Genomic DNA, 266815 nt, shown 5'->3' on the forward strand with positions numbered 1-266815 from the left:
TAGCACATCGGAATGTTTCCGCCTCTGGGGTGGCAGGGGAGTATGGCAGTAAAAGGAGTGGCTTGGTACAAGTTTCAGCTTTATTACCGTTTAGCTACTGTGCGGCTTAAGTGGGATATTTTGCCTTTTCCAGTGTCACTTTCCTTGTGTGTGAATTGAGAACGAAAATAAAAGCTCCATCAGAAAATTAAATGAGAGATTGTATAAAGCTCTCAACATGATGGCTGGCACATAGGAGGTGCTCAGTAAATGGGGATCTTGATTGTGAAGCAGAGATTTAATCAGGCTCCTCCAAGACCTGGACTCTATTCATAAGCACATAAATCTTTCACCTCTTTTATTAATTTTGGCTTCCCAGGTTCCCTGACAACAGAAGGTTGTATTCTGGACTCTGGCCTCCAGAAAGGTGCAGGACTCATTTTAATGTGGAATGTGGTGCATTTACCATTTGAGACCCTTCACCAGCTGCTGTCCTCCCCAGCTGATTTCCTGATACAGCAGGCTTGCCTTGGGAAGCCAATTTCATCTTGGAACACCTGCTTCTCAACTGAAGAGTAGGTGAAAACAATCTCCACTTGGTCCGCTTACAGAATTTTATGTTAATCAAAAGCCAGGAAAGTACATTGCAACCTGCAAGCCTTTAATCCAGACCAATTTTTTAAACTTGCCTTCACCTCATTTGCAGCCCTCACTTTTTGTGCCTCAGTTTCTCTGTATGTAAAGTGGGGAGAGGTCTGTGGGGCTGTAAAATTATGTCTCCAAAGTAATTGTTCTGGACGTGGAGCCAAAGAGAAGCCTTGAGTTCTGGAAAAGGCTAAAAGAAGCCCTTAGCTTCTCCTTTGAACCCCAGCTCCTGGTCGGATTGGGTTCCCTCCCAGCTGTTGCAGGGTGGCTTGTAAAGGTGTGCCCTCTCCTGGACGGGGCAGGAGATCAACCCTGGGAATTGGGGAGAACCATCGTGGCTCAGGGAGATAATTTCAGAGAGGCGGGTAAATGGAAGGCGCTGGATTCCTATAAGAATCTATATATGAACAGATAATTAGGAGACTAAAGAGTTAGGATGTTACTGCCGTGCCTGGCATGCAGAGGGAAAGTCAGTTTGCGGTGTGGGAGATGGTTCCTCCCCTCTGGATTCAAGTCCATTTGGTTTGTCCCGGTTACTTTCTTCACGGGGCCGCGGCGAAGGGCATGCTGGGATATGTAGTTTTTTGGGCGCCGCAGCTCGTCGCCCTTGGCGGCGAGGGGACTACATATCCCGAGGTGCCTCGAGTCCGGGGGGCGGAGGGCTGCCGTGGCGTCGGGCCGCCGGCCGAGCTGGGGGTTGGGGCTTGGAGACCGAGGTGCCCGCGGCCGTGGGCTAGTGTCCGTGTGGCCTGGTCCGGGCCATGTACGAGTGAGGAAGCCGCCGACGCCCGCGTCCCGGCCCCGGCCCCGGCCCGGCTTGCCGCGCACCATGGGCTCCATCCTGAGCCGCCGCATCGCGGGCGTGGAGGACATCGACATCCAGGCGAACTCGGCCTATCGCTACCCCCCGAAGTCCGGTGAGCGGCCGGCGCGGCCCCTGGCGCGCAGCAGGGCGAGGCCTGGGCCGGAACGCGGGGTGGGCAGGGCGCGCCCGCGCGGTGCGCTCCGAAGAGGGTGCGGTGGGCTCTGCTAGGCCCACGGCCCTCCCTGCGCCTCCCAGCCCGGGGCTCCGCGCGACCTCCACTCAGACCGTGGGTGGGGCTCCGGGCTGCCCGCCCCGTCCCGGCGGGGTGACCTTGGGTCAGTCACTTCGTCCGTGCGCGCCTCAGCTCCCTCGTATGCACGCAAGGGAGACGCATTAGGAAAGTCCCAGGGTGGGGGTGAGGTTCGTGGCGTGACGCTGGCGAGGGGTTAGCACGGTGCCCGGAGCTTCGCTTGTGCTTACAAAGTGGTCATTGTCAAAGGGGTTGACATCACGCCATCGTCAGTTTGGACTTTCTTTGGTGGCTTAGTGTGACTACCCGGCCAGTGGTTCTGAACACTCGCCACGCCGTCTGGACAGAAGCTTAAGGTCTCTTGTGACCTCTTGGTGCCTGTGAATGGTGGGTGGGTAGGGGGAGTGGTGCTGGGCCCAAGGAGATTATGATCGATGGGGGAGAAGCTTCGAGTCCTTGCTGGAGAACAGGAAACTGGTTGGAGCAGACCCACCTGGTTCTTTGGTCTCTCTCTCTCTCTCTCTTTTTTTTTTTTTTTTTGCGGCAAGGAGATCTGAGACACCAGCGAGGAAGTGACTTTCCCAACGTCTCAGAGCTGGATGGAAGCCCCTCTGGGAGCAGGACCACAAATCCGACTCCCAGTCGACTTGTTCCCACTCTGTTTTGCTGCCTCTAAAGAGCGTGACCTGACCCGGAACTTTAGCTTGGGTTCCTCCCTCTCCATCTCCTTATGGGGATCATTTGGCCTCGAAAGAAAAGAAGGACAGAGAATTTGGACATGAGGGGACTTTGAGGTTGGGTCTCCTGATCCTGGCTTCTGAAGAATCTGACCTGATATGGGGGTCTCCTGGACCTCACAGTGGGCCTTGGGACACCCACCAAGCCAGATTTCCTTCCGGTGTAGTCCAGGACCACCCACTGCCACTAGTAGGGAAGCTTGTTAGATGTGCATTTCCCAGGCCCTACCTCAGACCTGCAGGGGCCTAGGAACCTGCATTTAAACCAATTTCTCAGGTGAGTCCGATGTCCACTCAAATTTGAGAACTGCTCTTCCCTGATTTTGGAAGCCCAAGAGGGGGAGTGTCTGGGAAAATAGTGGGGTGGAGACCAGCACAGTTTATGAAACAGTCAGAAGTGGACCGAAGGCACTGTTGTCTGCCTGTGTGCCAGGCACAAGTGCAGGACAGCCCAGCCTGGTGTAGGGATTCCCTGGAGGCCAGTGTGCTGACATCCCCACATCTGATTGAAGCAGTTGTTTGAATTCATCCTCTTCCATCGCTGATGTTCTTCCAGCCTGTGTTTGGCTGAGTGACTCTAGGCAAGTTGCTCTGCCCCCTGGGTCACAGTTTCCTCATCTGTACAATGGGTTGATCCTTGGACAGAACTCAGAACAGTGTCTGGCACTGAAAGTCCTCATAAAATATTAATTGCTATAATGGCTTAAGAAGGAAATTAGGTGGCCACTTCAGACCCTAATAGCAGCTAGCAGTGGCATGGAAGAGATATCAAAGTTTAATGTGGCATTTCCTATATAACCTGGGACTAGTGCACACTTGATGCCCCTTCACTTGAGCGTTTGGACGAAACCACAAATACAAGGCCTTTAATAACACTGGTTTCAGATTCTGTGCAGTAGACCTTGCTAATCATTCAGGATACTCTTTGTCACCAAACCTGGCCTTGGTTTCAGAATCCATTAATAAACACCCTGGTCAGCCACAACTAATCGATTGGGTCTGGCACCCAAGGTGAATGTCATAGGCTACCTTAGAGACCCACAGCAGTGCTCTCCTGGACCTGTCCAGTCCAAAAGCTGTTCTCTCAGCTTTCTTGTCCCTTGGGCTACCTTGCTTGGGGAGGGTCAATCCGAGAAATGACCTTAGCAGTACTTTTGTATGTTTCCCCAAGGGTGGACTGGGGATGCTGGGGGGCTTCAAATGATTTTTATGGGATGGCCCCTTCAAGCACTTGATGAGGAAGTTATCTTTTCAGGTCTCTGTTAATTTTGTTGATAATATCAAGGAGAGAAAAGTGATTAGATGGTAATTTTTTTTAACACATCTATGATACTGGCCAATCCCTTTCAGCTTTATTGAGACATAATCGACATATAACATTTTGCAAGTTTAAGGTGTACACCCTAACGATTTGATACGTGTACAGTGGGGAGATGATTACCACAATATAGGGTGAGTTAACACTCTCATCGCTTCACCTTTTTTTTTTTTTCCTTTTGTTTTGATGGTGAGAACTTTTAAAATCTGTCCAATTTTCTGTTGCTTGTGGAAATTTCAGCATGTAGTGCAACAGTACCTAGTTCAAATTTAATAACATTTGCTTTGTTTTCATTGTATTTTTTTAATTCATTTTACTTTTTAAGCGGCTTTATTGAGAGATAAATTGTATGCCATACAACGCATCCATTGTAAACCGTTGACTTTCCCTAGATGTGTAGAACTGTGCAGCTGTCACCACAGTCAGGTTTTAGACATTTCCAGCACCTCCAGTGTTTCCTTGTGCCTGTTTGTAGTCAGTTTGTGCCCCCATCCGATCCCCACCTCATTACCCTGATCTGCTTGCTGTCTTTAAAATGTGCCCTCCCTGGACACTTCATATAAAAGGAATCCACAGCATGTGGTCTCTTTTTGTCTGGCTTCTTGCACTTGGAACAGTCTTTGAAGTTCATCCTTGTTGTAACAGGTGTCTGTACCTTATTGTGCAGATATTGTACATTTTATTTATCAGTTAACATTTGGGTTGTCTCCACTTTTTGGCTGTAATGAATAATGCTGCTATGAACATTGAATGTTCGTGTGGCCCTTTTCAATTCTCTGTAGTATACACCTAGGAGAGGAATTGCTGGGTCATATGGTGACTCTATGTTTGATCTTTGGATGAACTGCCAGACTGCATAGTGGCTGTTTCATTTTACATTCCCATCAGCAGTGTGTGAGGGTTCCAGTGCTCCGCATCCTCATCAACACTTATTACTGTCTACTTTTTTTTTTAATAGGCTGTATGCCTACTGTGGGGCTTGAACTCACAACCCTGAGATCAAGAGCTCTGTGCTCTCCAGACTGAGTCAGCCAGGCGCCCCTATTGTCTACCTTTTTCATTATAACCATCCTTGTGGCTGTGAAGTGGTATCTCATTGTGGTTTTGATTTGCATTTCCCTGATGACTGATGATGTGGAACATCTTTTCACCTGCTTGTTAGCCATTTGTATACTGTGTGTGTGTGAGAGAGAGAAAGAGAGAGAGAGAGCAGCATGAGCACATGTGCCAGACGTCTGTTTTTGTCTTTTGTTCATTTTTTAAAGATTGGATTGTTTGTCTTCTTACTAAGTTGTAACAGTTCCTTATTCTGGGTACAGTGACACAATTCCTTTATCAGCTCTGTGACTTGCTAATATTTTTTCCTAGTCTGTGGCTTGTTTTCATTTTTTTTAATGGTGTCTCTTTTGAGGGTCAAAGGTTTTAAATTTTGGTTGAGCTCAGTTTATCAGTTTTTTTAGTGGCTAATGTTTTTGGAGCTGTATCTAGGGAGATCTTTGCCTAAGCCAAGGTCACAAAGGTTTTCTGTGTTCTTTCCTCTGAAGTTTTAGAGTTTCAGCTTGTGCGTTTGGGTCTGTGATCCATTTTGCTCTAGTTTTCGTATGTGCTGCGGAAGCAAGCACTGTGATCCATATTGAGGTGATGTTTTCTGTGTAATTTCAGGTAAAACTATTAGTTCTTTTTTTGCATATGGATATTTAGTTATTTCATTATCATTTGTTGAAAAGACTGTTTTTGTCCCATCAGCTGCCTCTGCATCTTTGCAAAAAATAGGTTCACTATAAATGTAAGGTTTTATTTCTGTACTCCATTGCCCGGATCAGCTGGCCAGTCTTCATCTGAGGGTCAGAGCAGGAGTGAGGACACCATGGCTGAGCCCCTAAGGGGAAGGTGCAGACATGCAGGAGAGGGCCCGGAGTGTCGCAGGTGCCCCCACGGAGTACCTGGCCACGGGCAGCCGCTGCCGCAGTTAAACCTCCTGCTGCGGTTATTACTGTTGATTGCGTGTCTCAGAGCGATGCCCCCCTGCCCTGCCCTGCCCTGGTGTTTGAGGGAGGTCGTGCTGGGACCAAGTCACCCAGGAGAAGTGTCAGAAGGGGAGGCAGTCAGACATGTGACCTGCCAACCCACACAGGGGAGGGAGGGATGGGGTGATATGCCCCAGACCTAAACCTTTTGTATGTGCATGTGCTTTCAGAGTGCTTTCCCTCCTTTATCTTGTTGGAGCCTTGTGACAGCAAACTTTTGTCCTCTGGTAGAGGAACTGGAAATCAGACTGAGCCTTTTGCCATGCAGCACTTGAGCCTGGTGTACGGTAGGCGCTTAACAAATGCTTGTGCAGTGCGCCCCAGAGGAAACCAACCCCATCTCCCTAGTGTATGGGCTGCATCTTGTCCCTTGGGGTGTCAGGCGGGGGTCTGAGGACTCCTGGGTCTCCTGCCATGTGATGGAGGAGTCCAAGATGCGTGCAAGACTTCTGGTGTGTGCTGGCAGTCTGGGAACATCTCGTGAGCACTTGTGTCGGGGTTTACCCTTTGCAGAGTAGGGCCTTGCTGACTGATTTCTTTGGCATCTGAAGGAAAGGCCGAGACTGGTGTTCCAGATGAGAGAGGACATTCTCCGTCACCGGGGCATTCTGCGTCTCTGGGCCATACCTGTTCCAAGAGAGTGAGCTTGTGCTGAGCCCTGTGGCAGTAGGATGGGGGGTGGGGAGAAGGGGGCTCCTCGTGCACACAGGTGCTTCCTTCACCTTGCTGCTCAGAGGCCTGCATCGTCCTCAGCAGCGTGGTGTGGCTCCGCTGGTTCCCGTTCAGCTTCCTCGCGTCACCTGTGCTGTTCACGCATGACAGCTAGTTCCGTGCTTCTCTGCTCATGTTAACTTGGTTTGGGTTTTATCGTTGGAATAGCTGCATAAATAAACTGTATTTTTTGAGCTTCCGTTGTTACACTTCAAGCAAAGACAAAAGCAACAAGAATCTATTAAGTGGGCCGTGGTGGGTGGGCATCTGAGCACCTGTTTCCCTGAAGCAGCTGCTGTTGGCGCCTGGGCCCTAGGGCCGCAGGGAGCCAGGTCTGGCGGGTCTCCCCGATGGAGTGTTGCCTGCCCTCGGGGTTCTGAGAGGCTGGGAGCTGTGTGCTTGTTTCTGAGGTGTGGCGTTGCTTACTTAGGGCACGGCGACTCAGGGGACCTTTCAGAGTTTCTCTGGGGATCGCTGAGAACCCATCACCTTTTGCTGACTTGAAAATAACCTGGCTGTCAGTCAGCCAGCTCCTGCCAGCCTCCCTGCCCTGGGCTTTGTTGGACTTTCCCAGCCGTGGCCAGCCAACTGCACAGGCCCCCTATGGCCTGGCGCTCCAGGTCAAGGAATCCTGAGCCTGTGCTGGTGTGGTCGCAGAGCCAGTGGGCCTTTTATCCCGGCCCGGGGAGGTGGCTGCTGTCCGAGCCCAGGGCCCAGCAGCCCGGGATAAAGGCGGTGTGGGTGCTCATGGGTCTGTGTGTGCATGTGTGTACCTTCTTCCGCACAGTTAGGGTGACCTTTTTTGTGTTTACAACACACCCACCCACAAACATGGAAAGTTGAGGATTAGTTTAGCACATGAGATTGAACTGGGAGCAGTCCTCTGCCCCCCACCCCCAGCTAGTAGAGGTGTGGTGGGAGGAGCACCAGATTCCGAGTCTTGAGGCCCGGGTCTGGCCCTGGTCTGTGGCCTTGAGCCAGGAGCTTGCTCTCCAGCCCCATTTCCCTGACTCACTGGGGTTAACCTCTGGTTTCCCAGGCCTCTTTCCAGTTCTGACTCTGATAGTCCATGTGACTATCAGGGCAGGGTTGGACTACACCCTGCCCTGCCCAACTTTTGTTTTTCAGCGGGCCCAGAAGTTTCCTGGAGGATGTCCTGTACTTCCTGGATGACCTCAGCAGCCAGTGACCGCTGCCGTCTGCCTCTCCTCCCAAACCCAGCGCCACCAGAACCAGACATTTGCATGGGGCACATTCTACGTGGCATTTCCTGTGTGCATTTCTTTTTTTTTTTTTTTAAGATTTTATTTATCCATTTGACAGAGATAGAGACAGCCAGCGAGAGAGGGAACACAAGCAGGGGGAGTGGGAGAGGAAGAAGCAGGCTCCCAGCGGAGGAGCCTGATGTGGGGCTCGATCCCAGAACGCCAGGATCACGCCCTGAGCCGAAGGCAGACGCTTAACCGCTGTGCCACCCAGGCGCCCCTCCTGTGTGCATTTCTGTGTGTTTGTGTTGTCACCCAACCTCACGATTCTGTGTTATTCCATAAAATGGTGTCCCATGAAAGGGCGGATGGTGTCACAGGCACCCCCTGCCCCATGCAGCGCCTGATGCGACCTCAGTAAATAACCATGCAGTTGTTCACTTCTGCCGGCTGCCCCTGCGTCTGCCCAGCTCCTCAGAGATGGGGAAACTGGACTCAGCCCCGGCCTGTGCCTGAGGGGATGACCATCCACCAGGATGGGAGTGGGAGGGAGAGGGAGTGAGGCCCACGCCCTCTGCCATGCGCAGAAAAGCGCAGGGTATGGAACAGCGTGGGAGAGGGTCCTGTGCTGTCTAACACGAAATCCGTTTGCTTGCTTAGTCATGGAGCCAGGTGAGGAGGCGCAAGGCTTGAGGAGTGACTGGTGGAACATCTCTCTACCTCAGTGTCTGAAGGATTTCCTCTGTCCTTTCCTCCTGCCTGATACTGATTCCGGCCCTCTTGCCTGGTCCTACCTGGGTGATCAGCACCCACAGGGCGGGCAGACCGCCGTACTGGCCCCCTCTGTTCTGATAACTGCAGCTTTCTGTCATCCAGACCTCCTGCCCCAGATGATATCCCCGAGTGACCAGACTCCCTGGGTGCCTCTAGGGGGAATCAAAAGAATTGTGTTTGGTTCATGGCTTAAGAAATGTGTGTGTGTATACACACATTTACAGATCTGCCTCGGCTTCTGATGGGACTGTGTGCCTATAAACCCATCGTAAGTTGAAAATGCATTGAATACACCTAACCTACTGAACATTGTGTTGTTGTTTTTAAGATTTTCTTTAAATAAAGAGTGCGAGAGCCCAGCAAGGGGAGCAGCAGAGGGAGAAGCTGGCTCCCCACCGAGCAGAGAGCCCGACGTGGGGCTCCATCCCAGGACCCTGGGATCATGACCTGAGCTAAAGGCAGACACTTTAACTGACTGAGCCCCCCAGGCGCCCCTACTGAACATTGTAACTTAGTGTCACCTTCCTTAAATGTGTTCAGAACACTTACATTAGCCTACAGGTAGGCAAAATCATCTAACACAAAGCCTATTATAATAGTGTTTGGTGTCTCATGTAATTTTTGAACACTGTACTGAAAGTGAAACAGAATGGTTGTCTGGGTGCAGAAGGGCGGTGGTGACTGCATTGCTGACTGGGAGCTGGAGCTCCTGCCACTGTCCAGGGTCTAGAGAGAGGATCCTACCGATCCTACCACAGATCGTTAGCCCGGGAAAAGATACACATTCAAAATTTGAAGTATGGGTTCTAATGAATGCCTGTCATTTTTGCGCCATCATAAAATCTAAAACTTGTATGTTGAACCATTGTAAGTCAGGGACTATTTAACATTGAAGTGTAACAGGCATTTAGAAAACGTGCAAAGCATAAGCTTGATGAATGATCACAAAATGAACGTATCGAAGGGATAGAACAGTAGCGGCCCCCCAAGCCCCTTGGTGCCCCTTTCCAGTCCCTGCCTCCCTCCTTCCTGGCAAACCCCTTCCCACTCCACCAGAGGTGATTTTGCCTGTTTCTGAATTTGATATAAATAACTGGCTGCTCTTTGCTCCACACTCCTTGATGAGAGGCCCTAACGCTGCTCATGGGGGCAGTCGTCGATTTGGTCTCTGCGGTGTTGTATTCCAGTGTGTGTTGAGGCCATTGTCTTCGTCCGTTCATGTGGAGGGGCGTTGGGCAAAGTTCCAGTTTGGGCTCTAATGGAAATGCTGCCACGGACCCTCCTGTGACTGCTCTGGCCCATGAGTCAGATTTCCTGGAGCCTGTGTTTTTCCGAATTGTGGTAAAATACACGTAACAGTGACCATTCTATTTTAAGTGTGCAGTTCAGTGACATTAAGTCCTGTCACCTTGTTGTGCAGCCATCCACCGTCATTTCTCTACGACTCTTTCTTTCCCTCTTGCACAACTGGAACCTGAGCCCTGTGCACACTGACTCCCCGTTGCCCCGCGCCCAGCCCCTGGCAGCCGCTACTCTGGGTGTTAGCGACTTCTGACTCCCTGAGTACCCGTCTCTGGTCTGCGTCCGTGCCGGACGGTGGGTGCTGGGGCCTCAGGCGTGCACCTTCGGCTTCAGCGGGTTTTGCTGACAGGTTTTTGGAGCTGTTGAGCCGATTCACACTCCCATTCACACTCCCACCGGCAGAGCAGGGCACTGACTGCTGTGCGTTCTCACCCGTGCGGGGAGTGGCAGCTGTGTGTGTGCTGTTGTTTTCTAACTTTAGCCATGGAAATCTCATTGAGTTTTACTTTTCCCTGATGACCAGTGAGGTTGGGCACCTTTTCATATGGAAATTACCATTCATTTCTCTTCCTCTTTTTGTGAGGTGTCTGTTGAAATAATTTGCATATTTTTCATACTGGATTGTTTCCTTTCTCACTGATTTGTAGGAGTTCTTTCCTAAGTGCTTTTTATTACATTTTTAATTCTTCGGAAATTGGCTGTCGCTTTGGTATTTATGGAGACTAGCTTAGGCAGGAGGTGGAATGTACTGGAAGGCTGGTGGGGGTGGGTCTCTGGAACCCGAGGGTGGGGAGCCAAGAAGTGGAAGGCATCTGAGTGCAAAAGCCTCTCGTCCGTCCCCTCTGGACTCAGCATCCTGCTGCTGCAACCTGCCCAAAGCTGACTGCCACCCTTCTCGGGCCCTCAAGGACCAAGTCCTTTGGTCTCTGGTCCAGTCCATGGCAGAGAGAATCCACATCTTGGTCCACCACGGTCAGGTGTCCACCATGGCCAGCCAGCAGTGTCTAGGGGATGGGAGCTGCACGGTTTGGTGGCACCTGGGGCCCACTCCTGTGGGTGGTGGAGGCTGTTTCCAGAAAAGGGAAGGACCCCTTCTCCCAAAAAAAGGTGGCTGCAGCCACTCGCTGTGGAACTCAGTGAACTAGAATCTTTGCTTAAAGTTGTTCTCAGCTCATTGTTCTTCCCTCTGTGATGTTGGGGACTGAGAGCTTTTTGTTTATCAGGGTCCCACTGTGGTCAGGCTTTCACGCTGGAGTGGGGCTGCAGGAAATGTTTATCAGGTGTCTTTTCACCTGTGTGAGGCTCATTTGCATTTTCGGCTCCTTTTATCCCTAGGATTGCCAGAGCTGTCCTTTTCAGTGTTACTCACTGAGGCCTCCATGTTGCAGATGGGGACACTGAGACCCACAGAGGTTAGGCTGCACCGGGTCACCTAGGCTGTGTGGAGAAGCGCTGTTCTGTATACACACAGGACCTTGGCCCAGGAGGAATAAGGGAGCAGTGTCATTAGAGGTGGGTGGGACCCCTTCCCAGGCTGTGGGGCCTCCCACCTGGCTGGGAGTTTCACGAGCCTGAAGATGCTTTCCTTTTCTGAAATCACTCTTTGGGATGGTGATGTTTTCATCCCATTGGTCAGGCCCAGCTGGGGCATAGTGGCAGTGGATTTGGGAAGCTGGTAACTGGGAACATCTGACCTGGTCGAGAATGAAAATTTTTGGCGGGTGGAGTCTGTGAACCGTCCCCAGCCATTGCATATGCTGCTCAGCTCTTCCCCTCCCCGCTACTGGGGCTGCTGAGTGGGACGCACGCCCAGTGTCCCAGGACCAGTTGTGTGTCTAATTGGGGGGGGAGGTTGTGCAGTCTTTAGTCACGTCATGGCTTACCTGGCAGGGACATTGTGATTTCTAATAAGTAATAAATATTTAGTTTTCACCTGTTCTGTCACAGAACTCCTAAAACCTTTGGAATTTCCTACCCAATGAGTGGTAGAAGTGATGTCAGTCTTTTTTTTTTTTTTCTTTAAGATTTTATGTATTTATTTGACAGAGAGAGACAGTGAGAGAGGGAACACAAGCAAGGGGAGTGTGAGAGGAAGAAGCAGGCTTACGGCCGAGCAGGGAGCCCAGTGTGGTGCTCGATCCCAGGACCCTGGGATCATGACCTGAGCCAAAGGCAGACGCTTAACAGCTGAGCCACCCAAGCGCCCCGAAGTGAAGTCAGTCTTGATACACATAACAGGCCCCTTGCCACCACACCCGAGTTTATGTTAATGAGGAGATTTTGGAAAGCACCTAGGATGGGTCCTGGCTGCCTTTGGAGGCTAGAGATTGAGAGGGTCACCAGCAGCCAGTGATTTAATCAACTATGCCTATGTAACAGCTTTCATACAAACCCAAAAGGGCTGGGTTCAGAGAGCTTCTGGGTTGGTGACCACAGCGAGAGGCCAGGAGGTGGAGCCCTCAGAGAGGGCTTGGAAGCACCTGTGCCCTTCCCACGTGCCTTGTCCTGGGCCTCTCCTCCAGCTGGCTGTTCCTGAGTCCTGTCCTTTTATGATAAACTGGAGATCTAGTAAATGAACTGTTATCCTGAGTTTTGTGAGCTGCTCTAGCAAATTAATTGGGTGTCATGGGAATGTCCCGTTTATTTATAGCCAGTTGACAGGTGCCCAACTGGACTGCGGATTGGCACCTGAAGGGAGAGGATGCTGGTGTGGGTCTGAGCCCTTCATCTGGGGATCTGATGCTGTCTCCAGGTGGCTAGTGTTAGGATTGAGCTGGATTTGTAGGCCACCTGGTCAGTGTGCACTGGGAATTGGAGAATTGCTGGGTGGTGTGGGAAGAACATACAGGGGGCTGGTGTAGTGGAGTGTGCAGCTCTGGGGTCAGCACAGACTTTCAGTGAGGACGCCACCTCTGGCTGGTACTATGGCTTGAACAGGTCACATGACCTCTCCGTGCCTCCCGTTTCCTTGACTGTCAAGTAGTAGTAAGCGTGTCATCCACCCTCCACCTCTGTTCATTCATCTGGTTTTTATCAAGCTCCCGTGTGCAGGCCAGGCTGGTGGTCGCTGGGGTACAGGGTGGTGGACAAACTTGTGTCCCCTGCCTGAGTGTGAACCAGCCAGCAAAGGAAGAAAAACAGTGACCCCACCGTGAAGACAGTGGGGGGGTCAGAGGATTTGCTGTCGAGTGCACAGATGGCTTGCAGGGAGGCCGTAGGAGGCCTTAGCACTGGTGGCAGGGTGGGAGCAGCCTTTTGGGTCACAGGAAATGGAGAAAGCTCCCAAATCCTGGGAAGCGAGCCAGGAAGGTGGTGCTGGGTGAGGTGGGCAGCACAGAGCAGAGTCAGTAGTTTGCAGGGCAGCGAGTAGGGCCTGGGCCCCCGGTTGAGGCACGGGAGTGTGTGGCTGGGGATGGCATCAGTGTTGCTGGTCTGGAGCATCTGCAGCACAAGGAGGGAGGCTGCGTCACCTAGCACCGATTTTGCATATCTTGCATTACCTACAACCACACAGACCCTCGAGGCTGGAAGGAAGGTGGGCCGCCACTGAGAACTGCAGCAGGCGAGGGCGTCAGGCCTGAGTTCCCACCAGGAGCCGGGGGCAGGTAGAGGTTCTGAAGGGCTCAGGGGTTGAGTGCAGAGATCCCATTCTGTGTTTTAATCTGATCCCTCCTGGACTGCAAGGAGGTCCCTCAGAGACAGCTTGCCCCCCAACAGCAGCCTGGTCTGAAGAGCCCTGGCTGCAGGCTGCGCCACCTGGGGATGAAGCCACAGAGCTGCCCCCACAGCCCTGGCGGTGACCGTGATGGCTGGGGCCCACCCAGCCAGCTTCTTTCTGCCGTGGGTGTCCCACAGGTTGGTGGGTTTGGTGCACATGCTTCTCAAGGGTCCAGACCTGGGACTTCAGACCCAGCGGATGTGCCCTAGTCCGTCTGCATGGCTGTAGTAGCACTGCAGTCTGGGTGACTTATGAACGACAGACATTGATTTCTCACGGTTCTGGAGGCAGGGAAGTCCAAGGTCAAGGCGCGCGCACATTTGGTGTCTGACGAGAGCCTCCTCCTGTTTCATAGACAGCTGTCTTCTCAGTGCCTCACATGGCTGGGTTAGGAGACTCCAGGGGCCTCTGTTACAAAGGCCCTGATTCCACCCCTCAGAGCACCTCCTCATGCCCTGGTCGCCGCCTGAAGGCCCCAGCAACTAGTGCCACCGCACTGGAGGTGAGGCTTCAGTGTGTGAATTTGGAGGAGACATGAACATTTGATCTGTAGCAGGGCCCCTAGCTTTGGTCTCTCGATGACAGTTAGGATTTGTGAATGAGTACCTAAGGGGGGGAGTGAGTGGAGCAGGTGTCTTCTGGGAGAGCTTTGAGGTCCCACTTTTACTCTTTGCACTGCTCGTCCTGCCTCCTGTGGGATTCTGGGGATTTGGATGTGTGTCATTCTGTGTGTTGGAGAGCTTGTCCGCTGCCTTGCCCCGTAGCAGGGTTACCTCACTTAAATAATTGAGGGTGTTTCCATTTGGGGGTTGAAAGTGATGATGGTGGTCCACCGTGTGTGTACTACCAGACATTTGAAAGTGGAACAGACAGAACAACCCAGAAGCCCGCTTGGCTCGCCCTGTGGCCTGTGATGAGGGGACGGTGCCTTCCCACTGCCACCCCTGTCACTGAAGCAACCTCTGACTGGAGCCTCATGGTTTTGATTTTCCTCGTCTGTAAAAGACGATGAACATGCGGGGTGCCTGGGGGGCTCAGATGCTTAAGCATCTGCCTTCGGCTCAGGTTATGATCGAGTGCCACATCAGGCTTCGTGTTCAGCAGGGAGTCTGCTTCTCCCTCCGCCCCCCTGCTTGTGCTCTCTCTGTCTCTGTCACTCTCTCTCTCAAATGAATAAATAAAATCTTAAAAGAAAAAAAAAGATGATGAACACGTGTGTCCATCCACATGAGACACACGTGTGTGAAGGAAAACCAAGCCATGTGTGGTAACACTGGGAGGCCTCCAGGAGAGGTCCCCTCCCTTGGTCTTTATTTTGGTGGCCGGCCACCTGTTGGTTCTCCAGGTCACCTGGATCCCTGTGAGGAGGGCAGAGTCTGAATCCGTCTGCTACAGAGGAGGTGAACCAGCTGAGTTCCTCTGAGGTCATGTGGTCCTCAAGCGTGTTGGTGCCGCGTAGCCAGGGCTTCGGGGTCAAAATTGTGGCCTCTGGCAGGCCTTCTGAGTGCGGCCTTAAAAGGGTTTTCAGCTGGTCTAATCGGGAAGGCCTTCCCACGTGGCTCATTGTGTGGGAACAGCTGCCATTTGTAGTCTGCCACAAGATGACAGCACTGGCTGCTGTCCCCTAGTGGAGGGAGGGGGAGGCCCAGCATGGGGTTAAGACATAGGGGGCAGCCTTCAGGTGACCTCCGAGCTCATTGCCCCACATGGAGAATACAGGTAGGATCTGTGCCCCCTCGATGTGTTCCCAACCGGGGGGGGCATGGAGGAAGAGTCCTGTGGTGGTCGTGGTTTCTCTACTTCCGTCTGCTGGTCTGTCTGCCTTTTGTTTCTGCCCTTCATGGTGTCTCCTTGCTCTTTTCCTTCCTTCCTCTTCAGAGCTCTGCCTGCTCCTCTTGATCCTAAACTATGTGTATGCACACAGATGCCCACATATTCACACAAGCACACCCCTAGACAGACACACGTGCACGGTGCACACGTGCAGCTGTGTATACCACACACTGCACACATGTACACACCCAGGCGGACACACATGCATGGTGCACTCCTGCAGCTCTGTATACTACACTCTACACGCATATACACACAAGCATGCACCCACATGGACACACGTGCATGGTGCACACCTGCAGCTCTGTATACCTAACTCTACACACATATACACACAAGCACACACCCACATGGACACACGTGCATGGTGCACACCTGCAGCTGTGTATACCACACTCTGCATGCATATGTACACAAGCACACACCCAGATGGACACATGTGCATGGTGCACACCTGCAGCTGTGTATACCACACACTGCACACATATACACACAAGCATTCACCCAGACCAACACATATGCACGCTGCACACCTGCAGCTGTGTATATACCACACGCTACACGCATATACACACAAGCACACACCCCTCCCTGGTCCTCTGTTGCGCACATTCTTCCTTTAAAAGTTCCCTTTAAAAAATGTGAGCATTTGAAAAACCTAGGAAAGCACAGAGATGAGAGCAAACACTCTCCATTCAGAATCTGTGCTTCCCATTTTCATGTTGCATCTCTTTTTCGAGCAGCCCCATTGTGGCCCCCGTGCTGCCCTCCCGTGTTGCCTCTTCTCCACGTCGGAGCCGCAGGGCTGCTTTCCATTTGGTACGGTCTCCCACTCTCTCTGTTTGAGTCATGTTCGTTGTGCGTCTGCTGTGTGCTGATACGTGGAGGCCTGGCTCATTCCTTTTAACCGACGTGTGGTCCCATCTAGTGACTGCCCCCATCTGCTTGTCCCTGTCGTTATCTGGTGAGATGGGAGGTGTGAGAATGTGAGCACTTTTGTCCCTGCTGCCTCCAGTCCCCACTGACTTCTCAGTAGCTTTTTGCGTGCGCCCTTCCTGACCATTCTGTGTGTATTCACAACTTGTGTTAATGCGCATCTGTGTGCAGTTACCTCTCAAATGGGATCCTGAACACATCCAGCTTGTTTTTTTAATAACAAATACTCCGTGATCGTCTTTCCATGTGCATATCCAAGTGTGTGTGACTCTCTTTAGCAGCTACTTGGTGTTGCATAAAATCAGGAGTGTTATGTTTATTTAGTTACCACTTGACTCTTTCTCTCTCACTGCAGTTGGCTCTGTCTGGTTCCTGGCCACGTGTGCTGGGGTGGGGTTATGCCCTTGCCTAGTGTTTCTTGGTTATGTTCCCTGCAGGTGAGAGCCCCCAGGCTGGACTCCTGGTTCTGGGCCTGTTTGCCTGGGCAGCCACGGCCCTGTGCACGGAACCCGGGCTGCAAGTCTCAGGCAGGGCACCCACCTGAGTTTGAAGGGCTCAGAATTCCCTCTGAGGGCTCCAGGAAGGACGCACATGGGCTCAGGTGCCCAGATGTGCCTGCCGAGCCTGCGGGATACATGGCCTGGGTGTCCACAAAATTCACAGGGCCCTGTGGCCAACTGGGCTTTTCTCTGGGTTCTCTGTGCCAGAGAGAAATGGGGGACAGAGGGTGAGTGTCAGATCAGGAATCTTGGGAGAGGTGATAGACACTCTAATGTTTCCCCAGCAAAGCTGTGAACTCTCTTCTTGGAAGCTGACCCTTTTACCCATTTATTTTTACAAAAATGTGAATTTAGTGCCTAAATGTGCCAGGGACATAATGGGGAACCGGTCAAAGCCCTATTTCTCATGGTGGGGGGTGTCAGATACTCAGGTCCACACAGTTTTCAGCTGTGGTCAGTGCTGAGGTGAAAATGTACTCAAGGCTCAGGTGTGGATGGGGCACTGACTTAGTCCAGGGGCGTGGGAAACTGTGTTAGTGCCCGTGGCTGCTCTAACAGTGCACCGCAGGGTGAGCGGCTTAAAGCAACAGGATTTATTCTCACGGTTCTGGAGGCTGGGGGGCCCAGGTCAAGGTGTCAGCAAAGGTTGGTTCTCTCTGACGGCTCTAGGGGGACGTCCTTCCTGCCTCCCAGCAGCTGGTGGCTCCATGTGCTCCTTACCTTGTAGTCGAGTCACCCTGCCTTCCCTCTGTGTGAGCCTCTGTGTCCACTCTCCCTCTTTCTCGGATAAGACATCGGTCACTGGACTTAGTGTCCCCCAGTCTAGTCTGACCTCTTCTTTTTTTTTAAACTCTAATTACAGTTAGTTAACATACAGTGTTGTATTAGCTCAGGTGTATGATATAGTGATTCAGCCCTTCCATCGTGACCCCGTGCTCATTGTGACGAGTGCGCTCCTTCATCCACATCACCTGTTCAGCCCATCCCCCATCCCCCTAGTAACCATCAGCTTGTTCTCTATAGTTAAAGAGTCTGTTTCTTGATTTGTCTGATTTTTTTTTTTGTTCGTTTGTTTTGTTTCTTAAATTCCACACAGGAATTAATTCATACAGTATTTGTCTTTCTCTGACTGACTTATTTTGCTTAGCATTATACTCTAGATCTTTCCTTGTTGCAAATGCAAGATTTCATTTTTTTATGGCTGAGTAATAATCCAGTGTGTGTGTGTGTGTATGTGTGCGCACACTCACATACATATGTACATATACCATGTCTTTGTCCATGCATCAGTGCATGGGCACTTGGGCAGCTTCCATAATTTGGCTATTGTAGGTAATGCTGCTGTAAACATCGGGGTGCATGTATCCCTTTGCATTACTGCTCTTGTATCTTTGGGTAAAGACCCAGTACTGCAATTACTGAATCATGGGGTCATTCAATTTTTAACGTTTTTGAGGCACCTCCATCCTGTTGTCCACAGTGGCTGTACCAGTTTGCATTCCCACCAACAGTGCATGAGGGTTCCTTTTTCTCTGCATCCTCGCCAACACCTGTTGTTTCTTGTGTTGTTGATTTTAGCCTTTCTGACAGGTGTGAGGTGATAGCTCATTGTAGTTTTGATTTGCATTTCCCTGATGATGAGTGATGTTGAGCATTTTTCATGTGTCTCTTGGTGAACTAGATGTCCTCTCTGGAGAAACATCTGTTCATGTCTTCTGCCTATTTTTAAATTGGATTATTTGGTTTTGTTTGGTGTTGAGTTGTGTAAGTTTTTTATATATTCTGGATATTAACCCCTTATCAGATATGTCATTTACAAATACCTTCTCCCATTCGTTAGGTTGTCCTTTAGTTTTGTTGATTGTTTCCTTTGCTCTGCAGAAGCTTTCTATTTTGGTGTAGTCCCAATAGTTTATTTTTGCTTTTGTTCTCTTGCCTCAGGAGACATATCTAGAGAAGTGTTGCTACAGCCGATATCAGAGAAATAATTGCCTGTGTTCTCTTCTAGGATTTTTATGGTTTTGGGTCTCAAATTTAGGTCCTTAATCCATTTTGAATTTATTTTTGTGTATGGTGTAAGCAAGTGGTCTAGTTTCATTATTTTGCATGTAGCTGTCCAGTTTTCCCAACACCATTTGTTGAGGAGACTGTCCCTTTCCCATGGCATGTTCTTGCCTCTTTTGCCAAAGATTAATTGACGATATAATCGTGGATTTGTTTCTGGGCTTTCTGTTCTGTTCCATTGATCCTCTTATCTATTTTTGTGCCAGTACCAGACCGTTTTGATTACTACAGCTTTAGTAGTACATCTTCAAGTCTGGAAGTGTGATACCTTCCGCTTTGTTTTTCTTTTTCAAGATTGTTCTATTCGGGGTCTCTTATGGTTCCATACTAATTTTAGGATTCTTTCTTCTAGTTCTGTGAAAAATGCTGTTGGTATTTTGATGAGAATTGCAGTAAATCTGTAGATTGCTTTGGGTAGTATGGACATTTTAATGGTATTTTTCTCCCAATCCACGAGCATGGAGTATTTTTCCATTTGTTTGTGACATCCTCATTTTCTTTCATCAGTGTTTTACAGTTTTCAGAGTACAGGACTTTCACCTCCTTGGTTAAGTTTAGTCCTAGGTATTTTATTATTTTTGGTGCCGTTGTAAACGGGATGTTTTTTAAAATTTCTCTTTCTGTTGCTTCCTTCTTAGTGTATAGAAATGCTTCCTTCTTAGTGTATAGAAATGCTTCCTTCTTAGTGTATAGAAATGCAATGGATTTCTGTACATTGATTTTGTATCCTGCAGCCTTACTGAATTCATTTATCAGTTCTAATAGCTTTTTGGTAGAGTCTTTAGGGTTTTTATATATAGTGTCATGTCATATGCAAATAGTGAAAGTTTTACTTCCTTACCGATTTGGCTGCCTTTTATTCCTTTCTCTTGTGTGCTGTGGCTGAGACTTCCAGTGCTCTGTTGAATAGTAGTGGTGAGAGGGAACATCTTTGTCTTGATCCGGATCTTAGGTGAAAGCTGTTTTTCCCCATTGAGGATGATGTTAGCTGTGGTTTTTCATATATGGCCTTTATTACATTGGTGTATGTTCCCTCTAAACCTATTTTGTTGAGGAATTTTATCATGAATGTATGTTGTACTTTGTCAAATGCTTTTTCTGCTTCTATTAAGATGATCATATGGTTTTTATCCTTTCTCTTTTTGATGTGATATATTCCACTGATTGATTTGGAAATATTGAACCACCTTTGCATCCCAGCAATAAATTGCACTTGATCATAGTGACTGATTTTTTTTTTTTTTTGTAGTGTTGTTGGATTTGGTTTGCTGAGGATTTTGCATCTATGTTCATCGGAGATATTGCCCTGTAGTTTTTTGTTTTTTTTTTTTTTGTATTGTGTTTATCTGGTTTTGGTATCGGCAATGCTGGCCTCGTAGAATGAATTTGGAAGCTTTCCTTCCTGTTCTTTTTTTTTTTTTTCATTTTTAAAAATTTTTTTAAAGATTTTATTTATTTGAAACTGAAAGAGAGCAGACAAGCAGTGGGGAGGAGGCAGAGGGAGAGGGAGAAGCAGACTCCCTGCTGAGTGAGGAGCCTGAGGCGGGGCTGCTTGCGACTTGATCCCAGGACCCTGGGGTCATGACCTTGACCCAAAGACAGATGCTTAACCGACTGAGCCACCCAGGGGACCCTCTTCTATTTTTTTGTAATAGTTTGAGAAGAATAGCCATTAACCCTTTTTAAATGTTTAGTAGAAGTCACTGGTGAAGCCATCTGGTCCTGGACTTTCATTTGTTGTGGGTTTTTTGATGACTGATTCAATGTCATTGCTGGTAATTGGTCTGTTCACGTTTTCTGTTTCTTCCTGATTCAGTTTTGGGACATTGTATGTTTCTAGGAGTTTATCCATTTTTTCCAGATTGTCCAATTTGTTGGCATATAATTTTTAAAAATATTCTCTTACGATCATTCATAATTTTTTGGTATTGGTTGTTATTTCTCTTCTTTCATTTCTGATTTTGCTTGAGTTCCTGTCTCTCTCTCTCTCTCTTTTTATGAGTCTGACTAAAGGTTTATCAGTTTTGGGGCGCCTGGGTGGCACAGCGGTTAAGCGTCTGCCTTCGGCTCAGGGCGTGATCCGGCGTTATGGGATCGAGCCCCACATCAGGCTCTTCCGCTATGAGTCTGCTTCTTCCTCTCCCACTCCCCCTGCTTGTGTTCCCTCTCTCGCTGGCTGTCTCTATCTCTGTCACATAAATAAATAAAATCTTAAAAAAAAAAAAAGGTTTATCAGTTTTGTCCATCATTTCAAAGAACCTGCTCCTGGTTTCATTTATCTGTTCTATTGTTCTTTAAGTTTCTACTACATTTGTTTCTGATTTAATCTTTATTACTTCCTTTGTTCTGTTGGTTTGGGGTTTTATTTGTTCTTTTTCTTGTTTGGTTAGGTGTGAGGTTAGGTTGCTTATTTGAGATTTTTCTTGCTTCTTGAGGTAGGTCTGTATTGCTATAAACTTCTCTCTTAGGACTGCTTTTGCTGCATCTCAAAGATTTTAGACCATTGTGTTTTCATTTTCATCATTTGTTTCTGTATATTTTTTTATTTCCTCCTTGATTTCTTGGTTGACCCATTCATTGTTCAGTAGCATGTATTTGTGGTGTCCCCAGATTTTTTTCTTGTTGACTTCTAGTTTCATAGTGTTGTCATCAGAAAAGATGCATAGGATAACTTTGATCTTTTTGACTTTGTCGAGACTTGTTTTGTGGCCTAACAAGATCTATTCTAGAGAATGTTCCATGTGCACTTGAAAGGATTGTGTATTCTACTGTTTTAGGATGGAATGTTCTTAATATATTTGTCGGATCCATCTGGTCCAGTGTGTCATTCAAAGCCACTTTTTCCTTGTTGATTTTCTGTTTGGATGGTCTGTCCATTGACCTAAGTGGGTTAATTACTATCAGTTATTTCCTTTATGGTTGTTATTAACTTGTGCATTTGGGTGAACCCATGTTGGGTGATATAGTATTATCTCTTTTTAACTCTTTGTTTGAAAGTCTGTTTTGTCCCATGTAAGTATCGCTACCCCAGCTCTCTTTCCACACCGTTTGCATGATGAATGCTTCTCTACCCCGTCAAGTGTTCACATGTGTATTTACATCTCCAGTGAGTCTCTTGGAGGCAGCATATAGATGGGTCTTGTTTTCTTATCCATTCCATCACCCTTTGTCTTTTGATTGGAGTGTTTAGTCCATTTACATTCAAAGTAATTACTGATGGGTATGTATGCATTGCCATTTTGTTATTGTTTTACGGTTGTTTTGTGGTTTTTCTCCATTCCTCTCTTCTCCTCTCACGAATTAGTTGGCTTTCTTTAATGATGTACTTGGATTCCTCTCTCTTTATTTTTTGCGTATCTATTACTGGTTCGTGATTTGTGGTTACTGTTCAGTTTGTATGTAACATCCTCTGCATGTAGCAGTCTGTGTGAAGTTGACGGTCACTTAAGTTTGAGCCCATTCTTTACTCCTCTCCTTCCCACATTTCAGGTATACGGTGCTGTGCTTTATACCCTTTTGTGAGCCAGTTGACTGAGTTTCACCGATATACTTATTTTTACCACTTTTGCACTTCAGTCTGACTTCCTCTTGATGACAACTGTAAAGACCCCATTTCCAGCCAAGGTCACACGCACAGGTTTCGGGGAGGAACTGCGACGTATCCTTGAGGAGAACACAACTCAGACTGCCACAGAGGGAAAGGATAGTGGAACAGAGAACAGGGCATGCGCCTGAGCAGGGACGGGAGGTCTGGGAGCAGGAAGGCTGTCGGGGTGCAGAGGTTGATGGGATTGAAGGGCTGAGGCCCAGGCTAGAGCCGCAAGCGGGAGGGACCGCCTGTGAGGCTTGTCTCTAAATGGAGCTGTTCTCTGGGCTGAGCCTCTTGGCCATCACACGCTTCCCCTGTGCTATGTCGAACCTCATAATCTACAACTCTGTTTTCTTTTTTAACCAGGAAACTACTTTGCCTCGCACTTTTTCATGGGAGGCGAGAAATTTGACACCCCCCACCCTGAAGGTTACCTCTTTGGAGAAAACATGGATCTGAATTTCCTGGGCAATCGCCCAGTCCAGGTGGGTCCAGGTGGGTTTCACTGGGGTTAGGCACCTGGGTGGTGGTGGTGAGGTGCCTCTCGCCTCTGCTGTCTGTAGCCAGCTTCGAGGACAAGCAGGCACCGAGTTGCCCCAGATGGGCAGAGCTGCTGGCGGGACGTGTGTGTGTGTGTGTGTGTGTGTGTGTGTGTTCAGGGGCATATTCCGGCCCCACCCCCTGAGAGGCTGGATGGCTGCAGGTTGGTCACTGGAGACAGGGTTGCTGCTGCTGAGCCCAGTGCATCTAGGCCGTGGGACTACCTCGAGTTCACTTTCACTAGTTGCCAGAGAAGTGCACGCTTACGCACTGCTGTCCATTTATTCAACACACATTTGGCACCTGCTGTGTGCCTAGGACTCTTCCAGGGGCTGGGGGTGGAGGACAGATCCCACCCCATTCCCTGCAGAGGGTGCTGACAATGAAGAAGAGAACATGAAAGGAGACTAAAGAGAGAGAGAGAAGGATGAGTGAGGGCCAGTGGGGAGGGGGATGCTGAGTGGGGGATTGGGTTTTGTACTTGAAATGATGGTCCCCAGTGTGGATGAGGGGCCAGGCAGGAGGCCCTCTCTTTCAGGAGACATTGGACTCTGTTCCGTAAGGCTCCTAAGTCCTAGGGTGTCCCTGGGCCTGACAGGAGGTAGGGTGTCCTCTGGACTAGAAGTCTTTAGGCTGCTTTACCACAGAGCAGCTGCTTGACATGAAATCTTGATCTTTAGTGGATGGGAGGCAAGGAGCTGGGGCCTGGTGCGCCGTCCTCCCCCACCCATGGGATCACTGGGGCTTTCGGGTGGTGCCTCCCGAGTCCACGAGAGCAAGAAAGCAACCTCACCTTCCATCTTTGAGGCCTCAGCCCTGCAGGGCCTGGCTCTTACAGACCTGCATAAATCTGTTCTTTTTTAAACTTTGAGACCGTCGTAGGCTCACCTGCAGTGGTGAGAAGTGATGCAGAGAGATCCTTCATGCCATCCCCTCCATTTCCCCAGTGACAACATCTGATAAAGCTCCCGGGTGCTGTCACAGGCCAGAACTTTCCAGATGACTCCAGTTTCCGGCAGGCTCTGTGTGTGTCTGTGCATGAGCACCCTGCAGAATCGTATTGACCACCGTCCTTCTGTGGAAAGTCCACTTTATTCAGGGCGGCACCTGCGGGAACGTGGCCGGAGAGCCCCAGCCCTCACCGCCCCCAGGGTCCCCGGCCAGGCTGTGCTTGCTGAGGGTCCTCCTGGAATCGGAGGACCGTGGTGAGACTCGTGTGGCCAGAATCCTCCAGGGTGGCCTGGGCCGGCCCTCCTGCTTGCTGGCTGCGCTGCTGTGCTTTCCTTCATGAATGAGCACAAGGGCCAGGGAGTACAGACTTGTGACTGTTGCTCCGATTATCCCTGTTTTCTGTCCCTACTACAACTTAGGGAGTCACTGGGCATTGCTTTGGGTTTTTCCCTCCTAGTTTCCTTACGTCACCCCCGCCCCCCATGAGCCAGTGAAGACACTGAGGAGCCTGGTGAACATCCGAAAAGACTCCCTGCGCCTTGTGAGGTAAGACTCCGCCCTGCCCTGCTCTGTGGCTCCTAATGCCTGGGAGAGGGGGCAATGGTGGGCGACCCCAGGCTCTGCTAACCTTGGGTGTAGGGCCAGAGGGCCGTAGGCAGGTCTTGAGCCCCAGAGTTGCTCCTGGGGTGTGGGTGCAGAGGGAGAGAAGGCCAGCTGGGCTCTGCTTCTGACACTCCAGTCTTGAAACCAAGGCTTCTCAACCGGCAGCTGTGCCCCCAGGGACCCTGGCCCATGTCTGTTGTCACAGCGGGGGCATTGGGTGCTACGGGCCGGTGGTGGGCAGAGACCAGGGACGCTGCTCAGCACCATGCAGTGCACAGGACAGCCGCACAGCCAGGAATGATGCAGTCTCCAGCATCAGCGGGCTGAGAAACTGCTTTAAACCTGGAAGGCTTGAGGCGTCTGGGGCTGTCTCTAAACCAGGAGGACGCCTCCCTTTCTGTGGGCAGGAGGCAAGGGAAGGACAGAGTTGGGCCTTATTGTCCACCCGGGGTGGGGCTCCCCACTCGCAGGCAGCCACCTCTGAGGCCCCCGGGTCGCGGGAATGTGTGTGCTGTGCAGGGTGGGGACGCTTACAGGCACAGCCCCTGACCTGCTGCCTGTCCCTCTGCCTCTCGGGCAGGTACAAAGATGGTACCGATAGCCCCTCCGAGGACAGCGAGAAGCCCCGCGTCCTCTACAGCCTGGAGTTCACCTTCGATGCCGACGCCCGGGTGGCCATCACCATCTACTGCCAGGCGGTGGAGGAGTTCCTGAACGGGACGGTGGTGTGAGTCTCCGGGCCTGGGCGAGTGGGGCTGGCCCCGGCAGCTGTGCTTCTGTGGTCCGTGTTGTGTGTTTGAGCTTTTGGAGGTTTTATTTGCAACAAGTGTCCTGCTGGCCCCAGAATTTTGAAAACCTCAACTTCAGCACCACCACAGACTCAGATAGACTAGCGAAAATGCGCCCGCTTGTGTCCTGTTGGGGAAAGCCACCTGAGGGCCGAATTGGATCTGGGGTTGGGGCTCAGGGTTCAGGTGCTGGCCTGGCCCTGCACCTGCCAAGCAGCTCCCAGCCTGGGACCGCTTGTGCCTCAGTTTCCTGCGCTGGGGGCAGGGCTGGCTGGAGCAGCCCCCTCGTGTTTGGTATAAGGACCTTGCTGTTGCTATTAGAGAAAATTCAGAGGTGGGGCTTTGTGGGGAGCACCCCCTGCAAGGAGTGATGCTTTGTCCTCCATGGATCTCACGGGGCTGGGGGCCTGGGCCCCTGAGGGGCTGCCCTTACCACCCTCCCATTCTCTCCCCCACCCTTCCCCACTCGCACCCTCCCTGGCGGCAACAAGAGGACAAGTTTCCTTTTCCTATACTTTCTTCTTTGAGGCTCCACACTGACCCAAACATCGGATTACTTTTGTTTTTTCAATAACGCAATCCATTTACAAATGTGTTCTTACCATAAGCCAAGAATTAGAAGATCCAGGAATATCTGGGGGCCTGCCCCCCAGAGGTGAGCGTGGTGTCCTGTGGGTGCTGTCACTGATGTGGCCATTCAGGTCCCTCCCCAGCCCCTCTGGTGCCCTGTTGGCTCTTTCCTTGTGACCCTGCCTGCCTGACCTTTGTCCTTGGCCATGTTCACTTGCTCTGGCCCCGACCAGGAAGTGGGAGGACACGTGTGGCAGGAACACAGTGCCACAACAGTTGGGGTGAGGCTTCTGTGTTCTCTCTTTTCCTCCAGTTTGGCTGCCACAGTGAAGGGGTCCTGGCTAGCGGGGAGGGGCCTGAAGGCTGCCACAGAGAGGGGCAAGGGACGGGTAGGCTGGCAGGTGCAGGCAAGCAGCCCACCCACCCCCCACTCCGCCAGCTTTTGGCTGTGTCACACTTGGGCTTGTAAGAGGTGCCATATGCTTGAGAAGAGGGTCTGCTGCCCCTAGAAGGACAGTGGAGGCATGAGCAAAGGGCAGAGTCTCCCCTGGACTCTTTGTCTTGGACCCCCAGGGGATTCCTCCTCTGGGGACAGGGGAGGAAATGCTGCTCTCTCCCCTTCCTGAGACCTGGCAGGAGTTGGCTGGGAGCCTGCTTCCCTTCCGAGTTTGCTGGAGTTGAGTGGTGTGAGCACAGAAGTCATCGGAACAAAAAGAAGCCTGAAAGCTCTGGGGACCCAGAAGCCTGTGTTCAGGGACCTTTACCTTAGCCTGGAAATTCTGTCTGCATTCCCTGATCCCCTCGCTGCTTCCTGACAGGCGAGAAAAGGGGCAGATCGGGGGTCCCAGAGAAAAGCCCAGATTTGCATGGCGGCAGGGTCCTAGCCGGAGTCTTTACTGTAGGTTGAGGCTTGGCTTCTCACGGGGAAGGAGGGGCCCTCTGTCTTTGTGCATCCAAGAGCAGTCCCCCGTCCCCAGTCTCTCCGGCTCTCCAGAGTGTCTTTTGTCTAAGAGACAGAGGCCCCAGGAGTGGCAGGTGTGGGGTGGGTGGAGGAAGCTTGTCAGGGTTGTGTGTTGGATTCCTGAACGGGGAGAAGCCAGAGTTGATCAGAATTGAAAATGTGAGTACCTTTTGACCCAGCTGTTCCTTTTCTGGGAAAGCGCTTGTATATGTGGCTAAGACAGAGGCAGAGGCGGGTCCTGGAAGTGTTGTGCGCAGTAGCCAGATACTGGAGACCATCTGTGTTCACCCCGCAGTGAAGGCCATGCGGTGTTTGCAGAGCACGCAGCTCTGCGTGTGACGGTTAGAGGATAGCTTCGGGGCCTGTCCGCAGTGAGGGAGCAGGTGTGGGTGAACTGCGGCTTGAACGTTGAAGAGCAGGCACCTGTGCGCTCGGGCGTGGGTTGTGGCTGGCGCAGAGAAGCAGGCGGCAGGGAGCAAGCTTGCGGGTGGGTGTGGGGGACGCCCCGCACTGCGTACGTGTTTGTACCATGTTCAGCAAAGTCAACACACCATAAAAGCCAGATGGAAAGGCGTAGCCAGATCTGGAAAGGCAGTTAGTTACTGGGCAGATGTGGGCTCAGAGGACTTGTAACCAGGCAGGCCCCAGGCACAGCCGATGATGAGCAGAATGAGGCCGCCGAAGCCGGTGGCGGGCTGAGGGCCCCGCCCCGCCAGAGGACGGCTGGCACTTGCAGGAAGAGGAGGGAAGCGTGGGTCCTACACGTCACCTCTGCTCGGTCCCAGAAGACCAATGGCTGCTGGCCCCTGCGTCAGAGGCCCCTGTGCTCAGGGGGTCGCCCTGAGGACCAGGTGCAGCAGACCGTTTGCTCTCGGCGGAGTCTCAGCGGCCTTTCTCTCGGCTGCCCCTTCAGGTACAGCCCCAAGAGCCCTGCCCTGCAGTCCGAGACCGTCCACTACAAGAGAGGGGTGAGCCAGCAGTTCTCCCTGCCCTCCTTCAAGATCGACTTCTCCGAGTGGAAGGATGATGAGGTAACCGTCTGGCCAGGACCCCCTTTCCCTGGTCCCTTTCCTGAATCCCCTCCCCTTGTGGCGGGGGACAAACACCTCGGGGCCTGTCCACTCAGATTCTTCACGTGGTTGATAAGCATCAGGAGTGGCTGCTGACTCGGGTCTGTGTGCTCAGGTGGACGCGTGCGGGACCAGAGAGCGGGGTTTGAGTCCCGTGTTGGCTGCCGTTACAGGCTCCGGTACCCAGCTCTGGTGCCTTGTCGGGGCCGTGGGACTGCGGCATGGCAGGACCCCTTCCACCATGTGGTTCTGTAGCTGGGAAAGGGTAATTTACATCATGTGAAAGATGGTGATGGAAGCTTTGTCTGTAATAGTGAAAAAAATGGAAAGAACCTGTGTGTCCGTGATTGCTTGTTCCCTGAGGTTATAGGAGCCATCTGTATAACACAGGCACCGTGGTTCACTTCTGTAACGGATGCGTGCAGCCATGGTGCAGGGGAATCCGTGTATACCCTACAGGCTGATGTTGGGGAAAGCCCCTTCTGGGCTTGGGGGAGCTGTTGCAGACAGTATCATTTCATGTATGCAACAACAAGAAAAATGCACAAAACCGTTTCTGCAGGTACGTGTACGTGTATATAAACCTTGAGGAGGGGCGCCTGGGTGGCTCAGTCGTTAAGCGTCTGCCTTCGGCTCAGGGTGTGATCCCAGGGTTCTGGGATCGAGCCCCACATCAGGCTCCTCTGCTGGGAGCCTGCTTCTTCCTCTCCCACTCCCCCTGCCTGCGTTCCATCTCTCGCTGGCTGTCTCTCTGTCAAATAAATAAATAAAATCTTTAGAAAATATATATGTATATATATAAACCTTGAGGAGAAACTGGGGAAGATACCCATGAAGCTGCACAGGGTCTTGGGATAAGACAGAATTCTAGGGGCGCCTGGGTAGCGCAGTCGTTAAGCGTCTGCCTTCGGCCCAGGGCGTGATCCTGGCGTTCTGGGATCGAGTCCCACATCGGGCTCCTCGGCTGGGAGCCTGCTTCTTCCTCTCCCTCTCCCCTGCTGTGTTCCCTCTCTCGCTGGCTGTCTCTCTGTCACGTAAATAAATAAAATCTTTAAAAAAAAAAAAAGTTCTAGAACACACGCACACAGCCATACACATTGTATGGGAGCGGTGTGCGTGCCGATGCTGTATACATGTCTGAATTGTGTTGACAGGTCTGTTAACGTATAATGTATATACCATAAAACTTTGTCCTCTTAAGTGTATAATTCAGTGATTTTTAGTAAATTTATGAATTATGCAGTGATCACCGCTGTCCAGTTCTCGAACATTTCCATCCTCCCAGTAGGGTCCTTTATGCCCATTTATAGTTGATCCCTCTTTCTAGGCCCAGCCCCTACATTATTCTACTTTCTGGATGGATTTGGCTTTTCTGGATGTTTTATATAAATGGAGTCATATGATATGTGGCTTTTTGTATCCAGCTGAGCTCACTTAGCTGAATTCTGTAGTTTTTTTACATAAGGTGGTCATATACCACTAAAATAAATTAGGGAGAAGGAACGGAGGCAGCGGGGCATGGGGTCGTATGGGAATTGGGCAGGAAGGTTCTGGCTCGTGGACTGTGTCAGAAGGTGAAGGCCACACCATGGTGTTTGCTCTTGGCTGTGTGTGCGCTTGCTTGTCAGGTGCTTTGATGGCAAGGAGCCGAAGCGCTTTTGTGTCACTTCTGGGAGAAAGTCTCCTGAAAGAAGGAGGGGGCCGTTGGAGCCCCGCCCCCAGTCCCATTCATCAGATGGTTCCATCCCTGCGCGGACACACCCCTGGTCGGGCTACCCAGCAGGTGCATGTGGTCTTGCCCGCCCTCCTGTGAATGGGGCAAAGCCACTCCCCAAAGAAAGGAGGGGGCTGGATGGGCAGAAGGGTTTGGACAGACAAGTGGGTGCCTCCACCCTGTGGTCGCTTGTGGGGACGGTTGGGCTGAGGTTGCACCCTCACTTTGATGACCTCTGTTCCTAGTGCAGCCCCTTGGCTGGCATTTTGGCTGCAAAACAGATCTTTTTGCATTTGTAGATGTGCTGAGTCAGGCCAACGGTTTGTTTTCCAGACTCCCAGTGAGGTCAGTTGTCCTGGGGGCACGCTTGGCTTATAAACCAGTCTGAAGTGCCACATAGGGGCACCCCCTTTCCTGCCTTAGAGCATCAGGGGCCCACATTCCAGCTTGTCAGCATGTGGCATGGTGGTCATGGCGGAGGTGGTGGCAGGTGCAGTGGGTGTGGTGGGCGGCCACACGGGCCTGTCTGGTGTGGATTTATCCCAGGACTCCTTCCTCATCTTTGCCTTCTCTGATCATCACCTCAGCTAATGTGTTCTCAAAATCAGCTCACTACTTTTATGCATTTTTTGGGGGGATAGAATACACATAACATAAAATTTACCATTATGACATTTAGCACAATCTCATATATGTATCTCTGTGCAATTCTGGAACATTTTCATCACCTTGAAAGGAGACTCTGCACTCGTTAAGTGGTCACTCCAATTCTTCCCTCTGTTACATGTATTTTTTAAAATTAAATTTTTTTTTTTTAAGAGAGGGAAAGAGTGCGATCAGGGGAGGGGCAGAGGAAGAGGGAGAGATAATCCCAAGCCAACTTCCCACTTAGCGCTCACCACAGACCCCAACGTGGGGCTCCATCCCACGACCCTGAGATCATGACCTGAGCCGAAATCAAGAGTCAGACGCTCAACCCACTGCACCACCCAGGCGCCCCTATTACATGTATTTCTATTTTCTCTCTCTCTTTTTTTTTTTAAAGTAAGCTCTACTCAGGGCTTGAACTCACAACCCTGAGATCAGGAGTCACATGCTCTACTGACTCAGCCAGCGAGGCACCCTGTTACATGTATTTTTAAATGGGAACTTTATCAGTTATTACTGTCGTTGGGTAACTGCTAAGCCTTGCAGTAGATAGAAGGTCCCGGAAATTCTTACGTCATGTCCCTGTGCTGCTGCCTGCCGGAGGTGTTGAAGCAGACATTGGCAGATGTTAGAGGCCCGACAGATACTCAGGCACCAAACCCAGACTTTTCCTCAACCAGGTCTTCTCGGCCTCAGTGCTGTTGACCGTCGGGGTCCGGGTCCTTCTCTGCAGTGAGGGCTGTCCTGTGCCCTGTGGGATGTCGAGCAGGATCCTGGTCTCTGCCTGCTGGGTGTCAGGAGCGCCCCTACTGCAGCTGTGACAACCAGGGATGCCTCCCGACATGGCCAGGTGTCCCCTTGGCCACCAACATCATGCCAGCCTCCCTTCTTTAGCCATTTTCCCCAGACTTGCCTATTTAAAGATTAAAATGGGGGTGCTTGGGTGGCGCAGTCGTTAAGTGTCTGCCTTCGGCTCGGCGTGATCCCGGTGTTCTGAGATCGAGCCCCACATCAGGCTCCTCTGCTGGGAGCCTGCTTCTTCCTCTCCCACTCCCCCTGCTTGTGTTCCCTCTCTCGCTGGCTGTCTCTCTGTCAAATAAATAAATAAAATCTTAAAAAAAAAAAGATTAAAATGTACAAATTATACAGAATTTGTAAAGCACCCCCCCACCCCCAGTTCAGTCTCCTTCTCCAGAGGCAACCACTTCTGACCATTTAGGGTCTGTATTCCAGACTTCTTTCCCATGTGCATTTGTTTGTTTGTTGTAAAGATGCGGTCGTGCCGTATAAATATTACTCGGTAGTATGTTTTTTAAAACATTTTATTGAGAGAGAATTCACATACCGCATAATTTGCCCTTTTAAAAGTGTACAGTTCAGTGATATTTACCAGATAGATGGCCCTTGACTTAAGATGGTTTGACTTTGATTTTTTTAACTTTACAATGGCACAAAAGTGATACACATTCAGTAGAAACCATACTTCGAATTTTGAATTGCATCTTCCGCTGGGCTAGCGATCTATAGCACCGTCCTGTGTGGGGGTGCCTGGTGGCAGGAGCCGCAGCTCCCAGCCAGCCACTCGGTCACAAGGGTAAACGACCAACACACTGACCACCGCTCTGTTTTTCTCTTTCAGTGCAGTATTCGGTGTGTTACATGAGATACTCAGCACTTCATTATGAAATAGGCTTTGTAGGATGACGTCAGTGTTCTGAGCACATTTAAGTTCTGCAAGGTGCATTACATGCATTTTCGACTCACGATATTTTCACCTTACCGGAGGCTTCTCAGCCGTAGCCTGTCGTAAGTTGAAGAAGGTCTGTATTCAGAGTTGTGCAGCCATCACCGCCATCTGACTACAGGACTGTTTTTTCACCCCCAGAAGAAACGCTGTGCCCGTCAGCGGTCCCTCCCTGTGCCTCCCCCTCAGGCCCCAGCAGCCGCCCGTCTACTTTCTGTCGTTTTGGATTTGCCTGTTCTGGACGTTTCACATAAACAGAATCATACAGTGTGCGACCTTCTGTGACTGGCTTCTGTCACTGAGCACTGTGTGTTCATCCATGTCGTAGCAGGAGTCAGTACTTTGTTCCTTCCTGTGGCTCAGAATAGTCCCCTGTGTGGTTGGACCACGTTTTGTTTATCTGTCCGTCAGTGGATGGGCATTGAGGTTGTGTCCAGCTTTGTTTTGTTATGAACTGTGTTGTACAGATTTTTGTGTGCAAATTTTTGTGTGGATGTATGTTTTCATTTCTCTTGGCTATGGTTTGCTTTTTAATTTAATTTAAATTATTTATTTATTGGGACGCCTGGGTGGCTCAGGTTAAGCATCTGCCTTTGCCTCAGGTCATGATCTCAGGGTCCTGGGATCGAGTCGCACATTGGGCTCCCTGCTCAGTGGGGAGTCTGCCTCTCCCTCTCCCCTCTGTCCCTATCCCCTGCTCATGCATGCACGCTGTCTTTCAAATAAATAAATAAAATATTTTAAAAATAATTTATTTTTAAAAACATTTATTTTAGAGAAAGGGGGCAGGGGGAGGAGCAGAGGGGGTGGGAGAGGGAGAGAAGCAGACTCCCTGTTGAGCGCAGGGCCCAGTGCAGAGCTGGACATCAGGACCCTGAGATCACGACCTGAACCGAAATCATGAGTCAGCCACTCAACCAACTGAGCCACCCAGCCCCGCCTTCAATTTAATTTTTGAAAGACTTTTTTATAGTAGTTTCAGGTTCATAGCACAGTTAAGAGGAAGGCATGGAGATTTCCCATCCCCCCCCCCCATCCCTACGCATGCATAACTTACTTTATTTACTGATCATGTTGTGGTTGTCTTGGAGATGGCTGGGTGGCTGGAGTGGCTTCTTTGCTGGTTTTCCCTACGAAAGCCCTCATGGGCTTCCATTTATTTTCATGAGAGCCACATCCCCCTCCTTTTCCGCCATTAGCCTTTTCCCTGTTTCCCGGTGTCCATCTGGCCCAGGGCTTGCAAAGACCCTTGTCTGGAAGCTCCTCTTTAGTGGGAGAGCCCGAGGTGCTGGGGTGCGAGGCTCCCAGCCGTGCTTGCGTGGGGGAAGAGTGGGGCCTGAGCTGCAGAGCCTGGTGTGGCTCCTGCCAGCATCAGCTGGCCCCGGCTCTTCCTCCTGACCTGGACGGCTGCTCTTCCCTGAGAAAAGCTGCTCTTCCTGCATTAAAAATAAATGTCTGCCTCAGACAATGGGGTGGGGGGGAAGTCTCTGTCCTCCCCAGAGTACTTAGCTCCAGTGAGTGACTTGGGTGCAGAGGTCTGGGGAGCAGGTGTTTTAGGGGAGATGGTCCTCGCCCCTCGAGTCCCTGCACTCCCTGGTCCCTCTGGGGTGGTGTGGCTGCGGCACTGGCCAGGGAACTGGATGGCAGGAGAGGGGTAGCAGCTCCTCATGTGGAGGCTTGTCGTGGCCGGGCACTCGAGGGCGGCGTGGTGCCTGGGCCTTGGTCCCAGGGAGAGCTGGGCTCATGTGTCCCTTCATTTCCGTCACGGTCCCCTGGCCTCAACCTGGGCCGGCCAAGGGCAGGTCTTGTCTCAGGCTTTGCTGATGTTGCCCTGGGCTCTGTGGACGTGCTCACCGAGCTGAATGTTGGTGGGAGGCGCCAGCAGGCCTTCGAACAGGATCTGTGTCAGGATTTCTTTGGTTGAGCGGCAGAAACGCACCTCAGTATGACCTAAGAAAGGAAGCCTGAGGTCTGTCCGTTGTGCACCCACAAGACGGGACAGGAGGGCTGGGTCACTGCCTGCTGGTGGAGCCACCGCGCAGGCCTCCCCACACCAGTGTCTGTTACTCCAGTGCCAGCAAAACACGCCTGGCGGCTGGTGCTGAGGCCGCGCACACTGTGCAAGGGGGAAGGAAGGTGCCGCTCACTCGTGGCTTCTCAGAGCACTGGGTTTGGCGTTGAACTGCCGCCCCCAGCAGCACCGGGGATTCTATTCCGGAAACTGAAGAGACGTGCAGGGGCCCATGGGCTTCGTGCACAAAGCTCCGCTCCCCATCGGGCTCTCATCTGAACCCTCCCCTCTGGGCTCAGTTACAGCCCTGCACAGGCAGCCTGCACGGCACCCAGCGTCCATGTCACCAGGATAACCGCAGGACAGCAGTGGCAGGATGGCCCCTGTGCCCTGACTCAGGGTGGGGGGGGCAGAAATAGGCTTGCAGAGGGGCCCCTGTCCCCAGGAGAGCTGTGGATGACCTGTATCTCCTGTCTCAGGTGATCACCTCCGCCACCTGCCATGGGTCAGCCCAGAGCAAGGCATGCCTTGCGGAGAGGGGCCCTTCTCTCTTCAAGTCTGAATTTCTGCCGTACCGCCCTCTACCCTGAGGCTGCAGCGAGCGTGAGGCCTGGCTGCGTCCTGGGGGGGCCTGAACACGTCCTCTGCCTCCCCACGTGCAGCTAGTGTGCCCACGGGTTCCCAGAGTCCTGCATGCTGGGAGTCCATGCCCTTTGTCTCTCCCTGAGGCCTCCTGGCCACCTTTCTCCTCAGCTCCTGCTGCCTGACCATGCTGAGCTTTGCATGGCTGGTGCTCGCTGTGTGTTTTCTCAGCCACCGTGCGCACCAGGCACAACTTTTATCCCTGTTTTACAGACAGGGAAACTGAGGCTTGGTGGTGGAGCCAGACTGGATCCCAAAACCTGGTGCCTCCCAGTCCTGGCTCCCACTGGCAGTCTGGGGCCCACAGACTCCTTCTGGGCCTCCTCTTGCAGCCCTGCATGGGGTGTCCTCAACTGGTTGCCTCTGTCCTGTCGGTCCTGGCCTGTGGCCCCTGCTGGTGAGCAGATGTGGAAACTATGCCCAGGTAGATGTGTGTGGGGAGGAGAGCGGCCTTTGGTCAGGGAGCAGCCGGGGGCCACGGAGAAGGAACAGTGAGAGGGGGTTTCTCCTTGAGCTCAGCTGCGTACCACGTTGTGGCCACTTTCCTTTGGCCCTTGGTGTGGGCAAGCCAGGCACTTTGTTTACAAGGCTGAACACCGGTCACCCAGGGCTCAGACAGACGCCGTCCATTGGTGTGCGCGGCAGCCTGCAGGGGGAGAGCCCCATGTCCCTTAGCAGGCGAATGGGTGAGCGGGGTCTGGCTGTGCCGTGGAGTGTAGTACTCGGCCCAGGGAGTAAGCACTGACAGGCACAGTGTGGGCGAACCTCGAAAACGTGGTGCTCGGTGAACAAGCCAGACAGGAAAGATATGTGCTGTGAGGTCCCCCGTCCATGAAACGTGCAGACCAGGCAAAGCCGTGGACGCCAAGTTGAGTTGGGCTTACCTGGTGGGGAGGGTGCGTGCTCGTGGGGACAGGGTTTCTGTTGGGGCGATGGGAGTGCTCTGGAAATGGATGGTGGTGGTGAACGTGGCTTTACAGATGAACTTAGTGCCATTGAGTTACACAATTTTGCCATTTTAATCGTTTTTATCTATTTTGCCAAAAGGGGAAAACATGGTGCAGCCAGCTGTCTGTCTTCCCTCGCCATTTTGTCTGTCTTCGTGAGCTCTGCCTCCACGCCATCCTGCTCACGGCACCTCCTCCGTCCAGCTCAGTCTGACTGTTCTCGCCTCCTTTTCTCCTCAGTTGAACTTTGACCTGGACCGGGGCGTGTTTCCAGTGGTCATCCAGGCGGTGGTGGATGAAGGAGACGGTGAGCAGCCTTTCCTCATCCGTCTCACTTCAGGGCTGTGGGCTCTCCTCACCTCAGTCAGGAGGGAGGAGTTTATTCCAGAAGTGATGAAAGACACTGGCTCAGACCACTTAGCACATTTAGGGCCATGGGGTTCAATCCCTGAGCTGTCTGTCTTGGGGCTGGGCTGTGGGGCCACCTCTTCAGCTCCTTCTCCCAACTCAGGAATTGCCAGCTGCCTGGCTCCCACTGCGGTAACAGCAGCTGGCCAGGCCTCGGGTTCTGGGGTCCACACTGAGCGGGATGACCAGAGAGAAGGCACAGAGCAGGGTGGGCCCATGCTGTGGGCTGTCTGCACGTCAGGCCATGCTGATTGGCTAGCTGACCGGCCCCCTCTCCTTCTGCTGGTCTTGCTGGGTCTCTCCCTTGCCACTACTGTGGGCTGCGGTCCCCCAGCCTAGAGCATGGGAGTCCCCCCACCCCCGGCCGAGTCCTGGCTTCTCAGCCCTGTCGGAATATCCGTGCAGAGCCAGCAGGGGGCACTTAGAGGCAGCTTTGGAGGACGGATGGCCAGTGGGAGCAGCAGGCCCTCCCCCAGGCAGAGGAAGGCAAGGTGGGGACTATCCTCCCGTGGGTGTTGGGCTCTCCAGCTGAGAGCATAGGAAAGCACCAGCTAAGAAGAAGTTCAGGGGAGGGGCAGGGGAGGGGTTGAGGCCAGCTCTGACTGCTCCCTCTTCTCTCTCCCTGGCAGTTGTGGAAGTGACTGGCCATGCCCATGTGCTGTTGGCCGCCTTTGAAAAGGTAAGTACCATCCTGCCCCTTACTGTGCCTATGACCAGGGAGCGTGGGTAGGGGAATGGTGTTTTGAGACTAGAAGTCTGAACTTGGGGTCTGGGTTCGGCCAGATGGGCTTACTGCCAGAGGCTCAGGGCAGGTGGGAGGCTCTCCAGTTACTCTGGGCTCCAGGAGGCCGGGCCTTGAGACAGCATCACCTTTGGAAGGGTTTTCAAAGGGCATCTGGTGTGTGGTGAGGGGGCCTGTTCTAGGGAGGCCGGCGCTTTGGATCTTCCTACAACCTGCCAGCACAGGGCCTGGACACCCATGTGGTGGGCTGTCATCACAGACCAGCTTTTCTCTGGGATGTGGAGGGATCATCCAGGTTGTCACCTCTCAGGACCCCTGCCTTTTCTACCAGGCCCATTGGAACCTCTCAGCCTGGCCTGGTCCTCCATTCATGCTCTGCCCTGCCTCCAGGTGGCTGTGTCACCCTGGTCCCACAGGCCGGCATTGACCTCACTCCCCACTGGGACCTTTCAGGTTTGTGGGGCAGACGTTTGTGGTACTTACTCCTCTGATGTCTGTGAGGACAACTGGACCCCCTGTTTGTGGTGTCCTTGGTATGCAATAAACGCTCAGTGAGCACTGGTTGCGTTGATGAGGGTGTGCCACTTGTCTAGCATGGCCCTAGACCCTCTCTGGTGGCAGAAAGAAGACATCCTGGCCTTCCTGGAGTCCCTGAGTTGGGGGTGTCTCACATACAAGGAGGCCATTAATGTGCAAGGATTCACTTAATATTACCTCCAGCCTGATGTGTATTTGAACTTAAATGTCTGCCCCTTCCACGCAGACCCGAGTCCCAGGTGTTCATGTTTTTGGCCGTGTCACGTAGGGTGCAGTGGGGAGAGAATAGTCAGCCTCACCATCGTCTCTGTGTTAGGATGTCGTGGGCCCTAGGGACTGTCCCAGTTGCCAGTCACTGCTGTTCATAGGGGCTGGGCAGTTGTGTGTGTGTTCACGCAGGAAGCAAGTGCCTGGCTGTGTTGGGAACGGATGTTTGCTTACAAAGACCCTTGCTGGATGTAGCGGGGTACGTCCCCTGTTGGAGAATGTCATACTGCTCATGACAGGGTGCTTTGATATGTCGTGCACTCCGCAGTTGTGGAGTGTTTCTGGCACCAGCCTGGGGCCTGGGTGGACAAGGATCAGGGACCCCCATGAGGAAACCAGGCTCGGGCTGCTGCTTCTGGACTTTGCACCACACGTGGGCGTCCTGCTGACCCCCAGCAGCTTCCTCAGCCCGGTGTGTGTCTGCAGCCTTGAGAGTGTTGAGGGCAGGGCCCAGCTCCTTCCTGTGATCCGGGTCTTTCCACACTCCCCGGGGAGTTAGGACAGCTGGGCCCAAGGCCCCTGTGGCCCATTTGTCCTGTGTTCCCCCTGGCCCCTGGTGCTGTGGTGGCACGGAGTGCCCAGGGCAGAGGGTGGGCCTCTCCCTTGTCAGTTGCGCTGGCCAAGCCTGGCCTTGTCGGGAGAGGTGGTAACTGTTTACCGTGTGCTTCTTTGGTGACGTGGGTGGGCCGTTGATGGCAAACTTCCTCTGCGTTTCCAGTTTAGAGCCCAGTGAGAAACTGCTTTCTTCTTGGAAACCATCATACTGAAAATGCCACGTGCTGGTCTCAGTTGATTCCAAGGGCTAACTGGCGTTGTCACAAGATCTCAGATCTCATACCTTCATTAACCTCAAACTCTGGGCGTTGTGTCTCTCCAGGTGCCACCAAACACGTTTACCCTCTTTAGTTCTTAGAGTTTTGAGGACTTTGGGCTTTCCCGTATACATGTGCACACGCACGTTTGTCTTCTCTACCAAGCCAAGCCCTTTTGGGGTAGAAGTGGGCTGTGTGAGTTCTTGCCATCCAGGTGCTGCTGCTTGCTGTCGGGGGCTCTGGTCCGTTGTCAGAACCTGCCCGATGGTCGTAAACCTGAGTGTGCTTGAGCACTGTCCAGAGAGTTGGGCGGACCAGGAGGCGGTCCTCCAGGTGGTTTCGAGGCCCAGTCAGAGGGCCACATTTGGAGAGACCTGGCCGGGCTCCTGCCTTCAGCTACGGATGTGGAACGGCCAAGGAAGGGCTTTCAGCTTGCCAGGTGGGAGTGCTGAGTGGTACCAGCTTGACTGAGTTAACCTCTTTCTTCCCTGTAGCACGTCGATGGCAGCTTCTCTGTGAAACCTTTAAAGCAGAAGCAAATTGTAAGTCTGGTAGAAGAAACGTTGTGACCCCTTTTGAATTAAGACACACATACACAGTGTCTCACTCTCCAGAGTCATCGTCCGGGCTCTGGAAAGTCCAGATCTGCCTCCTCGGGTGCATTCGTGCACACACCATGTCCCAGTGTTGACTCATAGCCCCAAGTCTTGTCCGGCTTGATAAGGAGGGTTTGCGTCCATGGGGCTGTGTGGTAAATGGAGCAGCTCAGACCACCTCTGAACGTGGTCAGTGTGAGATCTGACTTTGGTCACTCTTGTGTGGCTGGTGACAGGTGGGTCCAAAGTGGTTTTTCCCTGGGGAGGGGAATGGTAAGCTGGGCAGAGGGTATGGTTGCCTGGCCCGTATAGAGGTTGGCTTCATGCCCTCTGGTGGGCAGAACCACCGGACCCCCCGCCCTACCGCCCGTGCTCCTGGGTGGGCTGGGCAGGTAGCAGGTTCTCTGCCCTTCTCCTGGCACTGGGCCCACTCCCTGAGGAGCAGGTGGACAGAATTTCAAACCACGCCTGCTCTGGGACCCAAGCCTGACCCCAGGCAAGTGGTGTTGGGCCAGGTGGGTGCAGCGGAGCCCTGGAGTGGGGGCTGGCAAGTGCCCAGATCCCTCTCTCGTCTCCAGGTGGACCGGGTCAGCTACCTGCTGCAGGAGATCTACGGCATCGAGAACAAGAACAACCAGGAGACAAAGGTATGCGCTTGTGGTGACATCTGCTGGGGCTGCAGGAGGAGCTCACTCCTCAGCTTCCCTTCCACAGACACGGAAGCAGGTTTCTGGAGGGGCTTGCCAGGTCCCCCAGCCCTGACCGTGGCCCCGTGGGCGGGTGTTAGATGAGCTAGTCCCCCTTGTGCCTTCCTTCCCTGGGAGGCCCCGGGACCCCAGACTCCATTTTTCCTTTATTTTTTAAAGGAGTTAATAGAGAGGGGCACCTGGCTGGCTGGGTCAGTAAGCACGCAGCTCTTGATCTCAGGGTTGTAGGTTCGAGCCCCCTGTTGGGTGTAGAGATGACTTAATAATAACAGTAACATATGAATAAATAGAACCATTAACAGAGTCTGTGGGGCATTTTGTTCTTTTTCCAGCAAATTCCCTGACTTGTTAACATCATTGGGTCACCAGCCGTCAGGTGGGCAGGGACAGCCTAGTGTGTGGGGCCCTTTCCCACCTGCTCAGGGTGAGCCCATGCTGCCCCCGCCAGCTGGCCCGCCCCCCTGCCTTGAGCCCTCTGTGTACCTGTAGCCGGAGTGTGTGGCTGATAGAGCTGTGGTCTGGCGAGGCCAGGAAAGGGTGGCAGAGAATCAGCCTGTACTTTTGTCATCGTTTGAAAGGCGTGAGTGGAGCTGCCATCTCTTTTTAAACGTTTCTGGAAGTCTTACACGCGAGCTTCTGGGACGGCTGGGACTGGCTAAAAGCCGAAAGTGAGGGCAGTTTGGTCAGGCCCTTCGCCTGGTGCTCTCTGCGTGCTTCATGTGTCAACACCACAGGGGGGCCGACTGCCCCTAAATGTCCTGGGAGTGTGTGTTTTCACCTGACCGCCGTCTGTCGGGTCTGTACCGTGCCCTGAGTTCACAGATAGCGCACAAGCGGCGTAGCTGGTCGGAAATGGGGCAAGGCTGGGTTCCAGTCAAACCCGATTTAGGGAAACAGGTGGTGGGGCCATCGTTCGCTGTTTTACCGTGTAGCTGACTCTTGATCCAGACACTGATTTTGATGAGACAAGTTAAACTTGTCTGATGTTTTCAGTTTCAACCCAGTAAGCAGGTGCCCTCTGCAAGACTTGCTCCATACTGTTGGGTCTTTTCCACGTTTTCTCTGTGGTTCGCAGGAGTAGAATGAGAACCTGGTTTCTTGGTTTGGTGTGTGTTGGAGGCAGGGCGCAGATTCTCATCTCTGTCCTTGGGCGCGCACCGGGCTGGGTCAGCTCTGGGCCATGTCTCCGGAGGAGTCCTGCTCCACCGTGACCTTCCTCTGCCCTCTTGGGCTTCCCTTTTGCCACAGCAGCCCCCAGGGGAAGTAGTGGACAGCCGGTGGGGTGGACGGGGAAGGGAACACCTCCCTGCCCCAGCCCCCATCCTGGCCCCCGCTTGTGGCCCTTGGGATCCCGCCGACACTCGGCCCCTCGGTGTCCCTACAGCCCTCAGACGAGGAGAACAGCGACAACAGCAACGAGTGTGTGGTGTGCCTGTCAGACCTGCGGGACACGCTGATCCTGCCGTGCCGGCACCTGTGCCTGTGTAACTCGTGTGCGGACACGCTGCGCTACCAGGCCAGCAACTGCCCCATCTGCCGGCTGCGTGAGTGGGGCCGGGCTGGGGGGCTGGGGCTGTCGGCTGCCCACCCTGGGCACAGCGAGTGGGACGCGGGACTTGGCACAGGTGGTTGGGACCCACGGTGACCACGCTGGCGCGTGTGTGGCTCACATCCTCCGAAATTTAACTCTGGAGTTAACGGCTGGGAAGGACGTGCCAGGGCAGGTGCTTGCAGTGAAGTTGGAGCCGGACAGACAGACATTGGCCAGCGAATCAAGTCTTTAAGTATTAACGTGGAAAATATCCCGGGGAGGTGGAAAGTGACTGAGGGATATGTTTCCTGGAGCACTCCAGACATTTTCTCAATGTTAATTCTGAATCAAGTGTTTGTCTTCCAGTGGAGGGAATCTGAACATTCTCAGGGCAGAAAATCCCACTGGATCAAATGAGAATCATGCTGGCGGGTGGGTCCCGGCAGCAAGGGAGCCCAGGGTGTGGGTGACTAGAGAGCCTGCCCTGGGCGCTGTGGGTTTTCATTTAGTAGGGAGAGGATGGCTTTTTGGAGAAAGCCTTCCTGCCCTTTCACACCCCAGTGCGCTGGTCAGCCTCCTTGGGGCCACCCGGGGGTACTTGTGCCTCACCCTGCATCCCTGAGCCAGCACGCAGTTGTGTCACCCCAGCTGCCATGCCTGTCTTGTCACTGTCTTGGGGTTCACAGCTAGTAAGGGGCAGGGGTGGGTCTAAACTGGTTGTCCCCCAGGATAGACACGTGTGTGCAGGGGCCACAGGGAGGCCAAGCGTGTGGAAGTGGAGGATGAGGCCATGGGGTCTGGTCCAGAGCCCAGCCCTGATGAGACCTCAGGGGTTGGTGGGGGAGGCTGCAGGGGGCCGGTGTGCTGGCCCTGGAAGGTCAGGCAGCAGGGCCAGTAGCCTCTCCTGTGTGAGGAACAGGGTAGGAGCAAGGGAGCAGAAGCTGAACTCCAGCCTCCCCCACTGGCCCTCTCCTGGGCATTCTCGGCTGCGGCATAGTGTGGAGGCCCAGGGGCCCAGATGGGCTGGGTGAGCTGGGCTGGGGCCCTTGTCTCTGAGGCCTGCAGCCTGGGGCAGCCGCCATCAGCACTGGGGACATGGGTGCCCCTGGCAGGTGCCAGTATAGTGTGCAGCTGTTCACCACGTGCTCGACCTGCACTTTTCATCGACGTTACACTCGTTAGGGGAACTGCTGGTCCAGAAAGACCAGTAGCCTGCATTCTAATTTATTTTCCCAATTCTTGCGGCTGCTGGTTTTCCAGTATAGAGATTGTGCCATCAGGGGTGTTCACATACGTATGTGTGCCTGTCCTTGGTATGACTTCCGGGAAGAGACTGGCTAGTGTCCAGGACGCGCTGTGTGCTTTTAGGTGGTCGCCAGGTGTGACACAGACACACTGTCGCATGTATAGTCCAGGGTTCGGCGTGTGGGAGGCTGGTGGCGCCCTGCCTACTGCCCCGGAAGCTCCGCCTGAACCGAGGTCGTGCACTCCTGGCCTCATCTGTGTCCCTTCTGGGGCTGTTCTGTTGGGACTCTGTTTTGCCTCCAATTGGGAAATGCGGCTTGTTCTAGGACCGCTGTGGGGTGGGTGGGTGGCCCGTGTCCCTGGAGCTCGGAGGGCCTCAGTGGTGCTGGAACCGGCTTCGACTTGCCTGATGTGAGCCCTTCCCTCTGCCACAGCCTTCCGGGCCCTTCTGCAGATCCGGGCAGTGAGGAAGAAGCCAGGAGCCCTGTCCCCCGTCTCCTTCAGCCCTGTTCTGGCCCAGAGCATGGACCATGATGAACATTCAGTAAGTGCCTTCTTTTTCTTTGTTGGTGTGGGGCAGAGAGAAGAGGGGGTCTTGGAGGAAGCCCCTGCCCACTTGCAGAGCCCACCAGGTGTCCAGATGCCCTCAGGACTTACCTTCATGTTAGAACAGCTTCAGGTTTCCGGTGGGGCCGTGTCATGAGGCCCTGGTTGGATGGCTGGAAGGAAGGAGAGTGCCAGACTGTCTGCCTCTTTCTGGCTGTTGGCTCTCTGGGCCTCCGCCCTCATCTGCTTAGCGGGCCAGCCCTGGTCCCCACAGGTGGCGGTGAGGTTGAAGAGGGTCCCAAGAGTGTTGTTTTCGCCAAGAGCAAGGGCGATCTGACGGCACGCAACCCTGCCTTGAGTTTGAATGTCCGTCACCATCATTCTACCAGCCAGACAGCCAGGGCCACTGTGTGCATCCTAGGAGGTGAGGTCTTGCCCAGTGGGCGACTGCAACTGTCCCTGCACGTTCTCTACCCACCTGGAGGTGGTGCCCAGCCTGGACACAGGGGCGCCTTGGCAGCCATCCACCTTGCTTGCTTCCTGGGAAACCAGGAGGTAGAGCTTGCAGGCATATGAGGGAAGATGGACTCAGGCTTCGGTGAGAGAGATGGCTCTCTGGCTCAAAGGATAGGCAGAGACGAAGAGACCCAGAAAGATTGTCAGAGACAGACATGGAGAGAGATGGGCAGAGACACAGAGTCACAGAAACATGGAGAGAGACACAGATGGGGATGAGGGTAGAAAAGCGGGTACTGAGACATTGGAAGAGAGACACGACGAGACAGGGATGGGGCAGGAGAGACAGGCAGGGGCAGGCCCAGGTCTTGAGCTCCCACGCCCCAGCTGGCCCCAGCAGTTGTCAGTCAGTGGGTCCGTTGTTGTGGCTCAGTGATTCTTAGAGGAAGAGGACCCAAACCCTGTGGTTCGAGAACCCACAGCATCGGCTTGCCCTGGGCCAATGGGTGTCATGTGTTTGGCCTCTGCAGTAATTCTGAATATTGGGCTGTTGTTTAAAAGTCTGGACATTTTCCTTAAGACTCAGATTTCTGGCAGATTTGAAGCTGTGGTCTCGCAGCTGGAGCAGATGCGTGGTTGCCTCGGAGGTGGGGTCCCCATCACCCCCACTCTTCCTGGGCCAACCAGGCTGTGTGTTTGCCTGCTGGGCCCCTTTGGCATCAAGGCTTACTACTTCTGAAACAGCCCTCCGGTGAATTTAATGTTGGGCTTGACCTAGGAACACCGCGTATTTTCTCCAGCAATGCAGTTTTAGTAGAGAGAGGAGTAGCCCTGAGGTGTGATTTGTTCCTGGGATTGGAGTCACTGTTCCGAGGGATGGGGGCTCAGGGATGGATGATGTGTTTTCTTGTTGCTTGTCTGTGCCCCTCCCAGGCTCTGCTGTGGAGTCTGAGCGTCCGGTCTGACCTTCCCACGTTTGCCCCTCTTATCCTAAGAGAGCCGCTCACACTACTGAGCAGACTGGGGTTTGGGTTGTAAGCTTCACATGCTCCAGAAGGCCTTTGCCTTCCCCTCCAGAGGGTTGAGATAGCCAAAAAAATGGGCTCCTGTTCTCTGTGACATTCCCTGTATGAGCAATTTCCACACAGTGCCACAGAGAACCCACATTTTTTTTCAGCGAGACCGTTAAAATATTGAGGAGTGGGGGTGATTTGGGGCTGATTCTTCTCCCTAGCTTCCTTTAGCAATTGGACATTGGTGATAAGTTTATGAGGCAGTGCTGAGCCTCGTAGAGGTATGGGTTGGCGTGTCCCTTTCCCGTGCCCAGCTGGGCCCACTTGTGGGGAGCGCCTGGCCAACCTCATGCCCGTGCTGGCCAGGACCTGCTTCTCGGGGTGACCCAGACCGTGGGTGGGCAGTGGGACAGGGACGGGCTCTAGCAGCGGCAGATCTCCTGGGAGTTGTGTAGATGTCCAGGCCCAGGCCCCTGCCGAATCTGCACTTGGCCGGGTCCCCAGACTTCACGTGCAGGTTAAGTTTGCCAAGCACAGGCTCACGGCACACCTAGAAGCCAGTAAACCTGAGAAACCCCCAGCCCGCCAGCTCCAGCGCCGTTTGGGGGGTGGCAGTTGTAAAACGTATGATTTTTATCTTGACAGTGTCCCTTTAAAAAATCAAAGGCGCACCCCGCCTCACTGGCCAGCAAGAAACCTAAAAGGGAAACAGTAAGTGTGTTTGGCCCTATGGCCACATCTTTGCCCTGCACCCTAATGATTCAACCAATGACGAGTGTGGGAAGTCATTTTCACCCCAGGCTAACGTGTTTGGTTAATTTAATCTGTCAAATCCACTCTCCCCAGTCCCGGCGTCCCTGCCCAGGAAGGGAGTTTTGTGGAACAAGCAAAGCTCAAGGTCTGTCGGCAAAAAGCCAGTGTCTCGGATCCCTGCTGCCAGGCGGCAACAGCGCCGGCCTCGGGCCGCCCCTTCTCGCCAGCTCTGCTTCTGCCCGTGGTCCCCAATGGCCTCGTTTCCCTTTTTTTTCTTGCTGGCAGTGGAATGAAGTTGGAGGTGGAACTCACTTTCTGCTAGTTTTTGCAAACCGTCTTCCTCGCACTTGCTTGTCGTCCCGTGTCCCCCGCGCTCTCCCCCTGGGATGTTAGCTCTTTGGGCCAAGGGCTTGGTTTTCTGGCATTTTCCCTGCATCTCGGGGCAGGCGGGAGCCTCTGCCTGTAGCTTCTACTGATCCCCGTGGCCCCTTGGCAGAACTCAGGTGGAAGTCCCTGGGGGCCCAACCCAGAGCCTGAGGTTTTTCCTGTTAGCAGGGTGAGGAGGTTCACAGTAATTACTGACCTTTAAGTTGGAGGCAGGTTGGGAGCAAACGCAGGGCGCCACGGGCCCAGGTGACCAGGGGACTCACGAGGTGCTCGCTGAGGGCAGGGAACCCCTACCCTGGCCCTTCTGCGTTCCCCTGGTCCCCAGGGTTATCCCGTCGCCGCCCCGAAAGGCAGCTCTCCCTTCCTCCCAACACAGCGGGCAGGCGGGCGGGGGCTTCACACTGGGAGCATTGCTGGGTATTTGCCCTTTGTCTGGTGTAGTGAGAGCGAGGCAGGTGGCTGTCCTCACCTGCACAGCGGCCTGGGGGCCTAACATCTCCCAGCACCTGGGCATCTCCCCACCTTAACCCTAAATCAAGATTCAGTCTGTTGATTTGCTCTGCTCCCAGCAAGGGTGAAGACTGGTTCTGAACCAGGGATGCCCATTAGAACCACCTGGAACGCGAGTCATCTCCATCGGGCGCGTGTTCCAGGCTCACAGAGTTGGGCCAGATGCCTGTGTCGGGCAAACTCCCTGCGGGGTCAGGCCCTCCCTGATCTAGAACATACGTGGCTCCACTGGCCTCCCCCGCCTTTGGCATGGCTTTGCTCTCCACCTGCTCCTGAGCCTCCTTTCTCTCTCTGACCCCTCACTCTCCACCCTTGCCAGGCAGGAACAGAAAGCCAGGTAGGGGCTTGCCGAGACCAGGGGTGGGGAGGCTCTTCTAGGTGCCCTCTCTTCCTTCTTCTGGGGCACAGAGCGGGCTGTTCGGGCATCCCAGGCTGCATGCTGCGGCCAATGACCAAGGGAGCCCTGGGGGGGTGTCTGATGCTGCTGTGGCGTTCTTGGCGCCCCTCTGAGGGAGGGGGATTTAGGTCCCTGGAAGGTGGAGTGGACAAGAGATGGTCAGAAGGCAGGTTCTGGGGAGTAGAATGTCCCTGGGGCACAAGGCCGGCATCTAGGGCTTTGTGGCCCAGGGCAGTGGGCAGGGAGTGGGGCCAGCCCGTCCCTCACCCGCTCTTATCCCCACAGAGCTCTGACAGCATCCCACCTGGCTATGAGCCCATCTCCCTGCTTGAGGCACTCAACGGCCTTCGGGCCATCTCTCCAGCCATCCCTTCAGCCCCCCTTTACGAAGAGATCACCTACTCAGGCGTCTCAGATGGCCTGTCCCAGGCCAGTTGTCCACTTGCTGGTATTGATCGAATCCTGGAAAGCAGCCACCAGAAGGGCAAGCCGAGGAGCAAATCCCCTGACAGGTGAGGCTGGTGCTAGGATTCCCTTTGGAGGATGGTACGTGGGAACCCATCCACCTGCTGTCTGGCAGGGGTCGGGAAGCACGCGGTATCACGTAAGAAGTGCAAAGCAGGGGGGTGTCTGCGTGGCTCAGTTAGTTCATTGTCTGACTTCGGCTCAGGTTGCAATCTGGGGATCCTGGGATTGGGCTCCAAGTGGGGAGTCGGCTTGAGATTCTCTCTCCCTCTGCCCCTCCTCCTGTTCACCTGCATGCTCTCTCTCACTCTAAATAAATAAATAAAATGTTAAAAAAAAAAAAAAGGCGCAAAGCAGGTGTATTTGTGGCTTTAGTTTTAGACCAATTTGTTGCCTGATCCGCCAGAATGACTCACAGAACCAGTAGCGAGTTAGGTTATGGCCAAGGTTGGTTACAGCAAAGGAGACAGAACAAAGCAGCTGGAAAGATGCCCTGGTGGAGGCCACAGGTGCCCAGCGTCCCTCCCTGTCCCAGGCCACACAGGACACAGTGGGAGCCCCTTGAGTCTCAGGGTCCCGGGACTTTTTGGGGGCTGTCACATGGGCACATCCTGCTGGGCGAGCAGCCATGGCACCAAACCCTGGCCGTCCCGAAACCGGGCACATGTGGTCGCCCTTGTCATGCGCAAGAAGCAAAGTCCATCACGCTTCCCCTGGACACACGCGAGTCACAGTCTCTCCTCACGCGTGCTGTTTTTTTGTTTGTTTGTTTTTTTTGAAAGATTTTATTTATTTGACAGAGAGAGAGACAGCCAGAGAGAGAGGGAACACAAGCAGGGGGAGTGGGAGAGGAAGAAGCAGGCTCCCAGTGGAGGAGCCTGATGTGGGGCTCGATCCCAGGACCCTGGGATCACGCCCTGAGCCAAAGGCAGACGCTTAACGACTGAGCCACCCAGGCGCCCCTATTTTATTTATTTTTTAATTTAAATTCAAGTTAGTTAACATAGAGTGTATTATTAGTTTTGGAGGTAGAGTTCGGTGATTCATCAGTTGCATTTAACACCCAATGCTCATTCCTTCATGCCCGTCACCCACTTACCCCATCCCCCCCCCCCCCCAGCAGCCGAGTTTGTTCCCTGTGATTAAGAGTCTCTTATGGTTTGTCTCCCTGTCTGATTTTTTTTTTAAGATTTTATTTATTCATTTGACAGAGGCACAGCGAGAGGGAACACAAGCAGGGGGAGTGGGAGAGGAAGAAGCAGGCGTCCCGCTGAGCAGGGAGCCCGATGCAGGGCTGGATCCCAGGACCCTGGGATCATGACCTGAGCCAAAGGCAGACTCTTAATGGCTGAGCCACCCAGGCGCCCCTCCCTGTCTGAATTTATCTTATTTTATTTTTCTCTCCCTTTCCGTATGATCCTCTGTTTTGTTTCTGAATTCCACATGTGAGATCAGATGATACTGTCTTTCTCTGACAGACATACTTTGCTCAGCATAATACCTTCTAGTTCCATCGTGTGTGCTGTGTTTTTAAGAAAAGTAAAGGTGGAAGTTTCATAAAACCAGCCACAGCCCTGGCGACTTGCACCCGTGGCCGGGCCACCATAGATCCAGAAAGATGCGTGGGGGTTTCTCCTGCTGCCCCCGCACCCCCGCCCCCCACTGCAGGAATTTACTGTCGTGATGCTCTCCTCCCCCTGGAAACACGGAGCCGGGATCAGGCCCGCATCTGTCCGCTGCCCAGGGCCCTCTGCTGTGTGTGCCATCTCACCCGCGGGTGGCGTTGGCTTTGGTGGGTTGGTGTTTATCATCCACATGTCCTCCACGCCTGTCTTCTCTGTCCCCAGCACCCTGCGGTCTCCATCGTCCCCCATCCACGAAGAGGATGAGGAGAAGCTGTCTCAGGACTCAGACGCCCCTCCCCCGCTGAGTGGGGCAGGGCTGGCGCTAAGCAGCTCCCCCGAGGTGAGGCCCTTCTGTCACCCTGTCCCCACTGCCTGTGTGTGGGCCTCCAGACGGGGGGCGACGTGCGCCCGGGCCCCCCTCACCACTCGCTCCCGTGGCCACCTCCGCTGGGTTCCTCACCTGTGGGGGGCGTCCTTTTTCGGGGAGCTGTACGAGCAGTCCCGGAGTGGGGGCCGCAGCTCGCCCCGCGCCCTCCCCCGCCGTGCACAGCCTGCTCCGGCCACAGAGCTGCAGGCACACTCTCCTTGTTTCCTAGAGCTTCGTCACGGAGGAGGCGGATGAGGCGTCAGCGCTGAAGCAAGGTGAGCGCTCTGCTTGAGGAGCGCGTTCGGCCTCGCTGCCGGGAGGCCTGCGGGTGGCTCTTGCAGAGGTTCTGCAGTGCGCGGGCCGGTCCCGCTCCGGGGACTCCGGAGTTCTTACTGCAGGATCTCCCGGAGCGCAGCCGCCGGCTGACCAGCCAGCGCTTCGCAGCGGCAGTCGTGCGCGTGGCCAGCTGCTCATGCGTGTCCCGTGTGGACTGCCTGGCCGCTGCCTGGAGAGACCCAGGGTCCCTCTTGGGGCCTTAGGCTGGACCACGACTTGGCCAGGCCCCTCCTCTGCATGTCCCTGTGTCTGAGGAGCGGGCCTTGCACCTGTCTGGAGTGGAGAGTTTAGCACAGAGCAGCCTGCTGGGGCTTGAGTCCCAGCTGCCACTAACAGGCACCGGGCTCTGTGTGGGGAGTGACCCCCACCTCACCTCCCAGTGGTTGTGGGATATAATGAGGTCCCTCCCCAGCCTCCCTCTGCCGCCTGGGGAGGTGCTATCCCACCACCGTCCCAGTCATTCCTCCACGTTGGGGTGGCAGGTGGCCCACGGCCGTTTAATTGGGAAGTGACAGAGGCAGGAAGTAGCCCTGGCTGGTTGGCTCCCAGGCCTGCAGCATGGAAGAGACCCCAGAGTAACCTGCAGCCGCTCTGTTGATGTGACCCCCTCCTTGCCAGGAGGTTCCCCAGCCAGCATTGTGCTGCAGTGACCCACGTCCCTCCCAGGAGCGGCTCCCTGCCCCCAGCGTGTGGGGCCTGCCTGCAGGTGGCTGGGCGTGGCACCTTGGGTCTGGGTGTGAGTGTTGGTGCCCAGGACAGGGTACCCCGTGTGGGTGTCTTCACTTCCTGCTTCTTAGGCCTGGACTCCCCCACCTCAGGATGGGCCTGACCTTCTCCCGACATTCCTTCCTTCCTGGGCAGAGCACCTGCCCAGAACGGGTGGCTCTCCGCTGTGCCTGTCCCAGGGCCCGGGTCCCTCTTCTGCCAGAGGGGACCTCCCCCTGAGGACTCCCTGAGCAGCCCTGGGACCTGCTGTGTGAGGGGGGTGTCCACAGGCAGGCCGCACTAGCTCTCCACTGCAGGGCATGTGGCCCAGCTCATTAAATCTATTACCTTCTTGTTTTTGTAAACAGGAGTATATAACGTTTCTATAACAAAAAACAAAAGCCCCAGGCTGGGATTGGGAGAGAAGGGTAGTAAAGAAAAAGCAAACCTTGGCCTTTCAGGTCTAGAGGGTGGAGGAGGGAGTCAGGGTGGTGTCTGGCCCGCAGTGGCTGCAGAGCCCTCAGGGAGGAAAGACCGGCTTCTGGGGCTCCTGACTAGGGACAGTGGCCACATTCTGCCTGTGAGCCTCTGACCTGCTCTGTCCTCTGCAGGGAGCCGAGTGCCATCCATCGAGAACGTCCTGCAGGATGGCAGCCCTGAGCCCTGCAGCCATAGCCAGCCCCGCCTGCCGGCTGATATCTACCTGCCAGGTAACAGCATTTGGCAGCTGAGCTGTGGGGGGGCGGGGGGGGGGGAGAGTATACTGTCACCGTTGGCATGGAGCTAGGGGTGTGGTCTGACTGCTCAGGGAGGGGCTGGCCTTCAGGAGCCCAGGTTTCTCTCCCTGGCTCTACCCACACTCCTTCCATAGACCCCAAAGCACAGCCAGGCCTTTGGTGCGGGGCCTATCCGTGAGGCCTCTTTGCTCCCGGAGCCAGCTCAGCATCAGGAAGGCAGGAAGGGCTATTTGTTCAAAGACATGGTCCTTCTTTCCGTCCGTTTGCTGCTTGGGGCCCGGTAGGCAGATCCAGCCCCGCTGGAATCTCCCACTCTTACTTCACCCATGGGCCCAGTGGGCCCTGTTCGGGGTGCCCCAACATTGGGGCCTCTGCCCCAGGGAACTACACACAGCCACCTGCGTGCCCGAGGCCTGGTGCTGGCTACTAGTCCTCTGCCACCTGCCTGAGGGGCTGACGAGGGCTCACAGGGCCCAGGTGAAGTGGCACATCGAAGACCAGGCCTGGGAGGACAGGTGGGCTGCTGGGCACCTTCAAGGCCCAAGTTGCAGTGGGGGAGGGGTCTTGCTTCTCTGCCCCCCTTTTCCGGAGGACTCTGCCCTCTGCCCCCAACTCCTCTGGTCTTGGCTCCTCTGGGTCAAGATCCTCAGCTTTAAGTCCTGGGCTCCAAAGATGGGGGACAGGAGTTGGGGGCTCTCAGAGACTTGTGCTTGCTGCCTGCTGAGATACCATCCGAGGGTCCCAAATCAAGCTAAATAGCCGTGATGCTCTCAAAGTCTGGCTCCTGCCGTGTGGTTAGGAAGCACCTTTGCCCCCACCTTCCCCAGTTCTCGGTGACCTGACCTGTGCATCAGGCCTGGTTGTGATGTGCTTTGATTTAAGATGTCTTGTCCCGCCCAGCATCTGGACAAGCAGTGGCCTGTGCAGACAGAGGGTCCAGTTAGCCCAGAGGAGGGCATGGTCGCCAGGGGTAGGAAGGGCAGGTAGTAAGTGCCGTCGGCACTCGGCCTCCCCAGAGAGAAACCCGTGGGTGAAAGCCATGTTTAGGACCAGCATCCCATCGAGTAACACAGAATTCCGGTAAGTTCTTTCAAGGAACTTCAAGGATTTCCTTAAAATTACAAGCTTGGGGGGATGGGGAGAGCCTGGAGAGGGACTTCTTAGAAGCATGAGTGAAGGTTGTGTTCCTGTAGGTGAAGGGACACCTTGACCCCACCCAGCAGTGCCAGCCCCCTGCCCCACGGTGTCTGCAGGTCAGGACAGTGACACCAGGCTCTCTGGCTCTCTCACCCCCACCCCCCTCCAGGCCAGTGACGTGGGCTTCTTAAGCTCCACAGTTGGGGCGGAAGGCAAGTTGGCTGTGGAGGTGGTAAAGGATAGGCTGAAATCCATGGTGGGGGCAGCAGAAGCCAGAATCCAGCCGCGGAGCGTGGGAGCCAGCAGGCTGGGGCGATGCTGCAGCTCTGGGGCCCACGCCCCACCGGCTTGTGCGCCCTGCATGCTGCGCCCTGGGCAGCTCCGTGAGCATCCGGGGGCCACCCCCCACGAGCATTACCGATGGCAGGCTGGGGGCCGGGCAGGGGTCCTCACAGACATGCACGCCTTTACAAGCATATTTTTACCTGTCTTCCTTTATTCCCGAGCCGACACCTTCTATCCTGCTACTGGCTCTCGCTCGGCAGAGATGCTGAACGTCTTTCACATCGGGCTGTGTTTAAGAACGGGGACATGCACATGGGTGTCTTTGTCCTTCACAGCGGCTGCGCACCTGTCCCCTGGAGGGACAGCCACAGTGTAGTGAACCTTCGTGTCCTTAGTGTTGACAGGGGAATGATAAGGGCAAATGGTGTTGGAAAGCTAGATGCGGGCCGCCCGTGGGGTGGGGGCCCTCCCCGGGCCCCTGCCCTGTGCGTGGTTCCCCAGGCTGAGTGCCTCTGCGTTGGACTGTGGCCCAGTGCTCTGTTCTCCTTTGTTTCAGCACATGACTCTGTGTGGGCATTTTGTCCCGTGCGTCCCCCCCAGGGAATCTTGTCCTAAAGCGGTGCATTTGCTGCGGAATGTGCTGGTCCGTCTGAGTGCTTTGCTAACTGAGCTTCCATCTCTCTCCTCCTCTGCACAGCCCTGGGGCCTGACTCCTGCTCTGTTGGTATAGAGGAGTAAGCTGGTACGTGATCGCCTTCATCCGTGTTGTGGGGTGGCTCTGAGGGGCATCCGTGACAGTGCTGGAGTGAGGACCTCCCCAGCTGCCTCTCCCTCTCCCGCTCCTTCCCTGGGGGTTCCTTGCCCTTTTCTGGGCTTCTTCCACATCCACGTCTTCCCTGGGGTCCTTGATTCTGAGTCCAGAGCTCTCTAAACATCCTACACCTTTGCCCGTAAGAGGTGGTGCTGGGGCGTCTGACACTGGCTGACTTTTGGAGCCAGAGCTTTTTCTATCTGGACTAGGTGGCTCAGCCAGGCTTTTGTAGCCTTTAGGGTCCCAGGAATGGTGACTTAGCCCTTGCTGAGACCCTCCCTGTTGCTGCTGACTAACCTGTCTCCCAGCCTACCTATGGAAACTTCTGGAACACCAGCACATGCTGAAATCAATCTGTTAAGAGGCCATGTAAGGTTGACCTCTGCCCTGATTGGGAGATGCCCTCTACACAGTTGACCTTGCCAAATGATTGTTTCATGGAAGGTCGTTCCAAGAGTACTACCACCCAAACAGGTGAATGCATTTAGGACCTTCTTCCCCTTCTTCACGCAATGGTAGCGGCTCTGGGAAGTCTGGTGGTGGAGAACCCGGTGCCTTCGGCGGCCCGAGCTTTCCCAGATGTGTGTGGGGTGGAGCGCTCCAGCAGGACTCCCGCCCATCCTGGCAGTGAGGGCGCAGCAGCCCCCGTGGGGAGATGCGGCCCCAGGCTGGTGTGCGGCCTTCCTCCTGGCCAGCTGTCCTGAGCTTCGGTGTCTGTCTGCTCGTTTTGACAGCTGCTTTTATGTCCTTGCGCAAGCCTTTCTCGTTCTCCTTGAATGTTTCTTCTGACGAATCTTCACCTCTGTCGAATTAGGGCCCAACGCTTTTTATAAAGTTGGCCCTGGTCTCCATGTCAGTGGCTGTTGAGTGCTGTGATCTAGATGAAACTTCCAGAAGTAGAAAATGCACAGAGGTCAGGCTGAGCTCCAGAGAACTGTGTTTTGCCTGCGGGCTGCATAGCAGAGCTGACGCCCCGCTCAAAGCCACAGGTCCTAGGAAAACAGTTTCTCCACCTCAGGGTCTGTGTCATAGGTGACGGGGCAGACGCACTCCTTGGTTTGTGATTTGAAGGCTATCGCGTGGAGCCTGTATTCTGTAGGTGGGCGGGCGGGTGGCAGCCGTCACTCTGCAGCTCTGACGGTCTGCCGGAATCTCACTGCTGCAGGCCTGGGTCAGTGGGGGCACCCTCGGTCCAGGGACAGAGCACCTCATGGCATCAGGAGGAAAAGGCCTCTGAAGGAGGCAGGGTGGGGCTCCGGGGGCTGCTCTGAGCGCAGAGATGCCCCCCAGGTCCAAGTCCACTCCCCTCTGCCTGGGCTTGACTGAGTCCCGGTCTAATTCAGTAGTGAAGGACAGCAGCTGGTCAGATCCCAGGAAGCAAGGACTGGGCAAGGGAGGAGGCGAGGGAGGAGGCCCCAGGGGGCAGGAGCCCGCGGCGCCCCGTTGCATTCTGTTCTGGGCATCAGCTGGTGCTGTTGCCTGGGATCTGCTCCAAGACAGGCCTTTCCTTACTCTGCTGGGGCTGGAGTTCCGGGTCTCTGTGTGGTCCTGCCACAGACACACAGTGTAAGGGGGCGTGGTGCTGCCCTCTGGGGGGGGGCTCATGGTTGGTGGAAACAGAGCCTGATGGGTGAGGTGGGTGACTCGGCCACCCATGACCAGTTCTCCCTCTGCTCCTGCCTGCAGGATGGTCCACCTCCATGGAGACGCCCCACAGCCTCCGTACCACTGGCCCACCCCGGCCTGTGCTTGGTGGCCCCAGTCCTGACCCTGGGGCCTCTGAGCTGACCCCACTCTGAGAGCCTGGCCAGGCTGGCAGCATGGAGCCCTTAGCTCCCCAGACTTTGCCGAGGGGCCGCCGGATTCCAGCGTGGCCCCTGGCCTCTCCCGTCTTGCACGCTCTGCGTGGCCACTGGCTCTGAGGGGCCACACGACCCTTGATTGAAGAGCACAGTGGACTGTCTCCTCTGAAAAATTCCTTTTTCTACAGTTGATGTATTTGTAAATGGTACAAGATGAAGGACAGCAGCTTTCTGTTCTGGGCTCTGAGCTCTGAGTTCCCCCAAATGCCCCATTGGCTGAGTGCCTGGGACTGGGGGCTGACCACCCATGTGCAGCCTAGACCAGCTTCTCCCAGCACTCTAGCTGTTGGGGACTTGGCATCCCAAGAACTCAGCACAAATTCTCCGACGAAAAGTGTATTGGTGGGTGAGGTGGTATCTTCACAGATGTCATAGGGGCCTTGTTGGCCAAGGAAGAAAGGAAGTGGGGTCTGAGTCATGGTCAATGAAGGAAACAGTGCCTGTCCCCTACCCCCCATAGCCTGTGTCCTTGGCAGCCTGGCTGTTGTTACTGCTCCATGCCTTCTGCTGCTTCTTCCCCTTCCTGGTCCAGTCCTGGGGGCAGGGCTGCCTCCTACAGCTTCCCCGCAGTCCCACTCAGCTCCTGGGCAGCGGGCGTGGCCACACACGAGGCTGAGGTCTGGGGCTGACGGAGGGGCAGAGGCAGCAGTTGGTGACCGGTGGCCCCTCTCTCGGGCCTGCGCCTTCTCTGAAGCGGCTTTGTTCACATGGCAGGTCCCTGCAGGTGAAGGGCCTTCTGCGGGGCTTGTGGGGCTGCTACCCACTTGCTCCAGGGAGGGATATGAGCAGCTTTCCTCCTCCCTCTTGACCACTGAAACGTCCCTTGGTTTCTCTTTGACTTGTTCTGTCTGGGGTCCCTGTAGTGGACCTGCCTGGGGGACGCACATGGCAGATCCTATCTGAGGTGACCTCATCTTTTTTTTTTTTTTTTTTTTTTTTTTAAGCGAAACTTTCTGGGCAACAGAAAGGCAAAGGGGGCATCCAGCCCTGGTCCCCCAGCAGGGACCTTGAGCCAGGTGTTTGGGTCTGTGCAGCTCCCTGAGGTGGGAACACTTTCTTGGTCTGGGGTGGGGGTGTAGAGCGGCCCACTTCCTGAGGAGCTGCCCCAGGAAGGATGGTTCTGGAGCAGCCGGCAGCAGTCCACAGAGCCCTGTGGCCCAGCCGGCCTGTGTCTGCACAGCCCTGGCCCCTGCCCCAGCACCCTCCCCGTGGCTCGGGTGCTCAGGAGAGGAACCAGCAGTACAGAACTCGTCTTCTCTCCAGCTGAGCCTGTGAGCAGAGCGCTGCCTTAGACACCGCTCTCAGCCATGCTCAGGCCAGCTTTCCCAGCCACTTGACTCCCTGCCTCTCCAGCCCTCCCCTGCCCACCCCTGCCGCCCGCCGTGTGCTCATGCCCGCGCGTATGCCAGCGCGCACACACACAGGCGCACGCAGCCTGGCTGCCTCCCTCCCTCCCCTTGCTGCTCCTGACCCGCCAACCCCGGCCTCTCGCCATTGGTATTGGTGCCAGTACTCTGTTTGAAGGCCGAGATGCAGACTGGCCTGTCTTGGACTTACATGTGCTATCATTTGATGTACTCTGATTGGCTAGTTTTTGTTCGTTTTTACTGTATATTTATAGTAATAAAATCATGCAGCAATATCTTGTCCGCTCCTTCCTCTGCGCATTGCACTGAGGGACCTCGGTGGTTCCTTAGTCTGGAGGCAGGACGGCTGAGTGGCTCATGGCAGCTTTGGCCTCCCCCCTGCATCGCGAGCCCTGGCATGTGGCCGCAGCCTCCACTTCCATGTGTGTCACATGTCAGCGACACGTGGCTTCCGAGAGGGCATGAGATGGTACGTGAGGCGCGTGAGCGGCGGTTTATAACAACTGTGGTCGACATTGCTGATTCTGGTTTGGACCGAAGTGGACTCTGGCGACGTGTCTTGTCTTCACTGCCGATCCCTCCCGCAGATACTGGGGCTGGAGGGGCCCAAACAGGCGTGGCGCAGGCCCCTGGGAGTTTGTGTTGTAGGCAGTGAGACACCGCGCAAGTAATCGAATCTTCCCAGGTTTGGTGACTGTCGGAAGAGTCAGCTGGCGACAAGCTGGAGCTCCATGGGGTACTTGATTTTACCTGTGGTGGAGGAGGGCTTCTCTGAGGGGGTGTTTCAGCTGAGCCCTGCAGGTGCCCAGGCAGCCAGCACAGCAAGTACAAACAAAGGCCCTGGGGCCAGAGTGAGCCTGGTGTGACCACTGAGCAGAAAGACACCCTAGTGGCTCCGGTCGCTGGAGGTCAGAATGGAGGAGTGTTGGGGTACAGCTGCCGCAGGACCTTGTACGGACAGAGTTTTATTCTGCGGACAGTCAGAGGTTTTTACACAGGGAAGCAACTCTCTCCAGCTGTCGTGTAGAGTGGATTAGAGGGCCAGGTTCGTTTGCCGGCTTCCATGCCTGGCAAGCAGCCTCCCAGCAGGGAAAGGCCATCGCGCCCCAGAGCACCCAGGCAGCACTGCCCCCACACTGCCACCCGCCAGCAGCTCCTCTGCCAACAGGGTTCCACGCTGCCTCCTCAGGTTGCCACTGACTCAGGTGCTTAATGGTGAGACCAGTGTTCTCAGCTAGTTAGGCCGTGCCCCAAGGTGGGCCTGCCATCATCCTCAGCCCTGCAGCGGCTCAGTCATGTTTGGGTCTGGCATGGTCCCAGGGTGGGTAGAAAGGTGCTCCGTGTCAGACGAGTTCTTTTAAGGGCTGCGCTGGATCTCCCTCCACACTTTTGCCAACGGACCTGGTATTTTGTTAACCTCTTGTGTCAGGGAGGGGTTGGGGGCATGGGGTACCTTTCCTCTGTGCCCCCTTCCCTACTCCATCCCCCCAGCCCTGGGTTTGGGTCATGGAGACGTGGCCGCCTCGGGATGGGCCCCTCCCCTCACTGACATCTCTTCAGACACGGTTACTTGCCCTGGTTTCTCCCTGCCAGCTGTGGTTGCCCCTTCTGAATCCTGACCCCAGGTAGAGGACCATGGCTGGGGAGAGAGCCTGCCTCTTTGGATCCTTATTTCCCATTTCCGACAGAGTACCGTCATGGACTCACTGTGTGAATGAGTGTCTAGTGGGTCCTACCCACCCATTGCCTGCCCTCTGCCCCTGCTCTCCTCTCTTGCTCCTCAGCCCTGCTCAGGGCAGCCTTCCCCGCCACAGCGCTTGCCCTCGCTCACTGCATGTGGTTCTCCTGGGGCTGTCACTGGGGTGCCCACCCTGTGAGTGCAGGTGGTGGTTCCTTCACTCAGCAAATCCCTGCCCACGGTGGGAAGAGAACGGAGTTTGGGCCAACTAGTGGGGTGAGTGGCCCCGTTGCAGGACTCGGAGGAGCCCTAGTGCTCCCTCTTGGACATTGCTTCCGGTGTTCCTGAGCCCCAGCGACTTCCTTCTCCATTAGACACAGGGTAAGTACTTCAGGCCCTCTTCTGTGAAAGTTGGAAGGTTTTCTGTTGTGGACACTGGGGGAGGAGACAGGATGGGATCCTGGCTCTGGCACCAACTGCTGGGTACCCTTAAGGCAAGACCTGTTCCTCTGTGTCCCAAGTTTCTCCTTGGGAAATGGGGAAGACCCCATTTCCTCCAGCCGCACCTGGCATATGGTGTCTGACTGGGGGAATACTTGGGATGCTGGGCGCAGATTTAAGGTACTTCCTCCCCCAGCAAGCTGGGTCTAAGAGCCCCAGGGTTGTGCGTGGACACGGACTGTGGGGGCAACTGGAGCTCTGCCTGGCCCTGCTTTCCTTGCTCTTCTGGAGTCGGGCAGACCGCCAGTGACCTTGGACGGGAGTGCTTGGCTGGCGCGCGTGCGGGGAAGCGTCGTGCCATCCGGTCGCGGTCGCGGCGCTCCCCGGAGCCTTCCTGCGGGAGGCGCCGGCCAGGAAGCGAGGCGGGGGCTGGTAGTGTGAAGCCTGCGGCGCGGCGCTCCCAGGGGGCGCTAGGGTAAGGCATAGGACTCGTGGCGGGCAGTCGGAGCCCCAGCCGGCTGGCAGCGCCCGCCCGAGGGCTCCGGGGCCCCGCTAGTCTCGGGAGGGCTCGGCCCGCGCTGTGCCTTCTGGGGGTCGTGGTTCTCGAGGGCCGTGGGTTGGGGCGCGCGCAGCCTCTCCCTTTGCACACGCCCCTTCCGCGCCTCAACGACGTGTCGGAACGCCGGGAAGGGCTCAGCCCCCCGATGGGCGTCGGCAATTGGCGGAGGGGCGGGCTCAGGGGCGGGGCTGCCTGCGGATTGGGCGGGACCGACGGGGGCGGGCCCGCGCATGCACTTAAGGAGCGGCGCCCGGGCCGCGGCGGGGTAGTGTCAAGATGTCGGCGGCGGTACCGGAGCTGAAGCAGATCAGCCGGGTGGAGGCTATGCGCTTGGGGCCGGGCTGGAGCCACTCGTGCCACGCCATGCTCTACGCCGCCAACCCCGGGCAGCTCTTCGGCCGCATCCCCATGCGCTTCTCGGTGCTGGTGAGGACGCGGGTGGGCGGGCAGGGGACGGGGCGCCGCTCGCACCCCGCGCCCGTGACCCGGCCCTCCCTTGCAGATGCAAATGCGCTTCGACGGGCTGCTGGGGTTTCCCGGGGGCTTCGTGGACCGGCGGTTTTGGTCTCTGGAGGACGGTCTGAACCGGGTGCTGGGCCTGGGCCTGGGCTGCCTGCGCCTCACGGAGGCCGACTACCTGAGCTCGCACCTGACCGAGGGCCCGCACCGCGTCGTGGCGCACCTGTACGCACGGCAGCTGACGCTGGAGCAGCTGCACGCCGTGGAGATCAGCGCGGTGCATTCGCGCGACCACGGCCTGGAGGTGGGGCCGCCGCCCGGGCCCCGCCCCCCGCCCCGGGGGTTGGCTCTGGCCCCGTGGAAGGCACCGATGGGTAACACGTCCCCCTGAGGGTCCCCTGGCCGGGCTGGGTGGGGTGTCGCTGTCTCCAGCATCGGGGAGGGGAGAGGGACCTGGGGCCAGGGGTGGGGGCGAGGGGCCCGGGGCTGGGGTTCCCTCGGGGCTGTGTTCCATCTGCCTTGCTGCCTGCCATTGCCAATCCTGGGAGTGGGGAGTGGGATTGGTGGGGGGATGGGATGGGGTGGTGCCTTGTGGGGAGGTGGGAAACGGGGGCTGGTTCATGGGCTGGTATCTGATGGCTGGGGTGATGAAGGCTCTTACGGTCTGTGGGTTTTATACTCTGGAGGGGCCGGGAGTCATACTTGGGGTGTTTGGGATTCACCCGTGGAAGAGGGAGCATGGGGTATGAACTGGGGGGCTACCTGCCAGTGGATGGGAGCTGGGACTTGAGAGTGTTAAGGGTGGAAAGTGCATGGGGTCAGCTTTGAATTTTGCCTGGGGAGTAGTGGGGCTGCACTGCTCCAAGGGTACCGCTGGCTTCCGCCTCACCGGACCCTGCCTGGGTCTCTCATTACAGCCTTCGCAACCTGGCTGCCCTCCCCGGCCTAGCAGCTCACAGGCTCCTTCTGCTAGGGCTACACCACTGGTGTGGGGGCCTGGTCCCACTCTGGTCTTCTCTCTGTGCAGGTGCTGGGGCTTGTGCGAGTCCCGCTTTACACCCAAAAGGACCGAGTCGGTGGCTTTCCCAACTTCCTGAGCAACGCCTTTACCAGCACCGCCAAGTATCAGCTGCTTTTCGCTCTCAAGGTGCTTAACATGATGCCTGAAGAGAAGCTGGCTGAGGCTTTGGCTGCTGCCACGGAGAAGCAGAAGAAAGCCCTGGAGAAGCTCCTCCCATCTTCCTCCTGAGGTTGATTCTATGCTGCATGTCTTTTGCCTTCCCCTGGTTCTGTGTCCCGAACTTCTAGGAGAATGTCTTGTGTGTTCACAACTCCTCTCCGCTGCCTGGAGCAGCTACTGGGTAGCGACCAGGTTACTGGGAGCCCACCCTGGTCAGTAGGTGGCCTGGCTTATCCAGGCTCAGGACATTTTCTCCTACCCCGTGGCTCAAACTCTTCACGTGAGACTCACGGGTTGGTGGAGGTATCACCCATTCATCCAGGTGGGTAGGTAGACACAGACCATCGAGAAGTCAGTTTATTGTTGTGGAGCATGCCTTGAGTCCTGTCACCAGCCAGCCCCAGGGCTGAGAGGAGAGCTGGCTCAGCTCAGAATGTCATACTGTTAATTGTTAAAGAATGTGGTTGTTAGCCTTACTTGGTTAATTTTTTCTATGGTGTGTGAACTGGGAGTAAGGCTTCACAGCCCCTTTACCCCATTGGGGCTTGGTCCCCAAGGTTGGTTGGGGCCATGAGGCCCACCTGGAGCTTTCGAAAGAGAAAGGACAGGAAAGTCCGTTCTCCGGTGCTCTCTGGTCCTGGCCACAGGCCCGGGGCTGGGTGCACGGGGGGGTCCCTTTCTGCCACTACCCAGGGACCTAAGGCAGGGAGCTAGGCGCAAGAGTGCTGGGCTCCATTCAGCGTAGAGCTGATATGGGGCTCCTGTCCCAGGTGGAGGGGCCATCCCCTTCCCTGCAGTTGCTGTGGGACTGCCGGCTTCAGGCCTCAGTGGGCCTTGTGCCTGGTCTGGGGCTTCTGGCCGCACCTGGGCTGAGCTCAGCTCACTGCTCTTTGCTTTGCAAGCCTCCCTTCCTCCATTCCCAGCACAGGCTGCAGGCAGCTCCAGGACGTGGTATGGAAGCACTGGCCGAGTGTGCAGCATGACAACCGCAGAGCCACCACAGGCGGGAACATCACCACGGGCAGTCTCCTATGGCCCTATGTCCGGAAGGACTCCTCAGTGAAGCTAACAAAGTTTCCACAGCACCTGCTTGGCCTGGTAAGGAAAGCTGTGCTCCGGCCCAGCCTGAGCGCCTGTTTCACCTTAGAGCCTCGATGAAGTGGCCAGCACGTAGGGGCAAAGGCACTTCATTCTGTAAATAAAACACCTGTACCTTGTTCCTCTCTTACTTCCTTGGGGCTTGGGGGTATGCGTCACTCTTCAGATTGCTTTTGTAGACTCGAGGGGGCTCGCAGCAAAGGGAGCCCTAGAAGCTACAGGGGCCGGACAGAGCAGGTGGGGGGTCAGCCCTGCTCTGAGCATGGTGGTCTCTGTCCTGACAGAGGGGCCTGGGCCCCAGTGGGTTACTCAAGTGGGGGGGTCTCGGCCTGGCTTGCCAGCCGGTACTGCATGTGGTGGGACCAGAACACAGCCCCTCACCAGTAGAGCTTACATTTTATTTTCCAGCAAATGACATACGCTGCCCAGGTGCCCAATCCTCTCCGTGTGGCACCTGTGGTGTACGGGGACCTGCTCTCTCCCCGTGGCCCTGCCCGTTCGGGGCCTCACCCCCAGGTTCTGGCCTACAGGCCCTTGTCCTGCCTCTGTGTGGGCCTCGCTCCTTGCACTGGCCCCAGCCCTGTCCTGCTTCTGCCGGCTGCTCCGGGGGCCTGATCCTCCGGCCTGCTGGGGTCCAGCCTGCTGTAGCCGCTTGCTCTCCACGCTCCTGTCTTCCAGGCACACAGCTTCAGGGTGGATGAGTCACCCAACGTCAGATTCTGAGAAGGGAAAGGGAAGACTGAAGGGGGAGCTCACTGCTGCCCAGTGCGCCCTGCTCTCCCAGCCCGGGGCCTGGGCTGGCGGACACTCACCGTCCCTCCCAGCTAAGGCTCCCGCCAGTTCTCCTTCCTGTTCAGTACTTGCAGCTTCTCCAAGCTCTGGGTCACTGAGCATAGCACTCGCCCTGAGGATGGGAGCAGTAAGTTACTGCTTTGCAAGTGTGAGAAGAAGAGGGGGTGCCTAAGACTGCGTGACCGTGAGGGATAGTAGGCTAGGGCAGGGCTTTCCCTGTTCACCCACTCTTGGCCCCTCATGGGGGTGAGGCCACTCACTGGCTGCCCTCCTGGAGACTCACCCATTTCCTGGACTCGATCCTCCAATGCTCCTGACAGCTCAGGGAGGCTCAGAGCCTGCAGGGAGGCCTGCCAGCCTTGGGAGTCTGTGGGGCAGAGAACCTGGTGGGCCTGGGATCTGTGTGGTCACCACAGGTCCTGCCTGTTTGTCCTGAGCTGCTGCAACCAGGGGATCCACCCAGCTGTCGGTTCCTACGTGACCACCTTGTTACACCAAATGTGTTCTCCCACATTTCTCTAAAGCACTGTCAGTCAGGGTCCCGCCCCAGGGATGCAAGTATGAGGGTCCCTGGTCTACAGTGAGATTTTGTCCTGGGGTAGCCCCAACTGTAGGCTGCAGAAGTCACTTGAGACCCTGGACAGAAGACTCCGCCAGAGCCCAAGGGCTTTTGCCTCCCACCATGGGGAAGCAATCGGGGATACAGGGTGCCCTCAGTCTGGAGCCTGGGATGGTGTAGAGCAGGGGAGGAGGGTCAGTGTGATAACTGCTGGAACAGGTGGTAACACGCGACCTAGGGCAGTGCCTATGCCATCCGGGGCCAGGACGCTGTTCTTACCAGCTGTGGGGAGGGCTGTGCCCAGGGTGGACCCTCGGGTGGACACCTCCTGCTTCACTCTGGCTGACAGCTCGGCTTGACAGGCTCTGCCAGACATAAGGCCAAGTGCTGGTGAGGGAAGAGGCCTAGCAATAGTGGCCCCTGCTGGGCGGCAGATCCCTCCACCTCCCTGAGTGTCAGGTGGGGCTCTGCCTTCACGCCAAGCTCTCAAGGCCCGAGACACAGGCAGAGGACGACCTGCACGTACTGTGCAGATTCTCGGGGTCCTATTGGCTGCCTGGGTCTGCCCTGCAGAAAGGCAAAGCCAGAACAAAATGGAGGATGGCAGCAAGTGACCCCAAGAGGTCCTAAAAACAAGCCTTTGGTTGAAGAATTTGGAGACATCAGTGACTCAGGGTCTGGCCGGGGGACAAATCAGATGCCCACTCACCGCAGCTGGTCCAAGATGAGAGCGGCGTCCCGGGCGAGGGCCCAGGTCTCCTGCAGCTGGGCGTGCACATCCTTACGGGCACCGTCCTGCTCCAGGAGACAGCTCTCCACCACGGCGCGCAGCTCCTGCTCCTGCGACACCTGGCCGCGCATGACCTCCACCTCCTCACAGCGCTGCGGCGGGAGAGGCAGGAGCCCAGGTGGGTAAGTGAGCCAGGAAGATTTGAGGCCAGGGCCACATGGGCTGGGTCCTCCCAACCCCGGTTCTCTCTCTGCCATCCTCACTGGCTCTCGACTCCCACTCTCCTGGGCCGGAGGCAGGGGATGCCTCTCCGGATGGAGCCTCCTCTGCGTCCCTTCCCGCAAGCGCTGTGGTGCCCGCGCCCGCTGCTTGTTCCCTGCACCCCCCTTACTCTGTGTCCATCTGCGCTCCTGCCTGTGCGTCCCCCCTTTGGCACAGGAGCCGTAGTGCTTCTGCCCTCACTGTCCCACTGCCCGTCCAGGCTGCTGCTCCCTGCTGACCCGGGATATTTGTCCCCCCTGCTTGCTCTCTGCTCTGCATCCTCTGCAGCTGGTCTCCATGCCCCTCCCTTGCACGGCCCCTCCCCTGCTCACCACCTACTTTGTGCAGCTGGATGGCGAGCTCCTGCATCTCCGCTTCCAGCCGGTCTGCATACGCCAGCTCCAGGGCATCGCTGGGGGGACGGGCACTGCTGTGCCAGCGGGCAATGGCAGAGGTCATCTTCCTTTTAGGCCCGAACAACCTGCAGGGGTGAACGAGAGAAGTATACAGATCTGCGGTGTGTGTAGAGGTGCCATGGACTGTCCTTCCACCAAGATGGTCCCCTAGGAAAGATCCCAGCTTTGAAGGGGGAGAGTGGCCCCCAGGGTCCTGGGACTGATGACAGAAACAAAAGGTTCTAAGAAGTGACCCCAGTTGGGGCTGGCCTCCCCTGCCTGTTTCTGTCCCCTGCCTGGCTGCTTTCACTGAACAGGGAGCTCGGGCCAGTCAGGGCCAGGCTGTGAATGGCCTCCCACCAACTTGGGAAGCTCTCAAAAGTAGACAGCAAAAATGTCTGGGTGCCCTGATCACAGCAGTGTCAGCTGGGCCAGCTTGGGGGCTGGAGAGGCCAGCTGGCCGCAGGAAGCAAGCGGACTTCCGGATAGGGTGGCTCGTCCCACCCCAGCGTTGGGAAGTTGCAAGCTAAGCTGGCCCCTTCGGGCTAGGCGGAAACGAGGGGGCGTGGCCGCGACGGCCCCGCTGCACTCACGTGATGCCGATTTCCTTCAGGTCGCTCTCAGTGAGGGTCAGGAAGATGCGGAGGTCCACGTCCTGCTCCTCGAACACCTGCAGGTACTTCAGACACCCAATCTGCTCCAGCAGCGTGGCGAGGTCCTGGAGGGCAAAGGAGCCGGGGCAGGTCAGAGGACAGGTGGGGCCCCAAGACATGCGGACCAGCCAAGGCACTGCTGTACTACAGAGCCCTGCCTGCCGAGCGTCCGCGTAAGCCCGCCAATCCCCCAGGTTCTGTGCTGGGACAGTGCTGCCGGCGCCAGGAGCTCCAGCCCCCTCGTCTCCGTGCCCTCAGGAGGAGCAGGAAGTCCTGAGACACTCAGCCTGTTTTCACTTCAGCCTGGACAGCGGTAGTGTTTCTTGGACGGTGGGTCCAGTAGCAACAAACTCTTAGTCTCTGCTTACCTGCGACTGTACAACTGTCTTAATTTCTCCTTCACTTCTGAAGGATAGTTTTTGCTTGGATATAGCGTTCTTGGTTGAGTTTTTTTTCCTCCTCTCATTACTTTGACTTAGTCATCAAACGTTCTCTAGGTCCCATGGCTTCTTGTGAGAAATGAGCTGTTAATCTTACGAGGGTTCCTTATATGTAAAGACTCACTTCTCTCTTGCTCCCTTCAAGATTGTTTTTGGACATTTTCATTACTCTAGGTCTAGCTGTGGACCTGAGTTTAACCTACTTAGGGTTCATACAGCTTCTTGGATCAAATGCGAGAAGGTTTGGCTATTTCCTAAACATTTTTTTGTGCTCTTCTCTACCTCCTCCCCTTCTGGAACACCAGTTATGTGTATGCTGGCTGCCTGATGGGGTCTCACGGGTTTCTGTTCGTTCTTCATTCTTCTTTGTCTTCTCAGATGGGATCATCTCACTTGGTCAACAGCAGGTTTGTGGGGCCTTGTGCACGCTCCAGTCTCCCGCAGAGCCCTCTCCTGAAACATTCGCTTCAGTCATTGTACTTTGCACCTACAGAATCTATTGATTTTCTCTGTCTAGATAGGGCTTCCCTGAGCTCACTGAACGTATTTGAAAAAGCTGATCTGGAGTCTTCGTCTGATAAGTCCCACAGTGGCCTTCCTCAGGTGCTGCTTCTGTTGACTTTTTACAGCCTATGAGCCATACTTCCTTGTTTCTTTGCACATCTTGTCTTTTTGTTGAAATTTGGACATTTCAAAGATTTTAAGTAATCTCGACACCCAACAGGGGGCTTGAATTTAGAAACCTAAGATCAAGAATCACATGTTCCACCAAATGAGCCAGCCAGGTGCCTGCCAAAACTAGACATCTGAATGTGGAGGCTCTGGAGATCGAATTCTCCTCCCACTCCATAGTTCATTGCTGCTGCTGCTTGTAGAAGTTACTTGTTTAGTGCCTCTTCTATAAAGTCTGTGTTCTTTCTTGATGTGGCCACAGAGGTCTCTCCTTGGCTAGCTTAGTGGTAGCTAAGGACTGGACAGATTTCCTTAAACACAGGAGACCAGTCTCCCCCTCTTTCCTGCGTAACTCTGTAGGCTTGCTTGGGGCCACCTTCAACACTCAGCCAGGCACAGGACGGTCCTACCTTAGCCTTAACTTCCTGCTTGCTAGACCCTCAAGGTCATCAGATGTATTTTTACATCTTTCCTGACCATACACACAACACAGCCTTGAGCAAGCGTGTGGCCTCCCGGATTCCTAGGAATGGGTCAGAGCTTTACAAAGCTCCTGTGGACATCTCCTTCCCCACCTTTTCCTTTTCAGCTTTGTGGTCAATCTAATTTGCTCTGACTATTATCAACACCTCAGGCAGCTGCAAAGTTAAAACACATGCCTATAATTATTTTCAACACACCTTCTTCAAGGAGAGGGCTTTTGTTCTGTTGGATAGATAAGCTCTCAGTGAAGTCAAATACAGCTCTTTAAGCATGGTCTCCTAGGGAGCCATCAGATGCATCCAATAATACCAAGTCTTTAACCCTCCAGTGGCTGTCACAGCAACCCTGGCACTGGAGAGTGGAGGGGACGAAGGCAAGTTAAAGTGTTACCAGCTTGCAGTTCCTACTGAGATTCAGCCACTTCTCTTGAATAAACATTTCCAGGTTGCTCTAAGCTTTTGGTTGATTCACAGAGTTTTGAAAAAAATTATTCTAACCACTTGTCAGTTTATTGCTTTTAATGGAGAAGCAAATTTTCAAAGGTTGTTACTCTGCCATTTTCCTTAACCTACTTTCTGAAACAGCCTTAAGATCCCACCAGCACCACCCACCCTCCCAGCAGCATGTGTTTCAGGAAATGAAAAGTGTAGCTGTTCACTGAGCCTGGAAACGTAAGCCCTGGAGAGAGCTCTCTGGAGGGGCCACAAGGAGAAGGCAGCAAAATGGCAGACTCTCAGTGACAGCAGAGCTGACTTCAATAAATGGCAGAAATGTCCTCCTCTCTGTCCTCTTGGTAGCACTTAAACCCAGAGAGGGCAGGAGAACTCAACAGCCAGTTGAGCTGCTGGGCTGCACCTGTAACCGCTAAGAAGCCGAGGAGCCAGAGCGGAGCCAGAGCGGCCCGCAGCGAGGACGGCAGAGACGGCAATTTTCATTAAGTGCCGCTTGTCTCTGCTTCATACACATCCTGTCACTGACTTCTGCAAGCAGCTCTGCAAGACTGGTCCTGTTCTCGCTGAGTCAAGTATGGAAACCAAGGGCTGGGACAGAAACCCTGCAGGCGGCACCAGGAGCCCCCAGGAAGCCTCTCTGCCAGACTAGCCTCATAGACCATTTGGGGGAAAAGCAGCACCACACTGTTCTCTCAGCAGTGCGTGGCCCCTCATGAGTGCACAGTACGGGCCTCACGAAGCACAGGAAGTGCCACCTTTCTATGCGCGGAACCGCCCGTTTCAGAGATGGCCTCACCTGAGGTCCTGAGTAGGGCGACCTCTCCGTCTGGGGAATAGATCCTGGGGAAGACGCTGCCCCCGAAGTCCCGGTGCTCACAGGCCACTGGCCGTCGCTGTTACTGTAACGATTCTTGGTCTTCATGTAACTTTTAGCTTGCTTGCGAACCGAACTTTTACAGGCATGATCCGAATCCTGTGGCAAGACGTGAGCTTGAAGTTAACACTGAGGGGCTCACAGCTAATGTGGCTGCATCCACTCTATCCTCTGCCCCAAAATTGTAGCTGGGAACCCCCCACCAGTCACAGAGGCTTCCTTGGTGACTTGCACAGTGGTTGGTGCTCACGGAGGGTGGCCAAGGATGCTGTGCGTCTGACAAAGTCCTTGTCCCCAGACTTGCCCTCTTGAGGGAGGCAGCCCCCACAACACCACGAAAAGGGAGGGAGGTGGGAGATCAAGGAAGGAGAAGCTTCACCTCGTTGCTCTCCAGAGAGGCCTCACTGCTGACTCCCAGGGCTCTCGTCAGGCCCTCGCTGCTGCTGCTGTGCCTCACGACCCCCAGGTTGGCGCAGAAGGTGTGCTCTTCTGACAGTGAAGACAGGGGCAGGTGACCACAGGTCTCCCTTGCGAGGACTCCCCAGAGCCCTGCACGCATTGCATCCGTCAACTCCTGAAATAGCTGGCTGTTTTCCTCTGATGCCAGGCCCAAGCCCTGCTGCCCTACCGCGTGGACAGGAGTTCTGCCTGTTTTGTTTGCTGATAAATCCAGGCATCTACCTAGAGCGGTGCCTGGCCCACCGCACACTCCGTCCACAGCTCCCGAATGGATGATGCATGGAATCTAAGAGACATTTCCCTGAGGGCTTGCAGTCAAGATCGACCCTTGTTTGGAATGAGTCCCCCAGATCCTGCACCGACACTGGGCCAGAAGCTGCCCCTCACCTATCTCCGTGCCACGTTCTTGCTCCTCACAAAAGCCAGGCCCTTCTGTACCCTTCACCCCCTCGTTCTCTACTGGCCGGACCTGCCACAGCTCTGGGCCCCGCTGGGGGGTCGGGGGTAGTGCACGCGAACTCCCAACTCCCAGTGGAGCCCGCAGCCAGCGGGGCGGGGCACACATACCCCGACTGCTGCTGCTGCTGCTGTCCACGTCCCGGTCATTGATCGGGGAGGTGACGTCCCTGTAGCAGAGGCCCCCCCCTTCAAGCGGGTTCTCATCACTGCTGTTGAAGGTGACATAGCCAGGCAAAGGCACCTGCTCTGTGGACAGAACGGGGGACATAAACCCACATGAGCACGAAAGGGACGAGTTCGTCCTTCCAAATTCAACCACCCCAGAGGAATTTCAGCGTGAGGGAAGGCCCAGGATTTGGGCAAGCAGAGAGAAAATTCCTAACTGGCCGTTACCCCATCCGCTCACCACAGTAACCTGGGCACAAATGCATGGTCTGCAGGTGAGCAAAGACTCCGGGGGGCGTGGGGACCAGGTTGTGTCCCACGGCAAGAGCACACGGGTCAGGACCAGCGCCCGGTCCGACCTGGTGCCGCCTCCATCACACCAAGTGCTGCTTTTCCAAGTGGACAAAGCAGGAAATGGTTAGCTGTGTTTATAGATTCCTGAGCCTCAGGAAAACCAGTCACTAAGTATTCCTCGTAGCTGGGAACAAAATCTCACACACACCAGCCTTCGTGCTCCCTGTGGCTTTTCAACACACACATCTAGGGGCGCTGCTCTTTGGGTCCGTGCGCCCCAGCCAAGGAGACCTCGCTGAGCAGGGAGGCGGAGGCCCCGGGCTAAAGATTAACAGCAGTAACACCAAGTTACATAACCTCTGAGTGCATCTGCCGGCAAGAAAATGTTTTTTCATTACTGGCAATGAGAATATACGTACATACGGAGAATTTAAATATCACAAGGTGTAAGAGGAAAACCGAAATTATGAAATGGCACAACTAAGGGACAACGAGCGTCACTCTTTGGTGAAGACTTTCCTGCCTACGTGGGCGCGTAAACAGATTTGTGTATAAACAGGCTTCGGCCAGATTATTTTGGTAACTTGAACAAATTCCATTTTAAAAAGGATGTCTTGTACAGCAACACAAGTTAATTAGCACCCCCACCCTGGGTAAGACCCATCCTTTCCGGGCCCCCACCACATCTCCGGTGGGACAGGGACAGGCAGCACGAACTCCTCACCAGAACCCAGCCAAGTGCCCCGGGGCTCTGTGCTCACAAGCCCGCTCCACGGGCAGGGGCGGAGGCCCAGGCCGCTCTCGCCCTGCAGCAGCCTGCCCACGGCTGGGGGCAGCTTCCCCAGTGGCCCAGTCAGCCCCCCCCGCCCCCTGCCTCCCGCAGTGGCTGATGGGAAAAGGTGGGCCTGGAGCTCCCAACCCTGCGCTAAGGTCAGGCCAGAGCAACAGCATCCGTGCCCCTGGCACCCCCCAAGAGCACCGCACTCACCATGAGGCGCTGACAGTGGGAGAGTAAACTCACGTCTAGCCCACTAAGGATACCATCCGACCATTCCGCAGTCTAGCACTTGGAGAAAAGAGAGCAACCGGCTGCCAGAGACCCATCCAACTCCAGTGGGGGGAAAGGGGGCAGAGACCAGACTTCAACATTTTCTCTGCACTGGCTGACTTACCACATGATAAATGAAATCCCAGCTTTGCTGTATTTGTGCTGCTGGAGAGAAAGTTCTATTTGTAACGTAACCCACGGAAAGGAAGATCAAAGGATGAACCCAGAAGCGAGCCAGTGATTAATGTCTTTCTATCCCTATAGTCAACTCTGAGTCTGAGCTACAGCCCCCACCCAGCGCCCACACTTCAAAAGGCCGAGAAGCATCCGCGGTCATCAGGCAGCATCTGGGGATGCACTGCCGAAGCGCCGCAGGACGTGGGAGCACTCACCACGGCAGGGCTGCTGCAGCTTGCCTCCAAGTCCGATGGCTGTGATCCTGGCCAGGGCTCGAGGCCCCTCATGGATGCTGAGGCCCTTCTTCCGACAGGGCCTCTGTCTCTGGGGAACGGGGCAGGATTCATCCGAAGAGCTTAGATCTTCAAATCTGTCTGTGGGTCAAACACCAGAATTAAGACATTTTATTCAGTGAGGGACTAATTTACTAATCCTCATAATAGGTGGGAATAAAATCATAATTTGTTTTCTCATATTAAGAAGGAAAAAAACGCGTTTCCCAGGACATCACTAGAAAGCAATGGCATAATGGGCCAGTCCACTGCTCAGAGGGGCCACAGGGAGATCTGGAGAAAGAACAAGCTTGCTAAGCCTGAGTCTCAACTGAAAAAGTTCGTCATGATGGGGGACTTCTTGTTCTGCTCTTCGAGTTCCAGAATTTTTTTCAACAAGTATGTATATTTTAAACCTGAAATAAATGTTCTGAGATGGTAAATAAGATTCATCTTTTCATAGACAAGGACTGTATCAGCCACAACTTCCTAACAACTGGGTATTCTCCACCCGCACTTCTTGGGGAACAAGGGGCATGTGCCAGCCGTGCACCAGGTCTGGGGAAGCACTCCACATGCCACCCGTCACAGTTTAAGAGCTTGGCACACTCACAGCCATTATCATCTTACAGCTTTTCACAGTTTTCCTTATTTTATCATACCTGGAAGACAAAATTCACGACTATATTTGTATAAGGCTCCCATCAGATAAGACCTCATCCTTGGGCTGGTACACTGGGGCTCAGGTGCCAAAGGAACCCCTCATCCCACTGCCCCCTTGTGAGGTGGTGTCCATCACAAACAATCCCAAGGCCAGGAAGGGAGCCAGGCCGTGGACGGGGAGAGCTCACTGGCGTGAACATATAGCTCAGGTCACTGGCTGCCTGCAAGCAAGGGTGTTACTGAGCCAGGTTCCAAACCTGGCCAGTGACCCTGAGCCGGTCACCCTCTCTTTTCCCCACGTAGCTTGCTCCCATGCGCTCTAGGATCTGTGCCACCAGGAGCAGACTGTGGTCCCGCCAGGGAGAAGAGGGAGGAGTCAAAGAATGAAAGGACAAGGGAAGGGGGTAACCGAGGCAAAGGGAGCTCCGTGAATCTGCCCCTCCCAGCACGTCCTCTCAAACCTGACAAGTCAGCAAGGACAACTGAGAGAGCCACATGAATCCCACCCCTTCCACAGAAGCAGGACGACAGAGAGCACCCCACCCGCCCTGTTCCTCGCTCCTGTGGAGCGGAGCCACATCCGTATCTCTTCTCGCAGCGACACTTCTTGCTCACGCCCACCTAGACTCCTAGGAGAGTGAGCGGGTCTAAAAGAAAGCCACACCCGAAGAGAGACGAGGGGAAAGAAGTGCCAGTGTTGCCCCCAGAAAAAGGCCATTCTGTGGCAGAAGCAGCATCCTGGCAGAGGGCTGCACAGCTCCAGAGAAGCAGCTTAAAAATGCACACGGGACCGAGGGAACAGGAGCGCCCCACTCCTGGGAGACACCTTTGGAAACTGAGAAGTGAATAGCAAAGGCAAGGGGGGGACCCCAGGATCTGGCAAGACAGAAACATATCAAGGACACATAAGGCTTGGTCTCACGACATCCTCCTCCAGAAACAAAAACAACCAAAAAACCCCAGCTAGCCGGGACTCCCCTGGAGACATTGGGGAGGGAGTCCTGAAGCAGGACCCTCCCGCCAGCCAGGCCGCTGAGCCCTGATGAAGCACGGAGGCTCCAGCCATCCCCACACACCACCGCTCTGAGGGGACACAGATACCAGGGGCCAAACACCACAGCGAGTCAAGACGCCCCTCCCTCTGAACCACCATCACCAAAGAGGGAGAAGAAAGCGAATATGCACTCTGCGTGGATACATCCTTAAACAAGCATGCAGGAGTGGAAAAAGCACCCTGCTTCAGAAATCCAAAACCAAGAACAAAAAGACATAGGCACGGGCTCACAACGGTGAGAAAGGAACTCAGGGAAGAGGGAGAAAATAAAGGTCAACGGGGCACCTGGCTGGCTCAGTCGGTGGAGCGGGCGACTCTTGACCTCGGGGTTGTGAGTTCGAGCCCCATGTTGGGCACAGAGATGACTTAAAAATAGAATCTTTAAAAAACAGAAAGAAAAGGTCAAATTTTTGAAATGAAGATTCAGCCACAAGGAGCCTAAGGCAGAACAGACTTGAGTAGAAAAACAGTACTGCAGGAAAGTGAGAAAACCATCAAGAATGAACAAGAAAGGGGAGAGAGAGGATTGAGCTGGGAGGCAGGCGAGACAGAAATGACACAGGAAAATAATCACTGGAACTTTTTAGAAGGAGACAGAGAAAGAAACGGTTTTGTAGACCTCTGTGTAAGTTTGAAATCCTGGAGGTAAGGACTTCCTAGGAAAATGCAGTTGACCAAACCTGGCCCCCATGAAATGAGAAAGCTTAAGTGGACCAATTTCTACAGAAGAAACAGGAAAACTTACCACAAAGAAAGACCAGGTCCAGATGGTCTCACAGGAGAATCCTGCCAAACCTTCAAAAACCACAGGGCATCCATGCTGCATAAATTGTTCCAGAGCACAAAAAAGGAAGGAAAACTCAAATTCTCTGTATGATGTATACTGATGTCTACACCCAATAAAACAGAATCACAGACCAGGATCATTGACAAATGAACAGCCATCCGGAAACACTAAGTAAAATACTGGCAAACAGAATCCAACATCACATTAAGAAAATAATACACCACGTGGCATTTATACTAATGATGTAAAGTTGTTTCACTATTAGAAAATTCACTAATATATTAGATCTAAGGAGAAAATTAACAATTGTCTCCACAGATGCTGAAAAAGCCTTTGACAAAATTCTACACTTATTCCTGTAAAAAACACTCAGGAATATAGAAAATGCCAGATACATTCTTAACATGATAGAATACATGCACACCTTACCCTTCAAGCCAGCATCTCACCTAAGGTGGCATTTTCTGCCAAGGTCAGGACCGGGTGAATGACCACTGTCCCCAACACACTCAATGGCTTATGAGAAGTACTAGCCAATGCAACTAAATGAAAGAAATTAGAAGTACACAAATCAGAAAGGAGCAGTAAATCTATCTCTATGGGCAGACTGTATGGTAGCATACCTGGAAAACCCTGGAAAATCAATAAATTCAAGCAATGAAAGAATTCAGTAGAGCAGCAGATTATAAACTGGCAAGCAGACGCCAACAGCCTTCATACTCACAGACAATAAGCAGTCAGAGGACGTGAAGGCAGTGAAACCCCATTTACAACAGCAACAAAGTCAGACACTTAGGAAGAAAAAATAAGTTCTATGCACAATGTCTAGGAGGAAAAATTTTAAACCCTCCTGTAGACACAGGAGGACACTTGAACAAAAGACGTCCCTTGTTACAGAGGACGACTCAAAGCATGAACGGGTAGCTGATTTCTCAATCTGCCACAGTCTCAGTAACGCTGTTTCTACGCAGCTGGACAAGATATGTTCAGGTTTACACAGAGAAATACACGAGCAGTAGTGGGGAACACTGAAGAGGGAAAGCTGCAGGGGGGCTGGCCGACCAGAGACAGTCCGACGTACTACAAAGAGCGTCTGCAAGCCGACGAGGGTGTGGGTCTGGTGTGCGGACAGACAGAGCCAGGGAACAGAAGAGCAAGTCCAGAAACAGACCGGGGCACAGACGGAAATTCAGAATACATGACAAAGACAGCCTCACAGATGACTAGGTCAAAGATGGACTGTTAAATAATTTAATGAAGCCAGGACAATGGGGAAGCCATCTGAGAACACCACACCTCACGCCATGCATGACAGTAAAGTACAAATGGATCAGAGAACTAAACATAAAAAATGAAACCATGTAAGTACCAGAAGAAAATGGACAAATTCTTGTACGACCAGGAAACATGGAAAGATCTTCTATGCTGCCAGGTCTACAAGCAATAAAAGACTGATGAATCTGACTGTATAAAATTAAAATACTTCGTATGGCAATGAGCACCACAAGCAGTCAAGAAACAAGAGCTGTAAGCAGTCCCGTTCGGAGGCTGCCCGCCCGCCTGCCCCTCCATGGGCACCGCCGGCAGCCCAGGCACACCATCGGCCTGGCTGGGCCCACTGCACACTAACGGGTCTCTCTCCTGTCAGACCAGCGCGCTCAACCTCGACTGCACGGCGGAGCCTCCTGGCAAGGCTGTGGGAGCCAAAACTCCGAGGGGCAGGTGGGAGCCGGCAGGGGTGTTGTCCTCTCCCAGCAGAACTCCATGGAGAACACGGCGGTGCAGAAGCAGGTACCTGGGCTCCGATACAGGTTCTTGGGCAGAGAAGGCGAGTGAGCGTCTATCAACCCCACGATCTTCATGTGTCCATACTGCTTGGCCAGCATCCGGGCTGTGGCTCCACTGTGGTCTCTCGTGTCCATTCTGACTCCCTGTGAAAGTTCATGAAAGTTCGCAAGCTAGGAACCTCCCCGGGAAAGCACTCTCATTCCCTAGATGCGGCTCCAGACCCCAGCTAAGAAGCGCACGGGCTTCTCAGAGCGCAGCAAAGGTCTGTGCCCCGGGCCCTCTGCAGCCCCGCATCTGCGCGAAAAAGAGGGGAAGGCCTGTGAGGGCCGTCACTGTCCTTTAGGGCAAGGTGGGGGGCCCCGGGGAGGACCTCGGCAGCAGCTCGGCAAAAGCTCTCCGCCCCCCCCCCCCCCCGCCCCGCAGCCGATCATTAAGGGAGTGGCGGTCAGGGGCTCCAGGTGGGGAAGGGCACGTTGCTGGCACGTTGCAGGCCACTGGGGCCAGAGCCCAGCCTTCACCCTTCGCACCTGGGCAGCCCCGCCTCGCTTCACTTCTCTCCATGAGAGAAAACTGGAGACAACAGATGCACCAGAGAAGCAGCCTTTAAAAATCGTAACCACCACGAGACCACCAGCCTTCTGAAGAAGAGTCTGGTCATTTTTATCCAAAGCCCTAAAATGTACTTAGAGTCTTCCGCACAGTAATCCCACTTCTCTCTCTCCTAAGGAAGTAACCCCAAAGAACAGAGAAAGCTTTTATAACACAGGTGTTGGGTAGAACATATCTGCAATAACGAAAACCTGGAGACCTTGTGAAGGGGGGTGGAGTCAGCCATGTTATTGCCATAAATCTGGTACTTAAAAATAATTGGTATAACCAAGTTTTGGAAAGGACCACGATACGTCTTTGTGACATATAAGGTACAAATTGTCCTTATGAGGAAGAGAAGACGACGCAGACACATGGGGGAAACAGCACAGGAAGACAGAGGCAGAGACTGGGGTGACGAATCTACAAGCCAAGAAACACCAGGAGCCAATGGGAATTCAAAGCCAAACCGAGTTTTCCTCCCAAAGCCTCTGGAGGGAGTGTGGCCCCACTGATGCCTTGGTTCTGGCCTTCTGGCGTCCAGGACTGTGAGAAAATAAATTTCTGTGTTTTAAGCCCACCAACTTTATGGTAAATTGTTAAAAGCAGCCACAGGAAACTCACGCACCCATTAATGTGTGGATGGTTATGTCAGTCAAGGCGCATCAGTGCCATCAAGCTCTGCGTCAGAAAAAACGAGGCAGGTTTCTCCGTACTGATGCGGGAATAAGTGTGTGGTATTTTGCTAACATTTAAAAACAGGCTGCACAAGGAGATGGACCCGTTTATGTAGCTGGATTCCATTTACGGAGAAATCTATTCACCGCTGTTAACACTGGGGGGAGGAAGCAGTGTAAGAAAACTTAGAGGTTTTTTAATGCTTATTTCTAAATTTTTGATTAATTATCCTGTAAATTTTATTGTTTGACTTTTTTTTTTAAGCCTGTAGGTTATATTACTTTCCTATGTTTTTTAAATCATGAGAACAACATACATTGTACGGGCCTCAGACACCCCAGGTTCAGCTCCAGACCGCCCCCGCGCCCCTGCAATGAAGTGAGTATCGCAATAAAACAGATCAAATGAAGTTTTTTTGGTTTCCCAGTGCATATAAAAGTTATATTTATACTATACTGTAGTCTATTAAGTGTGCCACAGCATTATGTCTAGAAACACAATGTATATACCTTAAAGAAATTAAATACTTTATTGGGGCGCCCAGCTGGCTCAGTCAGTACAGCATGAACTCGGTCATGAGTTCAAGCCCCCTGTTCAGCACAGAGCTTACTTAAAAAAGATAAACTTTATTGCTAAAAAATGCTATCTGACTTTTCAACAAGTCATAATCACTGATCACAGATCACCATCACAAATAAGACAATAAGGGCGCCTGCGTGGCTCAGTGGGTTGCGCGTGTGCCCTGGCTCAGGTGGTGACCCCAGTCGTCCTGGGATCCCTCAGATCGAGCTGCGCTGGGCTCTCTGCTAGGCAGGGAGTCTGCTTCTGTCTCTCCCTCTGCCTCTGCCCCTCCCCCTGCTCATGTGCTCTCTCTGTCTGCCCTTTCTCTCAAATAAAATCTTAAAAAAAAAAAAAAAAAAGATAGTAATGAAAAAGTTTGAACTATTGCAACAATTACCAAAATGTGACCCAGAGACACAAAGTGAGTGAATGCTGTTGGAAAAATGACCCATAAACTTGCTTAAGCAAGGTCTCCACAAACCTTCCATCGGTAAAAAACGCGGTATCTGTGAAATGCGATAAAGTGAAGCACGATAAAATGAGATGGCCCGTACACATTTAGCACAGGTTACAGGAGCATTTCCCCGCAATATCACGATCACTGAGGATTTAAGAGAAGTTAAGAGCATATTTTTCAGAGCTTACTTGTTTATATACTTTTACAGGTTCACGGGAAGGCACAAGGAAGTTATGAAATCATTGTTTAAAAAGCTCTTTAAAATAAAAAGCTCTTTAAAAAAGGAAATATGTATCTCTGAGAGGTGATGGATGTTGACTAAACCTGCTATGGTATTCATTTCACAATGTATACTAAATTCAAATCATCTGTGGTGCACCTTAAAACTTATACAATGTTACATGTCAATTGTATCTCAAGAAGACTAGAAAAAGTATTTTAAAAATAAAAGATAAAAAAAAAAAGGACCACGATACAAAACTGTACCTACATTACAACAGCAGCAAAACAAAACAAAAATGTGTACAACACTGGAAGAAAGTGTGTCCAAACTGTTAATATTTCTAAGCAGTAGGATAGGGGGATTTTCCCCATCTTCCTAATCTTCTGTATTCTCTAAATTTACTACCATGAGCACACTTACTTTGAAAGTGGAAAAGACAAACTTTCCATTTTAAAAGCTTCAAACAAGCAGTCTGGGGTCTGAGGGCGGGACCCCCGGAGCTCAGTGCTCTGGATCGCAAACCAGCAAACAGCAAACGTGCACACACCCCTTGACCCAGCAATTCCACTTCCAGGGATTTAACCTTAAGAAATAATTAAAGACCTACACTAACATTTAGGATTTTCCCAGCAGCACTCAGTGCCATGAGAACCAGGAAGAACCTAAAATCAGGAATTAATGAAATAAGAGGGAACACAACTAGAAAGTGGAATGCCACTCCCCCATGTGTACGACAGGTCCATCCAAGTGGATGTATTAACAGGGATGGGGGTGCACAGGATGATACAAAACATTCTGTATAATGGGACTCCACTTGGACTTAAAATATCTGTTAAAAAACCAGGAGGATGCTCGACAAGGTGTTAACATGGGCTGTCCCTGGGTGATAGGATTATGAGCAGTTCTGGCTTTCTTTTTGCTTCACTGTACTTTCTAATCCTTCTAGAGCAGATATGCATCAGAGTGTAATAAATATTTACTTATGCACTCTTCGAAAACCTATGATCAACTGACAGTCTTGGTTGAGCCTAGTACAGAAGGTGATAATCACACGTCCTCTGGTAGGAAAAAACTACATCTTTACAAGACCCTGACTCAGCTTACTTTCTCTAATCTCCCACTTTCAAGAGCTCTGGTTAGAAATCAGCTCTGAAACCTTCATCCTTCAAAGATCATTTCTAGACAGGTCTGCAAGCAGAAACTGAAGGCACTCAAAAGGCACAAACTTCCATTTGTAAGATACAACACTGTGACCGCAGTGAGCACGGCCATATGATAAACACGCAAGTTGTTCGGAGAGTAAATCCCGAGTTCTCATCACAAGGAAGCAATCGGTACCTGTGTCTGCGTCTGCATGAGACGATGGACACTCACCAGACGTACTGTGCTCATCACTTCACGACACACGTGAGTGACATCAGTGCGCCGCTTACCCGCAACTTTTACAGCGGGTCTGTCCATTACATCTTGGTAAAACTGGGTGGAGGTGGGGGAGAATTTCTAGTTTCAGTTTGATAGAAAGAACCCAAAGGTTTCAAGCAGAATAAACAACACCATCTTTACTGCAGGATTTTAACTATCACGTTTTTAAGCCCAGAAGTCTTCAACCTCAGATTACAGGTAAAAAAAAAATCTTTACCTGTACAGATCATAGGTAAAGAAGAAAAAAGCGGAATATTCCCTAGTGAGTAAATGAGGAAGAAACAGAAGAACAAGGTCCCTGAGGTTAGGGAAGAAAATACTAGAATTTCTGTTTATCTTTTACATTTTGGAGGGTTTTCTTCCAATTTTATAATGTATGTAACATATTCCTAGAGACGTACATGATCAAAACTCATTCTGACAGGAAAGCATGATCAAAGCTTTGGAGACAGTGGCCCAAGAGGATGGTGGGCACACCTGTCACATGGAGACCAGGCCATCAGCTCAGCTCTCCCCAAGGAGGCCTCATCACGCCCAGATCATCCTGCTTCCATGTTGCTGCCAGGGCCTGACCCCGCCAAGAGGAAGGGAATGGGGTGCAGCCCTCTCCTGCCCTTGCAGAGCACAGGGAGCCCAGCCTCCTGCAGCTCCCCGTCTCCAGGAATGGGGCCTGGCTCTGGAGGGCCAGCGGGAGACCGGCAGCCCTGGCCCTCTAGCTCCCTCAGGTCTAACCCTGACAGAGGAGGAGGAAATCTGCAGGAAATGAGGAGCAGAGAACCCGTGCAGGGCTAGCCACACAGCCCCCATAGCAACGGAAGGACGTGGCCCATCAGCCACATGCTCCCAGCCATGCCCGCCAGCCCCGCACACCTGCCCCACACCCCAAAGCAATCATGGCAAACTGACCAACACCTTCTATTCCTGATCAGTGCTGGGGCCAGATCTCATAGTTGATTTTCTGAATATGATCACTGTATGTGATCATGAAGGTAAAACTTTTCAGGAAATACATACTAAATAAAGTATTTAGGAGGAAAAGGGCATTACATTATGTTAGCAACTTACTATCCAATGGTCCCAAGAAGACAATATATATATATAAAGAGAGACTAATATACAGAGATGAAATGTTAATATCTTGGCAATCTAGTGAAGGTACGCAAATTCTTTGTATTATTTTGACATTTCTTTAAGTCTGGAATCATTTCAGAATTTTAAAATTTGGGGCGCCTGGGTGGCTCAGTCGGTTAAGTGTCTGCCTTTGGCTCAGGTCATGATCTCAGGGTCCTGGGGTCGAGTCCCGCATTGGGCTCCCTGCTCAGCGGGGAGCCTGCTTCTCCCTCTGCCTTAGCCTCTCCCCCTGCTTGTGCTCTCTCTCTCAAATGAATAAATAAAATCTTTAAAACAAAAACTTTAAAAAATTTTATTTAATTTAAAAAATTTCCCAAAAGAAATCCAATATAATTTGTTTCCCCTCAATACAAGTTGCCCACAACACAAAATCTCATTCCCAGCTGGGGAATAAAGGTACCAAGTGAGGGCATAATCTTCATGGTAGATAAATTATCTAAAATCTCTGATTTTCCAATATGTTTTCCACTTAAAAAATTATGTGAATGTCTCTTATGACTTCTAGTTCTACCTTATTTAAAATCAAATTCTAGGGGCACCTAGGGGGCTCAGTCAGTTAAGTGTCTGACTCTTGATTTCGGCTCAGGTCATGAGCTCAGGGTCATGAGATCGAGCCCCACACTGGGCTCTGTGCTCTGAGAAGTCTACTTGAGATTCTCTCTCTCCCTCTGCCCCTCCCACCCATGCTCTCTCTCTTAAACAAATCTTAAAAACAAAAAATACAATAGGGCACGTGATGTGATGAGCACTGGGTATTATACTCAACTGATAAATTACTGAACAGTACATCCAAAACTAATGATGTACTATATGATGGCTAATTGAATTTAAATAAAAAATTTTTAAATCACTAAATAAATACATAAAATTCTAAACTGAGAAGCCGAGGTTATGCTTTTTACAGGTTTGAGCTCTTATGCATCTATTCTTGACCCTGTGCTAGGTCTTAAGGGTGCCTAGTTCGTGTCAGTGGAATTACTTCAAAGAATAATTATTTGCAGCAAAGAAGCCCAAATAGCTGATAAATATATGAAAAGATGCTCAACCTCACCAGAAATCAGGGAAAGGCAAAAATCAACAGGAGACAGCTCATCTGATAGCAGGTACCAAGTGTTACTGAGGGTGTGGGAGAAGAGAGCTGTAAAATACTATCAGAATATCAATCAGGATGACTATGGAGGAAGGTAAGTTAATATTCTCTAGTGAAGATTCACCCACCCTACACACCAGAAAGTCTACTTTGAAGAATACATCCTGATTTCGTTAAAATCCCTTCCCACATGCTCGAGAAGACAGGGAAAAAATGGGAACTGCAGCCCTGTCAGGAACAGCAAAGTAGACAAAACTGAAATGTCCACTAAAAGAGAAATGCATCAGTGTAAATACTCCTGCATCAATACACACAGAGCTGTCAAAATGAGTGAACACGCGCCAGCACGCTGCTGAAGGACACATGCAGTCTGACATATCATTTACATAAATCTTTAAAACATATAAAACCACCTGTGCCTTCCTTAAGGACACACAGCGCATGGCGAAAGGATAAAATGAGGGGCAGGAAAACTGCAGATCAACATCTATTTAGGGGTCACTTTGGGGTCGTGGGTTGTATTAGTATTATCCTCTGTACTTTTCTGTATGTGGAAAGTACTTCAAATTTAAGATTCATATTCTTGCTGCTGTGGAAAGAGTGTAAGTTGGTACAATTTGCTCTTGAGACGGCAAGTGGGCAACCCCTATGTTAAGACCGTACTCACATTCCATGCAAAATTCCACCTTCAGTACCGAACTGGACAGATGTGGTCACACGAATGTGCAGAGGGGCTCCACAGTACTGTGTGTGACAGCCGGTGGCTGGCAACGACTTACTTCCATCTGTAGACCACTGTTAAACAAATCTCTGATTCATCCCTACAAGGGAGTGCTGTGCCGCCACGAGAAACAGAGAGATTAACATACACTAATACAGAACAATCTCCCGGAGAGACAGCTGGAAGGAAGGCAGGCAGGCAGGGAGGGAAAGCAAGCTGAGGAGCAGCCGTGGGGAGAGACTGGGAGACTGAGGCAAAGGGAGCAGGCGGGCTCCTGTACCCCCTCAGTCTCATGTCTAGCTTTCCACATAAGGGTACTGTTCCCAATTCCTTTATCTTTCTTTTCTTTGCTTTTCTTTTCTTAAAGTCTAAGAGCTGGCACATTTATTTATTTATTTTATTGAGAGAGAGTGTGAGCACAGGATGGGGGGAGGGATGGAGGGGGAGGGAGAGAGAATCTCAAGCAGGCTCCGCGCTGAGTATAATGCCAGGCTCAGCCTCACAACCCTGAGAAACCAGGAGTCGGATACTTAACTGACTGAGCCACCCACGCACCCCCAAATTCTTTTTTCAAAGAAAGATAGCATGTTAACGTTTTATTATGCTTGGGCGCCTGGGTGGCTCAGTCGTTGAGCGTCTGCCTTCGGCTCAGGGCGTGATCCTGGCGTTATGGGATCGAGCCCCGCATCAGGCTCCTCTGCTGGGAGCCTGCTTCTTCCTCTCCCACTCCCCCTGCTTGTGTTCCCTCTCTCGCTGGCTGTCTCTCTGTCAAATAAATAAATAAAATCTTAAACCAAAAAAACCCACATTTTATTATGCTAAACTATCCAATAAATTGGACCCCCCAAAAAGAAACAAATTGTAAAATAAATACAAATGGCCAATAAATGCATTTTTAAATGTTCCATATCACTAGTAAGTATAAACCAAAACCGATGCCTCTTGTCCTACCACACTGGCAAAAATGTAAGACGAGTAACTTTCAGAGCTTGCTGAAGACATGAAAACGTGGGCACCTTCACATAGTACTGGGGGGAAGGCAAAAGAGACCACCTTTCCAGTGGGACTCTGGTAGGACTTACTATTTCAACCCCACTGCACTTTTTAATGACTTTATTTTTTTTCTAAGATTTTATTTATTAGAGAGAGAAAGAGCACGAGAGTGGGGAGGGTCAGAAGGGAGAAGCAGATTCCCTGCTGAGCAGGGAGCCCGATGTGCAACTCGATCCTGGGACTCCATGATCATGACCTGAGCCGAAGGCAGTCGCTCAACCAACTGAGCCACCCAGGTGCCCCATAATGAATTTATTAAGATATAATTCACATAACATGCAATTCACCCACTCACAGTGTATAATTCACTGGTATGCAACCATCACCATAATCAATTTCAGAACATTGTCCTCACCCTAAAAAGAAATCCTATTACCCCTTAACCACCATCCTCTCCCCAATATTTCCATCTCTCATCATCGCTAGGCCCTAGGCCACTATTAATCTGCTTTCTATCTCTACAGATTTGCTTAGTCAGGATACTTTGTATAAAAAGAATCATACATGGGGCACCTGGGTGGCTCAGTTGGTTAAGCGCCTGCCTTCGGCTCAGGTCATGATCCCAGCGTCCTGGGATCAAGTCCCGCATCAGGCTCCTTGCTCAGTGGGGAGTCTGCTTCTCCCTCTCCCGCTCCCCCTGCTTGTGTGCACTCTTTCTCTCTCTGACAAAGAAATAAAATAAAATCTTTTTTAAAAATAGATAGATAGAACCATACGATACGTGGTCCTTTGTGTCTGGCTTCCACCTGAGTGCAGTATTTTCAAGGTTCATCCACGTTGTAGGTGTCAGAACGTCATTCCTTTTTATGGCTGAGTAATATTCCATTGTGTGGAGAGACCCCACTTTACTTAGCCATCTATCAGCTGAGGGACATGTGGTTTTCCTTCTTTTGGCTACCGGGAATAACTCTGCTATGGACATTTGTAAGTTTTTGTGTAGACATATTTTCATTCCCTTGGGTATACACCCAGGAGAACGGCTGGGTTACACAGGAGCTTTATGTTTAACTGTCTGAGGAACCGCCAGACTGTTTTCCAAAGAGGGGGCATCACTGTACACCCCCCCCCCCCCGCAGTGTGTGAGGTTCCAACTTCTCCACAGCGTCACTGACTCTTACTGTTTTTTTATATTACAGACATCCTAGCAGTTTTGATTTGCACTTCCCAGATGACTAATAATGTGAAGCATTTTTTCATGTGCTTATTGGCCATCTATAAATTATTGTTGGAGAAACGTCTATTCAGATCCTTTGCCCATTTCTGTCTTTATTAGGCTCTATTAAATGTCACATGTGCACACCAGGAATCCCTTCTACAGAAATACAGCATACCTGCATGCAGACGGAAGCTCCCAGAAGGAGACGGTCCCTGCAGCACTGTTTATAACTGTAAAATGTTGGAAACCTCAATTTCGACGAGTAAGGAACTGACTAAACTATTTATGGCTCACATTATACATGGGATACCATATAAGGAAAAAATGTCTATGGCATATTAAGTGATCTTCTAAAAGCTATAAACACACAGTAGAATCCCACTCTGTTCAAAACAAAAAGCGGTGTGTGTGCACCTGTCTAGAGACAGACCTCCCTAAGCAGAGAAGTCCTAGGCGGTCTCTTTATCTAACCAAGGGGGCATCTTGGGGAGGAACAGGAGGTGGCTGAAAACGGAGAAAGGTCTTAGCATTCTTACTCTATAAGAAGTTTTTAAGTAATGGGATAAGTGTTATCTACTTTATAAAATATATTTTCCATATTTCACAAATACAGCTTTTTCAAAATTATTACAGGATAGGTGTCTATTTTTACTCATCACCGTAACCCTGAGCGCAACTCAACACTTTGATTCAGTAGATACAATGAAAATGTGCTAAATAAACAAAGAATAGCTATTTTCTGTGCAACAGAAAATTCTGTTATAGCTCATACTTCAGGGATAGTACTCCTCACCTGCTGTGACTAAACTGTAAGCTAAAAAACAGGGTCACTTACATGATTGAGAAAATACTGCACAATTATTTCATGGCCAGCGGCAGCTGCTTCCATCAAAGGCGTAAATCCGTACACCGGCTCCCTGCAAGACAGCGGCCGTGGCCAGATGATTAGCAGAGAGCAGTTCAGCCAGACAGAAGCTTTCCCGCAGCCAACAAACCCAAGCTGGCCTGTCACCCAACCCTAAGCGTCGAGGTCTCCCTCTCGCCAGAACGAACAGGGGAGACATGAGAAAACTTCATATCAACACATGAGCCTCAACAATTCTTCTGGTTCTACCACCAGCTCTGGTCTTTCTTCCTAAAGGCAATCTGTCTCCCGATCTTCACTCTCTCTAAGCTGCTTCCACCAGCCTTCTCTTAAATCTCCGTTTTAATTACGAGCGAAAAGCAGCTGTTGCCTTTTGCTGCCCACAGAAAGCCAGTGTCTCCCGTCCGCCTATCCAGGTCTGATCTTTGAGCTCAGCATCCTCCAGGAACCCTCCCAAAAGCTCCAGGACTAATCATCTACCTTGTCCTTACTTTGCCTAGTATCTGCTGCTTATTTCTGTGCTTGGTTCCAATTCACTCAGCGCAGTCTACAGATGCCTCCCGACCCTCACTTCTCTCAGGCTGGTCTAGAAGACAGGAACCAAGCTAAATCCTGGGTTGCACCCATTCTAAGCACACCACTTTCACATTTTAATATCTCTGAAATCAGAATTTATCTTAAAATCAATAGGCAAGTGGCATTTTAATCAGTGGCATGTGAAACTATGGTGCACCTTACAGGGGATGACGTCAGCCGGGGGCGTGCTTATAAAACTCATGACTTCATCACCTCGCCCGATTTAGACAAAAGACAAGAAGGAAAAAGGAAACAGCATTTAATGCACATCAATCCAGTGCCATTCACTATGCCAGGCCCCTGGTGTATGACAGAACACGTAATTCCCCCAGCAACTCCATCACACAGCTATTGCTGTCCCGTTTTCAGATGAAGAAAATGAGGCTCAGAGCCCTGGAAGTGCTGCACCCAGTGTCCCCTGCCAGATGCAGGAAAAAGCTGGGACTATCCCCAAGCTTCCCACGCCTGGGCAAGCCTGTCCCCTCTGCCCAAGGCAGGGGCTACCCTGCATGCTGGCTCGTGGCTGCCTCCCCAGCTGCCCTCCCCAGAGTCAGAGCAACCACTAAAGGCCTGGTAATCACCTCACGTTGGCATTCGCTCCACTGTCCAAAAGGAACTTGACCATCTGTTGGTGTCCAGCGCTGGTGCAGTGGAAGAGGGCAGTCCAGCCGTGAATGTCTTTCATTTCCAGCTCGGCACCTTGCTTCAAGAGAACACAGAATGCTCGTTACAGTCTCAGCAGCTCTGTGTGGGGCGGGTGCGCTCCAGGCTGTCATGCTGCAAGAATCGAAGTGATTACACGAGCACACGCAAATATGCCACAGTCTACAGTGGCTCACGTCTCCGCCAGAGCAGCCAGGAGCCCCTCGTGTTTCTGGGCCTGAGTCCCCTCGTCGCTCACCTGGAGAAGAAAGTAGGCGATGCTCTCGTTGCCACAGCTGGAAGCCAGCATCAGCGGAGTCTGCCCTTCTGGGGTCGGCACGTTCACGCTCACCCCCGCCTCGAGCAGCAGGTGCACAATGGTATCATGTCCGATGTAGGAGGCATACATCAGTGGGGTCCAGCCGCCACCATTCTTCTTATTCAAATCTAACTCCCTCCTAAACAAACGCAAGATATGCCAGACACGTCCAGCCACCTCACATGTGAGCTTTACCAAAGCTCTCAACAAGGCCGGGCCAAGAGGAAGAGCCCGAAATAAGCCAGGAAGCAGAAGTCATCTGCCACCCTGGACGTCATGGGGGAAGGGAGGCAGGCGGGGAAACCATGAAGTTTCCCGTACGGCTGCCGCTGCACAGTCCTCAGAGCTGTCTTCCTCTGACTGCACGTTCTCATCGGCCCCTCCTCCTACCCCAAGGCCAGCAGCTCTTCTTTCCTACCCCAGCTACACAGATGGTTCCCACCAGGGGTGATTTTGTGCCCCCAGAGACATTTGGCAAAGTCTGAAGACATTACTGGTTGTCACAACTGGGGAAGGAAAAGCTACTGGCATCTAGGGGGTGGAGGCCACGGACGTGGCTAACCATCCTACATGCACAGGTCCCCAAAGGAGAATGATCTGTCTCGGACATCAGGAATGCCAGAGTCAAGGAACTGTGACCTGGAGACTTGACTGCCTTCTACCAACAGACCAGAATCTGCTAGTGTGGGGCTGGGTGGGAAGGGGAAGGGACTCAGAAAATGGACAACATCTCTCCCTTGTCACCTATAGAAACATTCTTTAAAAATCATTAACCAGGGGCCCCTGGGTGGCTCAGTTGTTAAGCGTCTGCCTTCTGCTCAAGTCATGATCCCAGGGTGCTGGGATCAAGCCCCACCTAGGGCTCCCTGCTCGGCGGGAAGCCTGCTTCTCCCTCTCCTACTCCCCTGCTTGTGTTCTCTCTCTCTCTGTCAAATAAATAAAATCTTTAAAAGAAAATTAAAATTTAAATTTAAAATTTAAAAAAAAAAATCATTGACCGGGGTGCCTAGGTGGCTCAGTCGGTTGGGCATCTGCCTTCGACTCGGGTCATGCTCCCAGAGTACTGGCATTGAGCCCCACACTGGACTCCCTGCTCGGCGGGGAGACTGCTTCTCCCTCTATCTGCTGCTCTGCCTGCTTGTACTCCCTTTCTCTCTGTCAAATAAATAAATAAAATCTTTTTAAAAATAAAAAAATAATAATCATTGACCAGAGAATCTTTGTTATTGATTCCCATCAAAATTCTGGAAAAAGTGTTTCCCACAGGAAAAAAACCATGGGCTTCCCAGCCCAGAATCTGGGGCTGGGGCATGGAAATGACATCCACACAAAGGATACCCAGAAAAGTTGATGCCCCACAGCCTTTCCTCTGGCACAATCCCTGCTTCCAGTGGAGACGACTGACAATCAATCCCCAGTCTGTGCCTCTCAGAGGTACGCACACCGGAAGCTACACCAGACAATTATTTTCCATTCACTAGCATCTTCTGTTGACTCTAGGCTGCCATGCAGCCATTCCAGAAGGTCCTGATCCCAGGAATACAGTGGCAGCCACTGGCTGGGAGAGCACACAGAGACTAGCTCGTCCTGGCCACACGACCTTCACTGAGGGATGAACGCTCAGTTCCATGGGGAGAAGAGCTTCGCCCCTGGTAGAGCATCTCTGATGCTCTGACATGTCTAGTCTGGCCCAATCCTCCCTTCGGAGGCCTTCCCTCGGCTCAGGCCCCCGGTCTATGCTTACTGTGGGCGAGCTTTGGTGTCAGCTAGGGCCACAATCCCAATCAGAGTACAAACACTTCCCCTCTTCCCTGTGGAGCCATTCGGGACTGTGCATTTAAACAGCACACCCAAAGGCGTAAAAGTCCAAGAATGCCAAAGGAGCAGAGTTGTAACTGGGGTCTCGGTGACCCTATGAGAGAATGTGCAGCCTGTGTACCCAGCTGCACATTCCTAAGGCCACCTGGTACAGGAGTACAAACACTGTCCCCTACCACAGGGCTGCACCTGTACTCAACTAGCCAGATATTCATAAGCGAAGGCTATGACTTGAGAACCAGAAACCTGGGGCTTAAACGAGGCTTTGCTTTGGCTCCCCAGGAACTGAAAAAGCCACATATGGGTATGGACACAGGTCGTTTCTCCAAGTTATCAATGAAAAACTGAAACAAGGAGGTAGGCAGGTAAGGGGGTGGAGGAGAGGAGATGGGTCCTTTTCCAAAAACTACATTAACATATGTGTAAGACTGCAGGTGGAAATCCCCAGAGAGGAAGATAAACCCCACCTCCTACTCTTCTATGGCAAAAGCTAGAAGGGACAGGAAAGCAAAAGAGATAAAAATGAACCTTCTGGGGAAAGAAGGCCACAGGACATCACTTTCTAACTTTATTTTTGTTTTGTCTGAACATTTCTGCAATTCATAAAAACCATAAAATGACTCTAAAGAAAGCCTGAAATGTTTCATAAGCCTGTGAAAAAAGTTTAAGCCCTTTCTTTCTTCCGAGCAGTACAAACTGACTTCCTTATTAGTGCCCAGCATAAATCATTACTGACAACCGTGTGAGAGATACAGGGATTGATCTGTGTGCATGAAATATCTACGACTGTGCGAGACGCCATGAGCTTACTGACAGCTCTGCCTGGGATCTGAAGCCACAGAGACAGTACACAAAATTTAAGCAGAAGGAACATTCCCCAAGATCTCTTACCGCTGCACACATTCCTTCACCACTTCATACTGGCCGATGGAAGCAGCTGTGTGAAGATCCAACGGGACGGCCAGCTCCTCCCTGCTGACCTGAGCTCCCAGCCCATGCCACATGGACAAGCTGCGGTTCAGGAGTTCTGGCTCACTGGCTTCATCGCTAAGCTCCGACATCACTGTGGAGGGAAACCCAGAGGTTAGGTCTTTCCTTCCTGATTGTTCCAGGGAGTGAAACAGGGTGGTCGCACTCCTATCTACAGTAGGCCACTATGTCACTACCCTAGCAGACTCGATGCAGTCAACAGCTGGGACAGACTTAGAAAATTTTCATTAAATACTATATGGCTTTGGGCAGCTCCATCCTGCTAATACTGGTGAGCTCGTCACCAGATAGAAAAAGAGGAGCATATATAGTAAGTCACACACTGCGGTGTATACTTTCCTTCATCAGTCCTCAGGCCCCAGTTCAGCAAAGGCAATTCTCCAGCAACTCAGGAAGCCTGACAACCTCTTGGATGGGCAGTCAAGAAATGCTAACTGAGTCACTGGACCAAATCACCTCCTGGGTGTGGTGGGAAAGAACCCTAGACTTGGGAGTTATATCAAAATCCAGCTCTGCTATTTAACATCTCTAGCCCCTAGTTCCTTGCTGTCTAACGGGGACATAGCTCAAAGGGCTGCTGTTAAAACACATGGAAGAATGGATAAATAAATGGTAGAATAGCATATGATGGAACGCTAGTAATAAGCAGAAGGAACAGTTGATATGCATAACATACGAACGAATCTCAAACACAACTGTGCAAACAGAAGCCAGACTCAAAGCCTACCTACTGTATGAGTTCATTTATATGACATTTTAGAGAAAACAAAATGGAAGGGCTGGAGGACAGATCAGTGGTACCAGGGATTAGGAATAGGGGAATTACAAAGGGACAGCAAGAGGAAATTTGGGGGTAACATAGTTGTTCTGTATCTTGATTGATCAGCATTAATCAAACCTCATAGACCCAAACACTAAATGAGTGGATTTTACTGTATAAAAATTTTAAACAAATAGGGCACCTGGGTGGTTCAGTCGATTAAGCATCTGCCTTCGGCTCAGGTCATGATCCCAGAGTCCTGGGATCAAGCCCCACATCGGGCTCCCTGCTTGGCAGGGTGTCTGCTTCTCCCTCTACCCTTCCTCCCTGCTCATGATCTCTCTCTCTCTCTCTCTCTCTCACTTTCTCTCTCTCAAATAAATATCTTTAAGAAAAAAAATTTTTAAACAAATAAATCTTGAAAAGAAAGTCCCAGCACAGAAACTAGGATGTGATTGGTGTTCAACAAATGTTAATTGAGTAGGAATCCACCTATGAACTCCTTGAAAGTGGGAGAGAGGGTGGGTGGGGATGGGGGGGATTACAGACTGGTAAAAATCTGTGGGGTGATGGAACTTTCCCAGAGATGCAACACCACCAGGATGAGAAGTCTATGATTATGACAGTCCCTTATCCTGGGAATCCTAACCAAATCGATGCCAAGCCCTTAGCTTCCTATAAGAACCTTTAGGTCCAAGAATAACATTTGTATCCTACTCTATCATGGGTGGAAAGAACAAGGAAGCAAATATAGAAAAGAGAGAAAAGGAGAAAACAAAGGTCAGGTCCATTTAGATGGCCTAAAAGTGCCCCAGCAATTCACATATGCCATTAGGACCTCAGTCTTTACTAAAGAATGCTTCCAAGCTCCAGGTAACAGATGAGATAGCCAACCAACCAACAAGCCACCAATTTGGGGGACAAAGAATGCGTAAGCCCTTGGCCACAGTATGTGTACATGTGAGGGGGGCTGTAGGTAACCAAGTTCAGAGCAAAGCCCTGCTTTCTGGTACCACCACCTCCTCACACCCACGGGGCCTGAGATCAACCAGCTTTCTCACTTTGCAGGTGAAAAACCCCAACCTGAACAATCCTGGCCAATAAATACTGGATAAGAACCCAAATAAGTTGAGCACCAGCTCAGAGCCCCTTTCAATACACCCCTCAAGCCTTCTATGGGTGTGTCTCTTCTACTCCAAATGCCTCCTCCAGGGTGGAGCCCAGATGGTCTCTCCCATCACTGAAGGGTCACACAGCTGACACCTGCAGGGTGGGCGGCAATCAAAGCCAGACCCGGCTCAAGGAGCCTAGGTGGGGAGAACTCGGATGCCAAGTGGCCATAAAGCTACTGCTACTTCCTTTATCACCCCACCACATGCCACATACTCTACAATGATGGGGTATTTGTTATGAGTAAAACAATTATGCTCATCCATGTATTTGTATACTCGCTCAGTGGCCGTTCCTTTAACCCAAAAATCTTAACTAAAAAATAATGACGCTGGTGGTCGGCCGCCACGCCTACAGAGAGGAAGTCTCGGCGCGTGTGCCTTTCGCGGGGACCGGGGTTCCCACCCTGGTTCTCAGGCCCTGGGGAGGGTCCTTCGGGAACACCCCGAGCCCCGACTGCACTGACGTCCCTTGACGCCTCCTCCCGGTAACCCTACACGGCACGTGGCTCTGTCGTCCCAGCCGCACGGCTGCAAAAGCGGAAGCGCAGTCAGACGCTCACGCGGCGAGCAAGCGGCAAGGCCGAGCAGTCTGGCGCCGGGCCCCGCAGGCGGGCTGCAGGTGCCGGCACCAGGCTGGGGGCCCGGCCGCCAGGGAGCCTACCTGCGCTGGGTCCGGGGCAGCCGCCGCCGACGCTGTCGCCGCCGCACTCCCTCAGGAACTCCCTCGCCGCCACGCACGCCCGGGCTCCCTCCGCGCGGGATGCCGCCGCAGCGCCCGGACGCTGCGGCCCCGCTCCCGCCCCGGAAGTGGTTGCGGGAGGCGCGGAGCACGCCGGGACGCTCGCTGGGCCGCGGGGCAGCTCTCGGCGCCGCCGTGCAATTCGTCCGTCCCGCACCCGAACCTTCCGGTCAGCTCGCCCGGCTCGCTGTGTGACGCCCACAGCAGCCAATGAACAGGGGGAGTTCGCCCTGCCCCGCCCCTCCCCTGGCCGGGGGAGCCAATCCTGTTTCAAGGGAGGCAGGACGCGCCAAGTCCCGAAAGAGGAGCAGGGGGAAAAGTGCGGTTGGCAGTCCAGTAATCTAAGACTCTGCCGAGGGGGAATTCTGAAGGCCGTGACAGCTTCCGTAGTCGCGCCGCGGCCCGAGGGGCCGAGCGCGTCCGGAGGGACGCACTGGGGACTGTTTATAGCCCTGTCAGGACCGCGCAGAGAGGGGAGGCGGAGGCTTGAGGTGAGTGGCCTCGGGCCTGCCGCGGCTGCGAACCTGCAGGTCGGGATTTGGACAGGACGGCGGGAAACGGGGAGTGGGGGTGGGTGGGAAGACGGGCGAAGTGTTTTCCTGTTTCCCAGCTTTAGAATTTTAAAAGGCTGACCCGGGAGGCCGTTGGCGTCTGGTTGTCATAACAACAGGGCGCCCCCGGGCTGGAGGGGGGCGGGGCTAACGGGCTGCAGCCAAGAAACGGACATGGAGACGGCGCCAGGATTCGGAGGAGACTGCCGGGGCTCTTTGGCTTAGCGTTAGATGTTAACCCTAGTCCGCCGGATGAGCCGATGTCCTCACCTGGGCGTTCAGGACCCTGCGCTATCTGGTTCATTTTCACCGCATATTCCAGCAACGGATACCTTCTTCCCCCAAGCTTTTGGGCAGTTTTCGCTCCTCTGAGCCACTGTATCTGCTCTTCCTGCAGCCTGTAGTGCCTTTCCCTCCCCTGTTGCCTTGCCTACCTAGAAGAACCTAGTCGCTGGTAGCCGCCTTCATCTCCGTGATTCTGTTGTCCTACAATCTGCCCTACAGAGCCCTGTTTCCAAAAACACATCCCCTTTTGTGTGTATGACTTACAGCCCCACCCTGCTGTTCACAGTTCAGGGTGCACCAAGCTCCTGCTTCAGCTTCGGTAAGCACAGAAGCAGCAAGTACCCCACCACTCACATCTCCTGCGGCTACCCTGATGGGGTATTAGCCAGACACGGCTAGGGCCTGTGTGCTCTCTTCCCATTACCTACGCACAGTGGCCTCTGGCGCTGCAAGGGATGTCCAGACACTGGCTCTGAAGTACATCATCCCACATTCCTAAAGCCACCTTGACCCCTGAGGGACCAGGCTTTCTCCTGTTAGACTCTGGGATACGAGAGGGGGAGGGGTCTGGTTAAATGCCTGGGTAGAGGGGGTTAATCTGAGTGGTGACCCAAAAATATCTCCTGGGGACTCCAAAATGTCTATTCCTGTGTAAGGGGGCAGTAAATTGTAGTGGGGCTTGAAATCCCCTCTAACTTTGATAAAAATTCTGTCTTTGCTATTTGCTAACAACATAACTTCTCTGAGTCTGTAAAATGCAGATAATAATACTATCTATGTTGTGTGGGATATAGTTTACATAGTCTGTATATCATACTCACAAATTCCATTTATCATATACATATACCTACGTATGTATATAAATTGTTACATCCCACTATATATATCTACATACAGTTTGACCCTTGAACAACACAGGGGCTAGGGGTGCCGACCCCCCACGCAGTCAAAATCCACATGCACTTTTTTTAAGATTTCATTTTTAAGGGGCTCAGTCGGTTAAGCATCTGCCTTCGGGTGGCTCAGTTAAGTGTCTGCCTTCGGCTCAGGTCATGATCCCAGGTCCTGGGGTAGAGTCCTACAGGGAGCTCCTTGCTCAGCAGGGAGCCTGCTTCTCCCTGTCCCTCTGCCCCTCCGCCACTGCCCCCACCCCCTGCCCCCCGCCGCTCTTGCTCTCTTTCTCTCTCTGACAAATAAATAAAATCTTTGAAAAAAGATTGGGCAGAGGAAGAAGCAGGCTCTCCGCTGAGCAAGGAGCCGGATGAGGGACTCTATCCCAGGACCCCAGGATCATGGCCTGAACTGAAGGCAGACTCAACCGACTGAGCCACTCAGGTGTCCCCCGCAAAGATTTTATTTTTGAGTAATTTCTGTACCCAATGTGGAACTCAAAACTTACAAACCCGCAATCAAGCGTGACATGCTCTACCGACTGAGCAAGCCAGGCACCCCTCCACATACAACTTTTGACTCCCCCAAAACTTAGCTACTAATAGCCTACTGTTGATTGAAAGCCTAACCGATAACATAATTAGTCGATGAAGACATATTTTGTAAATGTATTATATATTGTATTCCCACATAAAGTAAGCTAGAGGAAAGAAAATGTTAAGAAAATCATGAGAAAATACATTTACAGTACTGAACTATATGTATAGAAGAAAATCTGCATACAAGTAGATGGGTGCAGCTCAACCCCGTGTTGCTTAAGTGTCAGCTGTGTATCTGGGCTCCACCTGCACCACACACACGATGAGAGCACAGTGACTGACAGGAACAGGAACCCACAGAACCAGAAGGGAAACCAAGTGGAAGGTCTGGGAGTCTGTTTTCATCCCCCACAGTGTGGTAGGTGCTTTGAAAAGGCAGCCCTGGGGCGCCTGGGTGGCTCAGTTGTTAAGCGTCTGCCTTCGGCCTGGGGAGTGATTCCGGAGTCCTGGGATTGAGCCCCGCATCAGGCTCCCTGCCCCGCTGGGAGCCTGCTTCTTCCTCTCCCACTCCCCATGCTTGTGTTCCCTCTCTCTCTGACTGTCTCTGTCTGTCAAATAAAAAAATTAAAAAATAAAAAAAAAGGGCAGCCCTCCCCCCAGCCCCACCCTGAGCTCTTGACCCTTGGCCCCAGTACCCTCTCACTTCACCCTGTGTCCCCTGCAGGGCTGCTTGGATGATGGCATGCTAAGAAGCACCCCTGGAGCCTGGGCCCTCATGGCATCCCAGGACAAAGATGAGGAGTCCTCACCTTGCTGGGCCTCCCAGACAGGGCCCTGGGATGCCATCCTTGAGGCCGTCAGGGAGCAGCTCCCGTCTCTGGACTCAGATTCCTCCTTGGTAAGCAAGCGCCTTCTTCCCATGTCTTCCTAGGCCCTGACTGCCCTTTCTTCCCATGGCAAACATGATGCTGACCCATGAACAGCTTTAGAGCTTATCAGCTTCTGTGTTTGTCATAATCCGGTTTTTGTTCTCTGAATACATTTATTGGTACTTGGCATCCTCATGGGCCATTTCAGTGACCCCAAACCATGAGTGGAGAATTCCTCCAAGAGCATATCATGATGCATTGAAATGGTAGCATGCATTCATTGAACAAACATTAATGGAGCCTATTTTGCCTTTTCAAGAACAAGAAGCGCTCTGTAATGTTATGCACCTGGCAGACCCTGCCTCGCGGTGATGGTAATTGTGTTTCTAGTTTCTACTGACTAACATTGAACACTGAATGGAGAACACTGGGTGACAAAAGTGACTCTGAATTCAGTCTTAAATGAGCTGTACCAGCAACTCCACATAGTGGAGAGTGGGCACGTGCGCACGCATAAGACGTGACAGCGCCCCTACTGATGGTGAAAGGTAAAGAAGGCACCGGGCAGGAGCTCCTTAGTAGTGGGTGCCCAACACACAGGTGCAGGAAGGCATTTCAAGAAGGCTCAGGGGTGATAGAAGTAGCCCGTCGGGTTCGGGTGCTACCAGGGATACCTGCAAAGATGAGCACAACACAGCTGCCTGGGCCTTGGGGAATCTTCCAGTGTGTGGCAAGGCTAACGGAGAGTAGATAATGTGACCCCAGTACCTTGTCATGTCTCCAGCCTCGTTTGCTCTCACCCTCAGATATCCTCGTGAGGTGAGCTGGGGACTTAAGTGTCCCCTCTCCCCTTAGAGGCACCAAGGCTCTGTGTCATTTAAGTGTTGGCTGAAGGTTGAAGGGCAGGGGGAGAGCTGGGCTCTTCTTTCAGCTACCACCTCGCTGCCCTGTTCATTCAATGCTGGGTATTAACTGAGTACCTGTTATGTGCAAGGTCTTAGGGGGCAGCAGGTCTGTGCAGAACCGGGAGCCGTGCATCTCACTTTTACAAGATTGTGCGGCCGAGCCCTTTTCTAAAGCAGTGGCAGGAACCAGCTAGGGCAAGGGCCTCTGGCAGAAAACTAATCTCCCCAGATCACTCCTGAGCAGCAGGGCAAGGGGGGGTGGAACCTGAAGCCCTTCTGGCTCTGCCACTGCCCTGGAATCCAAAAGTCCTCTCGTTTGTCCACAGTCAGACTGCGGGGCAGAGGAGCTGTTCATCTTCCAGCGAGATCAAACTGCCCTGATCCCAGACTTGTCAGAGGAGCTGGCTGAAGACCCTGCCAGGGCCTGGCTTGCTACGGTCGATGGGTCTCCTGAGGTCTGTAGGAGGCAGGCTCTGGGGATCCATGACGCTGGGACCCTGCGGGCAGAATGGGTTATGGGTGTGGGTGTCCATACTCTCACTAGACCCTAACATCAGTGGGGGTCAAAGAGGTTAAAACCCCAGCACTCCCTAAACATTTGATTTAATAAGGGTGGCAGTGGGGATTCAGAGGTAAGAAGGTGCCCCTAGCTGGAGAGGCGAGGTGAACGCGAGAAACAATTAGGAAACACCACAGCACACCCTATGACTAAGTATCATAGTTAGTCATCGCCAACCATCAGAGTAAATTTTCCCATTTTCTTGTCTTCCCACTTCCAGAGACCAAAAACTCTATCTAAAATTAATGGCTTGGTGCTTAAAATTAATTGCTGCCTTTATAAATAGAATCCGTCAATAGGCTTTCATCACTGTGCAGGTCCCCAACTGGTCAGTCCTGTTTGGCTCTTGTTAAAAGCTCCAGGAGACTGGTTTAGCTCCGTTGTAACTATTACAACTAGTGGTCACTCATTAACCAGGGGAATGGGGGATATTGTCAAAGACCAACAGAGTCAGACATTCAAAGCCGTGAAAACCGACTTTATTTGGCAACTGGTGACAGCAGGGGAAAGAGCTGAGCTCCGTCTGGTTTGTGCAGGGTGACTGGGGTGTTAAAGGGAGAAGGAGGGAGGGGGAGAGCAGGGCCCACGAGAGTCAGGGTGGTGAACGGTCACAGAGAGCCCGTCAGTGTGGGTGTGACCGGGCCAGGAGGTGTGTTGCTGGCAGTTATGGAAGTCAGCAGTCTAGCCTCCCACGGAGAAGGGAGACAGAGGCCAGGTCCTTCCAAAGGAATGGCTCTCAGGCCCATGACAGGTGCTTCTCGGTTATAAGGGTATTACTCACAATAATAAACCCTTTTTAGTAAATGCTCTAAGAAAGGGAGGTCAGCTGTTGGCTGGAACAAACACTAGATTCTCCCTGCAGCATTGAGCTTTCTCGGGCAGGGCTGGGGTCATCCTAGCCGTATGCTGCTGGAAGCCTTGCTAGAGTCTGGTCAAGTCTGTCCGTGCTGGTTTGGGCAGAGTGGTTATGTGCCGGCAGTCTGTACTTCTCAGTGCAAGCACTGACTGACCCAGGGTCATCTGATAGAACCAGGCAGGGCATGTCTCCTACCCATCACCGTGACAGACATCACCCACTCACCCAGCCGTGCCTAGAAGTAAACCCCAAGCAGGAGAAACTCCCAGGGCTGCCAAGACTCTGGTTAGTGCAGGTGCGGCAACGTCCACATGGATTTATCTCGTGTTTTCTTCATTTCTACTACTACCTTGGCGACTCTTCTGGAGAATTTTTTTTTTTCCGTTTGGATGGGACAGCCTGCACCAACTCATGGGGGCAGAGGCTGTGGGCTTGCTCTGGAGTCAAAAGGCCTGGCTTTCTTCTTGTCCACCTGTTAAGAGCTGTGTGGCCAAAAGGTAGAAACCACCCAAGTATCCATCAACAAACAAAATGGACGGACAAAACGTGGTGTATCCATACAATGGAACAGTATGCAGTCCGTGAAAGGGAACCAAGTACTGACACATGCCACTGCCTCAGTGGACCTTGGAAACACCAAGCTAAGCAAGGACACAAAAGGACAAATACTGTAGGAGTCCACTTACATGAAGTATCTAGAATAGGCAAAGCCACAGAGACAGAAAGTAGACCGGAGGTTACTGGTGGCTGGGGGCGGGGAGGCACAGCCCCTGCGGGCTGATAAAAAAGCTTTGGAAATAGACAGCGGTGACGACGGTTGCACATTCTGAATGTACTTAATGCCACTGAATGACACATTTAAAACTGGTGAAAATAGCAAATGTTAGGTCACATACATATTTTACTACCACAGACTTAAAAATTCCCGAAGTATGTTTTTGAGGATGCTAAGGACATCTGTTTTCTCCACAGCCCGGTGTGGTGCCTGCGGAACTCACTGCAGAACCCTGGAAGGAGTGGGCCGCAAAGACAAAGGGGGCTGCCTCTGTGCAAGGCGGGGATCCTGGTGGGCCTGTAGAGAGCTGTGGTGAGGCCAGTTCCCTTCTTCAGGTGCCCGAGGACACCCCCACGTGGCAGGAAGGCAACCATGGGGCTGTGTCCTTCGACACCCAGGGTCCTCCCCGGGGGCCACATGGAGAAGCCACCTTCTCCCCCTGGGAGGGTGACCCGAAAACAGAACCCCTGGACGCTGGCTCACAAGCCCACCGGGGCACAGACTCCACAGACCGCAGAGCCCTCCGAAGGGAGAGAAGGAGGATGATTGAGAAGGACATACTCCATAAGGTTACCTGGGATGCCCGGGACCCAGCCTGCAGTGAGCAAAGTCCAGTGAAGGAGGTGCCCTGTGCCATGGCAGCAGCAGGTCTGAGACCAGAAATGCCCCCAGAGAGGCCCCGGGAAGGGCCTCCAGTGCTCTCCCTCAAGGTAGGCAACCCCCTAGCCTGCGCTACCTCAGAGGGGTCCCTTGCACGGTGGCTAACCTGAGGCCTGGCCCACTACATCTGGCCTAGTCTATCTGGGCTGCTGTGACAAACTCTCATAGACTAGGGGGGCTTAAACCCCAGAAATTAATCTCTCACAGCTCTAGAGACTGGGGAGTCTAGGACCACAGCACTGGCACATTTGATGTCTGGTGAGAGCCTGTTTCCAGGCTCACAGATGGCATCTTCTGGCCGGGTCCTCGTGTAGAAGGGGCAAGGAAGCTCTCTGGGCCTCTTTTATAAGAGCTCCACCTTCCTGACCTAGTAATCACCTCCCAACAGCCCCACCTCCCAAACACCATTGCACTAGGGGTGAGGATTTCAACCTGTGAATTTTGGAGGGACACATTTAGTCTACAGCAACGACCTTAGGCCCCTAAGCCCATGGTCCCAGGTCCTTCAGCGGGCAGTCATGCCTGTGTCAGTGGGTGTGTGGGTTACCTCTGGGGTTATCGTCTCCACGGGACAGAGAAAACCACTGCACCTGTGTCTGTTTTACAAAGTTGTGACATAGGTGAGGCCCTGGACGCCTGTGGAAACCAAATTACCGCCCCCAGGGAGGTGGGCTCGTCAGAAAAGGTCCAGCATGACATTTAAACATCGTGCAATTCCTTTTTGCCTTATTTGCAAATTTTGATAATTTTCTTAACGGAGAGAAAACTGGCATCAGGTTGCACATGAAGGTCATTTTTATCAATTTTATTCTTCTCGACTGCTGTTGAAGTAAGCCAGTCTTTCCTGTCTGCTTGCCCCAAAACACTTGTTTTCACTCACCTCTAGGGCTGAAGGAGTTGCAAGAGGGTCCACAAGAAACACCAATTCCTACTTAACTTCCTCCCTCCTCTCGTCACAGCCAGGAGCCCCCAGCACTCTCCTCCAAGTCCTCCTGTGACAGCACCAGCCCAGAACAACCTGTTCCTTCATAGAGCAGAACGTTTAAACCTCCCAGCCCTACACCTGTATGAACCTAAGGAGCCTAAGACGACACTGGGTTTCCAGGCCCAACAGTGTTTGTACCAAAAAAACAAAAGTCCTGCTCAAAAAAGGCGTAGGAAGGCCATGGCAGGAGGTGTGGGTGAGAGAGTGCTCAGGTGGGAAGGCACCTAAACCCTGGGGGTTTCTAACCCACATCAACCCACGATGGCCTCCGTTGGTCACAGCAGCTGTGGAATCGGGCACTCCCGCCACCAGGACCCTGTGGCTGCCTCGTAATCACTGCTTTAATTATTTCAGGAACTTGAAGAGTGGGATTTGGATCACATCCTTCAGAGTCTGGCAGGGCAAGAAGGCGACAGGGGAGATCACACACCTAGAGCCTCGTGGTGGGCAGCTGACCGCCTGGCCCGAGGTTTGACCTTGAATTCCAGGACCCAAATACATCCCCACAAGCAGCTCCTTCCGGGTCGTCTCAATAAAATAGGGTCAGCCCTGCAGCCCACCCTGTCCTCTCTGTTGCTCAGCCCTCATGGTCCCAAACACGTAGGTGCCAGTCCGTGGAAACTTCCATCCATTCATCCACTCATTATATGTATATGACCTACTGGGTGTCGGGATGTGAAGGAGGCCCTGCAGATAGGACAGAGGGGCCTTCAGACAGGTCCCTACCCTTGACTCACAACTTTCCCTCCTGCCCACCTCCTTGGGCCTTCCTCTTTCTTAGAGCAAAGCAATCTGCCATTTGTGCTCCTTTAGCTGGCCGCTAAGCACACCCTGCCTCCACTGACCTCCCCACTGACGAGAAAGCCAGGGATGTGATTTATTGCATTTGTGCCCTTGCTCTGGGCAGTTCTGTAAATAAGAGGAAAGCTCCTCTTCCCCTCTCCAGCCACCCTGGGCCACAAAGGGAGTAGAAGCTGATCTGAGGGAGGCAAAGAGCAAGGAGGTGTGGGGATTCCAGGCTCCAATTCCAGAGCACACCTCCTCTGTGGCTGATAGCCGCTGGTGCTGTTTCCACGTGGTTTTGTTTGTAATTTAAAGCCTTACAGCAGCGTGTGGAGAAACCGTCCCTCCTCTAAGGCCGGGCAGGGCTGGGCGCTGGAACCGATACACCCTTTTTGGAGGGTGATGTGGCAGAATCCATTCTCTACTTAAAGCCATATAAGCCTTTGATCCACTCATTCCACTGCTAAAATCTATCCCAAACACACACCCCAGTGGGTAAAGATGTGTATTTACGGATGTTCGTTACACCACTGTTAATGATTGTGAAAATTCGGAAATGACCCCTATTCAGTATTCAATAGGAGCCAAGCTAAATCCGTCACACCACAGAATGCTCCAGAGCTCAATGAAGAGAATCTATGTGTATTAACACGGAACGACAAAATCTATTTAGTGAAAAAAAATCTGTAGAGGATAATCCTGTTCATTATGGTTCCCTCTGACGAGTGGGACTGGGGGGTGAGGAAGTGAGGTAAACCTACCTTACGGGGCTTGCGTACTTATCACTCCCCTGGTCCTGCGGAGCGGGAGGTGGGGTCCTCATAAAGGGCTGTGAGTGGCAGAGGGGGTGCACAGAGAGGTAGATCCACACAGGGGAGTCCAAAGGGTCCTAAGGCTCAGGCTGCTGGCAGTCACACCGTGGGTGTCCCCGCTCAGCAGCCTCCCTGCTTTCCCATCAGACCACCCCCTGCCAAACAGCCAGGACAGGCTCATGGAACAGCTCATTCTTCTGTGCGCCACACAGTCCAGAGCCCCTTCTGCCTGGAGGGTGCCTGCCGACACACCCCAGGACACCATGCGGCGGGAGGCCAGGAGCAGGTGAGACGTCTGCCAGCCAGAGCCCCTGTCCTCTCTCTGGAACTGGCCACGGCCTTGCAGCGTGAACCAGGTCTACCCTGGGTGGGGCACTTGATGTATAGTTCTCATTTCATCTCAAGAATCTGATCAGGTTGGTGCTGCAATTATCTCCATTTTATAGAAGGAGAAACTGAGGCTCAGAGGTTGGCTTACCCAGGCCATACATGGCAGAGCTGGGACTCAAGCCGCAAAGCACCTGCTCTTCACACCCCCAGGGAACCCTCCCTTCACCATCCACATGGCTCCCCCAGAGTAGGACCCTGCCCCTCTGGCCACTGTTAATTATGTCAGTCCTGGAGTCTGAGCTGAGCCAGGCCAATCAGAGCCTTTCTGTGAGAATTTCCAATCTCCCTGTCTCTGGGTGCGAGTGGGAAGGCAGAGAAAGGCCAGCTGTAGTGAGAAACACTGAAACTGGAGGGGAGAGGTGGGCACAGGGCACTGGGATCCCTTAAAACCTAGCTTCCCGCACTTTAGGAATCTGAGAGCCAGTGAATTCTCCTTTTCACCCAAGCTAGTTGGAGTGGGCTTCTGTTCCTGGCAACCCAGTGACCAATAGAAATATCTAGGGATGCCTGGGTGGCTCAGTCAGTTGAGTGACCAACTCTTGGTTTTGGCTCAGGTCATGATCTTGGGTTCCACACTCAGAGGAGAATGTGCTTCTCTTCTCCCTTTCCCTCTGCTCCTTCCCACCCCCCTTGTGCTCGCTCTCTCAAGTCTTTAAAAAAAAAAAAAAGGAAAAGAAAAAGCAATGTCTAGACCCGTACTGTCCAGTCGGTAGCCACTGGCCACACATGGTTACTGAACTCTTGGAACGTGGCTGGTGCAACTGAGGAAATGAATTTTTAAAATTTATTTTATTTTTAAATTTACTTGTAATTAGCTTACAAGTAAATTTAAATAGCTACTTGTGGCAAGTGGCTACCACACTGGGAAGCAGAGATACAGAACATTTCAGTCACCATGGACAGTCCAGTTGATCAGCGCTGGCCAAATCTTGAGGGTTGTTCTGAAGAGCAAAAGAGCAGGTGCATTTACAGGACCTACCTCAGGTCACACCGTAATCACCCAGACGTGACTCAGAAAGCCCTGCTCTCTCATCTCAGATCTGTTCCGAGGGAGCCAGGCTTCCAGGCTGAGCTGGGCCTGACACTGGCCAAGAGCCGGCAGCTAAGGAGCCCAGCAGAGCCTCCCACCATCTTCATTGATCTGCGGCCCTCAGAGCCATCAGACCCCAGGTCGGTGGAAAGGTACTGGGAGTGGTGACAGCCCTGCTTTGCAGTGCTCCCATTGGCCTCAGGAGGAGCAGGGGCTCGGACACGTGGGAGTCACGCTGGTGTGGGCCAGTCCCAGAGCACCGCTCAGTGAAGTGCTTTTCGCTGGGAGCTGAGCCTGGCAGACAATCCCGCTTGGTCCCATCAGCAGGCTTTCCCCGCAGGGAGGGAAGAACCCAGGTGGAGCTCTAAGCAAACAGAGCCTGGGCTTTGGTACATCGCCCTGGGGTGTGTCCCTCCACCACTCGGCAGGAAATCCCAGTGGCCTTGCATCAACAGGGAGGCCTGGGTGGCCCGGGGCACATCCCGTGAAGCCAGCTTTCCTCTCCTCCAGCTCCAGCCTCAGCTCCAGCTCCTCTGACAGCGAGGAGGAGGAAGAGGAGACAGTGGCTCTCGGACACCAGGAGGGCCCAGCCGAGCAGGACAGTCCTTCCTTCCGGCGGCTACGGTAACCACCAAGAGGCTCCCACCCCCTGAGGACGTCCCATCTCTGCTTTCCACAGCAAGCCCTCAGCCTGGCACACTGAACATTTGTGCTTTCAGCTCTGTCCTGCACCCACAGGGCCAGCTTGTGTGGGTGAGGGGGGGAGATCTAGGAGGTGGCCCATGGGAACCCACTTGGCCCCCAGCCTGGACTGCTGTCCTCCCAACATCACCAAGGACACCTTAGTTCACTCCTTAAAAGGGATTAGTACTTTCCTTCTGAAAAACAGCTCCCCAGATTGATTTGCTCCCTACTCCTGATAGTACTGGAGGCGAAGAGAAGTTGTTGGGATGGAATGAAGTGGTGGTTGTTGGCTGGAAATGAAAGGCCTGGGTGAAGGAAGAATTGCAGTGTCCCATTCAGAGAAGACCCCACTGGTCCTGGGGCCACTGAGATTTATATGCCGTATCTATTGTTTTTGGAATTGCAAAGTCTGTGGATTCTACCCTCTGGGAATGTCAGAGTCAAATGCAGCTTTTCCCCTAAAGTGGTACATGATTAGGCATATAGGAAAAAAAAAAGAAAAATCTGAGTTGAGAAGTGTCACATGGGTGTGCTCCCAGAAGCCTTGAACATGCTGACATGCCCTGGGACTCAGCACGGGCTGAGACGCCAAAATCTCTCACTTACCATCTTGACAACCAGGGAACACGCTTCTGGAAGCACTCTGGCCCCTTCCTGTGGGGAGGTCTGTTTCCACTTGGTGTTGATTGATCGTCTCTTGTGTCACAGGGACTGCACCGGGAAGAGTCAGCTTCTCCAGCAGCTCAGGGCATTTCGGAAGGGGACGGCTCAGCCCAATCTGCCTGCCACTGGGGGTCCTAGTGGCCAGAAGGCTCAGGTCCCTGAAGATCAAGCCAGCTCCACCACTGGGAGGAAGCAACATGTACCAGCCTGGGCTGAGCAGCACAGCACCCAGGCCAGACGCCCAGGGGAAGGTCCCAGGGCGCTAGGTGACAATCTTGGGCCAGGGACAGCCAGGGAGGCCCCGGTGCCTCCCCTGGGCCAACTGTAGCTGCCTCCAGGACCAGATCGGAGAAGGAGCTGGGCGGGATTCCATTCTCCAACCACAGGCCCAGGCCCCTGGCTCTCCCTTGTTTCCGTGAAAAGGTGCTTCTTCTGCAGCACAGACACTTCAGGCTGCAGGGCAGATCATTCTATGCACTTAGAGCAAAGATGCCAGAACACAGTTGTACACAGAGCATGATGACAGATCCTCTGACAGCGCCTGGGAAGCAGACACCATGGAGAGCACGGTCCGTGCCGACGGTGGGACTGTCCGGTGTTTTCTCTCCTGAGCCTGCACTCTTCTCTTTAGTGCACATCTGTTATTGCCATCACGCAAGCTCTTTCTAAAACTAAAACTTAAGTAAAACATAGTTAGACAATTTCAGGGCTGAAAGGGTCTTGGAAGGGAATTGAGCCTTCTCTTCTGGCTCCCTGGCTGCTTGCTCTTTTATATGCTTACATGAACACACCACACATTCTCTCTCACACACCAAATGGAGTCTTTGATAAAGTGGTGAAGACTGAAGGCTTTTTTCTTTAACCAAGATACAAAGGCACACATCTGTTTTAGGGTCCTTCCGAACTATGGGTGGAGTTGACTTTCCATAGAGTCCTGAGTGTCCTGACACCCAAACGGTCTCCACGGAACAGAGCAGTGCCCCGCCTTGTGGACGACATCCTTCCTGTTACTTTGCAAGCATTTTCCCCCACCGCCCCTCATTTTCAGAGTCCTTTCAGATTGTTCTCAGCCCTGCTGTCCCCAACAGGCTGAAGCCCTGATCTGTGGCTACCTCTGTTCTCTCATCAACTTGTTTCCGAGATTCTGCTTCTCAAAGTCTCTGTCCCACTCCGCCCCACCTGCCCCACAGGAAGAGCAGTCATCTCGAGTCCCCCTGTGACTTGGCAGAGTCCTTGGCATTTGAGCATGTGTTCCAGCATTCAGCTGGGGTCACCACCTGCTAGCATGTGCTGAGGATGAGTAAGAGTCTCTTTCCATCAAGCCCTGCACCGGGCAAGGCCGGCTCTGCCTGGCCTCAGCCAGCCACGATCAGGGCCACAAACCCCACCTGATATGGCCCTGGGGGCACCCACACCAGCCACCACCTGCAATGATGAGGGCCCAGGGGCAAGGCAGCTTCCACCACGGCCACAGGAAGTCACCTGGGCTCCAGGGTCTTGCCCATCTGCAAAAGCCCCTCACCCTCTCTGCTCCAGGGCACATGCAGTGCAGTCAGGGCTCAGGTGCTGGGCAAGCAGACTAAACATGACCACCTCCACCCATGCAGCCTGTCAAGAGCAACGGCCAGCTTTTTTTCCTTTAAACCCATCCTCCCCATCTCTACCCCTTTCAATGCCAGGAAGTTCATTAAGGATGTTTCACAAAATGAGAGAAAATAAACTCTTTGTTCCAAGTTCAACTGGGTGAATGACCATTAAGGAAAGCCAAGCAGATGATGTGGTAGGAGTTCAGATCTGAGTTCAAAGCCAGTTCTGCACCTGGACAAGGTGCTGGAAACACTCAAGGCCTCAGTTTCCCATCTATAAAAGGAGTGTCACAAAAGCCCTATGTCCTAGGACTGCAGGAGAGAATATTCTGCAACAGGGACTAATGTGCCCAGGCCAGGAAGCGGGCGGCCACTCCGGCACCAGCCTGGACATGACAGAAGTGAGCCCACAGACTCATGGCCGCATGGGGAAGGTGGGTGGTTGGCAACACCAGGCGTGCTCAAGAGCCCTGGAAGCCGGCCTAGAAGTGAAAACCATGCTTCAACTGCGTGGCCCCTTCTCTGGAGAACACACAGGGCAGACCTCAGAAGGCCAGAGGGACTGACTTTGTTTATTAAGGGAACCAAGAACAGATCACACACCCTGGAACCTGGGTTACGCTGAAAGGTGGAAAATACCTACAGTGATTGAGTGACAAACAGAATGGAGCACAGCACAAGGTCCAAGGCGACCCCGCCATGGTAAACTGCCATACTCTCTGCATGGAATGTTCCAGAACCAAATGGTTTTAGCAGCTGCCCCAAGACTCCGGTGATGACAAAACAGAACAAGGACTCTCTCCTGCTCCCCTCGGCTGCCCAGGAGAGAGTGGATGTGAACAGATCAGAGGCATGACTGTCTTTGAAAGACCAAGTGGGGCAGCCAAGGCTGCCTGTGTCCTGGCCACTTGGGGCTGGAGCAAAGGCAACCCTAAACTCCTGCCCTGGGGACAGATGGCAAGGCTAGTCAAATCCACAGGCTTCCTCACGGGCTGGAGGAGCCTGGAAGATGGGGTATCAGGGAAATATTCCCACACCAGGCCTTCATCCTTTAGAACAGCCGTGGATCTATGAAGGTGACCCCCAACTCACCCCACTGCCCTGCTGACACCACAAGGATTCGGAAAAAGCCCCCCAGGCCACATACTGAGTGTGGCGAGGCTGGAGGGGAAGGTAGGAGGCCAGGGAAGGCTGGGGTATGTTAATACTGCAAGGAACTGGAGCCATTGAGGTTTCCCCGAAGTGAGTTGACAAGTGTCACCGGCTTCACATTCATCCACAACCTCAGAATGTACCCTTATTTGGAAATAGGGTCTTTGGACATGTAATTAAGACGAGGTCATTCTGGATGGGTCGGGGAGCTAAATCGAAATGACTGTGCCCTTAGAAGAGGACACCAGAGCAGAGAAGAGGCAGAGACGGGAGCGATGTGGCCACAAGCCAAGAACACAGGGAATGCTGGCAACACCAGAAGCCAGGAGAGAGGCGTGGGACGGTCTCTCCCGTCATGGCCTCTGGAGGAAGCAGCCCTGTCCCCATCTTGAGTTTGGACTTCTGGCCTCCTGAACAGTGAGAATCCATCCCTGGGGTGGTGAGCCACCTAGGCTGTGGTCACTGGTACAGTGGCCCCAGGACCAAGGTCCACTGCTCCATGTCCAGCCGTCACTGCCTAACTCAATGGCCGGACTCTTTCCTCGGCCTGGGCACCCGAAATGTCCCACGGCCATGGGCTGGGCCCCCACCAGGGGCAAAAAGGGTGAGTCTGAAATGCCTTCAGATTAGGGTTCTGGTTCCAAGACAGTAACTCCAGCAGCTTCATGAACTCTGACCTTGAAATTCTGAACGGGTCCCCGGAAGCTGGCAGCTCAATGAGTGGCGGCTGGGCTTTGGCCTGGGGGCCTCCTGGAGCCTCGCCGTGTGGCTCTGCGGGCCCGGCAGGTGCTGCTCTCCACTGTGGGTCCGCTGGTGTTTGTGCAGGTCCGTGCCCCGGCGGAAGCCCCTGCCACAAGCCGGGCACATGAAGGGCTTCTCGCCTGCGTGTGTCCTCCGGTGCGCGCTGAAGTGGGAGCTGTTGCTGAAGCGCTTCCCACACTCGGCACAGGCGTAAGGCCGCTCCCCAGTGTGTGTCCTGCGGTGGATGACCAGGCTGGAGCTCTGGCTGAAGCGCTTCCCGCACTCCGCGCACGCGTACGGCTTCTCGCCCGTGTGGACCCTCTGGTGCGTGCTGAAGTTGGAGCGGTCACTGAAGCCCTTCCCGCACACCTGACATTTGTAGGGCCGCTCCCCGGTGTGTGTGCGCTGGTGCTTGGTCAAGTGGGACGTCTTGCTAAAGCCCTTGCCGCACTCGGGGCACATATAAGGCTTTTCAACGTGTCGGGGTCCTCCTCCTTCCAGAGGCTTCTCAGGCCTGGTCATGCTCTTGCCTGGCTCTCGGTCCTGCTCCCTTCTCATCGACACATCCTCCCCGGGGTCCTCTCCATCCTCAAGTGGCGGCACAAGCCCTGGGACAGAGAAAGCACAGTCCCTGAGGCATTCACGGGGAGAGGGGATGCTTCTAGTAAGATGGCAGAGGCTGGGCGGCCGTCCCACCTGAGGAACACGAGAGTGAGCCTCAGAGCACTTAGCAGGGGAGTGTCAGTCAGACCCTGAACGGAGATAATGAACCACAGCCAGCGGCTTGTGAAACCCTCACAACGCCAGTGAGGTGGGTGCTGTTACTGCCCCATTATAAGATGAGGGAACTGAGGCACAGGGGCGTGAAGGAACTTACCCAGAGTCACTCGGCTAGTAAGTTACAGGGCGGGCTCTGGAGTCTGGGTTCATAAAGTTTAGGTCAGGGTTCTCACCGGGTGCAATGGTGGCCTTCAGAGGGCACTTGGCAATGTCCGAAGACATTTTTGGTTGTCCCAACTGGGGAGAAAAGTGTTGCAACTGGCATCTAGTGGGTGGAGGCCAGGGATGCTGGTGAACATGTATAGCTCACAAGATGACATCGTAACAGAGAATTCTACAGCCCCAGTGGCAACAGTGTTTTGGTGTTTAACCAAACAATGGCACCACAGTCAGGCTAAATAATCTCTCAGGATGTTATGTGTAGATCTGCTTAACATCCACAATCAACTGACTGTAGATAATGCAGATCACCCTCCATACCGTGAGTGAGCCTCATCTAATCAGCTGAAGGCCTTAAGAGCAGAACCTGAGGTTTCCCAGGAAGGGACAGAGGGAGAGAGAGAATCCTAGGCAGGCTTCATGCCCGGCATAGAGCCCGACGCAGGGCTTGATCTCACAACGCTGAGATCATGACCTGAGCTGAAATCAAGCTGGACACTTAACTGACTGAGCCACCCAGGTGCCTCCCCCAGAGAAGGAATTCTGCCTCGACTGCAACACAGAAATCCTGCCGGGGTTTCCGGTCAGCTGGCTTGCCCTGCAGATATCAGACTCAGGACCACAACATCAGCTCTCACTCAAATTTCCAGCCTGCGGTCCTGTCCTATAGATTCTGGGTTTGCCAGCCTCCACAATCCTATGAGCCAATTCCTTAAAATAAATGTCTTAACTTACACACACACACACACACACACACACACACACACACACCTTTTGGTTGTTTCTCTGAAGAAACCCTACTGATAGGAAGAAGCATCTCAATTCCTTCAGAACCTGTTTCAGGGAGTGAATGGGTATCCGAGTGTCAAGATGAGCTGAGCAGGAAAGCAGAAGGAATAGTGTTGGGAGGTGAGCTGGGGATGGGGGCGGGGGCGGTAAAGAGAACCTGTGGATGGCCAAGGCCTTGCCAGGAGCCACTCTACCCATGGGAGCCACAGGCAACACAGAGGCTAAAGTGAAACTGGACCAACCATGTGGGTGAAGGAACAAAAGAACAAGGAACCCAGGACAGCTCCAGGCACCTGCCTGGGGTGAGGTGAGCAGCCATACTCTCCCCACTGCAGCTGGGCCCCTGACGGGTCACTAGCAACCCTGGCTTTGCAGGCTGCACTCAGCTGATTGCTAAGCAGACTCTCAGGGAGTGCCCCTGCCCCACCGAACCCACCTGGGCATGGGGTGTGAGTTCCTATTTCAACATGCTCTCCAGTGATCCCTCAGGCCACTGCAGCCTGAGAACTGTTGAACTGGCTTTTGTAAGATGTGGGGAGACATGGAAGATACTGGGCAGGGAGATGCTGGGCCTTGGGTCCCCGAGGCCCACACACAACTGCTGGGAAACGCCAAGCCGGCCACAGCCAGCCTAAGGGAAGGAGGCACCCTCCGAGACCGGCCCACATCAGACACGCCACTGATTAGCAAGTTACCCCTGTTCTCTGGCAGCACGTCCCAGCTGCAGTCCCGCTGAGCCGGGTCCAGGCACTCCCACTCCTCCTGGGACAGGTACGCCGCCATGTCCTCCAAGGTCACTGGCACCTGCTGGAACGCAAGCCACTCAATCCCATGCCACTGCTCCACCACGTGGGCCAGCCTGGTGGGCTCGCCCATCCCTTCCACCTGTATCACAATGGTGGGTCCTGCTTTGCCTCCCCCCACTTCCTCTCTCCAACACTTTCCCTCTCCATATGCTGTTATCTACCCCTCCTCAGGCTCCGCTCACAGAACTACTGAATCCTGCTCCCTGGGAAGACACTGTCACTGCCGTGCTGTCCCACTGCTGCTGGGCCAGAGACAGTGCAGATAGATCCACTGTCTGGAGCTGCTGGTTCCACTGCTGGTTCCCCACGGGCACAAGTTAGGCATGCCCTGCCTCAGCTCAACCAGCCCTGAGACCCTAGTGGGCTGTCTTGGGAACCTCAGGATGCCTCTAGGCCAGTTGTTCCAAATCTAGCACCAGACTGACCTAAGCAGATTAAAACCCAAGCAAACAATGTCTAGAAGAGGCAAATCCAGAGAGACAGAAAGTAGGTTGCCAGGAGCTGGGGAAGGGGGAATGGGAGGGGCTGCTAATGGGTATGGGGTGTCCTGGGGAGGAAACCATTTTGAGGATTGTGATAATGATTGCGTAACTCTATAAATACGCTAAATGCTATGCACTCTAAACAGCTGAGCTGCGTGGTATTTAAACCTCATTAAAGCTGTTATTTTTTAAAAGATTTATTTATTTACTTTAGAACGAGCCAGAGTGAGCATGAGCAGGCGGAGGAGCAGAGGGAGAGAGAATCTTAAGCAGACTCCCCACTGAGCACGGAGCCTGACATGGGGCTTGATCTCACGACCCTGAGATCATGACCTGAGCTGAAATCAAAATTCAGATACTTAACCAACTGGGCCACCCAGGTGCCCCTCAATAAAGCTAGTATTTACACAAACAAGTAAAGGAGACTCCGATTCCAGGCGAGGGCTGGGGGAGGAATCTATATTTTTACCCAAAGTCCCAAGAGTCTAGTGCCCAGCTGGGTTTGAAGCAATTGCCCCAGCTCACCATTAAGCCCCAGAATCCTCTGGGACACACTTAATAGAAGACAGCATCCAAGAGAAGACTTTCGGGAGGAGAAAGTTGGGGTAAAAGGGCCATTCCACAAGGGAGCACCTCTGAGAGATGGACCTGGCACGGGAGAGAAGTGTTCCCATAACAAGGCAGGAGACACACAGGGATGCTGCAGACCGGGAATCCCCACTCACCCGGGACCAGGATGAAACAAAGGATGTAGCTGATGCCGCTATCTCCTGATGCTGGGAGGCCTCTGGGCCTGGGAAAAGAGCAGAGTTTTCAGAGGAGGCCACAGAGCCCACCTGTGTACACAGTAACGAAGGCCCAGACAGGTGCAACAACTCCCCACCTATGCTCAGCTCCCAGGCAGGAACCTGCCCTTCCCACGTGCACAGAGACCCAGCCTCCTGTGACACCCCCTTCACTCTCCTCCTTCCCCTGCAGGGCTTCTGTCTTCTAGAGTGATGGCTACTCACCCCTCTTTGGCCGGAGCTGGGGGCCCCTCTTTGGTCTGCGGCTCCGCTGGGCTGGGGGCTGCTGGCTGAAGCACCCAGACCCTTCCTGCAGAGACAGCACCTCTGGCCTGGCCTCCACTTGGTGTTTCAAGCACTGTTCTCCTGTCCCGTGGGGCAGTACATCATCAGGGAACACCTCCAGGCCCTGCATGCAGACAGAGATCTATCCACCAGCTCCCAGAAGGTTAGGAGGAAACCCATAAGGTGCCCAACCACTTTTGTCTCAGGCACCCCTGGCCATCCTGTTCCCAGGCTCTGCCCAGCTGTGCCTCACCTCCCCCCTGCCCAGGGCTTCCTCCCCCTGCTTGCCCCCATGATCCTCCACATGGCACAGTCCTCCCTCCAGACAGGCTGGGAGAAGGAATGTGAGCTGGGAAGAAGTCAGGCTCCCAAGTAGGATGGAGTGAGACCTGCTCTGTCCCTGTGTGAGTCTCCCTGGTCTCTCCCCATCACACTGCACTGATGTCATTGTCACACTCTTATCCTTCCTTCCTTGGTGCTCCCAATAGACCTGGGCCAGGACGATCCTGAATCAGGTCTCATTTCAGAAGTTCACGCTATTGCACGGCTGTTTTTTGAAGTCACCTACCAGCGCTCTGAAACAATCTATTTCCCAATTTCAGAGAAGGTAAACAGGATGAACTTGCATCTCAGAGTTTACTAAGCTCTGCAACAGTATTTGGGACAAGAGAAATCCCCAGGGAACTGTGAAACAAGTGCCAGGGATCCCTGTGTCAGGCTCAACATTGCACACCTCTAAGAGGAGACAGTCCCCAGAGGTTATGGGGTGCACGGAGACAGAGGGAAGCCATGCTAAGAACCCAATGCCAAGGCTGGAAGGGCTGGGAAGGGATCCTGAGTTCTTGTTGGCCACCATGAGAGCAGGATTTGCTTACTGCAATCAGCTCACACTGTGATCAAGTTTGGGGGGATGTGTTTATACTGCTGGACAAAAGAAAAAGCAGTGTGTGGCCAATGGCACTACCACAGGGAAAAAGATCACCTGTCCTCATTTGCCAAATATTTAATCTGGAAGAACTAATCTAATCGGAGCAAGAGGAATTTGTGAGACCTCCCACTCCTCAAATTTTGTTAGAAGTTGGGAGCATGCTCTAGAGTGGTGCTGCCCACAGAACTTTCCACGATGACAATGTGTCCTATGTCTTCGCCGTCTAGCATCCAGTACAGTGGCCACTGGCCAAGTGTGACGACTAAGCCCTTGAAATGTGGCCGGTGTGACTTAGGAACAACATCTGACGTTTTATTTAGTGTTAATTTAAAAAATCACATGTGGCTGGTAGCCACTGCATGGGATGACACAGCTCTAGAGAGGCTGGGGGCAAGTGGGGGCTCTAAGCAGGGTATCCACCAGCCCCTGCTTTTTCTTCCCAGTGCTCCTCATTCTGGGATCTCTTCAACACCCAGGGCCCTGCCTGGGAAGGTCTCCAGGCTCCCTCCCATCAAAACCTGTGTCTGACCTCTGCTGGGATGATGTTAAAGAACCAAACCACACAGCTCAGAGAGGGCTAGTGGGGCTACATGTGCTTAATCGACGGGTTTACACCCATCGGCCAAGGCTGAGAAACACTTTGCAGTTGCCTTCTTCAATTCACAGGTGCAGGGAGGCCAGTTCCCCCCAATGACCAAGGCAGGCCGTGGCTCCAGAGCCCAAGGAATGCAGACCTCAGGAGCAGGAACCTGAGGTCTTGGGGCCCCATTTCCTCACCTCAGGGCCAAATTGCCCCCCACCTCACCCGCTGCCTCTGTTTCCTGGGCTCCCGCTGCAGCCCTTCCACGAGGACCACGGCCTCCTCACCACTCTCCGGCTGCTGCTCCCGCACCCGGGCCTGGATCTCCCCTGGCAGCACCATCAGGAACTGCTCCAGCACCAGCAGCTCCAGGATTTGCTCCTTGGTGCGCATCTCAGGCTGCAGCCAGCGGCAGCAGAGCTCCCAGAGGCGGCTCAGGGCCTCCCGTGGCCCGGCCACCTCCTGGTAACAAAAGAGCCGGAAGAGCTGGCGGAATGTCTCAGGGCTGGGGTCTTCGGACTCCAGGGAGGGCTCCTCTTCCCAGCAGAAATCCTCCTCCACCTTCACAATCAGGATCTCGTCTTGCTCCGGGGGCAGTGGAGGCTGGAGACCAGGTGTGGTTGCCATTGTTTGGGGGCAGGTCTTGCTTTCTTGTACCTCAGGGCTCAAACTTGTCTCTCCCTGTGCCTCTGGCCAGACACTGGAAATGATGTTTGCCGGGCTCTGTGGAGAAACAATAAAATCATTTGGTGCAGTGTTAGGGCTAGATAAGCATCTACCCTTAAGGTCCTGCCCCTGCCCCAGAGCCACCTCACCCTCACTGGCAAAAGAAAAGGGCTGCAGTAAATCAAAGCGTCCTTATTGCTACTCCACCTGCTAATTCCCTCGCCAATTACTCAAAGCCTCGGTTCCTCATTCAAAAAGTAGAGAGAATGATACCCCTACACAGAGGCTTCTGAGAGGACCAAACGGGGTTTTTGGAAAGGGTTTTGCGCATTGCCTGGAACGGGGTCAGAGTTCAAGGAGCGCTGTTTTCATTATTACGGTTGGCCCCTCTGGGCTGGGGTCCCCTTGGAAATATGGTGAGAACCAGGGCCCCCTCTGCCCAGGAGGACGCGGATTCTGTCACGACCTGACCCCCAATTTCGGGCTCCGCAAGCCCCGAAGGCCCACCGGGTACCCCCGACTGGGGGTATTCTCAGTGACTACAACGGCCTCTTCAACTCAGGTGGAGGGTGAGCAGTGGCCCAGGCCGAACACAAACCCAGGCTCCGGCACGGGCCACGGGATAGAGGCTCGAGGTGGGACACCGCGCCCCGCGTCCGCACTCACCCGCAGCGCGGCAGGCCGGGCCGGGAGCAGGACGGCGGGCGCGGGAAGCGCAGCGGGCAAGGGCTGGAGACCTTCCAGACAAGACTGACAAATCCGCACAATGAACGCCCCAAACCACTCCTCGCGAGCCACGGGCTCAGCCCGCTGTGGGCGGGCCCACAGGAGCACTGTGGGTAATGGAGTCCTCGCGCCATTGGACGAGGGGGCTGTCGAGTGTGGGAATGAGTCTGGACAGGCGGGTGCACGGGGGGCATTGTGGGCAACGTAGTCCTTGGACTGCTGGCCGACCCGCTGTAAGGGGTGAGAGGGAGCCCCCGTGGGCGGGCACGGCGGGAGGCATTGTGGGTAAAGTAGTCCTTGCACCTTCAGTCAGCAGGCGAGGGTTTTGATGCTCCGCAGGTTCTAGGCCATTCTCCCCATGTCCTTTCCAACCGCCCTCCCCTGGCCTGAGAAAAGCATACTGTGGGAGGGGGCTTGTGAATTTACATTTCTACTTATATGGTACTTTGTATGTACGAGGCTCTGTTTTAAGTACTTTCCAATTATCAACAATTCATCTTTCAAACAACCATGGGAGGTAGGTACTATTAGCCATATTTTATAGATGAGGAAAGGAGGCACGCAGAGGTTCAGTGACCTGAAGGTCACACATACTCAGTAAGTGGAGAGCTGCGATGAGGATGGAACCCAGGCATCTGTCCTAGTCCACACCTCCTTAATTTTAGAGACTAGGAAGTGAAGACCCAGAAAGTGACTTCCTTGGGGCATCTTGGGTACCAACTGCTTGTTTCTCTTCTTTGTTAGTTTAATCAACAAATATTTATTGGGCTCTGCTTTGTACCAAGTGGGCACCGTGAATAGGGGGTGAACTAGACAGATGGTCCCTGGTGTTGCTGTCCAGCCTTGGGGAGACTAAGCCCCTGGCCCTTTAAGCAGGTAAAGGGTCATGGTGAGGGTTACCTGCCCAGCACATCATAAGTGCTCCATAAACATCATCACTGATAAGGACCAACTCTGGCATCCCGGACCTAGCACCTGACCCCATCCTCCCACTAGCTTTTCTTCCCATCCTACTCTATTCTCTCTCATGTTTCATTTTCCCCACTATATCCAACATGCAGTTTTTATTGTGAGCACGCTGAGCAGAACAAGACACTGGGCTGCCCATGACTGATTTTTGGACACTGCCCCTTCCTGAGTGGGAGGCATCTTTAAGGGCAGATTTCAGGACTGTCCCAGGCCTCCACAGTCTTGTGGTGGGGCCTGAAGAAAGGACCAATATGCCTCAGTTTCTCCTTCAACATGGGGTTGCTGGTCAGGGATGTTAGAATGAACTAACACCAAAGTGTAGAGCGACTCAGAGAATTGGTGCTTAAGTCCAACACAAGAGGCCTGCGCTCAGTCTGCTTTGGGAGGATGTGCAAGGGGGAACTTTGAACAAGTCACGGGGAGTATGTAGCAGGGGAGGGAAAAGAGAGAACAAATAAAGTAGGAAAGGGAAAAGGAGGAAAACAGAAGAGGCTGATGGAGAATCTGAGGGGAAATCAGCAGGTTCTGTAGCACTGCCTGACCATGATCTGATGCAGAGGGTGCTGGATTCTGTGTAAGGGAGCAGAGAGGTGTGGGGACGCCAGCATTTCCAAAGTTGTGCCATGCCTTCCACTTTCTAACTGCCTCCTGGTTAGCTGTGGGGAGAGGCATCTTCTCCTCAGAGCCATATGTACAGAAGTTAGCGAGTCTATGTAGTGACCAAGGCCTGGCTGACATAGCCCTGGCCCTCTCCTGTCTGGGAAATTCTCAGCGACTACAACCAACAGAGATTTAAAGGACAAATTTCTGCTTTGCTCAGGATTTTGTGTTTGTTTGTTTGTTTAGGATTTCTGTCTTTTTTAAAAGATTTTAGAGAGAGAGCGCATGAGTGGAGGGGTAGACGGAGAAGCAGACTCCCCGCTGAGCAGGGAGCCCGACAAGGGGCTGGACCCAGGGCCCTGGGATCATGACCTGAACCACCCAGGTGCCCCTCAGATTCCGGTCTTAATTCTACTTTGTGGGAGACGCAAACATGTAGTGCCTAACAAATGTAAATTAGGATGAATTTGGGCCTCCACAGACAAACACCCAGACCAGGGCTTCAAATCCCGGTTCCACCACTTATTAACTAGGTACGCCTTACCCTCCTCACCAATAAAATGGGGATTGCCAAAGCTCCAACTTCAGAGGGCTGAGGGACTGTGGGATTAGATGAGATTATGTTTGTAAAGCACCTGTGACAATGTCCAGCACATAACAAATGCTCCTTAAGCATTGGCTCTAGCTTCATGACTTGCAGCCGCAATGAGATGAAATACGTGGGTCTCCGTGTGTGGGTCTTGGAGACCTGGTGCCGTGGAGTTCCTGTAAGAGGTCCGTGGGTCCACGAAGGCCCCAAGCATTGTTCATAGTCTGAATGAAAAGTATTTATAGTTATATACACATATCATTATTTATAACTGTAGCTTGTTTTCATGGAGTCTATAAAACAGTTCAAGTTAAAATGGTAGCGTCATACTCACAGAAGTTTGCAGCACGCACATATCCTTCTCTGAAGACAGAGGGGAAGATCGCTTCAGACCGATGACACAGTTCCAGCATCACATACGAGGCATTGATTCAGCTCACATTTGCTCTTATTATTTAATTGTGACAGGGAAAACAGGGTGTACAATCAAGCTCTCCGAAAGTTGTCATCTTTGGTAGCAATTTCTCAATGTCCGAGTGACTGAGAAACAGAAACTCAATATGCAAGTCAAATAGTTTAGCTAATTTGACTAAATTCTCTAAGAGAGTCATCAGAGAGCTACCATGCCCCAAAACTGATATATAATGGGTATTTTATTACACTTTTAAGATTTTTTTTTTTTAATATTAGAGGAGATAGAGAGAAAGGGCAGAGAGAGAGAGAGAATCCTGAAGCAGACACCTCACTGAGTGCAGAGCCTGACTTGGGCCTCCATCCCAGGATCCTGAGATCATGATCTGAGCCGAAACTAAGACCCAACTGAGCCACCCAGGTGCCCCTACAATTTTTCTAAGGCCTCCATGAGCCAATAGTAAAAGCTAACTTTTTTTTTTTTAAAGACTTTATTTATTTACTTGTCAGATGGAAAGAACACAGGCAGGGGCAACAGCAGGCAGAGGGAGAAGCAGGCTCCCCACTGAGCAAAGAGCCCGATGCAGGACTCGATCTCAGGACCCTAGGATCATGACCTGAGCCAAAGGCAGATGCTTAACCGACTGAGCCACCCAGGGGTCCCAAAGCTAGTGTTTTTTTTTGTTTTTTTTTAAAGATTTTATTTATTTATTTGACAGAGAGAGAGACAGCCAGCGAGAGAGGGAACACAAGCAGGGGGAGTGGGAGAGGAAGAAGCAGGCTCATAGCCGAGGAGCCTGACGTGGGGCTCGATCCCATAACGCCGGGATCACGCCCTGAGCCGAAGGCAGACGCTTAACCGCTGTGCCACCCAGGCGCCCCCCAAAGCTAGTGTTTTTTAAGCACTTCCTAAGTCCAGGGGATTTTTTTTTTACTGTGCTACTTAAATCTTCACAATGACTCTCTTGTATAGATATCAACATGACTCACGTTTTCATTGACTAAACTAAGGCTCAGAGAGGGCATAGCCCTGCTAAAGGCCACACAGCTAGAAAACTGAAAAGCCAAGTCAAACTCAGGCAGGTCCACTCCTGAGCCTGCTGCACCAACCACTCCCCTAAGGTTCTCCTGAACACTAGCCAGGTAATCACAGCCCTGCCTTGGAATAAATATCTGAATGATTTCTTGGAAGACTCTGGTCCTGCCACAAGGTTATCCTTTGAGGGGGCCACTTGGGGCCAAAATACCCTCTGATTTTCTAAACACATTAGGCAGATCTGCTTGGTTCATAGAGGTGCTCAGTAAATATTTGCTGAATGACTAAATAAATGAATGAGAGGAATTTCTTCTTCAGACATTGACGTCTGCTGCCCAGCCTTATACAAACTTAATTCACAAACATGATGGTGGTATAAATGGAGACAGACAATACCTGTGCCCCAGAGGATACTTACTAGGATTAAACGATCTAGTACATTAAAACACTTTACTCTAGGGTGAAAGCTAGAAGCAGTCAGTAAACATTAGAAACATTAGTATTGTTAGTATTTTCATGAATACAAAGGACGAGGGAAAAGAGCGCTTGCTGAGAATGCTGGGAAATCTCTCCTTGGAGTCGGCCTATGTTTTGGTTCCATTTTTAAATCTGAGACAGAGGAGAGGATACGTTAGTTAACAGGGAGGCAGGAGATAGCCACTGTTTACACCCTCAACCACCCAGCATTTGAAACTTTGTCTTACCCCTATAGCCAGCAGGCCAAATGAGAAGCAGTCAGGTAAGAACAGCCTTGCAAAGCATGACCATTCCTCCGAGGGAGAGCTGCCTTCAGGATAAAAGAGGCTGGAGTGTGGAGGAAGAAGGGGGATTCAAGGACCACCAGGCATGCTTGGAAATCCTTACTCATGGGGACGACATCTGCTAAACTGTTTGTGGTCAGCCCAGGCATCACTCAGAATGGGTGGAAGATTCACACGCTCCTTTTGGGAAACACGGTGCCTTCGTCTACTCAGGCTGCCATAACAGCATACCACAGAGACTGGGAGCCTTAGACCACACACATTTATTTCTGGCTGGAAGTCCAAGATCAAGGTGTCGGTGGATTCGGTCCCTGATGAGAGCTCTCTTCCAGCTTGCAGACTGCTACGTTCTGTGTCCTCACATGGCAGAGTGATCCCTCTTAATAGGGCTCCTCTTCTTAGTAAGGCCACAGTCCTATCAGGTTAGGGCCTGATCCATATCACCTCATTTAACCTGATTACCTCCTATAGATCCTCTCTCCAAATATAGTCACATTAGGGGTTAGGGCTTCAACATATGTTTTGGGGAGACATAATTCAGTCTAGACCCCCCAAACACTGCCAGTCCTTAGAATGACCCATGATGCTCCTCGGTCCTCAGACCACCACCCAGTTCAGACCAGGGCCAGGGAGGGAGGCAAGACTGGCCTTTCAACACAGACAGCTGGCACACCCAACATTCTGGAATATTCATGCTATCCACAAAGAGACTTGCTCGCCCCCATTTTTCTTAAAACATGTGTCCATCTTGGTCTTTGGTACTGCCACATAGGAGAGTGACATGAGCATGGGGATTCTCCCCCACTACAAAAGACACACCTGGGACAATGGCAGCTGCTTCTGGAAGCCAGTGTCAGGGATGTGGGGAGCAGTGGGGGACGTGGGCCCATGCTGCCAGCTCGTCTGACTGAAGAAGTCTGATATCTGGATGTTCAGGTGAAAACTAATTTTGAATGTAGACTCAAAGTGGTTTTAAGTCCTGTGTGAGATAAACAAAACACATCAACAAGTTTCTGGGCTGTGTCTGGCACACACAAACAAAATAACAGGTGGTGATAGTGTTATGAAGAAACATGCAGCAGGAGGAGGGGTTCTAAAGGCAAAAGTTGTTCAAGATAAGAGCAAAAGATGCCAAGTGCCCTAGGCCCACCGTCTATCTAGGAGATAGAGACCTTCAGGTCAATGCATAGCCCCAAGCTTGTCCTGCTGGTTTCCTCCCTCCCTTCCTCCCTTCTCTCTTTTCTTCCCTCCTCCCTCCCTTCCTTTCTTCTCCTCCTCCTCCCCCATCAATGCATAGCCCCAAGCTTGTCCGGCCTCCTTCTTTTCCTTTTTTCCTTTTCTTTCTCTCTCTTGCTTTCTCTTTTTCTCCTCCTCCCCCCCTTCTTATTTTAAAATATTTTATTTATTAGAGAGAGATCGAGAGAGCGCAAGAGCATGAGCAGGGTGAGGGGCAGAGGGCGAAGCAGACTCCCCGCTAAGCAGGGAGCCCGATGGGGAGCCTCATCCCTCGACTCTAGGATCAGGACCTGAGCCAAAAGCCAAGGCTTAACGGAATGAGCCACCCACGTACCATGCCTGCTGCTTTCTGAAATAATACTATTGGTCACCAATTCCTGAGCACCTGGCAGTACACACTTGCTCTCCGTCTGTTCTTAATTTAGTAATAATACGGGTAGTGTGCTCTTTACAGGTAAAACCCCTGACGCTCCGAGTTTTAAGTACTGAACCCAAGGAGGGTCACACAGCCGGGGAGCAAAAGAAACGGGACTGGGACCCACGTCTTTGATTCCAGAACCCCGGCCCCGAAGAACCAGGCTAAAGCACGCTAGACCGCAACAATAACCCAGGCATCCTAAGGTCTGACTCGGTAGCCACACTTGACTCTGTCTCCTTGTCCTCTTTGGCTGAACACGCTCTGCCCCGTTTCTCCCGTCTGGGACGCGCCCAGGGAGACCAGGAAGGGGCCTCAGTCCAGGTTCGAGTCCCGCCGCTGCCTGGTGGCTGCGACCGTGCGCCGCACACAGTAAGAGCGCAACTAAGATGGGAACCCAGGGCCCGGCCACGCACAAGCCACCCACAAGCACCACCAATGCTGCAGCTTTCACGCGTCTTTCCCCAAGGCTCGCGCGAAGTCCGTGCCCGCCGGAAGCGGAAGTCGCCGGAGCCGGGGAAGAGGACCGGACTACACTTCCCAGAGTGCGTCGCGCCGCGTCGGGGAGGCGAATACCTGAGCGATTCCGGGGTGGTGTGGGGGTGCAGCTCTTCCTTCGGGGTCTCCACGGGACGCGGCTCTGCGAGGGCCTCGAAGGGTGGAACTTCATCCTCAGGGCGGCCGCGTCCAGGTAGCTGAGGCCGGGCCAGCCCCTCCTGGGCTCAGCCTCAGTTTCCACATCTGTGAATGGGGACGTTAGCCGTTCAAGGTTGTAAAAAGTTCAAAATCGTTGATATATATATTTCCCAAAGCATACTGAGTGCTCCCATCTGCTAGGCGCAGACGTTACCGCAGTGGTTAGCAGGCGCTTGTTTTCATGATATTCAAACTCTACCGAAAGATACTGCCTTGATCTTTGTAACTAGCATGGTGATTTTTTAAGATTTTATTTGGCAGAGAGCACGAGCAGGGAAAGAGGCAGGCAGAGGGAGAAGCACACTCCCGGCTGAGCAGGGAGCCCGAGGTGGGGCTCAATCCCAAGACCCGGGGGATCATGACCTGAGCCAAACGCAGATACTTAACCAAATGAGCCACCCAGGCGCCCTTAGCATGGTGATCTTTAACAGGCGTTCTTAATTTCATACGATTGATTTACCAACCTTCCTTGGGTATCTAAAAATCTTAACTTCCCCTTCTAGAAGGAGAATAGAAAGCCCTCACATGCCACAGAACAGTAGTTAGACCTCTTGCGCAATCTTTAAGCACTGAAAGCTGTAAATAGGCACCACTAAATCCACAGGGAATCAGGCCACTGCACCGCCTCACTGATTAACAGCCCCCTGTCCCTTTAAAACCTTCCTGGCTAGCAGAAACCAGGGAGTTGGCTTTTGGACAAGAATCCACTTTCTCCCCAGGTGGCTGGCCTCCTGAATGAAACTCCTTTCCAATCAATATTCATCCCTTGAGTATTGGCCTTTGGAGGGACAGGCAGCTGAAGTTGGGTTTTGGTAACAAGAGGCATAAGGTGACAAAATCATTGCACAAGTAATTTAGTCGTATTTTTGGTAAATCCTGCCAAAGAGTATAGAAGAGGGGACTTGATCTCCTTTGGGTTCAAGTGACAGTTGAGTGCAGGTGTGAGGACAGCAGAGAGTTAACCTAGGGAGTTGGGGGAGAGGGTTCCACACAGAAGGAAAAATAGGTGTGAAGATCCCGAGCAAGGTCTGAGAGATTGGGGTGCATTTGAAGGACAGAAAGGAGACAAGCATGGCCCAGGTGCAGGGGGGTGGGGGAAGCTTGGGAGATGAGGCTGGAGAGGTGAGACCCTGCAGGAAGGCCTTTGGAAGTTCTGAAGATTGAGGCTTTTATCCTAACAGCAATGTGAAACCAATAGAGTTTTGGGTTTCAAGCAGGATAGCGTCGTAGCAGGGTAGAAGTTTTGGGGAGTAGAGATCTCAGGGAGAACAGAGGGAACGGTGAAATCAGCTGGAAGCTCACAGAGTGGTTCAGAGCTGAGGTCATACTAGCAATGGTGGTAGTCACAAGGCATGCAGCTGACCGAGATTCCTGAAGCAGAATTAGCTGGGCCTGCGGGCTAATTGGGTTCAGCTGAAGGAGAGAGAGCAAGAAAAACTGATTAGTAAAATGGAGATCATAACATCTCCTACAGCAGGTACCATTTTGATTAAAAGAGGCAAAACAGAACGCCTGACAAGTAATAAAGGCTTAAGATGCACTAATTTTGCAAATAGTAAAGACTACCTCAGAACAGTGTTGTTTGGGGACGCCTGGGTGGCTCAGTCCCCAGGTCATGATCCCTGGGTCCTGGGATTGAGTCCTGCATCGGGCTCCTTGCTCAGCGGAGAGCCCTCTTCTCCCTCTGCCTGCCGCTCACTCTGCTTGTGCTCGCTCTCTCTCTCTGACAAATAAATAAATCTTAAAAAAAAAAAAAAAGAACAGTGTTGTTTGTAATGGCAAAAGATAAATGTCCATCAACAGAATGATGGATAAATCACAAGAGATGATGTTGAGCAATAGTGTCACTTGCTTAAAGTGACAGCATGACACTATTTCCATAAATTATGAAAACACGTAGAACATAATGTATGTGATTTAGGGATATATACCTATGTAGCAAAAATGTGAAGAAATGCTTGGGAATCAGATAAACACCAAATTCAGGATGGTGATTGCCCATGGCACTCGGGGCAGGGGTTGGAGAGAGATGTGATGGGTAAGGCATGCAGGGGGGAATAAGCTGCAAGTTTTAATGTGCTTTTCATTTATTTTTAAAGTTTTTTTTTTTTTTTTTGAGAGAGAGAGAGCACAAGCCGGGGGAGAAGCAGAGGGAGAGGGAGAAGTAGGTTCCCCGCAGAGCAGGGAGCCCAATGTGGGGCTTGAGCTCAATCCAGGACCCTGGGATCATGACCGGAGTTGAAGGCAGACACTTAACCGACTGAGCCACCCGGTGCCTCCTAACGTGCTTTTTAAACAATGCGCAGTGGGTTGTTTGCTCAAGATTCTTTCTCTCCTCCTCTCTCTGTCTCTCCCCTGCACATGCTCTCTTTCTCTCTCTCTCCAAAATAAATAAATAAATCTTAAAAAAAAAACCCAACATCAAAATAGTTATTGGGAATTTACAGTCTTGAAATATTGAAACCTAGCAAATGTTTCCATGAATGATTTTTAATAAGTGCACTGCTAACTTGTATACTGTTTCTATTTCAATTGCTTTAAATTTCTCCTTACCTTCTAAGATTTTTATTTGAGGTCTAACATATATCAAGTAAAGTGCACAAATCTCAAGTGCATGATTCAAAGAATTTTACAAATCAATATCCTTGTGTAACTTCCACCCAGATCAAGATATGAGTCCTTTTCGATGCCTTAGAAGGCTCCCTCAGCCCCGTCCCCAGTCGGTACTCCCAACTCTGGCTTGAAACCACAAATCTGATTTCTGTCACCTTAGATTGATTTTTCCTGTTCTTGAACTTTATAAAGGGCATCCATACGGTACTTCTATTTGCTGTCTGGTTTCTTTCACTCATCATTATGTCTGTGAGATTCCTCCATGCTGCTGCGTGTATCAGCAGTCGGCTCCTTTTTGTTGCCACGGAGCATTTCGTTGTATGACTCTTACCACAGTTTATCCACTGTCCTGTCACTGAACATTTGCAGTTTCCAATTTGGGGCTGCTATGAACATTCTTGAATAAATTTGAATACCTTGCATGTAATCTGGTTGACAGTGTACAAGTATATGGGAATTGATTTTGTGATTCCCCTTGGGGAAAAAAAAAAAGCTCACTATTGTTATTTAATATTATGACTGTATCATTATGACATGAACCTGCTTAATGTCCTGCACAATGCAAACCCCCCCCGCCCCCACCACAGACACACTTACAGAACAAAACTGTTTATCTACGCACAACCCTGAGGCAGGGAGTCGTTGCTATTCCTGTTTCACACACGGGGACATTTATTCCGGGGTGTCAGGTGACTTGTGTAAAGTCCTGCAGCTTAAAGGGGGCAGAACCCTTGCTTGCTGGGCCTGGGAAATCCCAAGATGTGTCAGATGAGGCCTCAGCCCTCAGCCAGCGGGTGCCGGGCAGGAATTGCACAAGAGATCTATGTGAGGCCATTCCTGGGTACAGAACGAAGAGTCTGTGCCACGCAGGAGTGGAGGAGTCAGTGTGGGCATGGCAAAAGCTTCCAGAGCTGGGGGGTAAAGTCATGGGCAGAGAGCAGGACCAACACTCCCTGAAATATCAACACTCCCTGGAATGCCCCTCCCCCGGCAAAGAAGCTTGCCCCAGTGAAGAAGGGAGGGCAGCTGGGTGAGAACGCCACGCCACAAGAGCAGCTTGTTGGGGGCTGAGGGAGGCTGCAGCAGAGGGACCGGGAAGGCGGGTGGCAGAGGCAGGCTAGAGGCTTTCTGCCAGCACCCACTGGAGTCCCTGATTGCAGCAGATCCTAACTTTCAGGGAAGGGACAAGAGCTGATATTCCACACAGTACGAAAGGAGACAGAATAAACATTAAGTCTCCTTCCCGTTCTTGACCTCCAATGCAACTGACCTCCCCAGAAGCAACCATTGGTTCTGGGGTCTTCAGTACCTTTATGGAGATATTCATGCCCCATGGGCTGCCATCTGCTCTGCTCTCTACGGCTGCTTGTTTTCCTTCATCAATGTCCTTAGGCGATCACTCTGTATCTGCACAGAGTCATGATGGGGAACTCATTCAACAGACTGTGGGCCTGCCCTTCACCACCTCTCTGTCCTCATTTCCCCCTACTCCCTCCCTCTCTCCTGGCTCATGCTGCTCCAGCCACAGAGGCCTCCTTGCTTTTCCTTGAACACGTCTAGCATACTTCTGCCCCAGGGCCTTTGCACTAGCAGTGGCTTCTTTCCCCTGTGTTTAATGCTAGGGCCCTAGTTATCTCCGCGGCTTATTCCTTTGCTCCTTCACATCTTTACTCAAGGTTCCTTTCCCAGTGAGCCCTCCCTGACCCCTTCCTCCAATTATAAACCTTACTGTCCTATACACCTTAAATGCCTTACTTGGGCCAAAGAATCCATTAGTATTCATCATGCCCACTTTTTACTTATTTATTAGGATCTTGTCCCACCTAGGTGCACGCTCCTGAGGGCAGTGACTTGGTTTTGTTCCCTGCTGAACTGTCAGTCTCTGTAGCAGCATAGACTGGACCCTAAAGATCTATGAGTAGAATTAACACATCGATGATGATAGCACTGCCTCAATTTTTTTTTCTTCCAGGTTCATTGAGATATAATCGAAAAGTAACCTTGTGTAAGTTTAAGGTATACAATGTAATGATTTGACACACATATATATTGTGAAATGATCACCACAATAATCTGTCTGTCACCCCACATCTGTCACCTCACATAGTTACCTTGAGTGTGGTGAGTACATTTAAGATTTGTCCTCTTAGCGACTTTCAAGTATACAACATAGTATCGTTAACTATAATCACCATGCTGTATATTAGATCTCCAGGAGTTACTCATCTTATGACTGAAAGTTTGTCACCTTTGACCTGCCTCTCCTTTCCCCCCGCACCCCAGCACCTGGCAACCACCGTTCTACTCCGTTGCTATGAATCCAGCTCTTTGAGATCTGCCACATAAGCAAGATCATACTGGGGCGCCTGGGTGGCTCAGTCGGTTAAATGTCTGCCTTCGGCTCAGGCCGTGATCCCGGGGTCCTGGGATGGAGCCCCACATTGTGCTCCCTGCTCACTGGGGAGTCTGCTTCTCCTTCTTTCTCTGCCCCTCCCCCTTCTGGTGTTCTCTCTCTCTCAAAGAAATAAAAAAAAATAAGCAAGATCATACAATGTTTACTTCTTTTTTTATTTTATTTTATTTTTTTTAAAGATTTTATTTATTTATTCGACAGAGAGAGACAGCCAGCGAGAGAGGGAACACAAGCACGGGGAGTGGGAGAGGAAGAAGCAGGCTCATAGCAGAAGAGCCTGATGTGGGGCTCGATCCCAGATCGCCAGGATCACGCCCTGAGCCGAAGGCAGACGCTTAACCGCTGTGCCACCCAGGCGCCCCTACTTCTTTTTTTAAAAGATTTTATTGATTTGAGAGCAAGCACAAGCGGGGTGGGGAGGGGCAGAGGGAGAGAGAGAAGCAGACTCCCCACCCAGCCCAGAGCTCCACGTGGGGTTTGATCCCAGGACCCTGATATTAGGACCTAAGCCAAAGGCAGACACTTAGCTGACTGAGCCACCCAGGTGCTCTTACTTCATTCTTTGCAAGGACCATATTGTACTCTGTGGTGTGGCGGCTAAGGAATACACCCCCCCACACCAGATATCCAGTTCCTGCACCAGAACTGATAAGTACGTTACCTCCTATGACAAAAGGGGCTTTGCAGATGTGATTAAATCAAGAATTCTGAGGAGGGGAGATTATCCTGGACTATGCCAGCAGCCCCAACATAGTCACACGTGTCCTCGTAAGACGCAGGCAGAGGGAGACTGGACTACAGAAGGCTGTGTGACAACTGAAGCCAGGTAGGGGGGGCACGAGCCAAGGGATGGCGGCAGCCTCTAGAAGCTGCTAAAGGCAGGGAAGCGGCTTGTCCCCCAGAGGCTCCAGAGCAGAGCACCCTGCTGACCCCTTGAATTTGACCCAGTGATACTGATTTCAGACTTCTGCCCTCCAGAACCGTGAGGTGAGAGAATAGTGTGTTGTTCAAGCTTCCCGTTTGTGCTTTGTGACAGCAACCATAGGGAACCAACACGTCTGGTATGATTCACTTGCCCGCCCATTCCTGGTGGCAGGTGCGCGGTTTTCTGTCCTTACTACACCGGGTGCCACCAGCAGTGGCTCTTAACTGGGGAGATGGTCTCCCAGGGGACGTTGGGCAATGTTGACAGTTTTGTGTTACAGCTGGAGGGGCGGTGCTACTGGCGTCTAGTGGTGGACACCCAGGGCTGAACAGCCTATAATGCGTGGACAGCTGCCCTCGAATATCAACAGTGCTGACATTGAGAAACTCTGGTCTATCCTTAAGATCTGTTCCTAGAAATACAACTCCCTCCCTCCCTCCATTCCTTCCTTTCTCTCTTTCTTCCTTTCTTTTTTATTTGCGAAGCTAGAGAGGGACAGAGGGAGAGGGAGGAGAGAATCCTCAAGCAGACCCCCGCTCAGCCTGGAGCCCAACACGGGCTCAGGCTCGGGCTCGATCCCAGGACCTTGAGATCATGACATGATCCGAAATCAAAAGTCGGACACTTAGGGACGGAGCCCCCCCCCCCAAAAAAAACAACTTCTAATACAATCTCTAAATTCAATGGCTGAGCCCGAGGGTGTGTGTTGTAGACCTCGCCGTATTGCCTGGGGCGACTATCGACCTTAGGAATGTGTTCAGTTCCTCTGTGGCAACACGGCTGCCTCTGAGATGTTGGTGTGGATGCTGTGGGTCCCCACAGGCCCCGGGGGCTTCCTCCAGCCTGGTCCACAGGTAAATAGCTACGAGGCAGGGGCTCTAGGTAGGGTTCCTTCATTTAACAGCCGGGTCCCGAGCAGCTGTCGTGTCCAGGATGAAGCCGATAGATCTCCTTACAGACCTCCCAGCCTGATAGGGAGACTGACCTGAAAATAAACCATGTGATACATACAGCGCGTGCAGTGAGTAATCAGACTGGGGAAGTCACGGAGGGCATCATGGAAGAGGCAACTTTTAGCTCGCGTGATGGTTAAGTTTTATGTGTCAACTTACCTGGGCCAAGGGATGGCCAGATGGCTGGCAAGACATTATTTCTGGGTGTGTCTGTGAGGGTGTCTCCAGAAGAGATTAGCATTTGATTCCGTAGATGGAGTAACGAGGATTGCCCTCCCCACTGTGGGTGGGCATCACCCAATCTGTTGAGGGCTCTAAAAGAGCAAAAAGGCAGAGGAAGAATGGATTTCCTCTCCCTGCTTGAGCTGAGACAACCACCTTCTCCTCACACTGGTCTGCCAGTGCAGGGCAAAGAGGAAGACAGAGAGGGGAGGCACAGAGTTTGGGGAAGATAGCCGAAGATGGGGACTTTCCCCTGTGCCAGGAAGGAGGGTTGGCAGTGGTGGCAGAGCCTGATTTGGGACTTGGCTCTGGTTCTGGGGCAGAAGTGGCTGGTTGTCCAAGGCACAAGCTCCCAGGTCTTCAGGACCCCCCGAGGGCCTGGGGTCTCACATTGTAACTTAAAATAAAAAGAACCATACTTTTGAGGATGACTCAAAGAAATCATTTACAGGATGCCTTTTGTTTTCAAAGCACAGCTTTTCATAAAAAGCAATGTCCACCTTTAATACATGCTCTAGTACATAGGTGTATGCTGGGGGCTGCCAAGGACACCAGGAGGCCCCGAGTGCCCTGCTGTTCAGTACTCGTCGCCGTCTTCGGAGTCCTCCTGGGCCTGCTGGTGCACCTTTGAGGGCTGCGGGGCGGCCAGAGGGCCTGCGGGGGTCTGGGCCAGGTTCACCCAGCCGGGCCCGCGAGGCAGCAGGTGGCTCTCGTTGAGTCTGCAGACACGGTAGTTCTCGTAGTGGACGTTGTGGGTGATGTCCTTCAGGTCTTGGAGGTGGGAGCTGGGAGATGGGCGGTGGTTCAGCCCAGGCCCCGCCACAGTGTCCCCCTGGGGTCCCCGCAGCCCCCCGGGCTCCCTGCATCCTCACCGGATGAGCAGGTCTCTCAGGAGGGGAAACTCACAGTGTGCCAAGTTCTCCACTGCAAGACAGGACACGGAGTGCTGGCCCTGCCCCGCCCCGCCCGGCCTGCCCTCGATGAGCACCAAGTAAGCGCCCGCTGTATGCTGCGCGCCCCCAATATCCACCACAACCTTTCCCCCACATTTCTGTCTTATCCCACCTCCCATTCTTTCATTCACTCACTCATTCATTCATTGCTTTGTCCCCAGCACCTGGTACAGGCAGCTCCTACATATAGTTGAATCAATGAATCCACTAATCATTTATCGTACACTTAGTAGTGACTACATTACTACGTGACATTGTATTATATACCATATATACCACGTATATTATATTCTTCTAGTAATTATATTGATAAATTGGAGGCTCAGGCCCTGGCTGCCCCTCCTTCTCTTCCTAGTCTCCCCTCAGGGAGGCCTCCTTCTGCTCCCTTAGGAAGCTCTGTGTCCCACCCCACTTTCTCCCACCTGTCATTGTCTCAGCTCTATGGGGACAAGAACCTTGCCAGTCCTGCTTTCATCGTATCCCCTCAGGAACTACATATAGTCAGCTTGGTACCTAGTAGGCCCACAGTAAATTCTGGTGAATGCCTAGGGTATTTTCTGGGTGCTGGGCATTGTGCAAAGTGGTGGCCTGCCCTGTCCAACCACCTTCCATGTACAGATGTGCATTTCATCTACTGCACAAAGGCAAATGGCCGTGACGTTGATGTTGTCATCATGCCCATTGCACTGTGAGGAAACTGAGGCACAGACAGTCGGGGAACTTGCCCAAGGCCTCCTAGCTGCAAAGAAGGACTTGACCCCAGGTCTGTCTGTTTCCTGACTGTGGGCTTGCCCACTCTGGGCCCCATGATGGGTGCTGAGGGTGCCAAAGGCAGTAGGATGTGCCTGGCTTTTCACAGCCCCCCACCTGCGTTCTCTGCAGTTCCTGCACTGACCTTCGATGATGCCCCACTTGGTCTTCCGGCCCAGGACACACCTCCCATTCACCAGGTGCTCTCGGTCAGCCCCGACCACAGCAAAGGGGATCCGGTCCTGCAGGAGGACATGAAGCAGAAGGGTTGGCCTTGCCTAGGAGGTGGGGAGAGAAGTCGCTGAGGTGCAGTGGGAGAGGTATGCTGTCCTCTGTAGAGAGAGCAAGTGGTAGAAAGAGCACAGAGATCTAAAGTCAAAAGACACGGGGCATCTGGCTGGCTCAGTGGAGCATGCAACTCTTGATCTCAGGGTTGTGAGTTCGAGCCCCATGCTGGGTATACAAATTACTTAAAATCTTTTTTTTTTTTTTTTAAAGGCACAACATACAAAATCTCATCAATGGCCCAGTTTCTTCCTCTGTAAAGTGGGAGTCAGAATGGCACATACGCAGGGCTTTGTGAATGTTGGGGAAGGTTACCCAGGGTCACATTAATAACATCATCTTGCTGATGGCCCATCTCTTACCTGGGAAAAAGGAACTGCGACCACCTTCATCGGTTATCATGAGGGTTAAAAGACCCAGCTTTGTACCCAGGGCTTGGCAACCTGTAGTGTGTGCAGATTGGGCCCGCGCCCGTTCTCCCACGTGGGAAGCCTGTTGGCACACAGCCTGTGTTCATTCACTCTGGTCTAGGCTGCTTCGGTGCTGCAACACCAGACGGCGGTGATTGTGCGGGGACCGCGTGGCCTTCAGAGTCTAACACATGTACCATCATCTGGCCCTTCGCAAAAAAACGCTTGCCGAGCCCTGTTGAAAACTCCGGGTGTTCATCTGCTCGTGGCCAGAAGTGGAGACTCGAATCCCTAAGCTGCGAGGTCCTGTCCGGGGTTTGTTTTCATTTCTCCAAGAGTTAATCTGTGACGAGGAGCAATGCGGGTGCTAACAATAGCAGGTCTCTGTTGCACGTGTAGTGTGCGCCCGCCCACAGCAAACCCTCAGTGAATGTTCGGTGTCTGGGTGATTTACTGAGATGTCAGGTTTGTTCTCCCTGTGCTTCTGGTTCTGTTCCCGCGGCTGCCTTTGCAGGTCTCGGGACAGGAAGCAGAAGGCGGCGAAGGCCAAGGCTCTCTGAGTGTTTCACAGGAAATCCTGTTTGTTGCACCAGCCGGGAGAGGAAAGAGGGAATGTGTGGAGACATTGGGTACCAGCTGGGAAGCAGGGCCTCCATGTCCAGATGTGCGGTTTGTTTACTGCACAAAGGCGACTGGCCTTGAGGCTGTGTAGGGCTGCCACCGTGCAGGCTAGCAGGGTCCCCCGGGGAGGGAGTCAAGGCCTGGGGTCGGCGGATGATGAATCCCAGCCCTCACCAGGGTCCTTTGCAGGTCAGACTGACATTGGACGCACCACAAGGACAGCAAGGTGGGGGCTTGGAGTTGGAATTCACTTGATTTGGGGAAAAAGAAGACGCTATTTTCCCCCTCTCCTTTTTTGAAACAGCTTTACTGAGAATTCACGTACCATAAAATTCACGCTTTTACAGGTTCAGCGGCTTTAAAGGTACAGTTCCCAAGACTGTGCACCCGTCCCCACCATATAATTCCAGGGCATTTTCACTGCTCCGAAATGAAACCCCACTCCCGTTAGCAGTCACTCCCCATCCCCCCCAACACCTGCCCCCTACCCCCAGCCCCAGGCAACAACCACTAAGCGACTTTCTGTCTCCATGGGATTTGCCTGTTTGGGACATTTCAGAACGGAATCATGTAATGTTTATCCTTTTGTCGTCTCATTTCTTTCACTTAGCGTCAACCGCATTGTGGCAAGTTTTCTTTCCTTTTTAAGCCTGAAGAATATTCCATTGTGTGGACACACCACGTGTGTTTATCCGTTCGTAAGTTAATAGACACGTGCATTATTTCCACTCTTTGACTATGGCGAGTATCTCCACCAGGAACATCCGTGTACACGTTTTTATGTGAACGTGGGTTTTCATTGTCTCTTGGGAGTGGAACCACTGGTGGGTACTCCGCTAACTTGGCGTTTAGCCTTTGGAAGGACTGCCAGCAGCCTGTGCAAACGCAACTTCTTCACGTCCTCACCAGCCTGTCCGTTTGACCACAGCTGTCCTAGTGGGTGTGCAGTGGTACCTCGTCTCACGGCTTTGATTTGCGTTTCCCTTATGACGAGTGATATCGAACTGACATCTTTTCATGTGCCTATTGGCCATCTGTTCAAATTCTCTGGGGGAATGTCCCTTCAAAACCTTTGCCCCGGGGCGCCTGGGGGGCTCAGTCAGTGAAGTGTCCAACTCTCAAACTCAGCTCAGGTCTTGATCTCAGGGTCGTGAGTTCAAGCCCCGCATTGGGCTCCATACTGGGTGTGGAGCCCACATAAAAAAACAAACAAAAAAACTTTTGCCCATTTCTAAATTGGTTATTATCTTTTATTGCTGATTTGTAAGAGTTCTTTAAATGTTTAGGATACAAGTCCCTACCAGATATATCATCTGCAAGCATTTTCTCCCATTCTGTGGGTTGTCAATACGACCCATTTCTCGTTCACTTTTTGAGTTTGTGGGTGTATGGAGATTCATACCTGCTAGAAGTATGTGAACCTCCCCCCCGACTGCAGAGAGAGATGAATCTTTGGATGGGAAGGATGAGTAGAAAGCAAATCGCCCAGCCTTGGTCACAATAGCCCGCCCGGCCCGTCATGGCCTCCTACCCGGATCTTGCTGTTGAGGATCCTGTCGTTGATGTCCTCATCAAAGCATTTCTGCGGGTACACCTCGATGCAGTGAGTCCTCAGGTTGTGCTGGATCTAGGGACGCAGGTGACCTCATCTCATCCTGTGCACTCTGCCTCCTCTTTGCCCCCACCGACCCCATCACCCTGGGCGCCCAGATCACCCTGCGCCTGAAGGTCTCTCGCTCCTCAATGGTCAGGCTGTCGGCCCGGGCAATCACAGGCACCACGTTCACGGTCCGGCACAGCCGCTGTAGGAACTCAATGTCTAGGGGCCTCAGGCTGCTCAGGCGGTACGGCAGTGATGGTGGTGAGGGCAGCGGTGAGCATGTGAGGGGGTGCCAGCCCACAGCCCACGCCGGGGAGTCCTCCTCCTCTCTGCCCTGGGCAGCTGGCCCTCCCCCAGCAGGCCCAGCCGCCTCACCAGTGCCCAGTGGGTGGCACGAAGTATATGCAGCAGTGCACCCGGGTGTCGGGGATGTGACGCTGGCGGGTGATAAGGATCTCTTCCTGCAGGTACCGCTCATACTGTTCACTGATGTAGCCTAGGATGGGGTCCCAGCTGGGGCAGCAGATGGACCCGAGCTCAGAGCCCCACCCTGGGAGCCCCACCCCATCCCCCTGCTAGGAAGACCAATCGCCCCAGTTGGCTCGGACACAGGACTTTCAGTCCTGTACAACCTAAGGCCCTTGCTTACCCAAGTACCCGCCTCCCACTCCTCTGGATCATCAGAGAGGCCCCCTGCCATTCTCAAGCTGGGGCCTCGGCTTCCCTGTTCCTAAAATGGGGACAATAAGAGCACCTGCCCTTTGCAGGGGTGTGGTACTGAAAGAGATAAATAGTCACAGCCTGGATCAAACCACCACTGATGCTAGTCCCATTGCCACGAGGATCTCCTGAGTCCCCTCCCTTCATCTCTCCTGCCCCTATTGGGACTCAACTCAAACACATCCCTTTTCTGCTCCGCCTGCAGTGGCTGAGGGAAAGCCAAAGTCCTTACGTTGCACTACCAGGCCCAACCCCATCCCACTGCTGCTTCCTACCTGCCCTCTCCAACTCCTCTCCCTGCCCCTCACACACCGCCAGCCACACCAGCCTTCCGCCAACAAACCCACCTCGGGGCCTGTGCACGGGCCACTCTGTGTTGAACAGCCTGCCCCACGTGAGCACATGGCTCGTTCTCTCATCTCCTGGCAGTCTGCCCAAGTGTCTCCTTATTAAGCTTGATCACTCTGTTTAAAATTGCAATCCCCCCAACAGCTCCCTACACCTTTCACTCTCAGAAACGTCCTGCTTGGATGACAGAGTTGAGGCTCACCCCGTGTATAACTGATTTACTGTGCTCATTGCCCCCACGCCCACGGCAATGTAAATTTCATGTAGACCAAGATGTTCATCTGTTTTGTTCATTGCTGTATCCCCAAGTCTAGAACCTAGACCTTGCGCTCAGTACGTGCTCTCTGAAGCACCGTGTCCAGGGCTGGCTTCCTGGGAGCGTGGATGGAGCAGTCCCACAGTGCTCCGTGCTTCGGGGGGCCCGCATTTGGTTGAATGTTCTGTGGTGGTGATTTTACAGTTCTTCATATTTTTTGAACAAGGGGCCCTACATTTTCATCTCACTGAGTCCTACAGATTATGCAACCAGTTCTGAGTGTGTATGTGTGTGTGTGTGTGTGTGTGTGTGTGTGTGTGTGTGTGTTACCATCCATTGTCACAGGTTTGGGCTCTCAGTGAGAGCCTAGAATCACACTGCAAGGTGGGTATCATCACCCCCAAGTGACAAAGAAGGAAACTGAGGCTCGCCCAGTTTACATGGCTGGGAAGTGGTCTAACCCAGCAGTCCTGACTCTGGAGTGTGGGCTTCTAACTCCTGCTATGCCATGACCTTTATCGAGCAACTACTAAGTATTCCAGGCAGCAAGCTCTGACCTTTCCATACTTAACTCCCTTCAGTCTGGGAGGGATGGTTGCACACACCCATTATACAGACAAACAAACTGAGACTCAATGATGCCACAGCTGGGTTAGGTTGCTTCAGGGCTGGGCTGTTTCCCAGAGGCCAGAGGGGCAGGGGTAGGGACCACCAGGGCTTGGCCCACTCCTGAGGACCCACCACTTGTCATTATTGATCTGGTCTCCAAAGCCAGGCGTGTCGGTCACCGTCAACTTGAGCTTCACGCCCTTCTCCTCAATGACTGTGGGGGGAGAGTGGAGTGGGGAGAGATTGGCCGGGGGGTGTGTGTGTGTGGGGGGTGTGGGGTAGGGTGGGGTGGGGTGGGATCGGTGGGGGTGGGGGACTACTCACCGTGAGTCACCGACTGCAGCTTCAGCGTCTGGGGTGTGGGCGTCCCCAGGCCCTGCACGGTGGACTTCCACATCTTGGACTTGAAAAGGGTGTTCACCATTGTGGACTTGCCCAGCCCGCTCTGGCCTGGGGGTAACCAGAGGACAACAACGGTGTTGGACATTTTTAGGCAGTGCTTCTCAGCCTCTTAAATACTTTTAGAAAGTAAACTGTTTTAATAGCATAACATAAATACAGAGAAGTGGCTACTATAGTTAGGGTCCCCCTCAAAGCTTATGCCTCCTCTTTAATGAGGCAAAACTCATATGATAAAAAATGAACCATTAGCCATTCAAAGTGAGCAATTCCCCCTGCTTGTTCTCTCTCTCTCTCTCTCCCTGACAAATAACATATTTTAAAAAATACAGTGAACAATTCAGTGGCATTTAGTGCATTCCCAGTGTTGTGCACCCACCACCGCTAACTCCCAGTAAAAAGAGAACTGCACCCTGGGGCTCCTGGGTGGCTCAGCCGGTTAAGTGTCTGCCTTCAGCTCAGGTCATGGTCCCAGGGTCCTGGGATCAAGTCCCACATTGGGCTCCCTGCTCAGTGGGGGGCCTGCTTCTCCCTCTGCCTCTGCGGCTCCCCCTGACGTGCTCTCACTCTTTCTCTACCTCTCAAATAAATAAATAAATAAAATCTTTAAAAAAAAATAAAGAAAGAAAAGAAAACTACAGGCGCAAAATGATGTCACTTAGGCCAAGTTCCCAAATGAAGGCTTAATATCTAACCTAACTGCAGTTCCCACCTCCCCCAGAAATGTAGTCTTAACTGGTAGGTCAGGAATTTTCTGGTCAGCACCAATGAGGTAATGTCACATGGGCCTTTCCTTCCCCCAAAGAAAGAGGAGGCAAACCCCCTAGGATCCCCTGCTTGTCTCCTAACGGAAAGCAGCGTTGCCTGGAACAATCCTTTCCTTTTGCTAATAACTTCCTTGTACCCCCTCCTTCCTTACTTCTTATAAAAACCTTAAAAAAAAAAAAGAAAAAGCAACAACAACCACAAAACCTTCCATGCTGCACAGCTTCTTGGAGCTCCCCTCTACTTGCTGGTTGGGACGCTGCCTGACTCATGAATCAAGTAATAAAGCCAATTAGATCTTCAATTTGATTAGGTTGAATTTTTATTTAATTTTAGATTTATTTATTTATTTATTTATTTATTTATTTATTTATTTATTTATTTATTTTGAAGATGTTATTTATTCATTTGAGAGAGAGAGAGAGCGCACAAGCAGTGGGAGAGGCAGAGGGAGAGGGAGAAGCAGACTCCCTGCTGAGCTGGGAGCCGGTTATGAGGCTTGATCCCAGGACCTGGAGATCATGACCTGAGCCGAAGGCAGACGCCCAACCATCTGAGCCACCCAGGCACCCCTGAATTTTTTTTTAAATTTTTTATTTTAAGTAGGCTCCATACCCGCCATGGAGTCCAATGCAGGGCTTGAACTCATGACCTTGAGATCAAGACCTGAGCTGAGATCAAGAGCTGGACACTCAACCAACCGAGCCACTCAGGTGCACCTGAATTTTGTTTTTTTTTTAACACTCAGAAACATTTGCATTGTCCCCAAAGAAACCCAACAGTCATCGGCAGTCCCTCCCCTTCTCCCTCCACTGTCACCCCTGGCAACCACGAATCTGCCTTCTGTCTCTGTGGATTTACCTATTCTGGACATTTCCTATAAATGGAATCATGCAATATTTGTCCTTTTTGTGTCTGGCTGCTTCCCCTAAGTATCATCTTTTCGGGATTCGTCCATGTCGTACCAGCTGTGGGTGCTTCGTTCTTTTCCGTGGCTGAATAATGTTCCATCACATGAATGGACCACATTGTGTTTATCCATTCAAGCTGATGGGCAGTTCAACACATTTCACAAATTCAACAGCCCATGGACACAGCAGGGGTCCAGAGATGGTACACAGAGTTCCCCAAAAGCCTACTCATGCCTCATCTCAGTAGCTCTTAGCCCCCAAGCCCCAGGAACAGCCACTTACTTCCCTGACTTCTGGCAGCAGGAAGCAGTTCTGCCCACCCTTGTCTTAGGGAATCACACAGCCCGTGCTCTCCTGTCTGGCTCTTTTCACTTGACACTATTTGGTGAGGTACACCCAGACTGTCCGTGGTTGTGGATGGTCCATTCTCCCTGCTGTGGGGGCATCTCAAACTCTGTGGACCACACCTTGCAGGAGGGAACACCTTGCTTCACAACGAAGGACACACCTTTGTGTGCACAACTGACACGGTCCTATCTGGGAGTCACACATTTGGCTCTTGCTGTGGGCGATACGGCAAATTTGAATTGAGGTTGGGTGTGCCAAAAAGAACGCGAAAGGTCTCATGGATCTTTTTTTTTTTTTTTTTTTAAGATCTTACTTATTTGACAGAGAGAGAGAGAGACAGCACAAGCAGGGGGAGCGGCAGGTAGAGGGAGAAGGAGAAGCAGGCTCTCCGCAGAAAGGGAAGCCCGATGCAGGACTCGAGCCCATGACTCCGGGATCATAACCAGAACTGAAGGCCGATGCCCAACAAACTGAGCCACCCAGGTGTCCCGTCATGGATCATTTTTTAACATGGATTACATGTCATGTCACGATAGCATTTTGGAATAGTCTGGGTTAAATAAAATAAATGGTTAAAATTAATTTCTCCTGTTTCTCTTCACTTCTTTAAAGGTGGCTACTGGAAAATTTTAACGTTATGTGGCTCATGTTATATTTCTATTGGACAGCACTGCCTTAGAATAATATTCTTCATTAGTGCTATACACTCTGACCTTTTATGTTGTGTTTATTTTGTTAAAATTGTAGCTTTGACCTACAAAATTAATTTTGCCTATATAAAAATGCAATTCTGGAGAACCTCCTTAACTCCGGGCACTGTGCTAAGCCTGATGAGAAAAGGAGGCAGAGAGGGTCAGGGACTGTGCCTGAGGTCACACACTGGTAGGTGTTAAGGGCTGGGACCAGGATCTGGGTCTGGGACTTCACCACTTCCTGCCACAACCTCCCCTTTCATTGCTCGTTTTGGGTTTGACTAGGGCTTTGTGGGTAATTTTTGTCTTTTAATGCCCAGCGTTTCCAGATTTTCCACTATAACACCCGGTGAGGGACTCTTAGCAGACCCACTTTATATATGGGGAGACTGAGGCCCAGAGAGGTGAAGCAACATGCCCAGGCCCACGAGACTGTACCCTTCATTCTGCCCTGTGAGTCCCCGCCCCTCACTTACCCACCACCATGATGTTGAATTCAAACCCCATCTTCATGGCCTTGATCTTCAGTTGGTCCAACACGGCTTCAATGCCCACGTAACCAAGCATCTCGCAGGGTGGGGTCCTGGGGCTGGAGGGTCTTGATGGGCAGGGGGAGGGGGACCGCCTCATGGGGTCCATGGGGCCCAGGGCACAGCAATGCCTGTCATTGGGGTGGTGGGGAGAAAGGGGTCACTGGGGCTCCAGGGGAGACCCCTGAATTCTCATCTCTGGACTCTGGCTCCTGAACTCTGCTGCCAGGCACTCCTGCCATTATACCCCGCAATCTACCCACCCTCCACGTCTCCATGGCTCAAGGGCCTTAGTGCAAGGAGCCTGTCAATCTGTCCCTCCCCCACACCAGCTTCTTCCCGCCCCCACCCATGGTCCAGGCAGGATCCTTGCTCAGATACTGCCCCCCCCAAGAATGTGGCCAGCCTGGCAAAGCCCAGGGTCTGGACCCATGGGGACAGAAAGAAAGGGAGGAGCAGCTTTTGTGTGGCACCTGATGGCCTTGGGTCTCTGAGGGAGTTCCAGGGGGCCACCACGCGTCCTGGCAGACCCTGGTGTGTGTGGTGAGGGGGAGGGGACGGGGTGACAGTTAACTGAAGAATCTGAGCTCCACCCCTTTCCCCCTCATGGGATGGGGGCGGGGCCCCTCTACAGCAGGAGCTGAGGGCAGGGACCGGTAAGCTCCTCCAGGGTCCCCTCTGAACACTACCCTGAATCCTTCCAATGACCTTGGCCTAGTGTTACAGACAAGAACCCAGGGCCTCTGGGCAGTTCCCTCGCCCAAGGTCACCTAACTGGGCTAACAGGGCTTCAGCTGGTCCCTCTGACTTCCAAATTCATATCCCTTAACCACTCTGCTGGGAGAAACCAACCTGTGACCCATAGCTGGAAAGCAGAACATCCGTGTGTCCTCTTCGGTCTGTCCATTGCTGGTGCCACAGTGTTTTAAATCGCCAGCACTGAAAAAATCAAAAGATTGATTTAGGAAATATTCACCCACACGGAGTCTGTGCAAAGCGTTGTTCTAGGGACCCTCGGATGGTAGCTTGTTTAATAACCATCCCGGCGCTCTGAAGCTGGTGCTGTTCCTACCTCCGGTTTATAGGGAGAGTCTGAGCCCGTGGCTCCAGGTCACCTAGTGAGGAAGTGGCGGGGTGGGATCTGAGTCCCTGTGCTCACCCTCTAATGCTGTTCCTCTCGTTCACAGGAACATCTAGACTTCCAGTGTGTCTTAAAGAATGTAAGCCCTGGTGATTCTGGGCCCAGCCCACAGCTGATGAGCTGCCCTCTTTAGCTGGGCCACGAACTCTCCAGTTTGCCATAGTCCTCACCCCTCCCTACTGTGTCCCTGTTAAGATGTTTCTTTTCTTTTTTTTTTTTTTTGGAAGATTTTATTTATCCATTTGTCAGAGAGAGAGAAAGAGTACAAGCAGGGGGAGTGGCAGGCAGAGGGAGAAGCAGGCCTCCTGCTGAGCAAGGAGCTTGAGGCGAGACTCGACCTGAGCTGAAGGCAGACGCTTAACCCACTGAGCCACCCAGGAGCCCGTGATAAGATGTTTCTTATACCAAATCCATCTCACTCAGTTCTTTCTCACCTGTTTCCTGGCAGTAAGCAGTCCTCGGTCCCAGATTTAGGCAAACCTTTTCTCTGAAAGCCCAGATAGTACAGATGTTGAGCTTTGCGGGTCATGACATCTCTACTGCACTTACCCTTCAGCCCTACTGTCGTAGCGTGAAAGGAGCCACGGACGGGTAAAGGGTGCGGCTGTGTGCTCGTGAAACCATTTACAAAAGCGGGAGGTGCCTTGCTGACCCTGCTCTCCCCACTGGAACTCACCAAGTCTGCCCCAATCCACTCACCTGCGGCGTCCTGAGCCCCAACTGGCCTTCCGTCCCTCTCTACCCATGCCCTTCTTCTCCCCCACCTTCTATACATCTGACGGGAGAGGCTCTAACTTCACTGTCAAGACTTGAGGCTGGGAGCGGGGCTGGGCTGGGCCTGTGGCAGGAGGACCGGAGCACAGACTGTCCTGGAACATGGTTCCATTCCCAACAGAGAAATCTCTCAAGCCACCAGTCCACAGCTCTTGAGGGATACGGAGGCCTGGCCTCCTCATCAAAGCGAATGAGAACGTCATGTGTGGTTGACCAAACAGTACTGGGGATTTGTGGACTGGCCTTGAACAGGTACAGTCGGCCTCTGCAAATGTCCCCTAAGGATATTAGCTGCTCTGCAGAGAAAACACTCCCGCCACCCCCCAAAAATCACATGTGAGTGCAGTAGAATTCTGAACAATTGGGGAAAAAAAACACAAGCCTCAGTGGGTGGCCACCGGCATCGCAAGCGGGATTATCAGGTTTGCAGAAAGCAGTAGTCATCTGCAAGGTGCTCTTGGCTATGCTGACTGGGAAAAGCCCAGGGTAAAGTGATCTGAGCAGTGTGAGGATGGCAGGTGAGCGAGCCATCAAAGAACAGAGAGAATCACACCCACAGTTTGGGTGAGTCATACACGGCCATCTAGTGTGTGTTTCTAGAGCACCTCATTGGGCTAAGGAAGTGTTTATGTGTATTATTCCATTTAGTCTAACCCGAGAAGGGGGAAATACTACATACACACCCATTTTACAGACGAGAAGACTGAGGCTGACAGGGTCAGGGATTGTGCCTCAAGGTCACACTGGTAGGTGTTAATGGGCTGGGAGCAGGAACCTAGTCTGGGGGGGTCTGACCCACCTGAAATACGTCCTACCATGGCCTCCCCATCATTGCTCTGCTTGGGTTTGGGGACTCTAATGGTGGTTTTTGTTTTTTAACAGTTTGGAATGTCCTAGATTTTCTTTAATGAGAAGGTCTCGCCTCCCCGGCCCCACCATGGAAAGGTCTTACTTTCATAATGGGAATGAAAAACAAGAAACAATGCACCCAGGGGTCTGGACAGGAAGGCTAAGGGTCAGCAGGGAGGAGAGCGGACAGAGGGCCTCCTGCCCACCCAGCCAGGCCAAATGGTGGGGGGACGGGGGCCATAGCTGGGCACCCCATCCCTCTTTTTTTTTTTTTTAAGATTTTATTTATTTATTTATTCGACAGAGAGACAGCCAGCGAGAGAGGGAACACAAGCAGGGGGAGTGGGAGAGGAAGAAGCAGGCTCATAGCAGAAGAGCCTGATGTGGGGCTCGATCCCAGATCGCCAGGATCACGCCCTGAGCCGAAGGCAGACGCTTAACCGCTGTGCCACCCAGGCGCCCCACCCCATCCCTCTTTTTAAAACATTTTTAAAAAAGATGTTATTTATTTGAGGGGGCAGGGGCAGAGGGAGAGAATCCTGCTGAGCAGGAGCCCGAAGCAGGGCATGGAGCCTGCTTTGGGGCTCGATCTCACAACCCTGAGATCACGACCTGAGTTGTAATCAGTCAGACGCTCAACCGACTGAGCCACGTAGGAGCCCCAATGCTTCCCTCTTTTTAAAAACTCAGGTAGGGGGGCGCCTGGGTGGCACAGCGGTTAAGCGTCTGCCTTCGGCTCAGGGCATGATCCCAGTGTTATGGGATCGAGCCCCACATCAGGCTCCTCCGCTAGGAGCCTGCTTCTTCCTCTCCCACTCCCCCTGCTTGTGTTCCCTCTCTCGCTGGCTGTCTCTCTGCCACATAAATAAAATCTTTAAAAAAAAAAAAAAAACAACTCAGGTAAAGGGTGCCTGGATGGCTCAGTCGGTTAAGCAGTTGCCTTTGGCTCGGGTCATGATCTCAGGGTTCTGGGATCAAGCCCTACACCAGGCTCGCCGCTCAGTGGGGAGCCTGTTTCTCCCTCTTCCCCTCCCCCCTGCATGTGCTCTCTCTCAAATAAATAAATAAATAAATAAATAAAATCTTAAAAAAAAAAAAACTGAGGTAAAGGGGCGCCTGGCTGGCTCAGTTGGTAGAGTGTACAACTCTTGGTCTTGGGGTTTTGAGTTCAAGCCCCATGTTGGGTGTAGAGCTTACTTAAAAATAAATAAGTAAATAAATAAATAAAATTGAGGTAAAATTCACATAAAACTAACCATTATCTATTCTTTTTTTTTTTTTTAAGATTTATTTATGTATTAGTGAGAGAGAGAGGGACGGGGGAGGAGCAGAGGGACAGAATCTTCAAGATCCCCTGCTGAGCACAGAACCCAACTGGGGGCTTGATCCCAGGACCCCAAGAGCATGGCCCTAGCCAAAACCAAGAAGTCAGACGCTGAGCCAGCTGAGCCACCCAGGCTCCCCCACCGTTATCTGTTCTAAAGAGAGCAGATAAGTGGCAGATCAGAATTGAGTACGTTCACCGTGTGGTAATGCCACTACCCCTATTCTGTTCCGAGACACGTTCATCACCCCAAAGAAATGCCATCACCACTAAGCACTCACTCCGCCCCCACGTGCCCCAGCCCCGGCAACCACTAACTACTTTGTCGCTATGGATGTGCCCGTTCTGGATGTTTCAAAGAAACAGAACTACACTCTGTGTGGCCTTTTGGGTCTGGCCCCTTTCACCGAGCATCATGCTTTTGAGGTTCACCCCTTTTGTAGCAGGTGTTAGTACTTCATCCTGAACGGCTGAATAACGTGCCACTGCACGGACTGATCACATGGTGTTCATCGGTTGATGGACACTTGGGCTGTTTCCACCTTTTGGCTCTTGTGATTAGTGCTGCTGTGACCAGTTGTGCTCAAGTCTTTGAGAACCTGTTTTCAGTTTTCTTGGGTCTATACCTAGGAGTGGAATAGGTGGGCGTTTGATATCACCACCATGTGTGACTTTTTGAGGAACTACCTGACTGCTTTCCACAGTGGCTGCACCCCCAACCCTCCTTTTGCAATAACACTCCGGTTGCTTCAAAACGACCCTGCCTCTGCAACAGGGATCTGAGATCTCAGAATGGGACGGAGGGATCATAGGGTATAAGAAGGGGACCCAGGACAGGAGACCCTAGAATATGCTGGTCAAGGGCTCTGGGATCTGAATCCCTGGGTCCCAGTTCTGGCTTCTCTGCTCACTCTGGGTATATAGATGGCAGAATCATGGCCCCCAAAGATGTTTTCATCCTAATCCCTGGAACTTGGAGCAAATATGTTAATTTACCTGGCAAAAGGGACTTCGCAGATGTCATTAAGGATTCTGATGGACATCACAGAGGTCCTCGTGAGAGGGAGGCCAGGAGGGTCAGGGTCAGAGAAGATGAGGACGGAAGCAGAGACTGGGATGAACAAAGGAATGTGCGTGGCCATGAGAAGCTAGAAAAGGCAAGGAAGGGATTGTCCCCTAGAGCCTTCAGAGGGAACACAGCCCTGCCCACCTCTTTTAGACTCTGACCTCCAGAACCGTAAGACAATAAATTTGGATCGTTTCAAGCCACTAAGTGTGTGCTGGTATGTTACAGCAGCAACAGGAAATGAGTACATTAGGTGTGTGACTTGAGCTGATTGCCAGACTTCTCAAGGTGGCACCTTTCACACCAGTAAGTGGGGAGAACAGGAATAGCCACCCGAGGATTGCCACGAGGACGCATCCGGTAGTGGACATATGGCATCAGGTGTGGAGCCCGACACTAGCTGAGACGTCCTCCCCTGCTAGACCACAAGCACCACAGGCAGCAGACATTGTGTCTGCCTGGTTCACGGCCGACCTCCAGTGCTGAGCAGCCTCTGGCCCCTGGTGGGCCTGGACGGGTCTGTGCTGAAGGAAGGGAGAGTGAGCGCTGCCTTTCTGGCCAGCGTCAGGGCCCCAGGTCCCCAAGTTCTCATTTGAGAGAGGATAATCATCTTCTCGTAAGGATCATCCTGCAGATTAGAAGCGAGCAAACAAGGACACAGAAGACTCCTAGCATGGTACCAGGCAAGTCCCACCTGCCTAGGAAAGGGCGGGGGGATGAAAACCATGTTTCCCTCCCCTCCCTCCCACCTTTCCTGCCTCCAGTCTTCTTCCCTCCCTCCCGTCTTCACTCATCAAATCCACAGCGGGCCAGGGCGCACTGTGTTCCGGGCTGCTAGTCTGGGCTGAGAAACAGTGAAACATCCCCGAAGGAAGAGGCTTCCGGGCCCGCGGCTACCTCCCTGGGTCCTGTAGCACCTGCTGCTGTCGGGAGGCTGTAAGCACACCTGCCAGGGGACAGCCCCGCCCTCTGGAGTCTGGCCACCCCCTGGGAAGGGTGGGACTGGTTGCCAAGGTGCAAGGGCCTCAGGTGGCAACTATCGCAGATCCGGAAGCAGGAAGTAGTTGTTCTCAGGACCTGGGACCTGCCTGGCTGGGGGAGCTCGGAGGCTGGTGGGGGTCCAGGGGTGGGGCTGCTGGGGGGAGTGGGAAGGGACAGGGCAAGGGCTGAGGGGTGGTGTGGGAGGGGGCAGGCAGGGGCTGGACTGCGGGAGGCCTGGATGCAGCCCAGTCTCAGAGGACAGGGTTCTGAGGCAGCCCCTGGGGGGCTGGGGCAGGTGGCACCCAGAGGCCTTGAGGTGAGATGGACTTGGCGGGAGACCTGGACAAAGAGCTGGAGGCCACAGCCCAGGAAGTGCTGGGGAAACTGAGGAGCCGTGAGCTGTTCCAGTCCACCTGGGACACTGCTGCCTTCATCATCTTCCTCATCTTCCTCGGTGAGTGTGGCCTTGGCCTCTGGCCCCCTCGGCCTCCTGTCCTAGACCTGGCCGAGGGCCATATCTGGACACCCGTCCTACCCGCAGGCACCGTGCTGCTCCTGCTGCTGCTCGTTTGTATCCACTGCTGCTGTCATAGCTGCTGCAGCCGCCGTGCCTCCAGACCCCAGAAGGTGAGCCCTGAGCAGGTGAGGCCCACCGGCCCCCTGGGCTGGGCAGGCGCCAGGGGCAGCCTGGAACTGCACTGGGGAGAGGAGGGTGCTGGGACTCCTGTGGAGAGGGGCCGACAGGGCACACACGAGTGAAGCCTGGACGGCCCCCTGGGCCTCTCTTGCAGGAACGCCCCAGGGGAGTGGATAACTTGGCCCTGGAACCCTAACACAGCGAGCCCACCACCCCCAAGCCCACCATGCCCCTGCCCGTGTGACCTGCTGGGCAACAGTAACAATGCCTCGTTTGCCCAGAGCCTGAGTCTGAAGTGTGTTCTGAGCTTCCCGTCAAGGGGTGGGCAGTGTGGGCACTCACTGCTTTCTCCAGATGCCCACCTGCTCCCTCACAGCTTTCAGCCAGCATGACTGTCGCTCCAGGTCAGCAACTGCTGGCGGGAGGGGAAGCTGGGCTCCAGCTCGGGGGCCCGAACCCCCAGGCCGAAACCTTGTCTCCAGCCTACTCAGTCTCTTGGCAGCCTGGAGCACCCCCTCAAAGGTGGGACAGGGAGGCCAGAGGCTCCGTCATTGGGTACCCCACCCAGGTCCTGACTATCAGGGATCCCCAGCTTGGTCCTCACCCAGACAGATGGACAGACAGACGCTCCAGGTAAAGTCAGATGATCTTTATTTCCTGGAGGCCTTGTCAGGGACACAGAGCAAACACACTTAAGGGCACCACAGTGGGTGGTGGACGGCTTCTGTCTGCCCTCCTGACTCACAGCTTAGGGCCACCACCCACTCCCCACCCTCCACTGGAGCAGGGTGTGTGGCTGCCCGTCACCATCTTGGGACAGCTCAGAAGGCAGAGAAGGTGGGGGGGGGAGGACAGCCCTGGGCCTGGCGCCACCCTGAGTCCAAAGGTTCTTGCTGTGCAGGGAGGGCAGGGTTTGGAATGTGGGCCACCTCTGGGCTCTGCCTTCCTGACCCCCCACCCCACCTTCCTGACTACACTCTGCAAAATGAAAACCAAACCAGCATCCCTGTCTCTCAGTGGTTCCAGTGTTCATTTCCATCTGTGCAAATGTGATGGGCAGGAGGGCCGAAGAGAGAAATAAATAATAGCCCACGCTGCCTGGTTCGGTGCTGGCCAACATTCCTGGAGGGATGGGTGAGGGGGACAAGGGCCATTTCCCTGGGGGTCAGGCTCTTGGGCGCTCTGCTCAGAAAGGCCTGTAGCTCCAGTAGCTGGAGAACACGGAGATCTGGGGAGGGAGAGAGGTGGGGCGACATGGTGAGTGGAGGTGTTAGGGGGCTTGCCCCTGTTGTACCCTGTGACCCAGGTGAGATTTCAAGGTCATTCAAGGGCAACGTGTCAGGGAGAGGGTATTGTTGCTCAGCCACACTGTGGCCCGTGTGCCTGGTGTGTGTGGAAGGTACAAAGGACCTTAAGATTTGGGGGTGCTCTGGAGGTGTGACAAGAGCCTTTGGAATCCCTCCAAAATGAAAAGGCTTAGCAGCCTGCTATCTGGCTGGCCCCATCTGTCTGAGAGAGAGGCCTGCCCCGACCCCCCAGTCCCCATGCCCCACCTTATCTTTGAGCTGCTGGCAGAGCTGCAGGGAGACAGTGAAGAAGACCAGGGCGTCGTTGAGCCATGGGATCACACACTCCACCTTGTGCACGTGGCTCACCTCCAGACGCTGGGAGCCCCACTCACTGGGGGGAGAGGGAGGGTCCCTGGGAGTGGCCTGACCAGCCCAGCCTCCCAGCCCCCCAGGTGCAGAAGGTTGGGGTCGGCAGGGTACTCCAGGGCACCGTACTTACAACATGGCCCCAGGGCTGTGAAGCACAGCGCCTCCAGCTGGGCGGAAGTTCTAAGCAGAAGAGCATCAGACCCAGTCAGGCCCAAGAGGCTGCAGGGCGCTTGGGGGTGGGGGGTGAGGGGCGTTCCCCTCACCTTGGTGGAATTGGGCTGCAGGGCGTGTAGCTGATACACGGTGAGGCAGAGCTTGTTGAGGTTGATGTAGACGTTGACAAGGAGGTCGGAGGGCAGGGCAGGGGCAAACATCCGCTGGGGACAAGGACCGGGCAAGCAGGTGGGGTGAGGGCCAGGCATGTACAGCTTCCCCAGAACTGCCTGGGGGACCCCATTCCCCAGCCCATGGACTAGGGCATCCAGACTCTTCCCAGGTGCCCCCGGTAGCTTCCTGCACCGGCTTGGGAACCCCTGACCCAGTCCGGGAGTATTCGGGGGATGCAAGATAGAAGCCAAGGACCTTATCCTAGAAAACCGTGCATAGACCTGGACCTCTGACTGACAACAGCTTGGGGTTTCCAGGACCCTGTCACACCCCGTGTCCCTCCCAGGGGCAAGCTGGGCTCTTCAGTGGGGATTCCCTCTCCTAGAGCAGGGGCTGGCCTAAGGCACTGACCGTGAGGCCACTGGCAGCGATCTCAGGCAGAGTAAGGGTGGCCGGGGTGGTGAGCCGGTTGCGGGCTCTGGTCAGCTGCAGCATCACGGCGTCCATCAGCTGTGGGGAGGGGGCTGGTCATAGCAGCTGCGAGGGCAGCCCCCGCCGTCCCGCATAGGGAGTGACCAAGTCATGGTAGCTCCCAGCTTCTGCCTGAACCCCCACAATGTGGGGCTTGTTAAAGGTGCAGGTGTTTGGGCTCCAGCTGCGGGTGGGGGACGGGATGTCTGCACCGTTGACTATCCGTCCAGAGATTCTACTGCATGGGACCCTGGGTGTGGGCCAATGGGGAATGGAAGATGGACGATCTCTGGAGTTAATCCCAGGGGTCCACGAGGGCTTTGTGGATGGGGGTGCAGGCAATGAAGGAGCTTAGAGGGAGGGGCCTTCATTCAGGTTGGGTGCAAGGAGCCAGGGGAGGCTTCCTGGAGATGAAAGGATGGGTAAGTTGAGGTTTTAAGGTGGGCACCGGCCCCGTTTTCAAAGATGAAGCTCCAAAGAGGTAAGGTCACATAGCTAGTGAACAGTGGAACTATCTGGAACTCATCCTTTTCCTTTGACACGGACCAAAGCTCTGGCCTGGACTCCTCAGAGCCCCAATTTCCACTGCTTCCAGATGTTGCCATGGGGATGGGATGGGGGTGACCTGGGTTTTAGGAAAGGGAAATTTTGGGTGGAGGCATGGGGGCTGCACTGCCTACACCCAGGGTGGTCACAGTTCTGGAGGGACCCTAGTCCATCTAGTTCTAAGTTTTCACAGGAGGACTCAGAGGTCCAAAGAGGGTAGGTGAATCACCTAAAGACACACAGCAAGTCAGAGACAGAGCTAAAGCCTGAATTTGGGGCATATAAGCACAGCTCTTCCTTCCACACTATATGAATTCACTCTCCAAATTACAAGGGTTTCTCTGTGCCGTAGCAGCTACTATTCACTGAGCATTTGCCAGGGACTACTTCACCTGCATCATCACATGGCCCCCTTTTGTAGGTGAGGCTAAGGAGGCACGGAATGGCTAAGAAAGTGACTTGAGGTTGCACAGCTTACAGTGGAGGCCCTGGGATCAGAACCCAGGTCTGAGTCTGGAACCTGGGCTGTGAAGCATTTGACTGTGGCTGCATGGACATGTGTACACTGAGAGGTGATGGGTCGACCAGCAGCTGCACCTGAGGATGTGGGGGGCAGAGCTCTCCAGGGGCCTGGTCAGGGGTCAGGGCCAGTGGTAGGGATCCTGCTTTTCCTGCTCCTGCAGGCAGCTCACCTTGAGGACCTCTGCTCCTGTCCTGAACTGGTAGCTTTCATCCCGGTTGGCAAGGAGGTAAATGGCCTGGCTTACGTGGTTCCTGGCATCCTGGATCTGAAAAGAATGACCACTGAGAGGTCAGTGGGCTGGGCCTCAGGAGGAAGAGATGCCAATTTCACAGTAGCCACAGTCTCCAGGGCCCCAGATGAAGGGCCCTCACCCCAGGGGTCGTCCTCCTTGGATGGGTGGGGTGGGTACTGCCTGCCTGAACCCTCCCCGCCAGCTGTCCTCTCTGTGCCCTCTGAAAGCCAGGCCCTGACTGGGTGTTGGGCACATGGCACAGACTGTGGCAGGCCTGCATCACATAGCTCACCTTCTAAAGGACAGATGGTAGCAGAGCAAAGGCACAAGATAGGAATACACCGAGTGACTTGCATAAGGACAAGAGGGTGACTCTGCAGGATGGGGGAGGAGGAGCCTCTTTAGCTGGAGGTCAAGGGAGGCTCCATGGAAGTGCCTCTTGAGCATCACCCAAGTGATGAGAAAAGCAGCAAGAGAGGGCTCCAGGCAGAGTGATGAGCATGGACAAAGGCCCTGAGGTGGAGGGGCAGGGTCCAATCACACAGGAGCTGGTAGGGAGAATGAACTTTGTCCCCAGGAGACAAGAGAAGCCCCTGGAGGCTCTGGGAAGGGGAGTTCCTTGTTCAAGAGGATCCCTGTGGTTCCCATTGGGGCCCAGGGACCCATAGACAGAATAGGTTCCCACCTCCCTGCAGCCTAGGCTCTGGAGCCCCAGGCACTGTCTGCCCCAGCTTTGCTGCTAGGAAACACCCTCCCAGGCTTGCTGTGGCTTTAAATCCCCCATGGCCACCCCACGAGGCCTCACTGCAGCTCAGGCCTGCCCCTGCCTGCCCTGTGGCTTGAGCCCTGGCAGGGGAAGGGCCCAGTTACCTGCTGCAACTTCCACTGCTTGTCCTCTCGGAAGGTGAAGTGCAGCAGCTGGTTGTTCCGGGGCATCTTCAAGTTCACGTCCTGACGGGCCAAGAGCGTATAAGCAGGAGGATTGCTCTCCTGCTTTTGGCCACTCTGAGCCCTTGAACAGGGGGCAGACATGGGGAGTGTGTGTGGTGGCTCAGGCCCCGGTCATTCCACAGGGCAGAAAGTCTCCCAGTCCCATGGCCATTTGGGGTGTAAACAGGGAGGTCAGGAAACAGGAACTCAGGCCCAAGAAGAACCACAAAGAAATGAAAGGGAAAAGAGACAGAAAGGGGAAGGTGGCCTCAGCTGGGAGGAGGTGTGACTATGGGCAGAAAGGGAGCCTGGGTACAGGCCAACAGACTGAACACCCACTACTGGAGGAGAGGCACCTTCCCCCACATACTGGCGCCTGGCACAGACGGAGCTCAGATGTTGGCTGATTCCACTTTGAACTGGGGCCAGCCTAATCCCGCCATTGCCCACACTTCACTGGGCCCAGACTGAGGGCCGGGCCGTGTGCAAAGCATCCCCATTCCTGCACCTCTCACTGAAGCCACACACCAATTCCAGAGGAGGTTTGGCGGAATGAGTTGTTATTTTAGAAATGAGGAAACTGAGGCCCAGAGAGGTCAAGGATCCTGCCCAGGGTCACAGAGCCAACTGGTAAAGGCAAAGCTCAGCAGGAGACCCTCACACTCTTCCCCACTGCATCCTCTAGCAGCAGGGAAAGGGAAGAGGGACTGGGGGACTCACCGCCTGGCTCAGCGCGTCCCCTTGCAGAGTCAGCACGCCCTTCACCTGGTCTGTGCTGCAACACGCGGGGGTCAGAGCGATGCCTGCAGCTGCCCTTTCCTACCACCTAGCCCTCCCAGCACGTTGTCCCCGGCTGTCCCACAGCACACCCTCTGGATGTTGGGGCTGAAATCAGTCTGCATGGCAGGGCCTTGGCTGTGCAGCCTCTCTTAGAGGGTATCCCAGGTGTCCCCCTCACAAGCAGTCCATCCCTCTTGTTTCTGCTCAGCCCCAGCTCACCTACAGCTGCCAAGGATGAAGTTCTCTTGCTTGGCAGGCGCCTCGGTGCCTGTACCAGAGCATGACAGAGTGAAGCGGAGCGAAGCCTCCTGGAGGGGCAGAGGGAAGTGGAGTAAAGTTCACCCAATCCAGCTCACCACTCCTTCCAGACGCCCCATTCCTGGATTAGCGAGGGGAGGGCCAAAGTGGGCTAGTCTCATGGAATACCATCACAGTCAAGCCTTCAGGACACCTTCCCATTTCTCTGGCCCCTCACCCACCACCTGAGTTTCAGGTCCTACCAGAGTTGATAGCTGTTCCTTCCACATTCCCTGGACGCCTACCTTGGCCCCAACTCAGGGATATAGAACAAAAATGACCTCCAGGCTTGGTTAAGATGCTCAAGTGTGGGGAGCAGAGTCAGGGAATGACGGTACTCGTGGTAACTCGAAATTCTGGCCATACCAGGCAAGGCCTGGACATTTTTGTGAGTTGACTTATCTTCACTACAGCCCCGTGAGGCCGGTACTGCAATCTCGTTCTTGCGAAAGGGAGGCCCCATGAGGTTGAGTACGATGCTGGAGACCTTGAGATCACAGCTTCAAAGGAAGCATTCCTCGACCCCAACCCCGACTCCCTAGCCGGGGGCTCATTCCAGGCCCACCCCACCACGCTCACACAGCTGCCTGTGATTAAGTGGGCAATCATGTAGTGGTGCCCCGACTGGACGCCAAGTCCACTGGGGCAGGGCCTGGTCGGCACAACTTGCCTCGCGTCCACAGCAGGCGTTCGGAAGGCAGGCGTGGTGGCCTGGGAAGGAGCCTTACCTTGAGGATGTCCTGCAGCTGCCTGAGCACGGCGTGCACCTCGTCGTGCAGCAGCCAGCGGAACTCCTCCTCCTGCCAGGACAGGCCGGCCGTCAGGGCCCGGGCCCGCCGCCCCCCGCCCCGCCCCGCCCCACCCGCGCGCCTCACCAGCACCGCTCGCTCCGCCGCCGTCGCTGCCATCGCGGTCGCCATCGCCGCCGCTCGCCGCCCAGCGACCGTCACGGGCCCGCCGTCCGGCCGAGGTTCTGTAGCGGCCGTCAGTGCGCCCGCGGCGCCCGGGCCCACCCTCGTCAACGATTGGCTGCGCGCGCGCCCGCCCCGCTCCCGGGCCCCCTCCCCCGCTTCCGACCGGCCGAGCTGCCGCTCCGAATCAAGGCTAGAGGCTGCGCGAACCCGCCTGCGCCTGCTTTCCCAAGCCGCAGCCGGGACCTACCGCGGGCGCTGCACGCTCGAGCGCGCGTCCACGGCCGCTCTCGGGCTGGAGCGCGGCGGCCGCTTGTCCCGCCCCTTCCCAGCTCTGATAGGACGCCCTGCTCCGCCTGCGCTCATTGATTGGCCAACGGGATGGCTTGTTCTCACCGCCCCCGGCGATAGGCCGGCGGGGCAGCCTGTTCTGCTCGGGCTTCGCCCTCCGCGCGCTGAACTCTCGGGTTCCGTTGGGCCGACAGTCCCGGCGCTTCCGGCCCTCCTCCCTCCACCGCACCGCGCTGTGGGTTTGGGCGCAGGCAGTGGCCACTGCCGAGGTAATCAGTCACAGTTGTGTTATCAAGAAACGTTTTATTTTGCTTGCAGTAGCTTTTTGTTAATTGCACAAAATCATGTTTTGTTTTTGCCATTTAAACATTATCACACAATCCTAAAGACAAATGTTCATTAAAAACAAAGCAAAAATAAAAATTCACAACCTTAATTATCTAGATTTGTCATTTAAAGGAAGTTTAAAGAAAAAAAAGAGTCGCGGAAGAGGGGCTTTCTTACAAGCTTTTTCACAAGTGTCACATTTTCTCCTAAAAGGGAAGGATTTCAAAACAGAGGTGAAATAGCTTAAACAGAAATACTCATAAAAAGAAACTTTACAGAATTGTCAACAATATTAAGACAACATTGACTAACCAGTTTCATTACAGTATCTTCCCCACCCCCACCCCCCACCCTTCCCGAAGTGTCCGGCTAGGACTAGAACAGGCTTTGTGTTCAGACAGAAAAGAATTCCAAATCCCAGTGAAGTTATGTCAAAACACACAGGCAGCTTCCCTGCCCTCCCCCTATGTCTTCTGAGATCCCCTAGCCTGTGTTCTGATCAGCAGAGAAGGGCCAAGGTTGGGGGGCGGGGGAGGGCCCCACACCAGTGTGGTCTCATTCTATATGTTCACTAGAAATGCTGACCTGCAAAGTGTAACTTTGGAAAATGTCACCCATGCAGAGGGAGAGAACACTGACATCCTTTAGGTGACTTCTCCTTGTTTTTATGCCACATTCCAAGCCCCTCTGGTCCCCTATCCAAGGAGAAATGTTAGGGTCTTGAGGATATCTTAGATCCACCTCTTAGGGTCAGATAGTTCAGGTTGGGTCAGGCCCAGTTCTCTTCCCTCCCAAGAGACCCTGGGGCCCTGGAAGCATCGAAGACCATGCTTCTGGCTGAAGTGAAGACACTCATTCCTGTTTCAAGAGCTGAGCCTAAGAAATGGCCGTCGTTGGTAGGACTGGGTCTGGGCCAAAGGGACAGACAGAAACACTGTCTCCATGGGAAGAAAAGGAGGAAGGGAGAATGAAGAGGTGGGCAGGCGGAGAACATGTGGAGGAGCAGGCTGGAGAGGGTGGGACTGCTGTGAAGGGACCCAGTCAGAGTGACTCCTCAGAACCAGGAGGGAGTCTGCAGCATAACGGAAAACGGGAAGGAACCCCACTCTCTTCCCTCTTCACTCCTCCCTGGTGGCCCTCAGGATCCCCTTCCCAAGGGCTGGAATGCAAATCCAAATACTAAAAGAGCCTGGTGAGGAGTGAACTCCCCCTACACCAAAGCAAGGAAGTCTAATCCCAGCCCAGGGCTCCGCAGTGACGGTGACTTCTGGGACAGGTGCTCTGGACAGAGCAGCGAGGAGCGCAGGCTTCTGTGAGGCTCACCTAACGTGCTGGCAATCTGCTGCTCTCCCCAGAGAGCGAGAGCCGTGTGTCTGCTCAACTTTGTCAATCTCTTTTCAGTTCACAAAGGCATTTATGGAGAGTTGGTTGCACATTGGTAGCTTAAACACGACAATCCTCATCAGCTGGTCACCTGAGGTTGGAGAGCCCATGAGGACCCTCTGTTTGGAGTCGATGCTGGCTCATCTTGACCCAGAGCCTCTCTCATGCGCAGGATCCAGTGGGGGGATGTGGACATAACCACAGCCTCTTCACTCTGAGGGAAGGAAGCAGTGGAAAGGCTTCCAGTTCTTACTGCTGATTCTAGTTCCTCGACTGGAAAGGGTCTGAGATAAGACAAGCTCAGAAGGAAAAAAAAAAAGCCAGGCAGCAGTTTCTGGGCAGCTTCTATCCTGGGGCGAGAGCCAGTGTGTGGTGTGTAGGGGTTTTGTGTGTGTGTGTGTGAACACACAGCGACCTAGTCCAGGCCCAGTGCCCAGCTCAAGAGCTTTCCCAAAGGCCAAACCTGCTGACACCCCTCCCCTCCCCAGGACCTCTAGGGGAGGAGTGACGCTGTGTGCTGTGCTGATGGCAAGTCTCAAAGTCTGTATAAAAGGAGATGGAGACAGGTGGACTGGTCCAGAGTTAAGTCCCAGGACCCCAACCCCATGTGAGGAGGAGGGGTCAGAAGGAAGATTGGGGGTGGGGTATCGAGGGCTTAGTGTATATAGGCTCGGTACACGGCAGACATGTCGTTGTCAGACTGGTCCAGTGCCTTGGCTCTTTTGTACACCTGGAAAAAAAGGAGACGGGCTCAGTCTCTGGCCACAGAGCTGACTTAAAGACACAATCTGCTTTGTGGAGGTAGTTCTAGATGCGGTCAGGCAGGCAGGCTCTGGAGTCCAGGCTGTCTGGGTGCAGCTCCTGGCCACCCTCCACTGATCTTGAGCCAAGTGCCTCACTTTCTGTCTTCATCACTACTCCTTGATGTCATGGAGAAGATAACAAGGTTATCATGAGGACTACATGGAGCGAGGGAGGTAAAGTGCTCAGAGCCTTGTTAGTAATTATAATCATGTCTCTTCCTGCCTCCTGGGTCTTCCTTCCCGTGTTATTCTCTGGGCCGCTATCCTCGCCCTTCCCTCTGTATGGGACGCCTTTCCCTAGGCATGGCTGGCTCCTTCCCAGTCAGCTCCAAGGCCTTCCCTGACCAGCCTATGTAAAGCAGTGGCTGTACCACTTTATCCTGGTCACCTCTTCTTACTCTATTTTATTCATACTTCTGACCTTCAGAGATTCTTGTTTAAATACCTATCCGCTTATCTTGTGCCTCATTCCATTAAAATGTAAGCTCCACAAGGAAGGGAACAGGCGGCCCCTCAACATGTCCCCAGAGCCTAGAACAGTGCTTGGCAGCTGACAGCCACTCCAGAGCCACTAGGTGACTACTATGAACGAGTGTGAAGAGAATTAAAAAGCCATTCAAGCAGGTAGTGTGGCATCCAGGCACACTGAGGAAATGGAGTTGGATACAAGGTTCCTCCCACACAGTCAGCTGCATCTTTGTCTTTTTTAAAACATAGTCCAGTTGAAGCCACGATAATTGCGTGTCCATTATAGCTCAGGTGTAGCTGTCAACTCAAAATGAAGGCTAAATAAAGACCTTTTCAGAGAAAAGAAAACAAATTGTTGCCAGCAGACCTGCATTACAGGGAATGCTGAATTAAAAGTTCTTCCAGTTGAAAGGAAACAATACCAGAGAGAAATTCAAATCTTCAGAAAAGAATGGAGAACACTGGAAATGGTAAATTAGAGAAATACAAAATTATTTTTTCTCTTAATAAAAAAAATACATATGACCACTTAAAACATTCCAACATTGTCTGGTAGGTTTAGAACAAAGGCCGATGTAACACACAGGACATCTATACCCCAAAGTAGTGGTTCTCTTGGGGCACCTGGGTGGCTCACTTAGTGGCTCAGAGCATCCGACTCTTGATTTCAGCTCAGGTCATGATCTCAGGGCGTGGGATCAAGCCCGTCAGGCTCCACACTCAGTGTGGAGTCTGCTCGTGCCTCTCCCTCTGCCCCTCCCAACTCCTGCACGTGGGCAGGCATGCTCTCTCTCTCAAAAAAAAAAAAAAAAAAAAAAAAAAAATCTTAAAAAAAAAAAGCAGGGCTTCTCAAACTGGGGTTATTTTGCCCCAGGGGACACGTGGTCATGTCTACAGACCTCTTCTCAACTGAGGGGGCATTGCTGGCTTCTAGTGGGTATAGGACGGGGATGCTGCTAAATACCCTGCAAGGCGCAGGACGGCTCCGGCAACAAAATGGCAACAGTGCCCAGGTTAAGAACCCTTGCCTTAAAGGAGGAGGGAGGGCAGGAGAGGGAAAGGGATCTATGTTTTATGTGAAGAGGTACAATATTAACTCTAAGTAGGCCGTGAAGTTAAGGATATTGCATATCCTTGCATACTGCAATCCCTAGAGCAAAGATAAAAGAGAAACAATGTGTTATTAAAAAGCCAATAGAGAAAATGGAATTCTAAAAACATTCAAATAATCCAAAAGGCAGTAAAAAAGGAGGGACAGACAAAAGCCAGAAGGGACAAATAACAATCAAATGATAAAACGGTAGCTCCAAATCCAACCACACATCAATAGACTTTAAGACAAAGACTAAATGTTAATGGACTAGTTAACCTTAAGACCCTCAACACTGGGCTCCAGTGAGGAGACTAAATTCACACCTTCCAGAAAGCACCATGCTCCACTGAGAAATTAACCAAAATATCTGTTTTCAAGCCAACGAATCCTGTAGAGTCAGGGTAGAGGCAAGTCAGAAATCACTTCAGAGAAAGCTGCCAATACAAGCCACACGCAGAACCCTTCAGAAGTAACTTCTGTTAAAGACAATCGACCAAAAAAAATCATATGAAATACACAGAGACGTCCACTGCTAAGAGAGAATCCAAGGCAAAACCAATAGGAGGAACGTGAAACTGTCGTGCAACCTGAAAAGGTGAAGTAAGTTCTCTGAAATGTTCAGGCAGACAAGGAAGGGACAGGACACTGATTACACATTATGAAAAGCCAAGTCTGAAAAGAGCAGAACTGTGTTTACTTCTTTGCTGGAACAAGCCACTTGAGACTTCTATTTAACTTGAATGAACATGTGTATCCTCTTACAGTACTTGGAAGATACAACCTCTAAAATAAATGAATTTATGTGTTTCATATACGTGTTTTACACAAAATACAGTTTTGACTGTAACTCTACAGTAATGAAGTACTGCTCAGCTTTTTTAAGGTTACCCTTCCGTCGGGCTGAGAAAACCGACCTTCTAAACAACTGTTTTTGGGGACCCTGCCTGGCTCAGTTGGTAGAGCACACAACTCCTGATCTCAGGGTCGTGAGTTCGAGCCCCACATCAGGTATACAGATTACTTAAATTTATTAAAACAAACACCCCCCGCCAAACCTGTTTTCAAAAAGTGCATATGTAGGTGCTTTGTTGTCACTCAAACAAATGTTAATGACCAACACTCCAATTAATAGGCAGACACTGTCAGAATGGATAAAAATGCAAGCCCCAATGACAGACTGTATACAGAAGATACAATTTAAATATAAAGACACAAGCTGAAAGTAAATGAATGGAAAAAGATATACCTGAAAACAGCAGCAGCTATAGTAGAACCGGGCAATAGGCTTCAAGACAAAGGTCAGGAGGGACATTTCATAATAATAAAAGGGCAAACTCATCAGGAAGACATGACCATCACAAATGGCTAAGAACCCAATCACAAGAGTTTCAAAGATGATAAAGGGAAAAACAGACAATGCTACAATCATAGTTGGAGATTTGAGTATCTCTCTTTCAGCAACTGAAAGAACTAGAGAAAAAGACCAGTAAAGATGATCTGAAAAAACACCACCAAACCTCAACCTGATTCTCTGCAGAACAGTCTTCGTAAGTGCACATGGTACACCCACCCAGACAGACCATCTGTTGGGCCACAAAACAAGTCTGAATAAATTTAAAGAGTTAAAAATCACACACGATGGTTTTTTTTCTTTTTAACCACAATAGAGATACATCAGTAATCAATAACCAGTAGATTCGTAGGACACCTCCAATTATCTGACACACTTTTAAGTAATCCACAGGTCAAAGAAATCACAAGGGAAGTAAACATGGCTCAGAAGGAAACGTATGCTTTTAAATGCTCCTGTCTAGACTCAATGACCTGAGCTTCTACCTCAAGAGGTGAGACACAAAGACACACAAAGCGAAGAGAGGGGAGGAAGACTAAACACAAAGGGAAGGCTGCCAGATTGGGCCCCGCCTCTTGCAGTTACCTCATTGGCTGCAGCTGCCATAGGAGTAGGATGGTTGACGGCATCCCCCAGGGCAATGGCTAAGCGGAGATCCTTCTGAATGTACTTCAGGTAGAAATCAGGCTTAAAGTTCCCTTGCAGGATATCTGAGGAGGTGAAGCCAATGTATCAGAAGAATTAAATGGACCCTAACTAAAAAACTATCTGCTGTACCGTCAGGGCTCAACATCTAGCATTTCTTCCCTCTTGGACACTGAAGAGATTGGTTCTCAGTCAGTACCCCCAAATCCCATCTGCCATGTGTCTGGACCCCCCCCCCCCGACAGAGGGCATGGACTGATTCGAGAGGGTGCATCTTTCACACCAGTTAGCCCTTGAAGAAGAGAATGCTCTGTGACTGCGTCCTGACCGTTTCTCAGGTCCAATCACAACTAAAATGCAAGAAGGGAGGCCAAAGGCAACTTACTTTGGCACTTCTGGTCCAGGAAGATGCTGGCCAACTGTCCCTGATTGAGGATGTCCAAGAGTGTCTGCTGGGACTGGCCTGTCACTTGGGCCAGGGTTAACCCCTCAGCGATGGTGGCCATGAAGCTTCCCTGTACCATGTTCACGATCAGCATCATCTTGGCTGCATTGCCAACCTCACCTGGCCAGGGCAGAGAATCCCGGTCACTTCCCAAGAATTCTGAGGGCAGGGACTTTCTGCCCACCCCTGCTCGGACCCACCTCTACACCCAGGGGAGGCCCCATTCACCTGCCCCTGACAGAACTGGCTCTGACCCTTCGGGCTCTTCCTCCTTCCAGGCACTGACTGTGCAAGTCAAAGGAAACCTTCCCACGGGGGCCCCAGGCAGAGAGGCCGTGCGGGACTGACGCTGTCATCAATGCAGTCTAGAGGGGATGTGGCCCACCCAGCCTCCGGGCCTGCAGTGGCCCGACGGGTGGGCAGGCATGTTACCTAGAAAGAAGGAGGTCTTCCCCATTGCCTGGAAGCAGCTGCTGCAGTCCTCATACAAGCCCCTGTCTCCGGCTGCTAAGATCACCAACATCCCATCATTAGACAGCTGCTGATTCCCTGAGACTGGGGCTTCCAGAAAGCGGCCCCCCCTGGACACAATCACCTGGAAAGGAAAGTCATAGCTTCTGAAGGCCTTGCCTCTCATAGAGATTTCAAATGGGAACACCTGGCCCTCCACACCGAGGCCCTAAACAGATGCCTGAATTCATGTAGTAAACAGAGAAGTGGGGGTCTCCCCAGATTCCCAGACGCAGAATTTCTTGCAATGACCAAGCATGACCATACCAATGGCCTGGTGGACCACACCTCCTCCAGACACTGCCCGTCTCTGCTTCAGCCACTCTCAGAACACACAGGGGCCAGAAGTCACCACCCCCTCACTTGGCCTAGCAGCTCAGGGGGAAGAATACTGTTAGTCACAACTGTAGATGGCTGCTTAAACCAAAAAGGCCCTGCCAGCAGCCTGGATTGCTTCTCATTGCGGGGCTGGCAGCTACAGGACCTAATGCCTGTCCCAGCCGGACAGCACCTCTCCTCTCACGGCTGTTCAGATTAGCTGTGGCTCTGAAAGTAGAAAGTGAAGACAGGCTAGTCCCAAGGCTACAGGCCTCTCATCCTCTCCTGGCTTGGTTCCTACAGTAACCAAGTTGCCTACACTCAGACATAATCAATCAGCCTGAGTCTTGGGCTCCAACTGCCAAGGACGCTGGAGGGCCAGCATGAACGAGGCCGCTACCTGGGCCAGCTCGGTGACTGTGTCAGCATCCACTGTTGACATGTCCACGTAGCACTTCCCGGGGCGGATCCCCTGCAGCACACCACTGGGGCCCAGCACCAGCTGTGGGGACACAAGGGAGAAGCAATAGCCCAGGCTCCCAGCCAGACATCCAGGAGCCCCTTAGACCTAAGGTCAGAATCCTATTACTTTTTTGGCTCACCTCCTGATTAGGAGCTAAATATTAAGGCTGAAAGGGGGCTGCAAGTAAATAAGCATAAGAGAGAAAAATACCTCTACTTTATTCCCATTTATCTTCAAAAAGAATACGTGTGTGTTCCTTTTTACTGAAAACCTCCCATTTAAACGATAACCTCAGTATTTTCTTGGGCTTCTTTGGATTTACTTGGATTAAGCTAGTTACCAATTTAACAAGATGACTATCATACCTGAACTTTTATTTATTTATTTTTTAAAAAGATTTTATTTATTTATTCGACAGAGATAGAGACAGCCAGCGAGAGAGGGAACACAAGTAGGGGGAGTGGGAGAGGAAGAAGCAGGCTCATAGCGGAGGAGCCTGATGTGGGGCTCGATCCCATAATGCCGGGATCACGCCCTGAGCCGAAGGCAGATGCTTAACCGCTGTGCCACCCAGGCGCCCCATACCTGAACTTTTAAAACGTACAAATATAGCTATAGCTAAACATAGGATCTCGCCACACGAACCAAATAAGAATACATGGGGATGGTCAGCATAGATCTCAGGGACCCTAATTATTTTCATTCTTTGCTCCGAATTAAAGGACATCTGTATTTAATTTATGCAGATAACCTTCACAATGCGGGATGGCCCCAGATGGGAACTATAACCCTCCCACATGCTACGGACACTCGCTCATGTGCAGGGGAGAAGGCAGGGAGGCCAGCCTGCTTTCCTGGCCACAACCTGAGACACTGAGGGAAGGGAGGGGATCCTTACGTCCTTTGCTGCCTTTGGATCTGACACGCAGGCAAACGTGATGTCACAAGTTGAAACGACTTCAGCGGGGGTTCTTCCTAGGCGGGCCCCCTCCTGGATGAACAAATCACACTGCAAAAGTCACAGATCCTAATGTGAGCTGCAGGCAGTGCACAACACACACACCAGCCAGGCCAGAGACACTCTGTGCAGCCCTCCTGGCTGGCCTCCCGAGGCAGAAGTCTGAGGCGAGGAGCCAGGGACACTAGAGCTGGTAGTCCGACTTTCTGAGGGAAGTGGATGGGGCTCCTTAAGGACCGCCTTCCTGGTGCCTAGAACGATGTTGTACTTCACAGTAAGCACAAAACAAGTGTCTCCTGAAGGTTTCCTGTTCAAAGAACAGGATGTAAACAGTACCTGTTTGCACCCCTCTGTGGTTGTCTTGGCTGTGGCAAAACCTGCCCAGTGTCCCAGGCTATCCACACTGTGCTGGGGAAGCAGGCCTGGGGCTGGAAGGCTGTCATTCTTTACCAAGATGTTTCTGGGGGTCTAAAAGCACCAACTTTTCTTCCTTGAGAAAATTACCCAGAACATCTCGTAACAAAACATCATTAATATTTCAGTGTAGTTCCTTTTCAAGGCATTTAAAAAAGTAATTAGAATAATGTGAACCTACTATTTTGTATCCAACTTTTAATGTGTGTGATTTATATTTATCCGTATTGTAGCCTTTCATAATTATCATTTATAATAGATGGCTGCAGAATATTCCATTGAGATACACCTGAATTTATCTAATGGCTCTCCTGCAGTTAGATATATAGCTTGCTTTTAATTATAAATGACTCCCAACAAATATCTTCAGGTACAATACTTTCCCTTTATGTTTTGAATTTAGGTCTCTGAAAGTACAATAAGACAGGCTCCAAATAGCTTTAAAGTTCTTAATAAATGTAGACAAATGGCTTTCCAATGGAGCTGTTAATTTATAATGATCATCAGCAAGGTCTCAAATCACCAGCACTGAGTACATCATTTAAAAACAACAAACAAGCATCCATAAATGCATAAAAATTTGGTCCTACTTGATGACTTAACCAGCCCAAAACAGCAACTTTTTGTTTGATACATTTTGATTACTTTTTTTTTTTTAAAGATTTTATTACTTATTTGACACACAGAGATAGCGAGAGAGGGAACACGAGCAGGGGGGGTGGCAGAGAGAAAAGCAGGTTCCCCGAGGAGCAGGGAGCCCAACGTGGAGCTCGATCCCAGGTCCTGGGATCATGACCTGAGCCGAAGGCAGACGTTTAATGACTGAGCCACCCAGGCGCCCCATGATATATTTTGATTACTCTTGATTACTTAAACTTTTAAATTTAATACCTTTGTTTCTTTTGTGAGCTATTTTTTGTTTTGGAGTTATCAAACAATGTGTTTAATAAAATCAATATATCACCCTTTTCCTGTCATACTTGCTATAAGCACTTTCAGTTGGTGTCCCTTTCAATCTATGTGGAATTAATTTTAGTAGGTGGTACGAAGTGAGATTAGTACTTCCTCAAATTTCTAACCAGTTGTTCTGAATATAACTTACTGACTTACCTTTCTCCTATCTCACTGATTTGCAGTGAGCTACGGCTATCATACGAAGTCGTAGCTGTCCAGTCTAGCTGACGGGCGTGTGTCTATCACGGTACACACGCACCTTAGCCTTTTAGTATATAGCTTTATGTTTTAAACTTTGCTTGGAAGAGATCTCACTACTCTTTCTTTTCTGAAAAAGTGAAAATGTGTTTCCCATTTACTATACCAGGGAATAATTTTTTTATCTAGATCCTTTAAAAAAAAATTACATTACATGGCTTTATTTTTTTTCCCTTGAGAAAGAGAGTGCGAGAGTGAATCTGAGTGGGGGAGGAGGATCTGCAGAGAGAGAGAGAGAGAAAGTTAAGCAACCTCCATGCCCAGCACAGAGCCTGACACGGGGCTCGATCTCATGACCCTGAGATCATGACCTGAGCCAAAATGCAGACACCACACTGAGCATGGAGCTTGACGTGGGGCTCGATCTCAGGACCCTGAGATCACGACCTGAGCTGAAACCAAGAGTCAGACGCTTAACCAAATGCGCTGCCCAGGCGCCCCTCATCTTTTGCTTTTGCTGACATCATTTTATAGATGAGAACTCTGAGGCTTAGGAAAGTCAACAATCTTGCTGGAGAGGGTGAGCAAGACACCTGTGACTTGGATTTAGGTCTGATTCCAAACCGAGGTTCTTAACTGCTTTGCTCTCCTGTTTTCCCATAAATTTGGAAAGAATGGCCATGTTTATATAACATTTAGGTTTTCCAGTCAAGATACAGGCTGACCAGAGGCACTTCTATCAAAGGGGAATGTACTTATAAGGGAAACCGTCTGACTCTCCCAGCTTCTGCAACTGTCTGGGTCTACATTTCCTGGTTACCTACGCCTTGAATCACAACCTATCTTGCTGATGGGACCAGAGATCTCACTCTTGCCTTAGGTACCCAATGCCCAGAAGCTGAAGCCCAAACCTTTTAGCACAGCTTTCAGTGCCCTTTCCCCCCAACCCTCTTGACTCTCTAACCAGTTCCTTGTTATTCTTGAAAAGGCCTTTGTTTTGGGGCACCTGGGTGGCTCAGCTGTTAAGCATCTGCCTTCGGCTCAGGTCATGATCTCAGGGTCCTGGGATCGAGCCCTGCATCAGGCTCCCTACGCAGTGGGAAGCCTGCTTCTCCCTCTCCCACTCCCCTTGCTTGTGTTTCCTCTCTTGCTGTCAAATAAACAAAATCTAAAAAAAAAAAAAAAAAAAAAAAAAAAAAAAGCCTTTGTTTCATTAGATTTTTTTTTAAACCTTGCCAAGACATTTCTGTTAATTCAAACCAATTAGCGCTGCCACCTCCTTCAGCAGCCACCCTCCTCTCAGGTGCACCAAGCTGCACACGGAGGCTCACTCAGTAACCCTGTAAACAATGCTCAGGCCCACCTGCTCCCCAACAGGCTGGTCCTTCCTCAATCTCTCTTCATGTGCTCCTGGTGAGTACCGGGCTTTAGTTTGTGGTACTCAGACTACCGTTCTTCACCTTCTCTTGGACAGGAACTTGATGGGAGGAGCCGTGGCCTCTCTCCGTTACAAAAGCTGCACATTCGGATTCGGAATTCCATTGCAGGGCACGCAATGGAATGGTGGACCACCATTGGTGGACCACTTGGAGTGGTGGACCACCACCTTAGGTTAAGAGCTTCTAAATCTGTCCTGTCCACTTTGTTGGGCAGTAGCCATGGGGAACTATTCACATTTAAGTGAAATAAAATTAAAAATTCAATTCTTCCATCATACTAGCCATGATTCAGGTGTTGAAGAGCCACATGTGGCTAGTGGCTACCATAGTGGACAGTGCAGACACTGGACATCTCCAGCACTGCAGAATGCTCTACTGTACGGTGCTGTTAATACAGTCCCAATGACAGAACACAGTGCAGCCATTAAAAAGGAAGAAGATCTATGTCTATGCACTCAGTATCAATGCATTACTAATATACACACACATATATTTGCATGTGCATGAAAAAAAAGGAGGATACAAACACCTGACGTGAGCTACCTCAGGTAGGGGCAAGGAAGGAAGAATTTTCACTTCATTTTTATACCTGAATGTTTTTAGACATTTACTTTTTATAATAATATCCAAAGCTCAGAGATTCTTAACTGTAGAAAACAAACTAAGAGTTGATGGAAGGAGGTGGGCAGGGGATGGGCTAAATGGGTGATGGGTATTAAAGAGGACACTTGTGATGATATGTATGAGTTATGTAACACCAGATGTTATGTATAAGTGATTAATTACTAAATTCCACACCTGAAACCATTTTACCGCATATATTAACTAGAATTTAAATAAAAACTTGAAATTAAAAAAAACAAAACCACAAAAAAGCAAACATCTGAAGCTCATACACCTACAGCTTTACCTGACTGAACAAAGAGCTTGGCTTTTCCTGCTCTCCGCATGCAGAATGCTGAGTGGAGGCAACAGCAACATTCCCATGTTAAGCCACTCCAACTCCAAGGGTCAGGGCGCTGTCCCACCCCGCCTGACAAGCACCCCCTCGAATGCTTACTTTTTCTGCAGTCCGGTTCCAGACAGTCACCGTGTGACCCATTTTTAGCAAGTTGGAGACGATACCACTTCCCATTAGGCCAAGGCCCAAAAATCCTATCCTGAAAAAGAGAGATACCGATGGGTTCAGGGTAGGGGCCTTATCCACCAAAAAGTCCACTCAGTGGCTGACAGCACCGTTGCAGAGCCAGTGGCAGGGCGTGCACGTCGTGCCTTTTCTCATCGTGACAATGTTTCAAAGTGTCCCTCAATTTAAATGGGCTTTTCTAAACCCTTGCCTGCCATAGAAAGAAGTGTGTCTCATAGGGTTTAGGGCAAGTCTTCCAACTTGTTCCCTTACTGTCTGACAGAGCGTCTGAGCCTACAGTGCCGGTACAGTGAGAAAGGAGGCATTTGTCTTCAACTCTTGCAGCAGTTTCCTGGTTAGCCGTCCCGAATGCCAGGCTTTCAGACGCCACTTTAAAGCACTTCAGAATCCGTGACAAGTAACTGAAACAATGTGTTCAGAGCCAGTCAACTTCTCCAACTATAGGAATCAGGTACATAGTCTTCATCTCCCTCCCCAGCTCGACACCTAACACTACCTTTGTGTTCTTCCTGCTGTGGCAGAGATGGGCCCTGACCCTTTTCAAAGCCTGGAGCCAATCTTCTCCAGAAGGGGAATTCTTCCTATGTCTGCCTTCTCCTGAACCTGCCTGGCTCTGCTCTCCGCTGGCCTGTTCGCAGTTCCCCACCCTGCCCTTCTAACTGCAGGCCCATGCTCATCTTGGGGGACTAGAGTTCAGGTGGACAACATGATCTGCTTACCTTCACTCTCTGTGGCCTGCTTCTTCCTGCAACGCTGAGAACTTAAGGGCTATTGGCTACTACTGCTATTTCTATGTGCTTTTACAGATATTTTATCTTGCCCAAAGATCTTTTTTTGGTTCCTGCACTTTACTCCTTGCATGTGATATAGCTAACCAATGCCTCATCCTTCATTTCTTACTACATGGTGTTCTGGTTTCAGCTTTGGTTTCTCTCAGCTCTAGACCCTCTCTGCAGCCTGTTCACCTTCATCTGAGTTACCCTTTTAGTATTCTCGGTCTCCTGGGTTCGCATTCAGCCACCCCTGCAAACTGGTTCTCATACTGAAAGGGTCTCCCCTCATCCCTGGTGGAATATGAACTCTCACATGCTCTCTGTCCTAGCATGAATCCAACAATGAAAACAGAACCCACCACCTTCCTCACCACATGGCACCCTTGCCCACTAAGTTTCCAGCCAAAGCTCAAAACCCAGGAGATCTTTTGTCATTCACAGCTGTCTGGGTAGTTTAAGTTTGCCCTATGCCTTGACATCACGGCAGACTAATTCTCTTTTCTTGGAGTTCCAGGACACCTAGTACACCATACAGCTGTTTCACTGTGTAGTTGGCTTCACATTCATGTCAAAAAATGGTTTGACTAATGGGGCAACAAAGGTCTTAGGTGAAAGCACCGGACTCTGGCCTCAGTTTCATCCTTGTCTTTTCTTAAAAAAATCAGCACAATCCTCCTTTAATCAGTGGGTGACACCCATGTCCCCTTTCATTAGCATTGAACATGCCTCTGCCTTTTCCACTCTCCCCAGGGCCATTCACCCAAAATAACTGGTAGAATCAGGGATTTCATCAGCACAAAAAATTATGAATCAAGTTAAAGATGTACTGTTTTTACTCTGAGAAAGAACTGTACAGGAGAGGTGCACAGAAAATTCAGGTCTGGCCACACTGCTCAGGAGAGTGCTCCCTCTCAGCACTTTCAGACACACGACTGCACATACCGCCAGAGGAAGGGCAGGTATGTGCAGGCGCAAGCTAAACTTTGGTGACCACAGTCAAGGCTCGCCCACCTGCCTGAGCCCGGCAGAGAGCTGCTGGGAGGTGCGCAGGAAGGACTGGGTGGCGACAGCAGGGAGAGCTGGGGAAGGCAGGACGATGGTGATTTACCTCTCACCTGCCACCTGCCCCCACCACAGCCAGTTTCAGGGTTTTCATCACTGTTCTACTAAGCCAGCGTATCTCAAAGTGTGGTCTCTTGACTGGCAGCAGCAGCACACCCTGGAAGGTGTCCAAGACACAAACTCTACAGATCTACCGACTGAGAAACCCCGGTGGGGGGGGGGCTAGCAGTTGATGCTTCACATGTGGCCTTCCAGGTGATTCTGAGGCAGGGGAAAGTCTGAGAACCACCAAACTGAGTGTTCCTCCAGCTCAAAGACTCATCCGTGAGCTACGAGGGAACCCCACCATGTACTTATAGGACCTAGGGCTCCTGCAGGTCAAATTACTCTCAGGCAACTCGTTAAAAATTACAACTTTCCCTCTCTCTTTCCATTCAGTCCCAGCAATGGCTGGGACACAACCCTTAAAGAGCCCCACTGGGGTCATCCCTTATTCCCTAACAGAACTAGAGCCACAAGAAGCCTTTTCATCAAAGGTCCTACTTTTTGTCTGTGGGTGTGATGCTGCCATTCACGGCCGTGCTGTCTGCTGCCTGGATGGAGGTGGACCCAGTTTCCTAGGGAAAGGAAGCACAACTCATCAGGTCAGTCTGCCCACGGCAAGGGCCCTAGTGGAAGAGAAAAACAGGGAGGCATGGAACCTACGTACCTCTTCACATATTTTCAACTTCTTTGTGATTGCCTGGTAACAGACAGCTGGCTAATAAAGGAGGGAAAAAAGACTATGTATTAAACTGGATGCTTAACTGGTCTTTGTTATAATTTCCCTAAGAGATTAGGCCTAAAGTGTGGTGTTAACATTGAAAACCTATTTGCTGTTCGACTTTACTGAACTCCAAAGGACACATCAGAAAGGTAACACACACTACCTCACTCAAATATCTATGCAACTCTGCAAGATTCTTTTGCCAATGATGACATTAAGGATCAGAGTCGTGAAGTCATACACTCAGAATTGCGAAGCTAGTCAGTGTAACTGGGATTGCAACCCAGATCTGTCCAACTCCAAAGCCACAGCCTATCAGGTCCTCTACCAAGGTTCAGCTTAACTCATGGCCTTGCAGATACTGTGGGAAGCTTTCCCTCCACAACCCGATGGTTCAGAGAGACTGTACAGCAAGCCTGAGAATGCATCCACCAAACAGCATGGGCTACCTCATGAGTGCTGATAGCTCACAAGGTCTGGCTTCTGCCCTAGACTCCGAAGGCAAGCACAAATGTCTCAACCACACAGCTGCTGAGTTTTAAATGCCTTTTTTTTTTTTTTTTTTTTGGTTTACTTTTAACCGTAATAACACCTGATTCACGAGTGGGCCTCCATGTGACTTTTTATCTAGTCGCTCTGGGCAGTGACAGAAGCAGAGACTAACTTTTCAGACTAGCAGGGTGAGGTTTCATGGAGCCACCTTCTCCCCTCAGGCCAACCCCTGACCAAGGATCAAGAACGTCAAAGACCAACTCACCTTCTCAGTTTGGCTGAGCAGGAAATGATGGAAATGAGGGTCTGCATCTTTCACAGGCTGAAACCAGAAAATGATTCAATAGAACAACATATCTTCCACCAGAGGTCACCTTGCCTGGTAACTGCCTGGTAACTGACTCTCCTCTGGCTGAAACATCCCTGGCAGCTGGTCTCGACTATGTAACTGCCTGGAAGTGCTTTCCCATTGTTGGTCTAAGCCTTTTATAAACGATCCCTGCTCCAGCTAGAGGGAACTGGCTACAAGTGGAAAAGAAGAGACAATTCTGTCAGGCTGGCATAAAAATCATTCCAGTAACGCTAGGAAAATATTTAAAAGGCATACTAGTATTTTTAACACACAGCATTTACCAGTCCCTTTGGATAACCGAGCAGGCAAAGCCAAATAAATTCTCAGGACTCTCCCAATTTTAGGGTTTTACCTACTGTGCCTGGTGCCAGACCCTTGAGTGTCTAGTCTCATGGAGGATTGATATAAACAGAAATACAGGGCAATGGGTGTAGGACTTTCAAAATTAGGCTCAACAGGGGACTAAGGCACCCACTCCAAGGGGCTACTGAACAGTAGAGTTGTATATGTGAACAGTGAATGGTGTTTATAAAGCATTAAGTGAAAAAATGTGGGGGCCAATCCCACATTTGTGAAAACCAACCCTATTCCCAACAACAGAAACTCCATGTGGGTATATAATTCAATGAATGATGGGTGAGTGGGGCGGTGTATCAAAGGGTCTGGAAAAAGTTACACTGAACTTGATACTGAGCAACTCCTGAGGGTGGAGATTTGCACTTTTCCCCCTCGTACACCTCAATACCGTCTTGCTATTTAAAAAATGGAGAAAGGAAAGCGCCTCACACAGGCCAGGAAACCTGCTTGGAGGCTGAGCTTGTCCCGGCCCGCGGGAGAGCTTGTTACCTCGCTCACAGTCGGCTGCCATTTAAACGCGGCCATCGGTCCAGTCATCACCCCCTTCACGGTACTAGACTCAGGGATGGTGAGATCCTACAGAGGGAAAGACAGATGGTCAAGACACTGAGGCCACCGCAGTAGCAGATGTCTTCCTGCACCAAATCAGGGAGCGCCTCTTCACTGCTTTGCTTCCTTCAGTCACATTCCACCTTAAACAAAACCCCCTAGCCAACCCACCAGCGTCAGTCCCCAGGCACGGTTCTGACTGTCCATCGGGAGAAACCAGGCAAGTTCTCATCAACAGGGAGCAAGGCTTTCTTCTCTGTTCTTGAAATAACAAATTGTCTTCTTGTGCCCAAGTTTCACAAGGACAGATGTCTCTGGAAAGCCCAACTATGGTGTGCAGTGCTGTCAGCAAGTCACAGAGAAGATTCCTTACAGATAATCGCGAACATTAAGAAAACAGTACCGGCTTCAGAGAGAATCTCAGAAAAAACTAAGAAAGCCACATGGTGCTGATGAGGAAATGTGCCCAGCGTTTTAGCTACTAAGCTACTAAGTGACAAAGCCAGACTTCCAACCCAGGGCAGCTGGGAGCCAAGAGCCCCACTCTCTCCCCAGGCCGATGCCAGGGCAGGACCCAGTGGAACGGGGTGAACCTCCTCACCAACAGCCTGGCCCACACCCATCCTGGGCAGGGAGCTGCTTCAGCCTTACACCTGCTGTGCTCCTGTCCCCTCCACCAAGTTTACCTCACACTCCCTTTCCATGTGTAGGATCTTCCAGCCACGGTGGCCCTCCTGACATTTCTACTTGGAAATCTCATGGGAATCTTGATATGCCCCACTGAACTCTGGATCTCCCCACTCAAATGGCTCCTTCCACAGTGTTCTACCAGTGTGAGATTTTTGCGATCCTTCTTGATTCCACCCTCCTCTTACCTGCTAGCAATGATTATGGTTTTACAGTTGGGGATCTGTGACCCCTTTTTGCCACCCCACAGATAACACTCAAGCTAGGCTGCCATCACCCGTCACTTGGACTGTAGCAAAAGGGATCCCCCTGCTTCTGTTCTGGAACCCTGCAGTCTAGACTGTACAGAGCAGCTAGAGTGCAGCAGGCCACTTCTCGGCCTACAACTGGCTTCCTGTCTCACACAGTCAGGCTAAAGGTTTTATTATTATGGCCTATGGAGCACTACAAGTTCTACAACCCCCACTTCACCCTACTCTCTGAATTCATGTCCTATTATATCTTCTCCCCCTGACCACTCTCTAACTCACCAGCACCCCCTTGGCCCTCCATCCATTCCCCAAACACACCAAGCATATGCCTGCCTCAGTGCCTTTGCACTACTGGGAATGCTCTTCCAACAGTTGTCTACTTGGTTCACATGCTCACTTCAGGTCTCCACAGAAATGTCACACCTTATTGGGGTGCTTTCCCTGACTCCTCTATATCTTCCCCCTTTAGAATGTGATGCTGATGTTATAAGTGAGTTCTCTGAAAGCAAGACCTTTGTCAATTTTGTTTACTCTGTATCCCATGCTGGGAGCCATGTCTAGCACAGATTAGATGTTCACTATTTACTGAAAAAGTGAACATGAGAGGGGCCTTGTCTAACTATCACGCTGCTTTATCACTAGACATCTGGCTTATGGGGGAGCTGCTCAATCAACATGTGCTGAATAAAGAGCTCTGGGGAAAAAAAGAGGTGTAGTGCTAAGTACTGTCCCAAAGAATGTCCTGCCACGATGGACATGTTCTGTACCTGTTCCCTGTGGCTAGGGGCAGCATACCTCTGGTGACATGCTTAAGGTCCCAGGACAGAAGGAGAGTCAGGTGGAGACTACCGGCATTCCATCTGGCACTAGCCGAAGGCCTCGACTCCCAAATCATCACTTTCTGCACCACTCGGGGATCTGAGGAGAGCCACAGCCCTGATGGCTCTGTGCTGTCAGGGTGCTGTGTGCCTAGAACTGCAGTTCTCCTTCTCAGCCCAGGACTTGGAAACGAGAGCTCCTGAGAGAGGATAAGAGCACACCTCTCACACCAGAGTCGAGGCACGACCCAGCCTTTCCCCGTACGCACGGAACGGACGCCTCTGCGTCAAAAGGTCAGCCTTTTCCACTAATCCTCACGGGACAGGGGATTATGGCTCCGAACAGCAATCATCCGGGGCTCTGCCCTATTATCAGCCTAGGCTACTGCTGTTTCAGAAAGAAGCCCGACAGCCAAAGGACAATTACTGCAGCAACACAGGACCTATTCGATCAGAAGATGCACCAAAATTTCAAGCCCAGATTCCCTACATCTCTGAAGGCGCTTCATTAAAACCAACTGTGTGAACTGAAACACCTGTGTCCACCCTGCACCACCAGCCACACTCCTTCCTCTCCAGCTGACAAATCTTTCACTAGAGGCCGGGCCAAGCAAGGAGACTGTAGAAAGGACTGTGCTAAGGATAAATAGCAAGCAGACCTCTTGGCTGGGGACCTGACTCCAAGAACAACAGCAGAAATGTTACTATCCCCTGGTTAATAATTCAGACTCAAGGGCAAACTGCTTTTCCCTGGGAGCCTGTGAGAAGAGTCGCTGCAGTAAGCCCGGTGGCGGCCTCGGGTTACACGACAACTACTATGCTCTCACTGCACAACGGGCTACTGCCAGACACTGACAAACATAAAGCCATTCATCAAATGCGTAGTGTATGGCACACCATTCTTGGTGCTTTGCTCTTGTTACTCATTTAATTCTCACAACAAACCTGAGAGACAGGTATCACTATTATTCCCAATGATCAGACGAGGAAACCAAGGCAAAGGTAGTTGGCCAAGGTCACACAGCTGCAGCAAGTTATGGAGTCAAAGTTCTGACTCAGACCTCCTCCTCACCTCTCCTGCACACTCCTCTTTTTCCAAAAAGATGTCGTTTCTCTGCAGGGCCAGCACGCAGTTGGCGAGATCCACGGCTTTAGAAAGCAGAAAATAGGAATTTGGAGAACAGTATAAAAGCTGACAGCTCAGATGCCTCTGGATCCCCAGGAAACCAATTCAATTGGATCAAATTAGATCACACCCCCTGAGAAGTTCTTTCTGCACCTCGGCTAGCGTTTTCTCCACCTTCTCCACCTCTGGCTGGCGGTTCCCTGTGCTCACCGCCAGCCAGGGCTGTCCTAACCACTAGTCACTCTGTCTACACTCAATCTCAGGTCATCTAACGGTGAGAAGGACTTTCTCTAACACAGTGGTCACACAGTGGCAGCCCACAGGCTCAGTCTGGCTCGGAAATATTTTAAACTTTTGAATTAGCATGTAACATTTAAAATTAGAACATTTCACATAAAAATCTGTATTTCTAGCTTCTCTTGAGGAAAAACCAGACTACCTGGCAAAAGTTCGCTGGAACCCCATGGACAGAGCATGATCCCCCCAGAGTGCCAGCTGCTGCCACCCTAATGCTCTCAGCATGGAGGCAGGTCAGGGCTGCAGACCCTCAGCCAGCTCCTCTTGTTGCCATGACCTGTCTGGTCTCGCTGGTGTCTGAATTTGCAGGCCTTGATCTGGTGCGGTCTAGTGTTTCATCACGGCCTTATCACCCAACTGTTTCTGCCAGCCATCTGGCTCCTGTCCCCTTGATTGTGCTCTAACAATCCTCCCCTGTGTTTTGACAGACCACCTCCTCCATCTCGAATTCTCGTCCCTTGGCTTTTAAGACTTGACCCAAATCTTTTCAGGAAGGTGAAAGGTACGTTATTTCCATTTTATTTCACTGTGATGGCTCCTCTGAACCCCTCCAAGCGTCTTCCCTGCAAAGAAGACTCCTGCCCTTGACTCTGCTCCCTCCTTACTTTCTCTGAAGACCGATCCCACTGGGCCTCAGATATACTTTGCTCGTATTCTCCAACATACTTTCTACAGATTCGCTTCCCACACCTACATTCCATCCTGACATTAGTTCAAGGCTCCCTAATAGTCTTGGCATCATCTCAAATTCGTCACACTCAAAACAGAACTAGTCCTCTTGCTCCGCACACCAACCCTACTCCTGACTCTTGCTCTTGGGAAAGGTATTACCATTTCCCCAAGCAAAAACCTGAGATCATCTCCCTCCCCCTTTCACTCTGTAATAAGTTGCTAAATCTTATGAGCCCTTCCTCTGAGTGCCTCTCAGACAGTTCTTTTCAGTATTTGCTATCAGGATAACTTCTTATATAAACGCAAACCTGGGTTTAGCTTTCTGACTGGCTTTAGCCTTTCTTCTCTGCCTCCACCACTGCTAACACACAGCATGGAGCAGACCACCAGCTCCAACACGTTCGTGGCCCTCTATGGACTCCATGACATTAAATACTGCTTTAGTAAACCTTGAGGCCCTCCATAATCCAGTGACAACCCACTTTTAGCTCTCTGCTCTCCTCCCTGTACTCTACCTATAATGAGAATATCCACGCCAACATCAAGCCCCATGTAGGCTGGGCCCTCATCTCTGGAATGCATTCTTCCCCTCTTTCTTCTTAAGCCCCTTCCGGTGCCAGCCCTCACATGCTGGCTCAGGTAGACTATTCTCCCGCCTCGACCATCTAGTTGAGTGTGAGATCCTTTGCTGTCTTGTGTTCCTATTTCACGCCTGTGCATCCAGGCTGTGTCCCTCCCCTGGTCTGCTGGACTCTTTAGGGCAGCGCTTAGCACAGGTTTCTATGTCCACTCAGTGAGCTGAGGCACATTGTAGAGCTCAACTCTTTCATATACAGAAGGAAGTCACTAATCCCAGGAGCTGCAGAGATAAAACAAACCTTCTCATCCTTTGGGGGCCGACCCCGTTTCCGGGGACTCTGCTCTTGGGCTCTTTTCAGAGGGGACTTGGAGCCTCTCTCTGAAGAGCCTGAAGACACCCTCTTCTTTCCTTCTCCCATGTTCTTCTTCACCTTCCCTTCAGACAGGCTAAGCTTCCGCTTCTCATCACCTGAGTTTGGCCTACTTCTCTCCTCACTGGAATTACGCCGATTCTTGTCATCAGCAGAATTGTGGGACGATGTCTGAAAGTTTAATAATAACAATGATAGCCACCACAGCAGCCACTGCTGCTGCCACCGCCATTTACACAAGCCACACCCTAGGAGAAGCGCTTTACATGCTATCCACACAACAACCCTACAAAATAGGTTCTATCGCTCCCACTGATATTTGGGGAAGCAGATAAAGTCAAATCACTTGCCTATAGCCCGAAAGCTAAGAAGTGGGATTTACACCCAGGCAGTGGATATACCCCAGAAGCTACACTCCTAATCTCTAGGATGTAAAAGGGAAAAATGCCTGTGTTGTACTCAAAAGCTGAGATACTTCTCCTGAGTCCAAGTGACTTTCCTAAGAACAGCAATCTATTTCAGAAAAGTCTGCGGCATGCATGGAGTTTCAAGCTGATAAGCAAAACGAGGATTCCCTAGAACTGAAGTAGTGTTTTCTCCATTGGCATTTCATAAGAATAGAGCTTTAGGTTTGGGCCATATTTAATCTGTTAGTTACAAGGCCAAAATAACCAGTCCGATGTTGGAATAAAGCAAGAATCAGTCTCTCACCTGGTCTTTCCCTTTGGCTCTCCGGAGGAACTCTTCGACAGCATCCACAGCCTGCTGGAAGCGTTTCCCCTTGTTAATCTTTATCATTTCCTCCTTGTGCGCATGGTATGGCTTTAGCTGTTCCACTTTGATCCAGGCACTAGCAGAAAACACACATGGAAAGGGTATGAGCCACACTGCCCATGCCAGAAATGATCAAATACCTCATCACAACAGAATGCAGATAACTGTTTGGTTTAATTGGACTTTGAAACAGGCATGCCATTTTTTCAAAACATGTTACCAACCACCCCAAACTCTTGGAGTGTTATAAAAGTATGTCTTTCTGAAACAAGTCGAGCACAACCACCACGACCACCCAAACCAAAACATCCTCCACAAGTTCCAGGCTATTAATGTCCACTCTTGTTCACCGGCTTTCCACACTAAACCACACATCATCTGCCACTTGTGCAAGACAGAGGAAGCCTGGAGATGTTCTTTCATTCTCATCACAGAGCCCCTCATGGACCCAGGACATCAGGAAGCATCATCGACCACAGCAACGTCATTGCCCAGTCAACACCCAAATCAGAAAGACAACCTGTCAATCAACGGAGAATGAAGGATGCTCCCATGGCTCAAGGAATGCAGCATCTGAAATCTGCTGCTCTTACAGATATTTGTTCATAAATGATCCTGTCGTGGCGACTAAACCACACGAAACATGTGACACACGATTTGGAATCAGGGGAGCAGTCGTCACAGGAGATCTTCAGAAACAAGATTCTGCTTGTGATTAAAAGTAGAACATACCCTTATGATGTTTAATTTTTAATTCCTACCATCAATGTGTAACACACCCAAGTAAAAAAGCCATCAGTTGTCACTTTTAGAATGTCTGGCCTACCAAACTAACCCGAACAAATCTGTCCCAGCTGGTTTCCTGTGGTTTTCCTAAATGACATTCAGCGTCCCAGTACAAAGAAGGGGATTTTATAGGCTTGGCGAGGTAACAGTTAACTTACATACATTTTTACTGTGTAATACAGGTTTCATAGCATAACCTTCTGAAAAAGGGGGTCAGGTTAAGGATAGAGAAATAGGAAATAGGATAAAGCTATCACACTAAGGGTCCTCTCCTTTAGAGAAAGCTGGAGAATATTCAGTAATAATAGTAGATATGTGAGGCGCCTGGGTGACTCAGTTGGTTAAGCATCCAACTCTTGATCTCAAAGGTAATCTTGATTTCAAGATCTTGAGTTCAAGCCCCACACTGGGCTCCACACTAGGCATGGAGTCTATTAAGAAAACAACACAAAAAGTGCTAATCTCTACATAAAAATAGTGCAACCAAACCAGCAACGGCCACCCATGCTTTGAGTGTTATGCTAATAATTGTGACGATGAATCTGTACAAACACAATAGCCATGGGACTATCAGCCTGCAAATGTGACAGCAAACCAATACTAAGCACATTACCTATGGCTAAGCGAAACCACAGAGAACAGGATAATGAACGAGGACTCAGATGCTGTCTCACTGCATAGAGCTCCAACCAGGTGAGGTAAACAGGTACCTTCCAATGACTAACTCATCTTAAAGTCTGAAACTTGACATGGCAGATTCAATTGGTCTATTCTACAGTGAGAAAAATGGAATTATATTTTGACTTTACACTGCCTGGCAGGTACACCACTGAAGAGACCCCTCCTGCTCCTCCTCCCATTTAGTGTTTCTAAGGACAGACCACGAGAGGAGATGCAAAGCCTGACACGCCCTGAAAAGCAAGTTGTCCTACTGAGATGACACAAGTACCGGCAATAAAGCTTAAAGAGCCACATGCTCTGGACATGCCTCTCCCTTCTCTGAGCTTCAGGTTAGAAGCTGAGACCCACACAAGTTTTGGTATAAGATCAATGGGGTGGTTTTTATGGAGCCCCTTGAGATGGGACAATACACTCTACGCAACCTAATCCCTGCCTCCCTCTTCCCACGTGAACCTCTGATTCAGAGGAATTGGAGAAGTAAGGACATCCGTGGAGGAAGCACCAATAATCCATGCCCATTTTTTTCACTGAGGCATTTTAAGTGGATTACTGATTTCTACCAGAAGAATGGTACAGTCAAAATTACATTCATCCTGAGACGGGCATTTGAATACTGAAATGAAATCTCCCTCTCTGACCGTTTTTGAAAAGTGAAAATGGTTTGCTTAAAGAATGGACAATATAAATATCAAAAGGATAAATGCAAGAAATATTAATCTAGTTAAGGAATCAGCCTATCGTTGAAGCACTGTGCCCCATCGAAAAATTATAAATAAAAAGCCAGCCCACCAGAGCCCTAGGAGGATTACCTCTTGAAAGCAAGCCAAACTGAAATCACTTTAGCCATCTGAACAGTTTTTTCCCTAAAGGCTGTATTGCAAAACCCGGTCTCCTTAAAGAGTATGCTTTTCAGCCAGAGCTTCAATAATGCACCATTCTCCAGTACACTGAGGCCCATCAGCTGGGCCTGGCATGCAACTGGTGCTCAATAAATAATCACTGACTAAATGAAGCCTTCTAAGCATGTTCAGAGGGGCTGGAATGCTGACCTCTGGGCTAAATGTTATAAGGCTTCGGTGGCCTTTTTTGGTTGTTGTCGTCTGTAAATTTTTGTTTATCACGACCCTGAGATTGAGACCTGAGCTGTAACCAAGAGTTGGGACGCTTAACCGACTGAGCCACCCAGCAGCCCCCGTTTGTTATTTTTTAGGTGACTTCTGTTTCTTTCTGTGATATGAGCTGTGACTTATGATTTCCTTCCTATCATCCTCCTGACGCCCATATGGAGCTGGACCTTTTCAGCCTAATTTGCTGTTGGGCTGGGAGTCAGAAAAATCAAGCTTAGTCAAGTGGTGTGTAAAGTATGAGCCTTTGCTTTTACATACAAGGAAGTAAATCCCATTGTTTATAGCGGCAATCAGTGAGGTCATTACGAAGAATAAAACGGAAGGTCCCTTAAGATATCTGGCTACGTGGAAGAAAGCAAGATGCAAACAGTGTGTGTAGTACACTATCGCTTGTGTAAAAACAAGGAAAAAGGAGTATGTAACTTCTCGATTCTGCACACAGTGTCTTTGGAGGGACACGCCATAAGAAACTAGTAAAACTGGATGCCCAAGGGCTGGTAACTGGGTGGCTGAGGGACAAGGATGAACGGAACTGTTTCGCAGTTTATAGCTTGATTTGGGTGGGGGGGGGGGATAAACATATATTATCTTTAAGAAACAACAAATCAACAATAAAGGCCTCTGTTGTAGAACATGGGCTCCTCTGCCCAGGGGGCTGTCCCCATGACTTCCTCAGGTAGGTAGCTACTGCCTGGTTGCAGGTATACCTGCACCTATAACACAGCCAGGAGCAGCAAACTTACCCTGGTATTCTGATACACTTCCTATAAATTCTTTCATTTGCGAATATAAACTTTCCACTATAAGCCACTCTCAGGTTACACGCTCCACTCAAAATGAATTTCGACACCTCACATTTTCAAAAACTTCCATAATTTCGACCTGCTTTTCCCTAAAGTTAAAATAATACCATGTACATATCACATTAAACATGTGAGTTTATGAATAATCTCCAAACTCTCACGTATGTGTCTCAGACTTTGCATGACACAATGACCTGGGCGGGAGTGGGGGTGGGAGGGAGAACACACTTGTGTCAGCACAGTCCAAAGGTGAGAACGAAGACGGGGTCAGAAGATGTGGGTTGCTTCTCATCTAGACTTGGTGAGTAGTACTGAGCAAACGATTTGTATGCTTGCCCTGCTTTAAAACCACTGAAAGAGGCTGAGGATTACTAAGTTGTTACAGGTCCAAGTCTAAGCTGTTCAGAAATCAAAGACACTCAAAAAAACCACAAATCAAAAAATCGAAAAAAAAAAGTCACTAAGAAAATAAAAGTTTGTCTATTAATTTCAAGCAATGATTATCATACAGACATCAACAAAGACTTGCAGATAAGATAGATTTAGAAGATTCTGTTTTCAAAACTTGAAAACATTCCCAAGTGCTGGATAAGGCTTCCAAGCTGGGCTGCCTATGCCAATATGGCCAGCTGCTTCTTTTGTGCCAGATTCTTTAATTCTGGTGCATGACACCTGCTCCTGGAGTCCACTGTCTCAGCCATGAGGCGAGTCATCTGTAGGATGGATGCTGGTGCTGGGAGAGGAAAACCTACTCAGTGCTCTCTAGGACAGGTATTGTCCAGCCCTGGCAGAGGGACGCTGCTGGCTCAGTCCAAATAGCAGCGTACTCACCATCCATCTGGCTCCGTTCTCCAGCTACTGCACAGTGTTGGATGCAGGGAAAGCGGGGCGAACAGGCGCCAGGCGAAAAGAAAGAGGGATGCTCGGATGGCTCCAATCTGCTTGTAATTACTTTTCTCCAAGAGTTACTTTTGTACTCACTCACTTCATACCTTATACATCTGCCTTGATGTAAAAAGTATCTCAGGTTGTGATCCTGGACATTCTATCACTGAACTCCACAAATCTCCTGCCTTTCAGTGTACAAATCTGTTAAAAAGTGAGAACTAGAACAAATATCCCATCCATTTCCCAAAAGGGCTGTTGTAGGATCAGGTATGAAGACTGCTACAGAAACTCTCAGATGGTCATTTGGGATCTACCCTCTTCTGCCACCAGTCTTCTCCTCAACTGTTTATCTCTGGGCATTTTTTAACACCCACAGACTAAATGAGCTCCCTCCATCCTGCCATCCATGGCCACTGATGAAAATTTCAAACCCTAGGCTCAGTTTCTATTCTGATGGGCAACTCCCTCTTCAAGGTGGGCTCTCATGTGCCTGAGACTTCATCTGTGGGTGTGGTCACCTGGTAGAGTTGTCAAAGTTATTTTAAAGTTATTTTTCCCTCTGTACCTCCATGAAATAGCAAACAACCATAAGTAACCCCACACTGGCCATCGAGGCTCGGAGAGCTGAATCCAGCCATCTTATTAAATCCTTCCCCTTCCAGGGGCGTCTGGTTATGAAGGTCTGGTCCTCTCTCTTCCTAACGGGACACCAACACAATTTGTAAGATGTTTTGACAGAGGAAGAGCAAAAAACTAGTTTTCTAGATGACTGAAATCTTTTTATCTTTTTTTAAGATTTTACTTATTTATTAGAAAGAGAGAGTGAGAGAGAGACAGTACAAGTGAGGGAAAGGGAGAAGCAGGCTCAGGAGCCTGACACGGGGGCTTGATCCCAGGACCCTGGGATCATGACCTGGGCTGAAAGAAGGCAGACGCTTAACCGACTGAGCCACCCAGGCACCTTTATCTTTATCTTAATGAGCTACCCTTTTTCCTCTTTAATAAAAAGCCTTGCTAATATTAAAAAAAATCATATCTAGGGGCGCCTGAGTGGCTCAGTAGTTAAGTGTCTGCCTTTGGCTCAGGGTGTGATCCCAGGCTCCCTGCTTTGCTGGGAGCCTGCTTCTTCCTCTCCCACTACCCCTGCTTGTGTTCCCTCTCTTGCTGGCTGTCTCTGTCAAATAATAAAATCTTAAAAAAATTCATATTAACACTTTTCCCCATACATAGTGTACAGTTTTGAAAAGGAACATCTTTGACTGAATCCTATATTGTTCAGGAATTCAGAGGAGCCCCATAGGGTCAGACCCTATCCACCAGTCAGGGCACCTGGGTGGCTCAGTCAAGAGTCTGCCTTGGGCTCAGGTCATGATCCTGGAGTCCTGGGATCAAGCCCGTGTCTGGCTCCCCGCTTAGTCGGGAGCCTGCTTCTCCCTCTCCTCCCCCTTTGTGCTCTCTGTCGCTATCTCTCTCTACTAAATAAAAAATATATATATATACACACACACATATATATAAATATATAAACAAACCGACCAACCTGGCTGAAGTCCTTAGGAATTTCCAACTCTCAGATGCCTTTCTTTTTCAAACACTAATGCTCTCTCTCTCTCTCAAGTTTCCCTTACTTAAAGCCACCTGCTTCTTACCAGCTTATGTGCTCTCTTGTTCTACATACACACACACACACACACACACACACACACACTGACCTGAAGTTTACTGAACGCCTGTTGTGTGCCTACACCACACTACAAACAAGTGGCACTACTTCTCCTTTATAACTATGAATTAGGGAGTATCATCCCACATGTGGGCAAGGACACAAAGACTCAGAGAGGTGAAAATAGCTTGCCCAAATTATAGGAAAGGTGCGATGGCATCTGAATACACAGCAGGCCAGCATCAAATCCAGAGCTCTTTCTTCAAAGTAATTCCCTAGACACTTCACCTTCAGATAATTTAAAGATAGTAAACACTGCTGATCATTGGTCACTAAGAACCCTTCTCTCTTCAGAGAAGTGCCTGAAGATCCTTACCCCTTGTTTCCTTTGTCAACCGCCTAGCCACAAAAAGATAATGTGTTGGTCCTGTGACAACTTATTTTTTAATAACTTTTTTTTTTAAAGATTTTATTTATTTGACAGACACACAACGAGAGAGGGAATACAAGCAGGGGGAGTGGGAGAGGGAGAAGCAGGCTCCCCGCTGAGCAGGGAGTCCAACGCGGGACTCGATCCCAGGATTCTGGGATCATGACCTGAGCTGAAGGCAGACGCTTAACGACTGAGCCACCCAGGTGCCCTATATTTTAGTAACTTTTTATGTGGAATTCTACCAAGGGAATTTAACAAGCTTAAAGATATTATATCTAACAGTTGCCCAAAATCCAGCTGCTTATGAATCTCCTCAGAGAACTTTAGTTAGAAATCACATCATCACCACCACTACTAACACCATTAGGTTATTTTTGTGTTCAGTAAATGCATCCCTTTCACTGGCTTCACCTGTTGCCTGGTTAAGTGCTGAAATGCACTCAACTCCAATTTTCTGTCTCACCTGTAGCATTTTTTATACATAGGCACCCGTTTACTCTTCTGACCTTCCAACATTTTTTTTAAATTGTAAGAACACAATGGCTTTCAGGCCTCCTGTAATCTGATCAAGCCCCCACTTTCCATGAGTTTCCACTTTTGTTCTAGACTTGTACATCTTCGTTTAGCTAACCAAGTCAGGTCAACCATATTGCCTGTAATTCTCAAGCACGGTTCTTTACCCCAGGTGGGGAGCCTCTCTCTACCCACACATCCAACTTAACGCCCAGTTGCTCACAGTATTCCCACTGATGCACTGCCCTTCTTCTTCCCGCCTGTTCAAATTCTATCCATCCTTCAAAGGTGGATTCTAACTCCACCTCTTCCATCACCCTTCTTTGATCTGCCTGTTCTCCACTGATCTCTCCTTGTTTTAGAACCCTTTAACAGTCACCTGTATCACTTACTCTGCACTTATCCTGTCTGAAATGTTTATGTCTTCTCACCTGAATTCCTGAAAGGCAAGGACCACAACATTTGCTTTTCTCTGGAAGCTCCTTTTGGTGTCAATAATTCGAAGTGTGGCTGTACGATTAGCACTTGTTTTATACACCGGGGCAATCTTTCTTGTAATGTCAATGGCATTATAAGAATATTCTGGGTACTGGAGTGTGTCTGGCTCTCACAGCTCTGGGCCAGTGACTCCCTTGAATCCTGTCGTCAAATGGCTGCTAAGTTGTTTTGTGACAGAGAACTGGTTATATTGGTATATAAGGTAAACATACCATTTAAACTCTAAGCCAGGGGGTGCTTGAGTGGCTCAGGCTGTAAAGTGTCTCCTTCAGCTCAGGTCATGATCCCAGAGTCCTGGGATGAGCCCCACGTCAGGCCCCCCGCTGAGCTGATTGTGCTCACTTGCACGCGTGCATGCTCTCTCTCTAATAATAAATAAAATCTTAAACAAAAACAAAAAACTTCTAACCTAGGCTGAGCACTATGGCGTATAAACTCCTGAATGAGTGAAGAACACTGTTTACGAGAGATTTTGTTGTAGAAGATCATATATAACTTTCTAGGAATGTATATTTTAACACCGGTATTAGATTCCTCAGAAAATTCACATTTTTCAAGCCCAAAACTACATTCTTCTCTAAAAATTCTACGTAGAAATGCAACTACTTAAACCATCTAGCTATATCCAGGTAATCAAATCCATGTAATAAAAAGAAAGCTGAACAAATCACTGGAAACTCAGATAAACATGCATTCTCCTCCTCACTGTGACCTATATGGCCTATCAAAGAATCTCAAATGAATGGTCCTGATTTCACTGCAAACCTCATACATGAACCTCAATGATAAATAGCCATTAAAAGAGAACCAAACATGGCCCTTATAAAAAGGGTATTCGATAGAGTCGAATTAAAAACCAATGGGATTCAACAGAGATTGAGAAATAATCTCATTGTGATTATCATATTTAGAAGATAGTGAATCCTATTTCTAACTTGACTGACATTGTTACTGGCCCCAGGAAAACTGCAATGAGCTAAGAATAGCACCTTTTATTTAGGCATAAAGCCAGAACAACATGCCCTTCTGAGACTACAGTAAAAATGAACTAGGGTCCCTAGAATATTCTCACAAGCAGCTCAGATCCAGGGCAACGCCCAAACAAAGGGAAAGTGAAACTCTTGATGAGCACTACTCACTGATCTTCTGTTCCAAAAAACTTCACAAAGAAGCATTTCTTTCCACGCGGTTTCTTCAAGTCTTTGGGTGGATTAACAATCTGGGGAGTAAAAGGAGTGGAAAACGTTTTTCCACACTTCAAAGTTGGTAAGAAAAAAAATGAAATAAAACAAAAGGAATATATTTAAAAAGAACCCAGATAGTACATGTTCCAGTCTAGCAGTTTTCTACTGAGATGTGTAGAAATGTGCAAATATTCTAGAAGTTCCATCTACCATGCAGCAGTGTTCAGTAGGTAGAATGGTAGAATACCCCTTCTACTGCAATGGCACTGTTTTAAAAGCCATTAAAACTAAGATCAACGGCAAACCCCCCCCAACCAGGTGACCCTGTCATCACTGAAGAAATGCAGAGAACACTCTTAAAAATACTTCGGTGAAGTAATGATGTTAAGTGGTGACTACGCTTATTGTGGTAAGCATTGTAATGTATAGAATTACTGAATCAATACGTTGTACACCTGTAAACTACTACAACGGTGTATGTCAAATATGCTTCAATAAAAAAAAAACTGCAGGAAGAGTTAAGACAGGTAATAATGACAATGAAGAATTGAGGCAATGAAAATGCCATATTGCAAAGAGACAGTCTAAAGACATTTCCTGGGCTCCTAGCAAGAATATAAAAACAACATTTGGAAAGCTATGACGGATCGCCTCATGCAAAATCTGGAATGCCAACTTCTGCAAAGATGCACTGGAGCAGCACATATGGTAACATGGAAAGAAGATTTAAACTTAGTTGGGACAAAAATACTTTGACTTTTCACTAACCTACATTTAGATTCCTCTCTTCCTGGAGAATTTATTTTCTTCTCCTTTTGTTAATTTCAGTGTAAAGCTAAATTCAAATTAGAATTGATTTTCAGGATTAAAAAACTTCACCAAAACCATCTCTGATTCAAGAGATAAGCATTTGCTGCAGACTAAATGACCTGGTTTATATTATACTGCCTTTTCTAAACACAGAGCAGAGAAAGAAAAACTGAACGTTACTTAAATAGGTCCAATTTAACTAAATGCCAGAAATTGAGGGGAATCAATCTTACATTCTCCACCTTCTCAAACCCAACTTCAGGTATCTTCCACTAGCAGCAAGACACTCACCTTTCCTGGCCAAGGAGGATACCGGCCGAGTTTCCCCCTAGAGAAAACACACAGTCAGCATTTACCCTGAAAAGCCAGTCCCTCTCCTTCAACCCACTCAACGTGAAATTTATTTTCCTAACTCTCCACCTGCACCCTCAAGTACCAAAACAAAAGCTGGCAAACAGGAGTTCTTAATTTGGCTTCCACAGCTGGGCCCAAGAGGCCCAAACTCTTCAGAAATGAAATACAAAGTGCATAAGGTATGTGGACTCTTGGTGACAAGAAATACAAAACAACAAAACCAATCAAGAGTCACTTGTCTAGAGCCTCCCCGTGACGGGGGTTGGGGGGTAGTTTGCTCTGTAAACACAGACTTCCCCTTACAAAGTCTGGTTTAATTCACCGTGAGACCAGCCCCGCTCTGACAAATGCTAATGGAAACCTTCCTCTGGGTCGAGAAGTGAGCTACGTCGCTCCAGGGAAGCGGCGACAGTCAGTCTTGGTTCGGGCGGTTGTCTGGGACACAGAAGCAGACCACGAGAGGCACCCAAGAAGGCACCGGTCACTGCCAAGCCTTCGGCTGTAAAGGAGAAGTCTCCCTTCCATTTCTTCACGGGGCAGCGCCAGCAGTCCGGTTTCGACACCCCCAGCCGAGCCGCCCGTACAGGTCGGTTCCATCGCAACGGGAGTATTGACGGGCTTGCCCAGGCGAGATGGCCCCGCGGGCTCCCCGGCTCTCCCGCTTTCTGTGGAGCCTCAGCAAGACCCCAAGGACCTGGCGTCCGCGGAAGCTGTGCGGCGCTGGAGGCTCCCTTCACCGTGGCCGCCGGCGTGCAGGTGCGGAGCGAAGCCCTCCCCCGGGCGGCCTTGGGGCTCAGAGCCCGGCCCGCCGCGGCCACTCTCGGCCTCAGTCCCCCGGGGCCGGGCTGCCCCTTCCGCCCGGCGTCACTCTCAACGCCGGCACCTCGTCTTGCCCTCTCTCCGCAGCCTGGAGTGCATAGAGAGGCAGCTCCGGAGCTGGCCGCGAACCCCGCGCCCAGTCGGGGAGCTCCCCGGCGCACCTCGCTTAGCCCTAGCCGCCCGGACTCACCACACCAAATCGCCGAGCCGCAGACTCACAGCCGCCATCTTACCACCCAACCACCGCCGACGCACGGGACGCCGGGAACATCAGGTCGCCCCGGCACCGCCCATTGGAGTGCTCCCGGCCACGTGACGGGGGCCCGCTGTCATCGGCCACGCCGCTGCCCTGACGTCACCGCGCCCGGAGTGGTTCATTGGCTGGCCGAGCGGCACGTGACTCAGGCGCCGCGCTCTCGGCGCGCCGGAGCCCGGAGACTCCCGGCTCCTTCCCCCTCCCTCCGGCTCGTGACAACGAAGCGCCCGTGGTCTGAGGCGGCGGAGGTGGTGGCGGCGGCGGTGCGGCCGTTCGAGTGAGCGAGGGAGCCGGCCCTGCGGCCCGCCCCGCCTCTGGGCTCTGGCCTCCAGCCCCCTCCCGTCGGCGTTTCCGTTACGGCCGTTAGTCCTGCGCGGGGGCCGGCCGTGTCGCCTCACCGGGAGCTACCCTGACGGACCTCGGCGCGGCCTGGAAGCCAGCCTCCGCCCGCGCCCGGGGCCCGCGCCCGGCGGGCTCTGCGTGGCCTCGCCCGGGAGGCGGACGGGTCCTTCGGTGCACGCTTTCTAACGGCCGGCGTCCAGAGAGAGGCTCGGAGCCCGCGTCCGCCGCCTCAAGTTCTCCCGGGGCTCCAGTGCAGCCCGCCCGAGGTCCCGAGCTGCTCGACCGACGTGGAGCCGGCGTCTCTCCACTTCCTCCGGGGCCGGCGCGGCGGCACGGCCGGCGAGGCTTCCCCGGGCGCGTGGGGACCCGGCCATGGGCCGCGGTGCGGGTCGACCACCCGCCGGGAGGCATGGCTCGGGGACCGGCCGCTAGCAGCGCCGCAGCCCGGGCGCCTGGGCCGGCATGAGGACGGCCGCCGGGGGACGAGTGCGGCCCTCGGGGTCGTAGCCTGCGTCGCGCCGGGGACAAAGGTGCGTGTCTTTGTCGGGACCGGGCTCTCACGTACGCCTTGTTGTAGTTTGACACTTTTAGAGAAGTTGGGAGCTGGCTGTTGTGACAACAGGAAGGCAGATGCTCGCGTAGTTTGAGTACGTGAAAACCAAGTCATTGAATGGGGAACTGTTAACAGCAGTTCAGCACAGGGCCCAAATACCCCAGGTGGAAAATAACAATTTTTGAAAAGGTCCCAATCCCAGTTGCAGACTCCAGATAGTCTTTATGTGTCGACTTGGAGTTTTTCTTGAGTCACCCTCTGCTTGAAAAGGTGGCGGATCCTCACGCATCTCCTGTAGGTGTTTTTGTTATAGAGAGACTTCGGTTGTAAGAGTGTTTTGTTTGTTTGTTTTTAGCGAGTTGGCTTGTCCGCAGCTTGGTTTTTCTTGGAGTTCCGTTTCCCTAAAATACCGGCAGTTGGTTTCAGGAGCTGTCATTTACTGTTTTATATTGTCCTAAGGACACACCAGTAATTGAAAGCACATTTATGATTCCAGGAAATGATTTCATAAAATTTAACACACGTTCCTAATTTTATAACTCTTAATTTTTGAGCAATTAAGGCTATTTTAATGGTTTGATAAAATATATGAATTTTAAATCAATATCACATTGGACCTAGAGGCGTTCTCATGAGAGTCAGAACATGGCAAAGAGTATATGTTTACTGTTATCCTGAAAGTTCTAGCCAATGCAATAAGACATGAAACAAAAATAAGAGATGTTTCAGAAAGAAGAAGAAATTCTTATTTCCGGGAATGACAGTACAGCCTGTTGGAGGGAGGGGGGAAGGGAAAGCCATTAAATGAGTTCAGTAAGAGTAATTACAAAATCATCATACAAAATTAAGTTTTTCTGTTTCACTGATAATCAGTTTGAAAATACAACAGTTAGGATGTATAATGAAAAAAACGTGTAATTCCTAGGAATAAACCAAGATGCAAAAGAAGGCTAGTGTATCTTGGATAACACCAGTCGAGGCTTTTTGGGAGGGATGTTTCTGTGTGTACAGTACTGTGCTTTTATTTAGAATGATGTCCAGCTTGTTAAAATAGAGTATTTAAATACTTACTTTTTCTTAAGCCTTTTAACGTTTACTCCCAAATTAAAAAAAAAAAAAATAGAGAGAGAGCAGGGCCAGGAGCAGAGGGAGAGGGAGAAGAAGGGGGAAAGAATCCCAAGCAGACTTCACGCTGAGCCAGATGCTGGGTTTGATCTCACAACCGGAGACCATGACCTGAGTCCAAACCAGGGGACGGACACTCAATCCAGGGCATCATGAATGTCCTGGGGACCCTGAAAGGTTTTTTTTAGGGGAATTTCTTTCCAACATTTTAGTGCATGATGGTTTTTTGCACTACCAATCTGTTTTGCTGCTAATCACTTTGCGGCCTACGTAGAATTCTTTTAACTCTTCATTTTTAGATTTTTTTACTCCCTTATCTTAGCAATCACAATTTTTGGTCATAGTAGAAAAAAAATGAACATTATATATATACAGGTAGAAATTTTTATATGTGAATATGTGATATGTGTGAATCTTCCTGAATTAGTTACTAACTAATCATTTATTACTGTCAAAATACAGTGAGCTATTTTTTTTTTTTTGGAACTTGTCAAAACGATTCTAAAGTTGATCTGAAATAATAAACAGCCTGGAATAACTATTATTTTAAAAAGAAGAAGAATAAAGATGAATTTTTGATTGAAGATATTAAAATACACCATAAAAATTTTTCAAAACAGTATAGCTTTGGTTAAAGAATGTCTAGATATACTAGATTAATCTAACAGGTTGGATTTTAGTAATAGACCTTAAGGTGTCCAATACATTACTATATAACATATGCCAAGTCAGCAGGGAGAAGAAAGGTTAGTGATTGTTGCTGGGAAGAAGCCAAGTTAGAGCAGTGTGTGAAAACTAAGTTAAAATTTCTTTTATACCTCACTTTAATCTAAAATAGTAACGAAGCAGGAAAAAGTGGTTGTAAGATGTATGACAGGCATTGTATATCTATATGAAAATTTATAGATTTGTAAGAAATCAATTTTAAAAAGCTGCAGTGTTTTCCAACCATTCCCTTAATGGTGGATATTGAGGTTGTCTTTCTCTTTTTTCCTGTATAAACAAGGCTGCAGTGAATATATTTATTTAGTGTCATGGTAGAAAGTTCACACTAGAGTGTGAGTTTAAAAAAGCAGGACATAAGATTATACCTGAAGCACACACACAAAAACTATATATAGTGTGTGTGTGTGTTTGGGTATTTATATTCTGTAAACCCTTGGTATTCTGAGCTTTACAATCTGTTTTGACCATTTCCAAGCAACTTTGAAGGTCTTTGGCATGTGATAATTTTTCATTTTGCCAAGGCCCAGTTTTGGGTGGAGAGAGGCTGTTGTGTTAGTAAATGAGCCGAGCCACGCTCCTCCTGAGACTCTGGTTTTTTACTTATCCCAGAGGAGGCAGTACCTTCTGTGAGCTGTTGAAAACTTTCTCATTGTAAAGATTGGCCCTAAATGTAAGTGTATTGGTGGTGATGAAAATAGAGATCTTAAGGAAAAGATTACTCTCAGCCAGGAAAAAAAAAAGTGTTGGGTAAATTAAATGAGAAATATTATTCTCTGGTGGTGTTTGCAATTTTGAGGATTCTTTAGGACTCTATAAGCATGGATTCTCTCAAGAACTATTGACTAGGCATGGAAAAAAAGACTAGAAAGAAGTATGCTGAACACTATCTCTGAATGATAGGATTTGGGGTGATTTACATTTACATTTAAAAATGGTATATTTAAGATGAATAGTATTGAAGAAGAAAAAAGCATTAAGTGTTATTTAAGATCAACTTAACAAAAGATTCTTCTTGACAACGAAATTCTTTTAAGCTTGAATCTCAATAGCTGAACAGGAAAAATCATCATTTTTATCATCTTGGTTTGACCTGGCCCTTCTTTTAATGTTAACAGAAGCCATGCAGTGACACCTGCTAAGACTTGTTGGTAGCCATGTCGGAGCCCCACAGGGTCCAGTTCACCTCTCTCCCAGGTTCTCTGAATCCTGCATTTTTGAAGAAATCCCGGAAAGAGGAGGTTGGGGGAACAGAACAGCATCAGGACTCTGAGCCGGCTGCAGCAGCTGTTCGGATTACACTCACCCTCTTTGAGCCAGATCACAAGCGCTGTCCAGAGTTCTTCTACCCGGAGCTGGTGAAGAACATACGAGGGAAGGTGAAAGGCCTTCAACCCGCAGACAAGGTACACCCCAGCAGCCCCAGACTCAGTCTGCAGATATAATGCATGGGACATCCTGTGCAAAAGGGACTTCTAGAGGGTAGAATCAAGACTAGAAGGGCTCTGGCTATCCCAAGATCATGGCACTCAGTCCAGAGCAGTCACTAGGTGTGCTGGTTTTGCCTCTGAGCAGGAAAGGTTAGAATTCTTTCTAGAACCATTCTCCTGATTTACGCTGGAGAGACTACTGTGCATCCAAGGCTGATACAAATTATGGCTAATAATAAACAATGAAGCTCTTCATGCCAAGGTTATACGTGTTATGTGTAATGTGAATGTGACCAGTCCCTGGCTGTTCCAGAACTGGAATTTTGTACTGGACAGTTTTCTTTTCCAATGAAATCTCACTCTGCCTAGTGTAAAGGCAGACAAGAAAAGACACTGCTCATCTCTTCTGAACAGTGAAATTCTGGATACTTTCTTTACCTGGATGGATAGAAACCAATTTTTATGGAAGTTTTTTTTATATTTTGTCAGAATTAGGTTCTAGCCTTCAGATCTTTTGAGAATCAGTTTGATTTCTTAAATTTTTTTTTTATGACCTATTTATTTCCTGGCAGATTTGTTTTGCCTTTTAGTATGGAACTTCTCAAACATGCACAGAGTAGAATAGTATAATGAGCCCCCATGTACCCATCACCAGCTTCAGCTATTACTGATGTTTTGATAATTCATTAACATTGTAAAATTAAAAAAAAAACTAATGAGTTAAATACGTAAGAAGAGTGCATATTTGATAAATTCACAGCTTGATGCATTTTCACAAACTCAACACACCTATGTATCCTGTGTCTGGATTATAAAATGTAATATTTTCCAGGACACCAGAAACCCTCTTCCTGCCCTTCCAAAATACTACCCAGGCCCACTGATTTTCAACAGCTGAGATCAGTTTTGCACATTTTTGTATTTTACATAAACGGATTCCTGCAGCGTGGGTAGGAAATAGTGAAGAGCACAAGTGCCTACTGTGGTGCGCTGTGCTTGGTTCTGAGGCAGAGGTTAGTAGGGACCTGCACTTGGAGTATTTTGGTCTCTAGAGTGGCTCTTAATAAAATGAGGATCAGCCTCGTACCTGGCTTACAGGGTGTTTGAGGGTAGAATGAGATAACGTAGGTAAAATTTTTAGCAGCATAACTCAGTGGCCAGTGCTCCTTCATTCTAATTCACTGTTGTGCTGTTGGGGGTGAGTGCCTTTGGTTAGGAGGATTTTCTGTTTTCTGTGCTCAGATAAAAATATGTTTTCTTGGTTAAGATCTGATTAGCTGAATGGAAGCCAGTAAGTTTGTGCCAAGGGTCAACCTTTTATAAGAGGGCTATTTCGCAAGATGAGAAAAAATAATTTCAAACCCATTCATGACTCTTTTTCCAAAGTAGGGATTCAAAATGGGATCATCTTCCTTGAGAGGAGGAGACAGTAACAGGGATTGGTTGAGGTCTTCATTTATGAGCTCAACTGAAATTAGAATTCTAGTGGTTTCATTTCACCTTTTTGAGGGATCCAAATGCCCTTCTCCATTGCAGAAAAATGTATACACAGAGAACTTTAGATTCAGTTGCAGGGGATTCACTTCTGGCTTTCACATTCAGAACTCCTGAATCTTTGTGTCTGCTCTGTGATTTTCAAAGTATTATGTAGTCTGACAGATTCATGTATTAATTCGGTTAGCATATATTTCTTATAATGTAAAGGCACTGGGCGAGATGCTGAGGACTGTATAGAGGTGGAGAAGCCACTATCCCAGTCTCAGAGAAACTTTCAGTCTTGTAGGTACTTTGGAATTATGCCAACACAGGTAACAGGAGTTACGATGTGGCACTTGTTTAAGTCTGATACAAATACAAGGCCTGCAGGGCTTGGACAGCAGAGGGCTTACATCCTGGATGCTGTGTTTGGACAGAGTTGGACCTTCATGTGTGCAGGAAGTAGTACTTTTTGGACAACTACTGTTTGCAAGACATGAGAGAGTATACGTTGTATCCAGTATTGCTCTAGATTGGTGGAATTTCTTAAAATTATTTTAATCACTTAAGTTATATGTGGTCATTACAAGAAACTTCAGATGAGTGCAGGTTTTAAAGACCACTCCCTTGTGGCTCTTATACATTTGTTCCACAATATCTCATTTAACAGGTCCTTCATGAGTGGATGGCATTCCAGTGGGCAGTGATGGAAGGGTGAGGTAATAGAGTTTTGTCTTAAGGCAGGCATCCAATCTTTAGTGATTTTGGTCTACCCTGAAGTCTTAAATGTATTTGGTATAGGAGTCTTTTATTAAGATTAAGGTTCCTTGCCAAAGAAGCTTAAAGTCCAACTCTGGAAAATTTACTTGATGAGAAAAATGCAACAGTAAGTTTATGGAGTAGAAATAAACTTTGGAAAACCACACGAAAATATTTGGAGTGGTTATTGACATTGGGAGGAAAGACGAGATTACTGATCCACAAGATAAGCTTCCAGGGAAAGGGAATGCTGTGAACCTGGTTTTGATTTTTGGTAGCAGTGAAGGAAGTGCAAGTTCATACCACTGTACTAACCAATACAGCAGGATAGCTCTCAAGGACTTGCCCTACTTTCAGTGGGTTCTTAACCTTTTTGAGCCATTGACTGCTTTGGAAATCAATGAAGCCTATGGACCTTCTTAATGTTTTTAAATGTGTAAAATAATTTTTAGGGTTACAAAGGAAACGAACTCTATGAAACACAGTTCTATACAGGTTGAGCATCCCTAACTAAAGGCCCTTTGCCATATTTGGAGCCCTCTAGGATCTAGTGCTATGGTGGGCGATTGTAGGTGTTTAGTTAAGTTTTGTTGAATTACATGAATGGAAACTTTCTTTTCTTTTTTTTTTTTTTTTTTTAAAGATTTTATTTATTTATTTGACAGAGATAGAGACAGCCAGCGAGAGAGGGAACACAAGCAGGGGGAGTGGGAGAGGAAGAAGCAGGCTCATAGCAGAGGAGCCTGATGTGGGGCTCGATCCCGTAACGCCGGGATCACGCCCTGAGCCGAAGGCAGGCGCTTAACCGCTGTGCCACCCAGGCGCCCCGGAAACTTTATTTTCTTAAGCAACTAAGGTAAACACTGTTGGGACAGTAGCATGTATTTTATCTTGTCTTTCTTGAAAGAGTTGTTTTTGATAGGAAGTTTATGGGTATTGAGTAGTCAGTGCAGGTATTATGAGTAGGATTGTGGGAATTTTTTTGTGACTCTTATTTTTGTGGAATGGTCTCTTTACAGAAGAAAGATCTCTCAGATCCTTTCAATGATGAAGAAAAGGAAAGGCATAAAGTGGAGGCCCTTGCCCGGAAATTTGAAGAAAAATATGTAAGATTCCTCTCTTGGGCAACCAAACAACCTCGTTGAGTGGGAGAGGTTTCCAGACATTTTTATGTTCCTTTAGTGGATTATCATCTAAACAAGTACAGAGGTTGGAGAGAACAAAATGCAATTATTAGATAAATGCATTAAGGTACAGAAAATGCATGTGGCAGGCACTGGTGTGTGGAGCTAAATGGATGAATGAGCAAGAAGGGCCTTTTACTCCTAGAACTGATGCTTAGAACAAGTGTTCTGATACAAAGCCATTTAGTTCCTTCTTCTGTCTTAGGCCATTTTATGCAGATACAAATCTGTTCTATTTTAGAAGGTCTTCAGGGAATAGGGTTTGGGGTGGACGTAGGGGTGTGTGTGTGTGTGTGAGTGTGACTGTTCCACTGATTTACAACCTTTAGTCACTAGTTAATGGAATTCAAGGCAACAATTCTGTGTATCAAAAAAAGCATGTGACCTTAGACTTAAACATTTGTTGTTAAGAGGGTAGGCCTCATGCTGTGTATTTTTACCACAGTTACACATGGAAAAAGCACATGACCTATTTTAAATTTTAGGGTGGAAAGAAACGTAGAAAAGATCGGATACAGGACCTGATTGACATGGGGTATGGTTACGATGAATCTGACTCCTTCATCGATAATTCTGAGGCGGTAAGTCCTTACTGAAAATGCCACTGGAACCACCACACCCTAGCTTCTGATGATGGCCTGAAGGTGGAGGTCGGGTCAGTGTGGACATGCTCTCTGTGTGAAGAAAGGGTTGCCCTGGTGAGGCAGAGAGAGGAGGTGACATGCTTTATCTGGCCATGGTTCCCTCACTGAAAATGATGACCAGATCTGTCCAAACACCTTTAAGCTGGGACATTCGTGGTTGACCAGAAGCAGGTCTTAGCATGCTGTCTGAAAAGTGACAGAAGAGCACAGTCATATAACAGAGCTTGGAGCTGACCATTTGTTTTCCCCCCTTCAGTATGATGAGCTTGTTCCTGCTTCTTTGACTACAAAGTATGGAGGATTTTACATTAATTCGGGAACCCTGCAATTTAGACAAGCATCAGAATCTGAGGATGACTTCATTAAAGAAAAGAAGAAGAAATCTCCAAAGGTTAGAACGATACTTGCTTTTGAATTTCAGAAGTACTTTTTTTTACATGACTTTATAAAAAGATCAGTAGGTGACTTGCCAGAATGTCTGCTGGTTTAAGATGGCTCAGGAGCTTGATGGAAAGGCATGAGCCGTGCTGAAGCTGACAGGTCACTTCTCGTGCTGTGAACCTGGAGGTGTCCACGCCTGTGTCGCAGCAGGCTCAGCAGGGATTCGTTTCTCGAGGTGGTCTCAGGGCGGGGACTAGGGCAGCGAAGGGTGTGGAGTGAGGGGAGTTTGCACCAGCCTTGCTGTGTCTCTTCTGTGGACATGTAGAGGACTTCAGTTCCCAGGGCTGTCACCCCAACAAAAAGAAGTTAGCCGGAAGATAAGTTTATTTTGAAATCTGCCCACCACTGCCTGTGTGTTCAAAACAAGAGGTAGGGCCCATATACAGCTAACTGGAACTAGAAAAGTTTTAGGCTACAGAATGGCCTCTTGCCTTAGCCCTGGGTGCTTCCAGGAGACACTGTCAGTGGGAACTCTGTGTTCACCTGCTGCGGGTCTGTGGTCCAGGGACCGATCTGAAAGCTGTGCTCATGAAGGAAGTAAGACAGCTCTCAGGATGTACCCTGGGCGGAGCAAGGCCAGTGCTGTGTAGTGCACTTGCTCCCTGAGTTAGGGAGCCGTGTAACTGTGCCTTGTCTTTAATTCTCAGAAGCGGAAGTTGAAGGAAGGTGGTGAGAAGATAAAGAAGAAGAAAAAAGATGACACTTATGACAAGGAGAAGAAATCGAAAAAGTCCAAGTTTTCCAAAGCCGGGTGAGAGGCAGCAGCTTCTTTGCTAGGATAAAATCTGAACTGTTAGGGCAGGACACCTGGGAGCTGACGCGCCCTCCTCCTCACAGCTTCAGAAGAGGCAGCAGGGCCTGGCCTTCCGTTCCCCCTCATGCCTCCCACAGTGCCCCTGTGGGCAGTCGGTGCTCTCACATCTCTGTGTGTTAGACGTTGGAGTTCTCTCTGTCCCTCTGTCAGTGTTGGCAGCTATTTCTGTCACTGTGTGACTGCTGATGTTTCTTGTTCTCTTGGGCACCCCTCCTCTGCCCCAGTTCTCCTTCCGTCTCTGCCACTTCCCTTTGTCTTCTGTGGTCCTGCTTTCTTCGCCTCACTCGGTCTCACCCCAGCTGCCCTTCAAGTTGCTGCTGCTCTCTGCTGCTCCTGCTTTTTCCCTTTAAATATTTTTCTTGCCCCCCACCCCTTTTTTGCAACCTTTTATTTCAGCCTGGCAGTGGTTTTTAAAAACACATCGGATATTTAGCATTCTGTGACACTGTTTTGCTAACCTGTATTAAATCTCAAGCTTTGGTCCCAGCAAGAAGGAGCTCCATATGCCAAGAGGAGGGAGGAGGAGTAACAGGGTGGCCTTGTGACTGAGGTTCCTGGAGACAGTTGCGCTGGGAGCAGGGGCAGTCTCTCATGAATTTCCGTTTTGAGGTATACTGCAGCCCTCGTAACCAATTTCCTCCTTGCTTGCAGCTTCACAGCCCTCAATGCCAGTAAGGAGAAGAAGAAAAAGAAATATTCTGGGGCTTTGAGCGTTAAAGAGATGCTAAAGAAATTTCAGAAGGAGAAAGAGGCTCAGAGAAAGAGGGACGAAGACCATAAGCCGGTAGCGGTCTCGTCGGCGGAAGCTCAGGGCCTGCGGGAATTGGAGGGCACCTCTGACCCCTTGCTCTCACTCTTTGGCTCCACTTCTGACAACGACTTGCTCCAGGCAGCCACTGCCATGGACTCACTGACTGATTTGGACTTGGAGCAGCTGCTCAGTGAGTCTCCAGAAGGAAGCCCTTTCCGTGATATGGATGATGAGAGCGATTCCCTTGGGGTGGGACTGGACCAGGAATTCAGGCAGCCCTCTTCCCTCCCTGAAGGCCTGCCTGCACCCCTGGAGAAGCGCGTTAAGGAGCTGGCTCAGGTATGGTGACACAGAGTGGCCGGGCTTTCCTGGAAGCGGTTTGGGCAGATTGACACTGGTTCTGCACCACATGAAGCTCGCTGCCCAGAGCAACCCTTAGTGTATTGGCAGTTTCGGTGTAAGCTTTTCCAAGCTCTCTTCTACTCCCAAGTGAGGAAACCGTGTAAGCTCTGCCCATCAGGCATCACTTTTAGGCCTTTTATGGTTCTTTCACTCCTGGAAAATCTACTTTCTTCTGGGGGGATTTTCTGTCTTTCCATTTCCTGCCTATCAGTTCCTTCCCCACAAATATCTTTCTTTTGGTGCAATAGACTGACACTAATGTTGGCAGCAGGCAGCTGAGGCACTGATCCGTCATTTTAGTAATCTTTTGAAAGTTTTCAAAATTCACAAAAGTTTGCAGATGAATGTTACACGTAGACAATGTACTTAATTGCCTCTGGGCTTCAGTTGCCTCTTGGACTTGCCCATCATCAGCTTTAGGTAGTGATTATAGGAATGCCTAAGGTGTGATAAATGAAAAGGAGCTGAACCTTAATATCATCCATGAACCATTAAAAACAGCTACAGTCTTTGGGCTATAGCAGCCGTTGGCAATTGGGAATTGATGTCTAGAGTGCTAAGAATTGTCAATTCAGTAATGTATTACCATGAACCAAGCATGGGTCACTAGTTATGATGACTGTTAGTTAAAAAACGTTACCTTGGGCAACGTGACTTACAGTGCAACTCCCTTGGCATTTATACTTTGTAGCTAAAGTATTAAGCCAGTGATTCTCACAGGATTTCAGAATCACTGTTAAACGTAATCTGTTTTGTGTTTTAGGGCAGGGTAAAATGTTAACCACTGCTACAAATGGTTTTCTTGTTTCCAAAAAATATTTAAGCACAACATACAAAGTAAAGCAAATGTCTTGCTTGGATTTCTAGTTCTTCCTCCTTAGCCTGTGTGCAGTATTCTGTTTGAATGTGATGATTTAAATGAATTGTGCCATGTCAGGGATTCAGAGTATATCTTAATAGGACATTAAGGTGGAAGTAGTTGAATCTGAACTTGGCATGTTTGAGCATACTGTTCTGTGTTTGCTCTCAGAATTTATGTTTTAAAAAATTACTCTTTGTTCTTCTCAATCCTCCAGTTTGTAATCAAATTGTTTTGTAGCTTCTGAAAGTCTCGTTAAGTAAGTTGAGTGAGGTATATGTGGCAGTAGCCAGTCGTTTAGAGAAAAGTCAAAATCATTCTTGGATGTGTCCCTACACCCACCATAGGTAGTGTTATAGTCTGATAACTTAGACTCATTATTTCAATTTCTTGGGAAAGATGGACCAATTAAATGGAAACAAAGTGGCTTAACATGAAACAGCGTTGGGTTGTGATTCAAGAAAGCCTCACTTTCTGGAGTCCACTGGATGGACCCTGAGCAAGCTGTCCTTCCTCAGTGATTGCCAAGTTATCTCTTGGGACAATGGAGACAGGGTTCTGGATCCCATAGATAAGGTAGGCTGGGTTTTGGTGAGAAGGTGGTGACCAGGACATATTAACATACTGAAATGAAAATACAGTGTTCGTATGTGAAATTGATACTTTAGTCATCACCTGGCCCTTCTGCTATAACAGTGTTAAGAAACTTTGGGAAATGGGGTAGAAAGTGGGGATTACCCGTCATTCTGCCAGTCTGAAAACTATTTTCAATTTGCTTATTCCTTTCTACCTTCTGTGTATGTTTTTTTGCAGTTGTAATTATAGTTGTGAATAATTGTTTCTTGCTTTTTTCACTTAATAAATATTATTATAAAGCCCTCATCACTTTTGATGGTTGCATGGAAAAGAAGGCTTATTTTTAGAAAGTTACTTAATGCCATCCCAAAGGATCCCCAAGTGCTCCATTCCCACCACAGCCTGTGCTTGGGTACTTGGAGCCTTTCGCATCTGTGCACAAGTGCTTTAAACCCAGACCTCACTGAGAATCTGCTGGGAAAGCTATTCTTCCCAGGAGAAAAATGCCTATGTACACAAAAATTGCATACAATTCCAAAAGCCACCCATGGATATTTGGATCCTTAATAAGGAGCCCTGTCCTCAATCTTGAACTGGACATTATGTTTTTAAAATTTAAATTAAACTTGATGTATGTAACTGTAATGTTAGTAGTGTTATGTGTTTCTCACTTTACTTTTCAATTCCCTTATCTTTTTTCCTCTTCTTTATTTTTATAAGATTGTTTACATTTAAAATTTTGGCCCTAGATGATAAATCTATTCGTTTCTACTGTTATCTTAAAAACTGCGCAAATCTTAGGGCTTCAAAGAGCAATTTATTTCTCCTGACTCTGGGTGGCTGGGCAGTTCCTCTTCTGGTCCTCCTTGGCTCACTCTTGTGGCTATGTTCAGCTGGCAAGTTGGCCGGGTGCTTGGATGGCTGGGATGATGGAGATGGCCAGGATATCTGGCCTCTCCCTCGTCTGATCTTTCCTCCTGGATTTCTTCAGGGTATGGCAGTTTCAGGGCAACATTTCAAGAGAATGAAGGTGGAATCTACAAGGCCCATAAGATCTAGCCATAGAAATTCTGTGTTCACATCACTTCTCCCACTCCATTGGTAAAGCAAGTCGCAAGAGCAAACCATGTTGGAGGGTTGGGAAATTAGAGAGGCCACCTCCCTGTGGCAGAATGCATGTACTGGGAGGGAAGGGATCTGAGGTCCTGTTTGCCATCTACCACAGTCCCATAAACAGATTCTAATCTGGTATGTATCCATCCCTTAGGGATTAATCTTTGCTGTGGGAAGCAAAAATTAGATTTACCTTCTAACTAGATGTGATGCTTAAAACTTTGAAAAAAATCTGTTTGAAAACTTACGTATGTTAAAGAGGTACCCCAAGAAGGCCGCCCTGGTAGATGCCCAAGCAATGGTCACTGTTTTCTTCTTATGTAAGCCTGTTTTTCATTTCCTGTTCCCTTGTACTGTACATTTTTATGGGCCCCAAGGAATCCAGTGATTTGATTTGATGGCGTTACCCTGTCTGCACTTAATATGCCTTGATTGTGCCTTTTGTCTTGGTTGTTGAAAAGTTCAGGTGTGTCGCTCCCCCCTCAGGTTACTTGTCTTGATGTAGTTTGGCAACTACTCAGCCTGGTCCATACAGATGACCGAGGTCTGTTGACTCTAGCATAAATGGGAACAGTACTGAGGAAAGAAAAGAAACAGAAACCCCATGTCACCCACCCCTCTAATCTACCTGCTCACAGCTTTTACCCTCCTATAGACTTAGAACTCCTACATCACACATCCAGGGAGACCTGGATCCAAGGAAAAGGTAGAAAGAAAAAAAAACCAAACTAATCTGTTTGATCTTTTCTAAAAAGAAAATCATACCAGAAAAAACAGGTACAGTATATAAGGTTCTGATTTAGGTGCTAAGAGGCTGCAAGTGGCTTTTCTTATAAATAAAACAGCTCATTAAAGGGCTATTGACACTGTTATAAATCAGCACGATTGGGCTGTTTGGTTTAACTTCATTTCCTAATTAATCTAGGATTGATCAATTTATACAACTCCTTAGGCAAGGGTGTCTCTTCTTAGGATTGAGCCTCACTTATTTCTGGAAGACTGTCAGATATAAATCTGATTGTTCTTTTAATTAGATTTATCTAAAAATACAGCACCTAAGGGGCACCTGGGTGGCTAGTTGGTTGAGCGTCTGACTCTTGGTTTTGGCTGAGGTCATGATCTCAGGGTTGTGAGACTGAGTCTCGCATTGGCCTCCACGCTCAGCTGGGAGTCTGCTTCTCTCCCTTTGCCCCCTCTCCCTGCTCACATGCTCTCTGTCTCTTTCTTTCTCTAAGTATTTAAAAAAAATAAAAATATAGAACCTGACTAATTATCTCAGTATAAAACCAGACCCTCAGAGATAATTGTCTACACAATTCAAAAGGCATCAGAAAAAAATCTTAAAAGATTAAAGCCTCTGACACATGGGAGGAACTGGTTGATATCTAAAAATAAATTTGAATGGAAACCTAAGCTTGTTGATAGGTCTGACAAACAGAGGGGCATTTGAAATACATGTTAAACTATTTAGATTGAATTAATATGGAAGTGCTTCTGGGTCTTGTAAGTAGCAGTGTGTAAACTTAAGCAAAAGAATGACTCAGTTTTATTCTCTCTCAAACTAAAATCATACTCTCAGTACATTAGAAGTGCCGAGAATTCTGAATCCTTCTGAAAATGTAAGAAATTGGCAGGTGAATGGATTAAAAGTCACGCCCTTTATTTCATTTCCATCCATCCATTTCACCCCCTTTCATCCTGGGCCTTTGCCCTTCCCTCCCTCCCTCCAGGGTCTGCAGAAACTTGAGTTTTGTGTATCCTCTGCAAGTTCTGTTAGTTCCAAACTTTCTTCCTCTGGTTGCATTCTTTCAGTAATACCTGTTTTTCCCTCATGCATTCACTCAGGCAACATTTACTAAGCTCTATTATGTGACAGGCAGCTGTGGGAAATATATTGACAAATAAGATTCAGTTCTTGTTCTCCATGAGCTTGTTCTGTAAATGGACCAGTAGACATATAAACACCTGGCCGTAGGACAGAGCAGAATGCAGTAAGCTCTGTGATGTTTGGGTGGTCAGGTGAACAGCCAGCTTTGAGAGGTAAGACAGAAGCTCCTTGAGGTACATAGGAATCAGATTGGAGGCAACAAGCTTGGCCAGGCTCAGTTGTGAGATGGCCTTATAGGAAGCTAGGGCATAGAGCTGAGGATGGACAAAGAATTGTTGAGTTGTTGGATGGTGGGGACCCCCTGGAGTGTGGTGGGGGATGGGAGCTGGAGTGGCTGGCTGGGGCCAGATTCTGGAGAATCATAAATCCCACATAAAGGAGTTTGGATTTGATTCTGGGCTTGGAGAGAGCTACCTTACCTAAGGGTTTTAAAGAAAGGAGTGGAAGGATTTCAGGAGGATGGAGTGTAGTTATTAGAAGTGGGGAACACAGAAGGAGGAACAGAAGCTGGTGGGTTTGGTTTTGGGTAAGTTGAGTGTCCATACCAGAGGATCATCCATTCACAGAAGTAATTGGAAATTCTAATCCAGAGCTTAGAAAAAAGGGTATAGGGCTAGAGATTTAGGTTTGAGAGATCTACATGGGTTATGTGTTATTTCAAAGCTGTGAAGAAGGAGGTATTAGGAGAACGTAGTTCTATATAGAACTTTGGGCTCCATCTCTGTTTAAGGAGTTAATGGAGAAGACAGGGAGGGAGCAGTGGTAGGAAGAGGACCCGAGGATATAGTGAGGGAAGGCAAGTGGGGTGATGGGAAGGTGGAGGGTAGTTCTTAATGCCTGCAGTCTCAGAGGGGTTGATCAGGTTTGATCGTTTTAGTCATCTTTTTGCCTTTGTTTGCAGTCATTATTCTGTATCAAACCTGATTTTAGATACTTTATTTTTGCCTAAAGCCTTTGGACCAGCAACTCTTGAATTTAGATTGGTGGTTCTCAATCCCCTCTGCACATTAGAGTTACCAGGGTTCCTTTTAAAGAAACAGATTCCTGGCCCTCATCCCCAGAGATTCTGATATGATTAGTCTAATGTGAGGAAAGCCACCAGGTAATTCCAGTATGCAGCTGAATATGAGAACCAGTGGTTCAGACTTTTGCCGTGATTGCTTTCCTCACATCTGTACCCAGTTCCCTGGCTTCCTGCCCTGGCGGCCTGCCGTGGCTGCCATCCAGGGTGCTGTATTCTCATGGGAAGGAAAAGACTGTATAGTAGCCTGCTCTGCTACTTGTGTCGGTAGGTAGGAGGGTGTGTTAGTAGTTCAAATGGTCTGGGTAATAGAGTTTGTGATACACTCAAGGTAGATTGTGAATTTCCCAAAAATTATAGTATCCTTAAATGCTAAAGCAGCACTTTATTATTATTTAGGGGTGAGGGGGATAAAGGCCTTTGGATTTTGCAGTTTTATTGAAGTTCTTAATTGTTTTTGTACTGTAGACATATGGAAATACCAGCTCACAGTTGAGGTGACAGACTGCCAGTCACAGGAGTTAACTAGCTCGTTCAATCAAATGCGTCATGATTGCTTTGACTCCGTATGATTGTCTTTTATGTGACTGTCATTTCAAGTCCTGGGAAGAATGGACGGTCCATAGATGCTTTAGTAGCATTTGAAAAAAGCTGGATATACCAATTGTGGAGTGTATAGTGATCATAGGTGAACTTAATCTGGGATTAGGGCTGAGTAAGGAAGGGCACAGTGAGGATTTTATCGAATCGACAGGTGTTCTGTAGAGACTGACTGGTCTTGTGCCTGTGGGTGTGTGTGATCGTGTGGGGAAAGCGCACTAACGGATGTTACTGTCTGCTGTGAACCAGGCTGCCAGAGCTGCTGAAGGAGAGAGCAGACAGAAGTTCTTCACCCAAGATGTTAATGGCACCCTCTTAGAGTGAGTATCTCTTGTTTCCATGCATCTGCTGTTACCGTGCCCGGCTTGAGCAGGCTAGGGGAAGTGAGCATTGACTGAACTGCATTAATGATGACCACTTAGGAGAGAAAAGTGGGTTTTTTTTAGAGGGGGTTGGGTACACCAAATATTTGTCTCCAAGAAATGATAGACCTTGTTACCTTAGGCAGCAGGTATCATTAGAACACCGTGTATAATAATCATAGCCAGTTGGAAGAGGATTTCTTTGCCAGCATGAGATGGGAGAGAGAAAAAGTGTTGCTTGCCTGTCTTTGAGAATCTGGAAAAGTAAGAGATAACTTGGTGCAGCTACAGGAGCCTGCTTTCCTGGGATCATTCTCTTCTTGTTCTCACTTCTCCCAAGGCCAGGGTATATAAATATCATCCCGTGGCACTTTTCCCAGACACCTGAACCTCTGAGATGTTGCACTGTATGAATTAGATTAAAAAGTAAAAAAAAAAAAACAAAAAACCCCACATATAAATCCAAACCAGGTTCTTGGTATCCGGCCTTTCAGCTTTGCCAGCTTCTCTCTCTGTTGCATTATTTAGCAGAGGAAGCTTGCTGCTCAACAACTGAGGATTTTGCACATGTAAGAACAGTTGTCAAGGCTTGGGAATATTCTAGCAAATGACCAGGATGGGGATTGGCCTCCTGGGTCAGGAAGCCTGGACTATAGAGAGCACCTGAGGGTCAGCACGCATGAGGGATTTGTGTCCACAATAGCCTGCTGGAGCATGCTACATACAGAGAGCTCAAGGGATTGAAGACAGCTATTTTTCTGCTCATTTAGATGGGGACGCTGAAGGGGTGAGGATTTCCCTGACCTCCTTATTAGGGATAGAGCTGGGGGAAAAAGGAGACGCTGTTGGAAAGTATTTCCTGTCTACAGCAAGTAACTCAAGCACTTTCATTTTGAAAGCTCTATGTTCTTTTTGTTTGTGAAATTTAGTACTTTAGAGCTTTTTCTCTCGGGTTCTGATTTCCTGACTACCTTTGAGTTGGTCTTGTCTTTGAGGGTCTTGACCCTCTGTACCTAGCCAAGTTCATCAGGTGTGGAAGTTTTGATTTGGTGGCTGCTGGGAATCTGTTGCACTGGTCACTCGGTTACATTGTGTGACTGACAGCCTAAGGTTTGATCTGTTGTTGCCTCTTAGTTTTCCTCTCTGCAGTAGGGTGACCTCATGATGAGAGGCGCTCCAGTGAGCTGCGGACTCTTGATGACTCTGTTCTGTTCTTCAGCATAGAGGTGCAAACGCGGGAGCTGAGTAGCCAAATCCGTTCTGGGGTGTATGCCTATCTTGCTTCATTCCTGCCCTGCAGCAAGGACACCCTGGTCAAACGTGCTCGGAAACTTCACCTCTGTGAACAGGTGGGTGACTGTGGAGTAGAGTCCCTTGGCTTCAGGGCCCAGCGGAGAGGGTGACTGAGTCTTCACAGATGCCACATCTGCTGTTGTCCTGCCTTTGTGCGATTATTCCAGTAGTGAATCCTCAGTATAAACCAATCATATGATATCTCCTGCTCTCTGCAGGGGGGGCGTCTGAAGGAGCCTCTCCAGAAGCTTAAGGAAGCCATTGGAAGGGCAATGCCAGAGCAGATGGCCAAGTACCAGGATGAATGCCAGGCACACACACAAGCCAAGGTCGCTAAGTAAGTGTGTCCCATGGCTCTCACGTGACATCATCCCCTCCCTCCCTTTCTTTCTTTCTTTCTTTTCCTTTCCTTTTCTTTTTTCTTTTCTTTTTTCTTTTCTTCTTTTCTCTTCTTTTCTTTTCTTTTCTTTCTTCTTTCCCCATTATTATATTTGTGAATGAGACTCTTGGCTCTTCTGCAGCATTTTCACCTTCTCTTAGAAGCCTGGGGCGGGGTGTGGGCATGGGGGAGGTGGTGGATGTGGGAGGAAGTAGTTCTTCCATGGCGGTGACCTTAGGGTCCCATTGGTCCTATTCACACTATAGGATGCTGGAAGAGGAGAAGGACAAGGAGCAGAGGGAGCGGATGTGCTCTGATGAGGAAGAAGATGAGGAAAAGGGGGGCAGAAGGATAATGGGACCCCGGAAGAAGTTCCAGTGGAATGATGAAATCAGGTGTGCCCAAACTGGGACCTTGCCTCATTGGAGGGTTTGTGGGGCCAGTGTCTGAGCATGTTCCTGTGTTTCTAATGAAGGTTAGAATCATTTACTTTAATCAGGGCTGCTGGAAGCACATGATTGAAACCTTGAAAGAAGCATTTGGGGTAGTTTGAAGTTTTTGACTTCTTTCTACCCCTCAGGGAGCTGCTCTGCCACGTGGTGAAGATAAAACTGGAGAGCTACGATCTGGAGAGGAACAACAAGACCCAGTCTTGGGAGGACTATGTGAAGGCCTTTCTGGATGCTGAGGTCAAACCTCTGTGGCCCAAAGGCTGGATGCAGGCCAGGTGAGGGCCGTGAGCAGCCAGTATGGTCAGTGTGGTGATGAGGTGGAGCGCTGTTGCCGTAAAGAAATATTTGAGTGCTTCTGTTGTGCCTGGCCAACAGGGTCCCTTCCCTTGGGGAGTCACCGTCTAGCTGACTCAACCCCCATCTCACTGGAGTAGTTGGTGGGGTGGGGGGTGTACTGGTTGCTGTGAATGGCTCTTATTCTTCCCTTGAAGAGGGAAGTTATCTGTGGGGTTTTGTCTTTGTCGTTCTCTGTCCTGCTTCAGCTCCGAGTTAGGGCGTGCTCTTCTCACCTCAGTATGCCCTTACCTGTTTTGAGATAATGGCTCCTTGTAGAAGTTGAGAGGTAGGTTCATCTTGGAAACACCTTCCTGTTCTAGACAGAAGTCTCATTTGCAAGTAGCAGGGCTGACTACTTATTGGAGTTAAGTGCTGAACTTCTGTGTTATGTAGCTTCTCAGGTGAATGGACTACAGCTACCATCCACAGGCAGGAGAGCTGGCTGGAGCTAGTGCTCCTCCCCCTGCCCCCACTGTGGGAAAATACACTTTACTTAAAATTTACCATCTTAACCATTTTTAGGTGCACAGTTCAGTGGTTTTAAGTACATTTACATTGTTGTGCCACCATCACCATCCATTTCCATAACTCTTTTCATCTTATGAAACTGAAACTCTGCACCCATTAAACAGTAACTTCATATTCCACCCCCACCCCCCAGATTCTGTGACCACTGTTCTACTTTCTATGATTTTGACTCCTCCGAGTACCTTATAGAAATGGAATCATACAGAATTTGTCTTTGTGTAACTGGCTTATTTCGCTTAGTATAATATCCTCAAGGATTTGTCTGTATTACACATTTACAGAATTGCTTCCTTTTTAAGGCAGAATAATACTGTGTTGGGTGTATAGACCACATTTTGCTTATCCATGCATCCATTGATACTTAGGTTGCTTCCATTTTTTTAGCTATTGTGAATAATGCTGTTAATGAACTTGGGTGTACAAATACCTCTTTGACACCCTGCTTTCAGTTCTTTTGTGTGTATACCTAGAAGTGGAATTGCTGGATCATGTGATAATTGTATGTTTAATTTTTTGAGGGACCATCAATGTTTTCCATAGTGGCTCTGTCATTTCGCATTTCCACCAGCAGTGCACAGGGTTCCAGTTTGTCTACATCCTCACCAGTACTCGATGTTTTCTGGGTTTTTGATGGTAGCCACTGTAATGGACTTGAGGTGGTATCTCCCTATAGATTTGATTTGAATTTTCCTAGTGATCAGTGATGTTGAGCATATATTCATGTACTAATGGGCCATTTATATATCTTTTTGAGATGTCTATTCAAGTCCTTTGCCCATTTTTAAATTGGGTTATTTGTTTCATTGTTGAGTTTCAGGAGTTCTTTCTGTATTCTGGATATTAATCCTTGACACCCTTGAGCGATTTGATTTCCAGATATTTTCTCCCATTTTGTGAGTTGTCTTTTTACTCTGTGAATAATATCTTTTGGTGCACAAAATTTTTAAATTTAATGAAGTCCAATTTGTCTACCTTTTGTTGCCTATACCTTTGGTGTCATATCTAAGATATAAATGTCAGATCCAGTGTCATGAAGCTGAGTTAATTTTTGTATATGGCGTTAAGGGTCCAATTTCATTTTTTTGCATGTGGTATCCAGTTTTCCCAGCACTATCTGTTGAAAAGACTGTCCTTCCTTCATTGGTCTTTGCACCTTTATCGAAAATCATTTGACCACATATGTGAGGGCTTTATTACTGGGCTCTCTGTCTTCTTCCATTGGTCTTTGCGTCTGCCTTTATGCCAATAACACACTATTTGGATTACTGTGGCTTTGTAGTAAGTTTTGAAATCAGGAAGTGTGATTCTCCAGCTTTATTGTGTCTCAAGATTATTTTGGCTTTTCAGGGTCCCTTGAAAATCCACATGCGATGGGTTTTTCTATTTCTGCAAAAAACACATTAAGATTTTGCTAAGGATTGCATTGAATCTGTAGATTCCTTTGGGTAGTACTCAGATTACAATTAAATAATATTAAGTTGTCCAGCCCACGATGGGATGTGTTTCCACTTATTTATGTCTTTAACTTCTTTCAGTACTGTTTTATCATTTTTACCGTTCAAGTCTCTTACGTCCTTGGTGGGGTAATTCCTAAGTTGTTTATTTTTCTTTTGATGCTGTTGTAAATAGAATTATTTTTGTAATTTCTTTTTAGATTGTTTATTTTTCATGTACAGAAATACAACTGATTTTTGTGTGTGTTGATTTTGTATCTTGCTACTTTGCAAAATTCATTCTAAAATTTTTTGGAATCTTTAGAGTTTTCTAAATAAAAAATCATATCTGCAAACAGGGCTTACCTTACTTCTCCTTTCCTATTTGGATGCCTTTTGCTTCTCTTTCTTGCCTCACTGCTATGGTTAGAACTCATAGTACTATGTTGAATAGAAGTGGTGAAAGCTGGCATTCTTACCTTGTTCCTGATCTTAGAGGAAGTGCTTTCAGCCTTTCACCATTATGATGTTCGCTGAAGGGGTTTCATATTTGGCTTTTATTATGTGGAGGTATTCTTGTTCCTAGCTTGTTGAGTGTTTTTATCATGAAAGGGTGTGGAATTTTGTCCTTTGCCTTTTCTGCATCAATTGAAATGATCATGTTGGGTTTTTTTCCTTCATTCTGTTGACGTGGCATATTACACTGATCAGTTTTCATATGTTGAATCACCCTTGCATTCCAGGCATAAATCTCACTTATTCGTGGGCACCTGCGTGGCTTAGTTGATTAAGCGTCTGCCTTCGGCTCAGGTCATGATCCTGGGGTCCTGGGATTGAGTCCCCCATCGGGCTCCCTGCTCAGCAGGGTGTCTTCTTCTCCCTCTACTACTCCCCCCTGCTCGTGCGCTCTCTCTTTCTCTCTCTCACACTCTCTCTCTCAAATAAATAAAATCTTTAAAAAAAAAAAGCCAAAAACTTCACCTGGTTGTGATGTGTAATGTTTTTAATATGCTCCTGAATCCTGTTTGCTAGTTGTTTGTTGGGGAGTTTTGCATCGGTGTTAATATGGGATATTATTCTGTAATTTTCTTTTCTTGTGGTGTTTTTGCCTGGCTTTGGTATCAGGGTAATGCTGGCTTCATAGAATGAATTTGTAAGTATTTTCTCTTTAGTTTTTTGGAAAAGTTTGGGAAGGATTGGTAGTAGTTATTTACATAATTGGTTGAATCCCCCCGAAGCCATCAGGTACCAGGTCTTTCCTTTGTCAGGAGATTTTTGATAACTGATTCAGTCCCCTCACTAGTTACAAGTCTAGTCAGATTTTGTATTTCTTTGGGAAATACAAAAAGTCTTGGTAGGTTTTGTGTTTGTAGGAATTTGTCCATTTTAACTAGGTAATCCAATTTGTTGGTGTGCCGTTGTTCATAGTACGCTCTTAGAATCCTTTTTTATTGTAGAATCAGTAGTAACATCCCCACTTTCTTCCCTGATTTTGGTAATTTGAATATCCTTTTGAACATTTCTTAGTCCGTCTAGCTAAGGGTTTGTCAGTTGTATTGATGTTTTCGAAGAACCAACTTTTGCTCTTACGATTTTTCTCTATTGGTTATTTCGTTTTATTTACCTATGCTCTGATCTGTATTTCCTTCCTTCTGCTTGCTTTAGGTTTAACTTATTCTTTTTCTAGTTCCTTGAGTTGTAGAGTTAGGTTGTCGATTTGAGATTTTTTTAATGTAAATGTTTATAGCTGTAAGTACCTCCTTAGCATTCTTTGCGCCATAAGTTTTGGTATATTGTGTTTTCCTTTTCATTCATCTTTAAGTATTTTCTAGTTTCCTTTGTGATTTTTTTCTTTGATCCATTGATTGTTTAAAAAGTGTTGGTTAATTTCCACAAATTTTGTGAATTTTTCAGTTTTCCTCCTGTTACTGATTTGTAACTGTATCTTCTTGTGGTCAGAGAAGCTTCTTTGGTATCTATTTAAATCTTTCTTTTTTTTCCGGATTTTATGTATTAGAGAGCTCAAGCAGTGAGGAGGGGTGTAGAGAGAGAGAGACAAGCAGACTCCCTGCTGAGCAGGGAGCCCAATGGGGGACTCGATCCCAGGACCCTGGGATCATGACCTAAGCCGAAGGCAGACGCTTAACTGACTGAGCCACCCAGGTGCATCTATCTTTTTAAATCTCTTGAGACTTAATTTGCGACCTAACATATGGTCTGTCCTGGGAATGTCCTGTATGAACTTGAGAAGAATGTGATTCAGTTGTTGGGTAGAGTATTCTGTGTATGTTAGATCTAGTTGGTTTACTGTGTTAAGTTTTCTACTGTCTTACTTGTCTTCTGTCTGCTATTCTATCCACTATTGTGAGCGGGGTACTGAAGTCTCCAACTCCTATTGTAGAATTGTCCGTTTCTCCCTTCAGTTCTGTCAGTTTTTGCTTCCACTGCAGGAATGGTTATAATTATGATATCTTCTTGCTGTTTTGAAGTTTTTATTAATACATAATGTTCTTCTTTGTCTTATAATCTTTCTTGATTTAAAGTCTATTTTGTCTGATATCAGCATAGTGTCCCCTGCTCTCTCTGGTTATTGTGTGGAATACCTTCTTCCATCTTTTTGCTTTCAACCTGTTTGTCTTTGGGTCTCAAGCAAGTTCCTTATAGACAGCATTGAGTTGAATCATGTGTGTTTATCCATTCTTCCAATCTTTGTTTTGATGGGAAAGTTTAATCCATTTATATTTAATGTAATTACTGATAAGGAAGAGCTTGCTTCTGTAAGTTCAGTGACCTGTAAAAACACTGTTCCCTTAAAGTTCTGTCCCCACTTTGGTTGCTGATGTTACAAAACTACATTTTTAGACATTGTGTGCCCCAAAACATAAGCTAATAATTTTTTAAATGCATTAGTGTCTTAAATTATGTAGAAAACAAGATTTGGAGTTACAAACCAAAGTTACAGTAATACTAGCTTTTATACTAGTAATTGTTTTTTTCTTTAAATGTATTAGTCTCTTAAATCATATAGAAAATGAAAAGTTCAGGTACAAATCATTGTTAGGAGAATGCTAGCTTGTTTTTTTAAAGATTTATTTGAGAGTGTGTGCACAGGCGGGGTGGGGGCGCTAAGGGAGAGGTAGAGAGAATCTCAAGCAGATTCTGCACTGAGTGTGCAGCCTGATGCAGGGTTCGATCCATGACACTGAGATCACGACCTGAGCTGAAATCAAGAGTCACTCACTTAACTGACTTAGCCACCTGGACTCCGAGAAAACTAGTTTTTATAATTGCCCTTGTATTTACTTTTTTGAGATCCTTATTTCTTCACGTGGTTTTGAAGTACTGTCTGGTGTCCTTTTATGTGACCTCTCAGGGTGTCCTTGAGCAGTTCCTGCAGGGCAGTCCAGTGGTCACGATGTCCTTCAGCCCTTGTCCATCTGGGAATATCTTCACATATCCCCCACTTCTGAAGGACAGTTTTGCTGGATATAGGATTCTCGTTGGACCTTTTCTTTTAGCACTTTGTGTTTTGTTTTTTTTTTTTAAGATTTTATTTATTTGACAGCCAGCGAGAGAGGGAACACAAGCAGGGGGAGTGGGAGAGGAAGAAACAGGCTCCCAGTGGAGGAGCCTGATGTGGGGCTCGATTCCAGAACGCTGGGATCACGCCCTGAGCCAAAGGCAGACGCTTAACGACTGAGCCACCCAGGCGCCCCTCTTTTAGCACTTTGAATATATTAGCCCACTGTCTTCTGGCCTCCAACGTTTCTGATGAGAAATCTGTTGATAATTTAATGTGATGATTTACTTCTCTCTTTGGGCTTTCAAGATTCTGTCTTTGTGTTTTAAAAGTTTGATTACAATGTTTGTGTGGGATTCATCTTGGAGTTCGTTGAGCATCTTGGATGTGTATATTCATCTTTTTCATGGGGGGGTTGTTAGCCAGTATTTTTTCCACTGTTCTCTCTGCCCTTTCTGCCCTCTCTTCTCCTTCTGGGACTTCTGTAGCAGGTGATGTCCCACACGTCCCTCTGCTCTGTTCACTTTTCTTTAGTCTTTTTTCTCTCTGTTCCTCAGACTTGGTGATTTCCATTATTCTCTGTTGCTCACATCTGTGTTTTAACATCTCCAGGGAATTTTTCATTTCAGTTATTGCACTTTAAAGCTCCAGAATTTCTTAATTTCTTTTTAGGTTTTCTGTCTCTTTATTGGTATTTCCATTTTGTTCATATAGTCTTTTTTGACGTTGTCCACATCTTCCTGTAGTTCTTGAGCATCTGTAAGACCATTGGTTTAAAGTCTTTGTCTAGTGTATTTGCCATTAGGTCTTTTTCAGGGAGAGTTTCTGGCTTTTTTTTTTTTTCCCTTGAATGGTCCATACTTTCTGTTTGTATGCCTTATGATTTTGTTCTGTGCATGTGTGTGGAACACTGGACATTTGAATCGAAGGTGCTAATTCTAAAAATCAGATTCTCTCACTTCCCCATAGTTTACCTTTTTTTGTTATTATTTTCATTGCTTGGATTTTTTTGAGATATAATTGACATAAAACATAATATTAGTTTCAGGCGTACAACATAATGGTTTGATATTTGTATGTGTTGTGAAATGCCCATCACGGTAAATCTAGGGATCATCCATCACCTCACATAGTTACAATTTTTCTTTTGACAAGAGCTTTTTTTTTTTAAGATTTTTATCTATTTATTTGAGAGAGAATGAGAGAGAGAGCATGAGCAGGGGGGAGGGGTAAAGGGAGAGGGACAAGCAGACTCCCCGCTGAGCAGGGAGCCCAATGCGGAACTCAGTCCCAGGGACCTGGGATCATGACCTGAGCCGAAGGCAGACACTTAACCGACTGCGCCACCCAGGTGCCCTGACGAGAACTTTTAAGATTGACTGTCTTAGGGGCAGCTTGGTGGCTTAGTTGCTTAAGCATCCAACTCTTGATCTCAGCTCAGGTCTTGATCTCAGTGTCATGAGTTCAAGCCCCATGTTGGAGCCTACTTTAAAAACAAAACAAACAAAATGAACACCTGCCTGGGTGGCTCAATTAGTTAAGCGTCTGCCTTCAGCTCAGGTCATGATCCCAGGGTGCTGGGATGGAGTCCCACATCGGGCTTCTTGCTCAGTGGGGAGCCTGCTTCTCCCTCTCCCTATGCTTCCCCCCCAACGCTCGTGCGCTCTCTCTCTCTCTCTCTCAAATAAATAAATAAAATCTTAAAAAAAAGATTGACTCTCTCAGCAACTTTCAAGCATACAGTTTAACTATGGCCCCCATTCTGTATATTGTTTTTGTTTTTGCGAAGGTTGTGGGCAGTCTCTGTGCTTGGGAGCAGCCTGCAGTGTAAACTTAATGTTTTCCCAGGTCTTGTCTGAGCCCTTCCTTAGGCATTTGTAGTCACTTTCTCCTTTTTCCCCGTATACACAGTTATTTTGAATGTTTTGTTTTTTAATCTCTCTCTCTAGAAAGTGGGAAAATGAACGGTGAAGGAGGGGAAAAGGGCACCAGTTTTTCAAATCCCTGGAAGTCACCTCAGCCAGAGGGGCAGTGGCTTGCCACAGGTGGGTGGTTTGGGTGGGGGGTGGACAGCTGTGGCTGCCCACCTCTTTTTCTGCTTCTCTGTGATGAAAAGCAGCAGTCAGCAATCAGAGCACAGATTCCCGATACTTGGAGGACAGAGTCATTTTTGCCCACCCTAGTTCCTGTAAGCTGCTTTGGGGACATATGTACGGCTGCCTGCCATAGGGCTGGGGACAGAAGGCTGCAACTGTGCTAAGAGCTGCAATTGACTGCAGTTTACCCAACCCTATAAGTTGTCAGCCTTCAACATGCTCTAGAATTCCAAAATACTTATTCTATTTTAAGATTTATTTATTAGAGAGAACGCGCGTGTGCGAGGGTGTGAGGGGCAGAGGAAGAGGGAGAGAGAGAATCTCAAGTACACTCCACTTTGAGTCTGAGCCAAAATCAAAGAGTCGGATGCTCAATCGACTGAGCCACCCAGACACCCCCAAAATAGTTGTTTTAGATTCATTCAGTGCTGTTTTTGTCCAGGTGGGTAGATAATTCCCAGTGCTTCCTATTCCACCATCTTCCCAGAATCCAAAATAATGGAGCCTTTCTTTGTCTGTGTCCCTTCTTTAGGTGGACTTGCTCTTTTATTTACAGATTGGGCATCTGAAAGTGCCTAGGGAGGGGTGTAAAGAAAATTCTCTTGTGTTTCCCTGGAAAAAGACATGCTGTGGTCACTCCATATTTGACTCTTGGAAGGGATGAGAATCAGCAATAAGGAAAGCACTCCTGCCTTTAGGAGAAAAATCACTATGAGAAATTTTGGGGCAGTGCCATAGCTTTTTTGGGTCACTCCTAGACGGTTTGCTTTCAAGTGGACAGTGTAACCACTGTAGGAATTAAGCTCATCAGGTTACTGACATTTAAGGTGTAATAGCCACTGAATACCAGGGATGGCAGGAAAGCTCTAGAAGTGGAGTGCCTGCCTTCAGGGGGTTTCCGCAGACTGCCAAGTGTTCTCTGTCTGTTTCAGGACTCTGTTTAAGGAGAGCAGACGAGGCCACGGGCACTTGACATCAATCCTGTGAGTGTCTCAGTATTTTCTCTTCTCAGGGCAACTGTTATTTTCACCTCCTTTGTGTGGATCTCCTCTAAACCTTTTCTGTGTTCGTTCCTTTGAACAGGGCCAAGAAGAAAGTAATGGCCTCTTCCAAAATCAAGATGAAGGTGAGTCAGCCCACTTAGGTTATGTGCTGTTCTCCTTTCTCACCAGCCATGTGTATGAAACCTCTTAGGCGACTGGAGCAGCTCACTGAGCTTTGCTGGGTCTGGGGGACAGCTCTTCAGGATGGCACCCTTGAGGCTGTCCAAGAGGCAGCCTGGCCCACCACAAGGGCCTGAGGTTGGCAGGGCAGAGGCCTGAGCCGGGCCACTTAGTACCTTCCAGCCTTAGTTCTAGGAGACAGTACCCACCTGGCCCGTTCCTGGGGGGGCGGGGATGGTGGTCGGATTTAAATGAAGTCTTCCTGACAGCCCTTGGAGGAGTGAAGAGCCCCTGCAGATGTGAAGGTCTTACAGTGTGATGATACTCCTTTCGTGGAAGAACACTGCTAGCCAGGTGCGGTTCGCCTGGAGCTGCACCGGAAGGGACAGATGCCTTTGTTGTGTTTGCCTGGCAGAGATGGAGGGAACTGAAAACCATCTTAGGCATTGCAGAAGCCTTTCAATGTAGTAATAATGGCTGTTTTACTGAAATTTTTAACAGCCCATGAGGCTTCATAGTGTCCTTAACTGTACATAAACAGGTCCATGAGAATAAGCTGTGTAAATTCTGTATTCTAAAGTATCTGTTGAGATCCTACAGTGTCTCAGACAAACTGCCTTAAGCACGTGGGATGTGGGAGTGATGAGGTAGACCCTGCTCCCACTCCCATGACAGGACTCTTCCTTTGCACCCAGCTGAGGAGACAGACGCTGGAGAAGACCAAGGAGGAAAAGAAAGCCAATTTAAGGCAATTCTCATGCCATGCATCATTTTCTGATTGCAGCCAGGAGAACTCAGAGACAGTGTGAGGCCAGTAGGGAGAGCATGTCTTTGCTCGAGTCTTATACTTTTTCAGAAACAGAGAAGAAGAGTTTCTTTGTGGGTGGATGGGTACTTAGCAAGAAAACATGCCTGGTAAGCCCAGCCCCAGCCAGACAGACAGGAGCCAGAGGGGGTGAAGGAGTTCAGCACTTTCATGTCCAAGCAGGCATGGCAACCTCTCTCTTCCTGTCTTGTATTGTGATTGTACAAGAAGGCCTGGTTCTTTGGGCCTTGTGGTGTTCTCACATTTGTGTTCTCGCACAGGGCCAGTGTTAGCACCTTCGGACATTTCTAAACATCAGAATTTCTACTTTCCTTTAGGAATCGTCTACTAAGCCCGATAAAAAGGTTTCCGTCCCACCAGGCCAGATTGGTGGCCCCCTGGCTTTGCCTTCAGAACACCCAGGAGGAGGCCTGAGCACTGGGGCTGCAAACCGGGAGCTCTCAGCTCAGGCACCTGGCAGCCTTGCTAATCCTGCTCCTATCAACCTGGAGGACTCATTGGATGGAGACTTGATCCGTAATTCAGCCTCCTCCTTGGAGGTGGTGTCTAAGGAACTGGCTGTGCTGAGCAGCAGAGCAGGTGGGAGCTCTGAGTTCCCGCTTCCGGCACCCTCAAAAGCACCTGCAGAGAAGATGGTGGGCGTCATGTGTTCAGAAGAGAAGAGGAACTTTCCAAAGCCCAGCCCTTCTGCCCCGTCAGCCTCTAGTTCTCTGCAGTCTCCCCTCAATTTTCTGGCAGAACAGGCTTTGGCACTGGGGCAGTCCTCTCAGGAGAAAAAAACAGACAGCTCTGGCTACAAAGAGCTGTCTTGTCAGGCCACGCTCAGCAAGGGCCTGTCAGAAGTGCACCAGTCCAAAGCAAAGCACCACGGCTTGCCACGGACGTCTCCTGCGCCCCAGGCGGCAGCTCCTGTGCCTGGCCCCCAAGTCAAAGTTTTTCATGCAGGCACTCAACAGCAAAAGAGCTTCACCCCTCCAGCTCCTTTTGTCAATAAGCTCCAGGGCCCAAAGCCTTCCTCCCCACAGTGCCATCGTTCCCTCCTCCAGCTTGTGAAGACAGCAACCAAAGGCCAGAGCTTCCATCCTTCCACGCCGGCCTCTTCAGGAGGCGCACCAGCCTCCAGCAGCAACTCTCATAAGACCCCAGCCTCGTCCTCCACCGCCCTGAGCCATCCAGCAAAACAGCATTCATCCAGCTCTTCAGGGCCATCTTACAAGAATAGTCCCTTCGCCAGCTCTGTCTCTAAACACGGGGTTTCTTCTGGCAGCTCTTCCTCTGGAGGAACACCAGTCCAGAGCTCTACTTCCGGGAACCTGCTCCCCGGTGTACAGCCTCCCTCCACAGGACAGTCTGCCAGCAGGCCTGTCCCAGGCTCTGCGGTGAAAAAACCACCTGTTTCCCAGAAGCTGACCCTGGTGGCCCCTCCGGGTGGTCCAAATGGAGACTCCAGTGGTGGGACCCAGGGAGTGGCAAAGCTACTGACCTCCTCCCTGAAGTCCAGCGCGGTTAGCAGCGTGACATCGTCTACCTCCTTGCCAGTGAGTGTCCTGGCACAGCAGCCCACCCCCCGTGGGTCTTGTGGACAGGGCCGCTTGCCTTGCCCTGCTCGGAGAGTGAGATCTGACACTGAAGGTCAGGTAGGAACAGTGAGCCTGGAAATTGGAAGGAGGACTGGGCTTCCTGTTTTCAGGTCTTTACTTTTCTGGTGGTAGGAATCTTAGGAGAGCCTGAAATTTCTGAGGCTGAGCAGAGGGAAAGGACTTGTTTGCAGGGTTGCTATGATCCTGGCTGGTATAGGACGAGCCACAAAACTCCTTTCTGTCCAAACAAGTAAATGAAAATGCTGTCACCTCTGAGATCGTCAGCTTTGTGGAGATGTTCATGCCCCAGGAAGATCAGTATCATGGAAGAGTGATTCTTTTGGTTGGGTTTTAAATGACTCTGCAGGTCAGACAAAGGCAACTTGACAGAGTCTAGTGGTTAATGAGGCTTGCCTGTGGGTAATTTACAAGAAGTTTGGATGCAGGCTGGGGACATGGGAGAGAGCAGTTGTTTTCATTTTTCCAATATATAAAAAGGTTATGTGGTTACAAAGATGAAACTGTAGAAAGGTATGTTCAGCAAGGTCTCACCTGCCTCTGTCCTGTCCTACCTCCCCTGCAAGGTGACTATATTCCTTAGTTCCACTTTTTTCCTGTTTCTTTCTAAAAACAAAGATCAATACATACAAATACATGTGTGTATGTTTTATGCATATAAATATGGACACACCAGTGTTGGTATATGCCTACATCTGTGGATGTCTACAGAAGATATCCTTCCTTTCTTGCACAAAGGAGGCATATTTAATACCCAGCTTTTTAAGTGGACACTGTCCTAGGAGCCATTCCATGCCAGTTTAGAGACTGTTCTTTTCCTTCCTCTGGGGCAGCAGAGCACAGGGCACCTTCATAAGGTGTGGTTTACACGTGGGTCCCCGCCCTGCACGTCCGCTACCAGCCTTGGTCTGTGAGTGAACTGCGGATGGAGCTGGCGTTCTGACCATGCCGTGTTTCCTCCCCAGAAAGGAACGAGTGGGGCTGTGCTGCTGGCCAGCTCCTCGCCCTTAAATCTGCTGTCTGCATCCTACAAGTCTGGCAGCCCGAAACTGCCCGGAGCCATGAACTCCAACTCCCTGGGGATAATCTCCCAGTTTCCCCTCCACGTGCTCTCCTTCAGCGCCGAGTCCTCTGCCAAAGCAGGGGTTTCCAAGGATGCCATCGTCACGGGTCCTGCCCCTGGGACATTCCACCACGGCCTCAACCATAGTAAGTGGTGCCTTCCTCTCTCCTCATGCTGGAGGAGAGCCTGTGCTGTGATTGATGAGTCTGTTGTCATGTGCTGGGTTCCTGTGTTTGTCTGGTGTGTGACCATGGGCAATGTTCCTGGGAACCATGCTGAGCCCCCCCTCCCCTTGGGGTTCTCACCCAGAACCCGTCCAGTGGGTTGTCTGGGCTCTCGACCACCGAAGCAGCTTTTCTGTTCCTGTCTTCAATGTGTGTGTTTTGTTCTTTTCTCCCCTCCTGTTTTCTCTCAGGTCTCCTGGCTGGCTTGCACTCCAGCCCACCCCGTGCAGCGCCTCTCCCACACGCTGCCGTGTCCACCCACATCCCGCAGAGTCTGCCAGGTAATTGCCAGGTGATCAGAGTGCCATGCACCCCGTACGCCATTCTGCTTCCCACCCGTTAGATGCCTTGTCTGCTGCAAGGGAGTTCAGTGTCTTCAACTCGTTGTTATTGTGTTGTCCTGGTTTGTGCTTCAAGGCTCTGGCTCTTTGGGTACTCAGAGAGACTGACATAGGCTTCCACTTTGAAATTTCCCCTCGTTCCCCACTTGGAACTGCCACTGGGTCAGCCTTACCATGTGTGATCACAGGGGAGGTTGTAATGGCCTGTGTTGGAGGCAGGGGAATTCCCTTAGCTAAAGTTGGTGCTCACATCAGTGCTAATATCCAGGAGCTAACTGGGGGCACTGAAAGGCCTTTACATTGAAGCTGCTGCAACTTCCAGGTGCTGCCAGCTATACTTTAAGTGAAAGGGAGAGCCCAAATAGCAGCAAGGTCACAGGGGTAGGGTCTTAGGAGGGACCCTAACCTGTGATGCCAGCATGTATGCCAGAGAGGAGCATCTTTCAGTTGAGTTCAGGGGTGAAAGCAGATGTTAGGGAGCACAGCAGGACCTGGCAGCATTCCTTTTTTCCTGCTGTTCTTCTCTGTAGATAGATTTCAGAAGGGGGTGTGGTATTGGTGTGGGAAGGCAGCACAGACGCCCCAGCTGGCACCTTCCTAGTAAGTGATTGGCCTTGCCTTGTGCTGGAACATGATTCTTAAATATGCCTAATGGGACGCTGCTGGGAAGCCTCATGGGATCTTGGTTTTGGCCTGCTGCTCTTCTTGCTTACTACTCTAGACCTGCTCCAGAGAGGACCAGGGAGGCTACACCAGCCAGGGGAAAGCCATTCTTCAGGAAGCTGAGCCTGGGTAGCCCTGGTGCACAGGTGCCAGGGTGGGAATAAGATAGGGAGCTTGCCTGGCTGGGCATGCCTGTGGCCTGATGCCTCCCAAGTCTGTGTCTGCTTCCAGATTTGCTGTGGGTCTCTGGCCCCAGTGTCCCAAGGCTGACACATTCCTAGTGAATGCCAGAGGCCATCTGGGCATAACAATAGATTGAAATTTTTTTCTTTTTTTTTTTTTTTTTTTTAAATTTTTAAGGGGCGCCTGGGTGGCACAGCGGTTAAGCGTCTGCCTTCAGCTCAGGGCGTGATCCCGGCATTATGGGATCGAGCCCCACATCAGGCTCTTCCGCTATGAGCCTGCTTCTTCCTCTCCCACTCCCCCTGCTTGTGTTCCCTCTCTCGCTGGCTGTCTCTATCTCTATCGAATAAATAAATAAAATCTTAAAAAAACAGTGGGAGAGGGAGAAGCAGGCCTCCCGCTGAGCAGGGAGTCCGACTCGGGGCTCGATCCCAGGACCCTGGGATCACACCCTGAGCTGAAGGCAGATGCCCAACTACTGAGTCACCTAGGCACCCCTGAAAATTTTCAAGATGGAAATTTTGCTTCTTTAGAGAAAGGACCCAAGGGGCTAAGCCTGTATCAACAATGACTCCATTTTCCTCTAGAGAAGCCGTAGCTACAGTGGACTTACTCCGCAAACTGGCGACTGCTGTAGTAGCTAAGAGGATAATGTGGGGGTCACAGAGACACCTAGGTGAGAGTGTGTGGTTTGAAAGATGGCACTGCCTCTGCTTGCTTTTGGGAATGTCGCACTTTCAAACAGAAACAAACTAATTGAAGAGCCTTTGGAAATGTGACTGTTGGCCTGTGGTATTTTCAATAACAAAAAAAGGAAAAGCACTTTGTTGTACCATCTCTGTCTCCTTTAGACCTTCTTCACGTTGGAGGATTCCACTGAGTGGTTGTAAATGAAAAGCTGCCTGCGTATTTCAGCTGTGTGACTATGTCTGCTTTGCTTTCTTTCCCATGCAGACTCAGAATGCTAGTGCCTTTGAATCTGTCTTTATAGGGCCTGAGGGTTTTGATGGTGAGAGAGCTCTCATTGCTGCTTGAGTGGAGTCCAGCGTGCCAGGGGATGGTGGTGGCAGCGGAGAACAGAAGTGGCTCTGGGTGTGCAGACGCAGCAAGCAGCTGCCTTCACAGAGCTCAGAGCGCCTTGCACACAGCGAGCCGCTGCAAGTAGCAGGGCACTCAATCTCAGGGGTTTGGGGGCTCATGAGAGCCTTAGAACACTCAGTGTTCGGGGGCTTTTGCTATTTAAGTGATCTTGAGATTTTGTTACTGCCACCTTAAGGGAATCAGAAATCCTGAAAGACTTGTGTTGTTTTTGCTTATTCTTTTCCAGATGCTTCTCAACTTCATGGAAAAGGGCCCGGTGTACCACGGAAATTGTGACCTCTTCAGACGAAAGGCCCGACTAACTTAGGTCTGGGCGGAAGCTGGACAAGTAGGTCTCAGAAACTGGATAATCACTATGCTCTTTCTGCCGATCGGTTTTCTTCTGGAGAAGGTGTGAGTGCTAAGTGGAGCGTCTCTTGGCACTGTGATGTGCCTTCTGTTAGGGAAGCAGCCCTGGGCCTCTCCAGAGGCACTGACTGGCCTGGTGCTCCGGGCTCCGCGGCTCTGTCATGGACAATCGTTGGAGGGGCAGCTGTGGGCTGGGGCGCGTGCTGGGTCACGACCGAAGCTCTGGTGTCAGGGCGGAGCAGTTGGCACACGTGCTTTAAATCCACCTGACCCCTGGCATTTGGTCAGAGTACCTCATGGTGCCCTAGTGGTCAGGGACTCCTGGCCACAGTGGGATCACTGGATGGTCATGGTGTCCGTCCCATCCTCAGGCTGTGTGCTCAACAGGACAAAAACCCAGGCTAACACACAGCTGGGAGACTTACCTTGTTTTTTTGTTTGTTTTTTGAAAAATATTCAGAACACCTAACGTGTGCTCATCGTGGTGGGGGCCAGCTTTTCTGCTGAACATGACAATGAAGCTCTTTCAGAGAAAAGACCTTTGTAGATTCAACAGTTGTGACAGGATTTTTAAAGACCCTTATTTTGGTCCAGATTTCATCATTACCATTAATGCATTGGATAGAATGGGACTGCTTTTCGCATGTCATATTATAGTAAGACATAATTCCAGTGCCTTTATGGTGGAGCAGAATTAGATACACGTCCATTCAGCCCTCTGAGTGGATCTCAGATAAAGACTTTTTAAAATGATATGTCTGTATTTAAGACATAGCCAGTTTGAGTTTTTTACAGTTGCACATCATAATCTGTGCCGTCCTGACTTGAAGGTCATCTGGGCCCCCAAATCCCAGGTCCCAGTACAGCCAGGGCCCCCATTTTGTTTTTTCAGAGTTCATACAGGTGGACCGCAGAGCCCCAAAGCCCTTCATCTCTTGGAGGGCCAAGGATATGAGGGGTTCCAAGTCACAGACATTCCAGTTTGTTTTGTTTAGAAACCATCCTCAGGCAGAGCTGCGGGAACAGACCTCTGTGAAGCGTCTGCCAGGTAGAAACAGGCTTCGCCGTCCTGGAGCTCTCCCGACAGCAGGGCTGTGCGTTGACTTAAGGGTGGCGCGCCGATGAGCTTGGAGAGTGCGTTCGAGTCAGAGTAGGACTGCTACCCCGTAGTGCATTCGGCCGGTGGCCGCTTCACAAGGATGGTTAGGGCACCTGCCTGTCCTGTGAAGTGTGTACCACAAGGTGTGTGAACCAGCTGCTTCAGCTAAGTGATTGCAGATGTTGAGTAATGCGCCTTCTCAGAACGTACATGTGTGTGGAGACACAGCTCTCTTGGTTCCTGCCTTCCAGGGTACAGTGCTCAGTAACTCACAGTTCATGCAGGGGTTTGCCCGGTTTCCAGCGGAGCAACACCTCTGTCAGCTGTGTGGCTAGGCCTCTGCTGTTTTTTGTGGGTTTGTTTTTTGGTTTTTTTTTTTTTAATGTAAGAACCAACATGTGTTTCACATTGGGCTAGAGTGGATTTCCTTATCCCTTCATTATATCTATTTTTTGCAACTTGGGTTTCCAGTTTGTTTACAGAATAGTCTTAGGTAGTAGCAAAAGAGCCAAAGAAGAGATTTGTATTGCTGAGCTCAGAGCCGTGCAGAGGCCGCCTGTGAACACTGAGCAGTGGGAACTCTCCAGGCTTTTCCACCTGAGAACACCCAAGGTCCCTTCCCTGCAGCGCTCCCTCCTCCCCATGTACCATTGAGTGTGCAGCTGGAGCAGAATACCCTCATTTTTAGGAATCTAGTGATGCCTCTTGCCTCAGGGAAACGTTTCTTTGATGGGGAGTTTATGAGATTTCTTTTTCTTGTTTATGCTTTATTTGTGGTAACGAAAGAGTGAATGACTTATACAGCCATGGCCGGGTGGACCGGCAGGCAGGGTGGGCTCTGGGGCCGGGGGCTGCGGTGCTGCAGGGCTGCCCTTGGTGCAGCCGCTCCTGAGGTGTGAGAGGGGCTGTGGCTTTTGTGCGGCGCGACTATGTTGGTGTTGGGGGGTGGTGTGGAAATGGTTAATCTTGTATAAAGCAACTCAATAAATTGTTTCAAGGTTTCCAGAACATTCTTTCTCTTTTTATGTTTTTTGCCACTAATTCTTCTTCCCCTAGGAGCTGGTGGATGTGGAATGTCCAATTTGGCCAAAAGCCAAGAGGGAGCAAGGGAAATAATAAGCCTCACATGCAAAAGAAGAAATACCATGAAATTAGAATCAAGCCACCAGGTGTTTATTTTCGTACTATAAATAGCACTCCCTAGCCCCATTTTCTTATGTAATACATGAGATAACAGAGAACCTAAAATTCATTTGGTGAAAAATCAAGTGTATAGTTAGTATACCTAAATACCAATGGGCTAAGAAGACTTGTAAGGCACTGAAACTAAGCCTAACAGCAACATAGTCCTTTATGAAAATAATTTCAGAACCACCACACAGTCTCTGATGGTGTGTTTTCCTGGGACAGTCTGGCTGACAGTTTACCTTCACTCTTCCACCGAAGGCCATGCATTGTTCTGGCTTCTTTGTGCCTTTTCTGCCCTAGAACATGGATCTGTCTCACCAGGAGGCCTCTGACAGAAAGTCTGCTCTCAGCCAGAACCTGGGGGGATGTGAATGCAGGTCAGCAGCCCTGAGGGGCCCAGTCCTTTGATGTACAGAAAGGTGTGTGGAAGGGAGGCCTTTCTGCCCAAGTACCCCTACCTGGCAGGGGGGTGAAGGCTGGTGCTCGGAGTGGGGTTGTCTGCTTCAGTCATCATGTGTCATGTGCTTTAGTTTTTCGGGTTGCTTCCAGGTGTCACACAAGGAGTCTATTGATGGAAGTGTGTAGGAAAAGGGACAGAAGAGGGGCATCTTGGTTGTCTGATCATCAGAGGACGAAGCAGGTCCCTCACCCGGGTTGAATGACAGTGATGGCTTGGGGGACGTGCTCAGCTCTACACAGGTCAGAAGTCTGCACAGGGCCGGGGAGGAGAAGACATGGTGGTACTGGGTAGGCTCCCAAGAAGACAGAGGGCTGGGCTGTGCCTATTTCTGCCCGGACACCAGGACAGCCAGCTCCTGGATAGACATATCCTTGTTGACATATCGGTCATACTGAGCCGGGGTCAGCCTTCCTTTCTGCAGGGCCTCTTCAATGGAGAACTTCCTGCCAGACTTTCTGTCATGGATCACGGAGGACTCTCCACTAGGACCCTTCACCGATATTTCCTCCCAGTCACACTCCTGGCTCCTGAGTTTGACAAACATGTTCCAGTCGATGAGACCGGCCCGATGGGCTTCCTCCGGGGACAGCTCCCGGCCCGTGTCGGGGTCGATGACCACGATGGAGCGCCTCAGGTGGTTCTCCCTCTGCTCCCTCTTGACGGCCACGGAGCCCAGGCGCTTCTGCAGCTCATCAATCTCAAGGTCTTTGTCTTTGGAGAGTCTCTTGAGGTCGTCCAGTTCTCTCTCCAGGGACCACAGTCTGGAGTCCAGGTTTGTCCCAGAGTCCGCCGTGGTCATGTTTCTCAGGTCTCGTGTTTCTGTTGCCGCCATTTCAATTTCCGACTGGAGCCTCCGGGTCTCGAGCTGCAGGCTCTGCCGCTCCAGCTGCAGCCTGTGGTTTTCTTCCCTTAGGAAGTCCAGCTCTTTGGAGGACTTGGAGTTACAGAACTCCAGCTCCGACAGCTTGGCTTCCAGCCGACTCACTTCCGCATCCAATTCCCTCTTGCTCCGGCTCTCCTCCTCCAGGCTGTTCTTGAGCTTCTGGATCTCTTGTTCGGTGTCGCCTTTCTCCACCTGGATGCTTTCGGAGAAGACCACCTTCTCCTTGGCCTCCATCTTCTCCAGGTTGACGAGCTTCTTTTTCAGGGTCTCGAGCTCGCTCTCCAGGACCTGCCGCCGGTGCCTCTCTTCCTCTAGCTGGACTTTGAGCAGAGAGTGTTCCCTGGCCTGCTGGGGGTCCTGCTGCAACACCACCTTCTGCTTGAGGGTCACCTTCTCCCGGGCCTCCCCCTCCTCCTTCTCCAGGTCGGCCAGGCGCTGCTTCAGGCGCTGCACCTCCAGCTCGGCCTCCCTGCGAGCCTGCCTCTCGCGTTCCAGCTCCTCCAGCTGGCGTTCGAGCTCAGCGCGCCTGCGCTGCAGCCGCCGCAGCTCCCCACGGAGGTTGTCGATCTGCCGCAGCTCCATGTCGATGCTCTCGGTGAAGGCGTTCACCTCAGCCCGCAGGCTGGGCTCCTCCTCGTACCTGACCACCTCCTGCTGGACCACCCTTTCCTTTACCTGGGACAGCTCCTCCTCCTTCTGCCTGATCTTCTCCTCCTGGGAGGCCCTCTCCCTTTCCAGATCCACTTGTTTCTTCTGTTCCTCTGATAGCCTGGCCCTCAAAGACTGTACTTCCTCTTTGGTTTGGGGGTCTTCCTGGAACTGGAGGATCTCCTGGACCACCTCCTTGGTCTGTACCTGGGGTTTGGTGTCTTTCAGGGACTGGATCTCTTGCTTCAGCTGGTAGATTTCTAAATCACACCTTTCAATGAGTCTTGTCTTGTCCACAATCTCCTCCCTGAGCCTCTGAAGCTCCTTCTCCATCTCAGGGTCAGTCTTGTACTTGATGACTTCCTTCGTCACTTCTTTGACCTCTACCTGGGGGCCCCGCCTCCTGAGCGCCTCCAGCTCACTCTGATAGCTCTTCAGCTGCTCCTCGGCCGCCCGGTACTTGCGCTCCTGCTCCACGAGCTCCAGGCGGAGATTGGCTACTTCCCTCTCCGCCTCGGGGTCCGGCCGGACGATTTCCCGCACTTTCTCCTGCACCAGCACTCTAGCATTTTCCTCCTCCAAGGCCCAAATCTTGCGGAGCAGCTCAGTCTTCTCCCTCTGGTTGGCACGAGCCTTGGCCTCCTCATCCTCATACTGGTGTTTGAGGTCACCGACCTCCCTCTCAGTTGCCACATCCTTTTCCACCTTGAGCACCTCCTTCACTGTGATCTTCCCCTCTGCCATGGCCCGCTCCTTCTCCAGCCTCTTGAGCTTGTCCTGGAGGAAGGTCAGTTCCTCCTCACGTTCCTCCCTGAGCTTGCCCTCCCGCTGCCGGGCCTCCTGCAGCTGCCGGTACTCTGCCTCCAGCTGGGGGTCATTCTGCAGCTTCACCACCTCCTTCTCGGTGACCTTCTCCTGGGCCCGGTTCTTCTCCTCGGCCAGGGCCGCAATGCGCTGCTGCAGGAGGGCCACCTCTGCTTCCCGGGTGCCTTTCTGCCGCCTCAGCTCCTCCAGCTCCTCCCTCAGCTTCAGGACCTCGTCCTCCTGGGCTCTGTCCGGCTCGATGCGCAAGACCTCCTTGACCACGTACTCCTGCCCCCCGTCCCTGGTCTCCTGCTCCAGGGCGTGCAGCCGCAGCCGCAGCGTCTCCAGCTCCTCCTGCAGCAGCTGGTTCTTGTGCTGCTCCTCCACCAGGGTCCGCTGCATCTGCTGGAAGCTCTCCTCGAGCGCAGGGTCTGGCACCTTCTTTAGCACTTCCTTCTTCACCACCGATTCCTGGGGGCTCCGCTTCTGCAGAGTCTTGATTTCTTCCTGGGCGCTCTTGACCTCCTTCTCCAGCTGCTGTCTTCGCTCAATCTCCTCATCCAGCTCCTTTTGGACTTTCCACGTCTCCTCCACTGTGGAGCCTGGTGTGCTCCCCTGCAGGATCTCGTGGCTCGCTCCCACCTCTGGCTGCTGATGAGGAGAAGACAGTGGTTAAAGCTGGACACTCTGCCTGGCCTGTTCCCACCTGGTAAGACTGCACCTCGGTCACCTATGAACATGTCAGACAGGTTGTCCTGTGACCGCCAAGGCTCCCTCAGTGCCGAGGCCACTAGAGTTTTAGGGTTACTTTTGACAATGTTAAAAACAAGTAGTTTAGGTTTTTTAAATGATAAAGTATTTTACAGCCACAGAAGAGTGTGAAGTGAAACCACAGTCTCCATCCTCTGGTCGTGTTTCCAGAGGCTGTGGGTCATCTTTGAGATGTATTTGTCCTGCACAGATGGCTGTCCCCTGTTCTGCACTTAGTAGAGACAGAGAATTCCACAGTGGTGCTATTTCATTTTCCACTGTGTGGACAGACAGACGTGGGCTTCTGAAAATAAGTTACCTGCTCCTGGGCACTCAGCAAATGTTTGTGGCATGTGTGTTACATTCACGTCAACAGAGGCGGGGGCCAGTACTTGGCCTGGTGCTGTCCAGCCATGTTAGCAAGCAAGGGACGCTGCCACCAGCTCACAGACTGTTTCTTGGAAGCAGAATGAGTCTTATTTCTCACCTGCTGGCAGAGTTTTGAGTAAAATATCTTATTTAAAGGGGCTCCTAGGTGGCCCAGTGGGTTGAACATCCGACTCTTAATTTCGACTTTGGTGGTGATCCCGGGGTCGTGGGAGCGGGCTCCGAGCTCTGCGAGGAGTCTGCTTGGGATTTTCTCTCTCCCTCTCCTCTGCCCCTCCCCCATCTCTTTCTCTCTCTTGCTCTAAAATTAATATAATCTTAAAAAGAAAAAATGTCTTACTAAGACCCATTACCTGTCTCAGAAGACTCAGAGCAAACTCCAGATTTTGCAGCCTCTGTCTGTTGATGGCGTTGACTTCCGTGAACTTGGCAGCAAGAGCCGCTTCCTGCAGGAGAGTAGTTAGCAAAAAGAAGTCAGCAGGCTAAGCAAGAGCGAGCTGGACAGTGTTTGGGAAGTCTGGTTTGGGGACGGAGGGTGGCTTCTGGCCTCTTGCTACCTGAAGTTGGACTGCGGTCTCAGCTGGTGGAAAAACTGAATTTAGAGGGAGAAGGCAAAGTCCCTGTCTCTGCGCTGTGATGTTCTGGTGTATAGAAGGAACTAATAACATCAGCCCTCCAAAGTGAGAGCCTCCCAAATCCACAGCTCTGGCCCAGATACCTCCGGCAGCCTGTCTTTCCACGTGTATCAACATTGCTGCCCGAGAACAAGTGTTATCTTTTCTTACTGAAGCTGTTTGCATCCAGGAGGGCTTCTCAGCCCAGTTTCCCTATTGGGGTGTACATTTTGGAGGCCTGCATGCCGTGCTCCCTAGAGACCCCGGCAGCTCCAAGAAGGCCCAGCCCACAGAGCTCACCTCTTCCCTCACTTTGGCAGCAGGGGAATGGAGCCTGGCTCTCTTGCTCACGTGGCTGCTCCTTCCATTCTCCAGATCAAGAAGAGACCTTAGCTTCTCTGCTTCTAACTCATAGTCCTGGGTGAGAGAGAGGCATGGTAGAGGGCAAAGGCAGTGGAGTCGGAAATGTGCCCGTTGCAGCTGACCAGAAGTCTGCACAGCTGCCAGGAGGTTTTCAGAACCATCGGTCCACCAGCAGCACAGAGCTGTGTCCCTGAACAACCTAGGACACAGCCAAAAGTGCCAGCACTTGCCCCTTGCGCCCCACACAGTGCTCCCCTCCGTCCCCGAGCGTGACGCTCTGCTGCCTTCACTGATTGCAGTGCCGTAAGCCGTTTCTCACCGTGCCGCCTTCGGATCCCCCTTCTCTGTCCATGTGACAGCTCTGTCATCCAGCAAGTGGATGAAGGATAACTCGCCTGGCCGTTTCTCTGCTATCCGCCATTTAGGTGATTTCTAGTCTCTCTGTTTGGCTTTTGTAAATAATGGTGTTACAGCGATTTTGTTTATCCTCCATTGTTCTTCTTTGGTAATTTTTCTCTTGAGGATAAATTCTCCCTGTGTACTGCTCTGAGCAGTAGAAATCCCTTTTCTGGTAGTCAGTGTCTGGTATCATACTGTTTTCCCCAGGGTTGTGCCGGCTCACAGGATGCCTGCCGTGCCTGGCCCGGTGTTCCTCTGTCCGGCTCACCGGGCGGGAAAAGGCCCTGCCGAGTCTCTCTTGGGGCAGGAGCTTCACGGCTCACCTTGACAGCTTGCTGGTACTGCTGGGAGTGGGTGCAGACTTCGTGGACTTCCTGTTCCCTTCTTGCTATCTCATCTAGCAGGTTCTGTAAAACAACAGAGACTTTAAAAATCAAATTAAAAAAAAAAACTTGATAGAGCAGCTGGATTCCTTAGAATCTGAAATTATTCTTCTGTAGCACAAAGTGTAATGTAATGAATGGCTTCCTTGTGTAACTGTTTGTCCCGGAAGGCAGCTCTCCGGCCCTGTGAAGAAGGGCCGGGAGGATAATGTCTTTGCCCAGAAACCAGTGTTTACTGAGTGCTTCAAAATGTCAGGCATTGGTCTCCTATCTTACTTAGATTATCTCATTTAATCTTCCAGCCGCCCTGTGAGGGAAGCACCGTCATTGTCTCCCGTTCAGGACTCCGAGGCAGAGGGAGGTTCAGTGACTTGCTGCCCATGGGGACACGGCTAGTAGGGATAGAACGTGGCTTTACATCTAGGCTGTTGGGGTCCTGTGTCTCTTGTCCCTCACTCCAAGACACTGCTGCTTTCCAAGGAACCGGGCCTCTGAACTCTGGACACGGGACCTTTCACCACGAGCGCTCCCCTGTGTGGCTGCAACCATTTGCTCATTCAGCCAGCCTGCTCTGGTAGTCCATGCTGGGCCAGGCCCCGGGCTGGGCACCAAGGAGGGAGCGAGACCACTCTCATCCTCAGAGTTAGGTGCCGGGGCTAGGCAGGGCTGGGGTCCCTTGAGGACACAGCTCTGCCAGGCCTTTGCCCTCCCTCCCACCGGGGCAGGTGGCAGCCACTGCCTGGCTCCCTTCCACGACCCCCCATGCCACTGTAGGCCTGTGAACACGGAGGCAGCCACCCTACCTTCTGATTCTTCAGCTTGGTTTCCATCTGGCTGAGGCTGTCTGTCTCCTGCGGCTCGTAGCTGGCGATTTGGGACAAGAACTGGAGCACGTGGTCGTAGCCACTGCGGTAGTCGTCATATGCGGCCCTGGCGATCTGCAGGCTCTGGGCCCTAGGGAGACAAAGCCCATCAGGCCTCTGCCACAGTCAGCAGATGCCTCCTATACTTTTTCAAAGAAGTCCTCTCCACTCATTGTTTAAAAGCAGGATCAAATATAATCTAACAAGATAACCTAACCAGTCCCCAAAAAGAGGGTGGTTAATGAAATTATGGAATGTTAAGTTGGAATACACTGCAGCCTCTGTCAAGGACAGGTAGGTCCACGTGTACTGACCGGCAGGGACGCCCGCAGTTATTATAGGACCTCAGTAACCCCCAAGTCCAAGGAGAAATCACAGGAGATGCTAGGAAACCTGAACTCACTGAAAATAAAAACATTCACATTTGTGGGACACAGCAAAAGCGGCGCTTAGAGGGAAATTTGCCGTTTTCAGTGCCTTTATTGGAAAAGGAGGAAGCTGTCAACGATGGGGAAAGAACTAATAGCAGCAGGAAATGGTAAAGAACAGATGCCAGTGAAAGAGGAGACAAAACAGGAGAGAAGAGGACTGAAACCAAAGCCAGTTCCTTGAAATGGTCGGTGAATTGATGAACCTCACAATGGTCAGGAAGGAAAAAGAATATGTAAATAAAATGAGAAAAGGCAGAACATCAGGAACGAGGGAGGGGACATCCCCTCAGGTCCTGGAAACAGTGAAAGAACAAGAGGGTATTAGGAACAATTTTGCATCAGTCAATTCACCCACTGGAGGAGATGGACAAATTCCTTGAAAGACACAAGCTCCTGGACCTGCTCCAGGAATCAGATAACCCAGAATAGCCTGGTACCTGTGAAGAGGTTGAATTTGTTGTTAAAATCTCACACACCAAAAACAAATGACTTGCAGGCGTGCGTGGCTCCTCCCTGGTGAATTCTATAAGCATTTAAGGAAGCAGGATCTGTATGAGCTCCTCCGGAAAAGAGTAGAGGAGGAGGTCATACCTACTGGCGCCTGACCCGACAAAGCGTAGGGCAGGAAAAAGCAAGACACGGTCCCTGTTACATACCTGCCCCGGATCCTCAATATTTTTGGAAGGGGACACGAACGGGTAGCCATGCTTGCCTTGGGGGATGGGCTGGTCATTATAATCACCTTGAGTTTTTCAGTTTGTAGATGTCTTATTGCTTTTTTAAACAAGAGACTTTAGAAAACAAGCAGCCTTTGGCGGCCTGAGCGCAGACCAGCGAAGTGGCGGCTGCTGCCCGCCCACGGCTCCTCACCTGAGCTCAACCTGCTGGCGGAGGTTGTCGGAACGCTGGCGCAGCTTGTGCACCTCGGCCTCCTGGCGCTCCAGGTCGGGGCAGTGCTCCTGGAAGCGGCTGGCCAGGAAGCTGGAGCACTGCTTGGCCGCCTCCAGGTTCTGCTCCACCTCACCGAGGAGGGACTTTTGGGCCTGCAGCTCGGAGGCCAGGGCCTGCAGGGGCGGAGAGGCAGACAGTGGCGCTGTGGCCAGAGCTCCCAGGGATGAAGGCAGCGCTGCGCCAGCTGCCAGAGCCTCCTGCGTGGGAAGGGACTACGGCTTTGCCTCTGCATTTCTCCTTAAACCTGGTGGTCGTTTCTGCATTGTTCTGTTTCGTCACAATGAACACAACCCGGAAAACCTGACATCTAAAACCCTGCAGTCGGTGGCGTGTGCCTGGTGACATCGCGCCCAGGACCAGAATGACCGGATGCTCTCCAGCCGCAGGGCCTCAGCTCTGAGGTGAGGATCTCCACGTGAGGACCGGTGTGTGAGTAAGGGGCCTCCCGAGGGCTCACACACTTGAATGCCCACAGCAGTCAGGCAGGCAGACACACGAAGCAGCCCAGGGGCCACGCGACAGAGAAAGCAGATGCTGGGGCTGGAGGCAGCCGCCGCTGACCTGCTCCATGAGCGTGCCAGCCCAGGGGGCCAGATCTGCTCGTCCGGAGACAGTGGAAGTCTGGGGGGTTAATGTGGCTACTTCACTTTAAAATCAGGCACCTGATTTCCACAAGCCCCCCACCCCCCACCCCCGAGCAGCTGGGATTCGTGCGCGGCCCTCCATTTGCAGCTTCCGATTGGGCACACTGCGGCCTTTCAGAGCCTGGAGACTCGCTGCCCTGGTACTCGGGGCCTCAATCCCCATCTATTCAGAGGCAGTGGGTAGGGAGCACATGGGGAGAAAGGCTCTTGAGGCCTTGGGTCCCCAGACTTACCACCAGCTCCTGCCTCTTGCTGTCTAGGGCACGGCCACTCTCAGGTACTGTGTCCTCCTGGGTCAGCTGCTTCTCGTAGGTGGCCAACGCCTCCCAGCCCTGCTGCAGGCTCTTCTCCAGGCGGTTGGCCACGTCCACTCTGAGGACAACGGGTCAGGAATTAAGGGTGCCCGCCTGGCCCCATGATCCCACCCGACCTCCCCACTGCCCGCCTGCCACCCACTTCTCCTGGGCCAAGTCCAAAAGCTGCACCAGGCGCTCATATTTGCGGTTGGTGTCCTCCACCCGGGTCTTCAGCAAAGGTGTGGTGCCGCTGCCTGGGAGGGCCTGCACGAATTCCTTGCACTCAGCCGTGCTGCGCGCCTTCTCGGGCTCGATCCGCAGCAGCTCGTTGGTGATGTTCTGTGGGGACCAAAGCCCCTGGAGTTGGCCACAGTCCGGCAGCCTCCTCCCCTCCAGGGGCTTCACAGAACAGAGGAAGCTGCTGGGGAAGCCTGGGCCCTCCCTGGGAAGCCACCCCATAGTGAGCGCCCCCTGGAATTCTGGTACGGTGGGCTGTGACTCACAAGAGTGATGGAAATTAACAGGTAATTATCAAGCAATTTTCCGTGCACATCATGTGGATGATTTCATCCGTCTTTGGGGGCCACCCCATGAGGTGGGTACTTTTCCTCTCCCCATTCACTCCAAGCAGCTTAGGAAGGGATGCGATGGGGCCTGGCCACAACCCACCCCTGTGCCTGTCCTCCTCTGAATGTTTCTGAACACATGGAGGCTGGGCTTGAAGAGCGGGTCTGCAGTCCAGCAGCCAGCAAGCAGCGGCCGCCATGCGCTGTAGCCTCCACTTGGCCAGTTACTGGTGTCATCCGTACTGCACAAGCCCGCAGGCGACAAGCCATGTGGAGGCAGCGTGAGGCTCACTTGCCCTTTCTCCTGGGGCCGTGTCGGGGGCACCAGGGCTCAGGCACCTCCTTGGTCACAGCCTAGAACAGCCCCCCTCACTGCCATCACTCAGGACTTCTGGTTACATGGGGCAGGTGGTCCTTGTCAAGCACCAAGGGCCCCAGGAGGATGAGACCAGCCTGGTGGTACCTTAAGGTCCTTGGCCCGTTCAGCGCTGTCCTGCACAGCCCGGCCCTGCTCCAGCGGTGGCCGTAGGATTCCCGTGATAGCCTTCTCCTGCCGGTCCAGATCTCTGGCCACCTTGTCCAAGCCAGCCAGCAGATGTCGCCCCTGAAGGTCGGAGGCATCTGCCAGAAGGAAATCACAGAGTCAGGTGGCAGTGGGGAGCTGGAGCGGGGACCACAGGGAGAGGGCCTAGGAGGCCAGCTGGGACTTTTGGGGCTGGCCCAGCCTCCCCCACCCCTGCCCTGCCTGTCTCCTGCCATTCCCTCCTCCCTGTCCACCCAGAGCCCAGGACAGTGGCCCCGGCACCCACCTCCAGGAGTCTCTGCCTTCAGCACCTCATGCCGCTGCTGGAGCGCGCCTCTGCTCCTGGCTGCCTTCTGCCGCACACTCCGGTACTGGCCGGCCAAGCTGGGAGTGCACAAATGGGCTGGGGGCCTGGGGCAGCCCACCGCCCCCTCCACCCTACACACACGGGCCCCACACTGGCTCGGCAAATGGCTCAGAGGAGCCACAAGGCTCATCAAAATGCTTTGAAAAGTTAAAACCTGGCACACGTGGTAAGTTTGCTATAATGCTGTTCTTTCTTTACTCCTGGGTTCGGGTAGATCCTTCCTCCTCTCCTCTCCATTCCAAATTTTACTACCTAAAATTGTCTCGTTTGTTCCTTTGTCTTCCCCACCAAGATGTTACTTCTGAGGTAGCAGTACACAGTAGGTGCTCAATAAATACTTGCTGAATGAATATATGAAGGCATTCCTGGAATCACTCATTGAACAAAGGAGCTGCTGGGTACTTACTTTGTACCAGGTAGTGAACAAGGTCCTGCAGACAGTAAATCTCAAGGAGCACCTCCCCTCCATGAGACTGACACAGTTTTCTAATAAAGGGCAGTATTTGCAGTGGGAGAAGGTGCTCGAGCCACAGTGAAGGGTGTGTGGTCAGAGGAGGCGTCACAGAAGAGGTGACCATGGAGCTATCTTAATTCAAGAGGCCTGAGCCAACCGGGCCTTGAGTAGGTGTCCAGAGGGAACAGCATATGCAAAGGCCCAGAGGAAGGTGTCCAGGTAGAGGGAACAGCATATGCAAAGGCCCAGAGGAAGGTGTCCAGGTAGAGGGAACAGCATATGCAAAGGCCCAGAGGAAGGTGTCCAGGTAGAGGGAACAGCATATGCAAAGACCCAGAGGCACTTGCAGAGAAACTACTGACTGTGCCTACAGTCTGGCACATTTGGCAAGTCAACCTGGCCAAAGAGGTCTGCTCCTGTCCCACTTTAGCCCCCAAGGGGGTGCAGGTGTGGGATGTCATTTGCCTCCTGAGGCTGGGTCAGGATGCCGAGGGCTGTGAATGGGACCTGAGGGGCTCAGTGGGTGGGGCCAGTCCTTGCTGGCTCCATCCTTCATCCAGTACCTGTCCGCCAGAGCCAGGGCCTCGGGATCAGTTGGGGGGATCACGAAGCAGATGGCGGGGGCAGTCAGCTTGTTCCCTGCGCTGTCCGTGAGGTCCCAGCTCTCCCCATTGTTGCTCTGCAGGGTGTAGCTGTAGCCCCGTGAGATCAGACCCTGGCAGGGGCAGGCTGGTCAGAAGGCATGGAGGGACCTGCCCTGGCCAGTGACCAGGACCCCAGTTGCCATCTTCCCCTACGCCCCCCAAGCCTTAGCCCGTCTCTCTGACCCTCCCCAAGACATTTCACTATAGAGAGTAGGAAGGGTCCAGCTGCAAGGGGACTTGTTGGATCTGATGTCTCAACACCCACCTGGATTTCCCTTTGGGGGACTGCTCCCCCCCAACCAGTCCCTGACTGCTCAGGGTGGGCATGTGACTCAGGCCTGGCCAATGAGAATAGCATCTGGAGCCACCGGGACTGGTTTCATCAGGACACAGGACTCAGCTGGCAGAACAGAAGGTCAGGGTGGCTGGTAGGACACGGGCGGAGGGGGGTCACTGGGAGAGTGACCCCAACTGCAGAGATGGACAGAGGTTCCCTAAAAACATTGTGTGAGGCCCTGCATCCAGCCTTGTCACTCCTGAGACTCTTCAGTGATCTGAAAGGGGCAGATCTGGGGCACCTGGGCAGCCGCTCACCTGGTCACCCTCAAAGTCACAGAGTGCCTCCACAGGGATGGGCTTGAGCGGCGTCTCCCGGCGGTACTTGAGGGGCACAACCTGCTGCCCTCGCTTCTGCAAGCCCCGCACCACATGCTCATACTTGTCCAGAGCCTTCTCCTGGTCCTGAAGGTAGTAGGGGGAGGGCCAGGTGAGACCACCGCCCTCCCCAGGAGGGAGCTGCAGGGAGGGGCACAGAGAGGCCCTTGCCTGGCCCATCACTCACGTCCAGCTCCCGCAGCAGCAGCTCAAGCTGGTACTGGTCCTTGAAGTCAGGACTGTACTTGTGGTCCAGGTCCGAGTCCACCTTGCGCAACAGCTCCTGAGCATCCCGCACGTCTCTGTGGAACTAGGGGAGACCAGATGGCCCTGCTACGACAGGACCCCACCAGGACACCTAGGGCTAATCCTGGCTGGGGCCTCAAGCCCACCCCCAGGCCGGGCTGGGCACCCCCACTTGCCCTGAATCTACCCTCCCCGGCTGGCTTCTGGGGGCCTCTTGGGCTGGGTGCCTTCCCACCAGTCCACACGACGCCACCTTTAGGACACGGTAAGTGTTCATATGTACTGTTAAAGCTTTAGGTTCTTTTCTATTCCATTCCTCTTTTTGAGCTAGGGGCACCCTGACTTCACGCTACACTTTTCAAAGTCTTGATACACGGAACACAAGCCTCCCCACTTTGTTCTAGAAAGTTCTCTTGCCCCTTCTTTAGTCCATCATACTCTGAAATCACTCAGCTGTCCCCTGGGCTGTAACAGTGAACAGGACTCTGGTCCCTGTGGACCTCATAGCCCAGTGGGGTCCAGACACTGAACCAGAAGTTACGTGGGTGTCACCTGAGTTCCAGAGTCCCCAGTCCTAAGAATCAGGTGACCAGCCCTTGTTAAAAATACACATTCCTGTGGAAACCAGCTGGTGTCCACCAGCAAAGAATGGGTAAACACAGTGTGCTCTGTCCATACAATGGACTAGGATTCGGCCATAAAAGGGAAGGGAGTTCTGATTCATGCCCTGACATCGATGAACCTCAAAAACGTCAGGATCAAGAGAAGAAGCCAGACACCAAAGGCCACGTTAACCTGTGAGTGCACCTTCACAAATGTAGAGTAGGAAAATTTACAGAGACAGAAAGATAGGTTAGGGGTTACCAGGGGCTGGGGGAGGGAGGGAGAGGGAAGGGAGTGACTGTTTCTTGGGTGCAGAGTTCTTGTTTGGGGTGATAGAGAAGTTCAGAAAACTTCCCCAAGGTGAAGGCTGCACAACACCATGAATGTAATGAATGACACTGCATCATGCACTTAAAAATGGCTAAAAATGGCCAATTTCCTATTCTATATGTTTTACCAAAATGAAAACCCCACACTCCTTCCTGGGCCCCACACTGACCCATGAAATCAGGTTCTCCAGCCCTGGCCTCCAGGGAAGACAGACAAGGGCCTGGCAAGCTCGGGGGCACCCCCATGTAGGCCATCAAAAGCATGGGCACTGGGAGGCTGGGAAGGCAGCCCTGTGAGGCTCCTGGAGGAAGCCCTGAGTGCTTCCACCAGTGATGCACTGGGGCTGATGCGTACCTGGTGGTAGTCTTCCATGTACTTCAGGTGACTCTCCTCACAGATGAGCAGGTTCAGGTACTCCTTCCAATCTGCATGCACAGCCTCCATGTGCGCCTGCCGAGAGAAGCGGGGGGGGGGGGGGGTTGGTAAGCAGGTCACTGCTTGGCAGGTGTCTGGGATGCCCAGGGAGGAATGACAGGATTCTGGACCAGAGAATGGTGGGAGAAGGAGGACCTGGCATCTCTCTGAATGTGGCTCCCACAGAGGCAGCCACCTTCTTTCTGGGCATGGGAGGAGAAAAGGAACATGTTGAGGAGCAAAGCAGGATTACTATGTACGGGTACTTGGGCTGTGCACTGCACAAGGGACAAGCAGGGGCTGTCTCTCCCCAAAGTGGTGCTTTTAAAAATCCACACAAAGGCACTATAGAGGGTTGAATGGTATCCCTCCCCTCCCCAAATTCATGCCCACCCAGAAATCAGAATGTGACTTTATTTGGTAATAGGATCTTTGCAGATATAATTAAGGATGTCAAGATGAAATCATCCTAGATTTAGAGTGGGCCCTAAGGTCCAATGACTGATGTCCCTATAAGAAAAGGAGATGACATACAGAGAGACACACAGGGGAGAAGGTTATGTGAAGATGGAGGCAGAGATACGAGCGACGCAGCCCCAGGCCAAGGAAAACCACGGACTGCTGGCAACCACTAGACGCAAGGAGAGAGGCAAGGAAGGATTCTGTCCTAGAACTTTCAGAGGGAACAAGCCTGCCAACAAGCCTGGATTTCAAACTTCTGGCCTTCGGACTGTGAGAGAGTAAGTTTGTGCTGTTTAAAGCCACCAAGTTTGTGGCCATTGGTTACAGCAGCTCTAGGAAACTATTACAGGTACCGTATGGGCTTCAGAAGTCCAGGGGCCGAGGGCAGGACATGGCAAAGGATGAGATAAGAGGAGATAGCGTCAGAGAGGAGAGAAAGACAGCAAAATGGAGACACAGACAGACAGACACAGGACGCAGGACCCCCACCTTGGGGGCTGCCTGAGTCTCAGCGGCCCACAGCAGAGGCCACCCTGAAGCCACCCTGGTGGAGGCACCCGCCCCCAGGCACACCCACCTCAATGGAGTTCCTCCCAGGGTGCTCGGCGGCTAGCAGCTGGTCACCCTCGCTGTGCAGCTTGTTAATTCTCTCCTCTTTGGCTTCCAGGTTCCGGTTGATGAAATTCTGCAGAGGAGGCAGTGGAGGGGGCTCAGCGCCCAGCTGGCAGCCCTGTGCTCCCTGCCGGCCCCACTGGCCCCGCTGCCCCAGGCCCACCTCGTACTGGCGCCGGCGGCTGGGGTAGTCGAGGTTGCGATCACTCCAGTCGTACTGCATGCGGCCCTTGGCCTGCTGGTCCAGCCAGTACAGCTCGTTGGTGCAGCGCTGCATGTAATCCTGCAGTGTGCTCAGGTGCTGCTGCCGCACCTGCGATGCCGCCTTGGGGGGGGGAGGCAGGGGCGCAAGGACAGGGCTAAAGCCTCCCTCCATCCCTCCCCTCGGGCCCAGCTCTAGCCCGTGTGCGGACCAGCCCAGCTCCACACTTCCTGGCTGGACCCCCTTGGACAAGCCACCTGACCCTCCAAAGTGCATTCATTCATTCAGCAACCGTCCATGGCGCAGGAACTAAGTGCTGGGCTCCACTCCAGGCTCTGGGCACAGAGCAGTGAGCCCAACAGACAAAACCCGCATGGGACGGACTTTCTTGTGGAGCCCTGAGTTTCCTCATGAGCAAAACGGGGATGACAACAGCACTGAACTCATAGGATACCAAGACTGTCAAACGGGGCGCCTGGGGGGCTCAGTCAATGAAGCGTCTGCCTTCAGCTCAGGTCGTGATGCCGGGGTCCCGGGATCAAGCCCCGCATCGGGCTCCCTGCTCCGCGGAGAGCCTGCCTCTCCTTCTCCCCCTGCTACTTCCCCTGCCTGTGCTCTCTCTCTCTCTGTGTCAAATAAATAAATTAAATCTTAGAAAAAATTTTTAAAAAAAGACCGTCAAACAGTTGGTGCTCAATCAATGTGAGCAGCTACAACTTCCATTTTTGTCTTTATCATGATCCCCGTACAGAGGCTAGGAGCATGGTACATGTGAGAGGCACCGGGTGCCAGGCAGGGAGGAGCGGAAGGGAGCAGGGACACTCGCCTTTGCTCTACGAACAGAAACAGTAGCTAACAGATAGGCGGGGCCCGCGGCGTGCCCGGACTCTGCCGGGCACTTCTCCCGCGTCAGCGATCCTAGGAGACAAGGACTCAAAGCAGCTCCCCTGTACAGATCAGGAAACTGAGGGTCTCAGGGGCTAAGGAGCTCGCTCAGGGTCTCCCCACCACCGAGGGATGGAGGCATCTGGCTCCAAGCCTGTGCGTCCTCTCATCTGAGGCGTCTGAACCAGCTGCAGCAAGGAAGCATTTAGGCAGTACGACGCCCTTTTAAAAGGAACTCATTCCTTAAAGGTTTTGAAAAGGGAAAGAAAACTTGCTTATAAAGCACATGGCATCGTACCTGGCACACAGAAGGTGCTTAGCGAAGAAGTAAGAAGCAGACTGTAGGACGGGCTGTATCCAGGGGACCTATTAGGGTTTTCCACAAGCACAGAGCACACTGGGACGCCTCTCAAGGGGGGCTCGGGGTACGATCTCCTTCCCCCTCAACCCCTTTCATTCCATTTGAAATGTTCACTGCACACACTTTCTGTGCCCACATCCCTGGCTCCCCATCCCCTCCCGTCCCCTTCCCCGGTAGGGGGGGGAGGGGTGCTTCTCACCAGCAGTTTCTGGTACTTGGCCTGGAGTTCGCTGTTCTGCTCCTGCAGACAGAGCCAGGGGCACGGGGGGGGGGGGGGTCAAGGCGGGGCTGCAGGCTGCAGGCGTAAGCCCCCCTTCCCCCGGGGCCAGGCCCGCTCCACCACCATGCACACCTTGCCCCCATCCTTGGCCAGGTGGGGCCCAATGGCCTTGACCTCCTTGTGGAAGATATTGTGCTGCTCCACCTGGTGGTCCACCAGCGGCAGGTCCGTCCCGAAGCTCTGGCTGCTCAGTTTGTCCTGGGAGGGAGGGCGGGCAGAGAGATGACCCACAGAGAGCGGGCGAGGGCCTGGGACTCGCAGCCCACCCACCCCAAGAACCAAGGAGGGAGCCAAGGGTCGCGGGGAGAGACATGGGGCGTGACAGTCACCTTTACCACCGCACCTACACGTGTCATCTCACTGAATCCCACTGTAACCTCAGAGGCCCCCACAGTTGTCATTTCCATTTCACAGATGGGGAAACAGAGGCCAGGTCAGGGGAGTCGCTTGCCCAGGTCACACCACTAAGAGAGGACAGCTGGCTCCAGCAGCTGCCCTTCTCCATGGGGGAGACAGGCTGGTGAGGGCACAGGAAGGACACCTGGCCGCTCCTCCTAGCTTGCCGGGACCCCACCAACCAGGGCTGGAGAGCAATCCCAGGAGGGTCCCAGTCTCCACCACATCTGCTGGGTGACACTGGGCTAGGTGCTACACCTCTCTGAGCCTTGCTGGCCTCACTGACGCAGCCATCGGGAAGCATCAGGAACATGACCCTCCCTCCACGAGGCAGGACTGTGGTACCCATGCAATGGCGGGGTCCTCCCTGCACACGGCGGAAGCCGGGGCCGTACCAGCTTTTCATCCACCAGCGCTGCCCAGTTGACCTGCGGGTCTACCTCCTTCACCACCAGGTTGTAGATCTGCTTGTGTTTCCCACGGAGGCTGGTCACGCGCTCCTTCAGCTGACGGATGCTGAGCAGGGAGAGTGCCCGTCCTGATTAGCGGCGCCAGTTGGCAGGCCCACTGCCCACGCCCCTCCCCCAGGAGGGGCCTCCCACCCCAGACACTGGCCTGGGGCTTTCTGCTCAGGGGCCTGGAAGGACAGGGTGACCAGGCCTTCGGTTCCAGACAATCACTACCATCCCCCCTCATCCTTCCTTCACCTATGAATGTTTTCCCAGGGCCTACTGTGTGCCCAGAGCTGTAGAAGGTTCTGGAAGAAAAGGGCAGGTCCACTGCCCTCTGGAGCCCACCATCAAGCAGGAACCACAGGGGTGGCGTGGGCCATGATAGAAACAGTGCAAGGAGACATGGCGCACCCCGAGACCCTTGCCCCTGCCAGGATGGGGAGTGCAGAACTAAGTGGGAGGCATTTTGGGTGCCAGTTTATCCACATCTGAGCTGAGGGGAGAACCATGAGCACAGGAAGCTGGCTGGGAATCAGGGAGTGGGAGAGCGTGCCCTAGAGCTTGGAGGTCAGACAGCTCGACGATCAGGGACCTGTGGTCACACTATGACCAGCACAGGGGATGTCAGTGCTGAGCCTCAGTTTCCCTGACTATAAAATGGGTCGTCATAAGGATAACAGAGCATGTGGCGTGTGCGTAGCATCTAGTTAGCCCTCAATAAACCGTGAGTTGGGCTCTGGAACGCTGAGCGGTCTACAGCCCTCCTGCCCTGTCCCAGGAACCTGGAGCAGAGGGGACCTACTCCTCAGCAATCATGTCTCCTTGGGGATGCTTCATGTGCTTGGCAATGGCTGCGTCCGCCTCTAGCACATACAGCAGCTTCTCCGAGTCCGACACCTTCTGCAGGGTCACGTCCCGGTGCTCAGGCTGTTGGCCCTCCTGCAGCCGGGCCAGGTCCTGTGAGAGTCAAGAAAGAAAGGGGGGTGGGGGATGGGCACTCAACAGGCACTGCAGGGGTGGGAGGGGAGGGAGAGCGCCAGCAAGGGGCTCCCAGTCCCACCGAGCCTCTCCTCTGCCTCTCCACAAACAGCCCAAGTACCTACGTGTGGGGGCTCGGGGACACAGCTTCCAATGAAGAGGCATGACTCCGGCCAGTCCAGTCAGATAAACAGATAAACCTCACAAAGGTGCTTACAAGTTCACACAAGTCGTGTTTACCAAGGCAACACGCCAGAAGTGGAACAGGGACCTGCTTTAGATCTGGTGGTCAGGGAGCCCCTCTGGAGGCGGTGACACAAGCTAAGCACTAAGGATGAAAGGAAAGAGTGTTCTAGGCAGAGGAAACAGCCTGTGCAAAGGCCCTGAGGCAGGAAGGCAGGCTGGGGGAGGAAGTGGAAGAGGTGCAAGGCAACAAGGCCCCATCTGTCCTTAGAGGCAATGCCTCAGGGCTCTACAGGGCAAGGGCACGGCCGCGAGGACAGTCAGCAGTTGTGACAGGGCTGGTGGGAGCTGACGGTGGCTGATCTGGGGTGGCATCTGCAGAAACGGTGAGCGTCAACAGAGTGGGTGGATATTTGGGAGGCATGGTCGGTGTGGGTGATGAGCCCAGGGTCCCTGCTTGTTTAGGGAAGAACAATGAACTGGCAGTCAGGACAGCAGGTGTCTAAACACAGCCTGTTAGCTCACTCGGTCAACATTCCTAAAGCCCAGCCACACACCATGTGGGGCCCTGGAGACTCCAGGCCAGTGGGGGAGGTGAGGACAGGCCCGTGACTGGGCTGAAGACAGACCGTGGAAGTAACACGGGGAACTCGAGGAGCCAGTGCCCTCCCCCGCTGGGTCTCAGCGTCCCCATCGCTGCCATGGGAATAAGGAAGAGGTGCCCAAGTGACCCCAGGAATTTCTCAGCTGTGAGAAGACTGGAGCCGCTGACACACTGGGAGGGATGAGCCTTGAAAACCGCGAAGTGAGAGAAGCCAGAGGCCACGACGCATAGGGTCCCACCACATCCTAATCCGAGAGACAGGAAGTGGATGTGTGGTGGCCAGTGGCTCGGGTGGAATTGGACACAGTAAACGAGCACAAGGGTTCTTACTAGGGGATGAAAATGTTCAGAAACCCATTTATGGAAATGGCTGTGCCACTCGGCAAAGTCACTAAAAATCAGTGCATTGTGCACCAGCAGTGGGAGCCGCTTCTGATGTGTGAAATACACCTCAATAAACCTGTTACAAAAGCAAAAAGAAGTGAACGAGGTGATGTGCTTCCCGGTCCAGAGGAAAGAGCAGACTTCCCCTCGGAAGAAGAAAAGACGTTTGGCCCACCCGTGCCCGGCCAACTCCAGGGAGGCTGAGGGGCAAGCGGGGCCCAGCGCCCCAAGGGGCTTGGAGGTGAGGCCCAGGGGGGCTGCGCCACCTCCCCACCTCCGCGTGGGTCTGACCAGGGGGCGAAAAAACACACAAAACATCGTGGTTCTTGGCTTGGGTGGAACATTATCGCGCCGTCATTTCCAGCTGGTCTGCAGCTCTCTTGGGCAGTTACAGTGTCGAAGATTAATTTCGCAAAAGGCGGAAGTAAATTAATCATTACCTCCTTCATGCGAGCGCTGTGTGGGAACACAAGACCTCTTTAAACATGCCAGCCGAGATGAGAAAGAGAACACCTAGCTGAGAGACGCCGCGTTCAAGAGCTCACAGTCGGGCAAAATGGATCGACGGAGAGAGCGCTCAGCGCCGCGCTTACCTCGGGGGGATAAGGACTGGCAAGGTCACGAGCTAGCTTCCTGGGAAATGTTTTCTATCTTGACCTGAGCGGGGGGTTATGCAGGTACCTATGAATTCAAAGGCCCTTAAAACGTGGACACTTTCTGTATACCTTGCAGAATTTATACCTCAAGTAAAAGGTTTTTACGAGTCCAAACAAATCATAGGGACCGATGTAGCTAATACACGCCTGCTGCTCGGGGGATGAGGGATAGAGCAAACCCAGCAGCTCTTGCCAGTGGAGTCTGGGGGGAGGGACATGGGTGTTCTCTGTAGAATTCTTTCAACTTTTCTGCATGTTTAAAATTTTGGATAGACACAGGAGGTCATGTACTGTAAGATTCGGTTTATATGAAACATGCCGAAGTAAATTCACAGGCACAGAGAGCAGATTAGGGTTCCCGGGGGCTTCAGAGAGGGGGCGTGGGGAGGGACTGCTGTTGGGTACGGGGTTCCCTTTGGGGGAATAGAAAGCTCTTGGAACTAGAAGGAGGTGGTGGGTGCCCAACATGCGAACGGCCTACAGGCCAAGTGGTTAATCTTATGTTATGCGAATCTCGCTTCAATTTAAGAAAACAAAACATTCAAGAGAACTTTTGGGTAATAAAATGAATAGTGACGTTTTCTGAGAAATGAAAGGATGGAAGGGAAAAAAAGAAAGCAAAAGATTAGTCCATATGGTCCTCAAAGCACGGTTTCTATTTTCAGGTTTGTTCATCTGAAGTTAAAAAACAGTTCAAAATTATCCCCCAAGTACATCCTTGGTACTGTGAGTCATTACTCCAAGCAAATAAAAATGAAAGCCCGAGACCCTACTCTCTCTCACACACACACATGCACGCATGCATGCACGCACAGGAAAGGGCCAAACAGATACACCAGAATGCTAATAGCTGATCCATCCATCTGGTGGTGGAATTATACAGGATTTCAATTTGCTTTGTTTTACTTTGTTTATCAGTCCTGGAAGATTTGTAACAAACCCATATTACTTTTATTAGGACAAAAATGGACACACCCAAAAAGCTGTTTTCATTTAGGAAAGAAGAGAGCACGGCACCATGAGACGAGGGGAGTGAAAACTCAGGCAAGGAGCTGGAACAAGGCTGCGGCCTGAATGAGGGCCGAGCTGCAGGGCTGGCGGGGCACTGAGGCAGGTAGAGGCCGGCAGAAGGACAGGTGAGGGCAGGAAAGGAGCCGGGGGAGGGCCCCTGGCAGGGAACAGAGACCGCTCCACTCGCCTTTCCTGCTTTTTCCCACACCTCCATCCCTCACTCCCAGCTGTGCCATCCGCAGCCCATCCCGGCCCTCAGCGGTCTGGGCTGCCTGTGGACTGGCCCCCAGGCCGGCGGACACCAGCGTGGTCAGAGGGAGGGGCAGCCACGGCTGGGTCGCTCACGACCTGTCCACCTTCTGTCCCCCACTCCTCTGGACCCACCTCTTGATCACCTCCTGGGTAGGAATGCAGATGAAATACAGACCACCCTGTTAAGTGCAAATTTCAGATCAAAAGTGGATAACTTTGGAGTATAAGTCTATCCCAAACAGTACGTGGGATAAACGTCTATGGAAAAAAAATTATCTGTGTTCTGAAAGTCAAGTTTAACTGCATATCCTGTATTTTTATTTGCTAAATCTGGCAACCCCACCTCTACGATGCTTCTAGGGCTAGCTCTGTCATGGATGAGTCACCTCGTTCTCTCTGAACCTCAGTGTCTCCAGCTACAAACTGGGTATAAGCTCAAACGCACTGGGCTGGAGGAGGGTTCAAAGGGATGATCTGCCTGGCAGCTCACAGGTGTCCCGCGTGGTACAGATTCCTCAGGAGAACCTGCGGCTCAGAGCGGTCGTGAGCCCGTGCCGCAGAAGAGGAAAGGGAGGCACAGAGAAGAGGCACGATTTGCCTAGTTACTTTCTCTCCCTTCTCTGAAAAAGGAGGATCGCATGCATCTGAGGAACGGCCGGGGAAGTACAAGAAGAATGAGGATATCGATCATAATACCGAGCCTTACGATACACCTGCATCATCTCACTGAATCTTTACAGCAGCCCGGGAGACGGGGAGGATGGCTTTTACCCTGTCAGAGGGAATCACAGGCACAGAGAGGTGAGGTGACTTGCCTAAGGTCACACAGTAAGTGGCAAAGCTGGCATACTAAGCAGGGCCTGGTTCCTGAGACCTGTGGTTCTCCTCCAGATGGGGTCCATGAGCTGCAGGAACACAGCCCCCAGGGTGGGGGCTGATAGTAACAGCAATAATGAGGTTTCTCCATCTCAGCATTGCTGACATTTGGGGCTGGATCACTCGGGGCGGGGGGCATCCTACGTCCTGGAGGGTGTTTATCAGCATCCCTGGCCTCCACCCACTGGACACCCATCCACCCCACTACCCCAGTTGTGACGCCTAAAATGTCTCCAGATGCGGCCACGTGTTCCCCAGGAGGCAGAATCCTCCCTTTCCCAGTAAGAACGTTTGGGTTGGGCAAGACCCTGGTCCCGACCAGGGCCGGCAGCACAGGGGGGCACTCACGCTCTGCATCTTGGCCTCCGTGTCCACAATGTTCTTCTCCACCTGGTCGGCATTCTTCTGCAGCTGCTCGATCAGCTCAGACAGCTCCTTGTTAGAGATGCTGCAGGTAGAAAGCAGGGGGTGGGCTGGGGCCTGCAGGGCGGGCCGTGTCGCCAGCAGCCTCAGAGGCAGCCTGGCTGCCCACCCGTCTCCTGCCCCCGGCCTGGGGCAACATCACCAAAGTCACAGAAACAAGGCAGCTCGGGGCGAGAGTTTCTATTTTTCCATGTTGGCAGAACACCTTTACTATGTTCTTTTTTTCCCATATTTTTTATTGAGATATAATTCACATACCATAAAATTCACCCTTTTAAAACCTTTAATTCAGTGGGTTTTCGTGTATTCACAAGGTTAAACCGATGGGTGTCTGGCCCTGCTTCTGCTGTTGCTTTCTTTCAACAAAGGAAGAAACAAAGACCAGAGAGGGAATGCAACTTGGCCAGTGTCACCCAGCCAGCCAATAATGGTCAAGATTAGCACCTGAGGGGCGCCTGGGTGGCTCAGTTGGTTAAGGGTCTGCCTTCGGCTCAGGCCACGATCTCAGGGTCCTGGGATTGAGCCCCGCGTCAGGCTCCCTGCTTAGTGGGGAGTCTGCTTCTCTCTCTGCCCCTCCCTCTATGCTCTCCTTCTGTGCTCGCATGTTCTGTCTCTGTGTTTCAGGTAAATAAATACAATCTTTAAAAAAAAATTAGCACCTAATTCCCCAATCTCCACTGAAAACGCTTTTATACTGTCCACAGTAGAGCCCAGGCAGCCAAGCACCCAGAGGTTTCATTCTACCTGCACTCATTAAGTACCTACTATATGCCAGGCCCAGCACCTACAGAGAGAAAGCCTCACCCTCTGACAGGTCACCCCCTAGATGGGAAGGAAATCAGCATTTACAAAGATAGTCACAAGATTGAGACAGGCATGCGGGCCAGGGATGCCCAGAGGAGCCTCCTGGCTGGCTGGGTGGGGATGGAACTGGTCACTGAATGCTTCCTGGAGGAGGTGGTAGTAGCTGGGTTCTGAAGAATGAAGAAGAGTTTGGGGTTCACGGGCAGAAGGCTTCAATGAGAAGAGGCCACAAAAAAGGTGGATCCTGGGCATGTCTATTGGGGTGGGCCAGGGAAGGGCTCTGGACCCTCAGGCAGAGGGGGGCCACCACCTCTTCACAGTGGAATTCCTCAGATCAAGGCCTGGGGCTCACCTACTGTGGCACGAAACATTTAGATTCCCAGGCACGAACCGAGACCCTCTGACTCTAGATCTCCAGAGAGGGGCCCGGGAAGCCGTATTATTATTGCTCTTGTTATTACAGTTTCTCCAGGGGACCTTGATCCCCTGCAGAGTTTGAGGTCCAACACTGCAGGTACTGCTCGTAAGAGGGGGGGGTGTCGGGGGGTTGCAGAATCAGGCACACCAAACAGAACCTGTGAGTCTGTGCATCCATGTCTCAGCTCTGCCCAAGAGCCGGCTGTGTGCCAGGCCTGGATGTGCAGGAGCTGGGGGGAGAAACAAGACCCAGGCTGCACCCTCTGCCAGTTCAATCAAGGAGGCAGCCTTTCCTAAAGTGGGTCCCAGGAACCCCAGTCCTGTAAGTCCCTCCCAGAATAAAGGCTTTGTGAGTCAAGTAGCTCGGAAAACCTGGACCCTTGAGAAGTCCATGAGCTGGTAAAGGCTCTGAGCAGTCCTGCAGTGTGGAAAGCTGGTATTCAGTGGAGAGGCAAGGAAGGCTCAGAAGGAGGGACTGTGTGTGGAGGATCTGAGTAAGGAAGGGTAAAGGCTGGGCTGTCAGGGCATGGACTGGGCCCACAGCCCCCACCCCCCTGGCTGGTCAGACCACATTGGGGAACATGAGTACCTCCAGGCCCCTCCCCTCCACCAGACCACTGACCCTCAGCCTGGCCTGCTGCACTCAGTTGTAACAAGTCTTTTTTGGTTTTTGTTTTTTTTTTTTGTTTGTTTGTGTTTTTTTTTAAGATTTTACTTATTTATTTAAGAGAGAGAGAGCACAAGAGGAGGGAAGGTCAGAGGGAGCAGCAGACTCCCAGCTGAGCAGGGAGCCCGACGCGAGACTTGATCCTGGGACTCCAGAATCATGACCTGAGCCGAAGGGAGATGCTTAAGTGACTGAGCCACCCAGGCGCCCAGATGTATCAAGTCTTAAGCCAAATATTTAACCCATGACTGCTCGAGCATCACCGGCAAAGTGCAGTGTGGATTAGGTGGAGGTCTTTGGCTTGACCCAGCCCCACCTCAGGACCTTGGACCAGCTCCCAAACCAGCCCCTTCACGGGCTGGGCAGTGTGAGGAAAGCACCTTCTGGACCCCTACCCGGGCTGGCCCATTATTCCAGCCAAAGCCCAGCACCAGAAAGGGGACAAAGGATGGGGGTGGAACAGCCAGTCCCAGGAACCTGGTGCTCCTGGCAGAGGATGAAGGAGGGTTCCGTGGGAGCTTCTGGCCAGACAGGCATGGGTTCCAAGTCCAGTGGGGCCATTTGCTGCTTGGACCATCTCAGGCAAGCACCTCCCCCTCGTTTCTCCATTTGTCTACGGGGGATGCCTGCCAAGGCATCATAGTAATTTGACACTTCCTGCACATGCTTCACCAGACATCAGACATGTCCATAGGCAATGCCTCAACAATATCCACACCCTAAGCCCCGGGGGAGGGTTGTGTGCCCCTTTACAGAGAATTTATAGGAAACCAAGGCTCAGAGATGTCAAGGTGCTTGCCCAGCATCATACACCTTGTAAATGGACTCTCTGCTCAGGCAATCTTGCTCCAGAGGCCACTTCATCTAATACTGGGCTCACAGCTACTCACGGGGGTGCTGGGAAAATCACAAGCACACATACAGCAACCACTACCATCACCAGAATAGTATGAGCTTGTATTTACTTTCCACATGCCATGCTCTCCGCTCATTTTTTTTTTTAAGATTTATTTATTTGACAGAGATAGACAGCCAGCGAGAGAGGGAACACAAGCAGGGGGAGTGGGAGAGGCAGAAGCAGGCTCCCAGGGGAGGAGCCTGATGTGGGGCTCGATCCCAGGACTCTGGGATCTCCGCTCATTTCTTAACCTTCATTACAATCCTATGAGGTAGGTGTTGGCCCAGTTGGTCATCTTATTATTGTCCCCACTTAACAGAAGTGGAAATCGAAGACCAGAGAGTTTCAGTAGTTTTCCCAAAGTTACACAGTAATTAAATGTTAGAGCCAGAATTCCAACCCAGGCTGGCCCCCAAGTCCATGCCATTAGCAACCCCATGTGACAATCCTGCAGGGCTCCTAACACATCCTAGGCATGGACTGCCAAGTGCCCTAGACCACAATGGGATACCACTTCTCACTGACAAGGATGGCAATAATCAAAAAGACAGACTGTAACGATTTGGTGACAAGGTTATGCAGTAATCAGAACCCTTACTCATAGAGGGTGGGAACCGTAAAATGGTACAGCTGCTTTGGAAAGCAGTCTGGAAGTTCCTCAAAAAGTTAAACATAAAGTTGACACATGACCCAGTAATTCCACTCCTAAGTATCTACCCAAGAGAAATGAAAACATAGGCCCACACAAAAACTTGAACAAAACACAAATGTTCATAACAGCACTATTTACAACAGCCAAAAAGTGGGAACAACGCAAGTGTTCATCAACCGATGAATGGATAATCAAAATGTGGAGTATCTGTACAATGGACTATCACTCAGCAAAGAAAGGAATGAAGCACTGGCACCTGCTATAACGTGGGTGAACCATAAAACCATTACACCAAGTGAAAGCAGCCAGACACAACAGGTCACATATAGTAGGATTCCATTTACATTAAATATCTAGAATAGACCAATCCAAAGAAGCAGAAGCAGATTAGTAGTGCTGGGGCTGGGGGCAGGACTGGCAACTGAACCCTGAAGGGTATGGGGTGTCTTTTTGGGGGTGATGAAAATGTTCTAAAATTGTTTGTGGTGATAGTTGGGTAATGCTGTAAATATACTTAAAACCATTTAATTGTATACTTTAAATGAGTGAATGGTATGCTATGTGAGTTATATCTCTATAAAGCTGATACCAGAAAGTTGGCAAGTGCCATTTCTAAGTGATAGGGGCTTGTTTCTTCTTCCCCCACCCCCTTGAGCCTTCTTCCTGCCTTCTGTCCTGTTTTCCACGGAGGCTAGACCAGCTCCATGCTACGTCCAGCTGCCTAGAAGATGCTAATTACACACAGAATTGACCCTGTGCTCACCAGTGCTAAGCAAGTCACATATAGATGAATCCCCTTTAATCCTACCACTGCTAAAGTTGCACTGTTCTCCAATTTTACAGATGGGGAAACTGAGGCACTGATTCACTAACTTGGCCACAGTCCCACTGCCAGGAAACAAGGAGAGCTGGGGTTCTAATCCAGGCCTCTGGGGCACAGGCCTAGTACTTTTGCCTTTTGGGTTTGGGGTCCCAAATGAGAGGCCCCACAGGGTTCTGGATTCTGGCCAGGAATGAAGGAACCTGGGCAGGTCAGGAACCTGCAGGGAGTGGGGACAGATCCCAAAAGGACTGGGAACTGGCCTGGCCAGTCCAGCTTTTCGTCTCACTAATAAGACCCACGGGGGCAGCCAGACAGGGCATCAGCCCGACTGATGGAGACCAAGATACAGCCCTTCCCCACCACCCTCATCCAGTCCTGTCCCACCTACAGAGACGACAATCACTGGCAGAGCCAGGAAAGCTGATGCGCCCCCCCACCCTGGCCCGAGACGGGAGGCGGGTCTGAAAAACATGCTAGAAGAGAGGCACACCCGGCCCCCCTCCACTTACTCAGAAGTTTAGCACAGAGGTTCTCACGGCAAGTGGCCTTTGGTACTAGAAGGTGGCTTGGAAGTCATCCAGCCCCACCTGCTCATCACACAGATGAGCAAACCGAGGCCCTCAGAAGCAAAGGGCACCTACCCAAGGTCAGACAGGAGGCAGCTGGTGCCTGAGTCAGACAAGGTTCAAACCTTGGAGGAGCTACTTTATGTTTCTGAACCTCCATTTTACCATCTGTAAAATGGGAATAGTCCATCCCACTTAGTTAAGTGAGGTGGGTGGGGGAGAGGCCAGGGGCACTTCTAGAAACACCTGAATTGAGTTTCAAAGACCACTTCGGGGGTCAAGGACTGAGCTGGAGGTTCAGGGCAGCGTCTGGAGTCCCAACAGCAGATTAGAGATCATTTAGGTTCACAAGTGGAAAGTCCATGGTGTCACCATGCCTAACTAGTGCGGGGCACGTAGGAGACATCCAACAAATACTGTTGGGTGAAGGACCTAGAATTTCCCTGCGCATTGTAGGGGCCTCACACGTGTTGAGGATGACCGCTCATTCACACAACACGTATTCATTGCACTTGTAGTCCCCGCAGGGGGTACCATTCACAATGCACCTGAGCCCTTATGTGGCTCCCCGAGCTGTGTGTGGGGTTCTGCCTGTGGGCTCCTGCTTGCCAGGGGTGCTTGGTCCTGTAAAAGAGGTGTCTTCTGAAAATCAGTAAGTTCACAGTGGAGAGGACAGAAGGTTCACATCCCCAGGGGGGGAAGACATATCAACACGGCGGAACACCTGATACCAGGGACCAAGGAGGACGCAAGATGGCCTCCCTGGAACCCTTCTGAGTATATGACCTCCATATCACGGCTAGGAGCCAGAAGACAAGCAGGAATCGAGGGACAGTCTACAGAACACCTGACCAGCCCTCTTCAGAGGTGTCAAGGTCACGAAAGATAAGACTGAGTTACCCTCAGCCTGGAGGAGCCTGAGAAGACGGGACCACTGAATGCGACGTGGGGTCCTGGATCAGAAAAAGGACATTAGGGAAAAACTGGGGAATTAGAAACAAGTTTATAGTTTAAACAAGTTTAAAGTTTCCTTCCAGATTTCTGGGTTTTCCAGCAAACCCCTACAGGACATTTTGGTGATGGGAATGGCATCTAGGACACCCACCTGTGGACAGGCAGAGAGGAGATGGGGCGCCGTGACCCAAGACCCCACCTGGTAGAAGCTGGTGGAACTCGGGACTCGCTGTCCCCACGACGGCCCCCTCGGCCCAGCCCAGCCCAGGTGCTGCTGTGTGGGTTGCACAAGCCAGGTTGGAGGGGTCACAGGCAGATTTGGGCCCGTTTCTCCAGAGAATCAGCCCTCATTTTCTTCTCCTGGGCTGAGGAAGCCAGGGTCTCGCATGGGCCCAGGAGGCCCAGGGTCCTGTCCAAGGTATGCCAAAAAACCCTGTTTACATGGCCCCATCTGCATATGAGACTGTAGGCATGAGGGAAAAATGGGGTGCAGGCCGCCCAGGGGCTGCCTGGCATCTCATCAGAGCCCTAGGCTGGGCTTGAGGACACACTAAGGGACAAACAAGGGCCTTTTGGGTTTGAGCCTGCAGGCGCCAGCCTGGAACAGGTGCCTCTTTGTGTCGCAGGATATTCTCGGAGCCCTGGAACCGCAGGGAGAGAGCCTGAGAGCTTTCAATGGCATCAGGTACCCCATTCTATCACCAGGAGTTAGAAACTCAATAACCACAGTCCAACCCACTCTGCTGGTGGCCACTCAAGCCCGGGAGGTCAGCAGCAATGTGGGGAGCTGGTCAGCGGGCCAGCAGGGGTGCCGTCCAGACTAGTGGGGACAGAGGTGGCATCTGCCAGCTAGACACCACAGATGGAGTATGTGGGCAGGAAAAGAGAACACAGGCATCTCAGGGGACCCTCACCCACCCCCATCCTGCTGCCCACCTCTTCCTGCTTTAATTTTGTGCAGGTGCTCCTTGCCCTTTTCCCCAGCCGGAGGGGCAGTGTGGCCTGATGGTCAAGCACCCAGACAGAAGGCAGCTGGCCCGCATTTGAATCCTGACTCAGTCCTTTCTAAGCTGTGAATTCCTTAGCCTCTTTGAGCCTCAGTTTCCCCATCTGTCAGTCACAATATGCATGCCACAGGGCTTGGCCAGGGCTTACATAAGAGCGCGCTGCTGTATGGGAGAGCCCAGGCTCTCTGGTTCCACGTGGGGTCACTATCCAGGGATCCGGGCTCCTTTTAAGGAAATGATAAAAGCCAGCAGCTGAGGCCTGATGGCAGAACCCACTGGCATTGGCGAGCTCAAAAAAAAAAAAAAAAAAAAGAAAAAGAAAAAGACCCCAGGCCACCACACCATTCACACTGATCCTCACACAAGCCAAGACTTGCTCTGACTTCTTCCTGCGGCTGTCGCCTCGCCCAGGCATGGGAAATTTGCAAGTAACGTCAATATTTGGAAACGTCTCCTCCAATCCCTGCAGGGAGAGGCTGGTGTACATACATAGGTAGTGAGGCTGCTGGGAGGACTCGGATCCCAGGCCTGGTCTTGGGTTTGGGCTTAGAACCAGGTTTGGGATTTGAAGGCTATGGTGTGTTTCCACCGCAGGATTTCGGCTGTCCTGGGAACTCTCCCCCATCTGTAGGAGGGAAACCGCAGAGCGGGAGGGCAGGAAGGGCAGGGAGGGCCCGTCTACCTGGCTGTCCAGGCAGAGCCCCAGAACCGCCCCAGATCCCTGCCTTTCCCTTCCCCGGTTCCACCTGGGAGCAGAGCTCCTGTGCCTCCATCCTCCCTTTGCCCTAAGGTCTCAACCTGATCAAGGTTGCTACCTCTCACCTGGACCAGTGCAACAGCCACCCCCAACTGTCTCCTCGTGCCCAGACCCTCGCTGCCCCCAGGCAGCTTCCGCACATTTCAACAATGCAACCTGATCTTACCGCTTTCTGGCCTCCAACTTGCCAGGGCTCCCAAATGCTCTGAGAATAGAGCTCACACTCCTGCCCATGGCCCACAGGACCCCCAGACCTCACCCCCATGCCCAGTCTTTTCTGCCTCAGGGCCCTTCTACCAGCTGGGACTCGGGGTGGGTCTCTGTGTGTGAATCACCTCCAGGACCACCCCGGCTAAGACTTGGCTTAGTAACTGCATGCCCAGCTGACCCACTCAGTCTATCTCCTTCCCAAGCTCAGCAGCCACCGGAAGGACCTGCTTCCCAGCCTCCTACCTCCAGGAGAGACCCAGGCCCTCCAGGACACCACGATGGCCAACCCTCCAGCTAGCAGCGAGAGCCCCCCCTTGCTGCCTTCAGCTCTCCGTGCCCAAGTCATGCTGAACCAGTTGGGCCATTTTCCTTTCTCTCCTGCCTGCAGGGAGGGAAACTGAGTCATCCTGGCACAGGGAAAGAACACAGGGGCTGGTGTTGCTTTGACCTGGGCAGGCTCCTTAGCCTCTCTCTGCCTATTTGCTCGCCTGTGAAATGGTGATAAGAATCTGTCCCACCCCAGAGGGTTGAGACAATTCAGGAGATAATCCTTGTAAACCACTTTGGATGTGGCAGTCACATGGCCAAGGCTCAGGACTGCGCCAACGTGACGCTCATCCCAGCAACAGTGCAATGAGCTGCGCCGGTGTCTGGCGTAACCAAACGTGCGGTTTCTCCTACCGACCTTAAGGTCCTCATCCATAAATAGGGTTATGGTGTCTACTTGGGGAGTGGCAAACAAAATGACACATTTCATAGGTGGGAAACGTCCCCAAGTGGGGGCTCATACTATGTCGCTTTGCGTTCAAGGCCACAGCTGTCCCGTAGAAAGAGGCTGTAAGCCACGTTCGCGGTTTAAATTTTTCCAGCAGCCACATGAAAAAAGTCAAAAGAAACAGGTGAACTTAATTTTTACACGCTATGTTATTTAACTTAATATAGCTAAGAAATTATTTTGACAGGTAGTTGACAGAACATTATTAATGCGATATTTTACGTTCCTTTTTCATATTATGTCTTCTGAAGCCTGGCATGTAGTTTTAACTTACAGCACATCTCAGCTTGCTCCAAGCACACCTCACGTACCTCGTGGTTCCCAAGTAGAACGGCGCAGTTTTACGGGATTCTGTGGCTTCCGGCCACTTTGCTCTAAGCCCATCGGTTCTGCCACAATAAAGGCAATGGATGCTCAGAGTATCTAGTGGTCCTGCTCAGAACCTGGTACCTAGGGACCCTCAATAAATGATCATCTCTTTTGCTCTCTGCTACTCTCCCACCAGACCTACACAGGTTGTCCAGACACCTGCCCCAAGGCCAGGTCTGGTTTACAGATTCCTGGCTGCCTGACTTCAAAACATTCCAGGGCTCTCAGCTGCACCCAGCAGAGCATGGTACCTGGGTGCAGAGGGCCGGGGCACGTAAACCACAGCCCAAAGCCCTTTCCCAGGCCCCAAGAGCTGCAACATCTTTGCCCACAGGGCAGAGCCAGGGGCATTTGGCTCGCTCCCCGCCATCCCTCCATTCAGGCTGGGAGAACAGCCTCTTTCCTGCCCTGGCCTCTTTCAGGACCTGCCAGTCTGGGGCAGAGATCACACCCCCAGAGGGGTGCTGCAGCCCTGCCATAAGACCCTGTCCCCAGCTGTCCCTGCCTGCCTAGAACTGCTCTGTCCCCCAACAGTCATAACTCAACTTTCTCTGTGTGTACAGACAGGAAGTGGTGGGCACAAGTCTCCTCTAGTGGGAACTGCCCTTCCTCCTCGGCCTGGACCACCTAGCCTTCCAGGCCTGAGTCAGTCCCCACGTTGCCCTTGATCACGTTTACCGTCCCTCCCTTTGGGGGTTAATTCTGTTTCATTGGGTGTGCACGGGAGCAGGGTAAGGGTGGGCAGAAGCCGTCAGCTTTGGAATGTCTGGAATGCATAGGAGTGCACACCTCTCCCAAGAACCAGCCTCACCCTTCCCAGAGCCCAGAACAGGGGCCTGGCTGCCTGCTGGCCAGGGTCATCCTCTTCTAGGTCCTGCCTGCCTCTAGGGCCAGCCAGGGCAGGAGCAGCTCTCTGGGGACATCCAGACCTGCTGGGAGGCTTACCTCTGGTGCTAGGTGGACCTCCGCCCCCATTTTCTTTTGTCCCTCCCTCCCAGACATCTGTCCTGTCCCAGACACAAAGGCACACACAGTAGGCACTCAGGAAATGATTGCTAAACACTGAGAGCACCTGCTAGGTACCTATCACCCCCTCAGCCCCTTCACAAGATCCACTGAAATCTTGCAGTCCTGGGAGAAAGGTACCCTTACAGTCATTGGGCACTTCTTTTTTAAGATTTTGGTTTTAAGTAATCTCTACACCCAATGTGGGGCTCGAACTCACAACCTTGAGATCAAGAGGTCCCACACTACACCAACTGAGCCAGCCAGGTGCCCCCAATGGGCACTTTTCTTAATCCTGCCTATTAGACTATAAACTTTTGGACAATAAGGACGTACTCATCTTTTTTTTTTTTTTTTTTAAGATTTATTTATTTGTTCTAGAGAGAGAAAGAGAGCCCAAGTGGGAGAGGGAGAGAGAATCTGAAGCAGACTCCACACTGAGCACAGAGCCTGACCTGGGGCTGGATCTCACTGATCACACGACCACGAGATCATGACCTGAGCTAAAACCAAGAGTCGGCTCCTCAACCAACTGAGCCACCCAGGCGCCCCAGGATGCACTCATCTTTCAGGGGGCTCTTTGTTGCCCTTAATTCCAGACCCTGCATGGGTTTGGGGCTCAATAAATAGGTATTGAACTGAGCAGACTTTTGAAAGCATGGCCCCAATTCCTATCCCATTTTCCAGATGAAGACAACTGCAGCTTAGAGGGGATGAGAAACGCACCCAGGGTCACACAGCTGGGAAGTGGTGGTGCCAGGATTGGAACAGGCTCCAGAGCCACCTTCTCAGAACAAGGGTGACATTAATACCAATCCACAAAATGACAGGGAGACACTGGGGAGACAGGACGAAGCAGCAAGGCGTTCGCCACTCAGGGGAGGCCCAGTGATTTACATCTTGCTGGCATCTGCCTGGGTACAATTTATCCCAGTAGTTGAGTAATAGTGGTGGCAAGTGACTCAGCTGTTTTCCTAAGATGCCACCATGAGGGGATCCCTATCTGTCCCTCTGAGCAGGCCTTTTGGGGAAAGGAATCAGCACAGAGCGAACACCTCCCCGGGCTGTACCCTGCCCCAACGCCTGACACATGTTTCCACTTTGATCCTCATAACCACCCCTGCAGGTTGGTACTATTATTGCTCCCAGGGAACAGACTGAAGCTGGGAGGGGGTGCAACTTGCCTGGGGCCACTGGACTAGTGCCTGCTGTCACCCCGGCCATTTTCTAGATAGTCACTGCCGAAAAAACTTTCACCCCCACCCCCAACTCCTTGTCATCTTTCTGCCCCTCTTACAGGCCCTGGGGACAGCCGCTTCTCCATTACCAACCCCTGAGACAGGAGTTGTTAACATGCTATCAAACGTCTGCTCAATCCAACACTTGTTTATTGAACTCCAAACCTATGCAGGGCCTGGAATTAAGGGCACCCTCCCCCAAAGATAGGTAAATCCAAAGGTTTATTTTTTTAAAGATTTTATTTATTTATTTATTTAGTCAGTTAGTTAGTTATTTGATGGGGGGAGCGGCTCAAGCACAAGCAGACGGAGCAACAGGCAGAGAAAAGAGGGAGAAGCAGACTCCTTGCTGAGCAGGGAGCCCGACATGGGACTTGATCCCAGGACCCCAGGGTCATGTCCAAAGGCAGAGCCAAAGGCAGACACCCAACCAAATGAGCCACCCAGGCACCCAAAGGTTTATAACCTAGTAAGTAGGATGAAGAAAAACACCCCAATGACTATAATTGCAAAGATTCAGATTGCCTGGGTTAGGGTATTTTCATCCACTCTGTCCCCATTCAGGCTTTATACCCTAACTTAATTGTGAAAATATAGTTTGACCCAATAAAATGCAGGAAAAGAGCCAAAAAGAAACACAAGAGAGGGGCGCCTGGGTGGCACAGCGGTTAAGCGTCTGCCTTCAGCTCAGGGCATGATCCTGGCGTTACGGGATCGAGCCCCACATCAGGCTCCTCTGCTGTGAGCCTGCTTCTTCCTCTCCCCCTCCCCCTGCTTGTGTTCCCTCTCTCGCTGGCTGTCTCTATCCTGTCGAATAAATAAATAAAATCTAAAAAAAAAAAAAAAAAAGAAGAAACACAAGAGAAAGCATGATAAATAGGAAACACAAGCTAACATGGCAGGGGAAGGTCCAAACACATCAGTTATTACAATAAACATAAATGAGTCAAACTCTTCTGTTAAAAGAGAAGACTCTCAGGTGAGAATACAAACACAACATGAAAGCCAGCTCTGTGCCCTTTTATAAGACACATACCTGAAACAGAATGATACAGGAACGCTGAGAGTAAAGGAATATGGCACAAAAGATCAGGCAGCTGCTACAGCAAAGGGAAAGCAAAGTGTGTGCACCTCAAGGACAAGACGGATCAAAGTAATCAGTGTAAATGTGGGGTTCACACCCCTGGCTACATATCCAAAGACTGAAGCGTGGGCCCCAGCCCAGAGATTCTGACTTAATCGGTCTGTGACAGGGCCTGGACATCACTTTTAAACTCCCCAGACAAGTCTGACGTGCAGCCAGGGCTGGGAACCCAGAAACGAATCACGGTAATGTGTCACAGGGTTTAGGGGAGAAGATTGAGGAGGAATCCCCAGATCTTTACAGGAAGGAAGTCTTGTAAGAAAGCAGTACACAGGAAGCATCCAGTAAATACCAGATTGATTGGTGAATTGACTGATACTCTCCTTACTAGAAACTTCCATGGTAATTAGACAGTAAAATCCTACACACCCAGCTATTAATCCTGGGGAAGTACATCCTAAACAGAGAAGATTGCTGGTATAGTAACTACAGATCCGTTTCACCGCCTAATCTTCCGCCCAGGAAAGCCCAGGAAAGCCACCCTACCTCCAGGCCCATGTCAGGCGTGTGCTCTCAGGCTCTCCTTACCCACACGCAGAAGTTCAAGCTGCCTTGGGTAACACCAGGGCTAATCTTAAAAGATTTTTGCAAGGTTTAAACGGGGCGCAAGCCAATCTCGGTGCCCCCAGGTGTCAGGACGTCATTCTGGATTCAAGACCAGGAGTGTCAGGCTCCATATGTTAAGCACCTATTACGTCCCTGGTGCTGCACACCCATTCTCTCCAGTATTCTCCACCACCTCACACTCCTCCAATTCACAGATTCAAGAGAGACCTGCCGCCACTGTTTACTGAGTGCTACGTGTGGCTGGAACTGTTCTTAGGGGGATGGGAGTCATTGCACAGCACTCAAAGTCACTGCCCTCCTTAAGCCCAGAGAAGGGTGGGAATGTGGCTGCAGCACAGCTGACAAGTGGCACAGCTGGGCCCGAAGGGCGGGTCTGCAACTCCCAAACTCAGGCTCTTTCTACTTCACCCAGCATGCCCTCTGTTCCTGCCCCTGGGCCTCGGCTGCCCCCTCAGCAACAGTGGGGTTTGGTTGCCCATTTTATACTTGAAAAGTCAAGCCCCTGATCTGGGGCTGCAGGACTGAGACCTCTCAGCTCCTGGCACAAACTCAGAATCCTTCCTCAACTTTCAGTTGGAACCACTATGTCCCCAAGCCCAGGACGGAGAAGTAAAAACCAGAAAAGCTATGAATCTGAAATCCGAGCCCAGGCCGCTGGGGCAGCAAGGAATTCTACACATGACAGTTTTCTTGCAGCCATGCAGCCTTCTGGGGTCAGCGGGCACAGATGGAGCTGCTGGCCAGGGGGCAGCTGGTGTGCAGTTATAAGACCTAACAAACCCTTCGCCCGGGAAAGGGGGGTTCAGGTGGCCAGCTGGGACACTCTGGTGGCCAGCGTGCCCGCTCCCAGCTCAGAACGCCCGTGTGAAAGCAATTCAGAGTCTCTGGGCAGGCTACTGAAACTCTGAGCCCCACCTGAAAGAGAGAGATCAGGGTAGTATTACCCAAGAAACGCAACAAAATCATAATTTAGGGGAGCCACTCCAAGCCAGGACTCAACCTTGAGCCTCTTGTATGTTCATACAAGTACCAGTACCCCTGCTGCCTTCCTGAGACTTTCCATCTGTGTCTCCTGATCCCAAACCGTCCTGCTTGCCTTCCAGTCGTGCTTGTCTGGCCTCAGGACCTGTCTGTCCCGGGCTCCCCTCCTCTTTCTCCCCAAGGCTGCTTCTCCCACTACTGACTGGACTCTGAGACACAGAACACCAGGCTCCCTTCCGGGCTCCAGCGCACGCTGTCCCTGCTGCCAGCTCTCCTTGCCCATCCCCCTCCTCACTTTAAAAGACCTGAAAACTCACGATCTAGCTCAAGCATGCAGAAAAGTCCAGGAAAGAATCCTACCACCAAGACTTGGCTGATGTTCCCATGCTGCCATATTTGCTGTGGATTTTGTTGACAAAGAAATATAATGTTATCGTTCATTATCCCTTCCGCCCCCTCCTCTGGGGGAGGGTAATTCGGGAGCTGCTGGTTTCCTCCTAAGCCCATTTCAGGCTTTCCACTACATCCTTGTGTCTGCCTCCAGAAACATCGTATTGCTTTGTACGAATGTTTTTTAAAACATACATAAATGTACTCTGTCTCCTTCATTAACTTTGTTCACCAATGACTTTTCAGGCTTATGAGCATGGATGCCTGCCTACCCCGCCTCCTGCCCCTCCGGGCTCGCTTCATCCACCCACCTCCCACAGGTCCTCCAGGAGCCCTCTGCCAGCTCTGGGCCCCGCGGCCTCCACTGTCTCAGCACTTACCACCCTGCATCGCTGCTGCCTGTTTACTGAGCACACAGAAGGTGGCTGGATGAAGACAGGGGTCAGTGGCACTCTCTGTTCAGGCCCTCACATTCTGCCCCCCCCAACCCCCGCCCCCACCTTCCTGGTCAGTGTGTGTGTGTGTGTGTGTGTGTGTGTGTGTGTGTCCCCGCACCAGTGTGTGTTTTGTGAGGGATTTAAGGAGGGAGAGAATCTTAGCAGTCCTCCATGGCTCACCCTCATTCGTTCATTCATTCATTCATGCATTTATTCAGCGCATATGCTATACCAGCCAGTCTCTTGGTGGGGAGAAATCCATCACCATCTGGTCAAAGGGTTAGAGTCAAATGGCTACTGGGATAAGGACCAAGGAGATGGGCAAGACAAGAGGTTAGAGAGGGCCTAAGGAACAGAGACCAACCAAGAAAGACGAAAAGAAATGAGCCAAGAGGGGTGGGAAGAGCATTCCAGGCAGGAGGAACAGTATGGGCCAAGGCCACGTGGTCGGATGCAATGTGGAAAGGACAGGGTGAGGGGCACACCTGTGCAGGGCTGCAGCAACCAGGGCCTGAGAGCAAAGGGAACCCAGGGGCAAGGGCTAAGCAGCAGGGGACAGGATCGGATTTGCATCTTGCAAAGAGTTCCCCGGCAGCCATGGGGAGAAAGGACTAAGGTGTCAGGGTGGAAGCAGGAACTGTGAAGAGGCTACTGCAAGTATGCAGGCAAGAGGGCATGGGCTGCTAGCTAGGCAAGGATAAGCAAGGCAAACCAGAGGACAATGCAGGGCTGGCCTCTGCAGACAGCAACCTCCTGCCTGGGGCACCAGGGGCCTCCCTTCCCAGGCTCAGGAGGCTGAAACACAGAAGGCCCACCAAAAGCAGAGAGAACAAAGACCAGAGGCCATTTCCCTTTTCCCCCTCCAGAGACAGGCTGGGGCAGGCAAGCCAGGAGAGTGGCAGGTGGCCCTGCATGGAGTAGAAGGGAGCTGGGAAGCCCAGGCCCTCCTCCCTTGACAAGGAGACTTGGAATGCTCTTAAAGGCAGTTTCTCCCCAATGCCCAGGCCCCTCTGGGTGCCTCTCACCCTCCTTAGGGTATTGCCTAAATGGTATGAATTGAGCTAAGGCTCTCCCCCCAAAACTTCCTGTCCCCAGATGATTGCCCCTGACAAGCTTGAAATGCCACCATTAGCAGCCATTCTAAAGGTTCAGTGCTGTTCCGTTCTGAATCTAATTTATCAGGTCTTCCCTCTGCCAAGAGGAGAACTGGGCAAGTGAGGGCAAAGCCAGAGAGAGGGGAAGCAGACAGGATTGCTGGGGCGGAGTCAGGGAATACAAAAGCCAGTGACTCCACCATCTGGCCTGGGGCAGTCCCTGGAGACAGCTGCCACCAGACCCAGGTGTGGGTGGGAAGACCTAGTTTCCCTTCCCAAGGGCTCCTGGGCCACCAGCATCGGCCACCTGTGAGCTATGAGCCTGAGGTGAGTGCCTTTACTCTTGGCCTCAGTGTTACCCTCTGTGAAATGAGACACCAACACCAGCCTGGCTGGCAGGGTGTCGGAATAAGACGCCGCCGCAAACAAGGCCGTGCTGGGCACACAGCAGGTGCTTGAGAAATAGCTCGGTGGATCACTCCAGTCCAAGTCCCCCATGTGGTGGGAGGTGGGCTTTGATGCAGAACCCTCCCCAAATTGTTCAGGCCTTCTGGCTGTCACTGATCAAAGCACAGGTGTATCTCCATGGATCTACTTAAGGTGGGGGCCCCATGAATGTTGAGGTGAATGGATGAGAGTCGGCTGATGTCCTGCCCCACCCGGGAAGAGAAGGCCAGCTGCCTGGTCAGCTCTGAGCTGAACACTATCCTTACCCTTAATAGTGTGTGCTTATTGGTACCGGCTGCTAGAGTTTACTGAGCAATCACTGCTGAGCCGGGTCTGGGGATGGGCACCCAGCAACCTCACCAGCTGGGGGTTGCTATCATCACTCCCATTTCGTAGAAGAATAATCTAAGACTCAGAGATGTTAAGTGACCTGCCCAAGGTCACACAGTCAGGCGAGGCAAAGAGAGGGCTTGAACTCACACCTGGCTGACATCAGACTCTGTGCTCTTAACCACCAAAAGGCACGGGGTACCCTAGCCGGCTTCCAAGAGGGCAGGCACCCTTTTAACCAGCCCTTAAAGCCTTGGGTCCGACCTCCCACACAGGGTCCTCCTCATTAAGACGGGGCAATTCCGCAGGAAGCAACCCAGGTGAGGTTGAGAGGTGAGGCCAAGCTGCTGGGTGCTTGCTGGGACCCAGGTCTGGGTGGAGGGGCAAAATTAGTCCCATTTTACAGACAAGGAAGCTGAGGCTCTGTGAGGCCAAATTTCTTTGCCAAAATCAAAGGGAGGCAGAATTCAACATAACCCCAGAGCTGGATTTTAACCATTCCACTCCTCCTCATGACAGGTTGGACACCTTCCCAGGCAGTCCTGCCTGATCTCCTAGGTCTCCACCCTAAACCCTGACAGCTCTTACTTCAGACCAGTCAGGGGCACCAGAGCTGATGGGCTAGAGACCTCGTCTATCAAGCTCTATGTTCCACCACCAGGACACAGTCCTGTAACCTTGCTAGTAACTAAGCATAACTCCATCAAGTACAAGGAGATTGTCAGTGTCTCCTCCACCCCCCAGGAGCAGGGGCCCTGGAGTTGTGCAGTGCACAGCCTGTCCTTCAGCATCCAGTTCAATCCCAGGCACATGGTAGGTGCATTATCTGCATTTGTTCAATAGTTATAATCATCCTAGCTGCCATAGACTGAGACCTTCTAGAACTCTCAACTCCTTCCCTGTGTTATTTCATTTAATCTTCATGCCAACAATATCATCCAGCAGGAACTATGCTTACACTTATTCTACAGGGGAGGAAACACCAGCTCAGAGGCCAAGCAGCTCACCCTGGGTTCCATAACCAGGAAGGGGCAGCCGGTAGGGGTTGTACTCTCAGCCATAGTTCAGGGTTCAGGACGGTGGGGGCAAGTCCCCTCCAGACCTTCCCTGCTGGGCTGGACGCCAGTGCTCATCCTCGGTGACTGGCACTGTCAGGCCTGACCCTGTCATTAGCTCAGGTGTGAACATCAGCTCCCACACCTGTTATTAGGAACCAGGGTGACAGGAGCAGCGGGGTTCACCTGTCCTGGCCCTCCCCAGTTTCAGATGCTAAAAGGCGGACAAACAGGGAGGGGCGGTTTTCTCCACAGGGCTCTTCTGTGGCTGCCTGGCTTCTGGGTCCCGGGTCCCCTCCGCTGAAGGCAGTGATGCTGACCCTCTGTCTGGGTACTTTCTGTGTGCTAGGGGCATTCTGTCCAGTGTCACATTTGCTCTCCCCAGGACCTCATGCTGGAGACATGTATTTGCACCATGCCTACTTTGCGGATGAGGAAGCTGAGGCTCAGAGCAATTCCCTGACGTGCCTACAGCAAATGTGGCAAAGCCGGAATCAGAAGGGAGGCATTCTGCTCTCGGGGAGAGCTCCCACCCACCTCGCCATGCTGGCAACCCCACCCTCCCTCAGACAAAGGAGGCCCCCCCAAAACTCAGGGTGAAAGATTGAGGGTCAGTGCCCCCACGACCAGTGATCGTATCTTAGGGCTACAAGGAGAGTGCTAGGTACCAGGTGACCCTCGGAAGATGCTTGCTGTGAGAACGGGGCAAGACGCTGTCCCCCAACCCACAACCCAGTCCATGAACTTGTCTCAACCAAGGGGAAGGGGCAGGGGGATGCACTGGTCTGATGAGATCAGGTAGGGAAGCACCTGGCTCCTACTCAGGACTGCGTCTGTGCCAGGCCATGGAGCCCGAAGGAAGAGTCACTCATCCCATCCTGGGGAGAGAATCGGGAAGGCTTCCTGGAGAAAAAAACCTCAAAGCTGAGATCTGAGATCAATAGCTGTCAGCCAAGGGCAGAGGGTGGCTGTCTTAGGCCAGAAGTGTGCAGGGAGGGGAAAGGGGGCAGGAGAGGGGTACAGCCTGAGTTCTTGCCACCCTAGGCCCTTGGAGTCCATGCAGCTATAAAGGATGGGAATTCCTTCCTTCCTATCCTCTGTTGGGAAAGCCAAGACCCTCCCAGCTCGTATGATTTCATCATAACCTTGTTAAGTCCAACCTTCTGTTAGGGGGACCAGATAGAGAGCTGGAGGGATTCAAGTCTGGAGGGATGGGGGAGGTAGAGGGCAGGGTGAGGCCTGGCCCATCTCCTGGTGTGTGGGCGTGTGCATGTGTGAAGGACTGGAGGGGCCCGAGTCTTGGTGGGGAGAGAACAGAACAGTCCTCCGTGGCTGGCATAGAGTATGCGATTGTGCAATGCTCCAGGGAGCAGCTCAGGGACTGGACTGGACCCCAGCTAGGTTTGAGAGCCAGCTGGACTCAGCCACAGAGGAACACCATTCAGGGCCCTGCCCAATCTCTGGGGTTGTGAAAGCCTGGGGAGGCTGCGGAGGGGGGTACTTTGGAGGGGAAAATAAATGCCTCTGAGCTTGAAACAGTCCAAAGGAGAGATGGGGGACCCTGAAATCACAGGGCAGTGCAGTTTCTTTAAAAGCTAGAACTCACACTAATGGAGTGCCCCCCGCCTGCCTGCACCTGTCTGAGGGGTCTGCCTGGGCTGGACCACCGGAGTGCCATGAGGGCCCTGGCCAGAGTCTTCTCACCTTCTTCTGGGCCTGTACGGGAGTGAGGATCACTGTGAGAGCGTGTTAGGGTGTATACTCCCAGGCAGGTGGGCAGTGCAATTCGCTGAGTCTCTCACCTGAATGAAGCTTCGTAAAGTGCACCCTCCTAGCCAGGAGCCCCCACCTCATATTTGCAAGGGTCATAGTCCCACCCCTTCCCTCAATCTCAGGATCTCCAAGAGGCTTCCCTAAACCGGTTATTAAATGAATACATTAGGCTTATCAAAACGGACGTGGGCTGCCCTCTCAACGCAAACACATCAAGACATGTCATTCCCTTCCCAGGCCGCCCTGGGAACCTGGGGCTCAGACACGCCGCCAGTTTCTGGGCTGGGGCACACCCCTGGGAAGTCATGCAGTGAGAAGAAGGCTCCGATGACGCCCAGCCACCGCGCAAACCCCGGCATGGGAAAGGGGGGTGCCTCAGCCTGTGCCCCCCACCCACCGACCCCACACACACCCATGGGTTTTTCTTGGTGAAGCTCTGGAGGGCAGGTTGGCAGGTACCGGGAAAAGCGGCCACAGGTGGTACACAGACCACCGCCCCTCCACGCACCACCCTCACCTGTAGCCCCACCAAGCCAGGAGCACCTGCGCGCTCTCCAAGAAGCGCTGGCGAGAGCCCCCCACCCCCGCCCAGCTCAGTTTCCCTTCCCCCGTGAGCCCCTGGACGAAACTTCCTGAGTCCCCTGCGGCGCCCCCGCCTTGGGTGTAGCGTCCTCCCGACACACCACTGTCCACCCCTGCGGTGCTTCCCGTCTCAGGAGAACCCCCAGCGTAAGGGCGACCCCGGGACACAGAAGTCCCCTGTACTTCCAGCTCAGTTCTCCGCCCTCTAGGTGACCAGGTTAATGCTCCCTGGCTCCTACAACTCTCCAGTGCCCAGTATCATGTTTCTCCTCGGTCGCCCCCAGCCCATCCCCATTTCCACCCCGGCAGTGCTTGCCAGCTCAAGGGTGTCCCTCGGGAGACGCGTTCCCGCCTGCCGCGCACGCCCGGCTCAGCTCCCCGCCCCCTGGGCCATGCTTTCGGGGGCCCCCTGCAGCTCTCCGGGCCAGGCCGTTCCCCCCACGCTCCGGGCTATGTTTCCCCGCCTAGGGCGCCCCTCAGCGCGCTGGTTTCCCGCGGGCGTCCCGGGCGCGGCGTGTGGCGCCTGCTCACCTCCGGGTCTGCACGGTGGGGCTGTATTTGCCTTTGTTTCTCTTCCTGAAGAGCGAGTTCATGGTGGCGCTCGGGGTGCGCGGGCGGGGGCGGCGGGTCGCGGCGCCGGGCTGGCACTGGGAGGCGGGCGGGCCCGGCGCGCACTGAGGGGCGGGCAGCGGACGCAGGTGAGCGAGCGGCGGCGCAGCAACCCCTAGTGCAGCGCGGCGACGGCGGCGACCGGTCACTACTCACGGGGGGCGGGGCGCCCGCCGGCCTCCGGCTCTCCCAGCCGCTCCCGGAGAAGGTGGTGCTTACCTTCCCGGAGGAGGGGCCACGGGAAGGGCGGGGCTTCCAGGCCCCTTGGGCGCCCGCCCTAGGCCTGGTCCGACCGAGTGGAGTGTCCAGCCTAGGCTGGGGTTGGGACACCGAGACCTGCTGGGACACGGCCCACCCTCCCCGGCCTCCGCACTCTAGTGACTGGCAGGTGGGCCGGGGCGCACAGGCCGCTTTCCCGGGCACACCCAGCCCCACACTCAGCCCCCCTTCCCCGGGCCTGGCGCGCCCCCTGGCTAAGAGCCCTCACCTGGCTCTCAGCTG

General features: G+C 51.4%; 11 protein-coding genes across 40 annotated transcripts; 5 read left to right on the plus strand and 6 right to left on the minus strand.

Annotated features, from left to right (window-relative positions):
* The first annotated feature begins 1278 nt into the window (after positions 1-1278).
* MGRN1 (mahogunin ring finger 1) lies at positions 1279-56459 on the plus strand. 4 transcript variants are annotated; one of them, XM_026520409.4, is made up of 18 exons: positions 1294-1541; positions 22760-22878; positions 24342-24430; positions 25068-25214; positions 27720-27837; positions 35823-35889; positions 36620-36669; positions 38843-38890; positions 39523-39591; positions 41036-41195; positions 42862-42971; positions 45088-45153; positions 46775-47001; positions 48802-48919; positions 49176-49221; positions 50599-50697; positions 52844-52888; positions 54644-54714. In XM_026520409.4, exons 1-17 carry the CDS (start codon positions 1454-1456, stop codon positions 52882-52884), a joined length of 1662 nt encoding a protein of 553 aa, XP_026376194.1. In that variant the 5' UTR covers positions 1294-1453; the 3' UTR covers positions 52885-52888; positions 54644-54714. The 4 variants fall into 4 exon arrangements, with proteins under 4 accessions (XP_026376192.1, XP_026376194.1, XP_026376195.1 ...); XM_026520407.4 differs by lacking the exon at positions 52844-52888 and having other exon boundaries at positions 1279-1541; positions 54644-56459; XM_026520410.4 differs by lacking the exon at positions 45088-45153.
* Positions 56460-59100: 2641 nt separating this feature from the next.
* NUDT16L1 (nudix hydrolase 16 like 1) lies at positions 59101-76750 on the plus strand. Of its 8 annotated transcripts, none has more exons than XR_008960375.1 (6): positions 59102-59290; positions 59367-59627; positions 60351-60573; positions 61432-61601; positions 63757-63864; positions 64952-67041. XR_008960375.1 is itself a non-coding variant. In XM_026520411.4 (4 exons), the coding sequence occupies exons 1-3, from the start codon at positions 59141-59143 to the stop codon at positions 60570-60572; spliced, it is 633 nt and encodes a 210-aa protein (XP_026376196.1). In that variant the 5' UTR covers positions 59104-59140; the 3' UTR covers position 60573; positions 61427-61719. The 8 variants fall into 8 exon arrangements, 2 of the variants coding, with proteins under 2 accessions (XP_057171064.1, XP_026376196.1); XR_008960373.1 differs by having other exon boundaries at positions 59104-59290; positions 61427-61601; positions 64952-73953; XR_008960372.1 differs by having other exon boundaries at positions 59104-59290; positions 61427-61601; positions 63757-63860; positions 64952-73953.
* ANKS3 (ankyrin repeat and sterile alpha motif domain containing 3) lies at positions 61979-92122 on the minus strand. Of its 5 annotated transcripts, none has more exons than XM_044391551.3 (17): positions 91962-92122; positions 89270-89441; positions 86501-86699; positions 86181-86302; positions 84994-85075; positions 75086-75221; positions 70730-70888; positions 68939-69076; positions 68292-68401; positions 67835-68011; positions 64932-65056; positions 64283-64424; positions 63662-63834; positions 63232-63317; positions 62677-62760; positions 62414-62505; positions 61979-62320 (listed from the first exon to the last, which is right to left on the minus strand). In XM_044391551.3, exons 2-16 carry the CDS (start codon positions 89437-89439, stop codon positions 62426-62428), a joined length of 1983 nt encoding a protein of 660 aa, XP_044247486.1. In that variant the 5' UTR covers positions 89440-89441; positions 91962-92122; the 3' UTR covers positions 61979-62320; positions 62414-62425. The 5 variants fall into 5 exon arrangements, with proteins under 5 accessions (XP_044247486.1, XP_026376186.1, XP_057171061.1 ...); XM_026520401.4 differs by having other exon boundaries at positions 61979-62340; XM_057315078.1 differs by lacking the exon at positions 86501-86699 and having other exon boundaries at positions 61979-62340.
* Positions 92123-92158: 36 nt separating this feature from the next.
* Positions 92159-110965, plus strand: DNAAF8 (dynein axonemal assembly factor 8). Its single transcript, XM_026520396.4, has 9 exons — positions 92159-92530; positions 95030-95203; positions 96406-96534; positions 98467-98979; positions 100269-100383; positions 101657-101795; positions 102938-103069; positions 103440-103553; positions 104322-110965. The coding sequence occupies exons 2-9, from the start codon at positions 95048-95050 to the stop codon at positions 104602-104604; spliced, it is 1581 nt and encodes a 526-aa protein (XP_026376181.2). The 5' UTR covers positions 92159-92530; positions 95030-95047; the 3' UTR covers positions 104605-110965.
* ZNF500 (zinc finger protein 500) lies at positions 106404-123145 on the minus strand. 3 transcript variants are annotated; one of them, XM_057315079.1, is made up of 9 exons: positions 123021-123145; positions 121335-122867; positions 117234-120086; positions 116946-117123; positions 113575-114072; positions 111782-111965; positions 111497-111564; positions 110179-110287; positions 106404-108363 (listed from the first exon to the last, which is right to left on the minus strand). In XM_057315079.1, exons 4-9 carry the CDS (start codon positions 116964-116966, stop codon positions 107678-107680), a joined length of 1566 nt encoding a protein of 521 aa, XP_057171062.1. In that variant the 5' UTR covers positions 116967-117123; positions 117234-120086; positions 121335-122867; positions 123021-123145; the 3' UTR covers positions 106404-107677. The 3 variants fall into 3 exon arrangements, with proteins under 3 accessions (XP_057171062.1, XP_026376183.1, XP_048080828.1); XM_026520398.4 differs by lacking the exons at positions 116946-117123; positions 117234-120086; positions 121335-122867; positions 123021-123145 and adding an exon at positions 114682-116935; XM_048224871.2 differs by lacking the exons at positions 116946-117123; positions 117234-120086; positions 121335-122867; positions 123021-123145 and adding an exon at positions 114682-116935 and having other exon boundaries at positions 110179-110290.
* Positions 123146-129040: 5895 nt separating this feature from the next.
* SEPTIN12 (septin 12) lies at positions 129041-140100 on the minus strand. The gene is made up of 10 exons (XM_026520388.4): positions 139630-140100; positions 138724-138908; positions 135457-135582; positions 135265-135346; positions 133575-133712; positions 133315-133432; positions 133131-133226; positions 130429-130525; positions 129453-129504; positions 129041-129365 (listed from the first exon to the last, which is right to left on the minus strand). Exons 1-10 carry the CDS (start codon positions 139656-139658, stop codon positions 129158-129160), a joined length of 1131 nt encoding a protein of 376 aa, XP_026376173.1. The 5' UTR covers positions 139659-140100; the 3' UTR covers positions 129041-129157.
* Positions 140101-144961: 4861 nt separating this feature from the next.
* On the plus strand, positions 144962-146159 carry SMIM22 (small integral membrane protein 22). Of its 3 annotated transcripts, none has more exons than XM_057315086.1 (4): positions 144962-145043; positions 145208-145366; positions 145454-145554; positions 145704-146159. In XM_057315086.1, the coding sequence occupies exons 2-4, from the start codon at positions 145234-145236 to the stop codon at positions 145743-145745; spliced, it is 276 nt and encodes a 91-aa protein (XP_057171069.1). In that variant the 5' UTR covers positions 144962-145043; positions 145208-145233; the 3' UTR covers positions 145746-146159. The 3 variants fall into 3 exon arrangements, with proteins under 3 accessions (XP_057171069.1, XP_026376179.3, XP_057171067.1); XM_026520394.4 differs by having other exon boundaries at positions 145454-145539; XM_057315084.1 differs by lacking the exon at positions 145704-146159 and having other exon boundaries at positions 145454-145681.
* Positions 146160-146177: 18 nt separating this feature from the next.
* Positions 146178-152499, minus strand: ROGDI (rogdi atypical leucine zipper). Of its 3 annotated transcripts, XM_026520391.4 has the most exons (11): positions 152189-152359; positions 152042-152113; positions 151236-151324; positions 150957-151011; positions 150177-150257; positions 149244-149339; positions 147946-148044; positions 147471-147584; positions 147338-147387; positions 147103-147229; positions 146178-146777 (listed from the first exon to the last, which is right to left on the minus strand). In XM_026520391.4, the coding sequence occupies exons 1-11, from the start codon at positions 152231-152233 to the stop codon at positions 146736-146738; spliced, it is 870 nt and encodes a 289-aa protein (XP_026376176.1). In that variant the 5' UTR covers positions 152234-152359; the 3' UTR covers positions 146178-146735. The 3 variants fall into 3 exon arrangements, with proteins under 3 accessions (XP_026376176.1, XP_057171066.1, XP_057171065.1); XM_057315083.1 differs by lacking the exon at positions 152042-152113 and having other exon boundaries at positions 152189-152357; XM_057315082.1 differs by having other exon boundaries at positions 146178-147584; positions 152189-152499.
* Positions 152500-152798: 299 nt separating this feature from the next.
* GLYR1 (glyoxylate reductase 1 homolog) lies at positions 152799-186216 on the minus strand. Of its 7 annotated transcripts, none has more exons than XM_044391511.3 (16): positions 186107-186216; positions 185035-185071; positions 183889-183968; positions 175295-175433; positions 174512-174754; positions 169723-169809; positions 168790-168846; positions 167976-168026; positions 167810-167883; positions 165345-165444; positions 161220-161330; positions 160259-160360; positions 159463-159625; positions 158971-159150; positions 158526-158650; positions 152799-154955 (listed from the first exon to the last, which is right to left on the minus strand). In XM_044391511.3, the coding sequence occupies exons 1-16, from the start codon at positions 186142-186144 to the stop codon at positions 154881-154883; spliced, it is 1662 nt and encodes a 553-aa protein (XP_044247446.1). In that variant the 5' UTR covers positions 186145-186216; the 3' UTR covers positions 152799-154880. The 7 variants fall into 7 exon arrangements, with proteins under 7 accessions (XP_044247446.1, XP_026376167.2, XP_044247448.1 ...); XM_026520382.4 differs by having other exon boundaries at positions 161220-161312; positions 186107-186183; XM_044391513.2 differs by lacking the exon at positions 174512-174754 and having other exon boundaries at positions 186107-186183.
* A 132-nt stretch (positions 186217-186348) lies between these two features.
* UBN1 (ubinuclein 1) lies at positions 186349-222889 on the plus strand. Of its 2 annotated transcripts, none has more exons than XM_026520380.4 (18): positions 186349-187044; positions 190034-190321; positions 193600-193686; positions 194250-194345; positions 194665-194799; positions 195497-195600; positions 196315-196753; positions 203123-203193; positions 204455-204584; positions 204747-204865; positions 205174-205302; positions 205488-205634; positions 214205-214255; positions 214356-214398; positions 215579-216898; positions 217825-218068; positions 218338-218427; positions 220661-222889. In XM_026520380.4, exons 2-18 carry the CDS (start codon positions 190073-190075, stop codon positions 220708-220710), a joined length of 3504 nt encoding a protein of 1167 aa, XP_026376165.2. In that variant the 5' UTR covers positions 186349-187044; positions 190034-190072; the 3' UTR covers positions 220711-222889. The 2 variants fall into 2 exon arrangements, with proteins under 2 accessions (XP_026376165.2, XP_026376166.2); XM_026520381.4 differs by having other exon boundaries at positions 186350-187044; positions 215579-216799.
* A 143-nt stretch (positions 222890-223032) lies between these two features.
* Positions 223033-266486, minus strand: PPL (periplakin). Of its 3 annotated transcripts, none has more exons than XM_026520377.4 (22): positions 266237-266485; positions 245689-245788; positions 241199-241353; positions 240340-240460; positions 239621-239746; positions 239468-239509; positions 237984-238145; positions 237786-237893; positions 236687-236782; positions 235341-235463; positions 235094-235240; positions 234419-234570; positions 233321-233418; positions 232975-233132; positions 232106-232284; positions 231883-232021; positions 230925-231118; positions 229564-229714; positions 228701-228784; positions 227916-228032; positions 227355-227447; positions 223033-226512 (listed from the first exon to the last, which is right to left on the minus strand). In XM_026520377.4, exons 1-22 carry the CDS (start codon positions 266296-266298, stop codon positions 223852-223854), a joined length of 5268 nt encoding a protein of 1755 aa, XP_026376162.2. In that variant the 5' UTR covers positions 266299-266485; the 3' UTR covers positions 223033-223851. The 3 variants fall into 3 exon arrangements, with proteins under 3 accessions (XP_026376162.2, XP_026376164.2, XP_057171074.1); XM_026520379.4 differs by having other exon boundaries at positions 223033-226515; XM_057315091.1 differs by lacking the exon at positions 227916-228032 and having other exon boundaries at positions 223033-226515; positions 266237-266486.
* Between the last annotated feature and the right edge of the window lie 329 nt (positions 266487-266815).

This window comes from Ursus arctos, unplaced genomic scaffold, assembly GCF_023065955.2.
Source record: "Ursus arctos isolate Adak ecotype North America unplaced genomic scaffold, UrsArc2.0 scaffold_2, whole genome shotgun sequence".
NCBI lineage: Eukaryota > Metazoa > Chordata > Mammalia > Carnivora > Ursidae > Ursus > Ursus arctos.

What these genes read in the sequence shown, in the direction of transcription:
- DNAAF8 (XM_026520396.4), top strand. Translation starts at nt 95,048, where the DNA reads ATGCTAAGAAGCACCCCTGGAGCCTGGGCCCTCATGGCATCCCAGGAC. An exon ending in TGGACTCAGATTCCTCCTTG is followed by an intron (nt 95,204 to 96,405) that starts GTAAGCAAGCGC and finishes GTTTGTCCACAG; the next exon opens with TCAGACTGCGGGGCAGAGGA. An exon ending in CGGTCGATGGGTCTCCTGAG is followed by an intron (nt 96,535 to 98,466) that starts GTCTGTAGGAGG and finishes TTTTCTCCACAG; the next exon opens with CCCGGTGTGGTGCCTGCGGA.
- SEPTIN12 (XM_026520388.4), bottom strand. Translation starts at nt 139,658, where the DNA reads ATGTTCTGCTTTCCAGCTATGGGTCACAG. An exon ending in TCCTCAACAGCAAGATCCGG is followed by an intron (nt 130,526 to 133,130) that starts GTAGGAGGCCAT and finishes GTCCTCCTGCAG; the next exon opens with GACCGGATCCCCTTTGCTGT. An exon ending in CTGAGAGACCTGCTCATCCG is followed by an intron (nt 129,366 to 129,452) that starts GTGAGGATGCAG and finishes CCCATCTCCCAG; the next exon opens with CTCCCACCTCCAAGACCTGA.
- NUDT16L1 (XM_057315081.1), top strand. Translation starts at nt 59,141, where the DNA reads ATGTCGGCGGCGGTACCGGAGCTGAAGCAGATCAGCCGGGTGGAGGCT. An exon ending in CCATGCGCTTCTCGGTGCTG is followed by an intron (nt 59,291 to 59,366) that starts GTGAGGACGCGG and finishes CCTCCCTTGCAG; the next exon opens with ATGCAAATGCGCTTCGACGG. An exon ending in CGCGCGACCACGGCCTGGAG is followed by an intron (nt 59,628 to 60,350) that starts GTGGGGCCGCCG and finishes CTCTCTGTGCAG; the next exon opens with GTGCTGGGGCTTGTGCGAGT.
- GLYR1 (XM_057315087.1), bottom strand. Translation starts at nt 186,144, where the DNA reads ATGGCGGCTGTGAGTCTGCGGCTCGGCGATTTGGTGTG. An exon ending in CAGTCACCGAGCTGGCCCAG is followed by an intron (nt 159,626 to 160,258) that starts GTAGCGGCCTCG and finishes TTTCCTTTCCAG; the next exon opens with GTGATTGTGTCCAGGGGGGG. An exon ending in CCTGGACCAGAAGTGCCAAA is followed by an intron (nt 158,651 to 158,970) that starts GTAAGTTGCCTT and finishes TCACCTCCTCAG; the next exon opens with ATATCCTGCAAGGGAACTTT.
- UBN1 (XM_026520380.4), top strand. Translation starts at nt 190,073, where the DNA reads ATGTCGGAGCCCCACAGGGTCCAGTTCACCTCTCTCCCAGGTTCTCTG. An exon ending in TCATCGATAATTCTGAGGCG is followed by an intron (nt 194,346 to 194,664) that starts GTAAGTCCTTAC and finishes TCCCCCCTTCAG; the next exon opens with TATGATGAGCTTGTTCCTGC. An exon ending in ACACAAGCCAAGGTCGCTAA is followed by an intron (nt 204,866 to 205,173) that starts GTAAGTGTGTCC and finishes TTCACACTATAG; the next exon opens with GATGCTGGAAGAGGAGAAGG.
- ROGDI (XM_057315082.1), bottom strand. Translation starts at nt 152,233, where the DNA reads ATGGCGACCGCGATGGCAGCGACGGCGGCGGAGCGAGCGGTGCTG. An exon ending in TTCATCCTTGGCAGCTGTAG is followed by an intron (nt 151,012 to 151,235) that starts GTGAGCTGGGGC and finishes CGCGTGTTGCAG; the next exon opens with CACAGACCAGGTGAAGGGCG. An exon ending in GGGACGCGCTGAGCCAGGCG is followed by an intron (nt 150,258 to 150,956) that starts GTGAGTCCCCCA and finishes TTGGCCCGTCAG; the next exon opens with GACGTGAACTTGAAGATGCC.
- PPL (XM_026520379.4), bottom strand. Translation starts at nt 266,298, where the DNA reads ATGAACTCGCTCTTCAGGAAGAGAAACAAAGGCAAATACAGCCCCACC. An exon ending in CCAAGTACCAGAAACTGCTG is followed by an intron (nt 238,146 to 239,467) that starts GTGAGAAGCACC and finishes CCCCCCCCCAAG; the next exon opens with GCGGCATCGCAGGTGCGGCA. An exon ending in CTCTGAGTCTTCTGAGACAG is followed by an intron (nt 226,516 to 227,354) that starts GTAATGGGTCTT and finishes TCTCCTCATCAG; the next exon opens with CAGCCAGAGGTGGGAGCGAG.
- SMIM22 (XM_057315084.1), top strand. Translation starts at nt 145,234, where the DNA reads ATGGACTTGGCGGGAGACCTGGACAAAGAGCTGGAGGCCACAGCCCAG. An exon ending in CATCTTCCTCATCTTCCTCG is followed by an intron (nt 145,367 to 145,453) that starts GTGAGTGTGGCC and finishes TCCTACCCGCAG; the next exon opens with GCACCGTGCTGCTCCTGCTG.
- ZNF500 (XM_057315079.1), bottom strand. Translation starts at nt 116,966, where the DNA reads ATGTGCTGGACATTGTCACAG. An exon ending in TGTGCTGGACATTGTCACAG is followed by an intron (nt 114,073 to 116,945) that starts GTGCTTTACAAA and finishes GTTTCTCCACAG; the next exon opens with AGCCCGGCAAACATCATTTC. An exon ending in CCAGGAAACAGAGGCAGCGG is followed by an intron (nt 111,966 to 113,574) that starts GTGAGGTGGGGG and finishes GTCTGCATGCAG; the next exon opens with GGCCTGGAGGTGTTCCCTGA.
- MGRN1 (XM_026520407.4), top strand. Translation starts at nt 1,454, where the DNA reads ATGGGCTCCATCCTGAGCCGCCGCATCGCGGGCGTGGAGGACATCGAC. An exon ending in TCGCTACCCCCCGAAGTCCG is followed by an intron (nt 1,542 to 22,759) that starts GTGAGCGGCCGG and finishes TTTTTTAACCAG; the next exon opens with GAAACTACTTTGCCTCGCAC. An exon ending in AGAACAACCAGGAGACAAAG is followed by an intron (nt 39,592 to 41,035) that starts GTATGCGCTTGT and finishes GTGTCCCTACAG; the next exon opens with CCCTCAGACGAGGAGAACAG.
- ANKS3 (XM_044391551.3), bottom strand. Translation starts at nt 89,439, where the DNA reads ATGTCGGAGCTTAGCGATGAAGCCAGTGAGCCAGAACTCCTGAACCGC. An exon ending in GCTGCAGCAGCCCTGCCGTG is followed by an intron (nt 69,077 to 70,729) that starts GTGAGTGCTCCC and finishes TTCTGTCCACAG; the next exon opens with AGCAGGTGCCTTTGCCTGGC. An exon ending in CTCATCTTGGACCAGCTGCG is followed by an intron (nt 63,318 to 63,661) that starts GTGAGTGGGCAT and finishes TATGTCTGGCAG; the next exon opens with AGCCTGTCAAGCCGAGCTGT.